The 247,811-nt window shown below is 46.5% G+C and overlaps 3 protein-coding genes across 10 annotated transcripts in view; 2 read left to right on the top strand and 1 right to left on the bottom strand.

Annotated features, from left to right (window-relative positions):
* Window positions 1-20,239: 20,239 nt before the first annotated feature.
* LOC136627260 (zinc finger protein 84-like) lies at window positions 20,240-179,987 on the top strand. 8 transcript variants are annotated; one of them, XM_066602205.1, is made up of 7 exons: window positions 20,616-20,726; window positions 22,518-22,602; window positions 27,488-28,060; window positions 28,138-28,261; window positions 28,458-28,522; window positions 29,531-29,621; window positions 48,340-50,226. In XM_066602205.1, the coding sequence occupies exons 3-7, from the start codon at window positions 28,037-28,039 to the stop codon at window positions 49,752-49,754; spliced, it is 1,719 nt and encodes a 572-aa protein (XP_066458302.1). In that variant the 5' UTR covers window positions 20,616-20,726; window positions 22,518-22,602; window positions 27,488-28,036; the 3' UTR covers window positions 49,755-50,226. The 8 variants fall into 8 exon arrangements, with proteins under 8 accessions (XP_066458297.1, XP_066458296.1, XP_066458301.1 ...); XM_066602202.1 differs by having other exon boundaries at window positions 27,884-28,060; XM_066602203.1 differs by lacking the exons at window positions 20,616-20,726; window positions 22,518-22,602; window positions 27,488-28,060; ... (2 more) ...; window positions 29,531-29,621; window positions 48,340-50,226 and adding exons at window positions 140,063-140,088; window positions 140,429-140,610; window positions 149,821-150,000; ... (2 more) ...; window positions 166,394-166,484; window positions 177,738-179,987.
* A 1,842-nt stretch (window positions 179,988-181,829) lies between these two features.
* Window positions 181,830-237,515, bottom strand: LOC136627210 (CD209 antigen-like protein 2). Its single transcript, XM_066602140.1, has 7 exons — window positions 237,368-237,515; window positions 214,226-214,348; window positions 209,171-209,209; window positions 208,352-208,375; window positions 199,812-199,960; window positions 189,346-189,452; window positions 181,830-183,201 (listed from the first exon to the last, which is right to left on the bottom strand). Exons 1-7 carry the CDS (start codon window positions 237,513-237,515, stop codon window positions 183,099-183,101), a joined length of 693 nt encoding a protein of 230 aa, XP_066458237.1. The 3' UTR covers window positions 181,830-183,098.
* Window positions 237,516-245,166: 7,651 nt separating this feature from the next.
* Window positions 245,167-247,811, top strand: part of LOC136626856 (C-type lectin domain family 10 member A-like) — a 73,405-nt gene continuing 70,760 nt past the window's right edge. Inside the window, exon 1 of the mRNA XM_066601814.1 lies at window positions 245,167-245,251. Coding sequence (XP_066457911.1) covers window positions 245,197-245,251 — 55 coding nt within the window. The 5' untranslated portion in view covers window positions 245,167-245,196. The remainder of the gene's footprint in view (window positions 245,252-247,811) is intronic.

Consider the following 247,811-nt stretch of genomic DNA (forward strand, 5'->3'; position numbering starts at 1 on the left):
GTGGTCTGACCAGTGAATTGTAAAGAGAAAGAACAATGTTCTCATCATGCGCCCCTAGATTTTTTCTGATGTGCCCATGATCCCATGTGCCTTGGTAGCAGCTGCCTGACACTGGTTGTTCAAGTTAAGCTTAAAGTTATAAAACCCCCCAGTCCTTCTCCATGTCTGTGTTCCCAGTGGTTATCCATTTAGTGTGTAATGGGGACATGTATTTCCTGCCCATATGCAGCACCTTTTATGTATCAGTGTTACCCCTCGGCTTTTTTGTGTTTTTTCTTAACATAGTTTTATATCATACAAATCTTTGATATTTTATTGCACAATCCTTCTACCAGGTCATAATACATATATTAAAATTAGTAGGGCCCAATACTGCCCCCTGCTGTACCCCACTAGTAACTGTGTTCCCATTACAGTATGTACCATTAATCACCACCGTCTACTTTCTATCCCTGACCAGTTACTTACCCCCTTACACACATTCTCTCCCAGACCGAGCATTCTCATCTTATGTACCAACCTTTTATGCAGCACAGTATAAAAAGCTTTGGAAGAGTCCAGATTCACAACATCCGGTGACTCCCGATCCAGTCTAGAACTTACCTCCTTGTAGAATCTGATCAGGTTGGTTTGACAGGAGCGATATCTCATGAATAGAGATGAGCGAGCGCACTGGTCCGAGCTTGATGCTCGTCCGAGTATTAGGGTGCTCGAGATGCTCGTTACTCGAGTCGAACACCACGCGGTACTCGAGTCAATTCCATTTCCTTCCCTGCATGTTTAGCGCCATTTTCTGGCCAATAGACATGCAGGGAAGGCATTACCACTTCCTCCTGTGACGTTCCAGCCCTATCCCACCCCCCCGCAGTAAGTGACTGGTGAGATCAAGTGACCCCCGAGTATTTAAAGCGGTCCCGCCCGCGGCTCGCCTCAGACACACACTGGCAGACATTAGGGAAGGTGCTGTTGCTCATTCAGGCATAGTGTTAGCTTCTTCAAGAACCCCAGCAATCCTTCTTAGGGCCACATCTGACCGTGTGCAGTACTTTTGTGGCTGCTGGGAGCAGTTTTGCACATTTTTTTTTCATCTCGGGCTGTGCAGGCTATTACAGCTATAGCGTTCTCAGTCTGCAGTCTATTATACAGAGTATAGGGGCAGTACTGGTGAGGCAGGGACAGTGGTAGTGTAGGATCCTGTCTACAAGAACCCCAACGGTCCTTCTTAGGGCTACATCTCACAGTGTGCATTTTACTGGGAGTTGTAGTGCATCACTATTGCAGAGCCAGACCTTTTTCCATCCTTCCGTATAATTTTTTTCTGGCTGCAGTTTGCGTTACAACACCGCTGTCAGCCTCCAACTGTACGCCAATAATTCCATAATTTTTTACACCGGTCGTGTCTGCCGTCAACTTCAGGCACAGCGTACGGCGACAGCCCCTGATAGAGGGAAAGTCATATACACGTTATATAGCCTGTATTCTTTTTCCACAAAATAAAAAAAGCTCCTTCATAGGGCTACCTGTGACCGTGTGCCTTATACTGTGTGGCTGCTGGGAGTTGTAGTGCGTCACTATTACCCAGCTAGGTCTGTTTGCAGCCTTCCGTATAATTTTTTTCTGGCTGCAGTTTGCGTTACATAACTGCTGTCAGCCACCAACTGTACACCGATAATTCCATAATTATTCACACCGCTCTGTGTCTGCCGTCAACTTCATGCACAGCGTACGGCAACAGCCTCTGATAGAGGGAAAGTCATATACACGCTATATAGCCTGCATTGTTTTTCAAAAAAATTGAAACAAAAGCTCCTTCGTTGGGCTACCTCTGACCGTGTGCATTTTACTGCCTGGCTGCTGGGAGTTGTAGTGAATCACTATTGCACGGCTAGGCCTGTTTGCAGCCTTCTGTATTCTTTGTTTCTGCCTGGAGTTAGCGTTACATAACCGCTGTCAGCCTCCAACTGTACGCCAATATTTCCATAATTATTCACACCGCTCTGTGTCTGTCGTCAACTTCACGCACAGCGTACGGCGTCAGCCACTGATAGAGGGAAAGTCATATACAGGCTATATAGCCTGCATTGTTTTTTTCCACAAAATTTAAATAAAAGCCCCTTCGTTGGGCTACCCCTGACCGTCCTAAATTTACTGGGTGTCTGGTGGGAGATGTACTGCATCACTATTGCACGGCTAGGCCTGTTTGCAGCCTTCCTTATTCTTTGTTTCTGTCTGGAGTTAGCATTACAATACCGCTGTCAGCGTGAAAGTGTATGCCAATAATTCCATAATTATTTACACCGCTCTGTGTCTGCTCTATTCGTAATTAGAGATGAGCGAGCACCAAAATCCTCGGGTGCTCGTTACTCGGGACGAACTTTTCGCGATGCTCGAGGGTTCGTTTCGAGTAACGAATGCTGCCCAAACCCCCCCCCCCCCCACGACCCAGTGTCCACAGCGCACACCAAACTGTCCCTGCCCAGCCTTCAGCTGCCCTCATGCCACACCACCCTCATGTCTATTTAGAAGTGCGTCTGCCATGACGAGGAACCGCAGGCACACACTGCAGAGGGTTGGCACAGCTAGGCAGCGACCCTCTTTAAAAGGGGCGGGGTGATAGCCCACAATGCTGTACAGAAGCAATGAGAAATAGAATCCTGTGCCACCGCCATCAGGAGCTGCACACGTGGGCATAGCAATGGGGAACCTATGTGCCACACACTATTCATTCTGTCAAGGTGTCTCTGCATGCCCCAGTCAGACCGGGGCTTTTTAATTCATAGACACAGGCAGGTACAACTCCCTATTGTGAAGTCCCTGTCGACCGACAGCATGGGTGGCTCCCTGGAACCCACCGGCGGTACATAAAAATATCCCATTGCATTGCCCAACACAGCTGAGGTAGTAATGTCGTGCTTAATGCAGGTGGGCTTCGGCCCACACTGCATGCCCCAGTCAGACTGGGGTTCTTTAGAAGTGGAAACAGATGCATTTATAATTCCCTGTGGACCCACAGCATGGGTGGGTGCCAGGAAGCCACCGGCGATACATAGAAATATCCCATTGCATTGCCCAACACAGCTGAGGTAGTAATGTCGTGCTTAATGCAGGTGGGCTTCGGCCCACACTGCATGCCCCAGTCAGACTGGTAATATGTACCTTAACAGTAACCGCGTTGGTGGTAATGTGGTGGTGACTGCGGACCTAGTAGCGCGGTTTTATTTTGTTGGTTTTCGGAATGTGGCCAGGATTAAGTGGGCCGTGGCGGGGGATGTTTTGGAGGCACTACGTGTCCTCTCCACGTGTCCGTGGTTATATGCACCTTAACAGTAACAGCGTTGGTGGGAAATGGCCTCGCCGCCATCATGTCTTTGGGAAGCCTCTGTTTCCACACCCCAGAGACATACCATTAGCAGCGGTATAGGCAGAGCCCATAATTAGTAACATTTCAGCCGTAGCATTAGGACAGGCCCCACTAACATATCACTAGCAGCATTATAGGGGGAGCACAGTATGCGTTCCATTTCAGTAATAGTAGCACTCAAGACAGGCCCCAGTAACCATTCCGAAGCAGCAGTATAGTGGGAGCGCAGTCTTCGTTCCATTTCAGTAGCTGCAGTATAGACAAGGCACAAGTTACATTTATGTAGCTAAAGTGTAGGCCAACCCCACACACCTTTCTGTACCATGAGTGCAGGCGAAGAACATAGAAATTGCTATGATTACACTGTAGGCGAGGGGCCACAAAAATTGCTGTATCAACAGTACTAATGTACATCCAAAAAATTGGCCATGGCCAACCAAGATGGCAGGTGAAACCCATTAATCGCTTTGGTTAATGTGGCTTAAGTGGTAACTAGGCCTGGAGGCAGCCCAGTTTAACGAAAAATTGGTTCAAGTTAAAGTTTCAACGCTTTTAAGAGCATTGAAACGTATAAAAATTGTATAGAAAAATTATATGAGTGAGCCTTGTGGCCCTAAGAAAAATTGCCCGTTCGGCGTGATTACGTGAGGTTTCAGGAGGAGGAGCAGGAGGAGGAGGAATATTATACACAGATTGATGAAGCAGAAATGTCCCCATTTTGGATGGTGAGAGAGAACGATGCTTCCATCCACGGGTGCATAATACGTATTGCTTACGTACCGCTGCTGTCCGCTGGTGGAGAAGAGAAGTCTGGGGAAATCCAGGCTTTGTTCATCTTGATGAGTGTAAGCCTGTCGGCACTGTCGGTTGACAGGTGGGTACGCTTATCTGTGATGATTCCCCCAGCCGCACTAAGCACCCTCTCTGACAAGACGCTAGCCGCAGGACAAGCAAGCACCACCAGGGCATATAGCGCGAGTTCAGGCCACGTGTCCAGCTTCGACACCCAGTAGTTGTAGGGGGAAGAGGCGTCACGGAGGACGGTCGTGCGATCGGCTACGTACTCCCTCACCATCCTTTTACAGTGCTCCCGCCGACTCAGCCGTGACTGGGGAGCGGTGACACAGTCTTGCTGGGGAGCCATAAAGCTGGCAAAGGCCTTGGAGAGTGTTCCCCTGCCTGCGCTGTACATGCTGCATGATCTCTGCGCCTCCCCTGCTACCTGGCCCTCGGAACTGCGCCTTCTGCCACTAGCGCTGTCGGATGGGAAGTTTACCATCAGTTTGTCCACCAGCGCCCTGTGGTATTGCATCATTCTCGAACCCCTTTCCTCTTCGGGAATGAGAGTGCAAAGGCTCTCCTTATACCGTGGGTCGAGCAGTGTGTACACCCAGTAATCTGTAGTGGCCAGAATGCGTGTAACGCGAGGGTCACGAGAAAGGCATCCTAACATGAAGTCAGCCATGTGTGCCAGGGTACCTGTACGCAACACATGGCTGTCTTCACTAGGAAGATCACTTTCAGGATCCTCCTCCTCCTCCTCAGGCCATACACGCTGAAAGGATGACAGGCAAGCAGCATGGGTACCGTCAGCAGTGGGCCAAGCTGTCTCTTCCCCCTCCTCCTCATCCTCCTCATGCTCCTCCTCCTCCTCCTGAACGCGCTGAGATATAGACAGGAGGGTGCTCTGACTATCCAGCGACATACTGTCTTCCCCCGGCTCTGTTTCCGAGCGCAAAGCGTCTGCCTTTATGCTTTGCAGGGAACTTCTCAAGATGCATAGCAGAGGAATGGTGACGCTAATGATTGCAGCATCGCCGCTCACCACCTGGGTAGACTCCTCAAATTTTCCAAGGACCTGGCAGATGGCTGCCAACCAGGGCCACTCTTCTGTAAATAATTGAGGAGGCTGACTCCCACTGCGCCGCGCAAGTTGGAGTTGGTATTCCACTATAGCTCTACGCTGCTCATAGAGTCTGGCCAACATGTGGAGTGTAGAGTTCCACCGTGTGGGCACGTCGCACAGCAGTCGGTGCACTGGCAGATTAAACCGATGTTGCAGTGTCCGCAGGGTGGCAGCGTGCGTGTGGGATTTGCGGAAATGTGCGCAGAGCTGGCGCACCTTTCCGAGCAGGTATGACAAGTGGGGGTAGCTTTTCAGAAAGCGCTGAACCACCAAATTAAAGACATGGGCCAGGCATGGCACGTGCGTGAGGCTGCCGAGCTGTAGAGCCGCCACCAGGTTACGGCCGTTGTCACACACGACCATGCCCGGTTGGAGGCTCAGCGGCGCAAGCCAGCGGTCGGTCTGCTCTGTCAGACCCTGCAGCAGTTCGTGGGCCGTGTGCCTCTTCTCTCCTAAGCTGAGTAGTTTCAGCACGGCCTGCTGACGCTTGCCCACCGCTGTGCTGCCACGCCGCGTGACACCGACTGCTGGCGACGTGCTGCTGACACATCTTGATTGCGAGACAGAGGTTGCGTTGGAGGAGGAGGAGGAGGAAGGTGCTTTAGTGGAGGAAGCATACACCGCCGCAGATACCACCACTGAGCTGTGGCCCGCAATTCTGGGAGTGGGTAGGACGTGAGCGGTCCCAGGCTCTGACTCTGTCCCAGCCTCCACTAAATTCACCCAATGTGCCGTCAGGGAGATATAGTGGCCCTGCCCGCCTGTGCTTGTCCACGTGTCCGTTGTTAAGTGGACCGTGGCAGTAACCGCGTTGGTGAGGGCGCGTACAATGTTGCGGGAGACGTGGTCGTGCAGGCCTGGGACGGCACATCGGGAAAAGTAGTGGCGACTGGGAACTGAGTAACGCGGGGCCGCCGCCATCATACTTTTGAAAGCCTCCGTTTCCACAAGCCTATACGGCAGCATCTCTAGGCTGATCAATTTGGCTATGTGCACGTTTAACGCTTGAGCGTGCGGGTGCGTGGCGTCGTACTTGCGCTCAAACTGTGGCGCTAGCGACGTCTGGACGCTACGCTGAGAGACATTGCTGGATGGGGCCGAGGACAGCGGAGGTGAGGGTGTGGGTGCAGGCCAGGAGACGGTAGTGCCTGTGTCCTCAGAGGGGGGTTGGATCTCAGTGGCAGGTTGGGGCACAGGGGGAGAGGCAGTGGTGCAAACCGGAGGCGGTGAACGAGCATCGTCCCACCTTGTGGGGTGCTTGGCCATCATATGCCTGCGCATGCTGTTGGTGGTGCCTCCCCAGCTGATCTTGGCGCGACAAAGGTTGCACACCACTGTTCGTCGGTCGTCAGGCGTCTCTGTGAAAAACTGCCACACCGTAGAGCACCTTGACCTGTGCAGGGTGGCATGGCGCGAGGGGGCGCTTTGGGAAACAGTTGGTGGATTATTCGGTCTGGCCCTGCCTCTACCCCTGGCCACCGCACTGGCTCGGCCTGTGCCCACACCCTGACTTGGGCCTCCGCGTCCTCGCCCGCGTCCACGTCCTATAGTCCTACCCCTACCCCTCAGCATGGTGTATTACCAGTGATTTGATTTCCCAGGCAGGAAAGAAAGTGGCGCAAGCCTGCAGCCAAAATAGAATTTTTTCCCTTGTTTTTCAAAGGACAAGCCACACTGCGTGTATTCAATGAATACTACTAAGTTTAATAACTTTGTTGTGGCCCTGCAAATGTGTCAGAGAACTGCAGTGATGCAAAGTTATTGGCTCCAGCAGATCAGGGATTTCCCATGCAGGAAAAAAATTGGCGCAAGCCTGCAGTAAAACGTAGCTGGCTGCGTCTGATTTTTTTTAACGTTCTGCACGCAGCACACACGTACCCAGAGCCCTGAGGACTGTCAGAGGCAGGCGAAATAGAATTTTTTCCCTTGTTTTTCAAAGGAAAAGCCACACTGCGTGTATTCAATGAATAATGTATGTCTTCTGGCCCTGCCTACACAATTCTATCCCTGTAGTATTAATGCCGGGTGCAATGGTCTGCACAGCCGGTTTTGAGAAAAAAATAAATAAATGCAACACTGCTAACAGCAGCCTGGACAGTACTGCACACGGATAGATGTGGCCCTAGAAAGGACCGTTGGGGTTCTTGAAGCCTAACACTCACTGCTAACACTCTCCCTGCCTAACCACCACTTCTGTCCCTATTGCAGGGCAAAATGCTCTGCAGATTCAATTTTGAAAAAAAATAAATAAATACAGTGCTAACACAGTACTGCACACTATTAGATCTGGCCCTGAGAAGGACCGTTGGGGTTCTTGAAGCCTACACTAACTCCTAACGCTCTCCCTACAGCAGCTCCAGCACGATACCACTGTCCCTCAGCTAACTCACAAGGCATCTGAGCCGAGCCGCGGGAGGGGCCGATTTTTATACTCGGGTGACATCTGATCGCCCCAGCCACTCACAGCAGGGGGGTGGTATAGGGCTTGAACGTCACAGGGGGAAGTTGTAATGCCTTCCCTGTCTTTCAATTGGCCAGAAAAGCGCGCTAACGTCTCAGAGAGGAAACTGAAAGTAACCGGAACACCGCGTGGTACTCGTTACGAGTAACGAGCATCTCGAACACCCTAATATTCGCACGAATATCAAGCTCGGACGAGTACGTTCGCTCATCTCTATTCGTAATCCACCATGCTGAGGGGTAGTGGTACGGCTCGAGGACGTGGACACGGGCGCGGACGCGGAGGTCCAAGTGAGGGTGTGCGCACAGGCCGAGTTCCTGGTCCAGGTGAATTGCAGCCGGCTGCTGCGGGATTAGGAGAGAGACAATTTTTTGGGGTCCCCAGCTTCATATGACAATTTTTGGGTCCACGTGGTAGACCTTTATTAGAAACTGAGCAGTGTGAGCAGGTCCCGTTGTGGATGGCAGAAAGTGCATCCAGCAATCTATCGAACACCCAGAGTTCTGCGCCGTCCACTGCTGCAACTCTGAATCCTCTGGCTGCTCCTCCTTCCTCCCAGCCTCCTCACTCCATGAAAATGACACATTCTGATGAGCAGGCAGACTCCCAGGAACTGTTCTCGGGCCCCTGCCTTGATTGGGAAAAAATGGTTTCTCTCTCACCTGAGGAGTTTGTCGTGACCGAGGCCCAACCTTTGGAAAGTTCCCGGGGTCCGGGTGAAGAGGCTGGGGTCATATACAAGTGATGGAAACGACACAGAAACGGCTGGGTCATATACAAAAATGCTCGAGTCGCCCATTGACTTCAATGGGGTTCGTAACTCGAAGCGAGCTCTCGAGCATCGCGGAAAGTTCGACTCGAGCACCCGAGCATTTTGGTGCTCGCTCATCTCTAATTGTAATCCCTAGAGCAGTACAGAAGCTTTTCCAAAAACTTGTTGTAAACTAAACTTCTCTATCAGAAACTACATTATCAGGAACGCTGTGCAGACTAAACATCTCTTTGATCAATAATCCCGCAGTTTGTTCATCAGTGGGAATCTCTTTGATAGGAATAAAATGGGCCGTTTCACCACAAGAATGGTTGTCATTTCCTTAAAAGGGGGAAGACTCACAATAAAATCCATTGATATTGATCCCTAAAGTCTGGATGGGACTGGAGATGGCTGGAGAAGTCCGAATGGAGGAGAATGTGGTGTCTTATTTTGTGCGCACGTTACACAAGAGGTGACATATTTTTTCACAGCCTTCTTACAATCAGGCCACCAAAATGAATGAAGCAGTGGTTCAAGAGTTTCCTGACTCCAAGATGGCCTGCATGTTTAGAATCAATAAGGATTTGTTAAGTTCGATTGTCTCATAAGTTACAGGCCCTGAAGACAACAGTGATCCATCCACTGTTTCCATATCAATTGGCATGGTTTTGGTCCTACTTGAGATATTGTTGTAGAGAACTGAATCTAACATGCTAGATCATTGTAATTTATGTCCCCCAATTAGGACATGTATGGGAGTGATAAAGTGAAAGATGGGCAACATATCTCATCTTTAGCCTGAGTTATCGATGGGATGGCCTGTGACAATGAACCCGGCGGTTTAGGAACATCTGATTTGCCTTTGGTCTTGGCACTGGTAAAGGCAATAGTCTTTTAGAACTTGTTCGGGAAGTTAATAGCATAATGTCCCAAGCCCCCACAATAAAGCAAAGATTCTCTGTATGGCACCTTTCCTTCTCTGCTAAGGAAAGGGATTTGCTGATAACATCAATGTGCATTGGTTCGGGTAAAGTTTCATTCCTTTGCTGGGTGTTAAATCCTGCTTGACTGAAACAATAGCCAGGATGGTTCCCAAAAACCGCAGCTTCTCCTTTCATTCTGTAAGTCTCTGATGAATTCTAATGCATAACTGAATAAAGTCCTCCAAATTGTCCGGAGTCTGAATTCTGGAAAGCTCCTCTTTCATTGACTCTGATATGCCCTGTCAGAACTCACTTTTCTGGGCTGCTTGGTTCCAAGTGGTATCAGTCACCTAGCGAAGAAATTCTGTGTATACTATGTAACCTATTCTCTCGTGTGGCACAGAGATTCAGGTCATCAAAGACTTCATCCATAGCAGTAGTGAAGGCATTGAGATTGCCGAGGAGGTTATAGTTTTTTCCCAAATATGGTGAGGCCCTTTCTTCATCTGTGAGAAAGTTGATGATAAATAATGCCTTCTTTCTATCACTGGAAAACAGAGTAGGTTGCCTCTGAAAGTTAATATGGCACTGGTTAAGGAACGCTCGGTACTGATGACAATGCCCACTGAACTTTGGCAGTGGCATGTGGTCATCAGAACCTGAATTGTGTAACTCCAGAAGTTGCCTCTGTAAACAGGCTGTCTCTCCTTGTGGATCAGCAACCTTTCCCTGGTAGGTGGCACAAAACTCTTGGAGGTCAGCAACCTGTTTCTTCAAGGTGACCATGACAGACTCAATTTTGGGCAAGATTATTTTGTAACAATCCGATTCAGGTTTGGAGTCTCTTGTTGTTAATGGTGCAGATCAGTAGTCAGGGAAAGCTGGAGGTTGGTAAACAGGTTAGTATCAGTTTTTAGTACAGAGGAGTAAGTGGGGGTAGTCAAGAAAGCCAGAGGGCAGTACACAGGTAGGTATATCAGGTAGCATTATGGAGAAGCAGCAGGTGGAAGAGCTTGACTACTGTCTGGGAGCACAATAATTTCCCAAAGATGGGAGGTGCTAGGCCAGGTTTATATGGTATGGCTAATCAAGGGACAGGGTGGATCTAATCAGGGAAACAGGAGCAGAGAACCAGGACCAGGTCCAAGTCATGCAGGGGAGCTATCCAAAGACTGGATAGTTCAGCTAGTAGAGCTGTTGCCTGGAGTAGAGGAGTCCACAGTTTTGAGCCTCGACACGATGATTGGACTGGACCTCCTGTCCTCTGTGACTATACCATTCCCCTGATACATTTTCTCTCCAGTGGCCATGTGACGTTTTATTTTCTGCTTGCAGATACTTTGTCCAACCATCATTTTCAGAATCCTTATATATTCAGATCCAGCTAATCACCAGAATTCCCTTTATCTAAATACTTTTGTTTTTATAATGTAAACTAAAAACTGTTGACATTTTATACCCCCTTTTGTGTCCATTTTAAGTCCTCTTTCTGTCACTTGGATTTTGATGCAATAAAATGCGCATAATTTGTAGTTGAAGGTTGTCGTGCTACACTACAAGGTTGTTACGCTCCGTTAATTTTTATTCATGCCACCTGTGACATTTTTTTCAAATGGGCTAAAACATTTTTTTCATTGCACCCATAGACTTGAATGGGCCATTTCCATCCAAAAAAAATACAACATGCCACAATATTTTTTTCTCGGGCTAAAAAAAAAAATCATATATGTGAATAAAACCATTTACCATAATGTGCTGCATTTCTGTCCGATTTTGGCACAATTTTTGTCTACAGGAAGTTAAATGGAAAAATGCTTCATGTGAACATACCCCTACTAGAGACGCAGACGCTCAGTGGATACAATGCTGCGAGCTGGGGAAAACCCCTAGAATAATCCATGGCAGGAAAAGTGTAAATGCAGTGTTTGGTTACCTGCGCTGCACCTCTGGCTTGTCGTTTCTACTTTTGGATACTGCAAAAGGAAGGTTGGTGCACTGGTCCTGGAGGTACTGCAATACCAGGTCAATGCGCGGAGTGGACAGAGCAAGCTCTTTTTCCAGGAGCAGTAATCCTTCAAAAATAATATGAAAACAATCACCGAAGAACCTAGTAAAACTTTATGGAAAATATATTAAGATCTTGGGTGGACAGAACAAAACATCCATAACACAAAAAGAGAGCCTCGGGGATTTAATTTGTGATGATAGTATCCCTTAGCTCCACTAATCAGAACCCGTTTACTAATGACCAAAGCATCCAACGGATACTGTACATCAAGTCACTCAGTAGATGTTTATACAATGTGTGGTATGATGACCTTCAAACCTTAAACGGACACGGTCACTAAATCGGGAAGGCTCAAAGCCCTTATAAATTCGTTCAGGTATCCCCTTGTTTGAGGACCCCCAAATAAATACACTTTGTTCAGAGGGTCAGATGACAGCGCCCTGCATGTACCTCAATTGTGTAGATTTAAGTCCTCTTATTAAGTTTGTTACTCCCCATTTATGATTCCTATATGAGGATCCGGGGACGCTGGGTTAGTCCTTTACGTTTCATTATTATAAAAAGATGAGTACCCCTGGCTTAAATCAAATGCCAAGAGCAAACCCCAGGCGTGAGGAACATGTGATGGAGAGGAAGGGGTTAATACATGGTCCAAGCTGCTAGTGTTAGTGCAAGGAACAACACTTATGAGGTATAGATTCTGTATGCCCCCATGCTGTAATGGCAAGATATTAAAGTTGTAGAGCCCAGCACACAAGGGGTTAAATTTCCATGTGTTCAGGAAATGTATAAACCCAGCGATATTGATAAGAGGCGCTGGTTCCCAGAGGTACTGCTCAGAAAAAAAACCTCTTTTCTTCACCCAGGTGAATATAAAATCAAAGGATGAAAAGAAAGGGTTAATTGTGTGGTAGTGGACTGCTGCGCACAGACTTGAAGGTCCCACGTTAAGGCTCCTTGTATTATATTTTCATAGCCCAGAGACCAAGCTATTAAATCAGGTTCAGGTTATTATAACCGTTGCACAATATCAGCTTCAGGGAGCCAGCGCTCCTAGGGTTAATGATCCCTGCGTGTTATAAAGGAACAGCGCGATATTGATAATAGCTCACAACTCAAGGCCTCAGTATATAGAAGTAGATATATGAAAGATCCCGCTGCCTCTCACAGCACTAGCCGCTGATACATAGCTCGCTAGGTCGGCACTGCTGTAACTGCCCGACAAAGTACCGGCAGCCGGCTAACACTAAACTAACTGCCTGAAACAAAGATATTAGCGCACTATTCTACGTCATCGACGCGTTTCTGCAGTTTGTAGCAAATATACTGCTTCATCAGGAAGAATCAAGAATAGAGGAGGGAGCGGCCGTGATAACTGGCGGCACCCCGATTCACTCACCTAGTTATCATGGCCGCTCAGATATTAAACTGATAACAACAGATACTACATATGATAACACATGGTTATAGGATCTGGGAATGTTTAGCAGAAGAGAAGGCTGAGAGGAGACTTAATAGCTGTCTACAAATATCTGAAAGGCTGTCACAGTGCAGAGGGATCAGCCCTATTCTCATCTGCACAAGGAAAGACTAGAAGCAATGGGATGAAACTGAAAGGGAGGAGACACAGATTAGATATTAGACAGTGAGGGGATCAATGAGTGGAACAGGTTGCCACAGGAGGTGGGGAGTTCTTCAATGGAAGTGTTCAGAGACCGGACAGACATCTGTCTGGGGTGATTTAGTAAATCCTGCACTGAGCAGAGGATTGGACCCGATGACCCTGGAGGTCCCTTCCAACTCTACCATTTTATGATTCTATGATCTTAGCCAAAAAAGCCGAGAAGTGATAACCCGAACAAGGTTTCACCTGCAACTTGGCCTTCCACTGCTTGAGGCGATGTGACATTCACTCAAAAGGCACAGGCTCTGGCAGCCTTCTGCACGCACCCACAATGCTGCACAGCACCGCCTTGTCAACCACCTGTTATGCTCATGCCTCTTCTACTGTGCTCATGCATCCTAGGCTTGTCTATGATATGTGTGTGTGTACATAAGTACAGTGTATTGGAAGTCCCCACACTCTCACACTTTCTTACCTCTTATCTTGTGCCCCCCTCATTCTGCACTCAGCACCGCATAATTACAATGTAACAACAGAATCGGAGAAATCTGTGTACATTTTTAAAAAATGAAAGCCTCCCATTCTGCGGTGACATAAGTATTCACACCCCGTACTCAGTACAGCTGCCCTCTTCCCATTGGCCATTCTACCATATGGCAACAGGGGTGGGATTGGCTAGTGGACAGCGGGGAGACAGAGAAAGGAGGCCTGTGATTAGGTGTGAGAAGAAGAGAAAGTTGTTTTAGTGAGGAGTCAGAGAGAAAGAAGTGCAGCAAGGAAAGAGGAGGTGAGCACTGTGGGAGGAAAGGGGAAGTCCAGGAACACCAAGGAGCATCGGGACAAAAACGATGGAGAAAGATTGTATTGAGAAAGAAAAGATACATATACATAGAGAGAGAGAATAGATATATACATAGAGAGACGGCAGAGAGTTCAGATGAAGAAGAGAAGAGGCCAATCCTCAGCTGGACAGAAAAGAAATGTTACCTGTAGAGATGAGCGAACGTACTCGTCCGAGCTTGATGCTGGTTCGAGTATTAGCGTGTTCGAGATGCTCGTTACTCGTGACGAGTACCACGCGATGTTCGGGTTACTTTCACTTTCATCTCTGAGACGTTAGCGCGCTTTTCTGGCCAATAGAAAGACAGGGAAGGCATTACAACTTCCCCCTGCGACGTTCAAGCCCTATACCACCCCCCTGCAGTGAGTGGCTGGGGAGATCAGGTGTCACCCGAGTATATAAATCACCCCTCCCGCAGCTCGCCACAGATGCCTTGTGACATAGCTGGGGGGACAGTGCTATCGTGTTGGAGCTGCTGTAGGGAGAGTGTTAGGAGTTAGTGTAGGCTTCAAGAACCCCAATGGTCCTTCTTAGGGCCACATCTAACCGTGTGCAGTACTGTGGAGGCTGCTTTTTGCAGTGTTGCACTTTTTTTTTTTTTTGGATATCGGCCGTGCAGAGCATTGCGCCCTGCAGTAATTATACATAGTCCAGGGCCAGTAGTGGTGAGGCAGGGACAGAAGACATATATTTATTGAATATAGGCAATGGGCCTTTCCAAAAACATCTGGGAAAAAAAATCTATTTGGGCTGCCTCTGACTGTCCTCAGTGTTCTGGGTCTGTGCTGGGTGTAGTTGTCCTCCTAATTCATACGCAGCCAGCTAAGTGTTACAGCAGGCTTGCGCAAAATTATTTCCTGGCTCTGTGTTGGCTGTTACATCACCGCTGTATTGCAGTCCACAGTGCAACAGTCTGCATTTATTTTACATACTCCAGGGCCAGTAGTGGTGACACAGGGACAGAAGACATATACAGTGTATATAGGCAGTGGGCCTTTCCAAAAACATTTGGGAAAAAAAATCAATTTGGGCTGCCTGTGACCGTCCTGACTGTACTGCATCTCTGCTGGGGGTAGTTGTCCTAATTCATACGCAGCCAGCTAAGTGTTACAGCAGGCTTGCGCAAAATTATTTCCTGGCTCTGCTGTGCGTTCGGTTAGTGAAGTCAGCCTCCAACCACAGGCCAATAAGTGGCACATTTAATTACAGCGTTCTGTTTCTGCACTACTGGTAATACAGCATGCTGAGGGGTAGGCCTAGAGGACGCGGCCGAGGACGCGGAGGCCCAAGTCATGGTGTGGGCACAAGCCGAGCCAGTGCGGTGGCCAGGGGTAGAGGCAGGGCCAGACCGAATAATCCACCAACTGTTTCCCAAAGCGCCCCCTCGCGCCATGCCACCCTGCAGAGGCCAAGGTGCTCTAAGGTGTGGCAGTTTTTCACAGAGACGCCTGACGACCGATGAACAGTGGTGTGCAACCTTTGTCGCGCCAAGATCAGCTGGGGAGCCACCACCACCAGCATGCGCAGGCATATGATGGCCAAGCACCCCACAAGGTGGGACGAAGGCCGTTCACCGCCTCCGGTTTGCACCACTGCCTCTCCCCCTGTGCCCCAACCCGCCACTCAGATCCAACCCCCCTCTCAGGACACAGGCACGACCATCTCCTGGCCTGCACCCACACCCTCACCTCCGCTGTCCTCGGCCCCATCCAGCAATGTCTCTAAGCGCAGCGTCCAGACGTCGCTAGCGCCACTGTTTGAGCGCAAGCGCAAGTACGCCGCCAAGCACCCGCACGCTCAAGCGTTAAACGTGCACATTGCCAAATTGATCAGCCTGGAGATGTTGCCGTATAGGCTTGTGGAAATGGAGGCTTTCAAAAGCATGATGGCGGCGGCGGCCCCGCGCTACTCGGTTCCCGATGTGCCGTCCCAGGCCTGCACGACCACGTCTCCCGCAACATTGTACGCGCCCTCACCAACGTGGTTACTGGCAAGGTCCACTTAACAACGGACACGTGGACAAGCACAGGCGGCAGGGCCACTATATCTCCCTGACGGCACATTGGGTGAATTTAGTGGAGGCTGGGACAGAGTCAGAGCCTGGGACCGCTCACGTCCTACCCACCCCCCGAATTGCGTGCCCCAGCTCGGTGGTGGTATCTGCGTCGGTGTATGCTTCCTCCACTAAACCACCCTCCTCCTCCTCCAACGCAACCTCTGTCTCGCAATCAAGATGTGTCAGCAGCAGCAGCACGTCGCCAGCAGTCGGTGTCACGCGGCGTGGCAGCACAGCGGTGGGCAAGCATCAGCAGGCCGTGCTGAAACTACTCAGCTTAGGAGAGAAGAGGCACACGGCCCACGAAGTGCTGCACGGTCTGACAGAGCAGACCGACCGCTGGCTTGCGCCGCTGAGCCTCCAACCGGGCATGGTCGTGTGTGACAACGGCCGTAACCTGGTGGCGGCTCTACAGCTCGGCAGCCTCACGCACGTGCCATGCCTGGCCCATGTCTTTAATTTGGTGGTTCAGCGCTTTCTGAAAAGCTACCCCCACTTGTCATACCTGCTCGGAAAGGTGCGCCGGGTCAGCGCACATTTCCGCAACTCCAAGACGGACGCTGCCACCCTGCGGACCCTGCAACATCGGTTTAATCTGCCAGTGCACCGACTGCTGTGCAACTTGCCCACACGGGCCAGGCTCTATGAGCAGCGTAGAGCTATAGTGGAATACCAACTCCAACATGGGCGGCGTAGTGGGAGTCAGCCTCCTCAATTCTTTACAGAAGAGTGGGCCTGGTTGGCAGATATCTGCCAGGTCCTTGGAAACTTTGAGGAGTCTACCCAGATGGTGAGCGGGGATGCTGCAATCATTAGCATCACCATTCCTCTGCTATGCCTCTTGAGAAGTTCCCTGCAAAGCATAAAGGCAGACGCTTTGCACTCGGAAACGGAGGCGTGGGAAGACAGTATGTCGCTGGATAGTCAGAGCACCCTCATGTCTATATCTCAGCGCGTTGAAAAGGAGGAGGGGGAGGAGCATGAGGAGGAGGGGGAAGAGACAGCTTGGCCCACTGCTGAGGGTACACATGCTGCTTGCCTGTCATCCTTTCAGCGTGTATGGCCTGAGGAGGAGGAGGAGGATCCTGAAAGTGATCTTCCTAGTGAAGATAGCCATGTGTTGCGTACAGGTACCCTGGCACACATGGCTGACTTCATGTTAGGATGCCTTTCTCGTGACCCTCGCGTTACACGCATTCTGGCCACTACGGATTACTGGGTGTACACACTGCTCGACCCACGGTATAAGGAGAACCTTTCCACTCTCATTCCTGAAGAGGAAAGGGGTTCGAGAATGATGCTATACCACAGGGCGCTGGTGTACAAACTGATGGTAAACTTCCCATCCGACAGCGCTAGTGGCAGAAGGCGCAGTTCTGAGGGCCAGGTAGCAGGAGAGGCGCGGAGATCAGGCAGCATGTACAGCGCAGGCAGGGGAACACTCTCCAAGGCCTTTGCCAGCTTTATGGCTCCCCAGCAAGACTGTGTCACCGCTCCCCAGTCAAGGCTGAGTCGGTGGGAGCACTGTAAAAGGATGGTGAGGGAGTACGTAGCCGATCGCACGACCATCCTCCGTGATGCCTCTGCTCTGTACAACTACTGGGTGTCGAATCTGGACACGTGGCCTGAACTCGCGCTGTATGCCCTGGAGGTGCTTGCTTGTCCTGCGGCAAGCGTCTTGTCACAGAGGGTGTTTAGTGCGGTTGGGGTAATCATCGCAGATAAGCGTACCCGCCTGTCAACTGACAGTGCCAACAGGCTTACACTCATCAAGATGAACAAAGCCTGGATTTCCCCAGACTTCTCTTCTCCACCAGCGGACAGCAGCGATACCTAAGCAATACGTAGGCTGCACCCGCGGATGGAAGCATCGTTCTCTATCACCATCAAAAACGTGGACCTTTTTGCTTCATCAATCTGTGTATAATATTCATCCTCCTCCTCCTGCTCCTCCTCCTGAAACCTCACGTAATCACGCTGAACGGGCAATTTTTCTTAGGCCCACAAGGCTCAGTCATATAATTTTTCTAAACAATGTTTATACGTTTCAATGCTCAGTAAAGCGTTGAAACTTTCACCTGAACCAATTTTTATTTTAACTGGGCTGCCTCCAGGCCTAGTTACCAATTAAGCCCCACTAACCAAAGCGATTAATAGGTTTCACCTGCCCTCTGGGTTGGGCGTGGGCAATTTTTCTGAGGTACATTAGTACTGTTGGTACACCAATTTTTTGGGGCCCTCGCCTACCGTGTAATCCAATTAATTTTTTGCCCACCTGCATTAAAGCTGACGTTACATCAGCTGTGCTGGGCACTGCAATGGGATATATTTATGTACCGCCGGTGGGTTCCAGGGAGCCACCCATGCTGTGGGTCCACAGGGAGTTGTAACTGCATGTGTCCACTTCTAAAGAACCCCAGTCTGACTGGGGCATGCAGTGTGGGCCGAAGCCCACCTGCATTAAACATGACATTACCTCAGCTGTGATGGGCAATGCAATGGAATATATTTATGTACCGCCGGTGGCTTCCTGGCACCCACCCATGCCGCAGGGACTTCACAGTAGGGAGTTGTACCTGCCTGTGTCTATGAATTAAAAACCCCGGTCAGGTTGGGGCATGCAGTGTGGGCCGAAGCCCACCTGCATTTAATCAGACGTTAGCTCTGCTGTCCAGGGCACTGCAATGGAATACATTTATGTACAGCCAGTGGGTTCCAGGGAGCCACCCATGCTGTGGGTGCACACGGAATTCCCATTGCGGAGTTGTACCTGCCTGTGACTATTTATAAAAAACCGCGGTCTGACTGGGGCATGCAGACACCTTGACAGAATGAATAGTGTGTGGCACATAGGTTCCCCATTGCTATGCCCACGTGTGCAGCTCCTGATGGAGGTGGCACAGGATTGGATTTCTCATTGCTTCTGTACAGCATTGTGGGCTATCGCCCCGCCCCTTTTAAAGAGGGTCGCTGCCTAGCCGTGCCAACCCTCTGCAGTTTGTGCCTGCGGTTCCTCCTCATGGCAGACGCACTTATAAATAGACATGAGGGTGGTGTGGCATGAGGGCAGCTGAAGGCTGGGCAGGGACAGTTTGGTGTGCGCTGTGGACACTGGGTCGTGCGCGATGGGGGGGGGGGGGTTGGGCAGCATGTAACCCAGGAGAAGTGGCAGCGGAGTGTCATGCAGGCAGTGATTGTGCTTTGTTGGAGGTAGTGTGGTGCTTAGCTAAGGTGTGCATTGCTAATGAGGGCTTTTCAGAAGTAAAAGTTGTTGGGAGGGGGGGGGCACTCTTGCAGCTATTGTGGCTTAATAGTGGGACCTGGGAACTTGAGATGCAGCCCAACATGTAGCCCCTCGCCTGCCCTATCCGTTTCTGTGTCGTTCCCATCACTTTCTTGAATTGCCCAGATTTTCACAAATGAAAACCTTAGTGAGCATCGGCGATATACAAAAATGCTCGGGTCGCCCAATGACTTCGAAACGAACCCTCGAGCATCGCGATAATTTCGTCCCGAGTAACGAGCACCCGAGCATTTTGGTGCTCGCTCATCTCTAGTTACCTGTCAACTGCAAAAAGAAAAATGGAGACTGAGAACACACATGGGCTTTCCTGTTACTCCGACTCCTGGAGCTCCTTCTCACCCAAGCCCACCTGCAACAAGTACTACAGCGCCCTCCAAGGGAAAGGACTACAACCCCCAATATTCCCTCAGAAGAACTTTGTTCGTAGCGGGCTTAAGTGGTGCTATGGACTGCTGTCCAGAACAAGAACCCCGCCATCCCTTCCCAACTCAGAGGAGCTCTTATTCTGGCAGTTGTTGCCACTTAGGGGGAAATTAAAGTGAAGATGTTGTGCCCCCGGGTAAAGGGCATCTCACCCCGAGACTACCACTCGCTTCATAGTTTCCACAAAATGACCACCATCATCACAACTCCACAACCCTCTCCCATTCTGCTGCGCTACATCATTATTCCTGTATTCAGCCTCCATCCACCCACACCGCCTTCCTGCCCCCCCGGCATGATGCTGCCACCACCAACTTTGGCCTCAGCCAGTGACCATTGAGTTCTTGGTCTCCTCCTCAGTCTGGTGGGTCAGCGGCTCTAGGAGGAGTGCTGCTTATCTGGTTTCTTTGAGAATGCTAACATTTTATATAAGATACACACACAGCTCTGCTACATCCAGATCATGTGATCTGACTCCTCCCCCAACTGATCACATGACGGTGACATCATCACAGGTCCTGGATGGCTCTGTGGATGGAGGTAGGTGTGGAGCGTCATTAACCCCTGAGGCACCACTGGCCTTATTATTAGTAGTATGTGTTATTACAGCAGCCTTGGACTCCCAGAAGCTGCAGACTGGGCTCCCTGCTGTGGGGCATCCACTGGGCATCACTGTGACGGAGCCCGCTGGGAGTTGTTGTACGCCAGACGACTTGTAATTCTTGTTAGTCTCCCGTGGTCACATACCATATATACTGACCTCATCTCTGCGGTCGGGCAGACATCAAACATGGAGGAACCCTCATGTTCCTTCATCCCGAGAGACAGAATATGAGATCAACATTTTATTATCTCCTCCGTCTTCCCTTATTATCTCCAGGAATTGGGCTTCTTCTAACTTGGGATCTTGTAGGATTCTCCATCTTCCTCCGACTACAGGATCCTGTGTCCGATCTCCTACAGAAGAGAATCCCTCTGATGGACACAGCAGAGATGGACGGAGACAAGATGTCAGAGACGATATTACATCTCACCCTAGAGATCCTCTTCCTGCTTACTGGAGAGGTGAGAGAGTCTGATGATGTCACTGGGGAGGGGAGAGAGTCTGATGATGTCACTGGGGAGGGGAGAGAGTCTGATGATGTCACTAGGGAGCAGAGAGAGTCTGAAGATGTCACTGGGGAGGGGAGAGAGTCTGAAGATGTCACTGGGGAGGGGAGAGAGTCTGAAGATGTCACTGGGGAGGGGAGAGAGTCATGATGTCACTGGGGAGGCGAGAGAGACTGATGATGTCACTGGGGAGGGGAGAGAGTCTGATGATGTCACTGGGGAGGGGAGAGAGTCTGATGATGTCACTGGGGAGGGGAGAGAGTCTGAAGATGTCACTGGGGAGGGGAGAGAGTCTGAAGATGTCACTGGGGAGGGGAGACAGTCTGAAGATGTCACTGGGGAGGGGAGACAGTCTGAAGATGTCACTGGAGAGGTGAGAAAGTCTGATGATGTCACTGGGGAGGGGAGAGAGTCTGATGATGTCACTGGGGAGGGGAGAGAGTCTGAAGATGTCACTGGGGAGGGGAGAGAGTCTGCTGATGTCACTGGGGAGGGGAGAGAGTCTGCTGATGTCACTGGGGAGGGGAGAGAGTCTGCTGATGTCACTGGGGAGGGGAGAGAGTCTGATGATGTCACTGGGGAGGGGAGAGAGTCTGATGATGTTACTGGGGAGGGGAGAGAGACTGATGATGTCACTGGGGAGGGGAGGGAGTCTGATGATGTCACTGGGGAGGGGAGAGAGTCTGATGATGTCACTGGGGAGGGGAGAGAGTCTGATGATGTCACTGGGGAGGGGAGCGAGTATGATGATGTCAGTGGGGAGGGGAGAGAATCTGATGATGTTTCTGGGGAGGGGAGAGAGATTGATGATGTTACTGGGGAGGGGAGGGAGTCTGATGATGTCATTACATCATTCTTATCTATAGTAATTGTCGGGGGTCAAGCTGGCAGCTCTTCATATTGAGCTATACAGCTCTCTGGATTAGTTGCCTTGCTAAAGTCTTGTTTTTGGTTCTTTGCTCCTGATCTAGTCCTGATCCTGCCTCTCTGTGCTAACCCCACCTCTGTTCATGATTGCACTTCTTACAAAAGCCTGGTGCTGCCATTAACCTCAGTGCATGCTTATTCTGCTCCACGGCATTGATCAGCTCCACTTCTGCCTGCTCCTCTACTATCGTGACATGACCTCCTGATACTGACTTCTGGCTTCTTATCTGACTATGTTACCCGCCTCATCCTTCTGTAGTGCAAACTGAGACCTCCCATTGCTGACTCTTGGCTCATACCTGATTACTCTCCAGACCTGCGGCTACTACACCTGAGGCTCCACCCTAGTGCCTCAACCGCTACAAAGTAATCATGCTCACAATAGAGTCCGTAGTAACCACCCTAAGGGCTTATTTAGACGACCGTATATTGGCTTGGTTTTCACGCCGAGCTGATATACGGTGTCCTTGTCTGCAGAGGGGGTTAGGATGGAGGAGCCAGGAGCAGGAACTGAGCCCCCGACCCTCGCCACTATTTGCAATGGGAGGGGTGGGACGGAGGCGGAGCTGAGTGCCGGGACTTAGCTCCGCCCCCATCTTGCCCCCTCCTATTGCAAATAGTGGGAAGGGGCAGAGAGGGGGAGGGAGCTCAGTTCCTGCTCCTGGCTCTTCCATCCTCCCCCCCTGTAGACAAGGACACTGTATATTGGCTTGGCGTGAAAACCGAGCCGATATACGGTCGTCTAAATAAGCCCTGAGGAAACAAGTTACAGAGCTCCAAAAGTTTTGCTACTCTTACTAAGAAATATTTTCTAAACAGGAGGAGATAATCAGCTTACAGAGGCAGATTCTGGATTTGCATCACTCAGTCTCTGATGTCTGCATGTCACTGCCTTCAAAATTTGGTAGGGATCGTCAGCAATATAGAGGCTTTTTTAATCAATACCAGATTTGTTTCCAGATGCAGCCCACCTTGTTTACCATCCACAGAAAGTGTTTTTCATCATTAACCCCCTCATTGATGAGGCGCTCGCATGGGCCTCACCGTACATATAGACCAACAGTAATCTTCTTGATAGCCATGAAGCCTTCATGACCACTATGAGTCAAATCTTTGATGATCCGAACCACTGCACCATGTCCAAAGGGAGGTTACATAACCTACGACAAGGGCAGCATTCCATTACTGAGTATTTGAATTTCGTGACTGGATGAATGATACCACGTTGAACCCAGCCATACAACAGAGCAAATTCTGCGAGGGATTATCTGAGTGGGTAAAGGTTGAACCTGCCAGAGTGTAGACCCCTGATAACCTGGTATACTTCATTCAGCTGTGCATCAGGATTGGCCAGAGACTTTCCGAGTGGCAAAAAGACAATTTACGCATCAACACTCCTTATTCCTTCGGTCAATGCTGTGCTGATAATCTGTGCCTTTATTGTGGAAGCTCAGGACATTAGGCTTTAAACTGTCCAAACAAGTTCCAAATGACTCTTGCCCTAGCCAACGTCAAGGCCACAACCAATCCAGCCGTCATGAAACACACTTTTGCACCGTTTTTTCAAGATGGCGTGAAAACCCTTCCCCTGCACCACTATTTTGTCCTCACAATAGAGATCTTAACCCATTAACACCCAGCACAGTACATTTACAGTGCTTAGTCCTGAGCTTTATTCCCGTCTGAAGATCAGCGTGGGATTAAAGCCTCTGCAATCAATTAGAAGCAGGACAGGTTGTCAGCTGTTAGTCACAGCTGATAACCTGGAGGGGAGAGATGTGGATTTTAACCCCTTCTGCCTTCTTCTTTCCCTAGTACACAGCACTCAATGAGTGCTGTGTACTAAAAAGTGGAAGTGTCTCTTCCACTACATGAGCCGGTGGTCACATGACCGCCGGGATCCCCTGGCACAGTAGAGCTACAGGATCCTAGCAGACCCTAATCAGCTCTGCCAGTGACTATTGTCACTAAAGGGGACTGTATACCCTGTAACTGGGGTTCCTATGGATGCGGCTCCTTTGGATGCCCCAGCTGCAGTGGAAAAATGTCAAATAAAAAAAAAAAGCAGATGTGGCTGTCCTCCAGAGGTCTTATATGACATCATGGGGGACATAGTAAAAAAAATAATTACATAAATAAGTAAAACAAAATTACAGAATAAAATAAAAATATATACATAAGAAAGAAAATAACCCAAATCAGATGTCAACTAGAGATGAGCGAACGTGTCCGTTACGGACACATCCGCACCCGGACACCGGCTTTAGCGAACACTGCAGTGTTCGCGCGTAAGTGTCCGGGTGCCGCCGGGGGGCGGGGAGATGCGCGCCGGCGCGGGCGGCAGTAGCGGGGAACAGGGGGGAGCCCTCTCTCTCTCCCTCTCCCCCCCACTCCCCGCCGCACCCCCCCCGCGCTGCCACGGCGGCCCCCGAACTTTTTCGCCCGAACACCGAGGTGTTCGCAAAGTTCGGTGTTCGGGCGAAAAAGGGGCGGGGCCGAACGTGTTCGCTCATCTCTAATGTCAACCAAAACCGTCGCCATAGCACCCTTTAATCCAAAACCATACATATTATATACCAAAACGTCCGAAACAAAATGAGGAACCCGTTCCTATACTTTTTTTAGCGTAAATATACTAATTAAAAAAAAAACTATAAATGTTAAAAATAAATCATTTTTTAAGCTTTTAACCCCCCAATATAACTAAAAAGCGGAAAAATAGCCCTATATGTCACACAAAAAAATACAGCAAAAGTAATTTTGGTAGCTGAAGGAAATAAAAAAGGGCAGTTAAACCACTACATGAGTAAAATCCCTAAAAAGTTCCTGGTCCTTAAGGTACAAAACAGCCTGGTCCTTAAGGGGTTGATGGGTAATCAGAAGACGTAGTGCTCTGTGATGTTGGATTCAGGAGCAGGAGGAAACTTTTATGGATTTTAAATTTGCTCTTGACAATGACATTGCCACCAGACTTAAACCCACACCCATTGAAATGGGAACCATGGGTGGGTCACCCTTGTCCTTGGGACCTGTCACACAGGAGACATTGGAACTGGAACTCTGCATGAAACCGGACAATCCAGAAATGATCAGCTTCCAGCTCATCTCGTCCCTGGTTCCATACCCACAATCCCTCTATCAACTGGAAATCAGGGACCATTGTTTCAGAATTCTGTAAAGCGAATTGCCAGCTAGCACCATCCTCCCCTAAACCAGTGCAAGATCCCGTGGATGGTCAACAGGACTTTGAGAAGTTACTGGTTCAATACCAGATGTTCAAGGTTGTCTGCAGCAAGAAGAAACTTGACCAGCTGCCACCTCATCAGACAAGTAACTGTCCTATAGAGCTGCTCCCTGGATCGTCTATTCCATTAGGGCATATTTAGAACTTTTTGGAACCAGAGTTAAAAAACCGTTGGGAATATTTGGATGAAAATCTAAAGAAGGGCTTCATCTGGCCCTCTACCTGCTTGGCAGGAGCACCCATATTCTTTGTTAAAAAGGAAGATTTTACTCATTGATCGTGCATTGATTACTGGGAACAAAACAAGATAACCATTAGGCTTTGCTATCCTCTGCTGTCAATCCCAGAATTGCTGAAAAGGCTTTTGGCAGCTAATATTATTAAACTGAACCTCAGAGGAGCATATGATCTAGTATGGATCCGCCCTGAAGATGAATGGAAAACATCTTTCAGAACAAGATATGGCCACGTTGAATCTCTATTGATGCCGTTTGGCCTTTGCAATGCTCCCATCACCTTCCAGCACTTTATCAATGACATATTTCGAGACCTGTTGGACCAATTTGTAGTGGCGTATCTTGACGACAACTTCATCTTCTTTGATAACTTGGAGGAACATTACAGGCATGTTTGGGTGGTCATGGAAGGACTCCAAAAGAATAATCTCTACATTAAACTAGAGAAGTGTGACTTTGAAAAGATCCAAATACAATTCCTGGGATATATTATCTCCCTAAGTGGCCTAAGTATAGACTCCAGCAAGATTAAAGCCACCCTGAACTAGCCGACGGAAAATTTATTAAAGACTTCGCAAAAGGTAATCTCTCCCATCACCTCCCTCACAAAGAAAGTACACACGATTTCCTGGTCTCTGGAGGTACAAGTCGCTTTGGAGAAACTAAAGACTCTGTTTACTTCAGCACCAGTTCTGATCCACCCAAGACCAGAATTGCCTTTTGTTGTTAAGGTGGACGCCTCCAACTTCGCAGTGGGAGCTATCCTGTCACAATGAGTCATAGATAACACCAACTATATGTTCTCGAGGCTGATGGACTCGAAGTCCTTAAATTAGTCCACAATTCCAAGCAGGGGGGTTGTGAAGAAGTATGTTACCTCTTGCAATGTATGTGCTCAGGAAAAGGACTCCATGAGCTGGCCTTCTGGGCTTGCTACAGCCTCTTCCCCATCAAGGCCATGGACATATATATCCATAGACTTTTATAGTGGATCTGCTGTGGACCGACGAAGATGTCTCACTTCCTCCACATAGAAAAGAGTCTCACTGCTGAGCATACCACAAACATGATGATCTGGTAAGTGTTTCAACTACATGGAATCCGTGATAATGTGGTCCCTGATAGAGGGATTCAATTCACCTCAAAGTTCTGGAAACAATTCTGCACAACCCTGGGAATTACCATGAATCTCTCCTCTGCCTTTCATCCACAGTCCAACAGCCAGACTAAGAGAACAAATCAGACTTTAAAGTACTATCTCTGCTGCTTGCTGTCCCATCTCCAGGACGATTAGAGGGATTATTTATCGACAGCAAAGTTTACCTCTAATAATGACAAGCACAGATCTACCGCCCAGACTCCGTTCTACGTTAATTACAGTATGAATTTTGCCTGTATTCGCCTGTATTCCTAGCCTCCCTATCAACCCAACTCAGAAAGAAATGAAGGAAGCATTACAGTAAGCCCAATATGCTTACAAAAAGGTGTCAGACAAACACCGCCCAGCTGCACCTGCCTTCCAGGTATAATTGTCAATCAACCTAAAAGCCCTCTCCCAAGCTTGGGCATAGATTTATTGGACCCTTCCAAGTCACCACAAGCATCGGCCAGGGGTCCACCCAATCTTTCACGTGTCCTTGCTGAACCCGTTGAAAGAGAACACGTTTGCTGGAAGATATCAGCCACCTTTTCCACCTGTAAAAGTCTTGCAGTAGAAAGAGATTCTGGACTCGAGAATGTGCAGGGATAAATTGCAATACCTGGAGCAGTGGAAAAACTGGAGGAGAATTCATTGGAGTCGCACTGCAATGGGCATGCCCCAAAAGTCACAAGAGTTCCACAAGGGGAATCCAGAAAAATTAGTATCTGGGATGCCAGAGGCCTTCCTCAAAGGAAGGCAACTTTCGGGGATCGTACTCCAGCCGGCAGCTCTTCATGTTGAGCTATACAGCTCTCTAGATAAGCTCCCTTGCTCAATCCTTGTTTCTGGTTACTTGCTCCTGATCTTGTTCCTGCCTCTCTGTCCTGATCCTGTCTCTGTTCTTGATTGCAAGCCTGTGTAGTGTCTGCTACCACGTGCGGAGAAAATAAAGTCCTGGGACAAACACATGGGGGCTGTTAATACCACAGAACCCAAAAAGAAAACAGAAATTGGAAAGAGAGAAATTAAAATTAATGGGAACTTTCCCTATAGAATTCTAAAAGTCTAATAATCCCTGCCTAAGTAATGAGTGGATTAACCTCAGTGCATAATTATTCTGCTTCACAGCATTAATCAGGTCTCTTTCTGCCTGCCCCTCTGCTATTAGGACAAGACCTTCTGATACCGACACCTGGTTTCCCATCTGACTACATTACCTGCCTCATCCTTCTGTACTGCAAACTGAGACCTCCTATTGCTGACTCCTGGCTCGTTCCTGATTATTCTCCAGAGCTGCGGCTACTACACCTGAGGCTCCACCCTAGTGCCTGAACTGCTACAATAATACCATTATGTTACTGAAGAGGGGAGGGATTCTGATGATGTCTTATTACATTATTTTCATCTATGGTAAAACCAGATGATGTCACTGGAGAGGGGAGAATGTTTGATGATGTCACATTACATCATTCTTATCTATGGTGATAACAGATGATGTCACTGGAGAGGTGATGGACTCTGGAAATGCCTGTAGTGATATTTATTACTGTCTTCCCATAAACAGGATTACACTGTAGTGAAGGCCTCTAGTGATGGCTGTGGGGCACCTGTGTGTGAAGGTTTGGGTAGACCCCTGAGCCCCATCACAGAGTCGCCCCCGCACCCCCTGATACGTAAGAGGAACAATAAGGAGAAGATCCTAGAGCTCACCAAGAAGATGACGGAGCTGCTCACTGGAGAGGTGACGCTGCGGGGAATGTGGTGGACATTATACAGTAACAGGAGGGTCTGGTTGATGACTGTATGTTGTGTTGTCAGGTTCCTATAAGGTGTCAGGATGTCACCGTCTATTTCTCCATGGAAGAGTGGGAGTATATAGGAGGACACCGGGATCTGTACAAGGATATCATGATGGAGGACCACCGGCCGCTGACATCACCAGGTAATAGACGGATGTAGCAGGGGAGAGTGGGGCATGTGCCCCTGGAGCTACATGCTACTCCTGCCCCCAAACTACCACCACCAGCCCTTCTGTTACAGTAGCCTCTCCCATCACCAGGTAATAGACATAAATACACATCGTCTGTAATTATCTGTATGTGAGGAATACATTCCATCACTTTCTGTGTTTCCTGCAGTTCCATCGAGTAAGAGGAGACCCCCAGAGAGATGTCCCCGTCCTCTTCCTCCACAGGACCATCAGGTAGATGGAGATATTCCCTATGAGGTGTATGGGGGCCGGGAGGTCTTGTCTTCTGTCCTGTTTTACACAACAGAATCTACCCCTAGGCAATGGAGTTTGAGGTCATCATTTCAAGTGGCTTTTCTCATCCACTAATTTAAGGAGAAAAAATTACTTCTGCTTTACCCCCTTCACACCAGACTTCCTAGCAAAATGGCCATTGGAGCAGGGGAGGGATGCACTCATGGCCATGCAGGGAGAAGACATAGCAGGGTGTGTACACACTAACTTCCATTTTAATTGAGTTTCTCTGCTCCTAAAATGGAACAGAGAGACGTAATTATGACTGAGAGCCCTCTAAAGCAGTCACCGTATGGCGGTGGTATTGAGTCCCAGTCTTTCATACTTCGTAGTAAATACGACCCTGCCAACAGTATTAGTCTACTATCATGTTATGTGCATTTAGCTTATACACCAGGTCTCCAAATACAGGCTAAATGTTTCCATAGGGTTAAAGTGGTTTTCTCCAATATCACACATTAGTTCTGGTTGGGGTGGAATCATTAAAAGAACTATACTTACCTGACCACGGACCACCCATTCCCCGATACCACTCCCGTCCCCCGGCAGTAACGCTTTCGACGGTTATATACAGCCGTACCTAGTCAAAAACATTTTTGTTAAACATATACATTTTTGTAGACTGGATGGCTATGGGTTCCAGCTCTATGTAGGTACGTAACTCACCATATGCAATAATTTAATGTGTACAGTGCTGGCGTATATAGTTAACTGAGGCTATAGACATCATGTGAGCAGAGCCTCACGTATTCCTACTTGCTGCCGTGTTCTGAATCCTTACCGGTAGAGAATGTGAAGGGCCACGAAGTGTAAGATATAACTGAATATAAATAGTTCTTTGGTTCCTTCCTACATATTGTAGTTTTCGCCCTGCCGATTACTGCTCTTCTCTGCTCATCTAACACTTTCCACAGGATTGCTGGTGACTTTACAATATTTGTCTGACAGGGTGAAGATGTGCCCAATATTACGGCTCCGGGGGCGGATGTGAGGGGTGATGAGCGGCGGATGGAGGGGATCCCTACAGGTAACGGCCCAGGTGAGTAGCGGATGAAGCAGAGTCGCCTCCTCTAATCATTCACCCGATGTAACAATGTTGCTCTGAACTATTTAACCCTCGGTTCTGCCAGCCATGAATTCACCGATCCAGACATAATACTAAGTAAATACGGATGTGAATGTGATACCCTTATAGAAGATAACATTTAACTATGTAATGGAGCTCTACAGTATAGGTTCAACGTCTGCTGTCATTACTGAAGAAAACAATTAATTTCCCCAATTTTGGGACTAAGCTAACAAAATATACAACATGGAGACATAGACCCGGATAACAGAATATACAACATGGGGACATAGACCCGGATAACAGAATATACAACATTGAGACACAGACCCGGATAACAGAATATACAAATGGGGAAATAGACCCGGATAACAGAATATACAACATGGAGACATAGAACCGGATAACAGAATATACAACATGGAGACATAGACCCGGGTAACAGAATATACAACATTGAGACACAGACCCGGATAACAGAATATACAACATGGGGAAATAGACCCGGGTAACAGAATATACAACATTGAGACACAGACCCGGATAACAGAATATACAAATGGGGAAATAGACCCGGATAACAGAATATACAACATGGAGACATAGAACCGGATAACAGAATATACAACATGGAGACATAGACCCGGGTAACAGAATATACAACATTGAGACACAGACCCGGATAACAGAATATACAACATGGGGAAATAGACCCGGATAACAGAATATACAACATGGAGACATAGAACCGGATAACAGAATATACAACATGGAGACATAGACCCGGATAACAGAATATACAACATGGAGACATAGACCCGGATAACAGAATATACAACATGGAGACATAGACCCGGATAACAGAATATACAACATGGGGACATAGACCAAGATAACAGAATATACAATATGGAGACATAGACCCGGATAACAGAATATACAACATGGAGACATAGACCAAGATAACAGAATATACAGCATGGGAACATAGACCCGGATAACAGAATATACAACATGGAGACATAGACCCGGATAACAGAATATACAACATGGGGACAAAGACCCGGATAACAGAATATACAACATGGGGACATAGACCCGGATAACAGAATATACAACACGGGGACATAGACCCAGATAACAGAATATACAACATGGAGACATAGACCCAGATAACAGAATATACAACATGGGGACATAGACCCCGATAACAGAATATATAACATGGAGACATAGACCCAGATAACAGAATATACAACATGGAGACATAGACCCGGAGAACAGAATATGCAACATGGGGACATAGACCCGGATAACAGAATATACAACATGGGGACATAGACCCCGATAACAGAATATACAACATGGAGACATAGACCCGGAGAACAAAATATACAACATGGGGACATAGACCCGGATAACAGAATATATAACATGGAGACATAGACCCCGATAACAGAATATATAACATGGAGACATAGACCCGGATAACAGAATATGCAACGTGGGGACATAGACCCGGATAACAGAATATATAACATGGGGACATAGACCCGGATAACAGAATATACAACATGGAGACATAGACCCGGATAACAGAATATACAACATGGGGACATAGACCCGGAGAACAGAATATACAACATGGAGACATAGACCATGATAACACAATATACAACATGGAGACATAGACACGGATAACAGAATATACAATATGGAGACATAGCCCCGGATAACAGAATATACAACATGGAGACATAGACCCGGATAACAGAATATACAACATGGGGACAGAGACCCGGATAACAGAATATACAACATGGAGACATAGACCCGGATAACAGAATATACAACATGGAGACATAGACCCGGATAACAGAATATACAACATGGGGACATAGACCCGGATTACAGAATATACAACATGGGGACATAGACCCGGATAACAGAATATACAACATGGGGACATAGACCCGGATAACAGAATATACAACATGGAGACACAGACCCGGATAACAGAGTATACAACATGGGGACATAGACCCGGATAACAGAATATACAACATGGGGACATAGACCAAGATAACAGAATATACAACATGGAGACATAGACCCGGATAACAGAATATACAACATGGGGACATAGATCCGGATAACAGAATATACAACATGGAGACATAGACCCGGATAACAGAATATACAACATGGGGACATAGACCCGGATAACAGAATATACAACATGGAGACATAGACCCCTGGATAACAGAATATACAACATGGAGACATAGAGGCAGATAACAGAATATACAACACGGGGACATAGACCCAGATAACAGAATATACAACATGGAGACATAGACCCAGATAACAGAATATACAACATGGGGACATAGACCCCGATAACAGAATATATAACATGGAGACATAGACCCAGATAACAGAATATACAACATGGAGACATAGACCCGGAGAACAGAATATACAACATGGGGACATAGACCCGGATAACAGAATATACAACATGGGGAAATAGACCCGGATAACAGAATATACAACATGGAGACATAGAACCGGATAACAGAATATACAACATGGAGACATAGACCCGGGTAACAGAATATACAACATTGAGACACAGACCCGGATAACAGAATATACAACATGGGGAAATAGACCCGGATAACAGAATATACAACATGGAGACATAGAACCGGATAACAGAATATACAACATGGAGACATAGACCCGGATAACAGAATATACAACATGGAGACATAGACCCGGATAACAGAATATACAACATGGAGACATAGACCCGGATAACAGAATATACAACATGGGGACATAGACCAAGATAACAGAATATACAATATGGAGACATAGACCCGGATAACAGAATATACAACATGGAGACATAGACCAAGATAACAGAATATACAGCATGGTAACATAGACCCGGATAACAGAATATACAACATGGAGACATAGACCCGGATAACAGAATATACAACATGGGGACAAAGACCCGGATAACAGAATATACAACATGGGGACATAGACCCGGATAACAGAATATACAACACGGGGACATAGACCCAGATAACAGAATATACAACATGGAGACATAGACCCAGATAACAGAATATACAACATGGGGACATAGACCCCGATAACAGAATATATAACATGGAGACATAGACCCAGATAACAGAATATACAACATGGAGACATAGACCCGGAGAACAGAATATACAACATGGGGACATAGACCCGGATAACAGAATATACAACATGGGGACATAGACCCCGATAACAGAATATACAACATGGAGACATAGACCCGGAGAACAAAATATACAACATGGGGACATAGACCCGGATAACAGAATATATAACATGGAGACATAGACCCCGATAACAGAATATATAACATGGAGACATAGACCCGGATAACAGAATATGCAACGTGGGGACATAGACCCGGATAACAGAATATATAACATGGGGACATAGACCCGGATAACAGAATATACAACATGGAGACATAGACCCGGATAACAGAATATACAACATGGGGACATAGACCCGGAGAACAGAATATACAACATGGAGACATAGACCATGATAACACAATATACAACATGGAGACATAGACACGGATAACAGAATATACAATATGGAGACATAGCCCCGGATAACAGAATATACAACATGGAGACATAGACCCGGATAACAGAATATACAACATGGGGACAGAGACCCGGATAACAGAATATACAACATGGAGACATAGACCCGGATAACAGAATATACAACATGGAGACATAGACCCGGATAACAGAATATACAACATGGGGACATAGACCCGGATTACAGAATATACAACATGGGGACATAGACCCGGATAACAGAATATACAACATGGGGACATAGACCCGGATAACAGAATATACAACATGGAGACACAGACCCGGATAACAGAGTATACAACATGGGGACATAGACCCGGATAACAGAATATACAACATGGGGACATAGACCAAGATAACAGAATATACAACATGGAGACATAGACCCGGATAACAGAATATACAACATGGGGACATAGATCCGGATAACAGAATATACAACATGGAGACATAGACCCGGATAACAGAATATACAACATGGGGACATAGACCCGGATAACAGAATATACAACATGGAGACATAGACCCCTGGATAACAGAATATACAACATGGAGACATAGAGGCAGATAACAGAATATACAACACGGGGACATAGACCCAGATAACAGAATATACAACATGGAGACATAGACCCAGATAACAGAATATACAACATGGGGACATAGACCCCGATAACAGAATATATAACATGGAGACATAGACCCAGATAACAGAATATACAACATGGAGACATAGACCCGGAGAACAGAATATACAACATGGGGACATAGACCCGGATAACAGAATATACAACATGGGGACATAGACCCCGATAACAGAATATACAACATGGGGACATAGCCCCGGATAACAGAATATACAACATGGTGACATAGACCCGGGTAACAGAATATACAACATTGAGACACAGACCCGGATAACAGAATATACAACATGGGGAAATAGACCCGGATAACAGAATATACAACATGGAGACATAGAACCGGATAACAGAATATACAACATGGGGACATAGACCCGGATAACAGAATGTACAACATGGAGACATAGACCCGGATAACAGAATATACAACATGGAGACATAGACCCGGAGAACAGAATATACAACATGGAGACATAGACCCTGATAACAGAATATACAACATGGAGACTAGACCCGGATAACAGAATATACAACATGGAGACATAGACCCAGATAACAGAATATACAACATGGAGACATAGACCCGGATAACAGAATATACAACATGGAGACATAGACCCAGATAACAGAATATACAACATGGAGACATGGACCCGGATAACAGAATATACAACATGGGGAAATAGACCCGGATAACAGAATATACAACATGGAGACATAGACCCAGATAACAGAATATACCACATGGAGACATAGACCCAGATAACAGAATATACAACATGGAGACATAGACCCTGATAACAGAATATACAACATGGGGACATAGACCCAGATAACAGAATATACAACATGGGGACATAGCCCCGGATAACAGAATATACAACATGGGGACATAGACCCGGATAACAGAATATACAACATGGAGACATAGAACCCGATAACAGAATATACAACATGGGGATATAGACCCGTGTAACAGAATATACAACCTGGAGACTAGACCCGGATAACAGAATATACAACATGGGGACTAGACCCGGATAACAAAATATACAACATGGAGATATAGACCCGGAAAAGCAAATATACAACATGGAGACATAGACCGGATAACAGAATATACAACGTGGAGACATAGACCCGGAGAACAGAATATACAACATGGGGACATAGACCCGGATAACAGAATATACAACATGGAGACATAGACCCGGATAACAATATACAACATGGAGACATAGACCCGGATAACAGAATATACAACATGGAAACATAGACCCGGATAACAGAATATACAACATGGAGACATAGACCCGGATAACAGAATATACAACATAGAGACATAGACCCGGATAACAGAATATACAACATAGAGACATAGACCCGGATAACAGAATGTACATCATGGAGACATAGACCCGGATAACAGAATGTACAACATTGAGACATAGACCCTGATAACAGAATATACAACATGGAGACAAAGACCCAGATAACAGAATATACAACATGGAGACATAGACCGGATAACAGAATATACAACATGGGGACATTAGACCCAGATAACAGAATATACAACATGGAGACAGAGACCTGGATAACAGAATATACAACATGGAGACATAGACCGGATAACAGAATATACAACATGGGGACACAGACCCGGATAACAGAATATACAACATGGGGAAATAGACCCGGATAACAGAATATACAACATGGAGACATAGACCCGGATAACAGAATATACAACATGGAGACATAGACCCGGATAACAGAATATACAACATGGAGACATAGACCCGGATAACAGAATATACAACATGGTGACATAGACCCGGGTAACAGAATATACAACATGGAGACATGGACCCGGATAACAGAATATACAACATGGGGAAATAGACCCGGATAACAGAATATACAACATGGAGACATAGACCCAGATAACAGAATATACCACATGGAGACATAGACCCAGATAACAGAATATACATCATGGAGACATAGACCCTGATAACAGAATATACAACATGGGGACATAGACCCAGATAACAGAATATACAACATGGGGACATAGCCCCGGATAACAGAATATACAACATGGGGACATAGACCCGGATAACAGAATATACAACATGGAGACATAGACCCCGATAACAGAATATACAACATGGGGATATAGACCCGTGTAACAGAATATACAACCTGGGGGCACAGACCCGGATAACAGAATATACAACATGGGGAGATAGACCAGGGTAACAGAATATACAACATGGAGACATAGACCTGGATAACAGAATATACAACATGGAGAAATAGACCCGGATAACAGAAAATACAACATGGAGACATAGACCCGGATAACAGAAAATACAACATGGGGATACAGACCCGGATAACGGAATAGACAACATGGAGACTAGACCCAGATAACAGAATATACAACATGGGGACTAGACCCGGATAACAGAATATACAACATGGAGACTAGACCCGGATAACAGAATATACAACATGGGGACTAGACCCGGATAACAAAATATACAACATGGAGACATAGACACGGAAAAGCAAATATACAACATGGAGACATAGACTGGATAACAGAATATACAACGTGGAGACATAGACCCGGAGAACAGAATATACAACATGGGAACATTAGACCCAGATAACAGAATATACAACATGGGGACATAGACCCGGATAACAGAATATACAGCATGGGGACATAGACCCGGATAACAGAATATATAACATGGGGACATAGACCCGGATAACAGAATATACAACATGGAGACATAGACCCGGATAACAGAATATACAACATGGGGACATAGACCCGGAGAACAGAATATACAACATGGAGACATAGACCCTGATAACACAATATACAACATGGAGACATAGACACGGATAACAGAATATACAATATGGAGACATAGACCCGGATAACAGAATATACAACATGGAGGCATAGACCCGGATCACAGAATATACAACATGGAGGCATAGACCCGGATAACGGAATATACAACATGGTGACATAGACCCGGATAACAGAATATACAACATGGGGACAGAGACCCGGATAACAGAATATACAACATGGGGACATAGACCCGGATAACAGAATATACAACATGGAGACATAGACCCGGATAACAGAATATACAACATGGGGACAGAGACCCGGATAACAGAATATACAACATGGAGACATAGACCCGGATAACAGAATATACAACATGGGGACAGAGACCCGGATAACAGAATATACAACATGGGGACATAGACCCGGATTACAGAATATACAACATGGGGACATAGACCCGGGTAACAGAATATACAACATGGAGACATGGACCCGGATAACAGAATATACAACATGGGGAAATAGACCCGGATAACAGAATATACAACATGGAGACATAGACCCAGATAACAGAATATACCACATGGAGACATAGACCCAGATAACAGAATATACATCATGGAGACATAGACCCTGATAACAGAATATACAACATGGGGACATAGACCCAGATAACAGAATATACAACATGGGGACATAGCCCCGGATAACAGAATATACAACATGGGGACATAGATCCGGATAACAGAATATACAACATGGAGACATAGACCCGGTTAGCAGAATATACAACATGGGGACATAGACCCGGATAACAGAATATACAACCTGGGGGCACAGACCCGGATAACAGAATATACAACATGGAGACATAGAGGCAGATAACAGAATATACAACATGGAGACATAGAGGCAGATAACAGAATATACAACATGGAGACATAGACCTGGATAACAGAATATACAACATGGAGACATAGACCCGGGTAACAGAATATACAACATGGAGACACAGAGGCAGATAACAGAGTATACAACATGGGGACCCTGATAACAGAATGCAGAACAGGGAGACAAAGACTAAAAATAATACTATTGCGATGGTTGCTATTAGTTCTCTTGGTGGTTATAAGCCATAGATAGTATATACTTACTTGTCTAGAACCTTCTTCTTTGTATATTCGGATAATTAAATGCAGATTTTTATATGTTTCACAGTATATAGTATTTTTTGATTGGTTACACTCCTCTTCGTTGCTCGTATAACACTGTTATAATGTAGGGATGAAGGTTTGGTCTCTTTTGTGGATGATAATCATCGTTTGTAATGTGTGACAATGTTCTCTGGAGGGATGGAATGAATGTGCAAGGAATAGACAAACAGAAATACATCGCTGATTACAAAAATGAAACTGATTCATCTGCATCGCCTCAAGATTTGCCGCACTCACAAAGCCTAAAAATGAGAGGGAGTAACCTTGGCCGGCCAGTATGACTCGTAAGTCACGCCACCTCTCCCTTCTTTCTCTATAGTGACCGTTCGGTTGTTCCTTCGTGGCGTGTGCAATGATTTCATGTGGCTGTGCCAATCATCCAGTTATATTTTGCTACATATGTGGCTGTTATACGACAAGCAAACAAAGGCAAGATATTGCACCTTTTGCGAAAAATGCCTTTTTGCAATTCTTTAGGATTAAACTAGCAGTTCAGAACAAACGTGGGCTCCTCACAAAGTGTACTATGCATTTTCGAATGGGTTGAGGAACTGGAAAAGTCGAAAAAGAGAATCAATGCTGTTTGGTGTACCCATAAGCCAAGAAATCACAGTAACCACTGCTACTTCTGCAGTGAAGATCATGGGCCATGCCAGTACGAGTTATTGTAACATTGTGTCCCAATATGCCATTTGCCATGAGACCAGTGCCCCATGGTGAATCCATCCCTGTGCCATCCCCATCCAATGTCAAGCCCCCAACAGACACCAATTCAGACAGTGATACAAGTACAAACCAGACAGTATGGAGGATGAAACCCCAGCGCCATTTTCCAGCATCAACTGAATGGTTTTGTTTGTGATCTGAATTCACCTAAAGACGCATCAGAGTTGTCAGGATCAGGACTTTATGCAAAGAATGTACTGTGCCCTAATACGAGATTCTCCTGGTACAGACCCCGAGAAGCAGAATTTGGTATATTGTTGAGACATTCCGGCAGTCATGAAATACTTCCACATTAATTATAATTCAGGAGAGTGGAGGTTGTTCATAGATGCCGGCACATCCCGTTTAAAGGGTGTTTTATTACACAATCCTAGCATCCATCCATTCCAGTAGCGCATTCTGTGGCTATGAAAGAGACGAAAACCTTAGATTCTGCTGGAAAGTGTGCAGTACAGACTTCATGAATGGTCTGTGTGCGGGGATTCTAGGTGATTGCCATATTGCTCGGCCAACAAGCAGGCTGCACCAATTGTCTTTGCTTTTCGTGTGACTGGAACTTCAGAGCTAGGACTGAACATTGGGTTCGGAAGCAGCAGCCAGTCAGAAGTACCTTCACACCTGGCAAAAAAAACATTGCTTCACTTCCACTGGTTGATCCCTCGAAAGTACTGTTTCCACCATTACACAAATAACCAGGCATAATGAAGCAATTCGTGACCGCCTTAAGCAGGGACAGTAAATGCTTTCAGTACCTTGGTGTTAAGTTTCCATCAATCACTTCTGAAAAAAATCAAAGCTGCCATTCTTATAGGCCCACAAATACGAAAATTAATATTTGAGAAAACCATGAGTGAGTGCAAAGTGCGAGCATGGACCGCATCCAGAAATGGGGTACAAAACCTTTGGGGAACACGAAGCCTGCAAATCACACTATCGTATCGACGAAATGTTGGAATCCTATAAACTGCTTGGTTGCAACATGAGCGTCAAGGTTCACTTTCTTTCCTGACAATTTTGGTGATTTTACGGAAGAACATGGCGAGCGCTTACATCAGGATATTAAAGGGATGGAAAAGAGATATCAGGTAAAGTGGACGGCACATATGATGGATGTGGAAACAAGACTGTACGGACGAACACTAAAGAAAATCCAAAAAGAGGACATTTCCAGGGGAGCCAAGTGGTAAATGTTAGGCATGTTTGCATTTTCACACATTACAAACGCCATATATGAAGGTCATAAAAAAAATTACATTGTGGTAATTTTCACATTTTCGGGATTTGAAAAAAAACCTGACGTGATACAGAATTTTGAAGGTAATTTTTGGAATCTGTGGATAAAATCCATTCCGATACACCTCTTTATTTCATAACAACAAAACCTTGTCATATCTATGTCATATATTACCGCTAGAGATGAGCGAGCGTACTCGTCCGAGCTTGATACTCATTCGAGTATTAGCGTGTTCGAGATGCTCGTTACTCGTGACGAGCACCACGCGATGTTCGAGTTACTTTCACTTTCATCTCTGAGACGTTAGCGCGCTTTTCTGGCCAATAGAAAGACAGGGAAAGCATTACAACTTCCCCCTGTGACGTTCAAGCCCTATACCACCCCCCTGCTGTGAGTGGCTGGGGAGATCAGGTGTCACCCGAGTATATAAATCGGCCCCTCCCGCGGCTCGCCACAGATGCATTCTGACATAGTTCAGGGAAAGTGCTGCTGGTGCCGGAGCTGCTATAGGGAGAGCGTTAGGATTGATTTTAGGCTTCAAGAACCCCAACGGTCCTTCTTCGGGCCACATCTGACCGTGTGCAGTACTGTTGAGGCTGCTTTTTGCAGTGCTGCACATTTTTTTTTTTTTTTTCTGTATATCGGCCGTGCAGAGCATTGCGTCCTGCAGTAATTTTACATAGTCCAGGGCCAGTAGTGGTGAGGCAGGGACAGTGAAAGACATATACAGTCTATTTAGGCAGTGGGCTTTTCCAAAGAAATTTGGGAAAAAAAATCTATTTGGGCTGCCTGTGACCGTCCTGACTGTACTGCGTCTCTGCTGGGGGTAGTTGTCCTAATTCATACGCAGTCAGCTAAGTGTTACAGCAGGCTTGCGCAAAATTCTTTCCTGGCTCTGCGTTGCCTCTTACATCACCGCTGTCATCCTGTCCAGAGTGAAACAGTCTGCAGTAATTTTACATAGTCCAGGGCCAGTAGTGGTGGTGAGGCAGGGACAGTGAAAGACATATACAGTCTATATAGGCAGTGGGTTTTTCCAAAAAAATTTGGGAAAAAAAATCTATTTGGGCTGCCTGTGACCGTCCTCAGTGTACTGCGTCTCTGCTGGGGGTAGTTGTCCTAATTCATACGCAGCCAGGTAAGTGTTACAGCAGGCTTGCGCAAAATTCTTTCCTGGCTCTGCTGTGCGTTCCGTAAGCGAAGTCAGCCTCCAACCACAGGCCAATAAGCGGCACATTTAATTACAGCGTTCTGTTTCTGCACTACTGGTAATACAATACAGCATGCTGAGGGGTAGGGGTAGGCCTAGAGAAAGTGGACGCGGGCGAGAACGCGGAGGCCCAAGTCAGGGTGTGGGCACAGGCCGAGCTCCTGATCCAGGTGTATCGCAGCCGACGTCTGCGGGATTAGGGGAGAGGCACGTTTCTGGCGTCCCCAGATTCATCTCACAATTAATGGGTCCACGCGGTAGACCTTTATTAGAAAATGAGCAGTGTGAGCAGGTCCTGTCGTGGATGGCAGAAAGTGCATCCAGCAATCTATCGACCACCCAGAGTTCTGCGCCGTCCACTGCTGCAACTCTGAATCCTCTGGCTGCTGCTCCTCCTTCCTCCCAGCCTCCTCACTCCATTACAATGACACATTCTGAGGAGCAGGCAGACTCCCAGGAACTGTTCTCGGGCTCCTGCCCAGAATGGGCAGCAATGGTTCCGAATCCTCTCCCACTGGAGGAGTTTGTCGTGACCGATGCCCAACCTTTGGAAAGTTCCCGGGGTCCGGGGGATGAGGCTGGGGACTTCCGGCAACTGTCTCAAGAGCTTTCAGTGGGTGAGGAGGACGATGACGATGAGACACAGTTGTATATCACTCCGGTAGTAGTAAATGGAGAAAGTCCGAGGGAGGAGCGCACAGAGGATTCGGAGGAAGAGCAGCAGGACGATGAGGTGACTGACCCCACCTGGTTTGCTACGCCTACTGAGGACAGGTCTTCAGAGGGGGAGGCAAGTGCAGCAGAAGGGCAGGTTGGAAGAGGCAGTGCGGTGGCCAGGGGTAGAGGCAGGGCCAGACCGAATAATCCACCAACTGTTTCCCAAAGCGCCCCCTTACGCCATGCCACCCTGCAGAGGCCGAGGTGCTCAAAGGTCTGGCAGTTTTTCACTGAGAGTGCAGACGACCGACGAACAGTGGTGTGCAACCTTTGTCGCGCCAAGATCAGCCGGGGAGCCACCACCACCAGCCTCACCACCACCAGCATGCGCAGACATATGATGGCCAAGCACCCCACAAGGTGGGACGAAGGCCGTTCACCACCTCCGGTTTGCACCGCTGCCTCTCCCCCTGTGCCCCAACCTGCCACTGAGATCCAACCCCCCTCTCAGGACACAGGCACTACCGTCTCCTGGCCTGCACCCACACCCTCACCTCCGCTGTCCTCGGCCCCATCCACCAATGTCTCTCAGCGCACCGTCCAGCCGTCGCTAGCGCAAGTGTTGGAGCGCAAGCGCAAGTACGCCGACGTGCACCCTAACGCTCAAGCGTTAAACGTGCACATAGCCAAATTTATCAGCCTGGAGATGTTGCCGTATAGGGTTGTGGAAACTGAGGCTTTCAAAGGTATGATGGCGGGGGCGGCCCCGCGCTACTCAGTTCCTAGTCGCCACTACTTTTCCCGATGTGCCGTCCCAGCCCTGCACGACCACGTCTCCCGGAACATTGTACGCGCCCTCACCAACGCGGTTACTGCCAAGGTCCACTTTAACAATGGACACGTGGACAAGCACAGGCGGGCAGGGCCACTATATCTCGCTGACGGCACATTGGGTGAATTTAGTGGAGGCTGGGACAGAGTCAGAGCCTGGGACCGCTCACGTCCTACCCACCCCCAGAATTGCGAGCCCCAGCTCGGTGGTGGTATCTGCGGCAGTGTATGCTTCCTCCATTAAACCACCCTCCTCCTCCTCCTCCTACGCAACCTCTGTCTCGCAATCAAGATGTGTCAGCAGCAGCATGTCGCCAGCAGTCGGTGTCGCGCGGCAAGGCAGCACAGCAGTGGGCAAGCGTCAGCAGGCCGTGCTGAAACTACTCAGCTTAGGAGAGAAGAGGCACACGGCCCACGAACTGCTGCAGGGTCTGGCAGAGCAGACTGACCGCTGGCTTGCGCCGCTGAGCCTCCAACCAGGCATGCTCGTGTGTGACAACGGCCGTAACCTGGTGGCGGCTCTGCAGCTCGGCAGCCTCACGCACGTGCCATGCCTGGCCCACGTCTTTAATTTGGTGGTTCACCGCTTTCTGAAAAGCTACCATCGCTTGTCAGACCTGCTCGGAAAGGTGCGCCGGCTCTGCGCACATTTCCGCAAGTCCCACACGGACGCTGCCACCCTGCGGACCCTGCAACATCGGTTTCATCTGCCAGTGCACCGACTGCTGTGCGACGTGCCCACACGGTGGAACTCTACGCTCCACATGTTGGCCAGGCTCTATGAGCAGCGTAGAGCTATAGTGGAATGCCAACTCCAACATGGGCGGCGCAGTGGGAGTCAGCCTCCTCAATTCTTTACAGAAGAGTGGGCCTGGTTGGCAGACATCTGCCAGGTCCTTGGAAACTTTGAGGAGTCTACCCAGATGGTGAGCAGCGATGCTGCAATCATTAGCGTCACCATTCCTCTGCTATGCCTCTTGAGAAGTTCCCTGCAAAGCATAAAGGCAGACGCTTTGCGCTCGGAAACAGAGGCGGGGGAAGACAGTATGTCGCTGGATAGTCAGAGCACCCTCATGTCTATATCTCAGCGTGTTGAGGAGGAGGAGCATGAGGAGGAGGGGGAAGAGACAGCTTGGCCCACTGCTGAGGGTACCCATGCTGCTTGCCTGTCATCCTTTCAGCGTGTATGGCCTGAGGAGGAGGAGGAGGATCCTGAAAGTGATCTTCCTAGTGAGGACAGCCGTGTCTTGCATACAGGTACCCTGGCACACATGGCTGACTTCATGTTAGGATGCCTTTCTCGTGACCCTCGCGTTACACGCATTCTGGCCACTACGGATTACTGGGTGTACACACTGCTCGACCCACGGTATAAGGAGAACCTTTCCACTCTCATACCCGAAGAGGAAAGGGGTTCGAGAGTGATGCTATACCACAGGACCCTGGCAGACAAGCTGATGGTAAAATTCCCATCCAACAGCGCTAGTGGCAGAAGGCACAGTTCCGAGGGCCAGGTAGCAGGGGAGGCGCGGAGATCAGGCAGCATGTACAGCACAGGCAGGGGAACACTCTCCAAGGCCTTTGCCAGCTTTATGGCTCCTCAGCAAGACTGTGTCACTGCTCCCCAGTCAAGGCTGAGTCGGCGGGAGCACTGTAAAAGGATGCTGAGGGAGTACGTAGCCGATCGCACGACCGTCCCCCGTGACGCCTCTGCCCCCTACAACTACTGGGTGTCGAAGCTGAACACGTGGCCTGAACTCGCGCTGTATGCCCTGGAGGTGCTTGCATGTCCTGCAGCTAGCCTCTTGTCAGAGAGGGTGTTTAGTGTGGCTGGGGGAATCATCACAGATAAGCGTACCCGCCTGTCAACCGACAGTGCCGACAGGCTTACACTCATCAAGATGAACAAAGCCTGGATTTCCCCAGACTTCTCTTCTCCACCAGCGGACAGCAGCGATACCTAAGCAATACGTAGGCTGCACCCGCGGATGGAAGCATCGTTCTCTCTCACCATCCAAAACGGGGACCTTTTCGCTTCATCAATCTGTGTATAATATTCCTCCTCCTCCTCCTCTCTCCTCCTCCTGAAACCTCACGTAATCACGCCGAACGGGCAATTTTTCTTAGGCCCACAAGGCTCAGTGATATTACTTTTGTAAACAATGTTTATACGTTTCAATGCTCATTAAAGCGTTGAAACTTTCACCTGAACCAATTTTTATTTTAACTGGGCTGCCTCCAGGCCTAGTTACAAATTAAGCCACATTAACCAAAGGGATTAATGGGTTTCACCTGCCCTCTTGGTTGGGCATGGGCAATTTTTCTGAGGTACATGAGTACTGTTGGTACACCAATTTTTTGGGGCCCTCGCCTACAGTGTAATCCAATTAATTTTTATGGGCTTCGCCAGCACTCATGGTACAGCAAGGTGTGTGGGGTTGGCCTACACGTTTGCTACATAAATGTAACTGGGGCCTTGTCTATACTGCAACTACTGAAATGTCAAAGAGATTGTTATCTCCCTAAACTGCTGCAACGGGAATGTTACTTTGGCCTGTCTTGACTGCTACTACTACTGAAATGGAACTAATACTGTGCTCCCCCTATACTGCTGCTAGTGATATGTTACTGGGGCCTGTCTAGACTGCTACTACTACTGAAATAGAACTAATACTGTGCTCCCCCTATACTGCTGCTAGTGATATGTTACTGGGGCCTGTCTTGACTGCTACTACTACTGAAATGGAACTAATACTGTGCTCCCCCTATCCTGCTGCTAGTGATATGTTACTGGGGCCTGTCTTGACTGCTACTACTACTGAAATGGAACTAATACTGTGCTCCCCCTATACTGCTGCTAATTTTTTGCCAACCTGCATTAAAGCTGACGTTACATCAGCTGTGCTGGGCACTGCAATGGGATATATTTATGTACCGCCGGTGGGTTCCACACTAATACTGTGCTCCCCCTATACTGCTGCTAGTGATATGTTACTGGGGCCTGTCTTGACTGCTACTACTGCTGAAATGGAACTAATACTGTGCTCCCCCTATACTGCTGCTAATTTTTTGCCAACCTGCATTAAAGCTGACGTTACATCAGCTGTGCTGGGCACTGCAATGGGATATATTTATGTACCGCCGGTGGGTTCCAGGGAGCCACCCATGCTGTCGGTCCTCACGGAGTTGTAACTGCATGTGTCCACTTCTAAAGAACCCCAGTCTGACTGGGGCATGCAGTGTGGGCCGAAGCCCACCTGCATTAAACATGACATTACCTCAGCTGTGATGGGCAATGCAATGGGATATATTTATGTACCGCCGGTGGCTTCCTGGCACCCACCCATGCTGTCGGTCCACAGGGACTTCACAATAGGGAGTTGTACCTGCCTGTGTCTATGAATTAAAAACCCCGGTCAGGTTGGGGCATGCAGTGTGGGCCGAAGCCCACCTGCATTTAATCTGACGTTAGCTCTGCTGTCCAAGGCACTGCAATAGGATACATTTATGTACAGCCGGTGGGTTCCAGGGAGCCACCCATGCTGTGGGTGCACACGGAATTCCCATTGCGGAGTTGTACCTGCCTGTGACTATTTATAAAAAACTGCGGTCTGACTGGGGCATGCAGACACCTTGACAGAATGAATAGTGTGTGGCACATAGGTTCCCCATTGCTATGCCCACGTGTGCAGCTCCTGATGGAGGTGGCACAGGATTGGATTTCTCATTGCTTCTGTACAGCATTGTGGGCTATCGCCCCGCCCCTTTTAAAGAGGGTCGCTGCCTAGCCATGCCAACCCTCTGCAGTGTGTGCCTGCGGTTCCTCCTCATGGCAGACACACTTATAAATAGACATGAGGGTGGTGTGGCATGAGGGCAGCTGAAGGCTGCGCAGTGACACTTTGGTGTGCGCTGTGGACACTGGGTCGTGCAGGGGGGGGGGGATTGGGCAGCATGTAACCCAGGAGAAATGGCAGCGGAGTGTCATGCAGGCAGTGATTGTGCTTTGTTGTAGGTAGTGTGGGGCTTAGCTAAGGTATCCATTGCTAATGAGGGCTTTTCAGAAGTAAAAGTTGTTGGGAGGGGGGGGGGGCCCACTCTTGCCGCTATAGTGGCTTAATAGTGGGACCTGGGAACTTGAGATGCAGCCCAACATGTAGCCCCTCGCCTGCCCTATCCGTTGCTGTGTCATTCCCATCACTTTCTTGAATTGCCCAGATTTTCACAAATGAAAACCTTAGCGAGCATCGGCGATATGCAAAAATGCTCGGGTCGCCCATTGACTTCAATGGGGTTCGTTATTCGAAACGAACCCTCGAGCATCGCGAAAATTTCGTCCCGAGTAACGAGCACCCGAGCATTTTGGTGCTCGCTCATCTCTAATTACCACTAATGAAGCCAAGTCTAATTCACACATTGGGTGATTTTGCTATTTTCTCTGGCTTTTGTATTACACTGAGACGTCCAATGTAAGGTATTACAACTTGGTGGAACATTTACGAATATTGTTCACTTTGAATTTTGGTTTCTTTGGGATAAATAAGTTCATTAAATACATGAGAGTAAAAATTACTGAAAATGTTCCTGAAAAATATAAAAGAAATGATTTGGATTTATTCCAGAAAATGACAGTGGCTTTTAGGAGCGATAAGCAGATTGTTCAGGCGGGAATCATTAAAACATTAAGCTGGTAATATTACCTAAGATTTTATACATCTCCCTGCTGGAGTTAGACAAACTGAAACAAAGTTACTGGAACAAGATATTTTCAAATATATATATAAAAAAAGTTAAAAAGCCAGAATTTCATGGAAAGTGATGGCATTGAGTAGTAGGGTAGGCGGCTTGTCTGTTCCAAATGCCCAATTATTATAAGGCAGCACATGGCGAGTATCAGCCTTCTTGTCAACAGGCCACTTCAGGTGAAGCTCGAAGACGATCTTATGAAAACCTTTGGATGGAATGCCTTATTACAGTTAACCCTTTAAATAAATATTATTGGAAGCCCCATTTGTAAGATTTTGTTAGACTGGGCTTAAATGTAATTTGTCAAAACATTTGTAAAAAGCTTATATTGTGCAGAATTTCCATTTTATGTGTCTGATAACAGATTTATAAATGTTTTTGTAGTTATACTCCTCTTCTTTGTATATTGATATGAAGGAGTAACCTTACTATTTGTCAATATATTGGGGGGGGGGGGTTGTCAATGAATTATTATGTGTTCAGACTCTCGGTATTACTACTCTATTTTTTGGTCTGATATAACATTTTTGTGAATTCATTTTGATGCATATGTAAAACTAATTACTTATTTTAGTTATCGTTGACTTATCAATCTGGTATGCCTAATTATTATTATGATGCACCGGAAAAGCAAACACGTGGCACAGTATGGTGTCTCAGGCTTCTCTTCTGAAGCACGTTTATTGATTACATCTTATATGGTAAACTTGTCAGAAGTTGATCATGTACTCGCCTCACACTCTCAGCATCCAATCCAATTACATTAAGCATTTTATAGCGAGGTTATTGTGTGCGCATTAATAAGCATTTCATAAGGAATTCCATTCAATAATAATAAAATCAGTTTTGTTCTCGGCAGATGACTGGACCAAGAGCTCAGAGGGACATCTGATATCTTTAAATGCTGTTGGTATCTCAGAGGATACATATGAAGAGCATGTTATTATCCCAGATATAGCATCAGACCTTCACTGCAAATATCTGTCATCTGATCCTCTTACACAGCGACTGTCTTTTGATTCATCACAGACTGATAGACAGGAGAAAAGTCATAGAAAGAATGTTCAACATAAAAGAGCTCACACAGGGGAGAAGCCATCATATTCATGTTCACTATGTGGAAAATCTTTTCCCCAGAAATCAGTTCTTGTAAGACATGGGAGAAGTCACACAGGAGAGAAGCCGTATTCATGTGCAGAATGTGGGAAATGCTTCATTCAGAGATCAGATCTTGTGAGACATGGGAGAAGTCACACAGGAGAGAAGCCGTATTCATGTTCAGAATGTGGGAAATGCTTTACTCAAAAATCAAATCTTATTAAACATGAATATATTCATAGAGGGGAGAGGATGTATTCATGTTCAGATTGTGGCAAATATTTTACCCAGAAATCACATCTTGTTACACATGAGAGAGTTCACACAGGGAAAAGACCATATTCATGTTCAGAATGTGGAAAATGTTTTGCTCGGAAATCAAATCTTATTACACATGAATGTATAAATAGAGTGGAGAAACCATATTCATGTACAAGTTGTGGCAAAGGTTTTACCCATAAATCAAGACTTGTCAAACATGAGAGAATTCACACAGTGAAGAAGCCATATTCCTGTTCAGAATGTGGGAAACGTTTTACTTGGAAATCACATCTTATTATACATGAAAGTACTCATAGTGGAGAGAAACCGTATTCATGTTCAGATTGTGGCAAATGTTTTAGTCACATATCATATGTAGTAAAACATCTGAGAATTCACAAAGGAGAGAAGCCATTTTCATGTCCAGAATGTGGCAAATCTTTTACTCGGAAATCAAGTCTTGTTGCACATGAAATTTCTCACAGAGGAGAAAAGCCGTATTCATGTTCAGAATGTGGAAAATGTTTTACCCAGAAATCACATCTTGTGAGACATGGGAGAAGTCACACAGGGGATAAGCCCCATTCATGTTCAGAATGTGGGAAATGCTTTATCACTAAATTTAGGCTTAGGGATCATCAGAGAATCCATACAGGGGAGAAGCCATTTTCATGTTCAGAATGTGGTAAATGTTTTACTCAGAAATCAAATCTTGCTACACATGAGAGAACTCACACAGGAGAGAAGCCGTATTCATGTGCAGAATGTGGGAAATGCTTTACTCAGAAATCAGGTCTTGTTGCACATAAGAGAAGTCACACAGGCAATAAACCATTTTCATGTCTGGAATGTGGCAAATGTTTTACCCAAGAATCACATCTACTTAAGCATCAAAGAACTCACACAAGGAAGTAGCCATTTTTTAAGTCATCCTATTAACACATAGTCCAAAAAAATTCTCTAACAGTAAAGCCACATGTCATGTGAGCAGTAAATGATGATTAATGTATGCAATTACTAATAAATGTCTGTTACCCAAAAAGCACATACAATTCAGATAACACATCGATAAATCAGCCTTGTGTGCAAAATATATCACATTAATATAATTGCTACTCAGAACTTGTTAGGGACCTTTCACACGGGCCAGAAAATTCTGCAACACTGTTGTGAAATATGCCCGCTGCGGAATATTCAGTACACAAATATACACTGCTAATGGAATTGACAACAGAATTCTGCCAGCAATTCTGCATCAAAACCCACAGTTAGCCTTACGGACTTCGGTACAAACTTCCAAGACGCATATTTCTCCACGCTGCGGTGGAATATTCCGTCCTGTGCAAAAGATCCCTTACTAGTCTCTAATAAATATTTGGTTTTGAAACGTATCTGCTTGTTTTATGTTTGTGCTGATCTTACTTTATTCCTTAGAGGGTCAGATGCTGCATCAGATCCCATAGAGTTGAGGGAGATCTTGCATGTGATTTGTGTATAAATACGGAAGGGAGAACTACAGTCCGGAGCCCTGACTTGGTAGAATTTATTAGGACACGTTCTGCTTTTAATAAGGTCCTCTTATTGGTGATAATTATATTGAAATGCTGAACCAGGCTGTGGAATCTCTTGTTGTTCCTATAGCTAGGAGGAGAAGAAGAGGAAGGAGAAGTTCAGTGGTTAGTGCTGGGGTCCTAGCTTCAAATCTGACCAAGGACAACATCTGCATGGAGCTTGTATGTTCTCCCTGTGTGTAGCTGTTCAGGCACTAAGGTGGAGCCGCAGGGGTAGCAACCTGAGGTCTGGAAAGTAGCCAGATAGAAAGCCAGGAGTCAGCAATGGGAAGTCTTGGATTGCAGTACAATGGATGAAGCAGGTAACATAGTCAAGAGGGAAGCCAGGTAATAAAGGTTAGTTGGAAAGGAGCAGGTTTAGGAGATGACGCTTGATCCAGGCTATAGGGCACAATAATCTTGGAAGGAGCAAAGGCCAGGCTTTTGTAGGAAATCCTAATTGGAAGCAAGGCAGGGCCAGGACAGAGAGGCAGGAACTGATACTGTCTTTGTGTGGGTTTCCTGCCACAATACAAAAACATACTAATAGGTGAACAAGAACTGTGAGCCCCAATGGGATTCATCCATCTAAATATCAGTTGATGTGCATATGCATATGGATGTGCTTATTATGATACACAAGGAGAACATACAAATTCCATGCAGATGTTGTCTCTGGTCAGATTTGAACCTAGGACCTCAATGCTGCAAGGCAACAGTGCTAAGCACTGAGCCACAGAGCCACCATCATCATCATCGCCATCATCACCACCACCACATTTCTGATGGGATAAACTGCCCGAGGTTTGGGGTTGCTCTAAACTGAACCTTTCGAGTTATTTTCTTTCTATGTTTAGTTACTGCCTATGTAAAATGATGTTATGTAGTTGAAGCCAGGCAGTGCTGATGGCTGGTTACTGAGAACAAAAAGAGTGCCACAGCGGGCATGTTTATAGATGGCTCCGAAGTGATAATTAGGGGAGCTTTGTATTCCTGCATCGAGTTGAGTTCAACGTGTGATGCAGCTGATTCTAGAACGAGGCAGAGTAGGAGTGAGAAAAGCGCGATACGCACTGGAAAAGTAAGGTCCGCACAAACTCCGTGGAGATAGATGATTTAAGTGACAGAGGTGAATAGCTCGTGTCCGAAACTGAGTGCAGAAAGAGAGCGAGAGACTCGTCTCCATTCATTAGCCACTCGCAGGCACCAGTTAGCGTTGATAGTGGCAAATGAAGCTTTGGGTGCCTTCACACTTATGATTGCGATATCGCTGTGCCTTTTTTTTAAAGCGACTATCAATGGGGCTTTCTAATGTTAAAAACTAGAGATGAGCGAGCGTACTCGTCCGAGCTTGATGCTCGTTCGAGTATTAGGGTACTCGAGATGCTCGTTACTCGAGATGAGCACCACGCGGCACTCGAGTCAATTCCATTTTCTTCCCTGAAAAATTTGCGCCCTTTTCTGGCCAATAGTAACACAGGGAAGGCATTACAACTTCCTCCTGTGAAGTTCCAGCCCTATCCCACCCCCCTGCAGTGAGTGGCTAGGGAGATCAGGTGCCACCCGAGTATATAAACTGGGGCTGCCCGCGGCTCGCCACAGATGCACGCTGTGAGACATTAGGGAAAGTGCCGTCTTGCTGCTATAGGGAGAGTGTTAGGCTGTTATCTTCGTCTTCAAGAACCCCAACGGTCCTTCTTAGGGCCACATCTGACCGTGTGCAGTACTGTTGAGGCTGCTTTTAGTAGTTTTGCAAATTTTTTATTTTTTTTTGTATATTGGGCATGCAGACCATAGCGTCCTCAGTCTGCAGTCATTTTACTGAGTATAGGGGCAGTACTGGTGAGGCAGGGACAGTGGCACAGGGAAAGAGGTATACTGGCTATATAGGCAGTGGGCTTTTTCAAACAAATTGGGAAAAAAAATCTTTGGGCTGCCTGTGACCATGTTCAGTTTACTGCGTGTCTGCTGGGGGTAGTAGTCGCTCATTAATACCCAGCTAGGTGTTACTGCAGCCTTGCGCATATTTTTTTCTGGCTGCACTGTGCTTTCAATAACCACAGTCATCCTCCAACAGGGAAATCCATATACAGGCTATATAGGCAGTGGGCTTTTTCCCAAAAATTGGAAAAAAATACTATATTTGGGCTGCCTGTGACCGTCTTCAATTTACTGTGTGTGTGCTGGGGGTAGTAGTCGCTCATTATTACCCATCCAAGCCTGTGACCGTGTACAGTTTACTGCGTGTCTGCTGGGGGTAGTAGTCGCTCATTATTACCCAGCTAAGCGTTACAGCAGGCTTGCGCATAATTGTTTCCTGGCTCTGCTGTGTCCGTTACATGATCGCCGTCATCCCGCCAGAGGGAAAGAGTATACATATATACGCTGCATACGGTGTCTGGTTTTTCACCTCACCATTTTAAAAAATTGAAGCAAAATACTTAAGGCCTACCACTGCCCTTTGGCCACTTGACTGCTTCTGCGCTGTGAATTCCAGTAGCTCAGTCATACGCACCTAGGTCTCACTATAGGCTTGCGCATAATTGTTTCCTGGCTCTGCTGTGCGTTCCGTAAGCGAAGTCAGCCTCCAACCACAGGCCAATAAGCGGCACATTTAATTACAGCGTTCTGTTTCTGCTCTACTCGTAATACACCATGCTGAGGGGTAGGGGTAGGCCTAGAGGACGTGGACGGGGGCAAGGACACGGAGGCCCAAGTCAGGGTGTGGGCACAGGCCGAGCTCCTGGTCCAGGTGTATCGCAGCTGACTGCTGCGGGATTAGGAGAGAGGCAAGTTTCTGGGGTCCCCAGATTCATCTCACAATTAATGGGCCACGCGGTAGACCTTTATTAGAAAATGAGCAGTGTGAGCAGGTCCTGTCGTGGATGGCAGAAAGTGCATCCAGCAATCTATCGACCACCCAGAGTTCTACGCCGTCCACAGCTGCAACTCTGAATCCTCTGGCTGCTGCTCCTCCTTCCTCCCAGCCTCCTCACTCCATGAAAATGACACATTTTGAGGAGCAGGCAGACTCCCAGGAACTGTTCTCGGGCCCCTGCCCAGATTGGGCAGCAATAGTTCCTCTCCCACCGGAGGAGTTTGTTGTGACCGATGCCCAACCTTTGGAAAGTTCCCGGGGTCCGGGTGATGAGGCTGGGGACTTCCGGCAACTGTCTCAAGAGCTTTCAGTGGGTGAGGAGGATGATGATAATGAGACACAGTTGTCTATCAGTGAGGTAGTAGTAATTTCTGTAAGTCCGAGGGAGGAGCACACAGAGGATTCGGAGGAAGAGCAGCAGGACGATGAGGTGACTGACCCCACCTGGTTTGCTAAGCCTACTGAGGACAGGTCTTCAGAGGGGGAGGCAAGTGTAGCAGCAGGGCAGGTTGAAAGAGGCAGTGCGGTGGCCAGGGGGAGAGGCAGTGCCAGACCGAATAATCCACCAACTGTTTGCCAAAGCGCCCCCTCGCGCCATGCCACCCTGCAGAGGCCGAGGTGCTCAAAGGTGTGGCAGTTTTTCACTGAGAGTGCAGACGACCCAGACCCTCACCTCCACTGTCCTCGGCCCCATCCAGCAATGTCTCTCAGCGCAGCGTCCAGCCGTCGCTAGCGCAACTGTTTGAGCACAAGCGCAAGCGCACCGCCACGCACCCACACGCTCAAGCAAACGTGCACATAGCCAAATTGATCAGCCTGGAGATGCTGCCGTATAGGCTTGTGGAAACTGAGGCTTTCAAAAACATGATGGCGGCGGCGGCCCCGCGCTACTCGGTTCCCAGTCGCCACTACTTTTCCCAATGTTCCGTCCCAGCCCTGCACGACCACGTCTCCCGCAACATTGTACGCACCCTCACCAACGCGGTTACTGGCAAGGTTCACGTAACAACGGACACGTGGACAAGCACAGGCGGGCAGGGCCACTATATCTCCCTGACGGCACATTGGGTGAATTTAGTGGAGACTGGGACCGAGTCAGAGCCTGGGACCGCTCATGTCCTACCCACCCCCAGAATTGCGGGCCCCAGCTCGGTGCTGGTATCTGCGGCGGTGTATGCTTCCTCCACTAAACCACCCTCCTCCTCCTACGACGCAACCTCTGTCTCGCAATCAAGATGTGTCAGCAGCAGCACGTCGCCAGCAGTCGGTGTCATGCGGAGTGGCAGCACAGCGGTGGGCAAGCGTCAGAGCAGACCGACCGCTGGCTTTCGCCGCTGAGCCTCCAACTGGGCATGGTCGTGTGTGACAACGGCCGTAACCTGGTGGCGGCTCTGCAGCTCGGCAGCCTCACGCACGTGCCATGCCTGGCCCACGTGTTTAATTTGGTGGTTCAGTGGTTTCTGAAAAGCTACCCACGCTTGTCAGACCTGCTCGGAAAGGTGCGCCGGCTCAGCGCACATTTCCGCAAGTCCAACATGGACGCTGCCACCCTGCGAACCCTGCAACATCGGTTTAATCTGCCAGTGCACCGACTGCTGTGCGACGTGCCCACATGGTGGAACTCTACACTCCACATGTTGGCCAGGCTCTATGAGCAGTGTAGAGCTATAGTGGAATACCAACTCCAACATGGGCAATGTAGTGGGAGTCAGCCTCCTCAATTCTTTAGAGAAGAGTGGGCCTGGTTGGCAGACATCTGCCAGGTCCTTGGAAACTTTGAGGAGTCTACCCAGATGGTGAGCGGCGATGCTGCAATCATTAGCGTCACCATTCCTCTGCTATGCCTCTTCAGAAGTTCCCTGCAAAGCATAAAGGCAGACGCTTTGCGCTCAGAAACGGAGGTGGGAGAAGACAGTATGTCGCTGGATAGTCAGAGCACCCTCATGTCTATATCACAGCGCATTTTGGAGGATGAGGAGGAGGGGAAGGAGCCTGAGGAGGAGGGGGAAGAGACAGCTTGGCCCACTGCTGAGGGTACCCATGCTGCTTGCCTGTCATCCTTTCAGCGTGTATGGCCTGAGGAGGAGGAAGATCCTGAAGGTGATCTTCCTAGTGAGGACAGCCATGTGTTGCGTACAGGAACCCTGGCACACATGGCGGACTTCATGTTAGGATGCCTTTCTCGTGACCCTCGCGTTACACGCATTCTGGCCACTACGGATTACTGGGTGTACACACTGCTCGACCCACGGTATAAGGAGAACCTTTCCACTCTCATACCTGAAGAGGAAAGGGGTTCGAGAGTGATGCTATACCACAGGACCCTGGTGGAAAACTGATGGTAAAATTCCCATCCGACAGCGCTAGTGGCAGAAGGCGCAGTTCTGAGGGCCAGGTAGCAGGGGAGGCGCGGAGATCAGGCAGCATGTACAGCGCAGGCAGGGGAACACTCTCCAAGGCCTTTGCCAGCTTTATGGCTCCCCAGCAAGACTGTGTCACCGCTCCCCAGTCAAGGCTGAGTCGGCCGATCGCACGACCGTCCTCCGTGATGCCTCTTCTCTGTACAACTACTGGGTGTCGAATCTTGGACACGGGGCCTGAACTAGCGCTGTATGCCCTGGAGGTGCTTGCTTGCCCTGCGGCTAGCGTCTTGTCAGAGAGGGTGTTTAGTGCGGCTGGGGGAACCATCACGGATAAGCGTACCCTCCTGTCAACTGACAGTGCCGACAGGCTTACACTCATAAAGATGAACAAAGCCTGGATTTCCCCAGACTTCTCTTCTCCACCAGCGGACAGCAGCGGTACCTAAACAATACGTAGGCTGCACCCGCGGATGGAAGCATCGTTCTCTATCACCATCAAAAACGGGGACATTTTAGCTTCATCAATCTGTGTATTATATTCATCCTCCTCCTCCTGCTACCTCACGTAATCACGCCGAACGGGCAATTTTTCTTAGGCCCACAAGGCTCAGTCATATAATTTTTCTAAACAATTTTTATACGTTTCAATTCTCATTAAAGCAGTGAAACTTGCACCTGAACCAATTTTTATTTTAACTGGGCTGCCTCCAGGCCTAGTTACAAATTAAGCCACATTAACCAAAGCGATTAATGGGTTTCACCTGCCCTCTTGGTTGGGCATGGGCAATTTTTCTGAGGTACATTAGTACTGTTGGTACACCCATTTTTTTGGGCCCTCGCCTACAGTGTAATCCAATTAATTTTTATGGGCTTCGCCTGCACTCATGGTACAGAAAGGTGTGTGGGGTTGGCCTACACTTTTGCTGCATAAATGTAACTGGGGCCTTGTCTATGCTGCAACTACTGAAATGTGAAAGAGACTGTTATCTCCCTAAACTGCTGCAATGGGAATGTTACTGTGGCCTGTCTTGACTGCTACTACTACTGAAATGGAACTAATACTGTGCTCCCCCTATACTGCTGCTAGTGATATGTTACTGGGGCCTGTCTAGACTGCTACTACTACTGAAATGGAACTAATACTGTGCTCCCCCTATACTGCTGCTAGTGATATGTTACTGGGGCCTGTCTAGACTGCTACTACTACTGAAATGGAACTAATACTGTGCTCCCCCTATACTGCTGCTAGTGATATGTTACTGGGGCCTGTCTAGACTGCTACTACTACTGAAATGGAACTAATACTGTGCTCCCCCTATACTGCTGCTAGTGATATGTTACTGGGGCCTGTCTAGACTGCTACTACTACTGAAATGGAACTAATACTGTGCTCCCCCTATACTGCTGCTAGTGATATGTTACTGGGGCCTGTCTAGACTGCTACTACTACTGAAATGGAACTAATACTGTGCTCCCCCTATACTGCTGCTAGTGATATGTTACTGGGGCCTGTCTAGACTGCTACTACTGAAATGGAACTAATACTGTGCTCCCCCTATACTGCTGCTAGTGATATGTTACTGGGGCCTGTCTAGACTGCAACTACTACTTAAATTGAAATAATACTGTGCTCCCCCTATACTGCTGCTTTGGAATTGTTACTGGGGCCTGTCTTGACTGCTACTATTACTGAAATGGGTGGTTGGGCAGCATGTTACCCAGGAGAAGTGGCAGCGGAGTGTCATGCAGGCAGTGATTGTGCTTGGTTGGAGGTAGTGTGGTGCTTAGCTAAGGTATGCCTTGCTAATGAGGGTTTTTCAGAAGTAAAAGTTGTTGGGAGGGGGGGGGCACTCTTGCAGCTATTGTGGCTTAATAGTGGGACCTGGGAACTTGAGATGCAGCCCAACATGTAGCCCCTCGCCTGCCCTATCCGTTTCTGTGTCGTTCCCATCACTTTCTTGAATTGCCCAGATTTTCACAAATGAAAACCTTAGCGGAGCATCGGCGAAATACAAAAATGCTCGAGTCGCCCATTGACTTCAATGGGGTTCGTTACTCGAAACGAACCCTCGAGCATCGTGGGAAGTTCGACTCAAGTAACGAGCACCCGAGCATTTTGGTGCTCACTCATCTCTATTAAAAACGCATCGCATGAGAGTCGCAAAGCACAAACTCGTGATTTTTGTATGATGCGTTTTTAACATTAGAAAGTTCTATTGATATTTGCGTTAAACAAGCACAGCGATATCGCGATCACAAGTGTGAAGGCACAAAATGTAGTCCTGTCATGTCTTGTCAGCATGCTGTCCAATTCCATGGTTGAACCATTGAGAAACTATACAATAGTCAGGTGATGGTCTACCAGTCTGATGACCCAGCATGCCAGAGGTATATCATGTGTCCCTTCACCACCTTCCAATCCCTTGAGTCCGTACAACCCTTTAGAATTACGCTTACCTATAGTCAGATTTTCCAGTTAACTCCACATCCGCACTGTCACCATTACAGGAAACAATGTAAAAGTCCTTAAAATTACCCCCTCCATATACTTTCTCCAGTAATTGTTTTAGTAACTCACGAGCCTAAAAAGATACTTCAAAAACAGCATACAGAAGCAATCCCATGCTGTTGCAGAGGTTACAGGAAAATACAGTCACTGGTAAGACTAATCATCAGCTTTCATCTAGACCTCCATGACAGTACTACCAGGAGGAGAAATCTAGGTATTAGACTTAGGGTCGGACAGCCACTGACAAAGCTTTCCAGCCAAAAGAGAAGTCTTGGTGTGAGACTATGTTTAACTTGCCTCAAAAGGTATTTGGTCTAAACCAAGTTGAAAATGTGGGCAAAAGAAGCTGATGCACTCTAAGTCCAGAATGCTGCAATGACTCTTGTTGAGTAAGCCTTAGCTAAGGTCAGAGGAGACTTGTCCAGGAGCTGAGAAGAATTCTTAATAACCAACGTAATCCATCTAGTGATGGTGGCCTTAACTAGCTCTACAACCTTTAGTGGGGCCCTGAAACTGAACTAGGAGCTGATTATGCTTTCTGAAGGACTTTGTCTTATCCATCTTATCCAGGTGTTCTGGAATATATCAGTTGACATCGGTGGTGTGGAATTTTCTTTCCTTCAGATTTTTTACATCTTTACAAAAGGAAAAAACAACCAGCTCACGTTGACAACAAAAAGCAGACACTACCTTGGGTAGGAAAGAAGGATGAAGCCAAGTTACCCCAGAGGGTCATAATGGGTTTTCCAAATACAGCTATACAATTTTTGATCTAACTGACTTTTGGCTGTGCAAAAGCATAAAGAACATTGTATTTGACAAACCAGTTGACCTCAGAATGAGCCCAATCCCACAGAAAAAAGATCAATGCTTTCTGAGGGTAGGACTAGCTTCCAGTATTCCTCCTTTGACAATAGCAACAGTGGAAACCAGATTGATTTGGGTAAGAAGAGAGCTATCATAATCACTTCTGCCTAGTCAGCAAATACCTTTTTTAATAACTTTCAGGATCAGCAAAAATGGGGAAAAGTCTAGAGAAGAAAATGCATCTAGAGCCGCTGGCTTGTCTTGATAGAACAGGGAATAGAACCTTTTTACCTGTGTGGCAAAAAAAGATCAACAATCGGGGCGCCTCACTTTTCTGCTAACTGCAAAAAATGTGCAAATTGAAGGATCACTGCTCTTTCTTCAAGGTGTTCCTGCTTCTAAGTTGGACACGATTTTCATTGCAAAATTCTTCCTGCCAGGATGTAAAGATGGCTGATAATTCCTGGGACTCCCTTGTTTTTTTAGGCGTCCTACTGCAGTATTATTGTCTGACCAGATTTTTACATTTTTGTTTAGAATTTCTGTTTTCAAGGCCTTGAGTGCTTCCCAGATAACCCCTATTTCTTTGTAGTTTGACAAGGTTTATACCAGTGTTGGTACCTAGGACCCCTGAGCTGTCTTTCCTGGTGAATGTCCAACCAACCTGACCTGCTGGCATCCATGCTGATGACTACTGGATTGGAATAGGGTCAAGGCATCCCTGTAGATTTTCTCTTCATAAGCCACCACTGCAATTTTTTTTACAAGCAGGGGAATGAGAATCTCTTTGTCCAAAGGGTCTTGTTTTTTGTTTTGCTTTTTTTTTTGTCGCACTGACAGATGAAAAGAATGAAAACTCTAAGAAGGTCCTGGACCAACTTGGCTACAAGGATACAAGAGATGAAAAGTCCCAGAAGCCTTATGATTTCTCTGGAAGAGGCCAAATCTGTTGCTAGCAGAGAAATGAGAATCAGACATAGCAAATCTACTGTGTTTTCTGGGAGTAAAAAATATCGGACTAGGAGAGTCCAACTGTATCTCTAAGAAAGTTTTAACTTGTCCTGGGACAAGGTTCAATTTTTCTGAATTTAGGTTACAGGGAAGACGTAGGGATTTGTACCTGATGGATCTGTCTTGCGACCTCCCAGTCTTAATTAGCTACTATTAGAAGGCCATCTAAGCTAGGGATTGTTAAAATCCCTTGAGCGTGAAGAAAGGCTGACACCTGCACCTGTCAGGCTTGAACCTGGACACTCCTGTGTCGCCAGTATCAAGCGTTACTTAACCAGTGCAGTATCTACTCCCAGATGCAACCTACTCTATTAACCGGTGACAGAAAGAAGGTATTATTTATAGAAAATAGAACAAACAAGTACATTTATACAGAAGGAGCAGAGTGATGCCCGAGTCCACCCACAGCAGCAAGAGGGCAGCAGACATAGGTAGCAGACCTAACACTGGGTGACTGATGCAATATGGAACCTAGCCACCCGGAAGAGTCAGTTCTGATGAGGCTTATCAAACCCAGTGAAAGATGAGTTTGCCAGAGTTGAGACCTCTGACAATTTGGAGGGCTTTATTCAGTTATGTATTCGAATTCATCAGAGACTTACAGAACGAAAGAAGGAGAAGCTGCAGGATTTTGAGAACCACCCTGCCTATCCTTTCAGTCAACCAGCATTTAACACCCAGCAAAGGACTGAAACCGTACCCGAGCCAATGCAGATTGATGTCATCCACAAACCCCTGAAAAGGTCTGTTGCGGGTTTGGAGTCTCTTGGTGTAACCCGGGCAGACAAATAGCATAGTCAGAGGAAAGCCAGAGTTCAGTAATGGGTAACATCTGTTGCAGTACAAAGGGGTAGGCACATAGCGTAATCACAGGAAAGCCAGAGGTCAGTAATGGGTAATATATGTTGCGGTACAAAGGAACAGACACAGGTTGGTAATGTGTAATATCTGTTGGGGTACAAAGAAGCAGCACATAGCATAGTAAGAGGAAAGCCAGATGTTGGCAACGGGTAATATCTGTTACAGTACAAAAAGGAGCAGGCAGTGGTCGGTAATGATTAATATCAATTCGCAGTATGAAGGAGCAGGCAGAAGGTGAAGCTTGATTATTGGCTAGGAGCACAATAATCACGCAAGTAGTGAGGGACAGGGACAGGTTTATATAGGAAGTTCAATTAAAGAAGCAGGGTGGAGCAAATCAGGAACTGGAATAACAGGAGCAAGGACTAGGCGATGATTCAGCAGGGTTGCTGTACAAAAAGCTGGACAGCTCAACAGGTAGAGCTGCCACCTGGAGCACAGGAGCTCCTGGATTTAAGTAACGACAGTTGCCCCCTCCTTCAAGGATAGCTCACAGACATCTCAGGGGCTGGCTTTCCCATGTAGCTTCAGTGACACTCCCTAAAGAGCCTCAGAGCATGCACATTGCTGTCCAGCTCTGAAAATTTTTCTTCTGATCCATACTCCTTCCATTGGACTAGATAGTGAAACTTCTCTCTGAACATTCTAGAGTCTAGAATCTTTTTGATAAGGTATTCCTCGTCACCCTGGACATCCATCGGTGGAGGAGGTGGCCAATTTCTCCACGGAAAAGTATTCTCTCTGAATAGAGATGCGTGGAAAATGGGATGGATCCTTAGTTTTTTAGGTGGTTTCCACTAAGAGGCAACCTGACCAATCTTTGCAGTAATCCGAAACAATCCTAAGAATTTTTGACGCAATTTTGGAAAGGGCAAATCCAGCTTTAAATTTTTGGTAGACAGCCAAATTTCATCACCCACTTAGGAGTGGCTTTGCGGTGTCTTGCAGCTGCATTTTTATAGTTTACTTGGGCTTCCTGTAGCATCTTGTTTAGCTTCTCCTGGGTTTCCCACAACATAGTTAGCCTGTGAGTCACAGTAGGAGTGGGAGTATTCAAGGGAAGGTCTGGAATAAACACCGAATATAAACCAAAATTAGCTAAAAAGTGGAACTATGTTTAGAGTTGTTATAAGAATAACAGAATGGGAGGAATTGTGCTAAGCAGCAGCACATGTGAAAAAGACTTGGGTATACTAATTGATCATAGACTGAACATGAGTCAACAATGTGATGCAGCAGCCAAAAAGGCAAACGCAGTTCTGGGATGTATTAAGAGAAGCATAGGGTCTAGATCACGTGAGGTCATTATCCCCCTCTACTCTTCCTTAGACCTCATCTGGAATACTGGGACAGTTCTGGGCACCTCACTTTAAAAAAGACATAGACAAACTGGAGCAAGTTCAGAGTAGAGTTACCAAGATGGTAAGTGGTCTGCAAATCATGTCCTATGAGGAACGGGTAAAGGATCTGGGAATGTTTAGCAGAAGAGAAGGCTGAGAGGCGACTTAATAGCTGCCTCCAAATATCTGAAGGGCTGTCACAGTGCAGAGGGATCAGCCCTATTCTCATCTGTACAAGGAAAGACTAGAAGCCATGGGATAAAACTGACAGTGAGGAGACACAGGTTAGATATTAGACAGTGAGGGGGATCAATGAGTGGAACAGGTTACCACGGAGGTGGTGAGTTCTCCTTCAATGAAAATGTTCAAACAAAGGCTGGACAGACATCTGTCTGGGATGATGTGGTAAATGCTGCACTGAGCAGGGGGTTGGACCCGATGACCCTGGAGGACACTTCCAACTGTACCATTCTATAATAAGCAAATTCTGCTGTAAGTAAGTAGTCCATCCAATCATCCTGGAGGTTGGAAATGAAACAGCAAAGGCGTAACTCAAGACTCTAGTTGGTCCTTTCGGTCTGGTCATTGGACTGGGGATGGAAAGTGGAAGAAAAGTTGATAGTAATTCCTAGAGCAGTACAGAAACTTTTTCAAAATCTTGATGTAAACTGAACACCTCTACCAGAAATTACATTATCGGGAACACCATGTAGTCTAAATATCTCCTTAATCATTAATTATACAGTTTGTTCAACAGTGGGAATCTTGCTGGGGAAAATAGCATGGGCCATTTTTGTTAATCGGTCCACTACAAGAAGAATGGTAGTCATTTCCTTAGAAGGGGGAAGACCCACAATAAAATCCATTGATATTGATCCCAAGGCCTGGATGGGACTGGAATTGGTTGAAAAAGTCCTAACGGAGGAGATCGTGGTGTCTTGTTTTGTACACACTTTACACAGGAGGCAACATGTTTTTTCACATCATTTTTACAATTATGCCACCAAAATGAACGAAGCAGTAGTTCAAGAGTTTTCCTGACTCCAAGATGGCCTGCCAGTTTAGAATCGTGAAATTGTAGATTTTTGTCGTCAGTAGGGACTATTACAGGATGATAGTCAGCTTCCAAAAGATGTCTCCATTTGGAAAAGGCAACTTTTATGACTAACAGTTCTTTACTTCCAATGTCATAGTTTTTTTCAGCAGGAGACATGTTATGAGACAGAAACGCATATGGGTGCAGTTGTATTTTGTCATCGATTTGTTGAGACAAGACGACTCCCACAACAGCATCAGAGGTGTCCACTTAAACAACAAAACGTAGTTCCGGATTTTAGATGAACCAGCACTGGTGCAGAAGTGAACAGAGCTTTTAGTTTTTCAAAGGCACCCTGTGCATCTGCAGACCAGGAATAAGTTTTGGCTTTCTTTGTGAACAAAGTGATTTATAGGATGATTTTTGAGAAGTCTTTTATGAATCTCCACTAGGAATTTCCAAAACCTAAAAGGCATTGAACGTCTTTTAGATTTCTTGGGGTCGGCCAATCATCCACAGCTTTAATTTTACTAGGGTGCATACTCAGACCCTCTGGGGAGATGATATATCCAAGGAATTTCCTTCAGTGTGTGATTATTGTGCTCCACCACCTTAATCAAGCTCCTCTTCCTCCTGCTCATCTGCAATTATACTGATACCTACTGCTGCTGTCCTCTGGCTTGCATTTGACTACGCTTCCATCTCATCCCATTGTACTGCGCTCCGTGACTTCCTGCTAATGATTCCGGCTTCCTTGACTACTCTCCAGTAATCCAGCTGGCTACTACACCTGGGCTCCAGTCCACCGCAGGTAAGACTTTACACATAACCAGGTATTCAAAATGTCCATATATTGTTCTAAAGGAGGTATTCCACTCATACCCTGGGTAGATCCATATGAGGTTATAGGCCCCTCTCAGGTCTAGTTTGGTAAAACTCTGAGAGTCTTTCCAGAAATTCTGGAATTAAGGGAGGAGGGTAGCAATTTGTGATAGTAATTTTATTTAGCTCCTTGTAATCAACGTGCAGCCACAAATTTGAATCTTTCTTCTCTATAAAGAACAAAGGTGGCCCAGCTGGGGATGAAGAAAGTCAAATGAAACCTATCTTTAAAATTTTGTCCAGGTATTCTCTAAGTACCTTTAATTCTGATTTGGAAATATTGTAAATTCGCCCAAAAGGACTGGTTGTTCCAGGGAGCAATTCAATTGGACAATCATATGGCCAATAATGGGGTAGCAGGTCATATTTTTTTTTTTGCTGCTGATGTAGAGATGAGCAAGCACCAAAATGCTCGGGTGCTCGTTACTCGGGACGAAATTATCGCGATGCTCGAGGGTTCGTTTCGAGGAACGAACCCCATTGAAGTCAATGGGCGACCCGAGCATTTTTGTATGGGACCTATGCTCCGCTAAGGTTTTCATTTGTGAAAATCTGGGCAATTCAAGAAAGTGATGGGAACGACACAGCAACGGATAGGGCAGGCGAGGGGCTACATGTTGGGCTGCATCTCAAGTTCCCAGGTCCCACTATTAAGCCACAATAGCGGCAAGAGTGGGACCCCCCCCTCCCAACAACTTTTACTTCTGAAAAGCCATCATTAGCAATGGATACCTTAGCTAAGCACCACACTACCTCCAACAAAGCACAATCACTGCCTGCATGACACTCCGCTGCCACTTCTCCTGGGTTACATGCTTCCAACCCCCCTTCCCCCGCACGACGCAGTGTCCACAGCGCACACCAAAGTGTCCCTGCGCAGCCTTCAGCTGCACTCATGCCACACCACCCTCATGTCTATTTATAAGTGCGTCTGCCATGAGGAGGAACCGCAGGTACACACTGCAGAGGGTTGGCAGGGCCAGGCAGCGACCCTCTTTAAAAGGGGCGGGGCGATAGCCCACAATGCTGTACAGAAGCAATGAGAAATATAATCCTGTGCCACCGCCATCAGGAGCTGCACACGTGGGCATAGCAATGGGGAACCTATGTGCCACACACTATTCATTCTGTCAAGGTGTCTGCATGCCCCAGTCAGACCGCGTTTTTTTATAAATAGTCACAGGCAGGTACAACTCCGCAATGGGAATTCCGTGTGCACCCACAGCATGGGTGGCTCCCTGGAACCCACCGGCTGTACATAAATGTATCCCATTGCAGTGTCCATCACAGCTGAGGTAACGTCCGATTAAATGCAGGTGGGCTTCGGCCCACACTGCATGCCCCAGTCACACTGGGGTTCTTTACAAGTGGACACATGCAGTTACAACTCCCTGTGGACCCACAGCATGGGTGGGTGCCAGGAAGCCACCGGCGGTACATAAATATATCCCATTACATTGCCCATCACAGCTGAGGTAATGTCATGTTTAATGCAGGTGGGCTTCGGCCCACACTGCATGCCCCACTCAGACTGGGGTTCTTTAGAAGTAGACACATGCAGTTACAACTCCCTGTGGACCCACAGCATGGGTGGCTCCCTGGAACCCACCGGCGGTACATAAATATATCCCATTGCAGTGCCCAGCACAGCTGATGTAACGTCAGCTGTAATGCAGGTGGGCAAAAAATTAATTGGATTACACTGTAGGCGAGGGCCCCCAAAAAATTGGTGTACCAACAGTACTAATGTTCGTCAGAAAAATTGCCCATGCCCAACCAAGAGGGCAGGTGAAACCCATTAATGGCTTTGGTTAATGTGGCTTAATTTGTAACTAGGCCTGGAGGCAGCCCAGTTAAAATAAAAATTGGTTCAGGTGAAAGTTTCAACGCTTTAATGATCATTGAAACGTATAAAAATTGTTTACAAAAATTATATGATTGAGCCTTGTGGGCCTAAGAAAAATTGCCCGTTCGGCGTGATTACGTCAGGTTTCAGGAGGAGGAGCAGGAGGAGGAGGATGAATATTATACACAGATTGATGAAGCTAAAAGGTCCCCGTTTTGGATGGTGAGAGAGAACGATGCTTCCATCCGCGGGTGCAGCCTACGTATTGTTTAGGTATCGCTGCTGTCCGCTGGTGGAGAAGAGAAGTCTGGGGAAATCCAGGCTTTGTTCATCTTGATGAGTGTAAGCCTGTCGGCACTGTCGGTTGACAGGCGGGTACGCTTATCCGTGATGATTCCCCCAGCCGCACTAAACACCCTCTCTGACAAGACGCTAGCCACAGGGCAAGCAAGCACCTCCAGGGCATACAGCACGAGTTCAGGCCACGTGTCCAGCTTCGACACCCAGTAGTTGTAGGGGGCAGAGGCGTCACGCAGGACGGTCGTGCGATCGGCTACGTACTCCCTCACCATCCTTTTACAGCGCTCCCGCCGACTCAGCCTTGACTGGGGAGCGGTGACAGAGTCTTGCTGGGGAGCCAGAAAGCTGTCAAAGGCCTTAGAAAGTGTTCCCCTGCCTGTGCTGTACATGCTGCCTGATCTCTGCACCTCCCCTGCTACCTGGCCCTCGGAACTGCGCCTTCGGCCACTAGCGCTGTCGGATGGGAATTTTACCATCAGTTTGTCCGCCAGGGTCCTGTGGTATAGCATCACTCTCGAACCCCTTTCCTCTTCGGGTATGAGAGTGGAAAGGTTCTCCTTATACCGTGGGTCGAGCAGTGTGTACACCCAGTAATCCGTAGTGGCCAGAATGCGTGTAACGCGAGGGTCACGAGAAAGGCATCCTAACATGAAGTCAGCCATGTGTGCCAGGGTACCTGTACGCAACACATGGCTATCCTCACTAGGAAGATCACTTTCAGGATCCTCCTCCTCCTCCTCCTCAGGCCATACACGCTGAAAGGATGACAGGCAAGCAGCATGGGTACCCTCAGCAGTGGGCCAAGCTGTCTCTTCCCCCTCCTCCTCATCCTCCTCAACGCGCTGAGATATAGACAGGAGGGTGCTCTGACTATCCAGCGACAAGCTGTCTTCCCCCGCCTCTGTTTCTGAGCGCAAAGCGTCTGCCTTTATGCTTTGCAGGGAACTTCTCAAGAGGCATAGCAGAGGAATGGTGATGCTAATGATTGCAGCATCGCCGCTCACCATCTGGGTAGACTCCTCAAAGTTTCCAAGGACCTGGCAGATGTCTGCCAACCAGGCCCACTCTTCTGTAAAGAATTGAGGAGGCTGACTCCCACTGCGCCGCCCATGTTGGAGTTGGTATTCCACTATAGCTCTACGCTGCTCATAGAGCCTGGCCAACATGTGGAGCGTAGAGTTCCACCGTGTGGGCACGTCGCACAGCAGTCGGTGCACTGGCAGATGAAACCGATGTTGCAGGGTGCGCAGGGTGGCAGCGTCCGTGTGGGACTTGCGGAAATGTGCGCAGAGCGGCGCACCTTTCCGAGCAGGTCTGACAAGCGTGGGTAGCTTTTCAGAAAGCGTTGAACCACCAAATTAAAGACGTGGGCCAGGCATGGCACGTGCGTGAGGCTGCCGAGCTGCAGAGCCGCCACCAGGTTACTTCCGTTGTCACACACGACCATGCCCGGTTGGAGGCTCAGCGGCGCAAGCCAGCGGTCGGTCTGCTCTGTCAGACCCTGCAGCAGTTCGTGGGCCGTGTGCCTCTTCTCTCCTAAGCTGAGTAGTTTCAGCACGGCCTGCTGACGCTTGCCCACCGCTGTGCTGCCGTGCCGCGCGACACCGACTGCTGGCGACGTGCTGCTGCTGACACATCTTGATTGCGAGACAGAGGTTGCGTAGGAGGAGGAGGAGGGTGGTTTAGTGGAGGAAGCATACACCGCTGCAGATACCACCACCGAGCTGGGGCCCGCAATTCTGGGGGTGGGTAGGACGTGAACGGTCCCAGGCTCTGACTCTGTCCCAGCCTCCACTAAATTCACCCAATGTGCCGTCAGGGAGATATAGTGGCCCTGCCCGCCTGTGCTTGTCCACGTGTCCGTTGTTAAGTGGACCTTGGCAGTAACCGCGTTGGTGAGGGCGCGTACAATGTTGCGGGAGACGTGGTCATGCAGGGCTGGGACGGCACATCGGGAAAAGTAGTGGCGACTGGGAACTGAGTAGCACGGGGCCACCGCCGCCATCATACTTTTGAAAGCCTCTGTTTCCACAACCCTATACGGCAGCATCTCCAGGCTGATAAATTTGGCTATGTGCACGTTTAACGCTTGAGCGTGCGGGTGCATGGCGGCGTACTTGCGCTTGCGCTCCAACACTTGCGCTAGCGACGGCTGGACGGTGCGCTGAGAGACATTGGTGGATGGGGCCGAGCACAGCGGAGGTGAGGGTGTGGGTGCAGGCCAGGAGACGGTAGTGCCTGTGTTCTGAGAGGGGGGTTGGATCTCAGTGGCAGGTTGGGGCACAGGGGAAGAGGCAGCGGTGCAAACCGGAGGCGGCGAACGGCCTTCGTCCCACCTTGTGGGGTGCTTGGCCATCATATGTCTGCGCATGCTGGTGGTGGTGAGGCTGGTGGGGGTGGCTCCCCGGCTGATCTTGGCGCGACAAAGGTTACACACCACTGTTCGTCGGTCGTCCGCGCTGTCAGTGAAAAACATCCACACCTTTGAGCACCTTGGCCTCTGCACGGTGGCTTGGCGCGAGGGGGCGCTTTGGGAAACAGTTGGTGGATTATTCGGTCTGGCCCTGCCTCTACCCCTGGCCACCGCACTGCCTCTTTCAACCTGCCCTGCTGCTGCCCTTGCCTCCCCCTCTAAAGACCTGTCCTCAGTAGGCGTAGCAAACCAGGTGGGGTCAGTCACCTCATCATGCAGCTGCTCTTCCTCCGAATCCTCTGTGCGCTCCTCCCTCGGACTTACTCCAATTACTACTACCTGAGTGATAGACAACTGTGTCTCATCGTCATCGTCCTCCTCACCCACTGAAAGCTCTTGAGACAGTTGCCGGAAGTCCCCAGCCTCATCCCCCGGACCCCGGGAACTTTCCAAAGGTTGGGCATCGGTCACGATAAACTCCTCCGGTGGGAGAGGAACCATTGCTGGCCATTCTGGGCAGGGGCCCGGGAACAGTTCCTGGGAGTCTGCCTGCTCCTCAGAATGTGTCATTGTAATGGAGTGAGGAGGCTGGGAGGAAGGAGGAGCAGCAGCCAGAGGATTCTGAGTTGCAGCAGTGGACGGCGCAGAACTCTGGGTGGTCGATAGATTGCTGGATGCACTTTCTGCCATCCACGACTGGACCTGCTCACACTGCTCATTTTCTAATAAAGGTCTACCGCGTGGACCCATTAATTGTGAGATGAATGTGGGGACGCCAGAAACGTGCCTCTCTCCTAATCCTGCAGCAGTCGTCTGCGATACACCTGGATCAGGAGCTCGGCCTAGATTCTCCTCAGTATATACACATTAGAGGCGAGGTAGATTTTCCCCAGTATATACACACAGATGTGAGGTAGATTCTCCTCGGTATATACACATAGAGGTGAGGTAGATTCTCCTCAATATATACACATAGAGGTGAGGTAGATTCTCCTCAGTATATACACATAGAGGTGAGGTAGATTCTCCTCAGTATATACACATAGAGGTGAGGTAGATTCTCCTCAGTATATACACACAGAGGTGAGGTAGATTCTCCTCGGTATATACACGTAGAGGTGAGGTAGATTCTCCTCAGTATATACACACAGATGTGAGGTAGATTCTCCTTAGTATAGACACATAGAGGGGAGGTAGATTCTCCTCAGTATATACACATAGAGATGAGGTAGATTCTCCTCAGTATATGCACATATAGAGATGAGGTAGATTCTCCTCAGTATATACACATAGAGGTGAGGTAGATTCTCCTCAGTATATACACATAGAGATGAGGTCGATTCTCCTCAGTATATACACACAGAGGTGAGGTAGATTCTCCTCCGTATATACACACAGAGGTGAGGTAGATTCTCCTCCGTATATACACATAGAGGTGAGGTAGATTCTCCTCAGTATATACACATAGAGGTGGGGTAGATTCTCCTCAGTATTTACACATAGAGGTGAGGTAGATTCCCCTCAGTATATACACATAGAGGTGAGGTAGGTTCTCTCAGTATATACACATAGAGGGGAGGTAGATTCTCCTCAGTATATACACATAGAGGGGAGGTAGATGCTCCTCAGTATATACACACAGAGGTGAGGTAGATTCTCCTCGGTATATACACATAGAGGTGAGGTACATTCTCCTCAGTATATACACACAGAGGTGAGGTAGATTCTCCTCAGTATATACACATAGAGGTGAGGTAGATTCTCCTCAGTATATACACATAGAGGGTAGGTAGATTCTCCTCAGTATATACACATATAGGGGGGGGGTAGATTCTCCTCAGTATATACACATAGAGGTGAGGTAGATTCTCCTCAGTATATACACATAGAGGTGAGGTAGATTCTCCTCAGTATATACACATAGAGGTGAGGTAGATTCTCCTCAGTATATACACATAGAGGGGAGGTAGATTCTTCTCAGTATATACACAGAGGGGAGGTAGATTCTCCTCGGTATATACACATAGAGGTGAGGTAGATTCTCCTCAGTATATACACATAGAGGTGAGGTAGGTTCTCTCAGTATATACACATAGAGGGGAGGTAGATTCTCCTCAGTATATACACATAGTGGTGAGGTAGATTCTCCTCGGTATATACACACAGAGGTGAGGTAGATTCTCCTCAGTATATACACATAGAGGTGAGGTAGATGCTCCTCAGTATATACACATAGAGGTGAGGTAGATTCTCCTCAGTATATACACACAGAGGGGAGGTAGATTCTCCTCAGTATATACACATAGAGGTGAGGTAGATTCTCATCAGTATATACACATAGAGGTGAGGTAGATTCTCCTCAGTATATACACATAGAGGTGAGGTAGATTCTCATCAGTATATACACATAGAGGTGAGGTGGATTCTACTCAGTATATACACAGAGAGGTGAGGTAGATTCTCCTCAGTATATACACAGAGAGGTGAGGTAGATTCTCCTCAGTATATACACATAGAGGTGAGGTAGATTCTCCTCAGTATATACACATAGAGGTGAGGTAGATTCTCCTCAGTATATACACACAGAGGGGAGGTAGATTCTCCTCAGTATATACACATAGAGGTGAGGTAGATTCTCATCAGTATATACACATAGAGGTGAGGTAGATTCTCCTCAGTATATACACAGAGAGGTGAGGTAGATTATCCTCAGTATATACACATAGAGGTGAGGTAGATTCTCCTCAGTATATACACATAGTGGTGAGGTAGATTCTCCTCAGTATATACACAAAGAGGTGAGGTAGATTCTCCTCAGTATATACACATAGAGGTGAGGTAGATTCTCCTCAGTATATACACACAGAGGTGAGGTAGATTCTCCTCAGTATATACACATAGAGGTGAGGTAGATTCTCCTCAGTATATACACAAAGAGGTGAGGTAGATTCTCCTCATTATATACACATAGAGGTGAGGTAGATTCTCCTCAGTATATATACACAGAGGTGAGGTCGATTCTCCACAGTATATACACACAGAGGTGAGGTAGATTCTCCTCGGTATATACACAAAGAGGTGAGGTAGATTCTCCTCAGTATATACACATAGAGGTGAGGTAGATTCTCCTCAGTATATACACATAGAGGTGAGGTAGATTCTCCTCAGTATATACACACAGAGGTGAGGTAGATTCTCCTCACTATATACACATAGAGGTGAGTTAGATTCTCCTCAGTATATACACATAGATGCGAGGTAGATTCTCCTCAGTATATATAAACATAGAGGTGAGGTATATACTTCTCAGTATATACACATAGAGGGGAGGTAGATTCTCCTCAATATATACACACAGAGGTGAGGTCGATTCTCCTCAGTATATACACACAGAGGTGAGGTAGATTCTCCTCGGTATATACACATAGAGGGGAGGTAGATTCTCCTCAGTATATACACAAAGAGGTGAGGTAGATTCTCCTCAGTATATACACATAGAGGTGAGGTAGATTCTCCTCAGTATATACACATAGTGGTGAGGTAGATTCTCCTCAGTATAAACACACAGAGGTGAGGTAGATTCTCCTCAGTATATACACATAGAGGTGAGGTAGATTCTCCTCAGTATATACACATAGAGGTGAGGTAGATTCTCCTCAGTATATACACATAGAGGTGAGGTAGATTCTCCTCAGTATATACACATAGAGGTGAGGTAGATTCTCCTCAGTATATACACATAGTGGTGAGGTAGATTCTCCTCAGTATATACACACAGAGGTGAGGTAGATTCTCCTCGGTATATACACATAGTGGTGAGGTAGATTCTCCTTAGTATATACCCATGGAGGGGAGGTAGATTCTCCTCAGTATATACACAGAGAGGTGAGGTAGATTCTCCTCAGTATATACACATAGTGGTGAGGTAGATTCTCCTCAGTATATACACATAGAAGTGAGGTAGATTCTCCTCAGTATATACACACAGAGGTGAGGTAGATTCTCCTCGGTATATACACAGAGGTGAGGTAGATTCTCCTCAGTATATACACATAGTGGTGAGGCAGATTCTCCTCAGTATATACACATAGAGGTGAGGTAGATTCTCCTCAGTATATACACATAGACATGAGGTAGATTCTCCTCAGTATATACACATAGTGGTGAGGTAGATTCTCCTCAGTATATACCCATGGAGGGGAGGTAGATTCTCCTCAGTATATACACATAGAGGGGAGGTAGATTCTCCTCAGTATATATACATAGAGGTGAGGTAGATTCTCCTCAGTATATACACATAGAGGTGAGGTAGATTCTCCTCAGTATATACACATAGAGGTGAGGTAGATTCTCTTCCATATATACATATAGAGGTGAGGTAGATTCTCCTCAGTATATACACATAGAGGTGAGGTAGATTCTCCTCAGTATATACACATAGAGGTGAGGTAGATTCTCCTCAGTATATACACATAGAGGTGAGGTATATTCTCCTCAGTATATACACATAAAGGTGAGGTATATTCTCCTCAGTATATACACATAAAAGTGAGGTATATTCTCCTCAGTATATACACATAGAGGTGAGGTAGATTCTCCTCGGTATATACACATAGACATGAGGTAGATTCTCCTCAGTATATACACATAGTGGTGAGGTAGATTCTCCTCAGTATATACCCATGGAGGGGAGGTAGATTCTCCTCAGTATATACACATAGAGGTGAGGTAGATTCTCCTCAGTATATACACATAGAGGTGAGGTAGATTCTCCTCGGTATATACACATAGACATGAGGTAGATTCTCCTCAGTATATACACATAGAGGGGAGGTAGATGCTCCTCAGTATATACACACAGAGGCGAGGTAGATTCTCCTCAGTATATACACATAGAGGTGAGGTAGATTCTCCTCAGTATATACACACAGAGGTGAGGTAGATTCTCCTCAGTATATACATATAGAGGTGAGGTAGATTCTCCTCAGTATATACACATAGAGGGGAGGTAGATTCTCCTCAGTATATACACACAGAGGTGAGGTACATTCTCCTCAGTATATACACACAGAGGTGAGGTAGATTCTCCTCAGTATATACACATAGAGGTGAGGTAGATTCTCCTCAGTATATACACGTAGAGGGGAGGTAGATTCTCCTCAGTATATACACATAGAGGTGAGGTAGATTCTCCTCAGTATATACACGTAGAGGTGAGGTAGATTCTCCTCAGTATATACACGTAGAGGTGAGGTAGATTCTCCTCAGTATATACACATAGAGGTGAGGTACATTCTCCTCAGTATATACACACAGAGGTGAGGTACATTCTCCTCAGTATATACACACAGAGGTGAGGTAGATTCTCCTCAGTATATACACATAGAGGTGAGGTAGATTCTCCTCAGCATATACACGTAGAGGTGAGGTAGATTCTCCTCAGTATATACACAGAGGGGAGGTAGATTCTCCTCAGTATATACACACATAGAGGTGAGGTAGATTCTCCTCAGTATATACACATAGAGGTGAGGTAGATTCTCCTCAGTATAGACACATAGAGGGGAGGTAGATTCTCCTCAGTATATACACATAGAGGGGAGGTAGATTCTCCTCAGTATATACACACAGAGGGGAGGTAGATTCTCCTCAGTATATACACATAGAGGGAGGTAGATTCTCCTCAGTATATACACATAGAGGGGAGCTAGATTCTCCTCAGTATATACACACAGAGGTGAGGTAGATTCTCCTCAGTATATACACATAGAGGGAGGTAGATTCTCCTCAGTATATACACATAGAGGTGAGGTAGATTCTCCTCAGTATATACACATAGAGGTGAGGTAGATTCTCCTCAGTATATGCACATATAGAGATGAGGTAGATTCTCCTCAGTATATACACATAGAGGTGAGGTAGATTCTCCTCAGTATATACACATAGAGATGAGGTCGATTCTCCTCAGTATATACACACAGAGGTGAGGTAGATTCTCCTCCGTATATACACACAGAGGTGAGGTAGATTCTCCTCCGTATATACACATAGAGGTGAGGTAGATTCTCCTCAGTATATACACATAGAGGTGGGGTAGATTCTCCTCAGTATTTACACATAGAGGTGAGGTAGATTCCCCTCAGTATATACACATAGAGGTGAGGTAGATTCTCCTCAGTATATACACATAGAGGGGAGGTAGATGCTCCTCAGTATATACACACAGAGGTGAGGTAGATTCTCCTCGGTATATACACATAGAGGTGAGGTACATTCTCCTCAGTATATACACACAGAGGTGAGGTAGATTCTCCTCAGTATATACACATAGAGGTGAGGTAGATTCTCCTCAGTATATACACATAGAGGGTAGGTAGATTCTCCTCAGTATATACACATATAGGGGGGGGGGGGTAGATTCTCCTCAGTATATACACATAGAGGTGAGGTAGATTCTCCTCAGTATATACACATAGATGTGAGGTAGATTCTCCTCAGTATATACACATAGAGGTGAGGTAGATTCTCCTCAGTATATACACATAGAGGTGAGGTAGATTCTCCTCAGTATATACACACAGAGGTGAGGTAGATTCTCCTCACTATATACACATAGAGGTGAGTTAGATTCTCCTCAGTATATACACATAGATGCGAGGTAGATTCTCCTCAGTATATATAAACATAGAGGTGAGGTATATACTTCTCAGTATATACACATAGAGGGGAGGTAGATTCTCCTCAATATATACACACAGAGGTGAGGTCGATTCTCCTCAGTATATACACACAGAGGTGAGGTAGATTCTCCTCGGTATATACACATAGAGGGGAGGTAGATTCTCCTCAGTATATACACAAAGAGGTGAGGTAGATTCTCCTCAGTATATACACATAGAGGTGAGGTAGATTCTCCTCAGTATATACACATAGTGGTGAGGTAGATTCTCCTCAGTATAAACACACAGAGGTGAGGTAGATTCTCCTCAGTATATACACATAGAGGTGAGGTAGATTCTCCTCAGTATATACACATAGTGGTGAGGTAGATTCTCCTCAGTATATACACACAGAGGTGAGGTAGATTCTCCTCGGTATATACACATAGTGGTGAGGTAGATTCTCCTCAGTATATACCCATGGAGGGGAGGTAGATTCTCCTCAGTATATACACAGAGAGGTGAGGTAGATTCTCCTCAGTATATACACATAGTGGTGAGGTAGATTCTCCTCAGTATATACACATAGAAGTGAGGTAGATTCTCCTCAGTATATACACACAGAGGTGAGGTAGATTCTCCTCGGTATATACACAGAGGTGAGGTAGATTCTCCTCAGTATATACACATAGTGGTGAGGTAGATTCTCCTCAGTATATACACATAGAGGTGAGGTAGATTCTCCTCAGTATATACACATAGACATGAGGTAGATTCTCCTCAGTATATACACATAGTGGTGAGGTAGATTCTCCTCAGTATATACCCATGGAGGGGAGGTAGATTCTCCTCAGTATATACACATAGAGGGGAGGTAGATTCTCCTCAGTATATATACATAGAGGTGAGGTAGATTCTCCTCAGTATATACACATAGAGGTGAGGTAGATTCTCCTCAGTATATACACATAGAGGTGAGGTAGATTCTCTTCCATATATACATATAGAGGTGAGGTAGATTCTCCTCAGTATATACACATAGAGGTGAGGTAGATTCTCCTCAGTATATACACATAGAGGTGAGGTAGATTCTCCTCAGTATATACACATAGAGGTGAGGTATATTCTCCTCAGTATATACACATAAAGGTGAGGTATATTCTCCTCAGTATATACACATAAAAGTGAGGTATATTCTCCTCAGTATATACACATAGAGGTGAGGTAGATTCTCCTCGGTATACACACATAGACATGAGGTAGATTCTCCTCAGTATATACACATAGTGGTGAGGTAGATTCTCCTCAGTATATACCCATGGAGGGGAGGTAGATTCTCCTCAGTATATACACATAGAGGGGAGGTAGATTCTCCTCAGTATATATACATAGAGGTGAGGTAGATTCTCCTCAGTATATACACATAGTGGTGAGTTAGATTCTCCTCAGTATATACCCATGGAGGGGAGGTAGATTCTCCTCAGTATATATACATAGAGGTGAGGTAGATTCTCCTCAGTATATATACATAGAGGTGAGGTAGATTCTCCTCAGTATATACATATAGAGGGGAGGTAGATTCTCCTCAGTATATACACACAGAGGGGAGGTAGATTCTCCTCAGCATATACACATAGAGGTGAGGTAGATTCTCCTCAGTATATACACATAGAGGGGAGGTAGATGCTCCTCAGTATATACACACAGAGGCGAGGTAGATTCTCCTCAGTATATACACATAGAGGTGAGGTAGATTCTCCTCAGTATATACACACAGAGGTGAGGTAGATTCTCCTCAGTATATACATATAGAGGTGAGGTAGATTCTCCTCAGTATATACACATAGAGGGGAGGTAGATTCTCCTCAGTATATACACACAGAGGTGAGGTACATTCTCCTCAGTATATACACACAGAGGTGAGGTAGATTCTCCTCAGTATATACACATAGAGGTGAGGTAGATTCTCCTCAGTATATACACGTAGAGGGGAGGTAGATTCTCCTCAGTATATACACATAGAGGTGAGGTAGATTCTCCTCAGTATATACACGTAGAGGTGAGGTAGATTCTCCTCAGTATATACACGTAGAGGTGAGGTAGATTCTCCTCAGTATATACACATAGAGGTGAGGTACAATCTCCTCAGTATATACACACAGAGGTGAGGTACATTCTCCTCAGTATATACACACAGAGGTGAGGTAGATTCTCCTCAGTATATACACATAGAGGTGAGGTAGATTCTCCTCAGCATATACACGTAGAGGTGAGGTAGATTCTCCTCAGTATATACACAGAGGGGAGGTAGATTCTCCTCAGTATATACACACATAGAGGTGAGGTAGATTCTCCTCAGTATATACACATAGAGGTGAGGTAGATTCTCCTCAGTATAGACACATAGAGGGGAGGTAGATTCTCCTCAGTATATACACATAGAGGGGAGGTAGATTCTCCTCAGTATATACACATAGAGGGGAGGTAGATTCTCCTCGGTATATACACATAGAGGGGAGCTAGATTCTCCTCAGTATATACACACAGAGGGGAGGTAGATTCTCCTCAGTATATACACATAGAGGGAGGTAGATTCTCCTCAGTATATACACATAGAGGGGAGCTAGATTCTCCTCAGTATATACACACAGAGGTGAGGTAGATTCTCCTCAGTATATACACATAGAGGGAGGTAGATTCTCCTCAGTATATACACATAGAGGTGAGGTAGATTCTCCTCAGTATATACACATAGAGGTGAGGTAGATTCTCCTCAGTATATGCACATATAGAGATGAGGTAGATTCTCCTCAGTATATACACATAGAGGTGAGGTAGATTCTCCTCAGTATATACACATAGAGATGAGGTCGATTCTCCTCAGTATATACACACAGAGGTGAGGTAGATTCTCCTCCGTATATACACACAGAGGTGAGGTAGATTCTCCTCCGTATATACACATAGAGGTGAGGTAGATTCTCCTCAGTATATACACATAGAGGTGGGGTAGATTCTCCTCAGTATTTACACATAGAGGTGAGGTAGATTCCCCTCAGTATATACACATAGAGGTGAGGTAGATTCTCCTCAGTATATACACATAGAGGGGAGGTAGATGCTCCTCAGTATATACACAGAGAGGTGAGGTAGATTCTCCTCAGTATATACACATAGAGGTGAGGTAGATTCTCCTCAGTATATACACATAGAGGGGAGGTAGATTCTCCTCAGTATATACACAAAGAGGTGAGGTAGATTCTCCTCAGTATATACACATAGAGGTGAGGTAGATTCTCCTCAGTATATACACACAGAGGTGAGGTAGATTCTCCTCAGTATATACACATAGAGGTGAGGTAGATTCTCCTCAGTATATACACAAAGAGGTGAGGTAGATTCTCCTCATTATATACACATAGAGGTGAGGTAGATTCTCCTCAGTATATATACACAGAGGTGAGGTCGATTCTCCTCAGTATATACACACAGAGGTGAGGTAGATTCTCCTCGGTATATACACAAAGAGGTGAGGTAGATTCTCCTCAGTATATACACATAGAGGTGAGGTAGATTCTCCTCAGTATATACACATAGAGGTGAGGTAGAGTCTCCTCAGTATATACACACAGAGGTGAGGTAGATTCTCCTCACTATATACACATAGAGGTGAGTTAGATTCTCCTCAGTATATACACATAGATGCGAGGTAGATTCTCCTCAGTATATATAAACATAGAGGTGAGGTATATACTTCTCAGTATATACACATAGAGGGGAGGTAGATTCTCCTCAATATATACACACAGAGGTGAGGTCGATTCTCCTCAGTATATACACACAGAGGTGAGGTAGATTCTCCTCGGTATATACACATAGAGGGGAGGTAGATTCTCCTCAGTATATACACAAAGAGGTGAGGTAGATTCTCCTCAGTATATACACATAGAGGTGAGGTAGATTCTCCTCAGTATATACACATAGTGGTGAGGTAGATTCTCCTCAGTATAAACACACAGAGGTGAGGTAGATTCTCCTCAGTATATACACATAGAGGTGAGGTAGATTCTCCTCAGTATATACACATAGAGGTGAGGTAGATTCTTCTCAGTATATACACATAGAGGTGAGGTAGATTCTCCTCAGTATATACACATAGAGGTGAGGTAGATTCTCCTCAGTATATACACATAGTGGTGAGGTAGATTCTCCTCAGTATATACACACAGAGGTGAGGTAGATTCTCCTCGGTATATACACATAGTGGTGAGGTAGATTCTCCTCAGTATATACCCATGGAGGGGAGGTAGATTCTCCTCAGTATATACACAGAGAGGTGAGGTAGATTCTCCTCAGTATATACACATAGTGGTGAGGTAGATTCTCCTCAGTATATACACATAGAAGTGAGGTAGATTCTCCTCAGTATATACACACAGAGGTGAGGTAGATTCTCCTCGGTATATACACAGAGGTGAGGTAGATTCTCCTCAGTATATACACATAGTGGTGAGGTAGATTCTCCTCAGTATATACACATAGAGGTGAGGTAGATTCTCCTCAGTATATACACATAGACATGAGGTAGATTCTCCTCAGTATATACACATAGTGGTGAGATAGATTCTCCTCAGTATATACCCATGGAGGGGAGGTAGATTCTCCTCAGTATATACACATAGAGGGGAGGTAGATTCTCCTCAGTATATATACATAGAGGTGAGGTAGATTCTCCTCAGTATATACACATAGAGGTGAGGTAGATTCTCCTCAGTATATACACATAGAGGTGAGGTAGATTCTCTTCAGTATATACATATAGAGGTGAGGTAGATTCTCCTCATTATATACACATAGAGGTGAGGTAGATTCTCCTCAGTATATACACATAGAGGTGAGGTAGATTCTCCTCAGTATATACACATATAGGTGAGGTATATTCTCCTCAGTATATACACATAAAGGTGAGGTATATTCTCCTCAGTATATACACATAAAGGTGAGGTATATTCTCCTCAGTATATACACATAGAGGTGAGGTAGATTCTCCTCGGTATATACACATAGACATGAGGTAGATTCTCCTCAGTATATACACATAGTGGTGAGGTAGATTCTCCTCAGTATATACCCATGGAGGGGAGGTAGATTCTCCTCAGTATATACACATAGAGGGGAGGTAGATTCTCCTCAGTATATATACATAGAGGTGAGGTAGATTCTCCTCAGTATATACACATAATGGTGAGTTAGATTCTCCTCAGTATATACCCATGGAGGGGAGGTAGATTCTCCTCAGTATATATACATAGAGGTGAGGTAGATTCTCCTCAGTATATATACATAGAGGTGAGGTAGATTCTCCTCAGTATATACATATAGAGGGGAGGTAGATTCTCCTCAGTATATACACACAGAGGGGAGGTAGATTCTCCTCAGCATATACACATAGAGGTGAGGTAGATTCTCCTCAGTATATACACAAAGAGGGGAGGTAGATGCTCCTCAGTATATACACACAGAGGCGAGGTAGATTCTCCTCAGTATATACACATAGAGGTGAGGTAGATTCTCCTCAGTATATACACACAGAGGTGAGGTAGATTCTCCTCAGTATATACATATAGAGGTGAGGTAGATTCTCCTCAGTATATACACATAGAGGGGAGGTAGATTCTCCTCAGTATATACACACAGAGGTGAGGTGCATTCTCCTCAGTATATACACACAGAGGTGAGGTAGATTCTCCTCAGTATATACACATAGAGGTGAGGTAGATTCTCCTCAGTATATACACGTAGAGGGGAGGTAGATTCTCCTCAGTATATACACATAGATGTGAGGTAGATTCTCCTCAGTATATACACATAGAGGTGAGGTAGATTCTCCTCAGTATATACACATAGAGGTGAGGTAGATTCTCCTCAGTATATACACACAGAGGTGAGGTAGATTCTCCTCACTATATACACATAGAGGTGAGTTAGATTCTCCTCAGTATATACACATAGATGCGAGGTAGATTCTCCTCAGTATATATAAACATAGAGGTGAGGTATATACTTCTCAGTATATACACATAGAGGGGAGGTAGATTCTCCTCAATATATACACACAGAGGTGAGGTCGATTCTCCTCAGTATATACACACAGAGGTGAGGTAGATTCTCCTCGGTATATACACATAGTGGTGAGGTAGATTCTCCTCAGTATAAACACACAGAGGTGAGGTAGATTCTCCTCAGTATATACACATAGAGGTGAGGGAGATTCTCCTCAGTATATACACATAGAGGTGAGGTAGATTCTCCTCAGTATATACACATAGAGGTGAGGTAGATTCTCCTCAGTATATACACATAGAGGTGAGGTAGATTCTCCTCAGTATATACACATAGTGGTGAGGTAGATTCTCCTCAGTATATACACACAGAGGTGAGGTAGATTCTCCTCGGTATATACACATAGTGGTGAGGTAGATTCTCCTCAGTATATACCCATGGAGGGGAGGTAGATTCTCCTCAGTATATACACAGAGAGGTGAGGTAGATTCTCCTCAGTATATACACATAGTGGTGAGGTAGATTCTCCTCAGTATATACACATAGAAGTGAGGTAGATTCTCCTCAGTATATACACACAGAGGTGAGGTAGATTCTCCTCGGTATATACACAGAGGTGAGGTAGATTCTCCTCAGTATATACACATAGTGGTGAGGTAGATTCTCCTCAGTATATACACATAGAGGTGAGGTAGATTCTCCTCAGTATATACACATAGACATGAGGTAGATTCTCCTCAGTATATACACATAGTGGTGAGGTAGATTCTCCTCAGTATATACCCATGGAGGGGAGGTAGATTCTCCTCAGTATATACATATAGAGGGGAGGTAGATTCTCCTCAGTATATATACATAGAGGTGAGGTAGATTCTCCTCAGTATATACACATAGAGGTGAGGTAGATTCTCCTCAGTATATACACATAGAGGTGAGGTAGATTCTCTTCCATATATACATATAGAGGTGAGGTAGATTCTCCTCAGTATATACACATAGAGGTGAGGTAGATTCTCCTCAGTATATACACATAGAGGTGAGGTAGATTCTCCTCAGTATATACACATAGAGGTGAGGTATATTCTCCTCAGTATATACACATAAAGGTGAGGTATATTCTCCTCAGTATATACACATAAAAGTGAGGTATATTCTCCTCAGTATATACACATAGAGGTGAGGTAGATTCTCCTCGGTATATACACATAGACATGAGGTAGATTCTCCTCAGTATATACACATAGTGGTGAGGTAGATTCTCCTCAGTATATACCCATGGAGGGGAGGTAGATTCTCCTCAGTATATACACATAGAGGGGAGGTAGATTCTCCTCAGTATATATACATAGAGGTGAGGTAGATTCTCCTCAGTATATACACATAGTGGTGAGTTAGATTCTCCTCAGTATATACCCATGGAGGGGAGGTAGATTCTCCTCAGTATATATACATAGAGGTGAGGTAGATTCTCCTCAGTATATATACATAGAGGTGAGGTAGATTCTCCTCAGTATATACATATAGAGGGGAGGTAGATTCTCCTCAGTATATACACACAGAGGGGAGGTAGATTCTCCTCAGCATATACACATAGAGGTGAGGTAGATTCTCCTCAGTATATACACATAGAGGGGAGGTAGATGCTCCTCAGTATATACACACAGAGGCGAGGTAGATTCTCCTCAGTATATACACATAGAGGTGAGGTAGATTCTCCTCAGTATATACACACAGAGGTGAGGTAGATTCTCCTCAGTATATACATATAGAGGTGAGGTAGATTCTCCTCAGTATATACACATAGAGGTGAGGTATATTCTCCTCAGTATATACACATAAAGGTGAGGTATATTCTCCTCAGTATATACACATAAAAGTGAGGTATATTCTCCTCAGTATATACACATAGAGGTGAGGTAGATTCTCCTCGGTATATACACATAGACATGAGGTAGATTCTCCTCAGTATATACACATAGTGGTGAGGTAGATTCTCCTCAGTATATACCCATGGAGGGGAGGTAGATTCTCCTCAGTATATACACATAGAGGGGAGGTAGATTCTCCTCAGTATATATACATAGAGGTGAGGTAGATTCTCCTCAGTATATACACATAGTGGTGAGTTAGATTCTCCTCAGTATATACCCATGGAGGGGAGGTAGATTCTCCTCAGTATATATACATAGAGGTGAGGTAGATTCTCCTCAGTATATATACATAGAGGTGAGGTAGATTCTCCTCAGTATATACATATAGAGGGGAGGTAGATTCTCCTCAGTATATACACACAGAGGGGAGGTAGATTCTCCTCAGCATATACACATAGAGGTGAGGTAGATTCTCCTCAGTATATACACATAGAGGGGAGGTAGATGCTCCTCAGTATATACACACAGAGGCGAGGTAGATTCTCCTCAGTATATACACATAGAGGTGAGGTAGATTCTCCTCAGTATATACACACAGAGGTGAGGTAGATTCTCCTCAGTATATACATATAGAGGTGAGGTAGATTCTCCTCAGTATATACACATAGAGGGGAGGTAGATTCTCCTCAGTATATACACACAGAGGTGAGGTACATTCTCCTCAGTATATACACACAGAGGTGAGGTAGATTCTCCTCAGTATATACACATAGAGGTGAGGTAGATTCTCCTCAGTATATACACGTAGAGGGGAGGTAGATTCTCCTCAGTATATACACATAGAGGTGAGGTAGATTCTCCTCAGTATATACACGTAGAGGTGAGGTAGATTCTCCTCAGTATATACACGTAGAGGTGAGGTAGATTCTCCTCAGTATATACACATAGAGGTGAGGTACATTCTCCTCAGTATATACACACAGAGGTGAGGTACATTCTCCTCAGTATATACACACAGAGGTGAGGTAGATTCTCCTCAGTATATACACATAGAGGTGAGGTAGATTCTCCTCAGCATATACACGTAGAGGTGAGGTAGATTCTCCTCAGTATATACACAGAGGGGAGGTAGATTCTCCTCAGTATATACACACATAGAGGTGAGGTAGATTCTCCTCAGTATATACACATAGAGGTGAGGTAGATTCTCCTCAGTATAGACACATAGAGGGGAGGTAGATTCTCCTCAGTATATACACATAGAGGGGAGGTAGATTCTCCTCAGTATATACACATAGAGGGGAGGTAGATTCTCCTCGGTATATACACATAGAGGGGAGCTAGATTCTCCTCAGTATATACACACAGAGGGGAGGTAGATTCTCCTCAGTATATACACATAGAGGGAGGTAGATTCTCCTCAGTATATACACATAGAGGGGAGCTAGATTCTCCTCAGTATATACACACAGAGGTGAGGTAGATTCTCCTCAGTATATACACATAGAGGGAGGTAGATTCTCCTCAGTATATACACATAGAGGTGAGGTAGATTCTCCTCAGTATATACACATAGAGGTGAGGTAGATTCTCCTCAGTATATGCACATATAGAGATGAGGTAGATTCTCCTCAGTATATACACATAGAGGTGAGGTAGATTCTCCTCAGTATATACACATAGAGATGAGGTCGATTCTCCTCAGTATATACACACAGAGGTGAAGTAGATTCTCCTCCGTATATACACACAGAGGTGAGGTAGATTCTCCTCCGTATATACACATAGAGGTGAGGTAGATTCTCCTCAGTATATACACATAGAGGTGGGGTAGATTCTCCTCAGTATTTACACATAGAGGTGAGGTAGATTCCCCTCAGTATATACACATAGAGGTGAGGTAGATTCTCCTCAGTATATACACATAGAGGGGAGGTAGATGCTCCTCAGTATATACACACAGAGGGGAGGTAGATTCTCCTCAGTATATACACATAGAGGTGAGGTAGATTCTTATCAGTATATACACATAGAGGTGAGGTAGATTCTCCTCAGTATATACACAGAGAGGTGAGGTAGATTCTCCTCAGTATATACACATAGAGGTGAGGTAGATTCTCCTCAGTATATACACATAGAGGGGAGGTAGATTCTCCTCAGTATATACACAAAGAGGTGAGGTAGATTCTCCTCAGTATATACACATAGAGGTGAGGTAGATTCTCCTCAGTATATACACACAGAGGTGAGGTAGATTCTCCTCAGTATATACACATAGAGGTGAGGTAGATTCTCCTCAGTATATACACAAAGAGGTGAGGTAGATTCTCCTCATTATATACACATAGAGGTGAGGTAGATTCTCCTCAGTATATATACACAGAGGTGAGGTCGATTCTCCTCAGTATATACACACAGAGGTGAGGTAGATTCTCCTCGGTATATACACAAAGAGGTGAGGTAGATTTTCCTCAGTATATACACATAGAGGTGAGGTAGATTCTCCTCAGTATATACACATAGAGGTGAGGTAGATTCTCCTCAGTATATACACACAGAGGTGAGGTAGATTCTCCTCACTATATACACATAGAGGTGAGTTAGATTCTCCTCAGTATATACACATAGATGCGAGGTAGATTCTCCTCAGTATATATAAACATAGAGGTGAGGTATATACTTCTCAGTATATACACATAGAGGGGAGGTAGATTCTCCTCAATATATACACACAGAGGTGAGGTCGATTCTCCTCAGTATATACACACAGAGGTGAGGTAGATTCTCCTCGGTATATACACATAGTGGTGAGGTAGATTCTCCTCAGTATAAACACACAGAGGTGAGGTAGATTCTCCTCAGTATATACACATAGAGGTGAGGGAGATTCTCCTCAGTATATACACATAGAGGTGAGGTAGATTCTCCTCAGTATATACACATAGAGGTGAGGTAGATTCTCCTCAGTATATACACATAGAGGTGAGGTAGATTCTCCTCAGTATATACACATAGTGGTGAGGTAGATTCTCCTCAGTATATACACACAGAGGTGAGGTAGATTCTCCTCGGTATATACACATAGTGGTGAGGTAGATTCTCCTCAGTATATACCCATGGAGGGGAGGTAGATTCTCCTCAGTATATACACAGAGAGGTGAGGTAGATTCTCCTCAGTATATACACATAGTGGTGAGGTAGATTCTCCTCAGTATATACACATAGAAGTGAGGTAGATTCTCCTCAGTATATACACACAGAGGTGAGGTAGATTCTCCTCGGTATATACACAGAGGTGAGGTAGATTCTCCTCAGTATATACACATAGTGGTGAGGTAGATTCTCCTCAGTATATACACATAGAGGTGAGGTAGATTCTCCTCAGTATATACACATAGACATGAGGTAGATTCTCCTCAGTATATACACATAGTGGTGAGGTAGATTCTCCTCAGTATATACCCATGGAGGGGAGGTAGATTCTCCTCAGTATATACATATAGAGGGGAGGTAGATTCTCCTCAGTATATATACATAGAGGTGAGGTAGATTCTCCTCAGTATATACACATAGAGGTGAGGTAGATTCTCCTCAGTATATACACATAGAGGTGAGGTAGATTCTCTTCCATATATACATATAGAGGTGAGGTAGATTCTCCTCAGTATATACACATAGAGGTGAGGTAGATTCTCCTCAGTATATACACATAGAGGTGAGGTAGATTCTCCTCAGTATATACACATAGAGGTGAGGTATATTCTCCTCAGTATATACACATAAAGGTGAGGTATATTCTCCTCAGTATATACACATAAAAGTGAGGTATATTCTCCTCAGTATATACACATAGAGGTGAGGTAGATTCTCCTCGGTATATACACATAGACATGAGGTAGATTCTCCTCAGTATATACACATAGTGGTGAGGTAGATTCTCCTCAGTATATACCCATGGAGGGGAGGTAGATTCTCCTCAGTATATACACATAGAGGGGAGGTAGATTCTCCTCAGTATATATACATAGAGGTGAGGTAGATTCTCCTCAGTATATACACATAGTGGTGAGTTAGATTCTCCTCAGTATATACCCATGGAGGGGAGGTAGATTCTCCTCAGTATATATACATAGAGGTGAGGTAGATTCTCCTCAGTATATATACATAGAGGTGAGGTAGATTCTCCTCAGTATATACATATAGAGGGGAGGTAGATTCTCCTCAGTATATACACACAGAGGGGAGGTAGATTCTCCTCAGCATATACACATAGAGGTGAGGTAGATTCTCCTCAGTATATACACATAGAGGGGAGGTAGATGCTCCTCAGTATATACACACAGAGGCGAGGTAGATTCTCCTCAGTATATACACATAGAGGTGAGGTAGATTCTCCTCAGTATATACACACAGAGGTGAGGTAGATTCTCCTCAGTATATACATATAGAGGTGAGGTAGATTCTCCTCAGTATATACACATAGAGGTGAGGTATATTCTCCTCAGTATATACACATAAAGGTGAGGTATATTCTCCTCAGTATATACACATAAAAGTGAGGTATATTCTCCTCAGTATATACACATAGAGGTGAGGTAGATTCTCCTCGGTATATACACATAGACATGAGGTAGATTCTCCTCAGTATATACACATAGTGGTGAGGTAGATTCTCCTCAGTATATACCCATGGAGGGGAGGTAGATTCTCCTCAGTATATACACATAGAGGGGAGGTAGATTCTCCTCAGTATATATACATAGAGGTGAGGTAGATTCTCCTCAGTATATACACATAGTGGTGAGTTAGATTCTCCTCAGTATATACCCATGGAGGGGAGGTAGATTCTCCTCAGTATATATACATAGAGGTGAGGTAGATTCTCCTCAGTATATATACATAGAGGTGAGGTAGATTCTCCTCAGTATATACATATAGAGGGGAGGTAGATTCTCCTCAGTATATACACACAGAGGGGAGGTAGATTCTCCTCAGCATATACACATAGAGGTGAGGTAGATTCTCCTCAGTATATACACATAGAGGGGAGGTAGATGCTCCTCAGTATATACACACAGAGGCGAGGTAGATTCTCCTCAGTATATACACATAGAGGTGAGGTAGATTCTCCTCAGTATATACACACAGAGGTGAGGTAGATTCTCCTCAGTATATACATATAGAGGTGAGGTAGATTCTCCTCAGTATATACACATAGAGGGGAGGTAGATTCTCCTCAGTATATACACACAGAGGTGAGGTACATTCTCCTCAGTATATACACACAGAGGTGAGGTAGATTCTCCTCAGTATATACACATAGAGGTGAGGTAGATTCTCCTCAGTATATACACGTAGAGGGGAGGTAGATTCTCCTCAGTATATACACATAGAGGTGAGGTAGATTCTCCTCAGTATATACACGTAGAGGTGAGGTAGATTCTCCTCAGTATATACACGTAGAGGTGAGGTAGATTCTCCTCAGTATATACACATAGAGGTGAGGTACATTCTCCTCAGTATATACACACAGAGGTGAGGTACATTCTCCTCAGTATATACACACAGAGGTGAGGTAGATTCTCCTCAGTATATACACATAGAGGTGAGGTAGATTCTCCTCAGCATATACACGTAGAGGTGAGGTAGATTCTCCTCAGTATATACACAGAGGGGAGGTAGATTCTCCTCAGTATATACACACATAGAGGTGAGGTAGATTCTCCTCAGTATATACACATAGAGGTGAGGTAGATTCTCCTCAGTATAGACACATAGAGGGGAGGTAGATTCTCCTCAGTATATACACATAGAGGGGAGGTAGATTCTCCTCAGTATATACACATAGAGGGGAGGTAGATTCTCCTCGGTATATACACATAGAGGGGAGCTAGATTCTCCTCAGTATATACACACAGAGGGGAGGTAGATTCTCCTCAGTATATACACATAGAGGGAGGTAGATTCTCCTCAGTATATACACATAGAGGGGAGCTAGATTCTCCTCAGTATATACACACAGAGGTGAGGTAGATTCTCCTCAGTATATACACATAGAGGGAGGTAGATTCTCCTCAGTATATACACATAGAGGTGAGGTAGATTCTCCTCAGTATATACACATAGAGGTGAGGTAGATTCTCCTCAGTATATGCACATATAGAGATGAGGTAGATTCTCCTCAGTATATACACATAGAGGTGAGGTAGATTCTCCTCAGTATATACACATAGAGATGAGGTCGATTCTCCTCAGTATATACACACAGAGGTGAGGTAGATTCTCCTCCGTATATACACACAGAGGTGAGGTAGATTCTCCTCCGTATATACACATAGAGGTGAGGTAGATTCTCCTCAGTATATACACATAGAGGTGGGGTAGATTCTCCTCAGTATTTACACATAGAGGTGAGGTAGATTCCCCTCAGTATATACACATAGAGGTGAGGTAGATTCTCCTCAGTATATACACATAGAGGGGAGGTAGATGCTCCTCAGTATATACACACAGAGGGGAGGTAGATTCTCCTCAGTATATACACATAGAGGTGAGGTAGATTCTTATCAGTATATACACATAGAGGTGAGGTAGATTCTCCTCAGTATATACACAGAGAGGTGAGGTAGATTCTCCTCAGTATATACACATAGAGGTGAGGTAGATTCTCCTCAGTATATACACATAGAGGGGAGGTAGATTCTCCTCAGTATATACACAAAGAGGTGAGGTAGATTCTCCTCAGTATATACACATAGAGGTGAGGTAGATTCTCCTCAGTATATACACACAGAGGTGAGGTAGATTCTCCTCAGTATATACACATAGAGGTGAGGTAGATTCTCCTCAGTATATACACAAAGAGGTGAGAAAGATTCTCCTCATTATATACACATAGAGGTGAGGTAGATTCTCCTCAGTATATATACACAGAGGTGAGGTCGATTCTCCTCAGTATATACACACAGAGGTGAGGTAGATTCTCCTCGGTATATACACAAAGAGGTGAGGTAGATTCTCCTCAGTATATACACATAGAGGTGAGGTAGATTCTCCTCAGTATATACACATAGAGGTGAGGTAGAGTCTCCTCAGTATATACACACAGAGGTGAGGTAGATTCTCCTCACTATATACACATAGAGGTGAGTTAGATTCTCCTCAGTATATACACATAGATGCGAGGTAGATTCTCCTCAGTATATATAAACATAGAGGTGAGGTAGATTCTCCTCAGTATATACCCATGGAGGGGAGGTAGATTCTCCTCAGTATATACACAGAGAGGTGAGGTAGATTCTCCTCAGTATATACACATAGTGGTGAGGTAGATTCTCCTCAGTATATACACATAGAAGTGAGGTAGATTCTCCTCAGTATATACACACAGAGGTGAGGTAGATTCTCCTCGGTATATACACAGAGGTGAGGTAGATTCTCCTCAGTATATACACATAGTGGTGAGGTAGATTCTCCTCAGTATATACACATAGAGGTGAGGTAGATTCTCCTCAGTATATACACATAGACATGAGGTAGATTCTCCTCAGTATATACACATAGTGGTGAGATAGATTCTCCTCAGTATATACCCATGGAGGGGAGGTAGATTCTCCTCAGTATATACACATAGAGGTGAGGTAGATTCTCCTCAGTATATATACATAGAGGTGAGGTAGATTCTCCTCAGTATATACACATAGAGGTGAGGTAGATTCTCCTCAGTATATACACATAGAGGTGAGGTAGATTCTCTTCAGTATATACACATAGAGGTGAGGTAGATTCTCCTCAGTATATACACATAGAGGTGAGGTAGATTCTCCTCAGTATATACACATAGAGGTGAGGTAGATTCTCCTCAGTATATACACATAGAGGTGAGGTATATTCTCCTCAGTAAATACACATAAAGGTGAGGTATATTCTCCTCAGTATATACACATAAAGGTGAGGTATATTCTCCTCAGTATATACACATAGAGGTGAGGTAGATTCTCCTCGGTATATACACATAGACATGAGGTAGATTCTCCTCAGTATATACACATAGTGGTGAGGTAGATTCTCCTCAGTATATACCCATGGAGGGGAGGTAGATTCTCCTCAGTATATACACATAGAGGGGAGGTAGATTCTCCTCAGTATATATACATAGAGGTGAGGTAGATTCTCCTCAGTATATACACATAATGGTGAGTTAGATTCTCCTCAGTATATACCCATGGAGGGGAGGTAGATTCTCCTCAGTATATATACATAGAGGTGAGGTAGATTCTCCTCAGTATATATACATAGAGGTGAGGTAGATTCTCCTCAGTATATACATATAGAGGGGAGGTAGATTCTCCTCAGTATATACACACAGAGGGGAGGTAGATTCTCCTCAGCATATACACATAGAGGTGAGGTAGATTCTCCTCAGTATATACACATAGAGGGGAGGTAGATGCTCCTCAGTATATACACACAGAGGCGAGGTAGATTCTCCTCAGTATATACACATAGAGGTGAGGTAGATTCTCCTCAGTATATACACACAGAGGTGAGGTAGATTCTCCTCAGTATATACATATAGAGGTGAGGTAGATTCTCCTCAGTATATACACATAGAGGGGAGGTAGATTCTCCTCAGTATATACACACAGAGGTGAGGTGCATTCTCCTCAGTATATACACACAGAGGTGAGGTAGATTCTCCTCAGTATATACACATAGAGGTGAGGTAGATTCTCCTCAGTATATACACGTAGAGGGGAGGTAGATTCTCCTCAGTATATACACATAGAGGTGAGGTAGATTCTCCTCAGTATATACACGTAGAGGTGAGGTAGATTCTCCTCAGTATATACACGTAGAGGTGAGGTAGATTCTCCTCAGTATATACACATAGAGGTGAGGTACATTCTCCTCAGTATATACACACAGAGGTGAGGTACATTCTCCTCAGTATATACACACAGAGGTGAGGTAGATTCTCCTCAGTATATACACATAGAGGTGAGGTAGATTCTCCTCAGCATATACACGTAGAGGTGAGGTAGATTCTCCTCAGTATATACACAGAGGGGAGGTAGATTCTCCTCAGTATATACACACATAGAGGTGAGGTAGATTCTCCTCAGTATATACACATAGAGGTGAGGTAGATTCTCCTCAGTATATACACATAGTGGTGAGGTAGATTCTCCTCAGTATAAACACACAGAGGTGAGGTAGATTCTCCTCAGTATATACACATAGAGGTGAGGTAGATTCTCCTCAGTATATACACATAGAGGTGAGGTAGATTCTCCTCAGTATATACACATAGAGGTGAGGTAGATTCTCCTCAGTATATACACATAGAGGTGAGGTAGATTCTCCTCAGTATATACACATAGTGGTGAGGTAGATTCTCCTCAGTATATACACACAGAGGTGAGGTAGATTCTCCTCGGTATATACACATAGTGGTGAGGTAGATTCTCCTCAGTATATACCCATGGAGGGGAGGTAGATTCTCCTCAGTATATACACAGAGAGGTGAGGTAGATTCTCCTCAGTATATACACATAGTGGTGAGGTAGATTCTCCTCAGTATATACACATAGAAGTGAGGTAGATTCTCCTCAGTATATACACACAGAGGTGAGGTAGATTCTCCTCGGTATATACACAGAGGTGAGGTAGATTCTCCTCAGTATATACACATAGTGGTGAGGTAGATTCTCCTCAGTATATACACATAGAGGTGAGGTAGATTCTCCTCAGTATATACACATAGACATGAGGTAGATTCTCCTCAGTATATACACATAGTGGTGAGATAGATTCTCCTCAGTATATACCCATGGAGGGGAGGTAGATTCTCCTCAGTATATACACATAGAGGGGAGGTAGATTCTCCTCAGTATATATACATAGAGGTGAGGTAGATTCTCCTCAGTATATACATATAGAGGTGAGGTAGATTCTCCTCAGTATATACACATAGAGGTGAGGTAGATTCTCCTCAGTATATACACATAGAGGTGAGGTAGATTCTCCTCAGTATATACACATAGAGGTGAGGTATATTCTCCTCAGTATATACACATAAAGGTGAGGTATATTCTCCTCAGTATATACACATAAAGGTGAGGTATATTCTCCTCAGTATATACACATAGAGGTGAGGTAGATTCTCCTCGGTATATACACATAGACATGAGGTAGATTCTCCTCAGTATATACACATAGTGGTGAGGTAGATTCTCCTCAGTATATACCCATGGAGGGGAGGTAGATTCTCCTCAGTATATACACATAGAGGGGAGGTAGATTCTCCTCAGTATATATACATAATGGTGAGGTAGATTCTCCTCAGTATATACACATAATGGTGAGTTAGATTCTCCTCAGTATATACCCATGGAGGGGAGGTAGATTCTCCTCAGTATATATACATAGAGGTGAGGTAGATTCTCCTCAGTATATATACATAGAGGTGAGGTAGATTCTCCTCAGTATATACATATAGAGGGGAGGTAGATTCTCCTCAGTATATACACACAGAGGGGAGGTAGATTCTCCTCAGCATATACACATAGAGGTGAGGTAGATTCTCCTCAGTATATACACATAGAGGGGAGGTAGATGCTCCTCAGTATATACACACAGAGGCGAGGTAGATTCTCCTCAGTATATACACATAGAGGTGAGGTAGATTCTCCTCAGTATATACACACAGAGGTGAGGTAGATTCTCCTCAGTATATACATATAGAGGTGAGGTAGATTCTCCTCAGTATATACACATAGAGGGGAGGTAGATTCTCCTCAGTATATACACACAGAGGTGAGGTGCATTCTCCTCAGTATATACACACAGAGGTGAGGTAGATTCTCCTCAGTATATACACATAGAGGTGAGGTAGATTCTCCTCAGTATATACACGTAGAGGGGAGGTAGATTCTCCTCAGTATATACACATAGAGGTGAGGTAGATTCTCCTCAGTATATACACGTAGAGGTGAGGTAGATTCTCCTCAGTATATACACGTAGAGGTGAGGTAGATTCTCCTCAGTATATACACATAGAGGTGAGGTACATTCTCCTCAGTATATACACACAGAGGTGAGGTACATTCTCCTCAGTATATACACACAGAGGTGAGGTAGATTCTCCTCAGTATATACACATAGAGGTGAGGTAGATTCTCCTCAGCATATACACGTAGAGGTGAGGTAGATTCTCCTCAGTATATACACAGAGGGGAGGTAGATTCTCCTCAGTATATACACACATAGAGGTGAGGTAGATTCTCCTCAGTATATACACATAGAGGTGAGGTAGATTCTCCTCAGTATAGACACATAGAGGGGAGGTAGATTCTCCTCAGTATATACACATAGAGGGGAGGTAGATTCTCCTCAGTATATACACATAGAGGTGAGGTAGATTCTCCTCAGTATATACACACAGAGGTGAGGTAGATTCCCCTCAGTATATACACACAGAGGTGAGGTAGATTCTCCTCAGTATATACACATAGTGGTGAGGTAGATTCTCCTCAGTATATACACATAGAGGTGAGGTAGATTCTCCTCAGTATATACACATAGACATGAGGTAGATTCTCCTCAGTATATACACATAGTGGTGAGGTAGATTCTCCTCAGTATATACCCATGGAGGGGAGGTAGATTCTCCTCAGTATATACACATAGAGGGGAGGTAGATTCTCCTCAGTATATATACATAGAGGTGAGGTAGATTCTCCTCAGTATATACACATAATGGTGAGTTAGATTCTCCTCAGTATATACCCATGGAGGGGAGGTAGATTCTCCTCAGTATATATACATAGAGGTGAGGTAGATTCTCCTCAGTATATATACATAGAGGTGAGGTAGATTCTCATCAGTATATACATATAGAGGGGAGGTAGATTCTCCTCAGTATATACACACAGAGGGGAGGTAGATTCTCCTCAGCATATACACGTAGAGGTGAGGTAGATTCTCCTCAGTATATACACATAGAGGGGAGGTAGATGCTCCTCAGTATATACACACAGAGGCGAGGTAGATTCTCCTCAGTATATACACATAGAGGTGAGGTAGATTCTCCTCAGTATATACACACAGAGGTGAGGTAGATTCTCCTCAGTATATACATATAGAGGTGAGGTAGATTCTCCTCAGTATATACACATAGAGGGGAGGTAGATTCTCCTCAGTATATACACACAGAGGTGAGGTGCATTCTCCTCAGTATATACACACAGAGGTGAGGTAGATTCTCCTCAGTATATACACATAGAGGTGAGGTAGATTCTCCTCAGTATATACACATAGAGGGGAGGTAGATTCTCCTCAGTATATACACATAGAGGTGAGGTAGATTCTCCTCAGTATATACACGTAGAGGTGAGGTAGATTCTCCTCAGTATATACACGTAGAGGTGAGGTAGATTCTCCTCAGTATATACACATAGAGTTGAGGTACATTCTCCTCAGTATATACACACAGAGGTGAGGTAGATTCTCCTCAGTATATACACACAGAGGTGAGGTAGATTCTCCTCAGTATATACACATAGAGGTGAGGTAGATTCTCCTCAGCATATACACGTAGAGGTGAGGTAGATTCTCCTCAGTATATACACAGAGGGGAGGTAGATTCTCCTCAGTATATACACACATAGAGGTGAGGTAGATTCTCCTCAGTATATACACATAGAGGTGAGGTAGATTCTCCTCAGTATAGACACATAGAGGGGAGGTAGATTCTCCTCAGTATATACACATAGAGGGGAGGTAGATTCTCCTCAGTATATACACATAGAGGTGAGGTAGATTCTCCTCAGTATATACACACAGAGGTGAGGTAGATTCCCCTCAGTATATACACATAGTGGTGAGGTAGATTCTCCTCAGTATATACACATAGAGGGGAGGTAGATTCTCCTCAGTATATACACACAGAGGTGAGGTAGATTCTCCTCGGTATATACACACAGAGGTGAGGTAGATTCTCCTCAGTATATACACATAGACGTGAGGTAGATTCTCCTCAGTATATACACATAGAGGGGAGGTAGATTCTCCTCAGTATATACACATAGAGGTGAGGTAGATTCTCCTCAGTATATACACACAGAGGTGAGGTAGATTCCCCTCAGTATATACACATAGTGGTGAGGTAGATTCTCCTCAGTATATACACATAGTGGTGAGGCAGATTCTGCTCAGTATATACACATAGAGGGGAGGTAGATTCTCCTCAGTATATACACATAGAGGGGAGGTAGATTCTCCTCGGTATATACACATAGAGGGGAGCTAGATTCTCCTCAGTCTATACACACAGAGGTGAGGTAGATTCTCCTCAGTATATACACATAGAGGGAGGTAGATTCTCCTCAGTATATACACATAGAGGTGAGGTAGATTCTCCTCAGTATATACACATAGAGGTGAGGTAGATTTTCCTCAGTATATACACATAGAGGTGAGGTAGATTCTCCTCAGTATATGCACATATAGAGATGAGGTAGATTCTCCTCAGTATATACACATAGAGATAAGGTAGATTCTCCTCAGTATATACACATAGAGGTGAGGTAGATTCTCCTCAGTATATACACACAGAGGGGAGGTAGATTCTCCTCAGTATATACACACAGAGGTGAGGTAGATTCTCCTCAGTATATACACATGGAGGTGAGGTAGATTCTTCTCAGTATATACACACAGAGGGGAGGTAGATTCTCCTCAGTATATACACACAGAGGGGAGGTAGATTCTCCTCAGTATATACACATAGAGGGGAGGTAGATTCTCCTCAGTATATACACATAGAGGTGAGGTAGATTCTTCTCAGTATATACACATAGTGGTGAGGTAGATTCTCCTCAGTATATACACATAGAGGTGAGGTAGATTCTCCTCAGTATATACACATAGAGGTGAGGTAGATTCTCCTCAGTATATCCACATAGAGGGGAGGTAGATGCTCCTCAGTATATACACACAGAGGTGAGGTAGATTCTCCTCAGTATATACACATAGAGGGAGGTAGATTCTCCTCAGTATATACACATAGAGGTGAGGTAGATTCTCCTCCGTATATACACATAGAGGTGAGGTAGATTCTCCTCAGTATATACACATAGAGGTGGGGCAGATTCTCCTCAGTATTTACACATAGAGGTGAGGTAGATTCCCCTCAGTATATACACATAGAGGTGAGGTAGATTCTCCTCAGTATATACACATAGAGGGGAGGTAGATGCTCCTCAGTATATACACATAGAGGTGAGGTAGATTCTCCTCAGTATATACACATGGAGGGTAGGTAGATTCTCCTCAGTATATACACATATAGGGGGGGGGTAGATTCTCCTCAGTATATACACATAGAGGTGAGGTAGATTCTCCTCAGTATATACACATAGAGGTGAGGTAGATTCTCCTCAGTATATACACATAGAGGTGAGGTAGATTCTCCTCAGTATATACACATAGAGGTGAGGTAGGTTCTCTCAGCATATACACATAGAGGGGAGGTAGATTCTCCTCAGTATATACACATAGAGGTGAGGTAGATGCTCCTCAGTATATACACACAGAGGTGAGGTAGATTCTCCTCGGTATATACACATATAGGGGGGGGGGTAGATTCTCCTCAGTATATACACATAGAGGTGAGGTAGATTCTCCTCAGTATATACACATAGAGGTGAGGTAGATTCTCCTCAGTATATACACATAGAGGTGAGGTAGATTCTCCTCAGTATATACACATAGAGGTGAGGTAGGTTCTCTCAGTATATACACATAGAGGGGAGGTAGATTCTCCTCAGTATATACACATAGAGGTGAGGTAGATGCTCCTCAGTATATACACACAGAGGTGAGGTAGATTCTCCTCGGTATATACACATAGAGGTGAGGTACATTCTCCTCAGTATATACACACAGAGGTGAGGTAGATTCTCCTCAGTATATACACATAGAGGTGAGGTAGATTCTCCTCAGTATATACACATAGAGGGTAGGTAGATTCTCCTCAGTATATACACATATAGGGGGGGGGGGGGTAGATTCTCCTCAGTATATACACATAGAGGTGAGGTAGATTCTCCTCAGTATATATACATAGAGGTGAGGTAGATTCTCCTCAGTATATACACATAGAGGTGAGGTAGATTCTCCTCAGTATATACACATAGAGGTGAGGTAGGTTCTCTCAGTATATACACATAGAGGGGAGGTAGATTCTCCTCAGTATATACACATAGAGGTGAGGTAGATGCTCCTCAGTATATACACATAGAGGTGAGGTAGATTCTCCTCAGTATATACACACAGAGGGGAGGTAGATTCTCCTCAGTATATACACATAGAGGTGAGGTAGATTCTCCTCAGTATATACACATAGAGGGTAGGTAGATTCTCCTCAGTATATACACATATAGGGGGGGGGGGTAGATTCTCCTCAGTATATACACATAGAGGTGAGGTAGATTCTCCTCAGTATATACACATAGAGGTGAGGTAGATTCTCCTCAGTATATACACATAGAGGTGAGGTAGATTCTCCTCAGTATATACACATAGAGGTGAGGTAGGTTCTCTCAGTATATACACATAGAGGGGAGGTAGATTCTCCTCGGTATATACACATAGTGGTGAGGTAGATTCTCCTCAGTATATACACATAGAGGTGAGGTAGAGTCTCCTCAGTATATACACACAGAGGTGAGGTAGATTCTCCTCACTATATACACATAGAGGTGAGTTAGATTCTCCTCAGTATATACACATAGATGCGAGGTAGATTCTCCTCAGTATATATAAACATAGAGGTGAGGTATATACTTCTCAGTATATACACATAGAGGGGAGGTAGATTCTCCTCAATATATACACACAGAGGTGAGGTCGATTCTCCTCAGTATATACACACAGAGGTGAGGTAGATTCTCCTCGGTATATACACATAGAGGGGAGGTAGATTCTCCTCAGTATATACACAAAGAGGTGAGGTAGATTCTCCTCAGTATATACACATAGAGGTGAGGTAGATTCTCCTCAGTATATACACATAGTGGTGAGGTAGATTCTCCTCAGTATAAACACACAGAGGTGAGGTAGATTCTCCTCAGTATATACACATAGAGGTGAGGTAGATTCTCCTCAGTATATACACATAGAGGTGAGGTAGATTCTCCTCAGTATATACACATAGAGGTGAGGTAGATTCTCCTCAGTATATACACATAGAGGTGAGGTAGATTCTCCTCAGTATATACACATAGTGGTGAGGTAGATTCTCCTCAGTATATACACACAGAGGTGAGGTAGATTCTCCTCGGTATATACACATAGTGGTGAGGTAGATTCTCCTCAGTATATACCCATGGAGGGGAGGTAGATTCTCCTCAGTATATACACAGAGAGGTGAGGTAGATTCTCCTCAGTATATACACATAGTGGTGAGGTAGATTCTCCTCAGTATATACACATAGAAGTGAGGTAGATTCTCCTCAGTATATACACATAGACATGAGGTAGATTCTCCTCAGTATATACACATAGTGGTGAGGTAGATTCTCCTCAGTATATACACGTAGAGGTGAGGTAGATTCTCCTCGGTATATATGCAGAGGTGAGGTAGATTCTCCTCAGTATATACACATAGTGGTGAGGTAGATTCTCCTCAGTATATACACATAGAGGTGAGGTAGATTCTCCTCAGTATATACACATAGACATGAGGTAGATTCTCCTCAGTATATACACATAGTGGTGAGGTAGATTCTCCTCAGTATATACCCATGGAGGGGAGGTAGATTCTCCTCAGTATATACACATAGAGGGGAGGTAGACTCTCCTCAGTATATATATATAGAGGTGAGGTAGATTCTCCTCAGTATATACACATAGAGGTGAGGTAGATTCTCCTCAGTATATACACATAGAGGTGAGGTAGATTCTCTTCAGTATATACATATAGAGGTGAGGTAGATTCTCCTCAGTATATACACATAGAGGTGAGGTAGATTCTCCTCAGTATATACACATAGAGGTGAGGTAGATTCTCCTCAGTATATACACATAAAGGTGAGGTATATTCTCCTCAGTATATACACATAAAGGTGAGGTAGATTCTCCTCAGTATATACCCATGGAGGGGAGGTAGATTCTCCTCAGTATATACACATAGAGGGGAGGTAGATTCTCCTCAGTATATATACATAGAGGTGAGGTAGATTCTCCTCAGTATATACACATAATGGTGAGTTAGATTCTCCTCAGTATATACATATAGAGGTTAGGTAGATTCTCCTCAGTATATATACATAGAGGTGAGGTAGATTCTCCTCAGTATATATACATAGAGGTGAGGTAGATTCTCCTCAGTATATACACATAATGGTGAGTTAGATTCTCCTCAGTATATACACATAGAGGGGAGGTAGATTCTCCTCAGTATATATACATAGAGGTGAGGTAGATTCTCCTCAGTATATATACATAGAGGTGAGGTAGATTCTCCTCAGTATATACATATAGAGGGGAGGTAGATTCTCCTCAGTATATACACACAGAGGGGAGGTAGATTCTCCTCAGCATATACACATAGAGGTGAGGTAGATTCTCCTCAGTATATACACATAGAGGGGAGGTAGATGCTCCTCAGTATATACACATAGAGGTGAGGTAGATTCTCCTCAGTATATACACACAGAGGTGAGGTAGATTCTCCTCAGTATATACATATAGAGGTGAGGTAGATTCTCCTCAGTATATACACATAGAGGGGAGGTAGATTCTCCTCAGTATATACACACAGAGGTGAGGTGCATTCTCCTCAGTATATACACACAGAGGTGAGGTAGATTCTCCTCAGTATATACACATATAGGTGAGGTAGATTCTCCTCAGTATATACACGTAGAGGGGAGGTAGATTCTCCTCAGTATATACACATAGAGGTGAGGTAGATTCTCCTCAGTATATACACGTAGAGGTGAGGTAGATTCTCCTCAGTATATACACGTAGAGGTGAGGTAGATTCTCCTCAGTATATACACATAGAGGTGAGGTACATTCTCCTCAGTATATACACACAGAGGTGCGGTACATTCTCCTCAGTATATACACACAGAGGTGAGGTAGATTCTCCTCAGTATATACACATAGAGGTGAGGTAGATTCTCCTCAGCATATACACGTAGAGGTGAGGTAGATTCTCCTCAGTATATACACAGAGGGGAGGTAGATTCTCCTCAGTATATACACACATAGAGGTGAGGTAGATTCTCCTCAGTATATACACATAGAGGTGAGGTAGCTTCTCCTCAGTATAGACACATAGAGGGGAGGTAGATTCTCCTCAGTATATACACATAGAGGGGAGGTAGATTCTCCTCAGTATATACACATAGAGGTGAGGTACATTCTCCTCAGTATATACACACAGAGGTGAGGTAGATTCCCCTCAGTATATACACATAGTGGTGAGGTAGATTTTCCTCAGTATATACACATAGTGGTGAGGTAGATTCTCCTCAGTATATACACATAGAGGGGAGGTAGATTCTCCTCAGTATATACACACAGAGGTGAGGTAGATTCTCCTCGGTATATACACACAGAGGTGAGGTAGATTCTCCTCAGTATATACACATAGAGGTGAGGTAGATTCTCCTCAGTATATACACATAGAGGGGAGGTAGATTCTCCTCAGTATATACACATAGAGGTGAGGTAGATTCTCCTCAGTATATACACACAGAGGTGAGGTAGATTCCCCTCAGTATATACACATAGTGGTGAGGTAGATTCTCCTCAGTATATACCCACAGAGGGGAGGTAGATTCTCCTCAGTATATACACATAGAGGTGAGGTAGATTCTCCTCAGTATATACACACAGAGGGGAGGTAGATTCTCCTCAGTATATACACATAGAGGTGAGGTAGATTCTCCTCAGTATATACACATAGAGGTGAGGTAGATTCTCCTCAGTATATACACACAGAGGGGAGGTAGATTCTCCTCAGTATATACACATAGAGGGAGGTAGATTCTCCTCAGTATATACACATAGAGGTGAGGTAGATTCTCCTCAGTATATACACATAGAGGTGAGGTAGATTCTCCTCAGTATATGCACATATAGAGATGAGGTAGATTCTCCTCAGTATATACACATAGAGGTGAGGTAGATTCTCCTCAGTATATACACATAGAGGGGAGGTAGATGCTCCTCAGTATATACACACAGAGGTGAGGTAGATTCTCCTCAGTATATACACATAGAGGGAGGTAGATTCTCCTCAGTATATACACATAGAGGTGAGGTAGATTCTCCTCCGTATATACACATAGAGGTGAGGTAGATTCTCCTCAGTATATACACATAGAGGTGGGGTAGATTCTCCTCAGTATTTACACATAGAGGTGAGGTAGATTCCCCTCAGTATATACACATAGAGGTGAGGTAGATTCTCCTCAGTATATACACATAGAGGGGAGGTAGATGCTCCTCAGTATATACACACAGAGGTGAGGTAGATTCTCCTCGGTATATACACATAGAGGTGAGGTACATTCTCCTCAGTATATACACACAGAGGTGAGGTAGATTCTCCTCAGTATATACACATAGAGGTGAGGTAGATTCTCCTCAGTATATACACATAGAGGGTAGGTAGATTCTCCTCAGTATATACACATATAGGGGGGGGGGTAGATTCTCCTCAGTATATACACATAGAGGTGAGGTAGATTCTCCTCAGTATATACACATAGAGGTGAGGTAGATTCTCCTCGGTATATACACATAGAGGTGAGGTACATTCTCCTCAGTATATACACACAGAGGGGAGGTAGATTCTCCTCAGTATATACACATAGTGGTGAGGTAGATTCTCCTCAGTATATACACATAGAGGTGAGGTAGAGTCTCCTCAGTATATACACACAGAGGTGAGGTAGATTCTCCTCACTATATACACATAGAGGTGAGTTAGATTCTCCTCAGTATATACACATAGATGCGAGGTAGATTCTCCTCAGTATATATAAACATAGAGGTGAGGTATATACTTCTCAGTATATACACATAGAGGGGAGGTAGATTCTCCTCAATATATACACACAGAGGTGAGGTCGATTCTCCTCAGTATATACACACAGAGGTGAGGTAGATTCTCCTCGGTATATACACATAGAGGGGAGGTAGATTCTCCTCAGTATATACACAAAGAGGTGAGGTAGATTCTCCTCAGTATATACACATAGAGGTGAGGTAGATTCTCCTCAGTATATACACATAGTGGTGAGGTAGATTCTCCTCAGTATAAACACACAGAGGTGAGGTAGATTCTCCTCAGTATATACACATAGAGGTGAGGTAGATTCTCCTCAGTATATACACATAGAGGTGAGGTAGATTCTCCTCAGTATATACACATAGAGGTGAGGTAGATTCTCCTCAGTATATACACATAGAGGTGAAGTAGATTCTCCTCAGTATATACACATAGTGGTGAGGTAGATTCTCCTCAGTATATACACACAGAGGTGAGGTAGATTCTCCTCGGTATATACACATAGTGGTGAGGTAGATTCTCCTCAGTATATACCCATGGAGGGGAGGTAGATTCTCCTCAGTATATACACAGAGAGGTGAGGTAGATTCTCCTCAGTATATACACATAGTGGTGAGGTAGATTCTCCTCAGTATATACACATAGAAGTGAGGTAGATTCTCCTCAGTATATACACACAGAGGTGAGGTAGATTCTCCTCGGTATATATACAGAGGTGAGGTAGATTCTCCTCAGTATATACACATAGTGGTGAGGTAGATTCTCCTCAGTATATACACATAGAGGTGAGGTAGATTCTCCTCAGTATATACACATAGACATGAGGTAGATTCTCCTCAGTATATACACATAGTGGTGAGGTAGATTCTCCTCAGTATATACCCATGGAGGGGAGGTAGATTCTCCTCAGTATATACACATAGAGGGGAGGTAGATTCTCCTCAGTATATATATATAGAGGTGAGGTAGATTCTCCTCAGTATATACACATAGAGGTGAGGTAGATTCTCCTCAGTATATACACATAGAGGTGAGGTAGATTCTCTTCAGTATATACATATAGAGGTGAGGTAGATTCTCCTCAGTATATACACATAGAGGTGAGGTAGATTCTCCTCAGTATATACACATAGAGGTGAGGTAGATTCTCCTCAGTATATACACATAAAGGTGAGGTATATTCTCCTCAGTATATACACATAAAGGTGAGGTAGATTCTCCTCAGTATATACCCATGGAGGGGAGGTAGATTCTCCTCAGTATATACACATAGAGGGGAGGTAGATTCTCCTCAGTATATATACATAGAGGTGAGGTAGATTCTCCTCAGTATATACACATAATGGTGAGTTAGATTCTCCTCAGTATATACATATAGAGGGTAGGTAGATTCTCCTCAGTATATATACATAGAGGTGAGGTAGATTCTCCTCAGTATATATACATAGAGGTGAGGTAGATTCTCCTCAGTATATACACATAATGGTGAGTTAGATTCTCCTCAGTATATACACATAGAGGGGAGGTAGATTCTCCTCAGTATATATACATAGAGGTGAGGTAGATTCTCCTCAGTATATATACATAGAGGTGAGGTAGATTCTCCTCAGTATATACATATAGAGGGGAGGTAGATTCTCCTCAGTATATACACACAGAGGGGAGGTAGATTCTCCTCAGCATATACACATAGAGGTGAGGTAGATTCTCCTCAGTATATACACATAGAGGGGAGGTAGATGCTTCTCAGTATATACACACAGAGGCGAGGTAGATTCTCCTCAGTATATACACATAGAGGTGAGGTAGATTCTCCTCAGTATATACACACAGAGGTGAGGTAGATTCTCCTCAGTATATACATATAGAGGTGAGGTAGATTCTCCTCAGTATATACACATAGAGGGGAGGTAGATTCTCCTCAGTATATACACACAGAGGTGAGGTGCATTCTCCTCAGTATATACACACAGAGGTGAGGTAGATTCTCCTCAGTATATACACATATAGGTGAGGTAGATTCTCCTCAGTATATACACGTAGAGGGGAGGTAGATTCTCCTCAGTATATACACATAGAGGTGAGGTAGATTCTCCTCAGTATATACACGTAGAGGTGAGGTAGATTCTCCTCAGTATATACACGTAGAGGTGAGGTAGATTCTCCTCAGTATATACACATAGAGGTGAGGTACATTCTCCTCAGTATATACATACAGAGGTGAGGTACATTCTCCTCAGTATATACACACAGAGGTGAGGTAGATTCTCCTCAGTATATACACATAGAGGTGAGGTAGATTCTCCTCAGCATATACACGTAGAGGTGAGGTAGATTCTCCTCAGTATATACACAGAGGGGAGGTAGATTCTCCTCAGTATATACACACATAGAGGTGAGGTAGATTCTCCTCAGTATATACACATAGAGGTGAGGTAGCTTCTCCTCAGTATAGACACATAGAGGGGAGGTAGATTCTCCTCAGTATATACACATAGAGGGGAGGTAGATTCTCCTCAGTATATACACATAGAGGTGAGGTAGATTCTCCTCAGTATATACACACAGAGGTGAGGTAGATTCCCCTCAGTATATACACATAGTGGTGAGGTAGATTCTCCTCAGTATATACACATAGTGGTGAGGTAGATTCTCCTCAGTATATACACATAGAGGGGAGGTAGATTCTCCTCAGTATATACACACAGAGGTGAGGTAGATTCTCCTCGGTATATACACACAGAGGTGAGGTAGATTCTCCTCAGTATATACACATAGAGGTGAGGTAGATTCTCCTCAGTATATACACATAGAGGGGAGGTAGATTCTCCTCAGTATATACACATAGAGGTGAGGTAGATTCTCCTCAGTATATACACACAGAGGTGAGGTAGATTCCCCTCAGTATATACACATAGTGGTGAGGTAGATTCTCCTCAGTATATACACACAGAGGGGAGGTAGATTCTCCTCAGTATATACACATAGAGGTGAGGTAGATTCTCCTCAGTATATACACACAGAGGGGAGGTAGATTCTCCTCAGTATATACACATAGAGGTGAGGTAGATTCTCCTCAGTATATACACATAGAGGTGAGGTAGATTCTCCTCAGTATATACACACAGAGGGGAGGTAGATTCTCCTCAGTATATACACATAGAGGGAGGTAGATTCTCCTCAGTATATACACATAGAGGTGAGGTAGATTCTCCTCAGTATATACACATAGAGGTGAGGTAGATTCTCCTCAGTATATACACATAGAGGTGAGGTAGATTCTCCTCAGTATATGCACATATAGAGATGAGGTAGATTCTCCTCAGTATATACACATAGAGGTGAGGTAGATTCTCCTCAGTATATACACATAGAGGGGAGGTAGATGCTCCTCAGTATATACACACAGAGGTGAGGTAGATTCTCCTCAGTATATACACATAGAGGGAGGTAGATTCTCCTCAGTATATACACATAGAGGTGAGGTAGATTCTCCTCCGTATATACACATAGAGGTGAGGTAGATTCTCCTCAGTATATACACATAGAGGTGGGGTAGATTCTCCTCAGTATTTACACATAGAGGTGAGGTAGATTCCCCTCAGTATATACACATAGAGGTGAGGTAGATTCTCCTCAGTATATACACATAGAGGTGAGGTAGATTCTCCTCAGTATATACACATAGAGGTGAGGTAGATTCTCCTCAGTATATACACACAGAGGTGAGGTGCATTCTCCTCAGTATATACACACAGAGGTGAGGTAGATTCTCCTCAGTATATACACATATAGGTGAGGTAGATTCTCCTCAGTATATACACGTAGAGGGGAGGTAGATTCTCCTCAGTATATACACATAGAGGTGAGGTAGATTCTCCTCAGTATATACACGTAGAGGTGAGGTAGATTCTCCTCAGTATATACACGTAGAGGTGAGGTAGATTCTCCTCAGTATATACACATAGAGGTGAGGTACATTCTCCTCAGTATATACACACAGAGGTGAGGTACATTCTCCTCAGTATATACACACAGAGGTGAGGTAGATTCTCCTCAGTATATACACATAGAGGTGAGGTAGATTCTCCTCAGCATATACACGTAGAGGTGAGGTAGATTCTCCTCAGTATATACACAGAGGGGAGGTAGATTCTCCTCAGTATATACACACATAGAGGTGAGGTAGATTCTCCTCAGTATATACACATAGAGGTGAGGTAGCTTCTCCTCAGTATAGACACATAGAGGGGAGGTAGATTCTCCTCAGTATATACACATAGAGGGGAGGTAGATTCTCCTCAGTATATACACATAGAGGTGAGGTAGATTCTCCTCAGTATATACACACAGAGGTGAGGTAGATTCCCCTCAGTATATACACATAGTGGTGAGGTAGATTCTCCTCAGTATATACACATAGTGGTGAGGTAGATTCTCCTCAGTATATACACATAGAGGGGAGGTAGATTCTCCTCAGTATATACACACAGAGGTGAGGTAGATTCTCCTCGGTATATACACACAGAGGTGAGGTAGATTCTCCTCAGTATATACACATAGAGGTGAGGTAGATTCTCCTCAGTATATACACATAGAGGGGAGGTAGATTCTCCTCAGTATATACACATAGAGGTGAGGTAGATTCTCCTCAGTATATACACACAGAGGTGAGGTAGATTCCCCTCAGTATATACACATAGTGGTGAGGTAGATTCTCCTCAGTATATACACACAGAGGGGAGGTAGATTCTCCTCAGTATATACACATAGAGGTGAGGTAGATTCTCCTCAGTATATACACACAGAGGGGAGGTAGATTCTCCTCAGTATATACACATAGAGGTGAGGTAGATTCTCCTCAGTATATACACATAGAGGTGAGGTAGATTCTCCTCAGTATATACACACAGAGGGGAGGTAGATTCTCCTCAGTATATACACATAGAGGGAGGTAGATTCTCCTCAGTATATACACATAGAGGTGAGGTAGATTCTCCTCAGTATATACACATAGAGGTGAGGTAGATTCTCCTCAGTATATACACATAGAGGTGAGGTAGATTCTCCTCAGTATATGCACATATAGAGATGAGGTAGATTCTCCTCAGTATATACACATAGAGGTGAGGTAGATTCTCCTCAGTATATACACATAGAGGGGAGGTAGATGCTCCTCAGTATATACACACAGAGGTGAGGTAGATTCTCCTCAGTATATACACATAGAGGGAGGTAGATTCTCCTCAGTATATACACATAGAGGTGAGGTAGATTCTCCTCCGTATATACACATAGAGGTGAGGTAGATTCTCCTCAGTATATACACATAGAGGTGGGGTAGATTCTCCTCAGTATTTACACATAGAGGTGAGGTAGATTCCCCTCAGTATATACACATAGAGGTGAGGTAGATTCTCCTCAGTATATACACATAGAGGGGAGGTAGATGCTCCTCAGTATATACACATAGAGGTGGGGTAGATTCTCCTCAGTATATACACATAGAGGTGAGGTACATTCTCCTCAGTATATACACACAGAGGTGAGGTAGATTCTCCTCAGTATATACACATAGAGGTGAGGTAGATTCTCCTCAGTATATAAACATAGAGGGTAGGTAGATTCTCCTCAGTATATACACATATAGGGGGGGGGGGTAGATTCTCCTCAGTATATACACATAGAGGTGAGGTAGATTCTCCTCAGTATATACACATAGAGGTGAGGTAGATTCTCCTCAGTATATACACATAGAGGTGAGGTAGATTCTCCTCAGTATATACACATAGAGGTGAGGTAGGTTCTCTCAGTATATACACATAGAGGGGAGGTAGATTCTCCTCAGTATATACACATAGAGGTGAGGTAGATTCTCCTCAGTATATACACATAGAGGTGGGGTAGATTCTCCTCAGTATTTACACATAGAGGTGAGGTAGATTCCCCTCAGTATATACACATAGAGGTGAGGTAGATTCTCCTCAGTATATACACATAGAGGTGAGGTAGATTCTCCTCAGTATATACACATAAAGGTGAGGTAGATTCTCCTCGGTATATACACATAGAGGTGAGGTACATTCTCCTCAGTATATACACACAGAGGGGAGGTAGATGCTCCTCAGTATATACACACAGAGGTGAGGTAGATTCTCCTCGGTATATACACATAGAGGTGAGGTACATTCTCCTCAGTATATACACACAGAGGTGAGGTAGATTCTCCTCAGTATATACACATAGAGGTGAGGTAGATTCTCCTCAGTATATACACATAGAGGGTAGGTAGATTCTCCTCAGTATATACACATATAGGGGGGGGGGGGTAGATTCTCCTCAGTATATACACATAGAGGTGAGGTAGATTCTCCTCAGTATATACACATAGAGGTGAGGTAGATTCTCCTCGGTATATACACATAGAGGTGAGGTACATTCTCCTCAGTATATACACACAGAGGGGAGGTAGATTCTCCTCAGTATATACACATAGTGGTGAGGTAGATTCTCCTCAGTATATACACATAGAGGTGAGGTAGAGTCTCCTCAGTATATACACACAGAGGTGAGGTAGATTCTCCTCACTATATACACATAGAGGTGAGTTAGATTCTCCTCAGTATATACACATAGATGCGAGGTAGATTCTCCTCAGTATATATAAACATAGAGGTGAGGTATATACTTCTCAGTATATACACATAGAGGGGAGGTAGATTCTCCTCAATATATACACACAGAGGTGAGGTCGATTCTCCTCAGTATATACACACAGAGGTGAGGTAGATTCTCCTCGGTATATACACATAGAGGGGAGGTAGATTCTCCTCAGTATATACACATAGAGGTGAGGTAGATTCTCCTCAGTATATACACATAGTGGTGAGGTAGATTCTCCTCAGTATAAACACACAGAGGTGAGGTAGATTCTCCTCAGTATATACACATAGAGGTGAGGTAGATTCTCCTCAGTATATACACATAGAGGTGAGGTAGATTCTCCTCAGTATATACACATAGAGGTGAGGTAGATTCTCCTCAGTATATACACATAGAGGTGAGGTAGATTCTCCTCAGTATATACACATAGTGGTGAGGTAGATTCTCCTCAGTATATACACATAGAGGTGAGGTAGATTCTCCTCGGTATATACACATAGTGGTGAGGTAGATTCTCCTCAGTATATACCCATGGAGGGGAGGTAGATTCTCCTCAGTATATACACAGAGAGGTGAGGTAGATTCTCCTCAGTATATACACATAGTGGTGAGGTAGATTCTCCTCAGTATATACACATAGAAGTGAGGTAGATTCTCCTCAGTATATACACACAGAGGTGAGGTAGATTCTCCTCGGTATATATACAGAGGTGAGGTAGATTCTCCTCAGTATATACACATAGTGGTGAGGTAGATTCTCCTCAGTATATACACATAGAGGTGAGGTAGATTCTCCTCAGTATATACACATAGACATGAGGTAGATTCTCCTCAGTATATACACATAGTGGTGAGGTAGATTCTCCTCAGTATATACCCATGGAGGGGAGGTAGATTCTCCTCAGTATATACACATAGAGGGGAGGTAGATTCTCCTCAGTATATATATATAGAGGTGAGGTAGATTCTCCTCAGTATATACACATAGAGGTGAGGTAGATTCTCCTCAGTATATACACATAGAGGTGAGGTAGATTCTCTTCAGTATATACATATAGAGGTGAGGTAGATTCTCCTCAGTATATACACATAGAGGTGAGGTAGATTCTCCTCAGTATATACACATAGAGGTGAGGTAGATTCTCCTCAGTATATACACATAAAGGTGAGGTATATTCTCCTCAGTATATACACATAAAGGTGAGGTAGATTCTCCTCAGTATATACCCATGGAGGGGAGGTAGATTCTCCTCAGTATATACACATAGAGGGGAGGTAGATTCTCCTCAGTATATATACATAGAGGTGAGGTAGATTCTCCTCAGTATATACACATAATGGTGAGTTAGATTCTCCTCAGTATATACATATAGAGGGTAGGTAGATTCTCCTCAGTATATATACATAGAGGTGAGGTAGATTCTCCTCAGTATATATACATAGAGGTGAGGTAGATTCTCCTCAGTATATACACATAATGGTGAGTTAGATTCTCCTCAGTATATACACATAGAGGGGAGGTAGATTCTCCTCAGTATATATACATAGAGGTGAGGTAGATTCTCCTCAGTATATATACATAGAGGTGAGGTAGATTCTCCTCAGTATATACATATAGAGGGGAGGTAGATTCTCCTCAGTATATACACACAGAGGGGAGGTAGATTCTCCTCAGCATATACACATAGAGGTGAGGTAGATTCTCCTCAGTATATACACATAGAGGGGAGGTAGATGCTCCTCAGTATATACACACAGAGGCGAGGTAGATTCTCCTCAGTATATACACATAGAGGTGAGGTAGATTCTCCTCAGTATATACACACAGAGGTGAGGTAGATTCTCCTCAGTATATACATATAGAGGTGAGGTAGATTCTCCTCAGTATATACACATAGAGGGGAGGTAGATTCTCCTCAGTATATACACACAGAGGTGAGGTGCATTCTCCTCAGTATATACACACAGAGGTGAGGTAGATTCTCCTCAGTATATACACATATAGGTGAGGTAGATTCTCCTCAGTATATACACGTAGAGGGGAGGTAGATTCTCCTCAGTATATACACATAGAGGTGAGGTAGATTCTCCTCAGTATATACACGTAGAGGTGAGGTAGATTCTCCTCAGTATATACACGTAGAGGTGAGGTAGATTCTCCTCAGTATATACACATAGAGGTGAGGTACATTCTCCTCAGTATATACATACAGAGGTGAGGTACATTCTCCTCAGTATATACACACAGAGGTGAGGTAGATTCTCCTCAGTATATACACATAGAGGTGAGGTAGATTCTCCTCAGCATATACACGTAGAGGTGAGGTAGATTCTCCTCAGTATATACACAGAGGGGAGGTAGATTCTCCTCAGTATATACACACATAGAGGTGAGGTAGATTCTCCTCAGTATATACACATAGAGGTGAGGTAGCTTCTCCTCAGTATAGACACATAGAGGGGAGGTAGATTCTCCTCAGTATATACACATAGAGGGGAGGTAGATTCTCCTCAGTATATACACATAGAGGTGAGGTAGATTCTCCTCAGTATATACACACAGAGGTGAGGTAGATTCCCCTCAGTATATACACATAGTGGTGAGGTAGATTCTCCTCAGTATATACACATAGTGGTGAGGTAGATTCTCCTCAGTATATACACATAGAGGGGAGGTAGATTCTCCTCAGTATATACACACAGAGGTGAGGTAGATTCTCCTCGGTATATACACACAGAGGTGAGGTAGATTCTCCTCAGTATATACACATAGAGGTGAGGTAGATTCTCCTCAGTATATACACATAGAGGGGAGGTAGATTCTCCTCAGTATATACACATAGAGGTGAGGTAGATTCTCCTCAGTATATACACACAGAGGTGAGGTAGATTCCCCTCAGTATATACACATAGTGGTGAGGTAGATTCTCCTCAGTATATACACACAGAGGGGAGGTAGATTCTCCTCAGTATATACACATAGAGGTGAGGTAGATTCTCCTCAGTATATACACACAGAGGGGAGGTAGATTCTCCTCAGTATATACACATAGAGGTGAGGTAGATTCTCCTCAGTATATACACATAGAGGTGAGGTAGATTCTCCTCAGTATATACACACAGAGGGGAGGTAGATTCTCCTCAGTATATACACATAGAGGGAGGTAGATTCTCCTCAGTATATACACATAGAGGTGAGGTAGATTCTCCTCAGTATATACACATAGAGGTGAGGTAGAATCTCCTCAGTATATACACATAGAGGTGAGGTAGATTCTCCTCAGTATATGCACATATAGAGATGAGGTAGATTCTCCTCAGTATATACACATAGAGGTGAGGTAGATTCTCCTCAGTATATACACATAGAGGGGAGGTAGATGCTCCTCAGTATATACACACAGAGGTGAGGTAGATTCTCCTCAGTATATACACATAGAGGGAGGTAGATTCTCCTCAGTATATACACATAGAGGTGAGGTAGATTCTCCTCCGTATATACACATAGAGGTGAGGTAGATTCTCCTCAGTATATACACATAGAGGTGGGGTAGATTCTCCTCAGTATTTACACATAGAGGTGAGGTAGATTCCCCTCAGTATATACACATAGAGGTGAGGTAGATTCTCCTCAGTATATACACATAGAGGTGAGGTAGATTCTCCTCAGTATATACACATAGAGGTGAGGTAGATTCTCCTCAGTATATACACACAGAGGTGAGGTGCATTCTCCTCAGTATATACACACAGAGGTGAGGTAGATTCTCCTCAGTATATACACATATAGGTGAGGTAGATTCTCCTCAGTATATACACGTAGAGGGGAGGTAGATTCTCCTCAGTATATACACATAGAGGTGAGGTAGATTCTCCTCAGTATATACACGTAGAGGTGAGGTAGATTCTCCTCAGTATATACACGTAGAGGTGAGGTAGATTCTCCTCAGTATATACACATAGAGGTGAGGTACATTCTCCTCAGTATATACACACAGAGGTGAGGTACATTCTCCTCAGTATATACACACAGAGGTGAGGTAGATTCTCCTCAGTATATACACATAGAGGTGAGGTAGATTCTCCTCAGCATATACACGTAGAGGTGAGGTAGATTCTCCTCAGTATATACACAGAGGGGAGGTAGATTCTCCTCAGTATATACACACATAGAGGTGAGGTAGATTCTCCTCAGTATATACACATAGAGGTGAGGTAGCTTCTCCTCAGTATAGACACATAGAGGGGAGGTAGATTCTCCTCAGTATATACACATAGAGGGGAGGTAGATTCTCCTCAGTATATACACATAGAGGTGAGGTAGATTCTCCTCAGTATATACACACAGAGGTGAGGTAGATTCCCCTCAGTATATACACATAGTGGTGAGGTAGATTCTCCTCAGTATATACACATAGTGGTGAGGTAGATTCTCCTCAGTATATACACATAGAGGGGAGGTAGATTCTCCTCAGTATATACACACAGAGGTGAGGTAGATTCTCCTCGGTATATACACACAGAGGTGAGGTAGATTCTCCTCAGTATATACACATAGAGGTGAGGTAGATTCTCCTCAGTATATACACATAGAGGGGAGGTAGATTCTCCTCAGTATATACACATAGAGGTGAGGTAGATTCTCCTCAGTATATACACACAGAGGTGAGGTAGATTCCCCTCAGTATATACACATAGTGGTGAGGTAGATTCTCCTCACTATATACACACAGAGGGGAGGTAGATTCTCCTCAGTATATACACATAGAGGTGAGGTAGATTCTCCTCAGTATATACACACAGAGGGGAGGTAGATTCTCCTCAGTATATACACATAGAGGTGAGGTAGATTCTCCTCAGTATATACACATAGAGGTGAGGTAGATTCTCCTCAGTATATACACACAGAGGGGAGGTAGATTCTCCTCAGTATATACACATAGAGGGAGGTAGATTCTCCTCAGTATATACACATAGAGGTGAGGTAGATTCTCCTCAGTATATACACATAGAGGTGAGGTAGATTCTCCTCAGTATATACACATAGAGGTGAGGTAGATTCTCCTCAGTATATGCACATATAGAGATGAGGTAGATTCTCCTCAGTATATACACATAGAGGTGAGGTAGATTCTCCTCAGTATATACACATAGAGGGGAGGTAGATGCTCCTCAGTATATACACACAGAGGTGAGGTAGATTCTCCTCAGTATATACACATAGAGGGAGGTAGATTCTCCTCAGTATATACACATAGAGGTGAGGTAGATTCTCCTCCGTATATACACATAGAGGTGAGGTAGATTCTCCTCAGTATATACACATAGAGGTGGGGTAGATTCTCCTCAGTATTTACACATAGAGGTGAGGTAGATTCCCCTCAGTATATACACATAGAGGTGAGGTAGATTCTCCTCAGTATATACACATAGAGGGGAGGTAGATGCTCCTCAGTATATACACACAGAGGTGAGGTAGATTCTCCTCGGTATATACACATAGAGGTGAGGTACATTCTCCTCAGTATATACACACAGAGGTGAGGTAGATTCTCCTCAGTATATACACATAGAGGTGAGGTAGATTCTCCTCAGTATATAAACATAGAGGGTAGGTAGATTCTCCTCAGTATATACACATATAGGGGGGGGGTAGATTCTCCTCAGTATATACACATAGAGGTGAGGTAGATTCTCCTCAGTATATACACATAGAGGTGAGGTAGATTCTCCTCAGTATATACACATAGAGGTGAGGTAGATTCTCCTCAGTATATACACATAGAGGTGAGGTAGGTTCTCTCAGTATATACACATAGAGGGGAGGTAGATTCTCCTCAGTATATACACATAGAGGTGAGGTAGATTCTCCTCAGTATATACACATAGAGGTGAGGTAGATTCTCCTCAGTATATACACACAGAGGGGAGGTAGATTCTCCTCTGTATATACACATAGAGGTGAGGTAGATTCTCATCAGTCTATACACTTAGAGGTGAGGTAGATTCTCCTCAGTATATACACATAGAGGTGAGGTAGATTCTCATCAGTATATACACATAGAGGTGAGGTGGATTCTCCTCAGTATATACACAGAGAGGTGAGGTAGATTCTCCTCAGTATATACACATAGAGGTGAGGTAGATTCTCCTCAGTATATACACATAGAGGTGAGGTAGATTCTCCTCAGTATATACACACAGAGGGGAGGTAGATTCTCCTCAGTATATACACATAGAGGTGAGGTAGATTCTTATCAGTATATACACATAGAGGTGAGGTAGATTCTCCTCAGTATATACACAGAGAGGTGAGGTAGATTCTCCTCAGTATATACACATAGAGGTGAGGTAGATTCTCCTCAGTATATACACATAGAGGGGAGGTAGATTCTCCTCAGTATATACACAAAGAGGTGAGGTAGATTCTCCTCAGTATATACACATAGAGGTGAGGTAGATTCTCCTCAGTATATACACACAGAGGTGAGGTAGATTCTCCTCAGTATATACACATAGAGGTGAGGTAGATTCTCCTCAGTATATACACAAAGAGGTGAGGTAGATTCTCCTCATTATATACACATAGAGGTGAGGTAGATTCTCCTCAGTATATATACACAGAGGTGAGGTCGATTCTCCTCAGTATATACACACAGAGGTGAGGTAGATTCTCCTCGGTATATACACAAAGAGGTGAGGTAGATTCTCCTCAGTATATACACATAGAGGTGAGGTAGATTCTCCTCAGTATATACACATAAAGGTGAGGTAGATTCTCCTCAGTATATACACATAGAGGGGAGGTAGATGCTCCTCAGTATATACACACAGAGGTGAGGTAGATTCTCCTCAGTATATACACATAGAGGGAGGTAGATTCTCCTCAGTATATACACATAGAGGTGAGGTAGATTCTCCTCCGTATATACACATAGAGGTGAGGTAGATTCTCCTCAGTATATACACATAGAGGTGGGGTAGATTCTCCTCAGTATTTACACATAGAGGTGAGGTAGATTCCCCTCAGTATATACACATAGAGGTGAGGTAGATTCTCCTCAGTATATACACATAGAGGGGAGGTAGATGCTCCTCAGTATATACACACAGAGGTGAGGTAGATTCTCCTCGGTATATACACATAGAGGTGAGGTACATTCTCCTCAGTATATACACACAGAGGTGAGGTAGATTCTCCTCAGTATATACACATAGAGGTGAGGTAGATTCTCCTCAGTATATAAACATAGAGGGTAGGTAGATTCTCCTCAGTATATACACATATAGGGGGGGGGGTAGATTCTCCTCAGTATATACACATAGAGGTGAGGTAGATTCTCCTCAGTATATACACATAGAGGTGAGGTAGATTCTCCTCAGTATATACACATAGAGGTGAGGTAGATTCTCCTCAGTATATACACATAGAGGTGAGGTAGGTTCTCTCAGTATATACACATAGAGGGGAGGTAGATTCTCCTCAGTATATACACATAGAGGTGAGGTAGATTCTCCTCAGTATATACACATAGAGGTGAGGTAGATTCTCCTCAGTATATACACACAGAGGGGAGGTAGATTCTCCTCTGTATATACACATAGAGGTGAGGTAGATTCTCATCAGTCTATACACTTAGAGGTGAGGTAGATTCTCCTCAGTATATACACATAGAGGTGAGGTAGATTCTCATCAGTATATACACATAGAGGTGAGGTGGATTCTCCTCAGTATATACACAGAGAGGTGAGGTAGATTCTCCTCAGTATATACACATAGAGGTGAGGTAGATTCTCCTCAGTATATACACATAGAGGTGAGGTAGATTCTCCTCAGCATATACACACAGAGGGGAGGTAGATTCTCCTCAGTATATACACATAGAGGTGAGGTAGATTCTTATCAGTATATACACATAGAGGTGAGGTAGATTCTCCTCAGTATATACACAGAGAGGTGAGGTAGATTCTCCTCAGTATATACACATAGAGGTGAGGTAGATTCTCCTCAGTATATACACATAGAGGGGAGGTAGATTCTCCTCAGTATATACACAAAGAGGTGAGGTAGATTCTCCTCAGTATATACACATAGAGGTGAGGTAGATTCTCCTCAGTATATACACACAGAGGTGAGGTAGATTCTCCTCAGTATATACACATAGAGGTGAGGTAGATTCTCCTCAGTATATACACAAAGAGGTGAGGTAGATTCTCCTCATTATATACACATAGAGGTGAGGTAGATTCTCCTCAGTATATATACACAGAGGTGAGGTCGATTCTCCTCAGTATATACACACAGAGGTGAGGTAGATTCTCCTCGGTATATACACAAAGAGGTGAGGTAGATTCTCCTCAGTATATACACATAGAGGTGAGGTAGATTCTCCTCAGTATATACACATAGAGGTGAGGTAGAGTCTCCTCAGTATATACACACAGAGGTGAGGTAGATTCTCCTCACTATATACACATAGAGGTGAGTTAGATTCTCCTCAGTATATACACATAGATGCGAGGTAGATTCTCCTCAGTATATATAAACATAGAGGTGAGGTATATACTTCTCAGTATATACACATAGAGGGGAGGTAGATTCTCCTCAATATATACACATAGAGGTGAGGTAGATTCTTATCAGTATATACACATAGAGGTGAGGTAGATTCTCCTCAGTATATACACAGAGAGGTGAGGTAGATTCTCCTCAGTATATACACATAGAGGTGAGGTAGATTCTCCTCAGTATATACACATAGAGGGGAGGTAGATTCTCCTCAGTATATACACAAAGAGGTGAGGTAGATTCTCCTCAGTATATACACATAGAGGTGAGGTAGATTCTCCTCAGTATATACACACAGAGGTGAGGTAGATTCTCCTCAGTATATACACATAGAGGTGAGGTAGATTCTCCTCAGTATATACACAAAGAGGTGAGGTAGATTCTCCTCATTATATACACATAGAGGTGAGGTAGATTCTCCTCAGTATATATACACAGAGGTGAGGTCGATTCTCCTCAGTATATACACACAGAGGTGAGGTAGATTCTCCTCGGTATATACACAAAGAGGTGAGGTAGATTCTCCTCAGTATATACACATAGAGGTGAGGTAGATTCTCCTCAGTATATACACATAGAGGTGAGGTAGAGTCTCCTCAGTATATACACACAGAGGTGAGGTAGATTCTCCTCACTATATACACATAGAGGTGAGTTAGATTCTCCTCAGTATATACACATAGATGCGAGGTAGATTCTCCTCAGTATATATAAACATAGAGGTGAGGTATATACTTCTCAGTATATACACATAGAGGGGAGGTAGATTCTCCTCAATATATACACACAGAGGTGAGGTCGATTCTCCTCAGTATATACACACAGAGGTGAGGTAGATTCTCCTCGGTATATACACATAGAGGGGAGGTAGATTCTCCTCAGTATATACACAAAGAGGTGAGGTAGATTCTCCTCAGTATATACACATAGAGGTGAGGTAGATTCTCCTCAGTATATACACATAGTGGTGAGGTAGATTCTCCTCAGTATAAACACACAGAGGTGAGGTAGATTCTCCTCAGTATATACACATAGAGGTGAGGTCGATTCTCCTCAGTATATACACATAGAGGTGAGGTAGATTCTCCTCAGTATATACACATAGAGGTGAGGTAGATTCTCCTCAGTATATACACATAGAGGTGAGGTAGATTCTCCTCAGTATATACACATAGTGGTGAGGTAGATTCTCCTCAGTATATACACACAGAGGTGAGGTAGATTCTCCTCGGTATATACACATAGTGGTGAGGTAGATTCTCCTCAGTATATACCCATGGAGGGGAGGTAGATTCTCCTCAGTATATACACAGAGAGGTGAGGTAGATTCTCCTCAGTATATACACATAGTGGTGAGGTAGATTCTCCTCAGTATATACACATAGAAGTGAGGTAGATTCTCCTCAGTATATACACACAGAGGTGAGGTAGATTCTCCTCGGTATATACACAGAGGTGAGGTAGATTCTCCTCAGTATATACACATAGTGGTGAGGTAGATTCTCCTCAGTATATACACATAGAGGTGAGGTAGATTCTCCTCAGTATATACACATAGACATGAGGTAGATTCTCCTCAGTATATACACATAGTGGTGAGGTAGATTCTCCTCAGTATATACCCATGGAGGGGAGGTAGATTCTCCTCAGTATATACACATAGAGGGGAGGTAGATTCTCCTCAGTATATATACATAGAGGTGAGGTAGATTCTCCTCAGTATATACACATAGAGGTGAGGTAGATTCTCCTCAGTATATACACATAGAGGTGAGGTAGATTCTCTTCAGTATATACATATAGAGGTGAGGTAGATTCTCCTCAGTATATACATATAGAGGTGAGGTAGATTCTCCTCAGTATATACACATAGAGGTGAGGTAGATTCTCCTCAGTATATACACATAGAGGTGAGGTAGATTCTCCTCAGTATATACACATAGAGGTGAGGTATATTCTCCTCAGTATATACACATAAAGGTGAGGTATATTCTCCTCAGTATATACACATAAAGGTGAGGTATATTCTCCTCAGTATATACACATAGAGGTGAGGTAGATTCTCCTCGGTATATACACATAGACATGAGGTAGATTCTCCTCAGTATATACACATAGTGGTGAGGTAGATTCTCCTCAGTATATACCCATGGAGGGGAGGTAGATTCTCCTCAGTATATACACATAGAGGGGAGGTAGATTCTCCTCAGTATATATACATAGAGGTGAGGTAGATTCTCCTCAGTATATACACATAATGGTGAGTTAGATTCTCCTCAGTATATACCCATGGAGGGGAGGTAGATTCTCCTCAGTATATATACATAGAGGTGAGGTAGATTCTCCTCAGTATATATACATAGAGGTGAGGTAGATTCTCCTCAGTATATACATATAGAGGGGAGGTAGATTCTCCTCAGTATATACACACAGAGGGGAGGTAGATTCTCCTCAGCATATACACATAGAGGTGAGGTAGATTCTCCTCAGTATATACACATAGAGGGGAGGTAGATGCTCCTCAGTATATACACACAGAGGCGAGGTAGATTCTCCTCAGTATATACACATAGAGGTGAGGTAGATTCTCCTCAGTATATACACACAGAGGTGAGGTAGATTCTCCTCAGTATATACATATAGAGGTGAGGTAGATTCTCCTCAGTATATACACATAGAGGGGAGGTAGATTCTCCTCAGTATATACACACAGAGGTGAGGTGCATTCTCCTCAGTATATACACACAGAGGTGAGGTAGATTCTCCTCAGTATATACACATAGAGGTGAGGTAGATTCTCCTCAGTATATACACGTAGAGGGGAGGTAGATTCTCCTCAGTATATACACATAGAGGTGAGGTAGATTCTCCTCAGTATATACACGTAGAGGTGAGGTAGATTCTCCTCAGTATATACACGTAGAGGTGAGGTAGATTCTCCTCAGTATATACACATAGAGGTGAGGTACATTCTCCTCAGTATATACACACAGAGGTGAGGTACATTCTCCTCAGTATATACACACAGAGGTGAGGTAGATTCTCCTCAGTATATACACATAGAGGTGAGGTAGATTCTCCTCAGCATATACACGTAGAGGTGAGGTAGATTCTCCTCAGTATATACACAGAGGGGAGGTAGATTCTCCTCAGTATATACACATAGAGGTGAGGTAGATTCTCATCAGTATATACACATAGAGGTGAGGTGGATTCTCCTCAGTATATACACAGAGAGGTGAGGTAGATTCTCCTCAGTATATACACATAGAGGTGAGGTAGATTCTCCTCAGTATATACACATAGAGGTGAGGTAGATTCTCCTCAGTATATACACACAGAGGGGAGGTAGATTCTCCTCAGTATATACACATAGAGGTGAGGTAGATTCTTATCAGTATATACACATAGAGGTGAGGTAGATTCTCCTCAGTATATACACAGAGAGGTGAGGTAGATTCTCCTCAGTATATACACATAGAGGTGAGGTAGATTCTCCTCAGTATATACACATAGAGGGGAGGTAGATTCTCCTCAGTATATACACAAAGAGGTGAGGTAGATTCTCCTCAGTATATACACAAAGAGGTGAGGTAGATTCTCCTCAGTATATACACATAGAGGTGAGGTAGATTCTCCTCAGTATATACACATAGTGGTGAGGTAGATTCTCCTCAGTATAAACACACAGAGGTGAGGTAGATTCTCCTCAGTATATACACATAGAAGTGAGGTAGATTCTCCTCAGTATATACACATAGAGGTGAGGTAGATTCTCCTCAGTATATACACATAGAGGTGAGGTAGATTCTCCTCAGTATATACACATAGTGGTGAGGTAGATTCTCCTCAGTATATACACACAGAGGTGAGGTAGATTCTCCTCGGTATATACACATAGTGGTGAGGTAGATTCTCCTCAGTATATACCCATGGAGGGGAGGTAGATTCTCCTCAGTATATACACAGAGAGGTGAGGTAGATTCTCCTCAGTATATACACATAGTGGTGAGGTAGATTCTCCTCAGTATATACACATAGAAGTGAGGTAGATTCTCCTCAGTATATACACACAGAGGTGAGGTAGATTCTCCTCGGTATATACACAGAGGTGAGGTAGATTCTCCTCAGTATATACACATAGTGGTGAGGTAGATTCTCCTCAGTATATACACATAGAGGTGAGGTAGATTCTCCTCAGTATATACACATAGACATGAGGTAGATTCTCCTCAGTATATACACATAGTGGTGAGGTAGATTCTCCTCAGTATATACCCATGGAGGGGAGGTAGATTCTCCTCAGTATATACACATAGAGGGGAGGTAGATTCTCCTCAGTATATATACATAGAGGTGAGGTAGATTCTCCTCAGTATATACACATAGAGGTGAGGTAGATTCTCCTCAGTATATACACATAGAGGTGAGGTAGATTCTCTTCAGTATATACATATAGAGGTGAGGTAGATTCTCCTCAGTATATACACATAGAGGTGAGGTAGATTCTCCTCAGTATATACACATAGAGGTGAGGTAGATTCTCCTCAGTATATACACATAGAGGTGAGGTATATTCTCCTCAGTATATACACATAAAGGTGAGGTATATTCTCCTCAGTATATACACATAAAGGTGAGGTATATTCTCCTCAGTATATACACATAGAGGTGAGGTAGATTCTCCTCGGTATATACACATAGACATGAGGTAGATTCTCCTCAGTATATACACATAGTGGTGAGGTAGATTCTCCTCAGTATATACCCATGGAGGGGAGGTAGATTCTCCTCAGTATATACACATAGAGGGGAGGTAGATTCTCCTCAGTATATATACATAGAGGTGAGGTAGATTCTCCTCAGTATATACACATAATGGTGAGTTAGATTCTCCTCAGTATATACCCATGGAGGGGAGGTAGATTCTCCTCAGTATATATACATAGAGGTGAGGTAGATTCTCCTCAGTATATATACATAGAGGTGAGGTAGATTCTCCTCAGTATATACATATAGAGGGGAGGTAGATTCTCCTCAGTATATACACACAGAGGGGAGGTAGATTCTCCTCAGCATATACCCATAGAGGTGAGGTAGATTCTCCTCAGTATATACACATAGAGGGGAGGTAGATGCTCCTCAGTATATACACACAGAGGCGAGGTAGATTCTCCTCAGTATATACACATAGAGGTGAGGTAGATTCTCCTCAGTATATACACACAGAGGTGAGGTAGATTCTCCTCAGTATATACATATAGAGGTGAGGTAGATTCTCCTCAGTATATACACATAGAGGGGAGGTAGATTCTCCTCAGTATATACACACAGAGGTGAGGTGCATTCTCCTCAGTATATACACACAGAGGTGAGGTAGATTCTCCTCAGTATATACACATAGAGGTGAGGTAGATTCTCCTCAGTATATACACGTAGAGGGGAGGTAGATTCTCCTCAGTATATACACATAGAGGTGAGGTAGATTCTCCTCAGTATATACACGTAGAGGTGAGGTAGATTCTCCTCAGTATATACACGTAGAGGTGAGGTAGATTCTCCTCAGTATATACACATAGAGGTGAGGTACATTCTCCTCAGTATATACACACAGAGGTGAGGTACATTCTCCTCAGTATATACACACAGAGGTGAGGTAGATTCTCCTCAGTATATACACATAGAGGTGAGGTAGATTCTCCTCAGCATATACACGTAGAGGTGAGGTAGATTCTCCTCAGTATATACACAGAGGGGAGGTAGATTCTCCTCAGTATATACACACATAGAGGTGAGGTAGATTCTCCTCAGTATATACACATAGAGGTGAGGTAGATTCTCCTCAGTATAGACACATAGAGGGGAGGTAGATTCTCCTCAGTATATACACATAGAGGGGAGGTAGATTCTCCTCAGTATATACACATAGAGGTGAGGTAGATTCTCCTCAGTATATACACACAGAGGTGAGGTAGATTCCCCTCAGTATATACACATAGTGGTGAGGTAGATTCTCCTCAGTATATACACATAGTGGTGAGGTAGATTCTCCTCAGTATATACACATAGAGGGGAGGTAGATTCTCCTCAGTATATACACACAGAGGTGAGGTAGATTCTCCTCGGTATATACACACAGAGGTGAGGTAGATTCTCCTCAGTATATACACATAGAGGTGAGGTAGATTCTCCTCAGTATATACACATAGAGGGGAGGTAGATTCTCCTCAGTATATACACATAGAGGTGAGGTAGATTCTCCTCAGTATATACACACAGAGGTGAGGTAGATTCCCCTCAGTATATACACATAGTGGTGAGGTAGATTCTCCTCAGTATATACACATAGTGGTGAGGTAGATTCTGCTCAGTATATACACATAGAGGGGAGGTAGATTCTCCTCAGTATATACACATAGAGGGGAGGTAGATTCTCCTCGGTATATACACATAGAGGGGAGCTAGATTCTCCTCAGTATATACACACAGAGGTGAGGTAGATTCTCCTCAGTATATACACATAGAGGGAGGTAGATTCTCCTCAGTATATACACATAGAGGTGAGGCAGATTCTCCTCAGTATATACACATAGAGGGGAGCTAGATTCTCCTCAGTATATACACACAGAGGTGAGGTAGATTCTCCTCTGTATATACACATAGAGGGAGGTAGATTCTCCTCAGTATATACACATAGAGGTGAGGTAGATTCTCCTCAGTATATACAAATAGAGGTGAGGTAGATTCTCCTCAGTATATACACATAGTGGTGAGGTAGATTCTCCTCAGTATATACACATAGGGGGAGGTAGATTCTCCTCAGTATATACACATAGAGGGGAGGTAGATTCTCCTCAGTATATACACACAGAGGTGAGGTAGATTCTCCTCAGTATATACACACAGAGGGGAGGTAGATTCTCCTCAGTATATACACATAGAGGGAGGTAGATTCTCCTCAGTATATACACATAGAGGTGAGGTAGATTCTCCTCAGTATATACACATAGAGGTGAGGTAGATTCTCCTCAGTATATATACATAGTGGGGAGGTAGATTCTCCTCAGTATATACACACAGAGGTGAGGTAGATTCTCCTCAGTATATACACATAGAGGTGAGGTAGATTCTCCTCAGTATATACACATAGAGGGGAGGTAGATTCTCCTCAGTATATACACATAGTGGTGAGGTAGATTCTCCTCAGTATATACACACATAGAGGGCAGATAGATTCTGCTCAGTATATACACATAGAGGGGAGGTAGATTCTCCTCAGTATATACACATAGAGGTGAGGTAGATTCTCCTCAGTATATATACACATAGAGGTGAGGTAGATTCTCCTCAGTATATACATAGAGGTGAGGTAGATTTTCCTCAGTATATACACATAGAGGTGAGGTAGATTCTCCTCTGTATATACACATAGAGGTGAGGTGGATTCTCCTCAGTATATACACACAGAGGTGAGGTAGATTCTCCTCAGTATATGCACATAGAGGTGAGGTAGATTCTCCTCAGTATATACACATAGAGGTGAGGTAGATTCTCCTCAGTATATACACATAGTGGTGAGGTAGATTCTCCTCAGTATAAACACACAGAGGTGAGGTAGATTCTCCTCAGTATATACACATAGAGGTGAGGTAGATTCTCCTCAGTATATACACATAGAGGTGAGGTAGATTCTCCTCAGTACATACACACAGAGGGGAGGTAGATTCTCCTCAGTATATACACATAGAGGGGAGGTAGATTCTTCTCAGTATATACACATAGAGGTGAGGTAGATTCTCCTCTGTATATACACATAGAGGGGAGGTAGATTCTCCTCAGTATATACACACATAGAGGTGAGGTAGATTCTCCTCAGTACATACACGCAGAGGGGAGGTAGATTCTCCTCAGCATATACACATAGAGGGGAGGTAGATTCTCCTCAGTATATACACATAGAGGTGAGGTAGATTCTCCTCAGTATATACACATAGAGGTGGGGTAGATTCTCCTCAGTATATACACATAGAGGTGAGGCAGATTCTCCTCAGTATATACACACAGAGGTGAGGTAGATTCTCCTCAGTATATACACATAGAGGTGAGGTAGATTCTCCTCAGTATATACACAGAGGTGAGGTAGATTCTCCTCAGTATATACACAGAGGTGAGGTAGATTCTCCTCAGTATATACACAGAGGTGAGGTAGATTCTCCTCAGTATATACACAGAGGTGAGGTAGATTCTCCTCAGTATATACACAGAGAGGTGAGGAGGATTCTCCTCAGTATATACACACAGAGATGAGGTAGATTCTCCTCAGTATATACACATAGAGGGGAGGTAGATTCTCCTCAGTATATACACACAGAGGTGAGGTAGATTCTCCTCAGTATATACACATAGAGGTGAGGTAGATTCTCCTCAGTATATACACATAGAGGTGAGGTAGATTCTCCTCAGTATATACACATAGAGGTGAGGTAGATTCTCCTCAGTATATACACATAGAGGTGAGGTAGATTCTCCTCAGTATATACACATAGAGGTGAGGTAGATTCTCCTCAGTATATACACACAGAGGTGAGGTAGATTCTCCTCAGTATATACACATAGAGGTGAGGTAGATTCTCCTCAGTATATACACATAGAGGTGAGGTAGATTCTCCTCAGTATATACTCATAGAGGTGAGGTAGATTCTCCTCAGTATATACACATAGAGGTGAGGTAGATTCTCCTCAGTATATACACAGAGGGGAGGTAGATTCTCCTCAGTATATACACATAGAGGGGAGGTAGATTCTCCTCAGTATATACTCATAGAGGTGAGGTAGATTCTCCTCAGTATATACACATAGAAGTGAGGTAGATTCTCCTCAGTATATACACACAGAGGTGAGGTAGATTCTCCTCGGTATATACACAGAGGTGAGGTAGATTCTCCTCAGTATATACACATAGTGGTGAGGTAGATTCTCCTCAGTATATACACATAGAGGTGAGGTAGATTCTCCTCAGTATATACACATAGACATGAGGTAGATTCTCCTCAGTATATACACATAGTGGTGAGGTAGATTCTCCTCAGTATATACCCATGGAGGGGAGGTAGATTCTCCTCAGTATATACACATAGAGGGGAGGTAGATTCTCCTCAGTATATATACATAGAGGTGAGGTAGATTCTCCTCAGTATATACACATAGAGGTGAGGTAGATTCTCCTCAGTATATACACATAGAGGTGAGGTAGATTCTCTTCAGTATATACATATAGAGGTGAGGTAGATTCTCCTCAGTATATACATATAGAGGTGAGGTAGATTCTCCTCAGTATATACACATAGAGGTGAGGTAGATTCTCCTCAGTATATACACATAGAGGTGAGGTAGATTCTCCTCAGTATATACACATAGAGGTGAGGTATATTCTCCTCAGTATATACACATAAAGGTGAGGTATATTCTCCTCAGTATATACACATAAAGGTGAGGTATATTCTCCTCAGTATATACACATAGAGGTGAGGTAGATTCTCCTCGGTATATACACATAGACATGAGGTAGATTCTCCTCAGTATATACACATAGTGGTGAGGTAGATTCTCCTCAGTATATACCCATGGAGGGGAGGTAGATTCTCCTCAGTATATACACATAGAGGGGAGGTAGATTCTCCTCAGTATATATACATAGAGGTGAGGTAGATTCTCCTCAGTATATACACATAATGGTGAGTTAGATTCTCCTCAGTATATACCCATGGAGGGGAGGTAGATTCTCCTCAGTATATATACATAGAGGTGAGGTAGATTCTCCTCAGTATATATACATAGAGGTGAGGTAGATTCTCCTCAGTATATACATATAGAGGGGAGGTAGATTCTCCTCAGTATATACACACAGAGGGGAGGTAGATTCTCCTCAGCATATACACATAGAGGTGAGGTAGATTCTCCTCAGTATATACACATAGAGGGGAGGTAGATGCTCCTCAGTATATACACACAGAGGCGAGGTAGATTCTCCTCAGTATATACACATAGAGGTGAGGTAGATTCTCCTCAGTATATACACACAGAGGTGAGGTAGATTCTCCTCAGTATATACATATAGAGGTGAGGTAGATTCTCCTCAGTATATACACATAGAGGGGAGGTAGATTCTCCTCAGTATATACACACAGAGGTGAGGTGCATTCTCCTCAGTATATACACACAGAGGTGAGGTAGATTCTCCTCAGTATATACACATAGAGGTGAGGTAGATTCTCCTCAGTATATACACGTAGAGGGGAGGTAGATTCTCCTCAGTATATACACATAGAGGTGAGGTAGATTCTCCTCAGTATATACACGTAGAGGTGAGGTAGATTCTCCTCAGTATATACATGTAGAGGTGAGGTAGATTCTCCTCAGTATATACACATAGAGGTGAGGTACATTCTCCTCAGTATATACACACAGAGGTGAGGTACATTCTCCTCAGTATATACACACAGAGGTGAGGTAGATTCTCCTCAGTATATACACATAGAGGTGAGGTAGATTCTCCTCAGCATATACACGTAGAGGTGAGGTAGATTCTCCTCAGTATATACACAGAGGGGAGGTAGATTCTCCTCAGTATATACACATAGAGGTGAGGTAGATTCTCATCAGTATATACACATAGAGGTGAGGTGGATTCTCCTCAGTATATACACAGAGAGGTGAGGTAGATTCTCCTCAGTATATACACATAGAGGTGAGGTAGATTCTCCTCAGTATATACACATAGAGGTGAGGTAGATTCTCCTCAGTATATACACACAGAGGGGAGGTAGATTCTCCTCAGTATATACACATAGAGGTGAGGTAGATTCTTATCAGTATATACACATAGAGGTGAGGTAGATTCTCCTCAGTATATACACAGAGAGGTGAGGTAGATTCTCCTCAGTATATACACATAGAGGTGAGGTAGATTCTCCTCAGTATATACACATAGAGGGGAGGTAGATTCTCCTCAGTATATACACAAAGAGGTGAGGTAGATTCTCCTCAGTATATACACAAAGAGGTGAGGTAGATTCTCCTCAGTATATACACATAGAGGTGAGGTAGATTCTCCTCAGTATATACACATAGTGGTGAGGTAGATTCTCCTCAGTATAAACACACAGAGGTGAGGTAGATTCTCCTCAGTATATACACATAGAAGTGAGGTAGATTCTCCTCAGTATATACACATAGAGGTGAGGTAGATTCTCCTCAGTATATACACATAGAGGTGAGGTAGATTCTCCTCAGTATATACACATAGTGGTGAGGTAGATTCTCCTCAGTATATACACACAGAGGTGAGGTAGATTCTCCTCGGTATATACACATAGTGGTGAGGTAGATTCTCCTCAGTATATACCCATGGAGGGGAGGTAGATTCTCCTCAGTATATACACAGAGAGGTGAGGTAGATTCTCCTCAGTATATACACATAGTGGTGAGGTAGATTCTCCTCAGTATATACACATAGAAGTGAGGTAGATTCTCCTCAGTATATACACACAGAGGTGAGGTAGATTCTCCTCGGTATATACACAGAGGTGAGGTAGATTCTCCTCAGTATATACACATAGTGGTGAGGTAGATTCTCCTCAGTATATACACATAGAGGTGAGGTAGATTCTCCTCAGTATATACACATAGACATGAGGTAGATTCTCCTCAGTATATACACATAGTGGTGAGGTAGATTCTCCTCAGTATATACCCATGGAGGGGAGGTAGATTCTCCTCAGTATATACACATAGAGGGGAGGTAGATTCTCCTCAGTATATATACATAGAGGTGAGGTAGATTCTCCTCAGTATATACACATAGAGGTGAGGTAGATTCTCCTCAGTATATACACATAGAGGTGAGGTAGATTCTCTTCAGTATATACATATAGAGGTGAGGTAGATTCTCCTCAGTATATACACATAGAGGTGAGGTAGATTCTCCTCAGTATATACACATAGAGGTGAGGTAGATTCTCCTCAGTATATACACATAGAGGTGAGGTATATTCTCCTCAGTATATACACATAAAGGTGAGGTATATTCTCCTCAGTATATACACATAAAGGTGAGGTATATTCTCCTCAGTATATACACATAGAGGTGAGGTAGATTCTCCTCGGTATATACACATAGACATGAGGTAGATTCTCCTCAGTATATACACATAGTGGTGAGGTAGATTCTCCTCAGTATATACCCATGGAGGGGAGGTAGATTCTCCTCAGTATATACACATAGAGGGGAGGTAGATTCTCCTCAGTATATATACATAGAGGTGAGGTAGATTCTCCTCAGTATATACACATAATGGTGAGTTAGATTCTCCTCAGTATATACCCATGGAGGGGAGGTAGATTCTCCTCAGTATATATACATAGAGGTGAGGTAGATTCTCCTCAGTATATATACATAGAGGTGAGGTAGATTCTCCTCAGTATATACATATAGAGGGGAGGTAGATTCTCCTCAGTATATACACACAGAGGGGAGGTAGATTCTCCTCAGCATATACCCATAGAGGTGAGGTAGATTCTCCTCAGTATATACACATAGAGGGGAGGTAGATGCTCCTCAGTATATACACACAGAGGCGAGGTAGATTCTCCTCAGTATATACACATAGAGGTGAGGTAGATTCTCCTCAGTATATACACACAGAGGTGAGGTAGATTCTCCTCAGTATATACATATAGAGGTGAGGTAGATTCTCCTCAGTATATACACATAGAGGGGAGGTAGATTCTCCTCAGTATATACACACAGAGGTGAGGTGCATTCTCCTCAGTATATACACACAGAGGTGAGGTAGATTCTCCTCAGTATATACACATAGAGGTGAGGTAGATTCTCCTCAGTATATACACGTAGAGGGGAGGTAGATTCTCCTCAGTATATACACATAGAGGTGAGGTAGATTCTCCTCAGTATATACACGTAGAGGTGAGGTAGATTCTCCTCAGTATATACACGTAGAGGTGAGGTAGATTCTCCTCAGTATATACACATAGAGGTGAGGTACATTCTCCTCAGTATATACACACAGAGGTGAGGTACATTCTCCTCAGTATATACACACAGAGGTGAGGTAGATTCTCCTCAGTATATACACATAGAGGTGAGGTAGATTCTCCTCAGCATATACACGTAGAGGTGAGGTAGATTCTCCTCAGTATATACACAGAGGGGAGGTAGATTCTCCTCAGTATATACACACATAGAGGTGAGGTAGATTCTCCTCAGTATATACACATAGAGGTGAGGTAGATTCTCCTCAGTATAGACACATAGAGGGGAGGTAGATTCTCCTCAGTATATACACATAGAGGGGAGGTAGATTCTCCTCAGTATATACACATAGAGGTGAGGTAGATTCTCCTCAGTATATACACACAGAGGTGAGGTAGATTCCCCTCAGTATATACACATAGTGGTGAGGTAGATTCTCCTCAGTATATACACATAGTGGTGAGGTAGATTCTCCTCAGTATATACACATAGAGGGGAGGTAGATTCTCCTCAGTATATACACACAGAGGTGAGGTAGATTCTCCTCGGTATATACACACAGAGGTGAGGTAGATTCTCCTCAGTATATACACATAGAGGTGAGGTAGATTCTCCTCAGTATATACACATAGAGGGGAGGTAGATTCTCCTCAGTATATACACATAGAGGTGAGGTAGATTCTCCTCAGTATATACACACAGAGGTGAGGTAGATTCCCCTCAGTATATACACATAGTGGTGAGGTAGATTCTCCTCAGTATATACACATAGTGGTGAGGTAGATTCTGCTCAGTATATACACATAGAGGGGAGGTAGATTCTCCTCAGTATATACACATAGAGGGGAGGTAGATTCTCCTCGGTATATACACATAGAGGGGAGCTAGATTCTCCTCAGTATATACACACAGAGGTGAGGTAGATTCTCCTCAGTATATACACATAGAGGGAGGTAGATTCTCCTCAGTATATACACATAGAGGTGAGGCAGATTCTCCTCAGTATATACACATAGAGGGGAGCTAGATTCTCCTCAGTATATACACACAGAGGTGAGGTAGATTCTCCTCGGTATATACACATAGACATGAGGTAGATTCTCCTCAGTATATACACATAGTGGTGAGGTAGATTCTCCTCAGTATATACCCATGGAGGGGAGGTAGATTCTCCTCAGTATATACACATAGAGGGGAGGTAGATTCTCCTCAGTATATATACATAGAGGTGAGGTAGATTCTCCTCAGTATATACACATAATGGTGAGTTAGATTCTCCTCAGTATATACCCATGGAGGGGAGGTAGATTCTCCTCAGTATATATACATAGAGGTGAGGTAGATTCTCCTCAGTATATATACATAGAGGTGAGGTAGATTCTCCTCAGTATATACATATAGAGGGGAGGTAGATTCTCCTCAGTATATACACACAGAGGGGAGGTAGATTCTCCTCAGCATATACACATAGAGGTGAGGTAGATTCTCCTCAGTATATACACATAGAGGGGAGGTAGATGCTCCTCAGTATATACACACAGAGGCGAGGTAGATTCTCCTCAGTATATACACATAGAGGTGAGGTAGATTCTCCTCAGTATATACACACAGAGGTGAGGTAGATTCTCCTCAGTATATACATATAGAGGTGAGGTAGATTCTCCTCAGTATATACACATAGAGGGGAGGTAGATTCTCCTCAGTATATACACACAGAGGTGAGGTGCATTCTCCTCAGTATATACACACAGAGGTGAGGTAGATTCTCCTCAGTATATACACATAGAGGTGAGGTAGATTCTCCTCAGTATATACACGTAGAGGGGAGGTAGATTCTCCTCAGTATATACACATAGAGGTGAGGTAGATTCTCCTCAGTATATACACGTAGAGGTGAGGTAGATTCTCCTCAGTATATACATGTAGAGGTGAGGTAGATTCTCCTCAGTATATACACATAGAGGTGAGGTACATTCTCCTCAGTATATACACACAGAGGTGAGGTACATTCTCCTCAGTATATACACACAGAGGTGAGGTAGATTCTCCTCAGTATATACACATAGAGGTGAGGTAGATTCTCCTCAGCATATACACGTAGAGGTGAGGTAGATTCTCCTCAGTATATACACAGAGGGGAGGTAGATTCTCCTCAGTATATACACATAGAGGTGAGGTAGATTCTCATCAGTATATACACATAGAGGTGAGGTGGATTCTCCTCAGTATATACACAGAGAGGTGAGGTAGATTCTCCTCAGTATATACACATAGAGGTGAGGTAGATTCTCCTCAGTATATACACATAGAGGTGAGGTAGATTCTCCTCAGTATATACACACAGAGGGGAGGTAGATTCTCCTCAGTATATACACATAGAGGTGAGGTAGATTCTTATCAGTATATACACATAGAGGTGAGGTAGATTCTCCTCAGTATATACACAGAGAGGTGAGGTAGATTCTCCTCAGTATATACACATAGAGGTGAGGTAGATTCTCCTCAGTATATACACATAGAGGGGAGGTAGATTCTCCTCAGTATATACACAAAGAGGTGAGGTAGATTCTCCTCAGTATATACACAAAGAGGTGAGGTAGATTCTCCTCAGTATATACACATAGAGGTGAGGTAGATTCTCCTCAGTATATACACATAGTGGTGAGGTAGATTCTCCTCAGTATAAACACACAGAGGTGAGGTAGATTCTCCTCAGTATATACACATAGAAGTGAGGTAGATTCTCCTCAGTATATACACATAGAGGTGAGGTAGATTCTCCTCAGTATATACACATAGAGGTGAGGTAGATTCTCCTCAGTATATACACATAGTGGTGAGGTAGATTCTCCTCAGTATATACACACAGAGGTGAGGTAGATTCTCCTCGGTATATACACATAGTGGTGAGGTAGATTCTCCTCAGTATATACCCATGGAGGGGAGGTAGATTCTCCTCAGTATATACACAGAGAGGTGAGGTAGATTCTCCTCAGTATATACACATAGTGGTGAGGTAGATTCTCCTCAGTATATACACATAGAAGTGAGGTAGATTCTCCTCAGTATATACACACAGAGGTGAGGTAGATTCTCCTCGGTATATACACAGAGGTGAGGTAGATTCTCCTCAGTATATACACATAGTGGTGAGGTAGATTCTCCTCAGTATATACACATAGAGGTGAGGTAGATTCTCCTCAGTATATACACATAGACATGAGGTAGATTCTCCTCAGTATATACACATAGTGGTGAGGTAGATTCTCCTCAGTATATACCCATGGAGGGGAGGTAGATTCTCCTCAGTATATACACATAGAGGGGAGGTAGATTCTCCTCAGTATATATACATAGAGGTGAGGTAGATTCTCCTCAGTATATACACATAGAGGTGAGGTAGATTCTCCTCAGTATATACACATAGAGGTGAGGTAGATTCTCTTCAGTATATACATATAGAGGTGAGGTAGATTCTCCTCAGTATATACACATAGAGGTGAGGTAGATTCTCCTCAGTATATACACATAGAGGTGAGGTAGATTCTCCTCAGTATATACACATAGAGGTGAGGTATATTCTCCTCAGTATATACACATAAAGGTGAGGTATATTCTCCTCAGTATATACACATAAAGGTGAGGTATATTCTCCTCAGTATATACACATAGAGGTGAGGTAGATTCTCCTCGGTATATACACATAGACATGAGGTAGATTCTCCTCAGTATATACACATAGTGGTGAGGTAGATTCTCCTCAGTATATACCCATGGAGGGGAGGTAGATTCTCCTCAGTATATACACATAGAGGGGAGGTAGATTCTCCTCAGTATATATACATAGAGGTGAGGTAGATTCTCCTCAGTATATACACATAATGGTGAGTTAGATTCTCCTCAGTATATACCCATGGAGGGGAGGTAGATTCTCCTCAGTATATATACATAGAGGTGAGGTAGATTCTCCTCAGTATATATACATAGAGGTGAGGTAGATTCTCCTCAGTATATACATATAGAGGGGAGGTAGATTCTCCTCAGTATATACACACAGAGGGGAGGTAGATTCTCCTCAGCATATACCCATAGAGGTGAGGTAGATTCTCCTCAGTATATACACATAGAGGGGAGGTAGATGCTCCTCAGTATATACACACAGAGGCGAGGTAGATTCTCCTCAGTATATACACATAGAGGTGAGGTAGATTCTCCTCAGTATATACACACAGAGGTGAGGTAGATTCTCCTCAGTATATACATATAGAGGTGAGGTAGATTCTCCTCAGTATATACACATAGAGGGGAGGTAGATTCTCCTCAGTATATACACACAGAGGTGAGGTGCATTCTCCTCAGTATATACACACAGAGGTGAGGTAGATTCTCCTCAGTATATACACATAGAGGTGAGGTAGATTCTCCTCAGTATATACACGTAGAGGGGAGGTAGATTCTCCTCAGTATATACACATAGAGGTGAGGTAGATTCTCCTCAGTATATACACGTAGAGGTGAGGTAGATTCTCCTCAGTATATACACGTAGAGGTGAGGTAGATTCTCCTCAGTATATACACATAGAGGTGAGGTACATTCTCCTCAGTATATACACACAGAGGTGAGGTACATTCTCCTCAGTATATACACACAGAGGTGAGGTAGATTCTCCTCAGTATATACACATAGAGGTGAGGTAGATTCTCCTCAGCATATACACGTAGAGGTGAGGTAGATTCTCCTCAGTATATACACAGAGGGGAGGTAGATTCTCCTCAGTATATACACACATAGAGGTGAGGTAGATTCTCCTCAGTATATACACATAGAGGTGAGGTAGATTCTCCTCAGTATAGACACATAGAGGGGAGGTAGATTCTCCTCAGTATATACACATAGAGGGGAGGTAGATTCTCCTCAGTATATACACATAGAGGTGAGGTAGATTCTCCTCAGTATATACACACAGAGGTGAGGTAGATTCCCCTCAGTATATACACATAGTGGTGAGGTAGATTCTCCTCAGTATATACACATAGTGGTGAGGTAGATTCTCCTCAGTATATACACATAGAGGGGAGGTAGATTCTCCTCAGTATATACACACAGAGGTGAGGTAGATTCTCCTCGGTATATACACACAGAGGTGAGGTAGATTCTCCTCAGTATATACACATAGAGGTGAGGTAGATTCTCCTCAGTATATACACATAGAGGGGAGGTAGATTCTCCTCAGTATATACACATAGAGGTGAGGTAGATTCTCCTCAGTATATACACACAGAGGTGAGGTAGATTCCCCTCAGTATATACACATAGTGGTGAGGTAGATTCTCCTCAGTATATACACATAGTGGTGAGGTAGATTCTGCTCAGTATATACACATAGAGGGGAGGTAGATTCTCCTCAGTATATACACATAGAGGGGAGGTAGATTCTCCTCGGTATATACACATAGAGGGGAGCTAGATTCTCCTCAGTATATACACACAGAGGTGAGGTAGATTCTCCTCAGTATATACACATAGAGGGAGGTAGATTCTCCTCAGTATATACACATAGAGGTGAGGCAGATTCTCCTCAGTATATACACATAGAGGGGAGCTAGATTCTCCTCAGTATATACACACAGAGGTGAGGTAGATTCTCCTCTGTATATACACATAGAGGGAGGTAGATTCTCCTCAGTATATACACATAGAGGTGAGGTAGATTCTCCTCAGTATATACAAATAGAGGTGAGGTAGATTCTCCTCAGTATATACACATAGTGGTGAGGTAGATTCTCCTCAGTATATACACATAGGGGGAGGTAGATTCTCCTCAGTATATACACATAGAGGGGAGGTAGATTCTCCTCAGTATATACACACAGAGGTGAGGTAGATTCTCCTCAGTATATACACACAGAGGGGAGGTAGATTCTCCTCAGTATATACACATAGAGGGAGGTAGATTCTCCTCAGTATATACACATAGAGGTGAGGTAGATTCTCCTCAGTATATACACATAGAGGTGAGGTAGATTCTCCTCAGTATATATACATAGTGGGGAGGTAGATTCTCCTCAGTATATACACACAGAGGTGAGGTAGATTCTCCTCAGTATATACACATAGAGGTGAGGTAGATTCTCCTCAGTATATACACATAGAGGGGAGGTAGATTCTCCTCAGTATATACACATAGTGGTGAGGTAGATTCTCCTCAGTATATACACACATAGAGGGCAGATAGATTCTGCTCAGTATATACACATAGAGGGGAGGTAGATTCTCCTCAGTATATACACATAGAGGTGAGGTAGATTCTCCTCAGTATATATACACATAGAGGTGAGGTAGATTCTCCTCAGTATATACATAGAGGTGAGGTAGATTTTCCTCAGTATATACACATAGAGGTGAGGTAGATTCTCCTCTGTATATACACATAGAGGTGAGGTGGATTCTCCTCAGTATATACACACAGAGGTGAGGTAGATTCTCCTCAGTATATGCACATAGAGGTGAGGTAGATTCTCCTCAGTATATACACATAGAGGTGAGGTAGATTCTCCTCAGTATATACACATAGTGGTGAGGTAGATTCTCCTCAGTATAAACACACAGAGGTGAGGTAGATTCTCCTCAGTATATACACATAGAGGTGAGGTAGATTCTCCTCAGTATATACACATAGAGGTGAGGTAGATTCTCCTCAGTACATACACACAGAGGGGAGGTAGATTCTCCTCAGTATATACACATAGAGGGGAGGTAGATTCTTCTCAGTATATACACATAGAGGTGAGGTAGATTCTCCTCTGTATATACACATAGAGGGGAGGTAGATTCTCCTCAGTATATACACACATAGAGGTGAGGTAGATTCTCCTCAGTACATACACGCAGAGGGGAGGTAGATTCTCCTCAGCATATACACATAGAGGGGAGGTAGATTCTCCTCAGTATATACACATAGAGGTGAGGTAGATTCTCCTCAGTATATACACATAGAGGTGGGGTAGATTCTCCTCAGTATATACACATAGAGGTGAGGCAGATTCTCCTCAGTATATACACACAGAGGTGAGGTAGATTCTCCTCAGTATATACACATAGAGGTGAGGTAGATTCTCCTCAGTATATACACAGAGGTGAGGTAGATTCTCCTCAGTATATACACAGAGGTGAGGTAGATTCTCCTCAGTATATACACAGAGGTGAGGTAGATTCTCCTCAGTATATACACAGAGGTGAGGTAGATTCTCCTCAGTATATACACAGAGAGGTGAGGTAGATTCTCCTCAGTATATACACATAGAGGAGAGGTAGATTCTTCTCAGTATATACACATAGAGGTGAGGTAGATTCTCCTCAGTATATACACATAGAGGGGAGGTAGATTCTCCTCAGTATATACACAGAGAGGTGAGGTAGATTCTCCTCAGTATATACACAGAGAGGTGAGGTAGATTCTCCACAGTATATACACACAGAGGTGAGGTAGATTCTCCTCAGTATATACACATAGAGGTGAGGTAGATTCTCCTCAGTATATATACATAGAGGGCAGGTAGATTCTCCTCAGTATATACACAGAGGTGAGGTAGATTCTCCTCAGTATATACACATAGAGGGGAGGTAGATTCTCCTCAGTATATACACACAGAGATGAGGTAGATTCTCCTCAGTATATACACATAGAGGGGAGGTAGATTCTCCTCAGTATATACACACAGAGGTGAGGTAGATTCTCCTCAGTATATACACATAGAGGTGAGGTAGATTCTCCTCAGTATATACACATAGAGGTGAGGTAGATTCTCCTCAGTATATACACATAGAGGTGAGGTAGATTCTCCTCAGTATATACACATAGAGGTGAGGTAGATTCTCCTCAGTATATACACATAGAGGTGAGGTAGATTCTCCTCAGTATATACACACAGAGGTGAGGTAGATTCTCCTCAGTATATACACATAGAGGTGAGGTAGATTCTCCTCAGTATATACACATAGAGGTGAGGTAGATTCTCCTCAGTATATACTCATAGAGGTGAGGTAGATTCTCCTCAGTATATACACATAGAGGTGAGGTAGATTCTCCTCAGTATATACACAGAGGGGAGGTAGATTCTCCTCAGTATATACACATAGAGGGGAGGTAGATTCTCCTCAGTATATACTCATAGAGGTGAGGTAGATTCTCCTTAGTATATACAGAGTTGTGAGGTTAATACTCCTTTCTCATGTATCGCACATTTCTGTACAGTTTCTCACACTTTGGATTGACGGATCGGGCTGTGACCCCGTCACTTTTCCTATTTCGGACATTCAGAATGCTCCTGCCACTTTTCACGTCAGTCAGTGAGGGCTTTTGCCTTTATATATATAGATACACACACAGCTCTGCTACATCCAGATCATGTGATCCGACTCCTCCCCCAACTGATCACATGACGGTGACATCATCACAGGTCCTGGATGGCTCTGTGGATGGAGGTAGGTGTGGAGTGTCATTAACCCCTGAGGCACCACTTGCCTTATTATTAGTAGTATGTGTTATTACAGCAGCCTTGGACTCCCAGAAGCTGCAGACTGGGCTCCCTGCTGTGGGGCATCCACTGGGCATCACTGTGACGGAGCCCGCTGGGAGTTGTTGTACGCCAGACGACTTGTAATTCTTGTTAGTCTCCCGTGGTCACATACCATATATACTGACCTCATCTCTGCGGTCGGGCAGACATCAAACATGGAGGAACCCTCATATTCCTTCATCCCGAGAGACAGAATATGAGATCAACATTTTATTATCTCCTCCGTCTTCCCTTATTATCTCCAGGAATTGGGCTTCTTCTAACTTGGGATCTTGTAGGATTCTCCATCTTCCTCCGACTACAGGATCCTGTGTCCGATCTACAGAAGAGAATCCCTCTGATGGACACGGCAGAGATGGACGGAGACAAGATGTCAGAGACGATATTACATCTCACCCTAGAGATCCTATTCCTGCTTACTGGAGAGGTGAGAGAGTCTGATGATGTCACTAGGGGGGGAGAGAGTCTAATGATGTCACTGGGGAGGTGAGAGAGTCTGATGATGTCACTGGGGAGGTGAGAGAGTCTGATGATGTCACTGGGGAGGGGAGAGAGTCTGAAGATGTCAATGGGGAGGGGAGAGAATCTGAAGATGTCAATGGGGAGGGGAGAGAGTCTGATGATGTCACTGGGGAGGGGAGAGAGTCTGACGATGTCACTGGGGAGGGGAGAGAGTCTGACGATGTCACTGGGGAGGGGAGAGAGTCTGACGATGTCACTGGGGAGGGGAGAGAGTCTGACGATGTCACTGGGGAGGGGAGAGAGTCTGACGATATCACTGGGGAGGGGAGAGAGTCTGAAGATGTCACTGGTGAGGGGAGAAAGTCTGATGATGTCACTAGGGAGCAGAGAGAGTCTGAAGGTGTCACTGGACAGGTGAGAGAGTCTGATGATGTCACTGGGCAGGGGAGAAAGTCTGATGATGTCACTGGGCAGGGGAGAAAGTCTGATGATGTCACTGGGGAGGGGAGAGAGTCTGATGATGTCACTGGGGAGGGGAGTGAGTCTGAAGATGTCACTGGGGATGGGAGAGAGTCTGAAGATGTCACTGGGGATGGGAGAGAGTCTGATGATGTCACTGGGGATGGGAGAGAGTCTGATGATGTCACTGGGGAGGGGAGAGAGTCGGACGATGTCACTGGGGAGGGGAGAGAGTCGGACGATGTCACTTGGGAGGGGAGAGAGTCGGACGATGTCACTTGGGAGGGGAGAGAGTCTGACGATGTCACTTGGGAGGGGAGAGAGTCTGACGATGTCACTTGGGAGGGGAGAGAATCTGACGATGTCACTTGGGAGGGGAGAGAGTCTGACGATGTCACTGGGGAGGGGAGAGAGTCTGATGATGTCACTGGGGAGGGGAGTGAGTCTGAAGATGTCACTGGGGATGGGAGAGAGTCTGATGATGTCACTGGGGATGGGAGAGAGTCTGATGATGTCACTGGGGATGGGAGAGAGTCTGATGATGTCACTGGGGAGGGGAGAGAGTCGGAAGATGTCACTGGGGAGGGGAGAGAGTCTGACGATGTCACTGGGGAGGGGAGAGAGTCTGACGATGTCACTTGGGAGGGGAGAGAGTCTGACGATGTCACTGGGGAGGGGAGAGAGTCTGACGATGTCACTGGGGAGGGGAGAGAGTCTGACGATGTCACTGGGGAGAGGAGAGAGTCTGACGATGTCACTGGGGAGGGGAGAGAGTCTGACGATGTCACTGGGGAGGGGAGAGAGTCTGACGATGTCACTGGGGAGGGGAGAGAGTCTGACGATGTCACTGGGGAGGGGAGAGAGTCTGACGATGTCACTGGGGAGGGGAGAGAGTCTGACGATGTCACTTGGGAGGGGAGAGAGTCTGACGATGTCACTGGGGAGGGGAGAGAGTCTGACGATGTCACTGGGGAGGGGAGAGAGTCTGACGATGTCACTGGGGAGGGGAGAGAGTCTGACGATGTCACTGGGGATGGGAGAGAGTCTGACGATGTCACTGGGGAGGGGAGAGAGTCTGACGATGTCACTGGGGAGGGGAGAGAGTCTGACGATGTCACTGGGGAGGGGAGAGAGTCTGACGATGTCACTGGGGAGGGGAGAGAGTCTGACGATGTCACTGGGGAGGGGAGAGAGTCTGACGATGTCACTGGGGAGGGGAGAGAGTCTGACGATGTCACTGGGGAGGTGAGTCTGATGATGTTCTTGGGGAAAAGAGACAGTGTATTGATGTCACTGGAGGGAAGAGAGTCTGATGATGTCACTAGAGAGGGGTGATAGTGTATTTATGTCACTTGGGAGTTGAGACAGTGTATTGATGTCACTGGGGGGGAGAGAGTCTAATGATGTTATTGGAGAGTTGAGAGAGTCTGATGATGTCACTTGGTGAAGGGAGAGAGTCTGTTGATTTCACTGGGGAGGGGAGAGAGTCTGATGATGTCACTGGGGAGGGGAGAGAGTCTGGGGATGTCACTGGGGAAGAGGGAGAGAGTCTGGGGATGTCACTGGGGAAGAGGGAGAGAGTCTGGGGATGTCACTGGGGAAGAGGGAGAGAGTCTGGGGATGTCACTGGGGAAGAGGGAGAGAGTCTGGGGATGTCACTGGGGAAGAGAGAGTCTGGGGATGTCACTGGTGAGTAGAGAGAGTCTGGGGATGTCACTAGGGAGTAGAGAGAGTCTGAGGATGTCACTGGGGAGTAGAGAGAGTCTGAGGATGTCACTGGGGAGTAGAGAGAGTTTGAGGATGTCACTGGGGAGTAGAGAGAGTCTGAGGATGTCACTGGGGAGGAGAGAGAGTCTGGGGATGTCACTGGTGAGGGGGGAGAGAGTCTGGGGATGTCACTGGTGAGGGGGGAGAGAGTCTGGGGATGTCACTGGGGAGGGGGGAGAGAGTCTGGGGATGTCACTGGGGAGGGGGGAGAGAGTCTGGGCATGTCACTGGGGAGGGGAGGGAGTCTGATGATGTCACTGGGGAGGGGAGAGAGTCTGATGTCACTGGGGAGGGGAGAGAGTCTGATGATGTCACTGGGGAGGGGAGAGAGTCTGATGATGTCACTGGGGAGGAGGACAGAGTCTGATGATGTCACACTACATTATTCGTATCTATGGGCATAACAGATTATGTCACTGGAGAGGGGAGAGAGTATGATGATATCAAGTTATATCCTTCTTATCTGTGGGGATAACAGATGATGTCACTGGAGAGGGAAGAGAGTCTGATGATGTCACTAGGGGGGGAGAGAGTCTAATGATGTCACTGGGGAGGTGAGAGAGTCTGATGATGTCACTGGGGAGGTGAGTCTGATGATGTTCTTGGGGAAAAGAGACAGTGTATTGATGTCACTGGAGGGAAGAGAGTCTGATGATGTCACTAGAGAGGGGTGATAGTGTATTTATGTCACTTGGGAGTTGAGACAGTGTATTGATGTCACTGGGGGGGAGAGAGTCTAATGATGTTATTGGAGAGTTGAGAGAGTCTGATGATGTCACTTGGTGAAGGGAGAGAGTCTGTTGATTTCACTGGGGAGGGGAGAGATTCTGATGATGTCACTGGGGAGGGGAGAGAGTCTGGGGATGTCACTGGGGAAGAGGGAGAGAGTCTGGGGATGTCACTGGGGAAGAGGGAGAGAGTCTGGGGATGTCACTGGGGAAGAGGGAGAGAGTCTGGGGATGTCACTGGGGAAGAGGGAGAGAGTCTGGGGATGTCACTGGGGAAGAGAGAGTCTGGGGATGTCACTGGTGAGTAGAGAGAGTCTGGGGATGTCACTAGGGAGTAGAGAGAGTCTGAGGATGTCACTGGGGAGTAGAGAGAGTCTGAGGATGTCACTGGGGAGTAGAGAGAGTTTGAGGATGTCACTGGGGAGTAGAGAGAGTCTGAGGATGTCACTGGGGAGGAGAGAGAGTCTGGGGATGTCACTGGTGAGGGGGGAGAGAGTCTGGGGATGTCACTGGTGAGGGGGGAGAGAGTCTGGGGATGTCACTGGGGAGGGGGGAGAGAGTCTGGGGATGTCACTGGGGAGGGGGGAGAGAGTCTGGGCATGTCACTGGGGAGGGGAGGGAGTCTGATGATGTCACTGGGGAGGGGAGAGAGTCTGATGTCACTGGGGAGGGGAGAGAGTCTGATGATGTCACTGGGGAGGGGAGAGAGTCTGATGATGTCACTGGGGAGGAGGACAGAGTCTGATGATGTCACACTACATTATTCGTATCTATGGGCATAACAGATTATGTCACTGGAGAGGGGAGAGAGTATGATGATATCAAGTTATATCCTTCTTATCTGTGGGGATAACAGATGATGTCACTGGAGAGGGAAGAGAGTCTGATGAGTTCACACTACTTCATTCTTTTTAATGGGGATAACAGATGATTTCACTGGGGAGGGGAGAGAGTCTGATGATGTCACTGGGGAGGGGAGAGAGTCTGGGGATGTCACTGGGGAAGAGGGAGAGAGTCTGGGGATGTCACTGGGGAAGAGGGAGAGAGTCTGGGGATGTCACTGGGGAAGAGGGAGAGAGTCTGGGGATGTCACTGGGGAAGAGAGAGTCTGGGGATGTCACTGGTGAGTAGAGAGAGTCTGGGGATGTCACTAGGGAGTAGAGAGAGTCTGAGGATGTCACTGGGGAGTAGAGAGAGTCTGAGGATGTCACTGGGGAGTAGAGAGAGTCTGAGGATGTCACTGGGGAGGAGAGAGAGTCTGGGGATGTCACTGGTGAGGGGGGAGAGAGTCTGGGGATGTCACTGGTGAGGGGGGAGAGAGTCTGGGGATGTCACTGGGGAGGGGGGAGAGAGTCTGGGGATGTCACTGGGGAGGGGGGAGAGAGTCTGGGCATGTCACTGGGGAGGGGAGGGAGTCTGATGATGTCACTGGGGAGGGGAGGGAGTCTGATGATGTCACTGGGGAGGGGAGAGAGTCTGATGTCACTGGGGAGGGGAGAGAGTCTGATGATGTCACTGGGGAGGGGAGAGAGTCTGATGATGTCACTGGGGAGGAGGACAGAGTCTGATGATGTCACACTACATTATTCGTATCTATGGGCATAACAGATTATGTCACTGGAGAGGGGAGAGAGTATGATGATATCAAGTTATATCATTCTTATCTGTGGGGATAACAGATGATGTCACTGGAGAGGGAAGAGAGTCTGATGATGTCAAGTTACATCATTCTTATCTGTGGGGATAGCAGATGATGTCACTAGAGAGAGAGGAGTGTCTGATGATATCACACTACATCAGTCTTATTTATGATTATAATAGATGAAGCCACTGGAGAGGGAAGAGAGTCTGATGATGTCACATTACATCATTCTTATCTATGGGAATAACAGATGATGTCACTGGAGAGGGGGGAGAGTCTGATGATATCACAGTACATCATTCTTATTTATGGTTATAACAGATGAGGTCACTGGAGAGGGAGGAGAGTCTGATGATATTAAATACATCAATCTCATCTGTGATGATAACAGATGATGTCACTGGAGTGGGGAGATAGTCTTAAGACGTCACGTTACATCATTCTTATATATGGGGATAACAGATGATGTCACTGGAGTGGGGAGATAGTCTTAAGACGTCACGTTACATCATTCTTATATATGGGGATAACAGATGATGTCACTGGAGAGGGGGGAGAGTCTGATGATATCACATTACATCATTATGGGTATATTTCAGGTGATGTCTCTGGAGAGGGCAGAAAGTCTGACAATGTCACATTACATCATTTTTATCTATGGGATAACAGATGATATCACTGGGAGGGGATAGAGTCTGATGATGTCACTGGAGAGGGCAGAAAGTCTGACAATGTCACATTACATCATTTTTATCAATGGGATAACAGATGATATCACTGGGAGGGGAGAGAGTCTGATGAGTTCACACTGCTTCATTCTTTTTAATGGGGATAACAGATGATGTCACTGGAGAGGGGAGAGTCTGATGATATCACAGTATATAATTCTTATTTATGGGTATAACAGATGATGTCACTGGAAAGGGGAGAGTCTGATGATATCACAGTATATAATTCTTATTTATGGGTATAACAGATGATGTCACTGGAGAGGGGGAGAGTCTGATGATATCACACTACATCAATCTTATCTGTGGGGATAACATGTCACTGGAGGGGGAGGGATACTGGTGATGTCACATTTCATCATTTTTATCTATGGGAATAACAGATGACGTCACTGTAGAGGTGAGAGATTCTGATTATGTCATTTTATCATGATATTGTATAGTAATGTGAGATAATATCACTAAAGGCAAGAGGGACTCCGGAAATGCATGTTGAAATACATTTGCAATAAACAGTAAGTGAACCCTTTGAAGTGCACTGGGTTTCTGTGTGGCTTACTAATAGAGTGCTGTGTCATTATTATATACAAACACAGTGTAACTAATAACATACACACAGTTGTACCATCCATGACGTTTGTTGACCACAGTAGCGTATATCTATTTAGACCGGCCTTTCATAGAGTAGTCTAAGTTTGTGCCTGCATAAGTGTGATAAATGTCTTAGGAGATGCAAGCCTTTCTGTGCACCAGATTGAAGTCTGGCGAAGCTATGACTTGGCATAGAGTTCAACTATAATTTACATCAGATCCTGGCACAAGTTATAATAGATATGACGGGCCCGTGAGGCCCTGTCCTCTTTTTGCGTATCGCTGCCTACTTTTTGGCAAGTGCCTGGGGTCATTACTTGCGAATCCTGTATGCCACTAATCTCAATGAGTATGCCCCATAGTGTAACATAAATTGTGCAGATAGAAAAAGTAAATGAAGCTTTGTGTTCTTGATTTCTGCAAGAGCTACTTGGTAAAAGAATTGAGTTTCAGTTAATGAGATGGCCGAAGCGCAAGCTTCACATGTGCTGTGCTGAAAAAAGGCATACAAAGCCTGGTTACTGACGAATTTGCTCTTCTCAGTGTTTGGTCAGTGTAAACTGAGCCTTGATGTAAGCAACTTTGGGAAGACCTCAAAAAATGTGTTCTAGAGATGCATGAAGCTGGAGAAGACGGTTACTATCTACAGATGGAGTATATTCAAGACAAGAACGTAATGGGAGATCCTGAAAGAGGGGAGAAAGAACCCAAGAGAAGCAGCAGAGAACCTACAGAAGACCCTACAGACTGCAGAGACCATGTGTCCGGATGATACAAGAGTGGAACCTTTTAGCACAAATGCACAGTTATGTTTGGGGGAAGAAGAATTCTGCACACCAAGGCCAAAGTCTCATCCAACTGTGAAGATGGTGGAGGGGACCTCATTCTTTAGGGCTATGGTGGAGGGACATCATCGTGTTCTGTAGTGGAGGGGACATCATGGTTTAGCACTGCTTTGCTCCTCAGGTTCCAGAGAGCAATAGCTGGAGGACAACTTCAACCACCTTTATTGATTACAGACACGGTACGCACGGACGCTGAACACGCTTGGGCCAAGTGGCCTTGGTCAGCAGCTATGTCAATGCAAGAATGTCTTGTGATCATCAAGAAAACAATGATTTCTAAGGTAGGTCAGTTTCTTATACCAGAATGTGAGGTCAGCCATCTATAGCCTACAGCTGAAGAGAAGTTGGGTGATGCAACAAGACAAACCCAAAGCAGACAAGTAATTAACTAAAGGATGCTTGGAAAAGAAGATGATTTTTGTATTAAGAGTCCTGCCCTTACCCCTATGGAGATGTTATGGATGACCTGAAGGGGGCTGTGCGCACAAATCAGAGTCCTGACTTTAACCTTATGATGATTTTGTAATCTGAAGAGGTGAGTGCACACAAGGCATCACAGAAATATTGATGAACTGTAACATATTTGCAGGAAGAAATGGTCCAAGATTCCTTCTTATTGTTGTGCAGATCTTATTTACTGTTGCAGAAAATGTTTAGTGCAGGCGATTACTGCTAACAGAGGGATCCACAGCTGATTACTGCTAATAGAGGCGATTACTGCTAACAGAGGGATCCACAGGTGATTACTGCTAACAGAGGGATCCACAGGTGATTACTGCTAATAGAGGGATCCACAGGTGATTACTGCTAATAGAGGGATCCACAGGTGAATACTGCTAATAGAGGGATCCACAGGTGAATACTGCTAATAGAGGGATCCACAGGTGATTACTGCTAATAGAGGGATCCACAGGTGATTACTGCTAATAGAGGGATCCACAGGTGAATACTGCTAATAGAGGGATCCACAGGTGAATACTGCTAATAGAGGGATCCACAGGCGATTACTGCTAACAGAGGGATCCACAGGTGAATACTGCTAATAGAGGGATCCACAGGCGATTACTGCTAACAGAGGGATCCACAGGTGATTACTGCTAATAGAGGGATCCACAGGTGATTACTGCTAACAGAGGGATCCACAGGTGATTACTGCTAATAGAGGGATCCACAGGCGATTACTGCTAATAGAGGGATCCACAGGTGAATACTGCTAATAGAGGGATCCACAGGTGATTACTGCTAATAGAGGGATCCACAGGTGATTACTGCTAATAGAGGGATCCACAGACGATTACTGCTAATAGAGGCGATCCACAGGTGATTACTGCTAATATAGGCGATTACTGCTAATAGAGGGATCCACAGGTGATTACTGCTAATAGAGGGATCCACAGGTGATTACTGCTAATAGAGGGATCCACAGGTGATTACTGCTAATAGAGGGATCCACAGGCGATTACTGCTAATAGAGGTGATCCACAGGTGATTACTGCTAATAGAGGGATCCACAGGTGATTACTGCTAATAGAGGCGATTACTGCTAATAGAGGGATCCACAGGTGATTACTGCTAATAGAGGGATCCACAGGTGATTACTGCTAATAGAGGGATCCACAGGTGATTACTGCTAATAGAGGGATCCACAGGCGATTACTGCTAATATAGGCGATTACTGCTAATAGAGGGATCCACAGGTGATTACTGCTAATAGAGGCGATTACTGCTAATAGAGGGATCCACAGGTGATTACTGCTAATAGAGGGATCCACAGGTGATTGCATCCAATAGGTCACTGACTTATTCTCCCTGCACTGTGGGTGATAATGTGCTTGATTAAACACATAAACAGTACAGCTACCTAATGGGGTTTTGCACTACCCCCCCCAAAAAATGATAGCAGCTGGGCCTGGTGTACCTCTCTGCAGCCCCCTCAATGCAGCTGATTGGCTTTCATGGCCCAAGCACTAGCTTCCTAGTGCATGGCCAGGTGTAAGTCAGGTGAGTACTGTAACCAATCAGAGGCCACAGCATGACTATCCGAACTCCTGGCATCAGCACTCATATCCTCAGTGCTATGAAGCCTGGAGTTTGGTACGGTGACATTGCAGCCTCTGATTGGCTGCAGTATTTACCTGACTTCCACCTGTCCGTACTCCCAGAGGTCAGCACAGGGGCATGGGAGCCACTCAGCTGTATTGTGGGGGGCTGCAGAAAGGTGAGCATAGCCTATTTTTTTTTTTTAACTCTAGACCAGCTACTAGAAGATCTTCTTGGGGTAGTGATAAAACCCCTTTAAAATGTATCTAAAAACAATCAGATAATGTTTCACTCTTAAAGCAGAAATCCTATAATGCCAAAGGGTTCACTTACTTTTTCTTCTAATTATAGTTATTTATGTCTGTCCAAAAACAGGATTACACGGTAGTGAAGAAGGCCTCTAGTGATGGCTGTGGGGCTCCTGTGTGTGAAGGTTTGGGTAGACCCCTGAGCCCCATCACAGAGCCGCCCCCTCACCCCCCGATACATGAGAGGAACAATAAGGAGAAGATCCTAGAGCTCACCCAGAAGATGACGGAGCTGCTGACCGGAGAGGTGACGCTGTGGGGAATGTGGGGGACATTATACAGTAACAGGAGGGTCTGGGTGATGACTGTATGTTGTGTTGTCAGGTTCCTATAAGGTGTCAGGATGTCACCGTCTATTTCTCCATGGAGGAGTGGGAGTATGTAGGAGGACACCGGGATCTGTACAAGGACGTCATGATGGAGGACCACCGGCCGCTCACATCACCAGGTAATAGACATAAATACACATCGCCTGTAATTATCTGTATGTGGGGAATACATTCCATCACTTTCTGTGTTTCCTGCAGTTCCATCCAGTAAGAGGAGACCCCCAGCGAGATGTCCCCGTCCTCTTCCTCCACAGGACCATCAGGTAGATGGAGATATACCCTATGAGATGTATGGGGGCCGGAAGGTCTTGTCTTCAGTCTTGTTCTCTCCAGTGGTATTTGTCTGGGCTTGTATCTTGGGATGTTCTTTTAGTGACTATGCTGGGATACCTTCTAGCAAACAACAAGCTTAGATTGTGATATCAGCGGTATTTACTTAAAAATAGTCTGTGTAGAGCGGATCTTTTTGTGTGCCGCTAGAATCAGTTTAAGCCCCAGAAGTTCACATTGGAAATACATCCCAACTCCACAGCACATATACAGGCATCATTATCACAGCACTCACATGTACGCTACCTGTCAAAAGCTTTAGAAGACCACCGTTTTTCCAGTTATTTTTGACATTAACACAATTCAAGTCCAGCAAATAACGTGAAATGGGTTAAAAGTAAGTTAAAAACATAAAAATATATGAAATTTCAATCTAAATGCAACATTACAGATGAGCGCACATACTGGTCCGAGCTTGATGCTCGTTCAAACATTAGGGTACTCGAGATGCTCGTTACACGAGATGAACACTACGCGGTACTCCAGTCAATTCCATTTCCTTCCCTGAATGTTTAGCGCCATTTTCTAGCCAATAGACATGCAGGGAAGGCATTACCACTTCCTGCTGTGACATGCCAGCCCTATCCCACCCCCCTGCAGTGAGTGGCTGGGTCGATCAGGTGACCATCAAGTACTTAAACTGGTCCCGCCCGCGGCTCGCCTCAGACACACACTGGTAGAGATTAGGGAAAGTGCTGCTGCTGATATAGGGATAGGGTTAGAGTAGGATCCAGTCTTCAAGAACCCCAACACTCCTTCTTAGGGCTACTCCTCATCATATGCATTACTGTTGTGGCTGGCTGGGAGCCGTAGTGCACCAATTTTTGTATTATATATCTAGGCCGGTTCCCAGCCTGTCAGTAATAGCGTTCTCAGCCTGCAGTGCCGTACAACCAGCTCTCACCGTAAAACTGCTCTCTAACATCTCCTAGCCTGCTGCAAACGACTCCATTTATACCGTTCTGTGTCTGCAGTGCATTAGACCACAGTCTCACCGCTAATCAGTACTCTGTAATATTACCGGGGCCACTGCAAAGTATTTCAGCTCTGCCGCTGTGCAGAGCATCTCACAATACCCTTTCCTTGGTGGGGTTGAGATCGCCACAGTTACCAGCACTATCCACTGGCTTTAGAGTCTTCTCCCACTCCACACAGCCTCTCTTATCTACAAGTCTCTGCGAGCGGTAAATTACCCCTAGGTATCAGCGCAAGACAGCGGGTTACTTTTTCCTAGTCACAGCATAGAGCCTCCGCTATCTACAAGTCTCTGTGTGTGGTGAATTAAGCCACAGTTGTCAGTGCTGTACAGTGGGGTAATTTATTTGGGCCCTGCTCTATTCTTAATCCACCATGATGAGGGGTAGGGGTAAGGGTCGCAGACGTCCAAGTGAGGGTGTGGGCACAGGCCGAGTTCCTGGTCGTGGTGAATCAGAGCCGGCTGCTGAGGGATTAGGAGAGAGGCAAGTTTCTGGGGTCCCCAGCTTCATATCACAATTTATGGGTCAGCGTGGTAGACCTTTATTACAAACAGAGCAGTGTGAGCAGGTCCTGTCGTGGATGGCAGAAAATGCATCCAGCAATGTATCGACCACCCAGTCTTCTACGTAGTCCACTGCTCCTAGCCTAGGGACTGCAACTCTGAATCCTCTGGCTGCTGCTCCTCCTTCCTCCCAGCCTCCTCACTCCATGAAAATGACATATTCTGAGCAGGCAGACTCCCAGGAACTGTTCTCGGGTCCCTGCCATGAGGTGGAAAAAATGGTTCCTCTCTCACCTGAGGAGTTTGTCATGACCGATGCCCAACCTTTGGAAAGTTCCCAGAGTCCGGGTGATGAGGCTGGGGACTTCTGGCAACTGTCTCAAGAGCTTTCAGTGGGTGAGGAGGATGAGACACAGTGGTCTGTCAGTGAGGTAGTAGTAAGGGCAGTAAGTCCGAGGGAGGAGCGCACAGAGGATTCGGAGGAAGAGCTGCTGGACGATGAGGTGACTGACCCCACCTGGTTTGCTAAGTCTACTGAGTTCAGGGCTTCAGAGGGGGAGGCAAGTGCAGCAGCAGGACAGGTTGGAAGAGGCAGTGGAGTGGCCACGGGTAGAGGCAGGGCCAGAGCAAAGAATCCTCCAACTGTTTCCCAAAGCACCCCCTCGTGGCAAGCCTCTGTGCTGAGGGCTAGGTGTTCAAAGTTGTGGATGTTTTTCAGTGAGAGCACGGACGACCGATGAACAGTGGTGTGCAACCTGTGTCACACCAAGATCAGCCGGGGAGCCACCAGTACCAGCCTCACCACCACCAGCATGCGCAGGCATATGATGGCCAAGCACCCCACAAGGTGGGACGAAGGCCATTCACCACCTCTGGGTCACACCACTGCCTCTTCCCCTGTGACCCAACCTGCCACACAGATCCAATCCAATCCCCCTCCCAGGACACAGGCACGGGTGCCTCCCGGCCCACACCCACACGCTCACCTCCATTGTCCTCCACTCCATACTCCATCCAACAATGTCTCTCAGTGCAGCATTCAGCTGTCGCGAACAGCGTTTGAGGGAAAGCGCAAATACACTGCCACCCACCCGTATGCACAAGCTTTAAACGTGCACATTGCCAAATTAATCAGCCTGGAGATGCTGCTGTACAGGCTTGTGGAAACAGAGGCTTTCAAAAACATGATGGCGGCAGCGATCCCACGCTACTCTGTCCCCAGTCGCCACTATTTTTCCTAGTGCGCCATCCCAGCCCTACACCAGCACATCTCCCGCAACATAAATCGTGCCCTCACCAACGAGGTTACTGGGAAGGTCCACTTAACCATGGACACGTGGACAAGTACTGGCGGGCAGGGCCACTATATTTCCCTGATGGCACATTGGGTGAACTTGGTGGAGGCTGGGACCGAGTCAGAGCCTAGGACAGCTCACGTCCTACCCACACCAAGAATAGCGGGTTCTATCTCTGTGCTGGTATCTGCGATGATCTATGCCACTTCCTCTAAACCCTCCCCCTCCTCCTCTGCTACCTCTCAAGAAGTGTGAGCATGTCGCCAGCAGTCGGTAGCGTGCGGCGCGGCAGGACAACGGTGGACAAGCATCAGCAACCCGTGCTGAAACTAATTAGCTTAGGTGACAAGAGGCACACGGCCCCCGAACTGCTGCAGGGTCTGACAGAGCAGACCAACCTCTGACTTTCGCCACTGAGCCTCCAACCGGGCATGGTCATGTGTGACAACGGCCGTAACCTGGTTGCGGCTCTGCAGCTCGGCAGCCTCACACACGTGCCATCCCTGGCCCACGTCTTCAATCTGGTGGTTCAGTGGTTTCTGAACTACCCCCTCTTGTCTGCTCTGCATGGCAAGGTGCGTTGCGTCTGCGCACATTTACGCAAGTCCACCACGGACGCTGCCACCCAGGGGACCCTGCAAAGTGGGTTTCAGCTGCCAAAGCACCGACTGCTGTGCGACGTGCCCACACGCTGGAATTCTATGCTGCACATGTTGGCCAGGCTATACGAGCAGCGTAGAGCAATAGTGGAATACCAGCTGCAACATGGGCGGCGGAGTGGTAGTCAGCCTCCGCAGTTCTTTACTGAGGGGTGGCATGGATTGCAGATATCTGCCAGGTCCTCCGAAACTTTGAGGAGTCTACCCAGATGGTGAGCAGCAATGCGGCCATCATTAGCGTTACCATCCTGCTGCTTTGCCTGCTGAGAAGTTCGCTGTTAAGCATAAAGGCCGACGCTTTGCGGTTGGAACAGGAGATGGGGGATGACAGTATGTCGCGTGATAGCCAGACTACCCTCATGTCTATATCTCAGCATGTTTTGGAGGAGGAGGGGGAAGACAGCTGGCCACACTGCAGATGGTACCCATGCTGCTTGCCTCTCATCTGTTCAGCGTGTATGGTCTGTAGAGGAGGAGGATCCTGAAAGTCATCTTCCTAGTGAGGACAGCGATGTGTTGCGTACTGGTACCCTGGTACACATGGCTGACTTCATGTTAGGCTGCCCCTCCCGTGACCCTCGCGTTAGACGCATTCTGGCCACCACGGATTACTTGGTGTACACCCTTCTCGACCCACAGTATAAGGAGAACCTTTCCACTCTCATTCCTGAAGAGGAAACGGGTACGAGAGTGATGCAATACCACAGGGCGCTGCTGGAAAAAGTGATGCTAAAGTTCCCATCTGACAGTGCTAGTGGCAGAAGACGCAGTTCCGAGGGCCAAGTAGCAGGGGAGGCATGGGGATCAGGCAGCATGTACAGCGCAGGCAGGGGAACACTCTCCAAGGCCTTTGCTAGCTTTATGGCTTCCCAGTAAGACTGTGTCACCACTCCCCAGTCAAGGCTGAGTCAGAGGGAGCACTGTAAAAAGATGGTGAGGGAGTACATAGCCAATCGTACCGCCATCCTCGGTGATGCCTCCATACAACTATTGGGTGTCAAAGCTGGACACGTGGCAAGAACTTGCGCTGTACGCCCTGGAGGTGCTGGCTTGCCCTGCCGCTAGTGTCTTGTCAGAGAGGGTGTTTAGTGCATCTGGGGGAATCATCACGGATAAGCGTACCCGCCTGTCAACTGCCAGTGCCGACATGCTTACACTCATTAAGATGAACAAAGCATGTCATCATGCTGAACTGCCAATTTTTCTGCAGCCCCAAATGGTCTGTTTAAAGGTTTTTTTCAATTTTTCAAAGTTTCAAAAGTATTGATACTTTAACAGAAACCATTTTTTTCAAAGGGCTGCCTCCAGGCTCTGTTACAAATGAAGCAACAGCGAGCTGTATCTTTAAAAAAATGTTTATGGGTTTCACCTGCCCTCGCGGTTGAGCAATTTTTCACGCGTGCACTTGTACTCTTGGTACACCAATTTTTCTGGCCCTCGCCTATACTGTTATCTAATTAATTTTTCCAGCCTTCGCCTACACTCTTGGTACACCAATGTTTCGGGGGTTCGCCTACACTCTTGCTACAGAAATGTTACTGGGGTCTGCCTATACTCTTGCTACAGAAATGTTACTGGGGTCTGCCTATACCTTTTCTACTGAATGGGTTGAGGGGTTCGCCTATACTCTTGCTACGGAAATGTTACAGGGGTCTGCCTATACTTCTGCTACAGAAATGTTACAGGGTTCTGCCTATACTGCTGCTACAGAAATGTTACAGGGGTCCGCCTATACTTTTGCTACAGGAATGTTACTGGGGTCTCCCTATACTCTTGCTACAGAAATGTTACTGGGGTCTGCCTTTACTTTTGCTACAGAAATGTTACTGGGGTCCGCCTATGCAGTTTCTACTGAATGGTTTGAGGGGTCCGCCTATACTCTTGCTACAGAAATCTTACAGGGGTCTGCCTATACTCTTGCTATAGAAATGTTACAGGGGTTCGCCTATACTCTTGCTACAGAAATGTTACAGGGGTCTGCCTATACTTTTACTACAGAAATGTTACTGGGTCTGTCTATACTGTTGCTACAGAAATGTTACTGCGGCCTGCCTATTATCTTGCTACAGAAATGTTACTGGGGTCTGCCTATGCTGTGGGTGCACAAGGACTTTCCATTGTGGTGTTTTACTTGTCTGGCACAAATACACTGACTGACTAGGGTAGAAATGTGGGCCGAGGTCCTAGGCGGGGTGAAACTCTGCCATGTTTGGGCGCTCTGATTTCTTCTTGTGTAATACCATCTTTGTGCACTGACATCATAGGCGAGTCCAAGGAACTCAAAGACTTCCCATTGCGGTGTTGAGCTATCTGACACCTACACAGAATGAATTATGTGGGGACACATGGATTTCCCATTGCTATGTAACTCACGGCACCTTGGGTCACACAAGGTGGAGGCTGGGACCGAGCCTGACCCTGGGCCCGCTCACGTGCTTCCCACACAGAGTATTGCTGCATTGTGGAAATGTGTAGAAGTGCTGGCACCTGAGTCCCCTTTATGCCCACGTTTGAAGCTCCTGACAATTTTGTGATGGAGATGGCATGGGATTGGAATGATGATCGTACGTCAATTTATCATCAATTCTCATCAGCATTGTGGGCTATTGCCCACACTTTCAAAGAGGGTCGCTGCCTGGCCCTGCCAACCCTCTGCAGTGTGTGCCTCCGGTTCCTCCTCATGGCAGACGCACTTATAAATCGACATGAGGGTGGTGTGGCTATGAACTGAGCATGTGGCATGAGGGCAGCTGAACACTGCGCAGGGAAACTTTTGTGTGCGCTGTGGACGCAGGATCGTGCGGGGGTGTTGAACAGCAATGCCAGCATGTAACCCAGGAGAAGAGGCAGCGGTGTCACCCGCAGGCAGTGATTGTCCTTGGTTGCAGGTAGTGTGGTGCTTAGCTAAGATGTACCAACCCGTGTGCCTTGCTAATGAGGGTTTGTCCGAAGTAAATTGTTAGGGGGGTGACGCCAGACTTTTGCTCCCATTTTGGCTTAATAGTGGTACCTGGGAGCCTCAGATGCAACCATGCATGCTGCCCCTGCCCTTCCCTATCCATTTCTGTGGTGTTTCCATGACTTTCTGATGTTTTCTGGTGTTTGACAAGTCATGACCTATGCAGAGCATCGGTCCCATACAAAAATGCTCGACTCGCCCATTGACTTCAATGGGGTTCGTTACTCGAAACGAGCTCTCGAGCGTTACGAAAAGTTCGACTCGAGCAACGAGCACCCGAGCATTTTGGTGCTCGCTCATCTCTGTGCAACATTAGTCTGAATTTATGATTTTAACCAAAGGGCTTTCTCAAGGAACACATCAAGGACGCCTGCTCTGCAGCACAGAAAGCAAATAATGGTTTGAAAGTGAATGCAAATATTCCTATAGGTCTCAATTTTCATAGATTACTTTTAAACCCTCTTATTCTATATAACCAGTATTGGAACAGACTGCAATAAGCCCTCTAGGGCTCTAATTTGGACAGTTTTGCTCTTCAAGATAGACTACATTTGTATCATGATGGCAAGAAAAAGACAATTAACCAAAGAGGACAGACAGTTATAACCCTTAGACATGTAGATCAGTCCTACAGAGAAACTGCCAAGAACTGCAAGGTGGCCGTCAGTACAGATTCCTCTACCATCAAAAGGCACTTGGAAACTGACAGGAAGAGGCCTGCCGACCAAAGGCCACTACAGAATCACATGACAAGTGTTTGGGATTCAGCAGTTTGTGTGATCGGCGCCTCGCAGCACAAAACCCTCAAGCACAGGTAAATTGCGAATTTACGCGATCGCGATTTTTAACATTACAAGTCCCATAGACCCCTGTAGAAAAAAAAACCACTGCGAATTTCGCAGTAAAAAAGACTGTAGTGGGTAGTCACCCTAATGCAGTAAAAAATAACTAAGTTCCCATTTCAGCTGTGAAGAGAAGACTTCTATCTGCAGTTCTGACCAATGGAGGATCCGTAAGAAAGCCACGGCCAAGACTGCAAAAGAGGAAAAGACTTACCTGGGCAGAGCAGCACCTCCAGTGGACTCCTGAAGGGTGGAAGAAGGTCTTATGGACTGAGGAATCAAAATGTGATATCTTTGGTGCATCATGCAGGGCTTTTGTACGCTGTCGAGTAGGTGAAAGGTTCCTGAGTGTGAGACACCAACTGTCATTCATGGAGGTGGTGTGATGGTCTGGGGCTCTATTGCTAAATCCAGAGTTGGCAACTTGCACAAGCTGACTGGTACACTGGACAAAAAGGGCTACCACAGCAGATATACAACATGCAATACCCTCTGGTGTGCGCCTAGTTGGTCAGGAGTTCATATTACAGCAAGACAATGGTCTAAAACATACCTCTCGGTTCTTTCTGAACTACTAAAGAAGACAAGAAGTCAATAGGCTTCAAAGAATTGGAATGGCCTGCAGAGTCTCCAGATGTAAACCCCCATAGAGCTTGTTTGGGATGGACTGGACAGAAGGGTGAAAGCAGAGCAACCTAGAAGTGCAGCACATTTGTGGGAACTTCTGCAACAATGCTGGGAGGAAATCTCTGAATAACATCTGAATGTGGTTGTAGAAAGATTGCCTCGATGGTGTAAAGCCGTACTATCAGCTGGAGGGGCAACTGGGCGGAGTCACAAATCTAGATGTAATGTGGGGGGACGGAGTTACTCCATTATTTTTATGCATCTTCACTTGTTTATTTGTTCTCTGCTTTCATTTCAAAGTAATTTTTTTTATTTCAATAACTTTTTATTAGATTTTTTTTTCTTTTACAGAACAAAATATAACAAGCCAAGAAACAGGACATCAAATACAATATAATATTCAAATATGGTGCATAGTTTGCTATATGTTTACAAGCCTATGTCCTAAAGCGAACACAGATAGCTTTTTAATGGGTTCATAGGATAAATATAGCAATGTAGCTATGGGGCTAAACAGGGGAGGGCTCAGCGCCTAATGCTTGTGTTCGGAGTAACAATTATCAGTCAGTTTACAAAAAGAGTAAACGAGCGATCAGTGGGTTATTCAGGGGCTGCAATTTGTCTAGACTTTGCAGAAGTTGTGACGTTTCAGAAATGTGAGGGTGTTACAGGTGAGCTTGAAACAATGTAACAATGTGCCCCTCCAGCAGTCAGACAAGTAACTTGGGTACATTTGAGCCGGACAGACTGGTGGATGATACCATCCTAATAAGATCTTCAATAATGTTTCAACACGTGGGTTACATTTAGGTGCTTTGGTCAAAGTTAAAGCTTGTTTCCACTCTTTGCCACTAAATGTATGGCTTAGCTCTTTCTCTCATTCTTTTAATGGATACACATTTTGGAAGTGAGCACGGTTCTGCAACGTTGTATATATGGCGTTATACCCTGGGAAAGTATTTTGAATATTTTTGGGTCACTATTCAGTTATGAAAGTTTATGAAATGTATTTGTGAATATTTGTAGAGGTCTTCTGAAGGCAAAGAATAGTGAGATCGGAGTAGATCAGAAGAGACAAGAGATTCCCCTTGCGAAATGTGTGTGAGGGTGAACATGCCCAATACGGGTCACTTTGATATATTCCAGTAAGGAATAACATGTCGGAGTACCTGTAGAGAGATACTACCTTGGGAGTGCATTCTGAGGTTTCACAAGCCTCTGCCATCATTCCATGGTTTTAAGGATAGGCAGGTCAATGAAGAAAATAAGGAGGGTAACGGCCAATCCCATCGGGGGATGACTAGTAATATTTGGATAGAGATAGGAGAAGCTAATTGTTGTTCAATATGAACCCAGGGAGCTAGTTAGGAAACGTAGCTAGATAATAATCTTGGATGTCTGGGGGGTCTGGGCCTCCCACCCAACAGTCTTTAGTTAGGTTTACATTGCGCCATCTTGTTGACGGCTGTAAGGAAGTGTTGTGGTAGATCAATAGGATGAGTGCGGAACAGATATAGTAATTTCAGCAATAAAGGCATTTTAAAAGTAGCTATTCTTCCTAGCCACCACATCTCAAACTTAGATCATCTCTGAGCTCTGTCCTGTAATGTTTTTAGCAAAGGTTGAAAGTTACAGTGATAAAGGCCTTTATGTTGGTGGCTGGAGTTATACACAGGGATTTTATGCCATCAGTCTGCCGGTCAAACAAACGCGTGCTATGTAAGTAGTGCAGTACGTCCTTGGAGGTGTTCATGGGCAAGATTGGAGATTTTGGGGTGTTATTTTGTAGTAGGAGATTTGGCCAAACTTTTTCATCACCTCTAATGTGTTGTCCAGAGAAGATATGGGGTCTGTCATCGTCAATATGATATTGTTCATGTGTAGTGATATTAAATGGTAGCAATCTCCAATCTGTATTCCTTGGATTGAAGTATTTTCCGTGAGGGCTTGTGCTAATGGTTCTAAGGGTAAGATAAATATTAGTGGTGACAACGGGCATCCCTGCCTGGTGCCATCATCTGAGGGGGCTCCATTGGTAAAGACTTTGTAGATGGATTTGAACACAGTGAAGATACTGCTTTAGAATACGGACCACCAAAACCCATTTCTTCTCATGCCCAGTTTATACGGTCAAATGCCTTCTCAGCATCCAGAGTGAGGAACACCACGGGGACTTTTGTTGTTTTGGTATCGTGTCAGACTTGGGACCCGCCTGGTCTTATCTGGAGCTTGTCTACCCTTCACAAATCCGACTGGGTCTTCCAAGATCAAATTCAGTAAAATAGATGCTAATCTGGTAGCTGGTATTCCTGCAGACATTTTGACGTCAATGTGGGTCAGAAATGTTGGGGAACATCTAGATGTTTTCCAGGTAACTGTTAAAGCATGCTGGTTTGGAAAAAGAACCTATTTCTGTTGGTAACTCAAAGGTTTTACACAAGTATGGGGATAGAATATCTCACAACGTCTTATAGCAGACATCTGTAAACCCGTCTGGTAATTTACCCGATGGTAAAGAAATGAGGATTTCTGTCTGAGGTTCAGAGAAGGGAGGTAAGCTAAGCTTTGGCAGGAATCGGTGCATCTGCTGGGAACATGACAGGATTATCTTTTAAATTATATAAACTTATTATAATCTCTAAAGGTGCTCGCTACGTCTTTGGGTTAGTGAGCTTTCCTTTATTATTTCGATCTAGCTGATATGGCCTGCGTAATTTGAACTGTTGGGCTTTAAGATGGGAAGCTAAAAGTTTTCCAGCTTTATTGGTTTTTGAGTAAATTTGGGCTTTGTTTTTTTTTTAATTTCCTTTGCTAATTCCGGAGTAAATGACTTTGGAGTTTATCTATATTGAAAAAGTTCTTCAGCTTGTTGAGATGTCTGTTTTTGTTTATTTTGTATTTCCCGGAATCATAGACAGGTAGAGTTGGAAGGGACCTCCAGGGTCACCGGCTCCAACCCCCTGCTCAGTGCAGGATCACTAAATCATCCCAGATATCTGTCCGGCCTTTGTTTAAACACTTCCATTGAAGGAGAACTCCCCACCTCCTGTGGCAACCTGTTCCACTCATTGATCCCCCTCACTGTCTAATATCTAATCTGTGTTTCCTCCCTTTCGGTTTCATCCCATTGCTTCTAGTCTTTCCTTGTACAGATGAGAATAGGGCTGATCCCTCTGCAGTGTGACAGCCCTTCAGATATTTGTAGACAGCTATTAAGTCTCCTCTCAGCCTTCTCTTCTGCTAAACATTCCCAGATCCTTTAACCGTTCCTCATAGGACATGATTTGCAGACCGCTCACCATCTTGGTATCTCTTCTCTGAACTTGCTCCAGTTTGTCTATGCCTTTTTTAAAGTGGGGTGGCCAGAACTGGTCTGACTAAGGAAGAGTATAGGGGAATAATGACCTCACGTGATCTAGACTTTATGCTTCTCCTAATACATCCCAGAATTGTGTTTGCCTTTTTGGCTGCTGCATCACATTGTTGACTCATGTTCAGTCTATGATCTATTAGTATACCTAAGCCTTTTTCACATGTGCTGCTGCTTAGCCCAATTCCTCCCATTCTGTATGTACTTTTTTCATTTCTCTTGCCCAGATGTAGGACTTTGCATTTCTCTTGTTAAATACCATTCCGTTAGTTGCCGCCCACTGTTCAAGCTTCTCTAGATCTTTTTGAATACTCTCTCTCTTTCCTAATGTTAGCTATCCCTCCTAGCTTTGTGTCGTTGGCAAATTTGATCAGTTTCCCACAATTCCCTCCTCCAGATCATTTATAACAATGTTGACTAGGGATGAGTGAGCGTACTCGGAAAAGCACTACTCGCTCGAGTAATGTGCTTTATCCGAGTATCGCTGTGCTCGTCCCTGAAGATTCGGGTGCCGGCACGGAGCGGGGAGCTGCAGGGGAGAGCAGGGAGGAACGGAGGTAAGATCTTTCTCTCCCTCTCTCCCGCCTGCTCCCCGCTGCGACTCACCTGTCAGCTGCAACGGCACCCGAATCTTCAGGGACGAGCACAGCGATACTCGGATAAAGCACATTACTCGAGCGAGTAGTGCTTTTCCGAGTATGCTCGCTCATCCCTAATGTTGACCAACACTGGGCCTAGGACAGAGCCTTGTGGTCCCCACTTGATACATTCTTCCACTTGGATGTGCAGCCATTTATGACCACTCTGAGTACGGTCACTCAGCCAGTTGTGAATCCACCTAACAGTTGCCTTGTCAATCCCAGATTTGGTCATTTGTCACAATAAGTATGGTATGAGATACTTTGTCAACTGCTTTACTAAAGTCAAGATATACTATATCCACCGCATTTCCCTGATCAACCCAGTCGGTGAGTCTGTTATAGAAGGAAATTAGATTAGTCTGGCATGACTTGTTTGTTACAAGCCCATGCTGACTCTGGTTAATTACTCCATTCCCATCCAAGTACTTGCATACATGCTGCTTAATAATTTTTTCAAAGATCTTTCCCAGTATAGAAGTCAGCCTCACAGGCCTGTAGTTTCCTGGATCCACCTTCTTCCCTTTTTTGAAAATAGGGACAACATTTGCCCTTTTCCAATCTTCTGGGACTTCTGTTCTCCAGGAATTTTCAAAGATTATGGCAAGTGATTCAGCAATTACATCTGCTGCTTTCTTTAGTATCCTAGGATGCAATCCCTCTGGACCTTGAGACTTGAATTCATGTAAGTTAGCTAAGTGTTCCCTCACCATCTCTCTGCTTACAGATAGCCTGCATTCATGTATCCCCCAATAGCGCAGGGAAGATCAGCTGATGTTACATCTACTTTCTGAGAGAAAACAGATACAAAATAGGAATTTAAAAGTTCTTCCTTCTCAACATGATTCTTAACCAATTCATCATTTTCATCCTGTAAGCATCCAATAGCATCTTAGACTTTTCTTTTGTTTTTAATCCCCAAATCCTTTTTTATTGCTTTTGGCCTCTCTTACAAGCCTCAATTCATTACCAGCTTTAGCTTTTCTGACACTTGCCCTACAGTTTCTGCAGACCCCATTATATTCTTCTTTAGATATTCCCCCCCTCTTCCCATTTGATAAACATATCTTTCTTCCTCTAACATGTGTACAAGTTCTGTGTTGTTCATCCATTCTGGTCTCTTTAAATGCTTCCCATTCTCCCTTCTTTTAGGGATCGGTAACGATTGTGCTTTGAGAATCTCATTCCACAATATTTCCCAACCTTCTTGGACATTTTTGTCCTTCAGAACATCCAGCCATTGGATTCTTCCTCTCCTCTTTCTGAGTCCGTTAAAATCTGCCTTTCTGAAATCCAATCCATTTAGTGCGGTGTTCCAATGAGTGTATGTATATATAATTTACTCTGTTTAGGGGAGGAATGTTGCTGACAACGAGTATGTATATAAATATATATAATATATACACACGCATCTTCTAGGGAGGCAGCAGACATGTTATCACAATTGCGCTGTTTGGATATAATGTGGGTGCTACATTGTGTGTGGGGGGTCCAAAGCATATATCTAGGCAGAGGCCGCTGTTCTTACAGGCTGACACGGCATATCTCTAGGCAGAGGCTGCTGTTCTCACTGGCTGACGCTGATAATCTCTACAGAGAGGCCGCTGTTCTCACAAGCTGATGCAGCATATCTCTAGGCAGAGGCTGCGGCTCTCACTGGCTGACTCGGCATATCTTTAGGAAGTGGCCTCTGTTCTCAGGGGCTGATGTGGCATATCTCTAGGCAGTGGATGCTGTTTTAACTGCCTGACACGGCATATCTCTATACGGAGGCTGCTGTTCTCACGGGCTGATGCGCATTATCTCTGGGCAGGGGCTGCTGTTCTCACGGACTGATGCAGCAAATCTCTGGGCAGGGGCTGCTGTTCTCACGGGCTGATGCGCCATATCTCTGGGCAGGGGCTGCTGTTCTCACGGGCTGATGCGCCATATCTCTGGGCAGGGGCTGCTGTTCTCAAGGGCTGATGCAGCATATCTCTGGGCAGGGGCTGCTGTTCTCACGGACTGATGCGCCATATCTCTAGACAGTGGCCACTGTTCTCACGAGCTGATGCGGCATATCTCAAGGCAGTGGCCGCTGTTGTTACAGGCTGACGCGGCATATCTCTAGACAGTGGGCGCTGTTTTCACTTCTTGACGCGGCATATCTGTAGACAGGGGCCGCTGTTCTCACGGGCTGATGCGCCATATCTCTAGGCAGAGTCTGCTGTTTCCATGGGCTGACTCGACATAACCCTAGACCAGGTCGACTGTTCTCACTGGCTGACACGGCATATCTCTAGGCAGTTTATGCTGTTTTCACTGCCTGACGCGGCATATCTCTAGTCAGAGGTCGCTGTTCTCATTGGCTGATGCAGCATATGTCTAGGCAGTGGCCGCTGTTCTTGCACGCTGACGCGGCATATCTCTAAGCAGTGGGCACTGTTTTCACTGCTTGACGCGGCATATCTGTAGACAGGCCGCTGTTCTCACTGGATGATGCAGTGCATCTCTAGGCAAAGGCCGCTGTTCTCACTGGCTGACGCGGCATATCTCTAGGCAAAGGCCGCTGTTCTCACTGGCTGACGCGGCATATCTCTAGGCAATGTCTGCTGTTCTCACTGGCTGATGCAGTATATCTCTAGATGGAGGCCGCTGTTCTCACGGGTTGTCATAGCGTATCTGTAGGCAGAGGCCGCTGTTCGCACGGGCTGACTAGGCTTATCTCTAGGCAGAGGTCGCTGTTCTCAATGGCTGATGCTGCATATCTCTAGGCAGGGGCCGCTGTTCTCATGAGCTTACCACAGTCCAGTGGATGTGTATTCTGCCTATGATGAGGCTTCTATCCAAGGACGCTGACGTTTGTTTGTAAACATCCTGGTATCTAGAAGGAACAACTAACAGAAACGAGACAGGAAGCACACGGAATAAGAGAGACGGCTAAGATGTTCATCCACTCACAGCAACAATTTATGGGATCCCTCCGAACTTGATGACCTGTCTACTAAGTTGGCCACTTTTCTTCTGAGATGATTCAGATTGTAGAGTATCTTGTACGTCTGTGAGGTTGATATGAGAAGTTGCAGACTCCGTCATCTTGGTCTCCACATGGGAAATTCTTCTCTCTGCCTCAGCTGTGGCCGAGTTAAGGGGTGAATGAGCTGTGAAATGTGGTGATAGATATTTGTAACGCTTTCGTAGAGGTATCTGGAGAGACGCTTCATTAACTGGTATGCTATCTAAGATGTCGGTCTCCGCTCGTGATGTAGCTTTAGTCAACGTTGCTCAGTCACCTCTGCTCCAGGCACTTATTTGGATCCTGTCTCTCTCGGCTTTGCTAGGCTAGTAGAGGGACAAGAGGCTGTGCCCGCCGTGTGGCTGGAAAGACGATGACTTACTGTGAAGGGTCTGCTCAGATTCCGGTAGACATTCCTGGTTTGTCGAGCACATGAGCGCAGAGTAGCAGGGAAGCCTCATTAATTGATGGATCACAGCAGCTACTTTGCATTATCTCCTTTTAAGTTTGTGCGCTCAGGTGTAAGAGAGCCTCCCTGCGAGCTTCTGGCCGCACCATCTTGGTCCCGACCCGTGGACTGCCAGACATCTCTAGTCCGGCCATAGTTCTGATTCCCTCCCGCGGCACCCTGGATGCTTCTGCAACAGATGAGGCCTGTTTTGCGGTAAATATATCACATAGAAGTGGCTGTGGGGCCCTCGTTGATCAAAGCTCTGCAGTCCAGCAGCCATAACCCCTCGGAAGCCCCACCATTTCAAAGTACATTGGGGACATTAAACTGGAAATATCGGTAAGAACTGGAAACATTGAGGTGTTTAAGAACCTTTGACCACCACTGTGCATTGATTCGGTGTGTAGAGAGCTGCAGTCTGTCCTCACAGCGACCTAGCAGAAAGGGTGGGCACCGCAGGGCTCAGGCACAGAGTAGTAGAGCTGTGTATGCAGGGAACAGTCTGCTATTACTTGCTTGAAACGTCGCTCTGTTTTGTGAGGGACAAGTTTCTGCTTGGTTCCTTCCCATTACTCGTAGTTTTCGCCCTGCCGATTACTGCTCTTCTCTGCTCATCTAACACTTTCCACAGGATTGCTGGTGACTTTACAATATTTGTCTGACAGGGTGAAGATGTGCCCAATATTACGGCTCCGGGGGCGGATGTGAGGGGTGATGAGCGGCGGATGGAGGGGATCCCTACAGGTAACGGCCCAGGTGAGTAGTGACCAGCGGATGAAGCAGAGTCGCCTCCTCTAATCATTCACCCAATGTAACAATCTTGCTCTGAATTAAGCTCCCTGTTATATCAGTCTTGTGAAGAGATAGACCCAGAAAAGAGAGTATGGAGCGATACATCAGAATAAAACAGCCAACAATATGGAAAATTAAAGGTACATGACACCATAAACCCAGATAACAGAACATACAACATGGAGACATAGACCCAGATAACAGAATATACAACAAGGAGACATAGACCCAGATAACAGAACATACAACATGGAGACATAGACCCGGATAACAGAATATACAACATGGAGACATAGACCCGGATAACAGAATATACAACATGGAGACATAGACCCAGATAACAGAATATACAACATGGGGACATAGACCCGGATAACAGAATATACAACATGGAGACATAGACCCGGATAACAGAATATACAACATGGGGACATAGACCTGGATAACAGAATATACAACATGGAGACATAGACCCGGAGAACAGTATATACAGCATGGAGACATAGACCCCGATAACAGAATATACAGCATGGAGACATAGACCCGGATAACAGAATATACAACATGGGGACATAGACCTGGATAACAGAATATACAACATGGAGACATAGACCCGGATAACAGAATATACAACATGGGGACATAGACCCGGAGAACAGAATATACAACATGGAGACATAGACTCGGATAACAGAATATACAACATGGGGACTAAGAGGCAAATAACAGAATATACAACATGGGGACATAGACCCGGATAACAGAATATGCAACATGGAGACATAGACCCGGATAACAGAATATACAACATGGAGACATAGACCCGGATAACAGAATATACAACATGGAGACATAGACCCGGATAACAGAATGTACAACATGGAGACATAGACCCGGATAACAGAATATACAACATGGAGACATAGACCCGGATAACAGAATATACAACATAGAGACATAGACCCGGATAACAGAATATACAACATGGGGACATAGAGGCAAATAACAGAATATACAACATGGGGACATAGACCCGGATAACAGAATATACAACATGGAGACATAGACTCGGATAACAGAATACACAACATGGAGACATAGACCCCGATAACAGAATATACAACATGGGGACATAACCCAGATAACAGAATATACAACATGGAGACATAGACCCGGATAACAGAATATAGAACATGGGGACATAGACCCGGATAACAGAATATACAACATGGGGACATAGACCCGGATAACAGAATATACAACATGGGGACATAGACCCGGATAACAGAATATACAAGATGGAGACATAGACACGGATAACAGAATATACAACATGGGGACATAGACCCGGATAACAGAATATACAACATGGAGACATAGACCCGGAGAACAGAATATACAACAAGGAGACATAGACCCAGATAACAGAATATACAACATGGGGACATAGACCCGGATAACAGAATCTACAACATGGGGACATAGACCCGGATAACAGAATAAACAACATGGAGACATAGACCCGGATAACAGAATATACAACATGGAGACATAGACCCGGATAACAGAATATACAACATGGTGACATAGACCGAGATAACAGAATATACAACATGGGGACATAGACCCAGATAACAGAATATACAACATGGAGACATAGACCCGGATAACAGAATATACAACATGGGGACATAGAGGCAAATAACAGAATATACAACATGGGGACATAGACCCGGATAACAGAATATACAACATGGAGACATAGACCCGGATAACAGAATATACAACATGGGGACATAGACCCGGATAACAGAATATACAACATGTAGACATAGACTCGGATAACAGAATTAACAAAATGGAGACATAGACCCGATAACAGAATATACAACATGGGGACATAGACCCAGATAACGGAATATACAACATGGAGACATAGACCCGGATAACGGAATATACAACATGGAGACATAGACCCGGATAACAGAATATACAACATGGGGACATAAACCCGGATAACAGAATATACAACATGGAGACATAGACCCGGATAACAGAATATACAAAATGGAGACATAGACCCGGATAACAGAATATACAACATGGGGACATAGACCCGGATAACAGAATATACAACATGGAGACATAGACCCGGAGAACAGAATATACAACATGGAGACATAGACCCAGACAACAGAATATACAACATGGAGACATAGACCCGGATAACAGAATATACAACATGGAGACATAGACCCGGATAACAGAATATACAACATGGGTAAAATAGACCTAGATAACAGAATATACAACATGGGGACATAGACCTAGATAACAGAATATACAAAATGCAGACATAGACCCGGATAACAGAATATACAACATGGAGACATAGACCCGGATAACAGAATATACAACATGGGGACATAGAGGCAAATAACAGAATATACAACATGGGGACATAGACCCGGATAACAGAATATACAACATGGAGACATAGACCCGGATAACAGAATATACAACATGGAGACATAGACCCGGATAACAGAATATACAACATGGAGACATAGACCCGGATAACAGAATGTACAACATGGAGACATAGACCCGGATAACAGAATATACAACATGGAGACATAGACCCGGATAACAGAATATACAACATGGAGACATAGACCCGGATAACAGAATTTACAACATGGAGACATAGACCCGGATAACAGAATATGCAACATGGGTAAAATAGACCTAGATAACAGAATATACAACATGGGGACATAGACCTAGATAACAGAATATACAAAATGCAGACATAGACCCGGATAACAGAATATACAACATGGAGACATAGACCCGGAGAACAGAATATACAACATGGAGACATAGACCCGGATAACAGAATATACAACATGGAGACATATACCCAGATAACAGAATATACAACATGGGGACATAGACCCGGATAACAGAATGTACAACATGGGGACATGGACCCGGATAACAGAATATACAACATGGGGACATAGACCCAGATAACAGAATATACAACATGGAGGCATAGACCCCGATAACAGAATATACAACATGGGGACATAGACCCGGATAACAGAATATACAACATGGGGACATTGACCTGGATAACAAAATGTACAACATGGGGACATAGACCCGGTTAACAGAATATACAACATGGAGACATAGACCCGGATAACAGAATTTACAACATGGAGACATAGACCCGGATAACAGAATATACAACATGGGTAAAATAGACCTAGATAACAGAATATACAACATGGGGACATAGACCTAGATAACAGAATATACAAAATGGAGACATAGACCCGGATAACAGAATATAGAACATGGGGACATAGACCCGGAGAACAGAATATACAACATGGGGACATGGACCCGGATAACAGAATATACAACATGGGTACATGGACCCGAATAACAGAATATACAACATGGGGACATAGACCCGGATAACAGAATATACAAAATGGAGACATAGACCCGGATAACAGAATATAGAACATGGGGACATAGACCCGGAGAACAGAATATACAACATGGGGACATGGACCCGGATAACAGAATATACAACATGGGTACATGGACCCGAATAACAGAATATACAACATGGGGACATAGACCCGGATAACAGAATATACAAAATGGAGACATAGACCCGGATAACAGAATATACAACATGGGGACATAGACCCGGAGAACAGAATATACAACATGGGGACATGGACCCGGATAACAGAATATACAACATGGGGACATAGACCCAGATAACAGAATATACAACATGGAGGCATAGACCCCGATAACAGAATATACAACATGGGGACATAGACCCGGATAACAGAATATACAACATGGAGACATAGACCCGGATAGCAGAATATACAACATGGGGACATAGACCCGGAGAACAGAATATACAACATGGGGACATAGACCCGGAGAACAGAATATACAACATGGGGACATGGACCCGGATAACAGAATATACAACATGGGGACATGGACCCGGATAACAGAATATACAACATGGGGACATGGACCCGAATAACAGAATATACAACATGGGGACATAGACCCGAATAACAGAATATACAACATGGGGACATAGACCCGGTAACAGAATATACAACATGGGGACATAGACCCGGATAACACAATATACAACATGGAGACATAGACCCGGATAACAGAATATACAACATGGGGACATAGACCCAGATAACAGAATATACAACATGGAGGCATAGACCCCGATAACAGAATATACAACATGGGGACATAGACCCCGGATAACAGAATATACAACATGGAGACATAGAGCCGGATAACAGAACATACAACATGGAGACATAGAGCCGGATAACAGAACATACAACATGGGGACATAGACCCGGAGAACAGAATACACAACATGGAGACATAGACCCGGAGAACAGAATACACAACATGGAGACATAGACCCGGAGAACAGAATAAACAACATGGAGACATAGACCCGGATAACAGAATATACAACATGGAGACATAGACCCAGATAACAGAATGTACAACATGGGGACATAGACCCGGATAACAGAATGTACAACATGGAGACATAGACCTGGATAACAGAATATACAACATGGGGACATAGACCTGGATAACAGAATGTACAACATGGAGACATAGACCCGGATAACAGAATATACAACATGGGGACATAGACCTGGATAACAGAATGTACAACATGGAGACATAGACTCGGATAACAGAATATACAACATGGGGACATAGACCCGGATAACAGAATTTACAACATGGAGACATAGACCCGGATAACAGAATATACAAAATGGAGACATAGACCCGGATAACAGAATATACAACATGGAGACATAGACCCAGATAACAGAATACACAAAATGGAGACATAGACCCGGATAACAGAATATACAAAATGGAGACATAGACCCGGATAACAGAATATACAACATGGAGACATAGACCCGGATAACAGAATATACAACATGGAGACATAGACCCGGATAACAGAATGTACAACATGGGGACATAGACCCGGATAACAGAATATACAACATGGAGACATAGAACCAGATAACAGAATATACAACATGGAGACATAGACCCGGATAACAGAATATACAACATGGAGACATAGACCCAGATAACAGAATATACAACATGGAGACATAGACCCGGATAACAGAATATACAACATGGAGACATAGACCCGGATAACAGAATATACAACATGGAGACATAGACCCAGATAACAGAATACACAACATGGAGACATAGACCCGGATAACAGAATGTACAACATGGGGACATAGACCCGGATAACAGAATATACAACATGGAGACATAGACCCAGATAACAGAATACACAACATGGAGACATAGACCCGGATAACAGAATGTACAACATGGGGACATAGACCCGGATAACAGAATATACAACATGGAGACATAGACCCGGATAACCGAATATACAACATGGAGACATAGACCTGGATAACCGAATATACAACATGGAGGCATAGACCCCAGATAACAGAATATACAACATGGAGACATAGACCCCGATAACAGAATATACAACATGGGGACATAGACCCGGATAACAGAATATACAACATGGAGACATAGACCCGGAGAACAGAATACACAACATGGAGACATAGACCCGGATAACAGAATACACAACATGGAGACATAGACCCAGATAACAGAATATACAACATGGAGACATAGACCCGGATAACAGAATATACAACATGGAGACATAGACCCGGATAACCGAATATACAACATGGAGACATAGACCCAGATAACAGAATATACAACATGGAGGCATAGACCCCGATAACAGAATATACAACATGGGGACATAGACCCGGATAACAGAATATACAACATGGAGACATAGACCCGGAGAACAGAATACACAACATGGAGACATAGACCCCCGGATAACAGAATATACAACATGGAGACATAGACCCGGAGAACAGAATACACAACATGGAGACATAGACCCAGATAACAGAATATACAACATGGAGACATAGACCCGGATAACAGAATATACAACATGGAGACATAGACCTGGATAACAGAATATACAACATGGGGACATAGACCTGGATAACAGAATGTACAACAGGGAGACATAGACCCGGATAACAGAATATACAACATGGAGACATAGACCCGGATAACAGAATATACAACATGGGGACATAGACCCGGATAACAGAATTTACAACATGGAGACATAGACCCGGATAACAGAATATACAACATGGGTAAAATAGACCTAGATAACAGAATATACAAAATGGAGACATAGACCCGGATAACAGAATATACAACATGGAGACATAGACCCAGATAACAGAATACACAAAATGGAGACATAGACCCAGATAACAGAATATACAAAATGGAGACATAGACCCGGATAACAGAATATACAACATGGAGACATAGACCCGGATAACAGAATATACAACATGGAGACATAGACCCGGATAACAGAATGTACAACATGGGGACATAGACCCGGATAACAGAATATACAACATGGAGACATAGAACCAGATAACAGAATATACAACATGGAGACATAGACCCGGATAACAGAATATACAACATGGAGACATAGACCCAGATAACAGAATATACAACATGGAGACATAGACCCCGATAACAGAATGTACAACATGGGGACATAGACCCGGATAACAGAATATACAACATGGAGACATAGACCCGGATAACCGAATATACAACATGGAGACATAGACCTGGATAACCGAATATACAACATGGAGACATAGACCCTGATAACAGAATATACAACATGCAGACATAGACCCTGATAACAGAATATACAACATGCAGACATAGACGCAGATAACAGAATATACAAAATGGATACATAGACCCAGATAACAGAATATACAACATGGAGACATAGACGCAGATAACAGAATATACAACATGGATACATAGACCCAGATAACAGAATATACAACATGGAGACATAGACCCAGTTAACAGAATGTACAACATGCAGACATAGACGCAGATAACAGAATATACAAAATGGTTACATAGACCCAGATAACAGAATATACAACATGGAGACATAGACCCGGATAACAGAATATACAACATGGGGACATAGACCCGGATAACAGAATATACAACATGGAGACATAGACCCGGATAACAGAATATACAACATGGAGACATAGACCCGGATAACAGAATATACAACATGGAGACATAGACCCTGATAACAGAATATACAACATGGAGACATAGACCCCGATAACAGAATATACAACATGGAGACATAGACCCGGATAACAGAATATACAACATGGGGACATAGACCCGGATAACAGAATATACGACATGGAGACATAGACCCGGATAACAGAATATACAACATGGGGACATAGACCCTGATAACAGAATATACAACATGGGGACATAGACCCCGATAACAGAATCTACAACATGGAGACATAGACCCATATAACAGAATGTACAACATGGAGACATAGACCCGGATAACAGGATATACAACATGGGGACATAGACGCGGATAACAGAATGTACAACATGGAGACATAGACCCAGATAACAGAATATACAACATGGGGACATAGACCCGGATAACAGAATATACAACATGGGGACATAGACCCGGATAACAGAATATACAACATGGGGACATAGACCTGGATAACAGAATATACAACATGGAGACATAGACCTGGATAACAGAATATACAACATGGAGACATAGACCCGGATAACAGAATATACAACATGGAGACATAGACCCAGATAACAGAATATACAACACGGGGACATAGACCCGGATAACAGAATATACAACATGGGGACATAGACCCGGATAACAGAATATACAACATGGAGACATAGACCCGGATAACAGAATGTACAACATGGGGACATAGACCCGGATAACAGAATATACAACATGGAGACATAGAACCAGATAACAGAATATACAACATGGAGACATAGACCCGGATAACAGAATATACAACATGGAGACATAGACCCAGATAACAGAATATACAACATGGAGACATAGACCCGGATAACAGAATATACAACATGGAGACATAGACCCGGATAGCAGAATATACAACATGGAGACATAGACCCAGATAACAGAATACACAACATGGAGACATAGACCCGGATAACAGAATGTACAACATGGGGACATAGACCCGGATAACAGAATATACAACATGGAGACATAGACCCAGATAACAGAATACACAACATGGAGACATAGACCCGGATAACAGAATGTACAACATGGGGACATAGACCCGGATAACAGAATATACAACATGGAGACATAGACCCGGATAACCGAATATACAACATGGAGACATAGACCTGGATAACCGAATATACAACATGGAGGCATAGACCCCAGATAACAGAATATACAACATGGAGACATAGACCCCGATAACAGAATATACAACATGGGGACATAGACCCGGATAACAGAATATACAACATGGAGACATAGACCCGGAGAACAGAATACACAACATGGAGACATAGACCCGGATAACAGAATACACAACATGGAGACATAGACCCAGATAACAGAATATACAACATGGAGACATAGACCCGGATAACAGAATATACAACATGGAGACATAGACCCGGATAACCGAATATACAACATGGAGACATAGACCCAGATAACAGAATATACAACATGGAGGCATAGACCCCGATAACAGAATATACAACATGGGGACATAGACCCGGATAACAGAATATACAACATGGAGACATAGACCCGGAGAACAGAATACACAACATGGAGACATAGACCCGGAGAACAGAATACACAACATGGAGACATAGACCCAGATAACAGAATATACAACATGGAGACATAGACCCGGATAACAGAATATACAACATGGAGACATAGACCTGGATAACAGAATATACAACATGGGGACATAGACCTGGATAACAGAATGTACAACATGGAGACATAGACCCGGATAACAGAATATACAACATGGAGACATAGACCCGGATAACAGAATATACAACATGGGGACATAGACCCGGATAACAGAATTTACAACATGGAGACATAGACCCGGATAACAGAATATACAACATGGGTAAAATAGACCTAGATAACAGAATATACAAAATGGAGACATAGACCCGGATAACAGAATATACAACATGGAGACATAGACCCAGATAACAGAATACACAAAATGGAGACATAGACCCGGATAACAGAATATACAAAATGGAGACATAGACCCGGATAACAGAATATACAACATGGAGACATAGACCCGGATAACAGAATATACAACATGGAGACATAGACCCGGATAACAGAATGTACAACATGGGGACATAGACCCGGATAACAGAATATACAACATGGAGACATAGAACCAGATAACAGAATATACAACATGGAGACATAGACCCGGATAACAGAATATACAACATGGAGACATAGACCCAGATAACAGAATATACAACATGGAGACATAGACCCCGATAACAGAATGTACAACATGGGGACATAGACCCGGATAACAGAATATACAACATGGAGACATAGACCCGGATAACCGAATATACAACATGGAGACATAGACCTGGATAACCGAATATACAACATGGAGACATAGACCCTGATAACAGAATATACAACATGCAGACATAGACCCTGATAACAGAATATACAACATGCAGACATAGACGCAGATAACAGAATATACAAAATGGATACATAGACCCAGATAACAGAATATACAACATGGAGACATAGACGCAGATAACAGAATATACAACATGGATACATAGACCCAGATAACAGAATATACAACATGGAGACATAGACCCAGTTAACAGAATGTACAACATGCAGACATAGACGCAGATAACAGAATATACAAAATGGTTACATAGACCCAGATAACAGAATATACAACATGGAGACATAGACCTGGATAACAGAATATACAACATGGGGACATAGACCCGGATAACAGAATATACAACATGGAGACATAGACCCGGATAACAGAATATACAACATGGAGACATAGACCCGGATAACAGAATATACAACATGGAGACATAGACCCTGATAACAGAATATACAACATGGAGACATAGACCCCGATAACAGAATATACAACATGGAGACATAGACCCGGATAACAGAATATACAACATGGGGACATAGACCCGGATAACAGAATATACGACATGGAGACATAGACCCGGATAACAGAATATACAACATGGGGACATAGACCCCGATAACAGAATCTACAACATGGAGACATAGACCCATATAACAGAATGTACAACATGGAGACATAGACCCGGATAACAGGATATACAACATGGGGACATAGACGCGGATAACAGAATGTACAACATGGAGACATAGACCCAGATAACAGAATATACAACATGGGGACATAGACCCGGATAACAGAATATACAACATGGGGACATAGACCCGGATAACAGAATATACAACATGGGGACATAGACCTGGATAACAGAATATACAACATGGAGACATAGACCTGGATAACAGAATATACAACATGGAGACATAGACCCGGATAACAGAATATACAACATGGAGACATAGACCCGGATAACAGATAATACAACATGGGGACATAGACCCGGATAACAGAATATACAACATGGAGACATAGACCCGGATAACACAATATACAACATGGAGACATAGACCCGGATAACAGAATTCACAACATGGGGGCATAGACCCAGATAACAGAATATACAACATGGAGACAATGGGGGTGAACCAGCTGCCTGTAGTTCAGACCTTACATCAATAGAAAACATTTGATGCATAATGGGATGAAAAATCCTCAAAGACCTATCAAGACTGTGAAGAAGCTAGAATTCTACATCATACAAGAAGGGGAAACATTTCTTTCCCAAAACTTCAGTAATTGGTCTCCTCACTTTCCAGAAGAGGGGATGCTACACAATAGTAGACATGGTGCTGTCCTAACTTTTTCGAGATGTGTTACTGCCACTAATTTCTAAATATCTTATTCTTGTCAGATGCCTGGATCAGGAGCCGAGAAGGACACCTGATATCGTTAGACGATGGTGGCATCTCACTAGATACATATGAAGAGCCGGTCATTATCCCAGATCCACCCTCAGCCCTTCACTGCACAGATCTGCCATCTGATCCTCTTCTACAACGCCTGTCTTCTGATTCATCACAGGCTGATAAGCAGGAGAAAAGTCACAGATGGGATATCAAACAACAATCAACACACACACTGAAAAAGCCGTATTCATGTGCAGAATGTGGGAAATGTTTTACCCAGAAATCAGATCTTGTTAGACATATGATAAGTCACACAGGAGAGAAGCCGTATTCATGTTCAGAATGTGGGAAATGTTTTACCCGGAATTCAAGTCTTCTTACACATAAAAGGAATCATACAGGAAAAAAACCATATTCATGTACACTGTGTGGGAAATGTTTTACCCAGAAATCAAGTCTTGTTTCACATGAAAGAATTCACACAGGAGAAAAGCCGTATTCATGTGCAGTATGTGGGAAATGTTTTACTCGTAAATCAAATCTTGTTACACATGAAAGAAGTCATACAGGGAAGAAGCCATATTCATGTTCAGAATGCGGGAAATGCTTTGCTCAGAAATCAAATCTTATTAAACATGAGAAAAGTCACACAGGGGAAAAACCATTTTCATGTTCAGAATGTGGGAAATGTTTTACTCAGAAATCACATCTCGTCATACATCAGAGAATTCACACAGGGAAGAAGCTATATTCATGTGCAGTATGTGGGAAATGTTTTATTCATAAATCACAAGTTGTTATACATGAGAGAAGTCACACAGGGGAGAAACCGTATTCATGTACAGAATGTGGGAAAAGTTTTACAAACAAATCAAATCTTGTTCCACATGAGAAAAGTCACACAGGAGAGAAGCCGTATTCATGTTCAGAATGTGGAAAATGTTTTATACAGAAATCAGATGTTGCGAGACATGAGAGAAGTCACACAGGAGAGAAGCCGTATTCATGTGCAGAATGTAGGAAATGTTTTACTCAGAAATCAAGTCTTGTTATACATGAGAGAAGTCACACAGGAGAGAAGCCATATTCATGTTCAGAATGTGGGAAATGTTTTACTCAAAGATCAGGCATTGTTACACATGAGAAAAGTCACACAAGAGAGAAGTCTTATTCATGTTCACTATGTGGAAAGTGCTTTGCAGAGAGATCAGGTCTTGTGAAGCATGAGAAAATTCATGCAGGAGAGAAGCCGTATTCATGTTCAGAATGTGGGAAATGTTTTACTCAGAAGTCAGATCTTTTTACACATTGGAGAATTCATGCAGGAGAGAAGCCATATTCATGTTCAGAATTTTAAGAATGTGCTGCTCAGAAATTGGGTCTTACACATGAGCAAATTCACACAGGGAAGAAGCCAGGTTCATGTTTAGAATATGGAAAATGCTTTACTTTAATATATCTTGTTCAGCATCTGAGAACTCTTGTAGTATTCACTATGTGGAAAGTGCTTTACAGAAGATCAAGTCTTGAGCGAGTTCACAAAGAAGAGAAGCCGTATTCATATGCAGAATGTGGAATACGCTTTACTCAAAAATCAAGTTTTGACATACATCAGAAAAATCACACATGAGAGGGGCCATTTTTGTGTTCAGAATGTGGGAAATCATTTAGGCCCTATTCAGGTGGCAGAACGCGGTCAGTATTTTACAACAGTATTTGCAAGCCAAACCAGGAAACGTTCCAAAACACACGAGTTTCTTATCTTTCCATTATACTATTTTTCTCCACGTTTCCGTTTTGGTTTTAGTTTATAAATGCTGATGCGAAGTACAGTACTGCTGTCAGAATAGGGCTTTACTTTGTGTGGTAAGGCAGTACCGGAAATGGCCACTCCATGGCTCTAATAGGGTTTTGGTAGAGGAAGGGTGCCTCAAGTTGTTAATTAGGAGGCACCTGATGAGGTTTGGTAAAAAGCTTATGCCCTTGGCAGTCAATTTGAGGCGAATCCCAGACTGTGTGTGAAAGCTGCTCCCTGTACGGCCACATAGTAGTAATGGACTTTGAATTCGATGTTGCTGATGTGATGAGTTATGGCGTATCGGCACTAGGCCTATCTTAGAGGGGGATAAAGTTAATGTGTAGTTAGTGTCCAGATGGCAAGGATTTATTTTTGTGTAGCGATTAATGTGCAGTTTGATGTACTGTGAACTGTTCCAGTGATGCAATAAAATTGGCAGGGGCCAGACTTTTAAGAAGTTCCAGTTGTCAAGAGTGTTCCTGAGGGTTGCGTCAACCATCTTGAGTGGAGAAGACCATGATCCTGAGTCTTGACTGATCATCTAATGTTAGGGGCGTGGCTAAAGACTCACGAGTCGGGGTGCAAAAGTTCGACATGCAGACGAAGCAGCTCAAACCAGGAGCCTGAGACGCACTCCGCCGGCTGCTTTGCAGCAACTTCCTCTTACCTGATACAAGCGCTTCTGGAGTCATCGACCTCAATCTGTCCCTCACGCATATTAACATCTTCATCAACACTTCTGCCCTAATCACCAATCAGGTTGCTGGAATTGCCGAATAGGGCAGAAGTGTTGATGAAGATGTTAATATGCGTTCCTCACAGCTCTCATAGTCATGATCTGCATGAACTGTAATAGTACTAAGTGGCCACAAGATGTCTCCCTGTTGCCACTTATAAACACCAAATGTATATCTCTATATGTATGGCGCACGGAGGGGACATGTGGCGGACTGCAGCGGTCGTGGATGCAGTGTTGTCAATGTTTGCTCTGGCTGACCATTTATATCTTCTGATGCATGATGGGATTTATGTGGACACTTTTGTCTGCGTATTATGACATTAACCCCTTAATGACACGGCCCTTTTTTCCCCATCTTCGTTCTTTCTCCTCCTCTTTTAATAAATCGTAATTCCCTTATTTCTCCATCGCCGTCGCTGTATGAGGGTTGTTTTTTGTGGGACGAGTTATATTTTTCAATTGTGCTATTTAATGTACTGAAAACATAAAAAAAGGGAAAAAAACGAAATTTACACCATCTTTGAGTGCGTCTTTTTTCTACGGCGCACAAACTGCAACAAAAATGACCCACAGAGATGGCATGATAGGTATTCTGCCATGACAGCCTTTCAGAAGGCCCCCGGCTGCCATGACACCTGCATGGCTCCTTGCAATCTCATCGCGGGGGGCCGTACGGGTCCCTGGAACATCGGCTGGGGATTTAAATGTCACTCTCAGAATTGGCAGTGCCATTTAAGGGTTAACACCTCCAATGAGTTGTGCGGCTTATTGCAGCTGTTGGCGCCGGGTATCAGTACATGTACGTCCTATAGCGGTAAGCTTGTTTATTAAATCTGATACGTCATTTTCACATGGAGTAACTCCGTTGCGGTCCTGCAGATCCCGCTGATTCGGATGTTTTTTCGCCATTTATTGGACTTCATTTAGGTGGTGAAAACAGACCGCTACAATGTGTCGATATTTATGAAGTGTCAAAATTTTCATTTTTTCATATTTTCAACTGCAATATCTCACATACATGCAGACGTTCTGTACAAGTGTTTGCTCAGACATAGATTTCCATCTGTTTGCTTTATTCTGGAAGCACATTGGAAAAACTGTCGTTTTTTAACCATTTAGGAGACGGACAAATTTAACATTAATTACTAAAATTTTGAAGTACATTTTGTTTTCCTGCAGCAGGCCAAGATTGCAGGGGCTCATGGGTGTCAGAATGATGGAGACCCCACAAATGACCCCGCGGTTTGTTTTCAGGAGTTAATGCAATTTAGAGGAGAAAAAATAAAATGTCATTTTCTGCAAATATGTAATTTTAAAGGCAGGTTTTTTTCTATAATTTACATGAAAATGCGGATTTACATCCTAAAATGTCCCGTGTTCAGACACATACCCAGTGTGGCCCTAATCTACCTACAGGACACATGGCTCCGCCTATAATGCAGGGAACACCAATCGGATTTCAGGGCACAACTGAATAAATTCCCGGCCCCATTGCTCACTTGTGCAGAAGAAAATTGACTCCTTAAAAATACCCCCCCCCCCCCTCTTTTTGACGTTCTGTAAATCTTAGATAAAAGTAATAATGTGAACTGTGTGGTATGTCCGCAGACAGGGGTTATTACAGAGGCTGGTTGGGATGGGCACATGGGGCAATAGTCCGGGTATCCCTCCCCTTCTCCTCTTATGATTTTTTAGGGGGTATTTCGTGACCTCAGCAGCGGGGATGGGGTGTAAAGCGGCGCTCAGTGCGGCTTTGTAATCTCACTAAGGTGCGGCGGTCTCACACAGAAGGCGCTCAACAAGCTGCTCCTGGAACTGCAGGAAGGCGAGCGTTCCCGGGGCTTCTTGTATATTACGTATTACAGGTAGCGGTCTGAATAACGCCGGGCTCACACGGTTGTATGTAGAATCCGCTTGTGTAGGCCGGCAGTGGATTCCAGCTGTGAGCCCGGCCGTGACCCTGCTTATGACTGCGTACTCACACAGGCGGTCATGTGATTATGTAATTACAACCCGCTAATGTGAGCCGAATTGTGTAATCGGGGCATTTGGTTGTTCCGCGTATTACCACAGATCAAACACATGCGGAATCCATCATTTCTATCCGGTCATGTGAGACCGACCAAAGTAGATTGCTACCTTTTTATCACGTGACCGGGGACCGCACCACGAGGCCGCCGGTCACCGCACCACGAGGCAACCGGTAACCGCACCACGAGGCCGCTGGTCACCGCACCACGAGGCCGCCGGTCACCGCTCCACGAGGCCGCCAGTCACCGCTCCAGGCTCTTGGCTACCAGGAGCAAGAAGATTTTGAATTTTCTGGGCTCCCTGGCGTCCGCCAATTTGCTGGTGGGCGCATGCGCAAAAGGCAGAGAAGGATCCATGCATAATCCCATCGGGGGACTTCACTGGAGACCTTAGGTAGGTAATTTCATCGCCCTCATGGATCCCATCCATAAGAGGATATGAAACTACCTTTTTTTAAACTTTTTTGTGTTTTATGCGATCGCCATTATCCATTGTATAATGGAGATCGCGTCACTGGGGGTCTTACACCGCATCCCCCCATGACAGCTCCCGGGTCTCTGCTACCTCTGGCAGCTGATAGCATGGAGCTGTCACACTCGCAGACCCCGGGGCTTTATTCTACAGGTCCGGCGTATTTTTAGGGCCCTGTAGATTAAAGCCCAGACACCCAGGATGTGAAAACACCTATAGCTGGTCACTAAGGGGTTAAGCGCACTGCATTCACTAAGCTTCAGGTTTACATCAGTGACATAGAAAGATCCAGAATGTTCCAGGGAGAAGCTTGGGGCATCAGCCGCACTACACGTCCCTCTCACAGATCCAGTACAGCTCCTTGTAACAATTCTCCAACATCAGGCGCCGTCCTAATTTGGCGCAGGTTCCGGATCCTTCCTGAATAGACCTGAGGATAGAAACCAAAGTCATGTCAGTCATCTTAAGGGGTCAGAAGAACATGAGGGCAAACCCCAAGAGCAGCAGCACTAAGAGATCAGATCACTGTTGTGACGAACAAGCTACGACCAATGTCATAGATTGGATGGCAGGCGGCTTATGGGTCCAACAGTCACCACCCTGTGACTTCGACATCCGGGGCAGACCGGCAGGGGCAACTTAGTTCCAGCTGCCCAGATTTTGCACTCATGCACGATGGAGCCCACATTGCACCCAGCAAGGCCTATCACACCCCAACACACCTCGCTGCCAACAGGTAGGTCCGCCACCCCACACACAATCACCACACTTCGGAGTTATGGATCTCATAAGGCGTTTAAATCTTTATTCTATAGAAGGAAGTAGCAGTGCTTATATAAAACTGTACAAGGGATGATTTACGTAAAAGGGGGAGGAGCTCCAAGTACATACAGACAGTATATACCAAAAGGGACAAGATAAGAGAAAAACTCCAGTCTCTGCTGTCTCCAATAGTCCTGATATGTGCAGCGTCCGAGGAGCGGGCCCCAGCCTAGGAGACAGCGGGGTAGAGTTTGGGCCTTGTCATGGTCGGTCTTCCGCCTCCCCACCCGGAGGGTAATTGGTGACCCATCCATGGGGCCGAGGACAGGCTATTAAATAGGTAAACCCACGGATGCTTTAACTTAGTCCTTTTGTCACGGGTGACGCCACCGTTCCATCCTCTGTGGTGAATCCAGTTGTTGGCAATAAATAGTCCACACACAAGGACTTGACTTTCAGAGACAAACCGGCAACCATCGGTGAGGCTCGTTTACTTGCAATAACTTGGTACAGTTCAGTAATACATTCCAGCAGGAAAAACAGGACAAAACTCAAAGTGGTGTGACAGGGAGGACTCACGGGTGGACAGGAGAAACCACAGGCCTGTTAGCTGTGGCTCCTGGTCCCGGCAACACACTTTCTTCTCTCCAACTCTCTACCGGTCATCACTCACACTTGGAAAAAGGGGTGCGCTGCATGGCGGCTCCTCATCCTCTCTTTCAGTGTTTAGGGGTAACACTGGCATCTCCTGGGTACAGCAGGCCCAGGTTAGGCGTTGAATTCCTCTTATGGTCTGGGATAGTACAATGTATGTAGAAGGTTACAGCTGTGTCATCACATCTCCGAGGGGCTCCGTAACAGTCTGGGATAGTACAATGTATGTAGATTGTTACAGCTGTGACATCACATCTCCGAGGGGCTCCGGCACGGTCTGGGATAGTACAATGTATGTAGATGGTTACAGCTGTGACATCACATCCTAGAGGGGCTCGGGCACGGTCTGGGATAGTACAATGTATGTAGATTGTTACAGCTGTGACATCACATCTCCGAGGGGCTCAGGCACGGTCTGGGATAGTACAATGTATGTAGATGGTTACAGCTGTAACATCACATCTCCGAGGGGATCGGGCACGGTCTGGGATAGTACAATATATGTAAATGGTTACAGCTGTGACATCACATCCTAGAGGGGCTCGGGCACGGTCTGGGATAGTACAATGTATGTAGATTGTTACAGCTGTGACATCACATCTCCGAGGGGCTCAGGCACGGTCTGGGATAGTACAATGTATGTAGATGGTTACAGCTGTAACATCACATCTCCGAGGGGATCGGGCACGGTCTGGGATAGTACAATGTATGTAGATTGTTACAGCTGTAACATCACATCTCCGAGGGGATCGGGCACGGTCTGGGATAGTACAATGTATGTAGATTGTTACAGCTGTGACATCACATCCTAGAGGGGCTCCGGCACAGTCAGGGATAGTACAATGTATGTAGATGGTTACAGCTGTGACATCACATCTCCGAGGGGCTCGGGCACGGTCTGGGATAGTACAATGTATGTAGATGGTTACAGCTGTGACATCACATCTTAGAGGGGCTCGGGCACGGTCTGGGATAGTACAATGTATGTAGATGGTTACAGCTGTGACATCACATCTCCGAGGGGCTCGGGCACGGTCTGGGGTAGTACAATGTATGTAGATTGTTACAGCTGTGATATCACATCCTAGAGGGGCTCGGGCACGGTCTGGGGTAGTACAATGTATGTAGATGGTTACAGCTGTGACATCACATCCTAGAGGGGCTCGGGCACGGTCTGGGGTAGTACAATGTATGTAGATGGTTACAGCTGTGACATCACATCTCCTAGGGGCTCCGGCACAGTCTGGGATAGGACAATGTATGTAGATAGTTACAGCTGTGACATCACATCTCCGAGGGGCTCGGGCACGGTCTGGGATAGGACAATGTATGTAAATGGTTACAGCTATGACATCACATCCTAGAGGGGCTCGGGCACGGTCTGGGATAGGACAATGTATGTAGATTGTTACAGCTGTGACATCACATCTCCGAGGGGCTCGGGCACAGTATGGGATAGTACAATGTATGTAGATGGTTACAGCTGTGACATCACATCTCCGAGGGGCTCGGGCATGGTCTGGGATAGTACAATGTATGTAGATAGTTACAGCTGTGACATCACATCTCCGAGGGGCTCGGGCACGGTCTGGGATAGTACAATGTATGTAGATGGTTACAGCTGTGACATCACATCCTAGAGGGGCTCCAGCACAGTCTGGGATAGTACAATATATGTAGATGGTTACAGCTGTGACATCACATCCTAGAGGGGCTCGGGCATGGTCTGGGATAGTACAATGTATGTAGATAGTTACAGCTGTGACATCACATCTCCGAGGGGCTCGGGCACGGTCTGGGATAGTACAATGTATGTAGATGGTTACAGCTGTGACATCACATCCTAGAGGGGCTCCAGCACAGTCTGGGATAGTACAATATATGTAGATGGTTACAGCTGTGACATCACATCCTAGAGGGGCTCGGGCACAGTCTGGGATAGTACAATGTATGTAGATTGTTACAGCTGTGACATCACATCTCCGAGGGGCTCCGTAACAGTCTGGGATAGTACAATGTATGTAGATGGTTACAGCTGTGACATCACATCCTAGAGGGGCTCCGGAACAGTCTGGGATAGTACAATGTATGTAGATTGTTACAGCTGTGACATCACATCTCCGAGGGGCTCGGGCACAGTCTGGGATAGTACAATGTATGTAGATTGTTACAGCTATGACATCACATCTCCGAGGGGCTCGGGCACAGTATGGGATAGTACAATATATGTAAATGGTTACAGCTGTGACATCACATCCTAGAGGGGCTCGGGCACGGTCTGGGATAGTACAATGTATGTAGATTGTTACAGCTATGACATCACATCTCCGAGGGGCTCAGGCACGGTCTGGGATAGTACAATGTATGCAGATTGTTACAGCTGTGACATCACATCTCCGAGGGGCTACGGCACAGTCTGGGATAGTACAATGTATGTAGATTGTTACAGCTGTGACATCACATCTCCGAGGGGCTCCGGCACAGTCTGGGATAGTACAATGTATGTAGATTGTTACAGCTGTGACATCACATCTCCGAGGGGCTCGGGCATGGTCTGGGATAGTACAATGTATGTAGATAGTTACAGCTGTGACATCACATCCTAGAGGGGCTCCAGCACGGTCTGGGGTAGTACAATGTATGTTGATGGTTACAGCTATGACATCACATCTCTGAGGGGCTCAGTCTGGGATAGTACAATATATGTAAATGGTTACAGCTATGACATCACATCTCCGAGGGGCTCCAGCACAGTCTGGGATAGTACAATGTATGTAGATTGTTACAGCTGTGACATCACATCTCCGAGGGGCTCGGGCATGGTCTGGAATAGTACAATGTATGTAGATAGTTACAGCTGTGACATCACATCCTAGAGGGGCTCCAGCACGGTCTGGGGTAGTACAATGTATGTTGATGGTTACAGCTATGACATCACATCTCTGAGGGGCTCAGTCTGGGATAGTACAATATATGTAAATGGTTACAGCTATGACATCACATCTCCGAGGGGCTCCAGCACAGTCTGGGATAGTACAATGTATGTAGATTGTTACAGCTGTGACATCACATCTCCGAGGGGCTCGGGCATGGTCTGGGATAGTACAATGTATGTAGATAGTTACAGCTGTGACATCACATCCTAGAGGGGCTCCAGCACGGTCTGGGGTAGTACAATGTATGTTGATGGTTACAGCTATGACATCACATCTCTGAGGGGCTCAGTCTGGGATAGTACAATATATGTAAATGGTTACAGCTATGACATCACATCTCCGAGGGGCTCCAGCACAGTCTGGGATAGTACAATGTATGTAGATTGTTACAGCTGTGACATCACATCTCCGAGGGGCTCGGGCATGGTCTGGAATAGTACAATGTATGTAGATTGTTACAGCTGTGACATCACATCTCCGAGGGGCTCCGTAACAGTCTGGGATAGTACAATGTATGTAGATGGTTACAGCTGTGACATCACATCCTAGAGGGGCTTGGGCACGGTCTGGGATAGTACAATATATGTAGATTGTTACAGCTGTGACATCACATCTCCGAGGGGCTCCGTAACAGTCTGGGATAGTACAATGTATGTAGATGGTTACATCTGTGACATCACATCCTAGAGGGGCTCGGGCACGGTCTGGGGTAGTACAATGTATGTAGATTGTTACAGCTGTGACATCACATCCTAGAGGGGCTCCGGAACAGTCTGGGATAGTACAATGTATGTAGATTGTTACAGCTGTGACATCACATCTCCGAGGGGCTCGGGCACAGTCTGGGATAGTACAATGTATGTAGATTGTTACAGCTATGACATCACATCTCCGAGGGGCTCGGGCACAGTATGGGATAGTACAATATATGTAAATGGTTACAGCTGTGACATCACATCCTAGAGGGGCTCGGGCACGGTCTGGGATAGTACAATGTATGTAGATGGTTACAGCTGTGACATCACATCTCCGAGGGGCTCCGGCACAGTCTGGGATAGTACAATGTATGTAGATGGTTACAGCTGTGACATCACATCTCCGAGGGGCTCCAGCACGGTATGGGATAGTACAATGTATGTAGATGGTTACAGCTGTGACATCACATCTCCGAGGGGCTCCAGCACGGTATGGGATAGTACAATGTATGTAGATGGTTACAGCTGTGACATCACATCTCCGAGGGGCTCCGGCACAGTCTGGGATAGTACAATGTATGTAGATTGTTACAGCTGTGACATCACATCTCCGAGGGGCTCGGGCATGGTCTGGGATAGTACAATGTATGTAGATAGTTACAGCTGTGACATCACATCTCTGAGGGGCTCTGTCACAGTCTGGGATAGTACAATGTATGTAGATGGTTACAGCTATGACATCACATCCTAGAGGGGCTCCGGCACAGTCTGGGATAGTACAATGTATGTAGATTGTTACAGCTATGACATCACATCTCCGAGGGGCTCCAGCACGGTATGGGATAGGACAATGTATGTAGATTGTTACAGCTATGACATCACATCTCTGAGGGGCTCTGTCACAGTCTGGGATAGTACAATGTATGTAGATTGTTACAGCTATGACATCACATCTCTGAGGGGCTCCGTCACAGTCTGGGATGGTACAATGTATGCAGATGGTTACAGCTGTGACATCACATCTCCGAGGGGCTCCAGCACGGTCTGGGATAGTACAATGTATGTAGATTGTTACAGCTATGACATCACATCTCTGAGGGGCTCTGTCACAGTCTGGGATAGTACAATGTATGTAGATGGTTACAGCTCTGACATCACATCCCAGAGGGGCTTCCGGCTCTGGTGGCATGTAGTATCCTATCCTGATAATACTCCCCCAGAGGCCGGACATGTCTGCCTGTTTGTGACCCCTTGCTACAGGATATTTGTGAGGTTGCAGCTGGAGCACTAATGGCTGATCCCACTGACTGGCATACCACTTCTCCATCTTATCTTGAATACATCTGCATCCTTATAAGTTACTTTCTATTCTTGTATTTCCTCCTCATCATCAAGGTGTAACAATTCCACCCTCAGATGGCACCACCTGCTGTGAGAGCACATAAACGCTCTGTTTGCTCTTTGTGGCCCCGGTGGTCCCCCTTCTGCTGAATACACCCAATCATGGCGGAGTGTGGCGGTACGTACACTCTGCTGTCGTCTGACCACACGCCGCTCCACGAATCTTCCTGGTAATAGAAGCCAGATGTGGACAATCCAACCCAGAACTCGCGCTCCATGGCGGTCGCCAATCTCTGCAAGAACATAGATCATCACAAACACAGAACCACCAGCGAGAGGCGCCCTGACAAATATCTCATCACTGCTCAGCCCTGCAGATCACGGCCGTCTGTTGCAGCGGCTGCCTGGATTATACGGTGTGACACCCAGAAAATGTATGAACTTGGATGAAAGTTAGCAGTGGTCTGACAAGGTCACTATGGGGGGCCAAGCGGTAATAAATGACTCCACCTCCTCATCCAGGCTCTCTCTGCTGTAATATGGGCAGCAGCATCTAGAGGTCTGCTGACTGCTGTTCACATTACAGCAGCTCACAGAGAGGGCCATCACAAGACACATAAGGGGTCACAACCATGGATTGGTCCACAAGATCCCCAGATTTATCCTTGATAGAGAATGTCTGGTACACCATAGACCGACACATGATGTCACATGGCCACCCACCACAAACTGCACAAGTCATTGAGATCCCAACAAGATATCTCAATGTAAGGAAGGAGCCCAGCTTTGAGTCTGCACTGTAATTAGCTCTGTTATGGTTCCTATAATTATGTAATCTGGATGGTATAAGGGTGACCTCTGCTGGCCGTCATACATTACTGCAGTTTGTGTATTTCTCTATGGAGTATCCTATGTGACTTCCCATTGGCTACAGAGGTCAGTGGGGAGATCTGAAGGACTAGAGATTATAATTCCAGTGGTACTGAGCCTTAAGAGAGACTGCTTTGGGGGGGAAGAGAGTGGGCGAAGAAGTGAGGAGTCGGCATGGGACAAGAAAGAAGGCAGCTGGTGATTAAGAAGCGCAGCTCCATAATGCACCAGAACTGATGTCGCTGAGAGAACAAAGCTGCAGGGAGTCCAGCTAGAGAGACGGCTACAAAGTCTGACATTGTCCTGCAGCTCTGTCAATCAGGGTATCGCCAACAGATCTCCGAAGACGCATCACCTACATTACAGCACCGACCATGTTGTGGATTGCTTCCTCTGTTGTTCTGATAGGACTTCGGGGTGCATCGCTTTTGCCCTGTTGCTGCTGGAGTAAATCCTTGCCAATAACTACTTTGTTTTTGGCTGAGTGTACTACGGGCAGCGGCAGGGCACTGCGATGGGCTCTAACGTGGCCCCCAGGTACGCAAACATCTTTATGCGTCATTTCGAGGAATGCCATATATACACTTCTGGATGTTTTTGTAAGATCAAAACGTGGCCTAGATATATAGACAACGTGTTTGTTGTCCAGGACGGTTCGCTAGGTGATCTGTGGGAATTTAGCGACTTCCTAAGTATTGATCCCAATTAACTCTGACCTACTCCATGAATAACATCCAATTGCTTGATGTGACGGTCACAAACCTCCAGGGCCGACTACCCATCTATACACTAAGGTGACAGACAAAAATAACTTCCTTCTCTACAATAGCAATCACCCAAAAAGAACTCTGAGGAATTGGCTAATAGGTAAAGACTCCAGAGCCAGAAGGATAGTCGAGGAAGAGAAAGTTGAATTGAGACTCTCACAAATGTGCACAAAATGTGAATAGTGCGGCTAGCCTGGGGATGTGACCACTTTCTGGGATCAAAGTGGCAGATTGGGGATATTTCGAGGAGACGTTGGTCCATCCTTTCCAGAGGGCGTCCGGATATTGGTGAATTTAAGAATAACGCTCTTATGTCATTCCGTAGAGGATCCAATATCCGTGATACATTAGCAAGTCCCCTTTATATGCCTCTGAAATCAGTTTTTGCAACGCGCTCATACTCCTCTGAAGTGGGGCAATTACCCTTGCCTTGGTTGCTCTTGGTAAACGGTAGAGATGAGGGAGCACCAAAATGCTCGGGTGCTCGAGTCGAACTTTCCACGATGCTCGAGCGTTTGTTTCGAGTAACGAACCCCATTGAAGACAATGGGCGACCCGAGCATTCTTGTATATCGCCGATGCTCGCTAAGGTTTCCTTGTGTGAAAATCTGGAAAACCTATGAAAGTGATGGAAACGACACAGAAACGGATAGGGCAGGGGAGGGGTAACATGCTGGGCTGCATCTTAGGTTCCCAGGTCCCACTATTAAACCACAATAGCGGCAAGAGTGCGCGTTTTTTACTTCAGACAAACCCTCATTAGCAAGGCACACCTTAGCTAAGCACCAAACTACCTCCAACAAAGCACAATCACTGCCTACATGACACTCCGCTGCCTCTTCTCCTGGGTTACATGCTGCCCAACCCCCCCACACAACCCAGTGTCCACAGCGCACACCAAAGTGTCCCTGCGCAGCCTTCAGCTGCCCTCATGCCACACGCTGGCCTCATAGCCACACCACCCTCATGTCTATTTATAAGTGCGTCTGCCATGAGGAGGAACCAGAGGCACACACTGCAGAGGGTTGGCAGGGCTAGGCAGCGACCCTCTTTAAAAGGGGCGGGGCGATAGCCCACAATGCTGTTCAGAAGCAATGAGAACTCCAATCCTGTGCCACCTCCGTCAGGAGCTGCAAATGTGGGCATAGCAATGGGGAATCCATGTGCCACACAGTATTCATTCTGTCAAGGTGTCAGATAGCTCAATCGACACCGCAAGAGGAAAGCCATCTGCACTCTGCCCCCTACCCAAGTCAGTCAGTGTCTTTGTACCAGACAGGTAAATCACCGCAATGAGAAGTCTGTGTGCACCAACAGCATAGGTGGGTCCTAGGCGACCCACGACATGAACCATGAAGAAATCAGAGTGCCCAAACATGGCAGACTTTCACTGCGCCAAGAACATAGGCCTCTGCACAAATCCTCAGCAATCGAGGGCATGAACCGGACTTCGATGCTAGCGTAGCTGTGAAGGTCTCATTAAATCACTTAGGTTTTCTTTCACCGCTCGAAAGACTGCATTAGCCAGGAAAAAGTTCCACAGACCCAACCTGGCGTACTTGCAGTTCCTCCGGGACCTAGGCCTCGGCCAACAGCTTCAGCAATCGTAGGCAGGAAGCAGAACTCGATGCTAGTACAGCATTGAACGTCTCATTAATGCAGTGACGCTCCTCTTTTGCCCAAACTAGTGTATCAGATAACTGTGGTAACACAACAGCAAATACATGATGCCCAGTGCTGATCCCCTGACCCCAAGCAGGAGGAGGAGGTGGCCTTACAAGGCCAAGAAACCATGACCAGGACCCGCTGTAGCCTGTGTGGGAAGGATGTGAGCAGGCCCTTGGTCAGGCTCGGTCCCAGCAAACACACTGTGGTACCCAAGGTACTGCGAGTGACATAGCAATGGGCTACTCGGGTCCCCTCACACTATTCATTCTGTCTAGGTGTCGGATAGTTCAAATCGACACTGCAAGGGGAAAGCCATCTGCACTCTGCACCCTACCCAAGTCAGTCAGTGCCTTTGTGCCCGACAGGCAAAACACCGCAATGGGAAGTCTTTGTGCACCCACAGCATAGGCGAGTCCAAGGAACCCAAAGACAGTATTAAACATGAAGAAATCACAGTGCCCAAACATGGCCGACTTTCACTGCACCGAGGACATAGGCCTCTGCACACACCATCAGCAAATGCGGGCATAGAGCGGACTCCGATGCTAGTACAGCTGTGAAGGTCTCATCAATGCAGTAACGCTCCTCTTCAGTGGCCCAAACGAGTTTCTCAGATAACTGTGGTAACACGAGAGAAAATACATATTGGTCTCGGCCTACAATTCATGCCCTAGTCAGTGAGTGCTTTTGGACTAGATAGGTAAAACACCGTGCTGGGAAGTCTGTGTGCACCCATAGTATAAACAGACCCCTGTAACATTCCAGTAGAAAAGGTATAAGCAGACCCCAATAACATTTCGGTTGCAGTAGTATAAGCAGACCCCAGTAAAATTCTTGTAGCAGCAGTATAGGCAGACCCCAGTAACATTTACGTGGTAGCAGTATAGGCAGACGCCTGTAACATTCTTGTAGCAGAAGTATAGGCAGACGCCTGTAACATTTATGTGGCAGAAGTATAGGCAGACCCCTGTAACATTTAAGTGGCAGCAGTATAGGCAGACCCCAGCAACATTTACGTGGCTGAAGTATAGGCAAACCCCTGTAACATTTAAGTGGCAGCAGTATAGGCAGACCCCTGTAACATTTACGTGGCAGAAGTATAGACAGACCCCTGTAACATTCCTGTAGCAGCAGTATAGGCAGACCCCTGTAACATTTAAGTGGCAGCAGTATACGCAGACCCCTGTAACATTCCTGTAGCAGCAGTATAGGCAGACCCCTGTAACATTTACGTGGCAGAAGTATAGGCAGACCCCTGTAACATTTACGTGGCAGCAGTATAGGCAGACCCCTGTAACATTTATGTGGCAGCAGTATAGGCAGACCCCTGTAACATTTATGTGGCAGCAGTATAGGCAGACCCCAGTAACAATATTGTAGCAGAAGTGTAGGCAGGCAGACCCCAGTAAAATTTCTGTAGTAATAGTATAGGCCAACCTCTGAAACATTGGGGTACCATGAGGGTAGTCGAAGGCCAGAAAAATTAGTTGGATAAGAGAGTAGGCGTGGGCCCGAAAAATAAGTGTGCCAAGAGTACAAGTGTACCTCTGAAAAATTTATCAACCGAGAGGGCAGGTGAAACCCATAAATATTTTTTGAAAGATACAGCTCACAGTTGCTTAATTTGTAACAGAGCCTGTAGGCAGCCCTGTTGAAAAAATTGGTTCATGTTACAGTCTCAATACTTTTGAAACTTTGAAAAATTGTAAAAACATTGGTAGATGTAGATGAGCCTTTTGGGCCGCAGAAAAATTGGCTGTTCAGCGCGATGACATGTTGTTACTGGAGGAGGAGGAGGAGCAGGAGGAGGAAGACTAATGTCAGAGACAGATTGACAAAGCTAAATGCCTCGTTTTTCTGGTGATAGAGAAGAGTGCATTTATCTGCGGTTGCAGCGAAAAGAATCTTTAGGTTCCGCTGATCTCCGCTGGTGGAGAAGAGAAGTCAGGGGAAATCCAGGCTTTGTTCATCTTTATGAGTGTAAGCATGTCGGCACTGGCAGTTGACAGGCGGTTACGCTTGTCCGTGATGATTCCCCCAGCAGCACTAAACACCCTCTCTGACAAGACTCTAGCGGCAGGGCAAGCCAGCACCTCCAGGGCATACAGCACAAGTTCGTGCCACGTGTCCAGCTTTGACACCCAATAGTTGTATGGAGCAGAGGCATCATGGATGACGGTGGTACGATCGGCTACGTACTCCCTCACCATCTTTTTACAGTGCTCCCTCCAACTCAGCCTTGACAGGGGAGTGGTGACGCAGTCTTGCTGGTAAGCCATAAAGCTGGCAAAGGCCTTGGAGAGTGTTCCCCTGCCTGTGCTGAACATGCTGCCTGATCTCCACGCCTCCCCTGCTACTTGGCCCTCGGAACTGCGCCTTCTGCCGCTAACGCTGTCAGATGGGAAGTTTAGCATCACTTTGTCCACCAGGGCCCTGTGGTATTGCATCACTCTCGTACCCCTTTCCTCTTCGGGAATGAGAGTGGAAAGGTTCTCCTTGTACCGTGGGTCAAAAAGGGTGTACACCCAGTAATCAGTGTTGGCCAGAATGTGTCTAACGCGAGGGTCACGAGAAAGGCAGCCTAACATGAAGTAAGCCATGTGTGCCAGGGTGCCAGTACGCAAGACATGGCTGTCCTCACTAGGAAGATGACTTTCAGGCTCCTCCTCCTTCCCCACAGGCCATACACGCTTAACAGATAGAAGGCAAGCAGCATGGGTACCCTTTGCAGTGTGCCCAGCTGTCTCTTCCCCTCCTCCTGCTCCTCCCCCTCCTCCTCCAAAACGCGCTGAGATATAGACATGAGGGTAGTCTGGCTATCAAGCGACATACTGTCATCCCCCGTCTCCTGTTCCAACCGCAAAGCCTCGGCCTTTATGCCTTGCAGCGAACTCCTCAGCAGGCATAGCAGCGGGATGGTTACGCTAATGATTGCAGCATTGCCGCTCACCATCTGGGTCGACTCCTCAAAGTTTCCGAGGACCTGGCAGATGTCTGCCATCCAGGCCCACTCCTCGGTAAAGAATTGGTGAGGCTGACTACCACTACGCCGCCCATGATGGAGTTGGTATTCCACTATTGCTCTACGCTGGTCATAGAGCCTGGCCAACATGTGCAGCGTAGAATTCCACTGTGTGGGCACGTTGCACAGCAGTCGGTGCTCTGGCAGATTAAACCAATGTTGCAGGGTCCTCAGGGTGGCAGCATCCGTGGTGGACTTGCGGAAATGTGCGCTGACCCGGCGCACCTTGCCGAGCAGGTCAGACAAGTGCGGGTAGCCTTTCAGAAACCGTTGAACCACCAAATTAAAGACATGGGCCAGGCGTGGCAGGTACGTGAGGCTGCCGAGCTGCAGAGCCTCCACCAGGTTACGGCCGTTGTCACACACGACCATGCCTGGTTGGAGGCTCAGTGACAAAAGCCAGCTGTCGGTCTGCTCTGTCAGACCCTGCAGCAGTTCGTGGGCCATGTGCCTCTTCTCTCCTAAGCTGAGTAGTTTCAGCACGGCCTGCTGACACTTGCCCACCGCTGTGCTGCCGCGCGACACCGACTGCTGGCGACGTGCTGCTGGTCTTGATTGCGAGGTAGAGGTTGCGTTGGAGGAGGAGGAAGGTTTAGTGGAGATGGCATGCACCGCCGCAGATACCAGCACCGATCTGGGGCCCGCAATTCTGGGGGTGGGTAGTACATGAGCGGTCCCAGGCTCTGACTCGGTCCCAGCCTCCACTTCACCCAATGTGCCGTCAGGGAGATATAGTGGCCCTGCCCGTCTGTGCTTGTCCACGTGTCCGTTGTTAAGTGGACCTTGGCAGTAACCGATTTGGTGAGGGCGCGTACGATGTTGCGTGAGACGTGGTCGTGCAGGGCTGAGACGGCACACCGTGAAAAATAGTGGCGACTGGGGACAGAGTAGCGCGGGGCTGCCGCCGCGATCATATTTTTGAACACCCCAGTTTCCACCAGCCTGTAGGGGAGCATCTCCAGGCTGATCAATTTGGCTATGTGGACATTTAAAGCTTGAGCGTGCGGGTGCGTGGCGGCGTATTTCCGCTTTTGCTCCAACGATTCTCTTAGCGACAGCTGGACGCTGCGTTGAGAGACATTGCTGGATGGGGCCGAGGACAGCGGAGGTGAGGGTGTGGGTCCAGGCCAGGAGACGGTCGTGCCTGTGTCCTGAGAGGGGGGTTGGATCTCCGTGGCAGTTTGGGGCCCAGGGGGAGAGGCAGTGGTGCAAGCTAGAGGCGGTGAACGGCCTTCGTCCCACCTTGTGGGGTGCTTGGCCATCATATTCCTGCGCATGCTGGTGGTGGTGGCTCCCCGGCTGATCTTGGCGCGACAAAGGTTGCACACCACTGTTCGTCGGTCGTCCGCCGTCTCCGTGAAAATCTGCCACACCTTAGAGCACCTTGGCCTCTGCACGGTGGCTTGGCACGAGGGAGTGCTTTGGGAAACAGCTGGTGGATTATTCGCTCTGGCCCTGCCTCTACCCCTGGCCACCCCACTGCCTCTTCCAACCTGTCCTGCAGCTGCAATTGCCTCCCCCTCTGAAGACCTGTCCTCAGTAGGCTTATCACACCAGGTGGGGTCAGTCACCTCATCGTCCAGCGGCCCTTCCTCCGAATCCTCTGTACGCTCCTCCCTTGGACTTACTGCCCTCACTACTACCTCACTGATAGACAACTGTCTCATCGTCATCGTCCTCCTCACCCATTGAAAGCTCTTGAGACAGTTGCCGGAAGTCCCCAGCCTCATCCCCCGGACCCTGGGAACTTTCCAAAGGTTGGGCATCGGTCACGACAAACTCCTCCGGTGGGAGAGGAACCATTGCTGCCCAATCTGGGCAGGGGCCCGAGAACAGTTCCTGGGAGTCTGCCTGCTCCTCAGAATGTGTCATTTTCATGGAGTGAGGAGGCTGGGAGGAAGGAGGAGCAGCAGACAGAGGATTCTGAGTTGCAGCAGTCGACGGCGTAGAAGACTGGGTGGTCGATAGATTGCTGGATGCACTTTCTGCCATCCACGACAGGACCTGCTCACACTGCTCATTTTTTAATAAAGGTCTACGATGTGGACCCAAAAATTGCAATATGAAGCTGGGGACCCCAGAAACTGACCTCTCTCCTACTCCTGCAGCAGCCGGCTGCGATTCACGTGGACCAGGAACTCGTCCTATGCCCACACCCTCACTTGGGACTCCGCGTCCTCGACCGCGTCCACGTCCACGTCCACGTCCTCTGCCCCTACCCCTACCCCTCAGCATGCTGGATTAAGAATCGAGCAGAGACAGAGCAGTGTAAAAATGTTTGTGAATTATTGCCGCGCAGTTGGTGGCTGCCAGCGGTAATATAACGCTAAATGAAGCCAGAGATAAATTATAAGGAAGGCTGCACGCAGGCCTAGCTGTGAACTATGCAGTTTGGATGGACGTGAAGTCCCACAGGCCACGCAGGCAAATGCACTGGGTAATCGTTAGCCGTAAAAAGGAATTTTTAAAAAAAATCTCCTTATTTTACTCTGCAATGCAGGCTGAGGCCAGGCAGTGTGTATTGCTCTTTCAATCTATGGGCGTCGGGCAGACCGTGAACTTCTGAGACAGCACACGTATAACAGAGCGTTGTAGAAAATGTGTGGTTTCTTGTCGTACACTTAGAGGCAGACTGCAGTGAGGCTACGCAAAGTGCGGATAGAAATATGTTTAAATGAAGGCTGCACGCAGGCTAGGTTGTGCAATGCAGAAGTACTACAACTCCCAGCAACCACGGAGTTAAATGCACACGGTCACAGGTTGCCCTAAGAAGAACCGTTGGGGTACTTGTAGACAGGATTCTACACTACCACTAACCCTGCCTGACCAATAGTGCCCCTATACTGAAGTACAGACAGCAGCCTGAGGACGCTATGGTCTGCACGCCCGATATACATTAAAAAAAAAAAAAATTTGGGCAAAACTGCTCACAGCAGCCACAACAGTAATGCACTAGGTGAGCTGTGGCCCTAAAAAGGGCCGTTGTGGTTCTTGAAGATGCTAACACTCTCCCTATAGCAGCAGCAGCAGCATCAGCAGCACTTTCCCTGATCTCTCTTAGAGTGTGTCTGTGGCGAGCCGCGGGCGGGGCAGATTTAAATACTCGGGGGTCACTTGATCTCGCCAGGCACTCACTGCAGGGGGGTGTGATAGGGCTGGAACGTCACAGGAGGAAGTTTTAATGTCTTCCCTGCATGTCTATTGGCCAGAAAATGGTGCAAAACTTTCAGGGAAGGAAATGGAATTGACTCGAACACCGTGTGGTGCTCGTCTTAATACTCGGACGAGCATCAAGCTCGGACGAGTACGCTCGCTCATCTCTACATATATCCCTATTCAACATCAAGGTGCATTGTAGGGAGAGGAGATATATACAGCCACCACTAGGGGGAGCTCACTACATACAGATATATACAGCCACCACTAGAGGGAGCTCACTACATACAGATATATACAGCCACCACTAGGGCGAGCTCACTACATACAGATAGTCAGCCACCAATAGAGGGAGCTGGTCATTGATAGGGGAATGAGGCATGACAGTGCCTTCAGACATCAGAGCCCATTGATTGTATAGAGATGAGGGCACGCAGACATCACTTATTCCTGTATCTTGCAGCTAGAAGTTGCTCCTCTTCCTGCACAGGGTGACAACATTACGTGTGTAGGCGGAGGGCGGAGGGGGTCACATAACTGGGGAAGCAGGACCTGTTCTCTGCAGCTGTATGGAGGACATGATGGCTAACACTGAGGATATTGGGACTGCGGGGAGAACGCTGTAGGTGGCACTATGTCTCGTCCTGGTTCAGATTTAAAGTCTCTTGTTGTAACCTATGCAGATTGTTAGGGTGGTCGGGGAAGCCAGAGGTTGGTACACAGGTAGGTATATCAGGTAGCAGTATGGAGGAGCAGCAGGTGGAAGAGCTTGACTACTGTCTGGGAGCACAATATCACAAGGATGGGAGCTGCTAGGCCAGGTTTATATGGTGTGGCTAATCAAGGGAAAGGGTGGGTCCAATCAGAGAAACAAAAACAGGGAACCAGGACCAGGTCATGCAGGGGAGCTCTCCACAGGGCTGGATAGCTCAGTGGTGGAATCGCCGCCTGGGTTCAAGTCACGACACACTGTATGGAATGGCTGCATATGGTCCTGAATGCTCTTGGCCACTTCCAATATTCTAACACTTTACTGGGTAATTACCCATAATGCACCGACTTGCGTCGTTCAGTGTTCTCTTTGAACTCCTAGATTGCCACTTTTGGGTTTGGTCACAGCTAATATACAATTACTTGGCCCTGAACACATCAGACACCCTTTGACTGACCAGTACGATGCCTTCCTTCACAGTCGCCAATCGTGAGCTCATCTGGCTGCAGTTTTTCTCACTTTCCTCTTTGGCTTTCTTGTTTTCGGAGAAGAAGTAACATTTATTTTCAGTCTGGATCCATTGATGTGGGCAGGACCGGCAGAGTCCTAGAGGAAGACAGAGGAAGTATGGAAGCTGCTTATCCATCACCATACTGGAACGATCAATTATTAGACTTTCTCCATTGCATTGTGAGTCTCTGAACTGAGACCTCACTGTCCCATGTCCTCTACAGGTTGGAGGTGACAATGGGACATGAGTATGGGACAAAGCATGCAAACAGCAGAGCGCAAAGAGAGCAGAGCAGGTGGAGAACAAGTCCGGGGAAAGTTGAGTTGAGCTAGACAGATGGTTAAGTATTTTCGGCACAGCAGAGGTTGGTAATATTAATTTCCCCTCCGATCACATCTGCACCAGAGGGGTCTTTGATGTCACTTGGTCTTTCTGCGGCAAGGAATCCTTTTGTTGGAATGTTAACAAAGTTACCAAGTTACATGGGGATGTTAATTGTTATGTCCACAATAGAGATGAGCGAGCATACTCGCTAAGGGCAATTACCCGAGCGAGCATTGTCCTTAGAGAGTACCTGCCCGTTCGGAAGAAAAGATTCGGGTGCCAGCGCGGGTGAGCGGTGAGTTGCGGGAGTGAGCAGGGGGAAGAGAGGGAGAGAGAGATCTCCCCTCTGTTCCCCCGGCTCTCCCCCGCTGCTTCCAGCCCCCCGCCCGGCACCCGAAACTGTGCTAATGAGAGGAGGAATTAATAATGGGGAATATGGGTCATCTGAAGGTCCCATCCCAACAGCGGTTATATTCTTGCCTGGAACTAAGTGAATCTTGTGGTCAGCCCCTGGGTACCATACGTTACAGGTTGGTGACTGTTGGGCCCATAAACCGCTGTCCAATCCGTGACAGATGAACAGAGTAAAGAGGGGGAAAACAAAGAAAAGCCAGAAAACACAGAAGAGAGAAGAACGGGAGAGAGAAGCGAAAGGAGAACACAGAATAAAAGAGAGAGAAGAGATTAGATAGCAGATGAGATAAAAGAGGGAGGAGAAAGAAGAAAAACAACAGAAAATAAAAACAAGAGAAAAGAGAAAGAACACAGAAACTGGGGGAAGGTGGGGGGGGGGGCAGGAGGAGGAAGAAGAGATCACAGAGAGATGAAAACAGAGAGAAAACCCAGTAAGAACACAAAGTAAATGGAATACATAAGAGAAGAACATGAAGGAGAGAGAAGAAGGGAGAACAGACAAAAGAACCAAGAGGGAAGAGAACAAGACAGATTGAGGAGGGAGACAACAGATCAGAGAACAAAGATAGAATACACCAGAGAGGAAAACACCGAGGAAAGTGAGCAAGAACATAGAAGAGAAGGGGCCGAGAAGAGGACGTGTTAGGTGTTAAGTGCCAGACATATGTATCTCTGGATAATGTTGCTGTACTTTATATATGCTCTTGCTAGAACCTTCAGGGAGGTCATATGACTGTTTTTTATACGAAGCTTTCTGCTGTGTTTCTACAGGACCTGAGCTGCCTGTTAATTGGCTGATAGGCTGGGTGTAAAAAGCAGGTCCTATCCCCGAGTTCTGACATGACTCAGCAGTTTTTAATGAGAGCCTTGTGGGGAGTGAGCTGCCCTTTTGCTGCTGGAGAGCTGGTTTTTGTATGCCGCAAAGTAAATAACGATGCGGCGTGGGACTGGGGGCAGGAAAGGAAAAGGTTAAAGAGCGAACTTAGGTAAAGGGGGTGGAGCTAAGACAGGAAGGAGACAGCCAGAGAGCGGGAAAGAGCACAAACGGCTTGGACAGTAAAGAAGAAGGTCGTAGAAGAGCAGACGAGAGTGAGAGAGCAACCAAAGCAACTAAAGCAAGACCAAGAGCGCAGAAGACAGGAGATTCAAGTGGAAAGAAGCCGGCGGAAGGTGGAGAAGGACGGAAGAATCGGGTGGAAGACACAAACAGCGGCAGACAGAAGAGAGAAGATGGACGGCTTACCTTCGATGATTCAAGAAGCGGTGAAGCAAGACGGCACCGGATGGCTAGAGGAGCTGATGACAAGCTGCAGGATGACCGCGAACTCCACGGAGCCAGTCGGGCTGGAGGAACAGCTCCAGAGGCCCGGGGAGGACGCCGCCAGCGGGAACGAGGCGCCGCGAGGTAGGCCGCGCTGAAGAAACAGCCCCCCAGCAGGATTAAGCTCTAGCCCAGCAGCAAAACGGGGAGGAGGACGAGGTACCTAGACAGCGCAGTCCGGAGGGGTACCGGAAGGGCGACAGACGAAATGGCGCCGGGACCAAGGAGTACGGCGGGAGGTCCGACTGGGGAAGTGCAGCGGTCGGCACTAATAGGTGATCCGGAGCGGAGGGAACAGCGGTTCGGCAGCTTTAACAGGCTCCGGACCGCAGCTTCAGCGCGCGGCCGGGCGCAGGATTTCAATGCCGGAAAGAGGTGAGCGGATACCAAGCAGCGAGAGGAGCAGGGAAGCGCGCGGTAAGGCCGCACGTCCTCTCAAAATGGCGGCGCAGCGCGCGGGGGGCGCAAGGATCACAAAGGGCGAACTATAGAGGAAGCCCGCGCATCGGGGGGGGGGGGGGGGGGGGGGGAGGAGGAAGGAGAGCTCGAAGGGGAAGCCAGGAAGCAGGGTCCCATACAAACCCCGGCCACAAAGCCCAGGGAGTACTAGTGGGTCTAGCAGCAGCGGGGGGAGGGGCGGCAGCTTACGGTACAATCCACTAGAGTCCCTCAGCTCAGGGATAGAGTGCCACGCAGAGAGTTATAGACCTGCCAACAGGCAGTGCGGCACATTTGGGATTAGAGCCAGGAGACACCCAGAACCACGGCCCACTCCATTATGGCCATACTGCGGGCACATCGGCCACCACCCACCATATGTCAGCCGCCACCAACGCAGCCGGCGCGTACAGGCGCTACTACGTTAATTCACACTACATAACCCCCCCAGTAGAGCCCGTAGACTACCCCCCCACACATAATCAGCCGCAACGCAGGAGCTCTAAAAGACAGTGTCAGGGGGCCAGGCGCAGGCAGAGAGAGCGTGCTAGTTAGGAGAGGCAGGACCGAGAGTTCACGCTCAGCTAGAGCAGGCAAGGGTAGAGCGCAGCGGCAGGGCGCGCGAGTCAAGCGGGGAGGAGGGGAGCGGTAACCAAGCCGAGCCCTACCAGTTGGAGGAACAACCACGGCGGCCGGACCCACAGCCATCCCTTTATAGGAAGGTCCGGGAACGACGCAGGTGGCAGGACCTCCCGCAGGATCGGTCAGGGCAAGACCAGCCTGCCACATCGCAATCAGACAGCATGAGGAGGGCTCTGCATACGAGTGGTCGGCAGCCCACGCAGAAATTGAGCCGGAACCGCGGGAGCGGTACAGCAAGGATATCACCCTTGGCAACGCCGAAGGTCGGTCCATTTGGTGAGTCCACATTATACGATGTTTGAAAAAATGTTACAGATTGGTGTCTGTGCTAAGGTTGCTGTTGAGCAAGAGTGATATGGCTCAACAGCGGGTATTAAAGTTAAAAAAAAAAAAAAAAAAAAAAAAAAGGTATAGATCCCGCAACGGTTGCGGAGAATGGTGATTTGGTGTCTGTTCTAAGGTCGCTGTTGAGCAAGATTTATACAAAAAAGGGCTTTTAGTGTCCTGTGTGGCTCCAGGGGGTGCAGGCCCGCCTGTGGTAAATACTGGATTTGGCTCAACAGCGGGTACAGAAGGTGATCCAACCGTTGGTTGGCAATATGTGGATTCTCTGTTCTGTGGTGTGGCCCCTCTGGGGGCAGGTCTGCCTGATGATACGGTTGAGAAAATTAAGTACGGTGTTTACATTGATATATGGTCCTTGCTATCAGCGGACCACGTGATGGTGGAAAAAAGAGCGGACGATGGAGCGTGGTGCTTATAAAAAACCTAAAATTAAAACTTTTGGAAACTGGTTACAAGCGTATTTGGTTCTGGTGCAGGTGACATGCCAGCATCAGCCGCTCAAAGCTCCAGGATACAGGCTGCCGCAGCCTGGTGGCGCTATGGTGTAGATTTTAGACGTATAGCTGATTCTAGCACAGCGACCCGCTAAGACTTCCTTTCTCGGGGGAGCCACGGGGGGGCGCATCTCAGCCACCCGCGGCCTCTCCTAGGCCAAACGGCTCTTGTTGGTGGGTACAACAAGGGCTACTGCAGATTTTATTTCCGTACGCTTACCAACAGTCACCACTTTATGCCCTAACTTAAGATCGGCAAGAGACGATATTGAGTTAGCAAAAAAAAAAAAAAAAAAAAAAAAAAATTATTAAATAAATAAATGGGCCGCATGGTCGGCCTGTTTCAAGGACTCATCGTTGAAGACTTGTCACCCAAGAAGGAAACCGGGGAATTTTTTCGCGGGATCCATCATTTATCTTTCCCAAGCTCGGATCGGTAAATGATGGCATCTAAAAAGAAGCAGCGGTAGCCTATACTTCTTTCGACCGCGCAATACGGCTAGTGAAGGCAGCGGGCAGGTTTGCCCAGCTGGCAAAACAGACAAGAATCGGCATTTCGACTGCTTCCATTTCACCCAGATGGCTTCAACTTTAGGAAGCAGAATCGAGGTTCCAATTTTTCTTCGACATGTGATTAACGACGGGATGCTCAATTTCATGGTATTTTCGAGTTAGTCAGTTCTTTCCTTGAGTGGATGTTAAAGCATGAGACGGGCATCACATCGGTAATACATCAGTTGGATAATTTTTTGGTCGTCGGTTCAAAACGTCAGGTGAAGGTGGGTTTCTGATGGAAAATTGTCAGAGGCTAATGCGTTTAGCGGGGGCCCCATGGTCTGAAGAGAAGACATGGGGCCCGGCCACGTGTTTGCGCTGCCTAAGGATAGAGATCGATTCGGTGGAAAGGGTGTTGGCTTCGGCAAGTGGTTGGCGATGTGGCTCGATGTTAAAAAGCAACGTTACGACAAATCAGGTTTTTGTTGGGTTTATTAAATTTCGCTTACAAAGTGATCTCCATGGGGCGGCCGTTTACCAGGCAATCATCGCTGGCGACTGTGGGGGTCCGCGAACCACACCATGTCGTGCGGGTTACGACGGGAATAAAGCAGATTTGCATATAGGTAGGGTGTTCCTTCATTCTTTCAACGGGCAGGTGGTATGCCCGAGGGAAGAGGTGGAATGCACTGAAACCAGCTTGCGCGCCGACGCAGCCGTTTCGGGCGGTGTCGGAGTATTCTTTAACAACCATCGGTGCAGGGAGTCCTGGCCAAGGTCATGGAGAGAGAAGCGGTAAAATATCACGTTGCTGGAGTCCTTCTCTGTAGTGGTGGCGATTGAGTCATGGGAATCAGAGTTACTGGATCAAAAAAAAAAAAAAAAAAAAAAAAAGGCGCAGGTGGTAGTAAGATGTTTGAAAGGTAATTTTTTTTTTTCGTGCAAAACATGTTCCTAGTTGTGACAAAGGAGCAGCTGACGCACTCTCTCGTTCGCGGATGGAACTGGTTCAGGGAGCGGCACCTATAGGCGAATGCCGAGGGGGTACGCTGCCCGCTTTCCTTATGGAGTCTGGCAGAGGAGAGTTGCGGAAGCTGGTGGAGGCACTGGTGGCGGTTACAACGTAAAAAATTCTAATTCAGTTTGGTCTACATGGTTGAAATTTGTCGACATTGGATATGTTGACGGAGTTGCGTGGTAGATGGTTATCGGTTGGAGCGGCAAGAAAACACTTGGCTTGCTAAAATTACACTGAATGCTAGACGTGACTAAAGAATTTGCGTTACAACAATATAGTTCGTAGTTTGGAAGAAAAAAGTTTTCTTACGGATACGCGCCGACCTATTATGGTTTCATGGTTAATTAAGTTATTGACGGGTATGTTCGGATGAATACGATACGTTTGTGTTCAGGCCCCTCTTGCTGGCGTTTGCCGCAGTTTTGCGATCGGTGAGATAGTCCCGGCTAGCTAAGTAAAGCTGTGGGGTTACGGGTATATGATGTTATTACGACTGGAGCATCGATCCGGATAGGTACCAGGAAGTCACAAACAGAGGGTATGGTAGAGGTGAGTGGATCGCTATTAATCGAGGGGGGATGCAAGGGTGTCCAGTGGAGGTGATGGACCAGTATATATAATAAAAAAAAAAAAAAAAAAAAAAAAAAACCCATAGTGAACAGTTATTAGTACGCGAGGCCAGGCCCCCTCCCTCACCCGTTTTCCAATTTTCGGCGGTTTTTTGGCAGTCGGCGTAAAAGAAGTGTGGTGTGGATCCGGGGGAATTTGGAACCCAATCATGTAGAACGGGGGCTGCGACGACAGCGGATGCTCTCGGCATGACGGAAAGGGGGGTTTGAAGCGGTTGATGATAATCGCAGGGGTATAAATCGTACGTAAGACCGGAACGTACTGTGGAAGGATCCATGGTCACGGATTAGCTGGTAGTTGCCGTCATACCTCGGTTTTCATTACAGGTGGGTTTTTTCGGGGTGCGTTAGTTGGGATGGGTTGTTGGTAATTACGGGGGTATTTGCTAGGTCTATTTCTTTCAGCCTCGGAACCGGGCACGTTGGATTGTCGGACATTCTATTATTTATTGGGTCGAGAGAAGAGCGGCTACTCGACCTAGGGAGAGGAATCTAGGTCTGAGTGGCGCTCTCATAAACTGGATCGGGGTACGTGGGCTGCAAAAGGCCCAGGATGTTGCAATTTGTCCTGGAGATAAGCAGGTGGACCCCCTGGAGAGTCATACTGGTCGTTCACGCCGGGGGGAACGACTTAGGAAAACAAAGATGATAAATCTAAGGATGTCCAGGTTCGTGCAATAGTTGGGCGGAGTGGCAGTCCGCCACTTGGAGCTGGAGGACAAGGAGAGAGGAGCATTAAGGGATGATGGTGTGCACCTCAACGAGGTGGGACTGGATACCTTTTTGTCAGGACTATAAGACGGAATGGAGATGGCGTTGGCTCGGGTTGGCGTTGGTGGGGGCGGGATGCGCCATAGGTATACGGCGCATACCGCGTGGCCGGAAGCTTCCCATGCGGGCTACGGCGTAGAGGAAGGTTTTCAAGCCCAAGGGAGATACAGGGGCTTACAAACGTCCTGTGGCCGTTACGGTTTTAAGAATTGCAGCAGTTTACGGCATGGGAAGGTGTTAGACAGAAGATAGTTAAATTAAGTGAAATTAAGTTAAATGGAAGATTAAAATATGTTTTAAATATGCTAATAAAGCTGTGGCCAACCCACGTTTCAAGCAAGAAGGTGTAAGTATATGTTTGTTATAGGTAAGTGAGCATACAGTTAAGATTAGGGTGCCCCCAGTCTTGTATGCCGCAAAGTAAATAACGATGCGGCGTGGGACTGGGGGCAGGAAAGGAAAAGGTTAAAGAGCGAACTTAGGTAAAGGGGGTGGAGCTAAGACAGGAAGGAGACAGCCAGAGAGCGGGAAAGAGCACAAACGGCTTGGACAGTAAAGAAGAAGGTCGTAGAAGAGCAGACGCCCACCCACCCGCCCTGGGAGATTGAGGGCAGTAAGGACTTGATGTGGGAGTAAAGGACTGTTCAAGGAAGTTGTCACAGCTGGTGAAGGTAGGCCGGAAGCTTCCCATGCGGGCTACGGCGTAGAGGAAGGTTTTCAAGCCCAAGGGAGATACAGGGGCTTACAAACGTCCTGTGGCCGTTACGGTTTTAAGAATTGCAGCAGTTTACGGCATGGGAAGGTGTTAGACAGAAGATAGTTAAATTAAGTGAAATTAAGTTAAATGGAAGATTAAAATATGTTTTAAATATGCTAATAAAGCTGTGGCCAACCCACGTTTCAAGCAAGAAGGTGTAAGTATATGTTTGTTATAGGTAAGTGAGCATACAGTTAAGATTAGGGTGCCCCCAGTCTCTTGTACCAAAGAGAGAAGATTCCTGGAGTGGCGCTAACATGAGTGCCAGAGGGAGGTCTACTGATCATCCAAGGAAAAGTTAGCTGCGATTACTAAATGCACGCTCCAAGCTGGCACTGGGAGATAGACCACCAGCGAGAACAGACAGGCTGACAGACAGTAGCTGGATAGGCAAGTTTTGGCATTGTGTAATGGTGAGTAACATCCCCTAGGCTCATCACAGGTAAAATGGATATTCTGACTAGCGGATTGAGTCATTTGGTTAACTGAAGTTCCTCCAAGACTAAGTTACTTCAGAAGAGCTTCCTATTCTCACCCAGCATTTAACCGTTTACTGTCTGATACCTCTATATTGTGTACAATATTAAGGACATCCTATTTGTAGGCTACAGACCGTGTTATAATGTGAAGCAAACATTATTGACCTGTTTGTATTGTATCCAGTATTGTTACTGCCATATTATTCTTGGTGGTACATTGTTTGTACAGATGACTGGTGTGAAGCTGCTCCATCACCGGCCTCCTAATCTGTACACAGTGAGAAGGAGGAGAGAGAAGAGAAAGGAGAACAAGAGAGAAGAGATAGTAGAAAGGATAGGAGAGGGAGGAGAGGAAATACCTGTGGAATTCAGCCTATAAGATGCTGCAAAGAAAAGTAAGTTGTCAGCGTCCTGAGAAACCAAAGATGACATCATTCACGCATCACAGGATCATGGGACTTAGGAGAGATCTCCTCAGAAGGGGGCGCTTTCAGTAAGGTAAATGATAGTACATCAGGTCCTGATGATGGGAACCTGAAACATGACCTGCTACTTGAAAAGCGTAGACTCCTAGAGCACCGATTCCTTCTCTCAGAGCAGTGAGTCATAGTACACCACCATCAGTGGCAGAACGGTCGGCGACATGCTGCACTACATGCTACCCCTGCCTTATAATGGGGAAGACGGACACCAGACTGTTACTCTGGAATATGGATAATAAGAAATCGGTTTTCTGTCCGCTCGCAAGCACCCCACCCCTTTCCCTCTGCAGCAGCTCTCTGCCCTGGATCCACAGTAGGGAAGCCCCTATATCTGGGGAACTTCTTCAGTCCCGCAGCTCTATTGAACAAGAGGGTTGACCCTCACTGCAGGTGATTCTGGAATAGTAATAGCACTTTATCACTGTGTTCTGATGGGTCAGAACAGGGCACCCCCCATCCTGAAAAAATATAGATCCCCTGGGCTGAAGTTACAGGGCATCACTGATGATACATGTTTAGTTAACACAAAGTTTTTGCCTTGCAGTCGTAAACCTCACAAAGACTGCAGCACATTTCCTTTTAATCCAAAACTAAAACTCTCTAGTGATCATACTGTAAATGTTAGTTGAAAGACTGTCACAAAGCTCCACCCCCGAGGATCTGATAATGCTCTGTAATACAATCACACACACTGACCTGTCGCCTCATCTTGAGGGATCTGATCCGAGAAATGTTCTGCCAAGAAAAAAAATGGGAAGGTCAAAATTTCTAAAGTAAGGGAGAGACTTCAGAGGTCTCAAGAGAACTTTCAACCATTACTAGTTACCTGAAGGCATAAAAAAAATAAATAGACCAGTACCTACCCACATCCTCTCACAGCAGCACCAGTACCCACCCACATCCTCCCACAGCAGTACCAGTACTCAACCACATCCTTCCACAGCAGTACCAGTACTCACCCACATCCTCCCACAGCAGCACCAGTACCCACCCACTTGTAGAGTAGCCGGTGTACACACCCACTTCCACTTACAGCAGTACAAGAACCCAGCCACATCCTCCCACAGCAGTACCAGTACCCACCCACATCCTCTCACAGCAGTACCAGTACCCACCCACATCCTCTCACAGCAGTACCAGTACCCACCCACATCCTCTCACAGCAGTACCAGTACCCACCCACATCCTCTCACAGCAGTACCAGTACCCAACCACATCCTCTCACAGCAGTACCAGTACCCGCCCACATCCTCTCACAGCAGTACCAGTACCCACCCACATCCTCTCACAGCAGTGCCAGTACCCACCCACATCCTCTCACAGCAGTGCCAGTACCCACCCACATCCTCTCACAGCAGTGCCAGTACCCACCCACATCCTCCCACAGCAGTGCCAGTACCCACCCACATCCTCCCACAGCAGTACCAGTAGCCACCCACATCCTCCCACAGCAGTACCAGTACCCACCCACATCCTCCCACAGCAGTACCAGTACCCACCCACATCCTCCCACAGCAGTACCAGTACCCACATCCTCCCACAACAGTACCAGTACCCACCCAAATCCTCCCACAACAGTACCAGTACCCACCCACATCCTCCCACAGCAGTACCAGTACCCACTCACATCCTCCCACAGAAATACCAGTACCCACCCACATCCTCCCACAGCAGTACCAATACCCACCCCCATCCTCTCACAGCAGTACCAGTACCCACCCACAGCAGCACCAGTACCCATCCACATCCTCCCACAGCAGCACCAGTACCCACCCACATCCTCTTACAGGAGCACCAGTACTCACCCACATCCTCCCACAGCAGTACCAGTACCCACCCACATCCTCCCACAGCAGTACCAGTACCCACCCACATCCTCCCACAGCAGTACCAGTACCCACATCCTCCCACAACAGTACCAGTACCCACCCAAATCCTCCCACAACAGTACCAGTACCCACCCACATCCTCCCACAACAGTACCAGTACCCACCCACATCTTCCCACAGCAGTACCCACCCACATCCTTTCACAGCAGTACCAGTACCCACCCACAGTAGCACCAGTACCCATCCACATCCTCCCACAGCAGTACCAGTACTCACCCACTTGTAGAGTAGCAGGTGTACACACCCACTTCCACTTACAGCAGTACCACTACCCAGCCACATCCTCCCACAGCAGTACCAGAACCCACCCACATCCTCCCACAGCAGTACCAGTACTCACCCACATCCTCCCACAGCAGTACCAGTACCCACCCGCATCCTCCCACAGCAGTACCAGTACTCACCCACATCCTCCCACAGCAGTACCAGTACTCACCCACATCCTCCCACAGCAGTACCAGTACTCACCCACATCCTCCCACAGCAGTACCAGTACTCACCCACATCCTCCCACAGCAGTACCAGTACTCACCCACATCCTCCCACAGCAGTACCAGTACCCGCCCACATCCTCCCACAGCAGTACCAGTACCCGCCCACATCCTCCCACAGCAGTACCAGTACCCGCCCACATCCTCCCACAGCAGTACCAGTACCCGCCCACATCCTCCCACAGCAGTACCAGTACCCGCCCACACCCTCCCACAGCAGTACCAGTACCCGCCCACATCCTCCCACAGCAGTACCAGTACCCGCCCACATCCTCCCACAGCAGTACCAGTACCCGCCCACATCCTCCCACAGCAGTACCAGTACCCGCCCACATCCTCCCACAGCAGTACCAGTACCCACCCACATCCTCCCACAGCAGTACCAGTACCCACCCACATCCTCCCACAGCAGTACCAGTACCCACCCACATCCTCCCACAGCAGTACCCATACCCACCCACATCCTCCCACAGCAGTACCAGTACTCACCCACATCCTCCCACAGCAGTACCAGTACCCACCCACATCCTCCCACAGCAGTACCAGTACTCACCCACATCCTCCCACAGCAGTACCAGTACCCACCCACATCCTTCCACAGCAGTACCAGTACTCACCCACATCCTCCCACAGCAGTTCCAGTACTCACCCACATCCTCCCACAGCAGTACCAGTACCCACCCACATCATCCCACAGCAGTACCAGTACTCACCCACATCCTCCCACAGCAGTACCAGTACCCACCCACATCCTCCCACAGCAGTACCAGTACCCACCCACATCCTCCCACAGCAGTACCAGTACCCACCCACATCCTCCCACAGCAGTACCAGTACTCACCCACATCCTCTCACAGCAGTACTAGTACCCACCCACATCCTCCCATAGCAGTACTAGTACCCACCCACATCCTCCCACAGCAGTACTAGTACCCACCCACATCCTCCCATAGCAGTACCAGCACCAGTACCCACCCACATCCTCCCATAGCAGTACCAGCACCCACCCACATCCTCCCACAGCAGTACCAGTACCCACCCACATCCTCCCACAGCAGTACCAGTACCCACCCACATCCTCCCACAGCAGTACCAGTACTCACCCACATCCTCTCACAGCAGTACTAGTACCCACCCACATCCTCCCATAGCAGTACTAGTAGCCACCCACATCCTCCCATAGCAGTACTAGTACCCACCCACATCCTCCTATAGCAGTACCAGCACCAGTACCCACCCACATCCTCCCATAGCAGTACCAGCACCAGTACCCACCCACATCCTCCCACAGCAGTACCAGAACCCACCCACATCCTCCCACAGCAGTACCAGTACTCAACCACATCCTTCCACAGCAGTACCAGTACCCACCCACATCCTCTCACAGCAGTACCAGTACCCACCCACATCCTCTCACAGCAGTACCAGTACCCACCCACATCCTCTCACAGCAGTACCAGTACCCACCCACATCCTCTCACAGCAGTACCAGTACCCACCCACATCCTCTCACAGCAGTACCAGTACCCACCCACATCCTCTCACAGCAGTACCAGTACCCACCCACATCCTCTCACAGCAGTACCAGTACCCACCCACATCCTCTCACAGCAGTACCAGTACCCACCCACATCCTCTCACAGCAGTACCAGTACCCACCCACATCCTCTCACAGCAGTACCAGTACCCACCCACATCCTCTCACAGCAGTACCAGTACCCACCCACATCCTCCCACAGCAGTGCCAGTACCCACCCACATCCTCCCACAGCAGTACCAGTACCCACCCACATCCTCCCACAGCAGTACCAGTACCCACCCACATCCTCCCACAGCAGTACCAGTACCCACATCCTCCCACAGCAGTACCAGTACCCACATCCTCCCACAACAGTACCAGTACCCACCCAAATCCTCCCACAACAGTACCAGTACCCACCCACATCCTCCCACAAAAGTATCAGTACCCACCCACATCCTCCCACAGCAGTACCAGAACCCACCCACATCCTCCCACAGCAGTACCAGTACCCACTCACATCCTCCCACAGAAATACCAGTACCCACCCACATCCTCCCACAGCAGTACCAATACCCACCCCCATCCTCTCACAGCAGTACCAGTACCCACCCACAGCAGCACCAGTACCCATCCACATCCTCCCACAGCAGCACCAGTACCCACCCACATCCTCTTACAGGAGCACCAGTACTCACCCACATCCTCCCACAGCAGTACCAGTACCCACCCACTTGTAGAGTAGCAGGTGTACACACCCACTTCCACTTACAGCAGTACCAATACCCAGCCACATCCTCCCACAGCAGTACCAGAACCCAGCCACATCCTCCTACAGCAGAATCAGTACCCACCCACATCCTCCCATAACAGTACTAGTACCTACCTACATGCTCTTACAGTAGTATCAGCACCCACCCACATCCTCACAACACTATCAGTACCCACCCAAATCCTCCCACAACAGTACCAGTACCCACCCACATCCTCCCACAACAGTACCAGTACCCACCCACATCTTCCCACAGCAGTACCCACCCACATCCTTTCACAGCAGTACCAGTACCCACCCACAGTAGCACCAGTACCCATCCACATCCTCCCACAGCAGTACCAGTACTCACCCACTTGTAGAGTAGCAGGTGTACACACCCACTTCCACTTACAGCAGTACCAGTACCCAGCCACATCCTCCCACAGCAGTACCAGAACCCACCCACATCCTCCCACAGCAGTACCAGTACTCACCCACATCCTCCCACAGCAGAATCAGTACCCACCCACATCCTCCCACAGCAGAATCAGTACCCACCCACATCCTCCCACAGCAGTACCAGTACCCACCCACATCCTCCCACAGCAGTACCAGTACCCACCCACATCCTCCCACAGCAGTACCAGTACTCATCCACATCCTCTCACAGCAGTACTAGTACCCACCCACATCCTCCCATAGCAGTACTAGTAGCCACCCACATCCTCCCATAGCAGTACTAGTACCCACCCACATCCTCCTATAGCAGTACCAGCACCAGTACCCACCCACATCCTCCCATAGCAGTACCAGCACCAGTACCCACCCACATCCTCCCACAGCAGTACCAGAACCCACCCACACCCTCTCACAGCAATACCAGTACCCACCCACATCGTCCCACAGCAGTACCAGTACTCATCCACATCCTCCCACAGCAGTACCAGTACCCACCCACATCCTCCCACAGCAGTACCAGTACTCACCCACATCCTCCCACAGCAGTACCAGTACCCACCCACATCCACCCACATCCTCCCATAGCAGTACCAGCACCAGTACCCACCCACATCGTCCCACAGCAGTACCAGTACTCACCATCTTCATACGCAGCACATTTCTCTTTATATGTCACTTTCACTCTTATAACCACGATCACAAGTAGGAGGTTTGTGGTCAGTAAAGTCCATATCAGAAATGCTGTCGCCTTAGACCAGTTATCTGCAGAAACAGAGCGCAGTGAGGGGCTCACCAAGAACATCAGGTAACAATGCGGTCCGTGACCCACCTTGAGGCAATGAGGAAGAATGAGAAATCTGTCTGGACTGGAGACTCAATATCTCCTACCACAACAGGTCTAAGCTACAAAACGAGGCGTCCGAGGTCTGACATACGAGATACAAGAGGATAGTAGACAGAGTACCGGTCACTGCTCCAGCACAATCTGGGATTCCATTCACAAAGAAAGATGAACTAAGGAACGGTGTATGTCCTTCTTACATGTGTATATGTATATACCCACCCCATAGGTGCATATATATCTCCTTATATGTAGATCCTTCATATGTATATATACACACATATCTAAAAACTAAGTACACCCTCCTGGAATTCTATGGTTTTACGGATCAGGGCATAATAAAAAAAGCATCTGGATATTAGAAAGTCTTATTTTAAGTAAATACAGCCCTGGGTGAAGACTAACATGATAAATTGTCACATGCTTCCATTCCTATGTTTCTGCAGGTACAACGGGGGAAATGTTCAATGTACCTGCAGAGGAATGGGAGCATGTGACCCAAAGAAGCCGGAGGATCAGGAGTCAGCCAGCACCCATACTGATCAGGAACCGGTACCAGGCTCTACCACAGGGGAACAATGATAATAATATTTATATGGTGCCTACATATTCCTCAGCGCTTACAAGACGGGGGAACAGATACAAAAGCCACGGTTACATAGTAATCAGCTAATGGAAACAGTAGGGGTGCAGGGCTCCAACGAGCTTACATACTACAGATAATGGGCGAGAATGCAGAAGGTAAAGGGGCTGGAGAAGTGTACGGTATGGCGGGGTGCAGATGGGCACGGTATGGCGGGGTGCAGATGGGCACGGTATGGCAGGTTGGAGAGTAAGGGATCCTATACACATAGACAAGGGTCAGGCCATATAGTGGCTGAATCAGTATGACTGCAGGGGGCAGTTGATTGTGGCTAGCAGGGATTGCAGTCAGTAGGTCAGGGAGCATGTTATCAGGGAGTACAGAGGGGTTTGGTTAAGAGAATATGGTATGCCTCCCTGAATAGGGGTGTTTTAGAGCAATGAAGAGGAAAAAGCAAAAAATGACTGCCCACAAAGAACAGTCTAGTAAACACTCAGAATCTTCTTGGATGGAGATAAAGTAGTGTTATTGTAAAGAAGAGGAGAGCAGTGGTTGTGGGGGATTCCCTACTGGGAGGAACAGAGGCCACTGTCTGCAGACCTGACACGTCACGAGAGGTGTGCTGTCCTCCAGGTGCACAAATCACAGACGTGTCTGATAGGCTGTCAAGACTCTTCAGTCCTATAGAACACCACCCATTCCTACTAATACATGTAGGACAAATCACACTGCAAAAAAGGAGCTTGCAACTATTTGCGGAGACTCTGAAGACCTCAGAAAGAAGGTGAAGGACCTACAAGCAGAGATGATCTTCTCATCCATCCTCCCAGTGGATGGCCATGGAATAAGAAGATGGAATAGGATTCTAGAGGTGAACAACTGCTATGTTGATGGTGACGTCAGCAAAGATTTGGGTTTCTAGACCATGGAGTGAATTACCTATATGATGGACTGCTTGCTAGAGACGGGTTGCACCTTACAAACAGGTAAGCCTATATTTGGTGGGCGCCTTGCTTCACTGATTAGGAGAGCTTTACACTACAACAATATGGGAAGGGAAGTGAAAGGCAAAAATATACAGCTAATTAATACAACTGAGAACCTCGCTATTAGAAGTGGAAAGAAAGTACAAAGAAAAACAATTCAGAAGGAAAGTAGAGGAGCAAGAGACCCCGATCACAAACTAACATGTTCCTACACAAATGCCCAGAGCATGGGAAACAAACAAGGAGAATTGGAGCTCCGAACACAGGAAGAGAAATATGATGGATGACACACATGATTATATTCAAGGCTTGAAGGATACAATGTATCTATAAGAAACAGACCTAATAAAAGGGGAGGAGGTGTTGTGTTGTATGTTAGGAGAACATTCATCTCCACAGAGATTCAAGCTTCAGAGCTGGGAGTTCTGTAGAAACTGTTTGGGTAGGACTACAAAGAGAGAACAACAGAAAGGACACCATTGTAGGCATTTACTATAGGCCGCCTGGACAAGCAGAAGATATGGAGGAACTCTTTCTACATCAGATGGCCAAGCTCCCAAAGAAGCCCAACATTGTGATCATGGGAGATTTTACCCATCCAGACATTTGTTGGGAATCTCTCAGGTAAAAGTAATGGGTCCAACAGATTCTTAGCCGCTCTTGGTTACAACGTTATCTTCCAGAAGGTTGAAGCGAAAACAAGTACCTAATTCTTACCAACAGTGAGGGAATGGTTGAGGAAGTAAAGGTGGTAGGACCTTAGGAGGCAGCGATCATGATATTGTTGGATCACTGACTTACACATAGATGTTGCTGGGGTCGCGATTGCAACCCGGCCCCTAAGCCAGGGGGGCCAGACAGCCTCCTTTCCACATGCTGACTGACCACAGAGATACTTTTACTAAGGTCTCTGTGCGGGCCGGTAGCTTCTCCTGCATACCATCACTTCCTCCCTCCACCCAGACTCCTCCCCTGTCTTGCTCTCCTGCACTGAGATCATTAGAGGGGAGGAGTCTAAGCAGAGGTCCGGTAGGAAGCTAGTGTGCAGGAAAAAACTACCAACCTGCGCAGAGACCTTAATGAAAGTAACTCTGCAGTTAAGGAGCAGAACATCCTGTGTGTGTGTGGGCTGCGGGGGACGAGGAGTGTTCGGTATAATGTGGAGTGTGGGGAGGAGAACGAGGGGCATTCTGTGTGATGGGGAGTGGGGGAGTATGGGGAGTATTAGGATGTCGTCGAGGCATTCCTCTGCTATCCCTTGGGTATTAGGATGTCGTCGAGTCCTTCTTCTGCTACCCCTTGGGTATTAGGATGTCGTCGAGTCCATCTTCTGCTACCCCTTGGGTATTAGGATGTCGTCGAGGCATTCCTCTGCTATCCCTTGGGTATTAGGATGTCGTCGAGGCCTTCTTCTGCTACCCCTTGGGTATTAGAATGTTGTCGAGGCCTTCCTCTGCTACCCCTTGGGTATTAGGATGTCGTCGAGGCCTTCCTGTGCTACCCCATGGGTATTAGGATGTCGTCGAGGCCTTCCTCTGCTACCCCATGGGTATTAGGATGTCGTCGAGCCCTTCTTCTGCTTCCCCATGGGTATTAGGTTGTCGTCGAGGCCTTCCTCTGCTACCCCATGGGTATTAGGATGTCGTCGAGGCCTTCCTCTGCTACCCCTTGGGTATTAGGATGTCGTTGAGGCCTTCCTCTGCTACCCCTTGGGTATTAGGATGTCGTCGAGGCCTTCCTCTGCTACCCCATGGGTATTAGGTTGTCGTCGAGTCCTTCCTCTGCTACCCCATGGGTATTAGGTTGTCGTCGAGGCCTTCCTCTGCTACCCCTTGGGTATTAGAATGTCGTCGAGGCCTTCCTCTGCTACCCCATGGGTATTAGGTTGTCGTCGAGGCCTTCCTCTGCTACCCCTTGGGTATTAGAATGTCGTCGAGGCCTTCCTCTGCTACCCCATGGGTATTAGGATGTCGTCGAGGCCTTCCTCTGCTACCCCTTGGGTATTAGGATGTCGTCGAGTCCTTCTTCTGCTACCACTTGGGTATTAGGGTGTCGTCGAGGCATTCCTCTGCTATCCCATGGGTATTAGGATGTCGTCAAGGCCTTCTTCTGCTACCCCTTGGGTATTAGAATGTCGTCGAGGCCTTCCTCTGCTACCCCTTGGGTATTAGGATGTCGTCAAGGCCTTCTTCTGCTACCCCTTGGGTATTAGAATGTCGTCGAGGCCTTCCTCTGCTACCCCTTGGGTATTAGGATGTCTTCGAGGCCTTCCTGTGCTACCCCATGGGTATTAGGATGTCGTCGAGGCCTTCCTCTGCTACCCCATGGGTATTAGGATGTCGTCGAGGCCTTCCTCTGCTACCCCATGGGTATTAGGTTGTCGTCGAGGCCTTCCTCTGCTACCCCTTGGGTATTAGAATGTCGTCGAGGCCTTCCTCTGCTACCCCATGGGTATTAGGATGTCGTCGAGGCCTTCCTCTGCTACCCCTTGGGTATTAGGATGTCATCGAGTCCTTCTTCTGCTTCCCTATGGGTATTAGGATGTCGTTTGGGGCCTTCCTCTTCTACCCCTTGGGTATTAGGATGTCGTCGAGGCCTTCCTCTTCTACCCCTTGGGTATTAGGATGTCGTCGAGGCCTTCCTCTGCTACCTTATGGGTATTAGGATGTCGTCGAGTCCTTCTTCTGCTACCCCTTGGGTATTAGGATGTCGTCGAGGCCTTCCTCTGCTACCCCATGGGTATAAGGATGTCGCCGAGTCCTTCTTCTGCTACCCCTTGGGTATTAGGATGTCGTCGAGGCCTTCCTCTGCTACCCCATGGGTATAAGGATGTCGCCGAGTCCTTCTTCTGCTACCCCTTGGGTATTAGGATGTCGTCGAGGCATTCCTCTGCTACCCCTTGGGTATTAGGATGTCGTCGAGGCCTTCCTCTGCTACCCCTTGGATGTTATGCTCCCCATTTTATTTTATGATTTGCCCCTCCCCCCACCTCTGTCCCTTTGGTCCTCCCCTTTCCTTCTTTAACCCCCCTTTCCTATCTCTTTCCTACTTTAGGTTTCCATGTCAGTATTAGTAACGTACTTCTATATTGTATGCGGTTTGCCTAACTGTTTGAGACTCTCCTCAGATGATATTGATGCTCTCTTCTGCTCAATGATGTAATTGCCAACTGATACCTCCATAAAACCAGACCATCGGTAATGATACATTGTTACCAAGTATATTCTATGCTTGTCTGGAGGCCGCATGTTATTGTATTGGGAGAAACTTTCAATAAAAATTTGATTTAAAAAAAAGCTACCCATAAACCTCCAGCTCGCCCCGCATTAAACGAGCCCTCATACCGCCAGCTGATGGAAACATATAAAAGGTATGGCTTAGGAAAAGTGGAGACGAGAAACCCAAAACCTCATTGCATCCTTATAGCTGAAGTAGGTAGTGTGCTTAATGGGTTAAAGAGCAGAAGGAGGGCATTGTTAGCAGCGTGCGGCGTGTTGGGGAGCCATGAAGCCAAACATGTCTGTCCGGATTCTGCAGAGATGAATGGGGGCTGGAAAAAGGACTAGTGGTGGTCTGGGCCGGCTAGAGATGAAAACTGAAAGTGACGGTCACCAGCGATCACGGGAGGTAACTGCACGGTAATCACTATCAGCGGGCAGCATCTGACTTCACTATTAGAGGTATACTAGACCTGAGCAGCTGTATTGGTGACTGCGGGCTCAATGCCACAGCCGTAAGCGTACAGCACTGTAGTCACACAGTGCCCACCCGGAGGGCCCGCGTATGGCTTCGTACAGCACTGTAGTCACACAGTGCCCATCCGGCAGGGCCTGCGTATGGCTTCGTACTGCACTGCTGTCACACAGTGCCCATCCGGCAGGGCCCGCGTATGGCTTCGTACAGCACTGTAGTCACACAGTGCCCATCCGGCAGGGCCTGCGTATGGCTTCGTACAGCACTGTAGTCACACAGTGCCCATCCGGCAGGGCCCGCGTATGGCTTCGTACAGCACTGCTGTCACACAGTCCCCATCTGGCAGGGCCCGCGTATGGCTTCGTACAGCACTGCTCTCACACAGTGCCCATCCGGCAGGGCCCGCATATGGCTTCGTACAGCACTGTAGTCACACAGTGCCCATCCGGCAGGGCCCGCGTATGGCTTCGTACAGCACTGTTGTCACACAGTGCCCATCCGGCAGGGCCCGCGTATGGCTTCGTACAGCACTGTAGTCACACAGTGCCCATCCGGCAGGGCCCGCGTATGGCTTCGTACAGCACTGTAGTCAAACAGTGCCCATCCGGCAGGGCCCGCGTATGGCTTCGTACAGCAGTGTTGTCACACAGTGCCCATCCGGCAGGGCCCGCGTATGGCTTCGTATAGCACTGTAGTCACACAGTGCCCATCCGGCAGGGCCCGCGTATGGCTTCGTACAGCACTGCTGTCACACAGTGCCCATCCGGCAGGGCCTGCGTATGGCTTCGTACAGTACTGCTGTCACACAGTGCCCATCCGGCAGGGCCCGCGTATGGCTTCGTACAGCACTGTAGTCACACAGTGCCCATCCGGCAGGGCCCGCGTATGGCTTCGTACAGCACTGCTGTCACACAGTGCCCATCCGGCAGGGCCCGCGTATGGCTTCGTACAGCACTGCTGTCACACAGTCCCCATCCGGCAGGGCCCGCGTATGGCTTCGTACAGCAGTGTTGTCACACAGTGCCCATCCGGCAGGGCCCACGTATGGCTTCGTACAGCACTGTAGTCACACAGTGCCCATCCGGCAGGGCCCGCGTATGGCTTCGTACAGCACTGTAGTCACACAGTGCCCATCCGGCAGGGCCCGCGTATGGCTTCGTACAGCAGTGTTGTCACACAGTCCCCATCCGGCAGGGCCCGCGTATGGCTTCGTACAGCACTGTAGTCACACAGTGCCCATCCGGCAGGGCCCGCGTATGGCTTCGTATAGCACTGTAGTCACACAGTGCCCATCCGGCAGGGCCCGCGTATGGCTTCGTACAGCACTGTAGTCACACAGTGCCCATCTGGCAGGGCCCGCGTATGGCTTCGTACAGCACTGTAGTCACACAGTGCCCATCCGGCAGGGCCCGCGTATGGCTTCTTACTGCACTGCTGTCACACAGTGCCCATCTGGCAGGGCCCGCGTATGGCTTCGTACAGCACTGTAGTCACACAGTGCCCATCCGGCAGGGCCCGCGTATGGCTTCGTACAGCACTGTAGTCACACAGTGCCCATCCGGCAGGGCCCGCGTATGGCTTCGTACAGCAGTGTTGTCACACAGTGCCCATCCGGCAGGGCCCGCGTATGGCTTCGTACAGCACTGTAGTCACACAGTGCCCATCCGTCAGGGCCCGCGTATGGCTTCGTATAGCACTGTAGTCACACAGTGCCCATCCGGCAGGGCCCGCGTATGGCTTCGTACAGCAGTGTTGTCACACAGTGCCCATCCGGCAGGGCCCGCGTATGGCTTCGTATAGCACTGTAGTCACACAGTGCCCATCCGGCAGGGCCCGCGTATGGCTTCGTACAGCAGTGTTGTCACACAGTGCCCATCCGGCAGGGCCCGCGTATGGCTTCGTATAGCACTGTAGTCACACAGTGCCCATCCGGCAGGGCCCGCGTATGGCTTCGTATAGCACTGTAGTCACACAGTGCCCATCCGGCAGGGCCCGCGTATGGCTTCGTACAGCACTGCTGTCACACAGTGCCCATCCGGCAGGGCCCGTGTATGGTTTCGTACAGCAGTGTTGTAACACAGTGCCCATCCGGCAGGGCCCGCGTATGGCTTCGTACAGCAGTGTTGTAACACAGTCCCCATCCGGCAGGGCCCGCGTATGGCTTCGTACAGCACTGTAGTCACACAGTGCCCATCCGGCAGGGCCCGCGTATGGCTTCGTACAGCACTGTAGTCACACAGTGCCCATCCGGCAGGGCCCGCGTATGGCTTCGTACAGCACTGTAGTCACACAGTGCCCATCCGGCAGGGCCCGCGTATGGCTTCGTACAGCACTGTAGTCACACAGTGCCCATCCGGCAGGGCCCGCGTATGGCTTCGTACAGCACTGTAGTCACACAGTGCCCATCCGGCAGGGCCCGCGTATGGCTTCGTACAGCACTGCTCTCACACAGTGCCCATCCGGCAGGGCCCTGTATGGCTTCGTACAGCACTGTAGTCACACAGTGCCCATCCGGCAGGGCCCGCGTATGGCTTCGTACAGCACTGTAGTCACACAGTGCCCATCCGGCAGGGCCCGCGTATGGCTTCGTACAGCACTGTAGTCACACAGTGCCCATCCGGCAGGGCCCGCGTATGGCTTCGTACAGCACGGTGCATGCCTGCATATGTGCAGTGGGATTCTTTTTAACTCTCCGCTTTGTTCAGAGTGACAATGCGTATGGAAACAATGTATTACGTATGGGCAGCGTATCATACAAGTGTACAGGGCTCACGTTGCGTGGTACGCAGAGAAAGAGAGCATGCTGGGATTTATTTCTCTTGCATATCTACACGCAGCCCATTGACTTTTATTGACTCCGGTTACTGCGCACCACGTGTGTGTGCGCAACGCACGCATGATACGTGGTGAAAACCTGGTGGTGGATATGAGCCCCAATATGGTATAAAAGTTAGTTTATGTTGTCTCTATTGTACATATTGTTATTATGCTGGCTCCAATGTGTATGTGTGTGTATTATATATATATGTATATATATATATACATACATACATACATACATACATACATACATACATACACACACTTTTTTCTTCTTTCTTGGGGAAGCAAGGCATGCCTTGGGGCTTGTGTTCTGGATGATTTAAAACTCTGGCAAAACTGGTTCATTTAAAACAAAAAAGAGTAATGTAGCCAAAAGTGATGTACAAAGAGTAGCCGTGAAAAGGAGTGGGGGTGGAGGGGTCTGGAGGGGGGCCCCCAAGCTAAACTTTTGCACCCGGGCCCATGAGCCTCTAGCTACTGCTCTGCTTTGGATGTTGGATAACAAGGGGAGGAAGACCTGAGAAGACTCAGACCTCAAGGTTGGATTTCAGAAAGGCAGATTTTACTGAACTCAGAAAGAGGAAGAATCCAATGGCTGGATGTTCTTAAGGACAGAAATGTCCAAGAAGGTTGGGAAATATTGTGGAATGAGATTCTCAAAGCACAATCGTTACCAAACCCTAAAAGAAGGAAGAATGGGAAGCATTTAAAGAGACCCGGATGGATGAACACAGAACTTGCACACATGTTAAAGAGGAAGAAAATATGTTTATTAAATGGAAAGAGGGGGAATATCTAAAGAAGAAGATAATGGGGTCTGCAGGAACTGTAGGGCAAGGGTCAGAAAAGCTAAAGCTGATAATGAACTGAGGCTTGTAAGAGAGGCCAAAAGCAATGAAAAAGGATTTGGGGGTCGAAAGCAAAAGAAAAGTCAAAGATGCTATTGGATGGCTTCAGGATGAAAATGGTGAATTGGTTAAGAATGATGGTGAGAAGGAAGAACATTTAAATTCCTATTTTTATGTTTTCTCTCATCAGCTGATCTTCCCTGTGCTATTGGGGGATACAAGACTATAGGCCATCTATAAACAGAGAGATGGTGAGGGAACACAGACAGACTGGAGCAAGTTCAGAGAAGAGTTACCAAGATGGTGAGCGGTCTGCAAATCATGTCCTATGAGGAACGGTTAAAGGATCTGGGAATGTTTAGCAGAAGAGAAGGCTGAGAGGAGACTTAATAGCTGCCTACAAATATCTGAAGGGCTGTCACAGTGCAGAGGGATCAGCCCTATTCTCATCTGCACAAGGAAAGACTAGAAGCAATGGGATGAAACTGAAAGGGAGGAGACACAGATTAGATATTAGACAGGGAGGGCAGGGGCGTAACTATAGAGGATGTAGGGGATGCGGTTGCACCCAAGCCCAGAAGCCTTAGGCCTCATGTCCACGGGGAAAATCGGGCCCGCTACGGATTCTCCATGTAGAATCTGCAGCGGGTCCCTCCTGCCCCGCGGACGTGAGCGCTGAAAATACAAATAAATAAGAATTTACCTATCCGTAGCGGGCGGCGAAGCTCTGCTCTTCCTCACGGCCGGATCTTCTTTTTCGGCCGACGGATGAATTCCTCACGCTGGCGGCACGTCGCCGGCACGTCGTCGACGTGCCGCGCACATGCGCCGGGCACATCCGCCGAGCCGAAGCAAGGGAGATGCGGCCGTGAGGAAGAGAAGACCTTCCCGGCCCGCTGCGGGTGAGTAAATTCTTTAAATTCCTATTTTAGGTCTCCCGCGGATCCGGACAGCTTCCATAGGCTTCAATAGAAGCCTGCGGGAGCCGTCCCCGCGGGAGACCCGCACGAAAATGGAGCATGGTCCAGATTTTTTCATGCTCCATTTTTTTTAAAATCCCTTTTATTGACGATCCGCGGGTATTTATGTACCCGCGGGTGGTCAATGCATCCCTATGGGGTGCGGATCCGCGTGCAGGTAATCCGCTGCGGATCCTAAATCATATTTTCCCCGTGGACATGAGCCCTTAGGGGGCCCATAAGGCCTCTCTTCTCCATATAGGGAGCCCAGTACTATGAATAAAGCATTATAGTTGGGGGCCCTGTTACAGGTTTTGCATTGGGGCCCAGGAGCTTTAAGTTATGTCTCTGTGCAGCATGGTTTAGGTATGGGTAAAGATACAGATAGAGGGGGGGCCCAGCTCACGTTTTGCATCAGGGCCTCTGAGCCTTTAGTTACATCCCTGAGTGAGCGGGATCAATGAGTGGAACAGGTTACCACAGGAGGTGGGGAGTTCTCCTTAAATGTAAAAAGTACATACATCCTTACTGCTTACATAAGAATTAAGAGTGTAAGTAATAAGTAATGACCAGATGCTACTAATCACATGTCCTCAATTAACTGATCATCAGCAAGTGTGGCCACCTCTATGAAAGCAGAAGTTTTGGCAGTTTGATGGTCTGCAGAATTCAGGCATGTGTTAGCACAATTCCAGAGGAAAGACATCAGAAATCATCTTAGAAAAGCAATTGTTGCAGCCCATCGATCTGGGGACGATTATAGGGACAAACAATCTGGAGTCTTTCTACAGTGTTAAGCATTGAAGACAGCCGACGATCTTCCCAGGAGAGCAACGCTCAGAGAAATTGCAAAAAACAGCTACATCTCACATTCTAAATGCTCAGTAAGCATGTTAATTGTTTAAGCTCATGACTGTCCAATTATAAAAAAGCTGAGCAGCTATGGCATGTGTGGAGGGCTGCTAGGAGAAAGAACATGGCAGCATTGTAGTCCGGCTAAAGATGCATGTGAACAAACCACAAGACTCCTGGAACAATGCCTTTTGGACAGATGACTACAGAGTGGAGATGTTTGGCCATAATGCCAGCATTGTATTTAGCAAAAACCAAGCAGCATATTGGCACCAAGACGTCATATCAACTGTCAGACAGGGTGGTGGAGGGATGATGTGGGCTTGCTTTTCAGCGACAAGACCTGGACACCTTGCAGTCAACCGTACCCTCCACTGTATACCAAAATATTCTAGAGTCACATGTGAGGCCATGTATCCAAAATCTAAGGATTTGGCGGCAACACTGCAGCAAGGTCTGAAAGGCCCAGGGCAGCTGTATAGAACCGCCGGAGCCGGGAGCCCGCAGAGCGGTAGGCGGGAGGCGGCATGAAAAGGTGAACGGGGAGGAGTGACGTCATCGGGCGCAGCAGATCATGGGAGGGGGCGGGGCCTCCGTCGGGAGGCCCTATATAAGGAGGAACAAGCAAGGGAGAAGGCAGAGCGGCGAAAAGAAGGAGAACGAACAGAGTGAAGGCAAGAGAGCGAAAACGTCGGGAGAAGACAGCGGAGTTCGGAGAGCGGAGAACGAAGAGAGGAAGGGCGGCAGCGGAGCGACGAGCGCTGAAGAAGAGTGCGGCAGCGAAGCGGCGAGCGCAAAGAAAAGTCCGAGGGAGCTGAAGTCGGCAGTGTCGGGCGAACGGAAGGAAGAAAGCGGAGCACGGTACTTACAGTCAGCAGCGGCGATCAGAAGGCGGCAAGCAACAAAAGGAATACCGGCCAGGTGTGCATTGACCCAACACCGGAAGAAGTCCTGAGGAGGCGGAGCTACAGCGATTAACAGGAAGTCACTGAAGACAGAAGTAAGGGCCTAATTTATCAGCAGCTGAAGGAATGGAGGCGGTCCTGGAACGAATTCGGGCAGCAGCAGAGGAGAGAGGCCTGGAATGGCTGCTACAGCTATCGAACCAAGGACTCATCGCAGGGGATGGATCTACTTCGAGGACTGCCGACTTGAGGAACGCTGCAACCCAGGACATGAGGGCAGGTAGCGTACAGCCTTCAGGAGCAATGCCGATGGAGGGAAGCAGCTCGGCGATGGGTGCGGGGCCGGCGGCGGCAGCACCAGCGGGGCACACGAAAGAGCTAAGACCGCGGAGGGCCCGTGCACCAGAAAGGTTTAGCCCCGAGCACGGACCCTCGCGGGGAAAAAGGAGGCGGAGTGGCTCCCCGGCCCCCCCACATAGCACGCTTCCCCTGGCAACACCAACAGGCAGGGGAAGCAAGGCGGGGAGAACTCCAGCGAGGCAAAAGAGGACGGCAGGCAGCGTGGGGTCCCGTGCTGAGAGGGGGGCGGGACCTACCGCTAGTCGGCAAGCAAAGAGCAGGAGGCGAGATGGAGGCGGCGCTGCAGAGCAGGAGCAAGCCTGCTGCGAGTCAGGAGCACAGCGGCCCGGTACATCGACGGGCCTGACGGCAAGAAGAAACGAGGCGTCTGCAGGGTCAGCAGAGCGGTCGCAGCACAGCGGGGGTCAGGAAGAAGCTCGATCTGGAGGTCCGGCGGCTGGTGGGCCCACAGCTCCCACGCGGCCAGGTGAGTCACACTCCATGTACAGTATGTCTTGTAATTTTAGTAATACAGAAAATGTGGGTGGTAGGTATACGAGGTTTAGTAATGTTAGTAATGTTAACCGTGCAGAAAATGCGGGGGATATGTTTACCATGTCTAGTAATGCTAATATCGCCGAAAATGTGGGGGATATGTGCGGGATGCCCAGTTATGTTAATCGGGGGGGAATGGCTGGGAGCAATGTGGGTCAACAATCTGGGACTAGTGGATCTACACCTAGCGTGTGCAACGATGCATCGGCAATGCTGGGTTTCATTGTAGAATTCTTGAGGCGTCAGGGGGGGGGTGGTAATCCATCGCCTGTCACGGCATGGAGCTCACCATGCAATGCGTCATCCAGCATAGAGGAAGGTCGGTTGAGACTCCTAGCTGGGGGGACTGGGGCAGGACAGGCGATTGGAAGCAGTCAAACCCCTCTTACAATAGAGAGAGGACCCACGGCAACATCATTTGTCGCCGGGGAAAACCTACAGACAGAGGCAATAATGGGGGCCTCAGAGGCAGGGGCAGCAGCAGGTGTCACGGTGGCAGTACAGACAGAAAGAGATGGGGAGGGAGTAAGGTTAGACGACAGAGCAAAGGGCGAAGTATACGTCTGCTTTGAGGGACCTCTGGGGGCGCATCTCAAAAAAGAGGTGAGAGAGAAGATTTGGAAGGACGAATATGTTGAGATATTCTCCCTCCTCCCCTTGGAAAAATTTAATTTGGACAAGGGGAAGAGAACGGACTTTAAAAAAGAGGAGGAAGAGAAGAGGAGATGGCGCTTAATTCCCCAGACGTTCGCTAATTGGCTACAAGCGTTTGCCATTTTAGCCAGCGTGATAGGAGAAAAAGCGCCGGAAAATTGTTCCGGCCTTTTTTGCTACATGGACTCAATAGGGGAGGCTTATAGGGTATACGGGGGCCAGACATGGATACGTTACGATGAGCAATTTAGGCAGCGTAAGGCAGTGCGCCCATCTATCAGATGGGAGCACAAAGATATAGGCCTATGGTTGAGGGTAATGGCCCCCGCACGATTTGGACAGCCCTTTCAGGGAAATTCCGGGTCATTCGGCCTGGCCACTAGTTCAGCAGGGGGCCAAGGCAGCACAGCGGGGGGGGGAACAGGCTCGGGTACTGTTGGCAATACAATGAGGGACAGTGTAAGTATGGGGCAACATGCAAATTTCGGCATGCCTGCTCCCATTGCAGTGCAGGCTCCCACGGAGCGGCACGGTGCTTTAAAAAAGGCAAGGGAAAAGGGCCCGGCGGTTTTACAAAAAGGGACGACCCCGGTGATTTTGGAAGAGATGTTACCTCATCTAAATAGGTACCCTGATAGAGAGAAGGCGGAATTGCTGTATAAGGGTTTCAGGGATGGGTTTCACATCCCTGCCCCGTTGCATGCGGTCCCCTTTTCGTTAAAAAACTTGCGATCAGCATTAGAGTTCCCGGAGGTGGTGTCAGAGAAGTTAAAAAAGGAGTTACGGTTGGGGCGCATGGCAGGGCCTTTTAAAGAACCGCCAGTGCCAGATTTCGTGGTGTCTCCTTTGGGGGTGGTCCCAAAGAAGGAGCCGAATAAATTTCGGCTTATACACCACTTATCTTATCCGAAAGGCGCATCGGTGAACGACGGAATAGACCAGGAGCTTTGTTCGGTTGTGTATACCTCGTTCGATGCGGCATTGCAATGGATACGAAGGTACGGGAAGGGAGCATTGATGGCAAAGGCGGACGTAGAATCGGCTTTTCGCCTGCTCCCGGTTTCACAGGAAAGCGTGAGGTTGTTGGGGTGCTATTGGGAAGGGGATTATTTTGCGGATCGTTGTTTACCCATGGGATGTTCCATCTCGTGTGCATACTTCGAGGCGTTCAGTTCCTTTTTAGAATGGGTGGTGAAGGATGCGGCTGCGGTGCAATCGATCATTCATTACCTAGACGATTTTCTGTGCGTGGGGCCTGGGGGATCGCCCGTGTGTGCGAGCCTGCTGGGCACTTTACAATGGGTGTCAAGGCGATTCGGGGTGCCGTTAGCTCCCGATAAGACGGAGGGGCCCACTACGTGTTTAAGCTTTCTGGGCATCACCATCGATTCCATTGCGATGGTCTGTCGCCTACCCAAGAATAAATTGGATGATTTACGGGAGGAGTTGCGCGCGGCGCTAGGAAGTAAGAAAATTACGCTAAAAGGGCTGCAGTCACTGTTAGGCAAACTTAACTTTGCCTGCAGGATTATGCCCATGGGTCGGGTGTTTTGCAGACGGTTGGCGTCAGCAACAGCGGGCATTCGGGCACCCCACCATTTCATTCGTTTGCGGGCCAGCCACAAGGCAGACCTGACGATATGGGCTACCTTCCTGGAAAAATATAATGGCAGGTCGGTAATCATGGGCGAGGTTAGCAACAATGTGGACTGGGAGCTATATACTGACGCGGCGGGCAGCACGGGATTCGGGGCCTATTTCCAAGGGAAATGGTGCGCGGGGGAGTGGCCGGAGAAGTGGAAGCAGGAAGGCTTGATACGGAACTTAGTGCTACTGGAGTTATTTCCAATAGTGATGGCCATCATGCTGTGGGGGGAACACTTTCGGGACAAAAAAGTTAAATTTCACTGTGACAACTTGGGGGTGGTGCAAGTTATTAACACACTGTCGGCATCATCCCCCCCGGTGGTAAACTTGCTGCGGCACTTAGTGCTCGAAGCATTGTCGTTAAACATGTGGATAGTGGCGGCTCATGTACCCGGTGTTGACAATTCAATTGCGGATGCTCTCTCTCGGTTTCAGTGGGAGCGGTTCCGGACACTGGCGCCGGGTGCAGAGAGGAAGGGAAGAGAGTGCCCGGATCTAATTTGGAGCATGGTAAGCGAGCAGTGAGGGGCCTGTTAGAGCGGTCACTGGCTCGGCGAACCAGGGTAGCGTATAGCGCAGCGTGGAACGAATGGGAAGAATGGGTGAGAAAGGAGGGGGGCGCGGAATCAGAGGAAGACAGAGTAGGTATGCTACTGAGCTGGTTGGGTAGAAGTGCGGAAGGGGGTAAGTCAGTGGCGCAAGTAAACAAATTTATAGCAGGGCTAGCATTTGGGTTCAAGTTAAGGGGGTTGGGGGATGTGACAAAAAAGTTTTTAGTAACACAGGCGCTGAAGGGCTTCAGGAGAGGTAAGGAGAGTGTAGACACTAGGCGACCAGTTTCCTTTGACATATTAGAAAAATTGGGTAAAGCATTGCATACGGTGTGCGGAAGTGAATTTGAGAGACGATTGTTCAGGGTGGCTTTTTCTCTGGCATTCTTTGGAGCATTCAGGATAAATGAATTGGTGTCTCCAAGCAAAAAGAACGGGGGGGGGGGGGGGGCTGCAGGTAGAGGACGTAAGGTTAGTGGAAGGGAGGTTGGAGTTGCGGATCCGCCGGTCAAAGACAGATCAGCAAGGTCGGGGAAAGATTATTAAATTGGGCGAGGTGCCGGGGGCTCTCATGTGCCCCAAGAGAACATGGGAGCAGTATAGGAGAGGGTTAGAGTCTAGAACAGGCCCCCTGCTGTGCCATGAGAATGGCCAATTTTTATCTCGCTTCCAATTTGTAGCTATATTTAAGCGGACACTGGAAGCGGCAGGGTTCGATAAAGAACAATTTGGGTCACACTCATTTAGGGTGGGAGCAGCGACAGAGGCATCAGTGAGAGGTATGGGGGTGGAAGCTATAAAAAGAATAGGTCGATGGGAGTCCAGACGTTTCGGATCCTATGTACGCCCTCACCTACTTTAAAGGTAAAGGTCAGGGTGAGGGTGGGAGGGGGGGGGGGAAAGGGAAAAAAATAGTAGGAGCAACCGTTACTAAATTATGCCGGTAATTTTGTTTTACAGATGGGCATCCAGCGTTAGTGTGGATCTTAGGACATTCTTATGTCTTCTGGGGGGCGGAGAGAGCGGGAGCACGACCCAACGGCAGGCAGTTACGGTTCCCTAAGAACGAAGCAAGGATAAGGTGGATGGGCATTAGAGGCATGTCCTGGGGCGCGGTTTTGGAGGAGGTAGAAAGGAGGGTGAGAGGGGATAGAGCGCCGGACATATTAGTCATTCATGCAGGGGGTAATGACCTGGGGAAGAGGAGATTTAGGGACCTATCGAGGGACATTCGGTATGACTTCCTTAGGTTACAGGAGTCATACCCGGGAATAGTCGTGGTTTGGTCGGAGCTAGTGCCGAGAAAAGTATGGAGGGGAGCGCGGTCAGAAAAGGGGCTGAACAGGGCGAGAGTAAAATTAAACAAAGAAGTCTCTCGTTTTGTGGGAGGAAAAGGGGGCATAGCAGTGCGGCACATAGACCTGGAAAAAGGCACGGGTAACTATTGGAGGTCAGACGGCGTTCATCTGAACGACATAGGGATGGACCTATGGATGGAAGGATTACAAGAAGGCATCGAGCGAGCGCTGGCAGTGTGGAGGGCGGCGCAGGCTCAAGGGGGTCGAGCCTCGCTTGCGGTGGCGGGGGATGGAGAGGGAACCTTGGAGCCCGTATAGAAGGTAGTGAGGGGAATGGGGGGGGCTAACTAGCCTCCCCCCCCGTTCCTCTCCCTTTTCGAGTTTGGAACCTGTCGCCTCCAGGTATAGGGCGGACCCCTGATAGGGGGAGGAGAGGCTAGCCAAGCCTGGCTAGCCGGCCTCGGGGTCGGTAAAAGATGGCGGCCGGAGGTTAATGGGGAGTGTCGTTGGGCTCCCGAGTCTGCCGACCTGCGGCGGGAGGAAATAGTTAAAAAGTTCGTGGGGATAGCGTCGCCTGAGTCGGCCAAGTTGCGGCAGGTGACCGGGACAGCTATCTCCTTGTAGGGGTGAGGCGGCAGTAGGTGGCAGACACAGGGGTGCGGCTCCAAGGTCCTTTACAGGGATCGGGATATGGTCATCATTAAGGTTGATGTTGAAACAAATTAAAATGTATTTTATGTTGTTTGTGTTAATAAATGGCTGCTGTGGCCAAATTTATCCAACAGAAGGTGTCGGTGGTTTGTTCGACGAATGGTGAGGGAGGGGGAAAGGGGAGGTAAGGCCATTAGCAGCAACGACTCCGTTCTACCTGGGTCAAGGACAGTGATTAGAAAAGGAGCGTCAGCCGGACAGAAGCTATTAACCCAAGGGGTGCTGGAAGAGAGTGAAGATAAGCTCAGGGAACAGAGAGAATGGGACGATGACCACATTTGCCAGACAGAGAAACAGAAGATTTTGTCTGACCAGTACACCTAACAGTACCTCCCCCTTACACCCCCTCTTCCACCTACTGGTTCTCTGCAGAAATTCCTGAAGCTGATGTGGGGCGTTGATGTTCTCAGATGGCTTCCATGGTCTCTCCTCTGGTCTGTAACCCTTCCAATCCACTAGGTAAAAGGTTTTGTTCCTGACCTTGTTAACATCAAGAATATTTTTCACCTTGAAGATGTTCTCTGAACTAAACCAAGTGGCATCTGGTCTGGGATTTTTGTAAAATCTATTGAGCACAAGTGTCTTGAGGAGACATGGAAGGAGTTGGGGATACGCAGGGAGGGAGGGAGTCACAGCCTGTAACAAACAGAATTAATTCTCTCCAACACTTCTAATGGGCCCAAAAATCGTGGGGCGAGGTTATGAGATGGAGATGAGGGTTTGGAGGAAAGCCACTCTTTGTCCCTTGGGACAAACTGCGAAGAGGACCGACGCCTGCAATCAGCAACCCTCTTTATGGAAGGGAGTGACTTCTCCAGATTCACCTTGTCCTCCTGCCAAACCTTGGCAAAACTCTCTGCTGAAGAAGCTGCTCCTGGAACCTCGGAAGTTGTGGAGACTGGCAGGGGAACTCTGGGTTGATGTCCATACACTGTAAAGAAGGGAGAAGTCTTCGTGGAGTCGCTGACATGCTGGTTATGCCCAGGACCGAAGACTGACCCAATCATCCTGGTGAGCATTGGTAAAATGGCGGAGATATCCAGTCAGGATCTGATTGGTACGCTCCACCTGCCCGTTAGACTGTGGATGATAGGCCGAAGAAAAGTCTAATGATATATCCATCAATTTACACAGAGATCTTCAAAATTTAGGTGGAAATTGCACCCCTCTATCTGACACAATGTGCTTAGGAAAGCCAAGGAGGCAGAAAATGTGAGCAATAAATTTCTCGGCAAATTGACTGGCGGATGGCAAACCAGGCAGAGGCACAAAATGGGCCATTTTAGAAAATCGGTCCACTACTACCCATATAACAGTACAGCCAGTGGACGGAGGTAAATCTGTAATCAAGTCCATGGCAATATGCTGCCATGGAGCCTCAGGTATGGGTAATGGACACAAGAGCCCTGTGGGTCTCAGTTTCTGTGGTTTATACTGGGCGCAGGAGGACACAGTTAAAAGGTAAAGGGTATTTATTGTTAATCGTGATCGTGCTCAGACCATGATAGGGGTGTATGATCAGTCCTTTTTGACAAGAAAAAAACCTGCTCCAGCAGACCCAGGCTATAGTCGAATATGTTACGAATAAACCCTCTGGCCAGATTCTCCGTAACATATTCGGCTGTAGTCTGGGTCTCAGGCAGGGAAAGAGGGTATACTCTACCTCAAGGAGGCACGGAACCGGGCACAAGGTCGATTGGGCAATCGCAGGGACAATGTGGTGGCAGACATTCAGCCTCTTTCTTGTCAAAGACATCTGTAAAAGCATGATATGGTTCCGGTAGACCCTGGAGGTTAGATAAGGTAATGTAACTCGGTGGACAGGATGCACAGGAGGCAAGCACTTGGTATAGCAGGTGGTGCCCCAACTTAATACCTCACCAGTACTCCAGTCCAGGTGGGGTTGTGTAATCGAAGCCACAGCAAACCCAGAAGTAGAGAGCTAGTTGCCCCATCCATGAAAAACAGGGAAATCCTCTCAGAATGAAGAGCGCCCATCCTCAACCCCAGCGGCTCTGTGACAAACTGCATTGTTTCAGAGAGAGTACTGCCATTAACAGTAGCAACCATGAGTGGTTTCTTGAGACGCAAATGGGAATTCCATAGCAGTCCACCAAAGCCTGTTGGAGGAAGTTGCTGGCAGAGCCGGAATCCAGGAAAGCCGCCACTGACACCTGGGCACCGTAAAGAACTATGGTTACAGGCAAGTTCAGCCTTGGAGAGGAGCAATTCTCGCTTAGGGTAGCTTCCCCAACTGATCCTAGGTGGAGGAGTTTCCCAGTTTGAGAGGACAAGCGTGAACAAGATGACCTGGAGATCCACAATACATGCAATGGTTTCTAGAACGTCTGTGTGTGCATAGTCTAAGCTGATCCATCTGCGTTGGCTTAGGATCGCTAGACTAGGTAGGGGTCAGCGGCGAGAAAAGTGTTCTCTGACCTCTCTCTTTCATAACTTCCCTGGATCCCTCTTGGAACTGCAGGTCAATCCTCGTAGCCAGAAAAATTAGGGCATCAAATGAGGTAGGAACCTCGCGACCCGCCAAATTGACTTTAATGTGACCTGCTAGTCCCTCCCAGAATGCCGCTACCAGAGCTTCATTGTTCCACCCCAGCTCTGAGGACAAAGTTCGAAACTGGATGGCATATTGGCCTACAGTGAGGTTATTTTGACAGAGACGCAACAGGGTGGACGCAGCTGAAGATGAACGACCGGGCTCATCAAACACCTTTTGAATGGACTCAATGAACAAACTGAGGTTATTAACCAGTGGATCATTGTGTTCCCAGAGAGAATTGACCCACGCCAAAGTCTGACCTGTAAGGCGAGACACTATAAATGTGATTTTGGTGTGATCTGGGAAAAAGTGTGGCAAAAGCTCAAAATGCAAAGTACATTGATTAACAAAGCTGCAACATTGTCTGGGATCCCCATCATAGTGAGACTGTGCCACCGTGTGGGGTCTGGAACCAAAAACGGCAGCTGCCAATGGAGGTGATGCAGTAGTTGCCCGATAGCAGGGGACTGTTGTACCACTATGGCAGAGGGAAAATCAGAAAGACAGGTACTCACATTGTGAAGCTACGCCAAGATTTGCTCATGCCTCTCACATTGATGCATCATGTCCTGGAGTATTTCAGGAAAACCTCTGTAGTTGGAGTCAGCAGGATCCATGGCAGCAGTGTACCGTAAGGACTGTGGATGTGGAACCACATGTGTTAACCTACTGGGTAGATGAAGATCCGATCCAGCACGGCTGACAGCCAACCCCAGTGTGGGAGGCAAAGTACCAGATGAACAGCTCCGTGTATGGATGGACACTTGGGAAGATATCTTGCCCTGAACTGATAACCAGGAGAGGGAAACCCCTGCCTTCAAAAAGAGCACTCGTCCCAATAAGGACAACCCCACAGTCTTCCTTTAGGCACTGACTTACCCTGGTGGGCCACAACACCTATAGGATGTATAAGGTAGAACAGCACTGGGGAGTACAGAAACAAAGAAGGAACAAGCTGACAAGGATAAACAGAGAAGCGGACAGCAGGAATAACAGACCACAGGAGGACACGAACGAAGAACATAGAACACAAGCAGAATGCAAGGTAGCAAGGTAACTGCCAAAGCAGTGGCTGGATGTGAAGGGAACAAACAATCAACAACACTGCAGCAATGTCTGAAAGGCCCAGGGCAGCTATATAGGATGGTGATTAGAAATGAGCATCAGCTGAATTGGAGACCAGAAGCCATTAACCCTAGGAGTGCTGGAAGAGAGTGAAGACAAGCTCTATAATAGATTGATTTCTCTTTTGCTGTTGATCGCTATGATGCGTTACGTTTGCTGTGGTGGTGGAGTTCACTGTAGATAACCCAACTGTCTGTCAGTCCCATTCGTCAGCCTTGGCTGAGTGTGTCCAGCAGAGCCATCACACATCTTGGCGCATGTTGCTAGAATGAGCTGTAGGTCATTAGATGAGCGGGCCGTGCGCGAATCCCTTAGTATATACTTCACTCTTCAGATTTGACTGCGCAAGCACAACTATGCACCCCAGCATCATATGGGCTAGGACGGCCAGCACATGCGCTATACTTTCCATCAAGTCCCTGACAGACAGCACATTAGTGACGGCTTCACTGCGCATGTGCGATCAGTCCCACTACTATCGCGAATACTGACGCTGCCGGTGTGTAGTGTGGGCTCTTCCGGAAGCTTAATGATGACGTTGAACGGATGAGAAGATGTGACCATCACAGTCCTGATATCTCCACTTCGTAGCCAATCACCTGCTGGTAAGGTGGGGGTGGGGCCTTCTATGGTTATTAATGATTGGTTCATTGTGTATATATATGTCAGTTAGTGTCTCAGTGCAAGGCTGGATTCACACGAACGTATATCGGCTCGGTTTTCACGCCGAGCCGATATACGTCGTCTCTCTCTGCAGGGGGGGGGGGGGATGGAAGAGCCAGGAGCAGGAACTGAGCTCCCGCCCCCTCTCTGCCTCCTCTCCACCCCCTCTCCGCCCCTCTGCACTATTTGCATTGAAAGGATGCGGGATGGGGGCGGGGCTAAGTTCCGAGAATTAGCCCCGACCTGCACCGCCTCTCTCAATTGCAAATAGTGCAGAGGGGGCGGAGAGAAGGCAGAGAGGGGGCAGGAGCTCAGTTCCTGCTCCTGGCTCTTCCATCCTCCCCCCCCTGCAGATGAGGACGATGTATATCGGCTCGGTGTGAAAACCGAGCCGATATACGTTCGTGTGAATCCAGCCTTAGTCAGCTTGACAGAGACCACAGCATTGTTCGAAACGTCGCTTGTCCTGTCTGTGTAACCAGTGGAACTACAATAAAGATGTTGGGACCCTTAGGGCTCCTGCACACTTGCGTTTTTCTTGCACGTTTTTTTTCACATGATATCACTGTGGTTTTTAACGCGAATGTCAATGGGGATTAACGTTAAAGTCGCATCGCACAACAATCACAAAGCACGAACTTGTGACGTTTGTGCGATGCATCTCTAACATTGGACAGTCCCATTGACATTTGCGTTAAGAAAAAAGCAGCGATATCGCGTGAAAAAAACGCTCAAGAAAAACCCAAGGGTGCCGGAGCCTTTAAGAAGTTCCCAAGGATTCCCATTTGTGCTGCTCCTCTGAATTACTTTGTACTCTACATTGGAGGATATGAGGAAGCCCAAATCCTGGACCAAGCGCTCTCTCCTACTACTACGGCTCCCCCATCTATGGGCCCTCAGCTTGTGCTGCCGGACACTTTGTGATTTGGCGATCTTTGTAAGATGCGATTTTAACATTAGAAAGTCCATTGAAAAAAATGCAGCGATATTTCAGCGTTAAAAACCCGCTAGTGGGTCAAAACCCTAATTGTGTTACTTACCGCTCTGTATAAGGGCACATATAGATGCAGAATGGGACTATAGACCCTCATAATCAGCAGGTACCCCCATAATTATTAGACATCCCATAATCAATCAGTACATACCCCATAATCATCATATAGCCCCCTAATAAGCAGACCGATTACTGACCTGTAGAGCTCCCCCCCACATGACGGTTCTGAGGTTCTTTGTAGAGGGGGGGACATTGAAGAGTATGGCCATCACATGCTGGAGGGATGACGCTGCTACCTGTGGTACCTGGGCTGTGAGGGTTCTTCTCCCCGCTGCTGACAGACATGGTTTGATGAGTCGCAGTCAGTTTCAGAATACTTTGGCTTTTGTTCTTCCTTCCTCAGATGCTGGTTTCCTGCCGCAGATACACACCAAGCCATTTGTGCGGACATTAACCCCTTCCCACCATTGGAATGGTCATAGACTCTTATTACACAGTGACCAATGTAAGGGTGCAGTACCTAAAGTGTCCAGGCGGGGGCATTGGGTTTGTGGTGAGGATGTCTGCAGCACACAAGGGGTTTCTAATGAATCAGCCAACACCCAGGTGGGCGCAGAGATGACGTTGCCCTCTGTTGCTGGATTCTATGCCCACTAGGTCCATTGAGAGGGTCCATCAGGGGACAAGCTGTGGAGCTGACAGGGATGGACGCCCCTTAGACTGGACCCCTGGAATGGCGAGGGGTGATGGACTCCTAGTACTAGGCCTGTATGGTAGATATGACTATAAAGCCTGTTATTTAGTGGCCGGACGGGCAGGGTCTTGTTTATACCGTGTACACTGACGACTGACAGCGGGGTATAGATAATAAAAGGAAGGTCTCACTAAGTTTTACTAAACTTCTGTCCTGCTGGGCGACCTTCTATCTGGTGAAAGAAAGATGGTGATCAGTGGGCTAACAACCCCCAAGGTCACACCAAGAAAAGAAGGCGGCTCTCCCAGACAGCAGCACTCAGTATTCATAGCGGCCCCCGGCATCAGCATTCTCCGTGAATGTCTGTTGCATGCAGTCACTGTTTCCGGCAGTGGTGCCAGTAGTGGTGGTGGTACTGGTGGTGGTACCGGCAGTGGTACCGGTGGTGATGGTGGTGGTGGTACCAGAGGTGGTGCCGGCGGTGGTGATGTTGGTGGTACCAGTGGTGGTGTCTGTGGTGGTGATGGTGGAGGTACCAGTGGTGTTGCCAGCGGTGCTGATGGTGGTACCAGGGGTGGTGCCGGTGGTGGTACCAGTGGTGGTGCCAGCGGTGGTGATGGTGGTACCAGGGGTGATGGTGGTGGTGGTATCAGTGGTGGTGCCAGCAGTGGTGATGGTGGTAGTGGTACCAGTGGTGGTGCTGGTGGTGGTGATGGTGGTGGTGGAATCGGTAATGCTAGCAGTGGTGATGGTAGTACCAGCGGTGGTTGTACCGTGGTGGTGATGGTGGTGGTGATGGTGGTAGTGGTACCAGTGGTGGTGCCGGCGGTTGTGCCAGCGGAAGTGATGGTGGTTGTGGTACCAGTGGTGATGATGGTGGTGCCAGCAGTGGTGATGGTGGTAGTGGTACCAGTGGTGGTGCCTGTGGTGGTGATGGTGGTGGTACCAGTGGTGGTGCCAGCAGTGGCGACGGGGGTGGTGGTACAAGGGGTAATGGTGGTGGTGGTATCGGTGGTGGTGCCAGCAGTGGTGATGGTGGTGGTACCAGGGGTGGTGCCAGCGGTGGTGATGGTGGTGGTACCGGCGGTGATGATGGTGGTGGTGGTACCAGTAGTGTTTGTGGTGGTGGTACCGGTGGTAGTGTCAGCAGTGGTGATGGTGGTACCAGTGGTGGTGCCGGCGGTGGTGATGGTGGTGGTACCAGTGGTGGTGCAGGTGGTGGTGATACCAGTGGTGGTGTTGGCGGTGGTGATGGTGGTGGTGGTACCACTTCCCTCATGTTGCCATCGCTTGTCCTACAACGTAGTCAGATAGTTCTATAGTTCTGCTGTGAAACATCTTTTATTTCTGTGTTTTGCTACGTTGTTATCTTCTGTTTTCCTCGAGTCTTTGAAGGACTTCTCTGGGACTTGAGGATCCTGGAGGATCTCCTTGCAGGTTTCTCTATAACACTTGGCTGCGGGTCCACCTTTACTCCAGCAGGTCTTGTGGCACCTCGCTGGCCGCCAGTCACTCTGGTCCATGTGGTCGCCAGTTCTCTCGTTAGTCATGGTCCTATTTCCTCTTTGCCCCCCGCAGCCCCCATGCGCTTCCTCTGAGTCCTATAAATAACCCGGAGGAGGAAGTGAGAGCGGTTATTATAGACGGAGGCGAGTGCGCTCAGATACAGGAGCCTCACCGGCTGCTGCTCACTGACACCTTGGAAGCATCTCCCTGCGAACTAGATTTGGGGTGTCAGACACCCCTATCATTCCCCCTGGAGGAAGGGGCGACACGCAGCTGTGAGGGTTAATCAGCATCCACTCAATCTCACACTCACCGCTCGTGTGCACATAAACCGCCCCACCACCGTCTACACCCCAAACACCCACCAACCGAGTCCCCAGCACACCCGGCGCTCCAGCACTCACAGGGCTCAGCTTTAGGCCGCCTGTCCACTAGTGGTATTCCACTGCGGGGGAGCAGGGGCGCGAAATAAAAGGTCTCCGCGATCATCTAATAGACTCACCGCGGAGAATCACGGCAAATCACAGCATGCCGCGACGTGAATCCCGCGAGCGGAGAATCGCGATGACGTCGGGCTGCGTCTTCTATAGTTAGCCTATGGAAGGCGCTCACTGCGTTACCGCAGCCAGAATAACAGATAACGCAGTGACATATCGCCCGTGGACCAGAGGCCCTAATAGAAGAGAGGCGGAGATACCGACAATGGCGCAGAGCGGTGGTGATGAGGGGAGGTCATAGGGAAGTTCCAGAGGAGGCCAGTAGGGCTCGTTCACATGGGTGTGACATGCGCTGTGTGTTTCACGGACCGGCGCTGTGCGTGTTCACTGCGTATTGTATTTTTTTAGCACTTATATTCATTGCGTGTTTCATGTGTGCAAAAATATCCATAAGGAGGCGCCATTGAGTTCTCCTGCCTTGATGCGCAGCGAACACGCGTGTATCGTGTCTTCAGTACATGTTTATGCGATAACGGCGACTTCAATGCGTGATTTCAGTATATAATACGGACCAGAATGGGACCTGCGGCCAATATCCCAGTGCAGGCAACGGGCGTAATACGGCAGGTAACTGCGTCCGTGTGAACGAGGCCAAGAGAGCGCAGCAGAACACCGCTGTGAAGAAACCGCGCCAATACTGAGAAACCGCAAGACAAATAGTTCATGCCGGGACGGTATACCCCATCACAGTCAGCAACCAGCTTCTGTTGTTATATGGGGGTCACTGTTACTATTGGGGGGCACTATAGGGGGGTCACCGTTACTATTGGAGGGCACTATAGGGGGGTCACTGTTACTATTGGAGGGCACTATAGGAGGTCACTGTTACTATTGGAGGGCACTATAGGGGGGTCACTGTTACTATTGGAGGGCACTATAGGGGGGTCACTGTTACTATTGGAGGGCACTATAGGGGGGTCACCGTTACTATTGGAGGGCACTATAGGGGGGTCACCGTTACTATTGGAGGGCACTATAGGGGGGTCACTGTTACTATTGGGGGGCACTATAGGGGGTCACTGTTACTATTGGAGGGCACTATAGGAGGTCACTGTTACTATTGGAGGGCACTATAGGGGGGTCACTGTTACTATTGGAGGGCACTATAGGAGGTCACTGTTACTATTGGAGGGCACTATAGGGGGGTCACTGTTACTATTGGAGGGCACTATAGGGGGGTCACTGTTACTATTGGAGGGCACTATAGGGGGGTCACTGTTACTATTGGAGGGCACTATAGGGGGGTCACTGTTACTATTGGGGGGCACTATAGGGGGTCACTGTTATTATTGGAGGGCACTATAGGGGGGTCACTGTTACTATTGGAGGGCACTATAGGGGGGTCACTGTTACTATTGGAGGGCACTATAGGGGTGTCACTGTTACTATTGGAGGACACTATAGGGGGTCACTGTTACTATTGGAGGACACTATAGGGGGTCACTGTTACTATTGGAGGGCACTATAGGGGGTCACTGTTACTATTGGGGGGCACTATAGGGGGTCACTGTTACTATTGGAGGACACTATAGGAGGTCACTGTTACTATTGGGGGGCACTATAGGGGGTCACTGTTACTATTGGAGGGCACTATAGGGGGGTCACTGTTACTATTGGGGGGCACTATAGGGGGTCACTGTTACTATTGGAGGACACTATAGGGGGTCACTGTTACTATTGGAGGACACTATAGGAGGTCACTGTTACTATTGGGGGGCACTATAGAGGGTCACTGTTACTATTGGAGGGCACTATAGGGGGGTCACTGTTACTATTGGGGGGCACTATAGGGGGGTCACTGTTACTATTGGAGGGCACTATAGGGGGGTCACTGTTACTATTGGGGGCACTATAGGGGGTCACTGTTACTATTGGAGGACACTATAGGGGGTCACTGTTACTATTGGAGGGCACTATAGGGGATCACTGTTACTATTGGGGGGCACTATAGGGGGTCACTGTTACTATTGGAGAACACTATAGGAGGTCACTGTTACTATGGGGGGCACTATAGGGGGGTCACTGTTACTATTGGGGGGCACTATAGGGGGTCACTGTTACTATTGGAGGGCACTATAGGAGGTCACTGTTACTATTGGAGGGCACTATAGGGGGGTCACTGTTACTATTGGAGGGCACTATAGGAGGTCACTGTTACTATTGGAGGGCACTATAGGGGGGTCACTGTTACTATTGGAGGGCACTATAGGGGGGTCACTGTTACTATTGGAGGGCACTATAGGGGGGTCACTGTTACTATTGGAGGGCACTATAGGGGGGTCACTGTTACTATTGGAGGGCACTATAGGGGGGTCACTGTTACTATTGGGGGGCACTATAGGGGGTCACTGTTATTATTGGAGGGCACTATAGGGGGGTCACTGTTACTATTGGAGGGCACTATAGGGGTGTCACTGTTACTATTGGAGGACACTATAGGGGGTCACTGTTACTATTGGAGGGCACTATAGGGGGTCACTGTTACTATTGGGGGGCACTATAGGGGGTCACTGTTACTATTGGAGGACACTATAGGAGGTCACTGTTACTATTGGGGGGCACTATAGGGGGTCACTGTTACTATTGGAGGGCACTATAGGGGGGTCACTGTTACTATTGGGGGGCACTATAGGGGGTCACTGTTACTATTGGAGGACACTATAGGGGGTCACTGTTACTATTGGAGGACACTATAGGAGGTCACTGTTACTATTGGGGGGCACTATAGAGGGTCACTGTTACTATTGGAGGGCACTATAGGGGGGTCACTGTTACTATTGGGGGGCACTATAGGGGGGTCACTGTTACTATTGGAGGGCACTATAGGGGGGTCACTGTTACTATTGGGGGGCACTATAGGGGGTCACTGTTACTATTGGAGGACACTATAGGGGGTCACTGTTACTATTGGAGGGCACTATAGGGGATCACTGTTACTATTGGGGGGCACTATAGGGGGTCACTGTTACTATTGGAGGGCACTATAGGGGGTCACTGTTACTATTGGAGGACACTATAGGAGGTCACTGTTACTATTGGGGGGCACTATAGGGGGTCACTGTTACTATTGGAGGGCACTATAGGGGGGTCACTGTTACTATTGGGGGGCACTATAGGGGGTAACTGTTACTATTGGAGGACACTATAGGAGGTCACTGTTACTATTGGAGGGCACTATAGGGGGGTCACTGTTACTATTGGAGGGCACTATAGGGGGTCACTGTTACTATTGGGGGGCACTATAAGGGGTCACTGTTACTATTGGGGGGCACTATAGGGGGTCACTGTTACTATTGGGGGCTATTATAGGGGGTCACTGTTACTATTGGGGGACACTATAGAGGCGTCACTCTTACTATGGGGGGCACTATAGGGGGTCACTGTTACTATTGGGGGGCACTATAGGGGTTCACTGTTACTATTGGAGGACACTATAGGGGGTCACTGTTACTATTGGGGGGCACTATAGGGGGGTCACTGTTACTATTGGGGGGCACTATAGGGGGTCACTGTTACTATTGAAGGACACTATAGGGGGTCACTGTTACTATTGGGGGGCACTATAGGGGGTCACTGTTACTATTGGGGGGCACTATAGGGGGTCACTGTTACTATTGGGGGGCACTATAGGGGGGCACTGTTACTATTGGGGGGCACTATAGGGGGTCACTGTTACTATTGGGGGGCACTATAGGGGGTCACTGTTACTATTGGGGGGCACTATAGGGGGTCACTGTTACTATTGGGGGCACTATAGAAGGTCACTGTTACTATTGGAGGACACTATAGGGGGTCACTGTTACTATTGGGGGACACTATAGAAGCGTCACTCTTACTATTGGGGGGCACTATAGGGGGTCACTGTTACTATTGGAGGACAGTATAGGGGGTCACTATTACTGTTGGAGGACACTATAGGGGGTCACTGTTACTTTTGGGGGACACTATAGAGGCGTCACTGTTACTATTGGTGGTCACTATAGGGGGTCACTGTTACTATTGGGGGGCACTATAGGGGGTCACTGTTACTATTGGGGGGCACTATAGGGGGTCACTGTTACTATTGGGGGGCACTATAGGGGGTCACGGTTACTATTGGAGGGCACTATAGAGGCGTCACTCTTACTATTGGGGGACACTGTAGGAGGTTACTGTTACTATTGGAGGACACTATAGGGGGTCACTATTACTATTGGAGGACACTATAGGGGGTCACTGTTACTATTGGGGGGCACTATAGAGGCGTCACTGTTACTATTGGGGGCCATTGTAGGGTGTCACTGTTACTATTGGGGGCCACTATAGGGGGTCACTGTTACTATTGGAGGGCACTATAGGGGGGTCACTGTTACTATTTGGGGGCACTATAGGGGGTCACTGTTACTATTGGGGGCCATTATAGGGGGTCACTGTTACTATTGGGGGGCACTATAGAGGCTTCACTGTTACTATTGGGGGCCACTATAGGCGTTATCACTTCTGGGGGCACTTTTACTCCCCTCAGACTAGTGATAATGTTACAGATACGTGTTGGGTATCTTGTGTCTTGGCACTTTCAATGCCTGTACATTGAGGGGGTTTGCTGGTGGGGGAGGGGGGGTGGCGCCATTTCACACTTCACCCCAGGCAACAAAAAGGCTTGTGGCCCCCTGACTGTGACCAGCAAGTAGCTTAAGACGGAGTTCAATGGCTGATTGTTTACGATGAGCGGGGTGCATAGTCTTATCATCATAGTGACTATCAAGGCTCTGAACAGAGGAGAGGCCATTGCCGCCTGCTGGGAGTGCCTTACTTTCCTGATGGCCCATGTGTTGGTTATAAACTGCCGAGGTTCCTGTATGGAGCAAAGGCCTGACAAAAGGAGTAACGCCAGCAGTGACACATGGGCAGAAGTGCGGAGGTCGTGATTTATACTGCTCAGAGCCCAAGCATGGAGTGTCCGGCCAGTATCCAGTAACTTAAGTCATCGCCATCTTGTGCAATGGCCAAGTGCGTGCCGACATTGTCAGATCGTGTCACCATCAGATGATTTACTGTAGCACAAAGCTCAGGAATGGTAGAAGCAACGTTCAGAGACACAGCGCCCCCTGCTGGAGAGGAGACACATATGTCTGTGTGCTGCTATGACTGTGGCTTATCTGTTACTACTGCGCCATTTTAACATCCCAGCGGCAGCCAACACTCGCCCACGCCCGGAGACCGCTCCTTCTCTCACCCTTGGCTGCTCATGGGTTCAGCCCTGAGGTCTCGGCTTCCTCTGTGCCATTCGTTTTGTTTTCAGCATTTACTTCCTCTTCTCGGTGGGTGAAGACGAATATTGTGAGCTGTCATGGCTGTCGTTTATGCTGACCTGAGATTCACCAGAGCCTCCAGCCATGTCGCAGGTCAGTGGGGTCACACGGTGGATTTGGGGGACTGGCACCTAAACACACTGGGATGCTGCATGGCGGTTGTCGGTGCAGAACGCCACCTGGTTACATGAGGGGCTGACAGAATGAGGGCGCCAGAAAGGGCACCAACAGACTGTGCTGCTCTGTCCGATTACTACTGTATAGGCTCAACAACAGAACATGCGGCCCCTACACCCCAACCATCTGAAGAGCTCCAACACCCCCCACCTCCCCCTCCCCAACCATCTGAAGAGCCCCAATACCCTCCACCCCCCAACCATCTGAAGAGTTCTGACCCCCTCCAATCCCCCAACCATCTGAACAGCCCCAACACCCTCTACCCCCCCCCCCAACCATCTGAAGAGCTCCAACACCCCCCACCTCCCCCTCCCCAACCATCTGAAGAGCTCCAACACCCCCACCTCCCCCTCCCCAACCATCTGAAGAGCCCCAATAATAATAATAAAAAAAAACCAACACTTTATTTGTATAGCGCCAACATACTCCGCAGCGCTTACATAGACAGGGGATACAGAAAGACAAAAGTACAAACATTACAGAACCGCGGTTACATAGTAATCAGCTGATGGAAACAATAGGGGTGCGGGTCCGGCTCCAACGAGCTTACATACTACAGGTAATGGGGGGTACAGGAGGTAAAGGGCTGGAGATGTGCAGGTATGGTGGGGTGGAGATGTGCACAGTATGGTAGGGTGGAGATGTGCATGGTATGGCAGGGTGGAGATGTGCACGGTATGGGGAGGTGGAGATGTGCCCAGTATGGTGAGGTGGAGATGTGCACGGTATGGCGGGGTGGAGAGTGAGGGATACTATATACATACAATGGTCAGACATTTAGCCGTGTGATGGCAGAATCGTTATAACTGCAGGAGGGGTTTATGATGGCTAGCAGGGATTGCAGTCAGTAGGTCAGGGAGCATGTTATCAGGCGGAGTACAGAGGGGTTTGTTTAGGGAATGCGGTATGCCTCCCTGAAGAGGTGTGTTTTTAGAGCACGCCTGAAGTTCTGCGAGTCCTGGATTGCTCGGGTATCCTTTGGTAGTGCGTTCCAGAGGACCGGTGCTGCTCTGGGGAAGTCTTGGAGGCGGGAATGAGAAGTTCGAATCAAATCTGGTTTCGTTAGCAGAGCGGAGAGCCCGGGCTGGTTGATGGATTGAGATGAGGGAGGCGATATAGGGGGGCGCTGCGCTGTGGATGAGGGATACAATATAGGGGGGGCGCTGCGCTGTGGATGAGGGAGGCGATATAGGGGGGCGCTGCACTGTGGATGAGGGATACAATATAGGGGGCGCTGCGCTGTGGATGAGGGATACAATATAGGGGGCGCTGTGCTGTGGGGGGCTTTGTGGATGAAGGTAGCGAGTTTAAATTGAATTCTGTATTTAACGGGCAGCCAGTGCAGTGACCGGCACAGGGCAGAGGCGTCCGAGTAGCGGCTGGACAGGAAGATGAGCCTGGCTGCCACATTCAGGATGGACTGGAGAGGGTAGAGTCTGGTGCAGGGGAGGCCGATCAGCAATGAGTTGTAGTAATCGAGCCGGGAGTGGATGAGGGCAACAGTAAGCGTTTTTAGCGCGTCCGTGGTGAGAAAAGAGCGGATTCTTGCGATGTTCTTGAGGTGCAGCTGACATATTCGGGCCAGAGATTGGATGTAGGGGGTAAAAGAGAGATCAGAATCAAATATGACTCCAAGGCAGCGGGCGTGTTGTCTAGGAGTTATGGTGGCGCCACACACTGAGATGGAGATGTCAGGAGGAGGGCGGTTAGTGGAGGGTGGAAATACCAGCAGGTCGGTTTTACAGAGGTTTAGTTCTAGGTAGAGAGAGGACATGGTGTTAGAGACAGCGGACAGACAGTCGGTGATGTTTTGGAGGAAAGGTGCAGAGATGTCACGGGAAGAGGTGTATAGCTGGGTGTCATCAGCGTACAGATGGTATTGGAGGCCAAATCTCCTGATGGTTTGTCCAATAGGGGCTGTGTAGGTAGAGAAAAGGAGGGGGCCGAGGACTGATCCCTGGGGGACCCCAACAGCAAGGGGAAGAGGAAGGGAGGTAGAGCCAGCAAAGGAGACACTGAAAGAGCGGTCAGATAGGTAGGAAGAGAACCAGGAGAGAGCAGTGTCCTTTAGGCCAATGGAGCGAAGCATACTGAGGAGGAGTTTGTGGTCAACAGTGTCAAATGCTGCGGAGAGGTCGAGGAGGATCAGTAGGGAGTAATCGCCCCTCGATTTGGCTGTCAGTAGGTCATTGGATACCCTTGTAAGGGCAGTTTCTGTCGAGTGTTGAGGTCGGAAACCAGACTGTAGGGGGTCTAGGAGAGAGTGCTCTGATAGATAGCTTACAAGGCGGGAGTAAACCAGGCGTTCTAGTAGTTTGGAGATGAAGGGGAGGTTTGAGATGGGTCAGTAGTTGGCAGCATCAGTCGCGTCCAGAGTCGGCTTCTTTAGCAGTGGGGATATGATGGCGTGTTTGAAAGAAGAGGGAAAGATGCCAGAGGTCAGAGAGAGGTTGAATATAGTGGTGAGATGGGAGAT

Source organism: Eleutherodactylus coqui, chromosome 5 (genome assembly GCF_035609145.1).
Source record: "Eleutherodactylus coqui strain aEleCoq1 chromosome 5, aEleCoq1.hap1, whole genome shotgun sequence".
NCBI lineage: Eukaryota > Metazoa > Chordata > Amphibia > Anura > Eleutherodactylidae > Eleutherodactylus > Eleutherodactylus coqui.

Excerpts from the sequence above, each read along its gene's own strand:
- LOC136627260 (XM_066602199.1), top strand. The coding sequence starts at position 20,466 with ATGTTCCTTCATCCCGAGAGACAGAATATGAGATCAACATTTTATTAT. Across the intron at positions 20,727-27,883 it reads TCTTCCTGCTTACTGGAGAG|GATTACACTGTAGTGAAGGC; the intron begins GTGAGAGAGTCT and ends TCCCATAAACAG. Across the intron at positions 29,622-48,339 it reads CCCTACAGGTAACGGCCCAG|ATGACTGGACCAAGAGCTCA; the intron begins GTGAGTAGCGGA and ends TGTTCTCGGCAG.
- LOC136627210 (XM_066602140.1), bottom strand. The coding sequence starts at position 237,515 with ATGTCTGTCAGCAGCGGGGAGAAGAACCCTCACAGCCCAGGTACCACA. Across the intron at positions 208,376-209,170 it reads CCCTCAAGATGAGGCGACAG|CATCTTATAGGCTGAATTCC; the intron begins GTCAGTGTGTGT and ends TTTTCTTTGCAG. Across the intron at positions 199,961-208,351 it reads TTATAGGCTGAATTCCACAG|GACTCTGCCGGTCCTGCCCA; the intron begins GTATTTCCTCTC and ends GTCTTCCTCTAG.